The sequence below is a fragment of the Pseudonaja textilis genome, chromosome 5 (genome assembly GCF_049901715.1).
Source record: "Pseudonaja textilis isolate UNSWEBS1 chromosome 5, rPseTex1.2, whole genome shotgun sequence".
NCBI lineage: Eukaryota > Metazoa > Chordata > Lepidosauria > Squamata > Elapidae > Pseudonaja > Pseudonaja textilis.
In genome coordinates, this window is record NC_141994.1 from 73,388,591 (window position 1) to 73,607,672 (window position 219,082).

Below are 219,082 nucleotides of genomic sequence, written 5' to 3' on the forward strand. Positions count from 1 at the left end.
TTTCCTTACTAGCCCACAGCAGATGCCAGCACTTAAGAGATGAAAAAGAGCTTATGGAAAAACGAAGACAAGTATCTAGATGGCTCTATTCATCGGCAAAGCAAACAGGGCAGGCAGAAAACCATTCAAGATGAGATATTCTGAAACAAAGGCAGAATGATAGGATTAGAAGCAGACCCTCACTCAAGAGCCAAAACTGAGGGCAAAGGCTTTAAGCCACAATAGGAATTGCCCAACACTCTTTCAGAAGACAAGTCCCTTCATTGCATCATCGCAGAGCAGTCCAAACTTCAACCAAACCTGGGAGCTCACACCAACACCTAGGATTTGCACCTCCTCTTTTGCCTATAGAGCCAGTTATGACCCTTATATGACTCCTATAGGAATCTGACAACAGCCAATAGAATACTAGAGGACATGTTCTTGCACAAGGACCAAGGAGCTCAAATGCAAAGCCCAGAGAAGGTTATCAAAAACCCACCCACTCCCAACTCCATTTTGTCAGCTGCCCAGACCCGCGTGAGGTTCTGCTTCATCAATAAACCCTCTTTCCAATCAGCCTCCATGTTTCCAGAGTCTTTTTTCCAAGTTTGGGACTGAACCCAGATGGATTGCGTCTTCCAACAGGATGAACCCTTGCAGACGGCGTAAAGAAAATATTTCTCAAGACGAACCTGGGTCAGATTGGATCCTGGGTGGTTTTTTTGTCCCGCTTGAAGGGGGAAAAGGCAAGAGCTGGGAACAAATCAGAGAAAAGGATTGCCGTGTTATTAGCCCGGAGTAGCGTGGCCGACGGGAGGCGTCCAAGTTGTGATTTGCTGGGCTTTTCGCCCTTTGTTATGGGCCCCGACCCCAGAATGTCCCCTTGGATTCTCCATTATCACCCGGCACCAGACTTCCTCCATTGGAAAAGGCCCTTCCTCTCCCATTGTCTCTCTAATTTTCCTCCCTGTAGGAGACTTCTGGTCCAAGCTGAGCTCCCTAGCAACCTTTTTTGTCTTTCTGATCCGAGCTGGGCTGAAAAGGAAATTTATTTCGCATCGTCTCAGAATCTTGCCAATATCTATGGAGAGACTGCCTGGGGTTCCATTTAGCAAAGCTATACAGGTATACAGTTCGTTTAGTGACCGAGGTTACCACGGCACCGGAAAAAAAAAAACCCACGAGTTCGAACCATTTCTCACCCTTAACGACCGTTCCAGCCTCACCGTGCGCATGCCATCCAAGTTCAGGCGCTTGGCCCCTGACTCGTGTTTCTGATGGTTGTGGTGCCCTGGGGAGACCTTCTGCCACACAAGGTCAATCTGCTAAGGGAATCCCTGCAGTTGTGAAATGAGTCGCGCGGTCGTTAAGTGAATCAGGCTTCCCCGTTGAGTTTGCTCGTCAGAAGGTCGCAAAAGAGGATCACGTGACCCTGGGTCATAAACGTGAGTCAGTGACCCAAATGTAAATCACGTGACCATGATGCTTCAATGGTCATAAGTGTGAAAAATGGGTCTTCGGTCACTTTTTTTTCAGGGCTGTTGTAACTTCAAGCGGTCACTAAATGAACTAAGTCAAGGACCACCCGGTTTCTATCGATTGGACAGCCATTTGTCCGAGATGCTTGCAATTCCCCTGCCTTGGGCTAGAAGACCTCCAAGGTCCTTCCCAACTCTATGATCCTACCATCCAAAGGTCTACACAGATTCTCAGTCCTCCAGGCCTTGGGTGTCCCAAAGAGGCTATTTTTTTTTTCAAGAGGCAACTGCACTTTCTTTGCTTTTCTTTGAAGATGTTTCGCTTCTCATCCAAGAAGCTTCCTCCGTTCTGACTGAAGGGTGGGGAGGGGGGTGGAAGACAGCAAAGTCCACGTTCTGGACGGAGAGGACCGCTGGTTTGAAAGAGGGGGTCAAAGAGGCCATCTAGGTCAACATTGAACGGCCCTCCCACAAAAGAGGGGGAAGGGGATAGGACTTCATCTGTCTCCAGTCTACAACACGGTCCTTTCCGCAGCTCCAAGAAGGCTCCACACCCATTTGCACCTCTCAGGTGTGACCCTGAGGACACAGAGAAACCTCCAAGTGGCCTCAACGACCCTCTAAAAGGGTGCAAATGACCAGCTGTCTGCAAGGAGTATAAATCCCTCCATTCCTCACCATCCAGTCAGAAGGCTCCACACCCATTTGTACTACTCAAGTGACCCTGAAGACACAGACAAACCTCCAAGTGGCCTCAACGTCCCTCTAAAAGGGTGCAAATGACCAGCTGCCTGCAAGGAGTATCAATCCCTCCATTCCCCACCATCCGGTCAGAAGGCTCCACACCTATTAGCCCCACTCAGGTGGCCCTGAGGACACAGATAAACCTCTAGGTGGCCTCAACGTCTCTCTAAAAAGGATGCAAATGACCAGCTGTCTGCAAGGAGTATCAATCCTTCCATTCCCCACCATCCAGTCAGAAGGCTCCACACCCATTTGCACCACTCAGGTGACCCTGAGGACACAGAGAAACCTCCAAGTGGCCTCAACGACCCTCTAAAAAGGATGCAAATGACCAGCTGTCTGCAAGGAGTATCAATCCTTCCATTCCCCACCATCCAGTCAGAAGGCTCCACACCCATTTGCACCACTCAGGTGACCCTGAGGACATAGACACGCCTCCAAGTGGCCTCAACGTCTCTCTAAAACAGGGGTGTCAAACTCAAATGCCCACAGGATGGATCCAGCCTGCCGGATGCTTAGAACTGGCATCTGGGGCCAATCTGGAATCAGCGAAGGATTGGCCCGTGGTGCCTCTGCCAGCAAAAATGGAGCTCGGGGGTGGGGGCTCCTGCAGCCCTATGCCAGTGAAAATGAGGTGTGGAGGAAGGAAGGAAGGAAGGAAGGAAGGAAGGAAGGAAGGAAGGAAGGAAAGGAAGGAAGGTAGGTAGATTATAATGAAAGTGAGGGAGGGTCTCAGGGAAGTCCTGCATGAGGACTTGGCCACCACAGGTGCCCCGACACAAGTCTCATGTCCTGCCCACCACACCTCCAGCCCTCCGAGATCAAACACAATCCTGATGAGGCCCTCAATGGAATTGGGTTTGACACCCCTGCTCTAAAGGGATGCAAATGACCAGCCGTCTACAAGGAATATAAATCCTTCCGTTCCCAACATCCAGCCAGAGCTGAAGAAGCTTCTAGGATGAGAAGCAAAACGTCTTCAAAGAAGAGGGGGGGGGGGGGGGGAATAAAAATCGTTGGTTTTGGGGGGGGGGGGTGGGGTGTTTTTTTTTTTGTTTTTTTTTTTTTTTTTTCTTTTTTTTTTTTAGGTTTTTATTTTTGTTTGTTTTTTTGTTTTTAAAGTGTTGGGGGGTTTTTTTTTTTTTTTTTTTGTTTTTGTTTTGGGGGGGCGTAAAAAAAAAAAAACAACAACAACCAGAAAGTCCAGTTGCCTCCTGAGAAAAAAGCACCTTTGGGACAACCATGACCTGGAGGACTGAGAATCTCTACAGACTTTTAGCTATGCCCTTTGGGGTGAACACCCTTGGACTGGTGTGGGAGTAGGAATAATTTCCCAGAAGAAAAATTGCAGACTATAAGAACCATTTGCACCACTCAGGTGGCCCTGAGGACACAGATAAACCTCCAAGTGGCCTCAACGACCCTCTAAAAGGATGCAAATGACCAGCTGTCTGCAAGGAAGATCAATCCTTCCATTCCCACCATCCAATCAGAAGCTGAAGAAGCTTCTTGAATGAGAAGCGAAACGTCTTCAAAGAAAAACCAGGAAGTCCCGTTGCCTCTTGAAGAAAAAAAAAATCACCTTTGGGACAACCATCCAAAGGTCCACCTCTTTCTCATCTGTACTTTACAATCTAAAACAGCACATTTTAAGAGGACTTGCTGGGCCCTAAGAACAGCAGAAAAATTGCAACACACACACACACACGCACATAAGACTTCTATAAAGTCCATCACAGTGCTCATCCTGAGATTTCTCCTTAGGTCCAAGTCCAACATGCACCCTACGGTCACCCTCTTATCAGGCAGGACGGCTTATCTCTGGCTACTGGATCTAAACAAGACAGCCAAGAAGCGTTATGAAAAGTAAGGTGGAGAGCAGCCGCCAGAAAAACCCCAGACCTCTTGTGCAAAACTCTGGCGATAAAGCGGGCTTAATATGTGGCTGGCCTTCAAGATAAAAGTGAACTTTAATTCCAAAGCCGGAGAGAAAAAATGGGAACGGTCTGCTTGGGAAAGTGCAGATTGTGCTGTACTCATTTCAGCAGCCCCGACGCACACCGGATTGTTTCCATGTAAGATGTGGTGAGGGGGTCACCGCTTTTTACTACCAACTCACAGCCCGATGGGTTTGATTCTGATGCCTTTTTAAGGAAACTCTCTTGGTACATCAAATGAATTCCAGACTTAAGTTTCTGGCCAGAGGAACGGGACAACTCACTGTGGGCAGTTTGCCGCAGCCAACTCACCGTGGCCAGCTCGTCACGGCCAACTCACTGTGGCCAACCGGCTGCAGGACAAATCAATAATTCAATTTAATCTATGTATATAAAAGGGAAAGACCACTCACACATCATCACAACATCTCCAGAACTGTAAACCCTACAAACTTGGAAATTTGGCACGTTTGTTCCTCTTGGATTCTAGGGGCTCACTAAGAAAGGATTTTTCAAAATGACCATCAGAGCATTTAGAGCATTTCCTATATTATTATTATTATTATTATTATTATTATTATTATTATTATTGTTGTTGTTGTTGTTGTTGTTGTTGTTGTTGTTTGTGGTTGTTGTTGTTGTTATTATTATTATTAACATGCTCTGATGCTAAGGAGTTCAACTCCCCCTCCCCACCTGAAAAAAAAGAAATCTCTTCCAAATGCAAAACACAAGCAGAGGAGTTTCAGTCTCAGTTTCACAGCACCAAGCAGCTTTAGTACAGAACAGTTGAGCTAAGCCACGCCCAGGCTCCTTGCTGTCTCCTTCTTGCTCACACAGCAAATACTGTTTCAGTTTCCAAACAGCCCTCAACTCTCTCACACTCTGACAGGACGCTAGTCAGATGAATACTAATGGATGCTGGTAGGCAGAGGCAGAATTCCCACCCCCTTATTTTCTTCCCCCAAAACTAAGCCCGACCACGTAGTTTCGTAGCGAAGCACAGGTAGCGAGCTAATGGAAGATATATTAATGTCCACCAGGTAATATTATTTATGATTTTCTGCACTTTGGGGCCAAGGGTTAGTCGCCTGGTTTGCCTTTGGAGCTTGAATTGGTGCCACTGGTTGTTTAATGGTGGCGTTGTCTCTTCTCTCCCTCCCTCTCTCTCCTCTTTCTTTCTCTCACCTCTCTCTCTCTGTGTAAATATGTGTAAGTGTGTATGTAAATATAGCATACAGGCAGTCCTCAACTTACAACAGATCATTTAGCGACTGTTCGATTTTACAATAGCACTGAAAAAAGTGACTTAAGATTCTTCTTCGCACTTATGTTCCAATATAATCAAGGCCACGTGATCAAAATGCGGCCACTCGGCAACTGGTTCATATTTATGACGGTCGCAGTGTTCCGGGGTCACGTGATTCCCTTTTGCGACCTCCTGCCAAGCAATCCACGGGGAAGCCAGATTCACTGAACAACGGTTACTAAATTAACAGCGGTAGTCATTCACTTAACAGCTGTGGCAAGAGAGGTTGTAAAATGGGGCAAAATTCACTTCAATGCTGTCTCACTTAGCAACGGAAATGTCTGGCTCTATTGTGGTCGTAAGTCGAGGACTGCCTGTAAATAAACCATCTGCTTGTTTCTGCTGTTTCTTGTTCTTTAGCCAGTGTTCTTACTCAAGGCTACTAAATTACTCAAGAGCCTTCATTAGGGACTTCATCAAAGAATTTTTGGATATCAATTTATCAAATGTCTGTTTGGATAATCTGTCTTCATGTCTGGGACTTTCAAAAGACTCCAAGATTAATACTATCCCCAAAGCACCCGTATCTCTTGTTACCTTTCAAGTTTTTCATGGTTCAGGGTCTGCTTATCTGCAGGACTCTTTTCCCCTTGTAAAAATCTCCGTTTCCCAAAAAATTTAATAAACCTAGGCTCCTTTCGATCAGAAATTAACTCTTTGTCCCTTCACTCAGAGACCGGCCGTGGAAGCATGTCCCTTCTCTGGAAATAGTGTCCCTTTCCCCTTTCCGATTTACTACAAAAAAAGATGATTATTCTATAAGGCCTTGAGAGGAGGGTTGTTGTGAACATTTCTCTGCACAAAGAGCAGATTCCTTTGATTGTGAGGGTTTAAATTCCAGGTTTATGTCTGCAATCCATGGATTTTTAATTCTGATTTTAATAGCAAGAGCCCTTAGACTTATACACCGCTTCACAGGGCTTTTACAGCCCTCTCTAAGCGGTTTACAGAGTCAGCCTCTTGCCCCCCAACAATCTGGATCCTCATTTTACCCACCTCGGAAGGAGGGAAGGCTGAGTCAACCTGGAGCCTGGTGGGATTCGATCTGCCAAACTGCAGTAGGAGTAGCTCGCAGTACTGCACTCTAACCACGGCACCAAGGCTCATATGCTGCTGTTGTTCCATTTATCCTGCTCATTCCTCTTTTCTTAATTCGGAGTTGCAGATTTGCGTAATTGAACCTTGCTCAGAGTCAAGTTTGACTGCAATGACTTAACCAGCCGGGAAAATAAATAAATTGGGTGTCACATTTTCTCTCTTTATGAGTGGCTTCTGACTTGGATATATAAGCATTTAGCACGAGGACCTGGTTTAGCAACGGCTATCGAGAGAAGCAGAAGGAGCTGGTTTCACGGAGCATGCTAAGCCAAACCAAACAGTCTACATTCTTGAAATACACCTAGAGAGATGAGAGAATCTGGCGCATGACTGTCTGGCTTAGCTAAAGCCCAAAGTCAGGGACTCGCGCATAATGTACAGGTAATCCTCAGCTTTACGACCACAATCGAGCCCAACGTTTCTGTTGTTCAATGAGGCATTTGATCAATGAGTTTTGGCCCCATTTTATGACCTTTTGTTAAAAAGGGGGGCATAAATTTAGGCCTGACCTGTTTTATGACTGCCACGGCTTGCGACCGTAAGCAGGCTCCGTTATACTCTTAAGCGGAGGCCTGCCTATACAGTAACCAGGGTGTGGGCTCCAAACATTTCAGCCATGGGTTCTCTGCCCGGTTGCTGGGAGGGCGTGGCCATGATGGGTGTGGCCTAGTCGGCCTCCTGCACCATGGCACGCGGGGGGGAGGCGTTTTCGTGGGAGGGGGCAGCTCTGGAGGTTTTCCTTGAGCCCCTGGGAGGCGAAAATGCCTCCCTGGGCTCTGGAGACCCTCCGGAGGCCGGAAAGGGCTCGTTCCTCACCTTCCGGAACTTCAAGGCGGCCTATTTTTCGACCTCCCCGAGCCTCCCCGTGGGCCCTGCCCTTATCTGGGATCCAAAACGGGCCACGTGGAGACTCTTGGGAGGGGTGGGGTGGGAGGGGGGGAGGGGCCAGCCAGGGTTGGGATTTGACAGTTTGCTGAACCGGCCGTTGCCCGAACCCGGGTGAACCCATAGCAGCCCCTTCCTGACAATGCAAAAACCAACGGAATATTAAGGTTGAAGTATTATAAATATTTGCGATGTACTTGTTTATTTTCTTGGGACGGAGTGGGGAAGCAAGCATACCTTTCTATTTAAGGGGACAAGCTGCCTTGAGATTTGCCAGAAAACTATTTTATTACCAAGCAGAGAAGAAGCGGTTGTAATGGTCAGTGTTCTAGCTGCTAAAGATGGGGAAAACTTTCCATTCTCAAGAAGTTTCCATCCCTCGGTCCAAGTCAGTTTCAGCCAAGCCTCAGAATGCCCAAACGACTTCCTTTCTGCCGTGGTGGATTTGTGCGTTGACACTGCGAGTCAAATTTTAATTAACAAAAACAAGGACTAGGTTAGCATGTACAGGAACCAAATCGGCCTTGGAAAGATTTGGGCATCGGAGAAAATTATTGTTCGACTTCAAAACTAAGGACCGTTTGTCGGCTGCTTTTTAAGATGCAGAGAACATTTTAAGCTTTTTAAAGCAGCGGCGTCCAACCTTGGTCACTTTAGGACTTGTGGACTTCAACTCCCAGAATTCTGGCTGGCTGGGGAATTATGGGAGCTGAAGCCCACGGGTCTTCAGTGGCCAAGGTTGGATATCCCTGGTCTAGACCCCTGTTTCTCAACTTTTTAAGATATGGAGACCTCAACTCCCAGAATCCACCCATCTTAAAGGATGATTTAGTTGAGTTTATTGTCATTGCACCTCATACAACGAAATTAAATACCATCTTCAGCGTACATTATGACTGAAAATAAACACAAACACACATCCTTCACACGCCACACATGGAATTGAAAACTCCTGATATTGCATTAATGGCTGGGGAATTCTGGGAGTTGAAGTCCACAAGACTGAAGGTGGCCAAAATTGGACACCCCTGCTTTAAGTTCTTCTTCTGCTTAGGGTTTGAACTCCATTTATGCTTACGGCTGAGTAAGATCTAGTAACAAAACGTCACTGAAGGATTGTGCGACTTCCCCAATGTATCGAGTTGTGATTTGAAGAAGAAAGTGTAGTTCCTGCCATGGAAGCAACAGGACCTATTATTTGTAAACCAAGAAAAGGTTACAAATAACCTATGGATTGCTAAAGAGAGAGAGAAAAAAACAGACTTTACACAAAGAAGAAATAATATATATTTATGGTATCACAGCAGGACGCTAGAGAGTGGTGCGGTGGCTTAGAGGTGGAGCTCTCGCCTCACCGTCAGGAGGCTTTGGGTTCGATCCTAGGGAGAGGCAGATATTTCCCTCTCTGGCCACAATGGGAATATATCTGTTCAACAAAACTCCGCATTGGCAACAGGAAGGGCATCCGGCCAGTAAAAGTAAAACACTCTGCTAGCTCCATTCAGTTGCCCAGACTCCATTCTTGCAGAGAGGATGACAGCGGGTAGCTCTCAACTTAGAACCACATGCTTAGTGACGGTGCTAAGATACAACAGCGCTGGGAAAAAATGCCTTAAAAAGGATTCTCACACTTAGGCCTGTTGTAGCACCCCCAAGGTCACGTGATCAAAGTTTGCACCAGGTTTGCCACAGTGGTAGCGTCCTGGGATCAACTGATCCCCATTTCAATCTTCCCAGCTGACTTCTGACAAGAAAAGCCGGTGGGGGAAGCCAGATCTGCTTAACAAGCCTGATTCCCTTAACAGCTTCCGTGATTTGATTAACAAAATGCGGCAAAAGAAAAGGAAAAAAAAAAGTCATAGGAATTGGGTGTAACACACCGAACAAGCGCCCTGCTCAGCCACGGAAATTCGGATCCAAATTAGGGTCATGTTGAGAGGACTGTTTGTATCGGAATCCAAAGCCAGGATTTAGGAAGACTGAAAGTCAGTCTTTTCCTCTTCGTTTTTTTTATTTTCCCCCCACATTTTATTTATACAACCAGCGGAATCTTTTTTTTAATGCCTCGCTCCAGCTCGTTCTATTTTTCAATCCACTTTTTGGCTCTTTGGGCCCCAGCATGTAATTCTGCCCCCACCTCACCACACACACACACACACACACACACACAATCATCCGTGGGAGTAATTCCTTTCCACAATTCATGCATGGCAATTAATGTCCACCATAAGGAATCGCCTAGGTCTGTAGCTTTTTAAGAGTGGGCAGTGTTTGAAAATGAAATATCCCCATCTTCTACTGACATCTTGTGGTTAGAAATGGACACAGATCTCTGTCTCCACATTTGGCAGGCATTTGAAGGATTGTGCTGATACAGACGCGAGTTAGACTAACTTTTATACACTGGTGTCACACTGTACACTAATCGGCATACGTTAAAATGAAATTTCGTTGCAGGCAGCTCTCGGGGGGCCACCACCTCCAATATACATGACGTAAGCATGACAAAATAAGTAAATAAAAATAATAGAATGGGAATAAGAAAAGAAGAGAATGAGAAGAGAATGAGAATAGGAAAGAATAGAATAGAATAGATAATAGAATAGATAATAACAGAATAAAAGAATATGGAATAGAATAGGAATAAGAAAAGAAGAGAATGAGAATAGAATAGAAGAAGAGAATGAGAATGAGAAAAGAATGAGAATAGGAAAGAATAGAATAGAAAATAGAATAGATAATAATAGAATAAAAGAATATGGAAGAGAAGAGAAGAGGAGAATAAGAATGAGAATGTGAATGTGAATGTGAATGAGAATGAGAATAGAACAGAATAATAACTTTATTGTCACTTTGAATATACACCAATCAGTATAGTTTAAAATGAAATTTCATTGCGGACAGTTTTTCAAAGGGTCACCACCTCCAATATACACAACATGAACGTGACAAGATAAATAAATAAACAAATAAATGAAAAATTATGCATGTACCCACCTACATATTATATGACACAGAGAAACAATACAGACTATACTTTGTCGTTCATCTTATGGCAGAGGGTCTTTAAAAAACCCAACTGCTAAACCGAGCGCTTCCAATCCGTATGCTAAGCTGTGCACTTCCAGTAAATGTTATCCCGTTATTCTCCATTTCCTAACTTATTTTCTTACTGCCTGTGAGAGTCACTTTTGTCTGAAAAGGAGATAGTTGCTCTGCTCAATCTTGCTACGATGCAAATCGAAACAGTATACAGGTAGTTCACGACTTACAACTGTTCCTTTCAGCGACCGTTAAAAGTTACAATGGCACTGAAAAAAATGTAACTTATTACCGTTTTTTCAAAGTTAAGACCGTTGCAGCCTCCCTGTGGTCACGTAATCCCCTTTTGTGACCTTCTGATAAGCGAAGTCAACGTGGAAGCCGGATTCACTTCACAACCATGGGACTCACTTAACAACAGCAATGATTCACTTAACAACCGTGGCAAGAAAGGTCATAAACCAAGGCAAAATTCACTTAACAAACTTCTCACATAACAGAAATTTTGGCCTCCATTGCGGTTATAAGTCAAGGATTCCCCCGTTTCATCCTCCAAACCATTAAATAAAATTATTTTAAGAGCACAAGGCCCAAAACCAAGGCCCACTTGGTTTCTCTACCATAGCAACTTTAAGGTGTGTGGACTTCAGGTCCCAGAATTCTTCAACCAGCAATGCTAACAAACTCTGGGTCAATGTAAAGAGAGAGGCCATATAGTGGCAACCTGGGTTAAGATCCCAGATAAAAACCCATCCATGACATGATTAAGGCATCAGCCAAACTGCCCACGAGAACCTCAAGGAAACCCACAAAGTCCCTCTGGTCTAGACCAAACTTGGCCACTTTAAGGCTTGTGGACTTCAACTCCCAGAATTCCCCAGCCAGCCATGCACGTCTACCTGTACAAACTGCTCATCCCACATCTTAGTATTTTCCAGCTTTTGGAATTTTATAATTTTTATAATTTTAAAACTATTTAAACTAATTCTGATTTTTAAGGTTAATTTTACTGATTATATTGTACACAGCCCAGAGCCCCTCTCTGAAGGAAAGGAGAAGTTAAGAAATAGGAAATATAAATAGTCTCTCCTTTTTGTACTTCCGTTTTTATTTTTAAACTGATGCTAAATTTCTTGAAAAAACCACTGACGTTTCACTAGACTCAATTTTTGCTGTAATACTATCAAGAATTCTAACACCACATAGACACTTTCACCTAAATTATTTGCTTTTCTCTTTATCAGTTAATTAGTCCCTATCAGTCAGAATCAAATTAAAAAAACTGCTAATCTGGTCTTTTCCTATCTTCCAAGAGGGAAAGACTGCCAGCAAATAAAACTGACAATTTCCTGTTAAGATAACATCTCATGTAATTTGTCTCCCAGCTTGTATCAATCAGTAGTATTTCATTTTCTTTTAATGCCCTTCTAAGACGCTTCCAAGAAGTACCTACATCGTTGGTAATTTACAAGAGTAATGTATACAAATATTTTTGCTGAAGGGTAAACTAACATTCACGTTAATTCCCTTCATATCCTGGACATAAATTATTTCAACTTCTGCCCTCAAAACTACGCTATAGAGCACTGCACACCAAAAAAACTAGACACAAGGTCAGTTTTCCCATGCCATCACTCTGCTAAACAACTAATTCCTACAACACTGTCAAATTATTTACTACGACTGTATTACTATATTCTCATCCTTCCTAGTACCTCTCTCTTCCCACTTAAGACTATAATCTTGTTGATTGTATTTTTACAATTGATATTGTTTTATTTGTTTCCTAGTGTGATTTGATTGCTTATTAGTAACTTATGACTATCACTAAGTGTTGTATCTTAGGATTCTTGATGAATGTATTTTTTATGTACACTGAGAGCTTATGCACCAAAGACAAATTCCTTGTGTGTCCAATCACACTTGGCCAATAAAGAATATTGTTGGTAATTTACAAAAGAGTAATGTTTTTAAATATTTTTGCTGAAGGGTAAACTAACATTCACGTTAATTTGGGCAAGTGTTGCACTATATGTTTATCAATAATAATCATCACTTTTACAAACCGGGCAAACCTTGCTTGTTAAAAATGATCAATGTATAAAATGTGCCTGACAATGCAGAGAGGAAGGGATATGACCTTAGCAGAAATATACAAGAAAGATTAGTTATTAAATTTGTAAGCCACCCATCTTTCTACCAAGTGACTCTGGGCAGCAAAGAATTTGTTATTTGACCAGGAGAAAAAGGACCATATTCAAGCCCTAAAAAGCAAAATAATATACAGAAGAGGCTCAGCAAGCAGCCTCTGTGACCCACTGGAATCCTAAGGAGGAGTTCCCCCACACTGGGGCTTGCAAAATTCTGCCAGAACAGCCTCTGATTTTCTGGTCTGGTCTACCTTATGGAGGGAGGGAGAGAAGGAAGGAAGGAAGGAAGGAAGGAAAGAAGGAAGGAAGGGAAGGAAGGAAGGAAGGAAGGAAGGAAGGAAGGAAGGAAGGAAGGAAGGAAGGAGGAAGAGAGAGGGCGGAAGGGAGGAGATAAAGGTGAGAAGAGAGGGAGGGAGGGAGGGAGGGAGGGAGGAAGGAAAAAATGGATGGATTGATGAAAGAAAAGGGGACAGGGGAAGGAAGGAAGGGCAGAAGAGAGAGAAGGGGAGGAAGGGAAGGAAAACAGGGAGGGATGGAGGAAAATGAAGGAAGGAGAAAGTGTGAAGGAAGGGAGAAGATAAAGGGAGGAAGGGAGGAATGAAAGAAAGGCAGAAGGAAGGAAGGTTTTGATGAAAGAAAAGGGGACAGGAAGGAAGGAGAAGACAGAAAAGATGTGAGGAAGGAGGAAGAATGGGGGAAAGGAAGTGAGAGAAAGGAGGAAGGATGTGAAGAAAGGGAAGATGAAAGGAAGGAGGAAGAAGGGAAGGAGGGAGGAGAGAGAAACAGGGAGGAAGGAGGAAAAACAAAGAAAGGAAAAGGAAGGAAGGGAAAGTGTGGACAAGGAGAATGGGAAGGAAGGGAAAGGCAGAAGGAAGGAAGGGATGGGTGGGTGGGTGGGAGGAGAGGAGAGAAAGGATGTGAGGAAGGGAGGAAGAATGGGAGAAAGGAAGTTAGAGAGAAAGGAGGAAGGGATGAAGAAAGAGAAAGGAAGGAAGGAAGGAGGGAAGGAGGGAAGAGAGAGAAAGGGGAAGGGAGGAGAGAAAAACAGGGAGATGAAGGGAAAAGGAAGGAAGGAGAAAGTGTGGACAAAGGAGAAATGGGGGGAAGGAGGAAGGAGAAAGGCAGAAGGAATGAAGGTTTTGATGGGTGGGGGAGAGGAAGGAAGGTTTTGATGGGAAGGAAGGGGGGAGGAGAGAAAGGATGTGAGGAAGGGAGAAGAAAGAGTGGGAGAAAGGGAAGCGAGAGAAAAAAGAGGGAAGGATGAAGAAAGAGAAGAGAAAGGGGGAAGGAAGAAGGGAGGGAGGGAGGAGAGAGAGTGAAAGGAGGGAGGGAGAGAAAATAGAAGGAAGAAGGGGAAAAGAAGGGGAAGAGGAAAGGCCTGGCCAACCGCTTCCTTCGCCCTCCCCCTCCTCTGGGGGGGCGCCCTTCTCTTTGGGGGGAGGGAAGCGGCTGAACCGGCCCACTTACCGCCCACAGGAGAAGGAGGAGGAGGCGGCCTCCCCTCTCTGGGCCCCGCTGGGGGTTTCCTCCAGCGCCGCGCCGCCCGGGAGGCTGGGCCGTCGCCCCGGCTCCTTCTCCTGCTTCCGCGGCCTTCCCTTCCTCCTCACGGGGGGCTTCGCGGCCAGCGGGGCGCCTTCCATGCCGAGCGAGGCCCAATCGAAGCCGGGCCGAGAGGCCGAATGGCGACGCGGCCGTTTGAAAATGGCGGCGGGACGGTCGCGGCCAATCAGCGGCGCCCGCCCGTTGCTAGGAGACGGACGGAGCTGGGGCCTAGCGCCCGGCCCGAAGCCTGCCCTCTCGCCGTTTTTGTTTTGGTTTTTTTCCGGCCGGAGGATGAGGGCTGAGGGGATTGATGAACGCGCGGCATACCTTCCGCCCTCGAGAAGGTAACGTCGGCGGGCGTGTGGAGGAGCGCAGAAGAGGCCGCCGTCCGGCAAAGACGGTTGAGGCTTTGGGGATGAGGCCGCTGGGTGGCCACGGTCGTTAAGCGATCCCTAACTTAGCAACGCGGCTTTCTATGGAGAGTCTTGATCCTCCGGGTCATGGTGCTTTTTTTTTTTCTTCCAAAAGGCAAGTGAACTTTCTTGGGCATTTTTTTCCCCCTTGGAAGATGTTTTGCTTCTCCGAGAAGCATCCTCAGTTCTGACTGAATGATGTCATTAAGTCAGAATGGAAGAAGCTTCTTGGGGGAGAAGTGAAACGTCTTCAAGCAAAAACAAAGACAGATGAGATGAAATAACCTTTATTGTCATTTTCTTTTTTACTGTGAGTAGACATTAAAAATGAAATTCTGTTTCCCGTTCTCAAAAGAAGGGGGGGTGTATACACACACAGATACACATACAATATACATACATAGACAAGAATAGACTAGATTAGAGTAGAATATTGAGAATAGAATAGAAAAAACTAGAATAGAATATAGAATATGGAATGGAATGGAATAGGAGAGAATAGAATAGAATAGAATAGTTTATTGGCCAAGTGTGATTGGGCACACAAGGAATTTGTCTTGGTACAAATGCTGTCAGTGTACATAAAAGAAAAGAGACATTTGCCAAGAGTCAAGAATCATCAGGTACAACACTTAATTATAGTCACAGAGTACAATAAGAATAGAATAGAGTAGAGTAGAATAGAATAGAATAGAATAGAATAGAATAGAATAGAATAGAATAGAATAGAATAGAATTCTTTATTGGCCAAGTGTGATTGGGCACACAAGGAATTTGTCTTGGTGCAAATGCTGTCAGTACATACATACATACATACACACGCACACACACCTAAATCCATCTATCAATCAATTGCAGTGGACAGTGATAGATACACACACGCACACACTGTCCAAAAGTCCACTTGCTTTTTGAAACAGCACCTTTAGTAACCTGGTTGTATCCCCATTGCTTTTGCTGGTCAGAAGTCTGCAAAAGCTGGGGAATCACATGACACCCCTCCCCCAAGACACTACAACCGTCATAAATCCATGCCAGTTGCCAAGTGCTTGTATTTTAATCACATGCAACGGTCATAACTGTGAACAGTAGTCATAAGTCACTTTTTTTAGTGCTGTTGTAACTTCAGAAGATCCCTAAATGAATGGCTGTAAGTCAAAAACTGCCTGTACACATAGTCCTCGATTTACAATGGTGCATTTAGTGACCGTTCAAAGTTACAACATTGACTTATGATTGTTTTTTCACATTGCAGCATCCCTGGGCTCACAGGATCAAAATTCAGAGGCTTGGCAACGGGTTCATTTTTATGACGGTTGCTGTGTCCCGGGGTCATACGATCCCCTTTCACTACCTTTTGACATGGAATTGGGAAGCCAGATTCACTTAACAACCAGGTTACTAAATTTAACACCTGCAGCGATTCACTTAACAACTGTGGCAAGAAAAGTCATAAAACGGTGTGAAAAATCACTTAACAAATGTCTCAGCCACAGAAAAGCGGGGCTCAATTGTGGTCATAAGTTGAGGACTACCTGTAATTGTTACCTTGATACTAGGTTGGTTGCAATGTCCAATTATTCCCCCCTCCACAGCATCCTGTGCTCTCAGAGTTGGTATTTTGGGGGACAGATCCCCCCAAAACACACGGGTTAAATGGGGTGTAAGGAGATAACTTGGTCAGGTGAGAGCGTGATGCATTTTGGGGGGACTGCCTGCTCTGGATACCCAGACCTAACTTAGCTCTTTACCGTTCCGATGATTTTTATACAGGTAGTCCTTGACTTACAACCACAATTGAGCCCAATGTTTCTGTTGCGAAATATTTGTTAAGTGAGTTTTGCCACCCATTGTACGACCTTCCTTGCTCACAGTTATTCAGTGAATCCATGCAGTTCTGAAGTGAATCCGACTTCCACAAAAACCATCAATGTGCAAAATTTGCGTGTCCGCGTACAGCAGTGGTCGCCAACCAGTGGGCTGGGGGAACACTAGTGGTCCGCGAGAAAATTTTGGTGGTCCGCAGACAAATGTCACCCCCAAAGCAATTAATCCAGGCTGTGCGGGAACACAAGGCTGCGCTGTCCACATGGCCCGCGGGAACCCAAGGCTTGTGTCGCCTGCATTGCGAACAGCGTGAGATATTGAGGGGAGGAGGGAAAGGGTGGCGGGGGGAACTTGCCCCACGCACCCCACAAGTCTGGCCTGGCCACCGGGCTGCTTCTTTCTGCTTCTTTCTTTCTTCTGCTTTTGGCTGCACGCAAGGAAAGCAGCCAAAGTCTTTCTTTCTCTCCCCCAAACTCCGCCAGAAATGAGTCTTTGGGACCCTGCAAGGCCTCCTGCTCCAAGAGGCGCCGCCGGCAAAGACTCATTTCTGGCGGAGTTTGGGGGAGAGAAAGAAAGACTTCTGCAGTTTCTGCTGGTTTCCTTGCACGAAGCCAAAAGTCTCTCTCTCTCTCTTCCTCTGAGAACGGAGCTGGAGACAGTATCCTGCGATCCCAAATAAAGAACAATCGATCGGTAGGAAAACGGAGTTGGGAATTTTCCTGCAGCCTTTGGGGGGATTTTTCCAGAATCTCTGGTCCGAGGGATTTAAAAGTATGAGTTTGGTGGTCCCTGAGGTTCAAAAGGTTCGCAACCCCTGGTGTAGAGAGCAAAGGAGATGTTCACTTAATAAACGTGGCTTCTCAGAAGATCGCAAAAGCCTGTGATCACATGACCCCTGAGGCACTCCAGTTGTCATAAAAACGAGTCAAGTTGCCAAGAGTTCGGATTTTGATCGCGGGACCGCAGGGATGCCGTAACAGTTGTAAGTGTGAAAAACGGTCATAATTCAGCTTTTTTGCAAGGCCATGGTGACTTTGAACAGTCACTAAATGAACTGTTGGAAGTCAAGGACTACAAATCTGCATCTGCTTTGGGACCATGTATTTTCAGCTTTCGGAAAACACGTTGCGCGATGGGGATAAAAAGAAATCCCAACCGTTGTGTTATAATGCTGGATGTTTAAGAAGCATCTTAGCAGAGCCAGTTTGGTCCAGCGCAGCGGTTCTACCAACCTGAAACACTGGCGGCATACGAGAAAATTTGGTGGTCCGCAGAAAAATTATTTGCTTTTTAAAAATATATATATTGCACTAAATGAAGGGTCCTCAAACTACAGCAGGGGTGGGATGCTAACCGGTTCGGACCAGTTCTATAGAAACGGTTGTTACGGTTCTGTGCAGTTCGGAGACCCGGCAGATCGTGCCCTTGGCTGGCCCCGCCCCTCTCCGCCCAGTCAGTCCTTATGACGCATGCACAGCATCGCGCGCATGCCTGACATCGCTGACAGCGTTCTCTCCCTCCCAGTCACTCCTTAAGGTATTTTTTTTCCCCTCCCAACGATCAGCTGTTCCAACAAATAGCTGCGTCGCGATGCCCCTCGCTGTCTTACTGCTTCATCCAGGAGGCTTCCCTGAGGCCTAGGAAGGCAAAAAACGGAGGGGGGGGCACAGCACCACCACCCGGATCCATTTTTTGCCTTCCTGGGAGCAAAAACGCCCCCTCAGGAGGCTTCCCTGAGGCCCCAGAAGGCCCCAAAAATGGGGGGGGGGGTTTTGCAGAGGAGGAGGAGGATGAACAGCAACTGGGGGTTCCTTGGTGCTCTCTGAGCTTGGTGGTTTTCTTGCAGACGTTTCATGACCCAGCTAGGTAACATTGTCAGTGCTAGAAGGGAGTGGGGTTTGTAAAGTAAAATAAAGATAAAGTAAGTGAAGTAAAGTAAAGTAAAGTAAAGGTAAAGTAAAGTAAAGTAAAAAGTAAAGTTAAAGTAAAGTAAAAAGTAAAGGTAAAGTAAAAAGTAAAGGTAAAGTAAAAAGTAAAGTTAAAGTAAGGTAAAGTTAAAGTAAAGAAAAGTTAAAGTAAAGTAAGGTAAAGTTAAAGTAAAATAAAAAGTGAAGTTAAAGTAAGAAAAAGTAAAGTTAAAGTAAAGTAAAGGTAAAGTAAAGTTAAAGTAAAGTAAAGGTAAAGTAAAAAGTGAAGTTAAAGTAAGGAAAAGTAAAGTTAAAGTAAAGGTAAAGTAAAATAAAAAGTAAAGTAAAGGTAAAGTAAAGTCAGGTAAAGTTAAAGTAAAGTAAAGGTAAAGTTAAAGTAAAGTAAAAAGTAAAGAAAAGTTAAAGTAAAGTAAGGTAAAGTTAAAGTAAAGTAAAAAGTGAAGTTAAAGTAAGGAAAAGTAAACTTAAAGTAAAGTAAAGTAAAAGTAAAGTAAAAAGTAAAGTTAAAGTAAAAAGTAAAGTAAATGTAAAATTAAAGTAAAGGTAAAGTAAGTAAAGTGAAGAAGAAGCAGCCACGCCCACTCCTCACATGGCCACACCTACCTAGCCACGCGCACAGAACCACTTGTTTTAAAATTTGAATCCCACCCCTGAACTACGGCCCCTGGGCCGGATACATGCAATGAACATTTGTGTTGCTGCAGGGAGCCTCCCCCTTCGGGGTCTCTTTGTGCGGGTCGGAAGGGGCCAGAAATGCCCACTTGGGGTCTGCTTCGGCCTCCGGCGGGGGGGGGGGGCACTTTGGGCAAACCAGCTGACTATCTCCGCCCACTGAGCCTCCAGGCCCCGGGACCTGCCCTTGCGCTCCCGCAGGTCTTCGTTCTGTTTGGAAAGCCCATGCTCGTAGTCCTCAGTGAGGTGCTTCTGCGGAGCCTTCCTTCGCGGTCAACTCCAATTTGAACTGAGCCAGCTCTTTTGCCAACTCTTTCTCTCTCGTGGGGAGGGGGGTGTTGCTTAGGTCCGATAACGGCTTCCTGTTGGGGCCCTAAGGAACCTAGGAGGGCAGCGGAGGAGGAGCTGGGAGGGGAGGAGCGCGTCGAGGCCGGCAAGGTGCGCCTCGACGAGTTGAGTTGGCCACGCCCACCCAGCCGGTCATTAGGCGGATCATGTTAGTGGTCCGCGGGATTTCAAATTCGGACCCTGAGGTCCGAAAGGTTGGTGAGCCCTGGTCTTGTGGTTAAGGCACCAGGCTGAAAACTGGGAGATGGTGAGTTGTAGTTCCGCCTTAGGAGTGAAAATTGGCTGGGTGACTTCGAGCCGATCACCAGGAGATGGTGAATTCTAGTTCTGCCTTAGGCACAAAACCCAGCTGGGCTGACTTTGGGGTTGGACTAGAAAGCCTTCCGAGGCCCCATTCCAACTCTGTTATTCTATCAAGGACTACCTGCATTTTAATCTTGTGGCACTGACGCTTTGCAAGCTGCTCAGAGCCTCTGGAAAAGGAACGAGTGGAAAAAATGAATAAACCATATTTTTTTCCCTCCTCCTCCTCCTCCTGTTTGGAACCTTGCACTAAATTACACGCCTGACTTAGAAGATCCTATAACAAATCTCACTCCCTGAACAGCCTTGGCCAAGAATCTTCCGTTTCAAATTTCATTTTTCCACCGAAAGGCAACGAAGAGGGAAAAAGGAATTTCGAAGTAGTGAATGGCTGTCAAAACAGTTTCAGGTTTTTGTTTTTATTTTTAACTTGAAAGCCAAAATTAGGACCCAAAGGTGCTTTTTCAGGAGGCATCTGGACTTTCTTGTTATTCTCTGAAGACATTTTGCTTCTTATCCACGAAGCTTCTTCAGTTCTGCCTGGGTGGTAGGGAATGGAAGAATTTATCTTCCTTTCAGACAAAGCTGGTCATTTGCATCCTTTTAGAGGGTCGTTGAGGCCACCTGGGGGTTTCTCTGTGTCCTCAGGGTCACACCTGAGTAGTGCAAATGGGTGTGGAGCCTTCTGACTGGATGGTGGGGGAATGGAAGGATTTATATTCCTTGCAGACAGCTGGCCATTTGGATCCTTTTAGAGGGTCGTTGAAGCCACTTTGAAGGTTTACCCGTGTCCTCAGGGCCACCTGAGTGGTGCAAATGGTTCTTATAGTCTGCAATTTTTCTTCTGGGAAATTATTCCTACTCCCACACCAGTCCAAGGGTGTTCACCCCAAAGGGCAGAGCTAAAAGTCTGTAGAGATTCTCAGTCCTCCAGGTCATGGTTGTCCCAAAGGTGCATTTTTTCTCAGGAGGCAACTGGACTTTCTTGTTGTTGTTGTTGTTTTGTTTTTGTGACCTTCCGACAAGCCAAGTCAACAGGGAAGCCAGAATCACTTCACAACGGTTTGACTCATTTAACAATCTCAGTGATTCGCTTAACAGCTGTGGCAGGAAAGGTGGTAAAATGGGACAAAACTCAGTTTACAAACCGCCTTGCGTCACAAGGGAAATTCAGGGCTCGATTAAGGTCTGCCCGTGTCCCCTTGTCTTTTTCGGGCGACGGAAGCTCCCCAAGTGCAGTCACCAGCCACTTCGATCGGCCAGTAGAAGCGGCCTCGGGGCGAGAACACACACACACACCCCTCGCCGCGGGGCTGCTTCTATCGGCCAGCGAAAGCTCCCCAAAGGCAGAGTCCCCAGCCGCTTCGGGGCGTGGCGTGGCTGACTGTGTCCCCTCGCCATTAGGCAGTCTCTTTCGGGCGACGGGAGCTCCCCAAGTGCAGTCACCAGCCACTTCGATCGGCCGGTAGAAGCGGCCTCGGGGTGAGGGGAGTGTGTGTATGCACTCGCCCCGATCGAAGTGGCTGGTGACTGCACTTGGGGAGCTTCCGTTGCCCGAAAAAGACTGCCCTAAAGGCGAGGGGACACAGGCAGCCGTGCCACGCCCTGAAGCGGCTGGGGACTCTGCCTTCGGGGAGCTTCTATCGGGGTATTCTAGCCTCGGCTACCTGCAGGGCACTCCTAAAGGCAAGTTTTCTTCCCACCCCTCACCCCCGCCCTTCCCCCCCATTTCTCTTCACCTTGTGTAGTTCTAACGAACGACGGGAGGAGTGGCGGGGAAACGCATGGTTTAAATAGGCCTAAATTTGGGGGACGGGGCTTAATTTCACCTCATGCCTAGAAATCATGCTGGGCCTTTCCTATTAGTGGAGGCCATATTGTTGGAGAAACAGGGTAACCTTAGGCTTCTATAATATTTGCGATATAAGCTAAGAAACTTCTGCTAATTATAAGAATACTTTTCCGGTAACTTTCCGTTCGGCTTCAGTGTTACCTGGACAGCTGAAAAGTGCTGTGCGCAACGTTCAAAAATCCTCTTCTTTCCTGCTTTTTCAACCTCAGCTGTGCCACGCAAAGCCGCTGAGGTTGAAAAAGCAAGAAATAAAGGACAGCCAAGAGCTCGGGTGGGCCAGAGCAACAGCCAACACAGAACCGGTTCTGCGTCTGCTGCTCTTCAGAGCTACCGGGTCTATAGAACCAGGCAGAACTGGTAGCATCCCACCCCTGCCTAGAACCGTGATGGCAAACCTCTGGCACGCCTGCCAGAAGTGGCACATAGAGCCATTTCTGCTGGCACGCGAGCGTCGCCTGAGATCAGGCCCACTGTGCATGCGTGCGCACTGTTAGGAATGATAGTCACCTAACAGCTGGGTTGGCAATATATAAACCAGGATAGTCATTTAATACTGTTGTATCTTTAAGAGAACGTTGTAATTGTGATTGGCTGAGGTTCCTCCAATGGCCGTAAGACGGAGCCAGAAACCTGGTTTGTTCCTTTTTGCTTGCCTTTTGCCTTTTGCCTGATCGTCATTCTGCTTGAATTGCTGTGAGTCTTGCAACTGTTCGCAAACTCCATTGACTGAACTTTGGTTATGACATTTGACTTCTTTTTTGGATTATCTCTGGACTGATACTAACTGCTTTAACCGTGTATGATTTGGACTGTTTGTTGGACTTTGTTTACCCGTTTACTAGAAGTAAAACTCACATTTTACTATTCAGTGTTCCTGTGTGCTGGTGGTGCGTTATTCATCACCACTCTCATTACGTTTCCCTGAGTGCACTCATTCTCCGAATGGGGAATACCTCAACACGCGCCTCCCAACAGCCAGCTGATTGCTGGGTATCTGCTGCGCACGCATGGGGGTGGGGGGCAGAGCGCATGCAGGAGATGTGCGCGCATACGCAGAGCCACACGGGGTGGTCGCGTGCGCATGCACAGGGAGGCAGGGGGATCTCAGAGGCATGCGCAGGGGTGGGTGGGAGGTTCACACGTGCATTGCATTGTGGGCGCAGATGTGCATGCACGCACTTTCGGCATGTGAGGATGGAAAGGTTAGCCGTCACTGCACTAGAAAGACTCTTTTTCCTCCTTCCTAAGGCAGATTCTTAGGATGCCACTTGTATGACCAAATTGTGGGCTGGATGCCATGCAACCCCCCCCCCCCCAAATGGCTTTCTTAGTTGGGGGGGAATAAACTCCTAAACTGTGGCTTCCTCTGCTTCAACTATTTTCTTTTGCCTGCTTATTATGTTTATTAGCAGCTCTCGTTCAAAAGAAATGGATGCTTCCTCTACTTCTCAGCAGAGGGCGCTGTGGCTTAGCGTTCATTTAAAAAGATTCTACCTGCCATCTTTTTCCCTATGCGCAAAGAGTTGGAGAGGGAAGAAACGTTTATATTGGGTAAAAGAAGTTTTTTTTTCAAGTTTCCTGGAAGCTAAGCAGGGGAAGAAGTAGAAAGAGAGCCATGTAGGTGTTATGGTGAAGATGTGGGCCTAGAAACCAGGGGATGGTGAGTTCTAGTCCCGCCTTAGGAATGAAAGCCAGCTGGATGACATTGGCTCAATCACCAGGAGACAGTGTGTTCTAGTCCTGCCTTAGGCAGGAAAGGTGGCTGGGTGATTTTGGGCCAATCACCAGGAGGCTGGGAGTTCTAGTCCTGCCTTGGACATGAAAACCAGCTGGGTGACATTGGATCAATCACCAGGAGACAGTGAGTTCTAGTCGTGCCTTAGGCAGGAAAGGTGGCTGGGTGATTTTGGGCCAATCACCAAGAGATTGTGAGTTCTAGTCCTGCCTTAGGAACGAAAGGTGGCTGGGAGACTTTGGGCCTATCACCAGGAGACAGTGAGTTCTAGTCGTGCCTTTGGCAGGAAAGGTGGCTATGTTACTTTTGGCCAATCACCAGGAGACTGTGGGTTCTAGTCCTGCCTTAGGCATGAATGGTGGCTGGGTGACATTGGATCAATCACCAGGAGACTGTGGGTTCTAGTCCTGCGTTAGGCATGAATGGTGGCTGGGTGACTTTGGGCCAATCACCAGGAGACGGTGAATTCTAGTCCCACGTTAAGCCCCAGAACAAGTAGAGTGACCTTGGGCCCGGCACCCTCTCCAAGGCCAGCCCACCTCACAGGGCTGCTGTCAGGAAAAGGAAGATGGGTTAGGTCTGTTCATCACCTTGAGTTAAAAATAAATATAAAAATAAAAAATAAAGGTGGGATTAAAAATCTATTGAAAAAGCAAAGCAAGAGAAAACCTGGGGAACGGGCAGAGTGAAGAAAGGGGTCGAGGGAATGGGCTTAAAATAACGAAGTTATTTTAGTTAAAAACACTAATCCACCTTAATTCCTGGAGATTTCACGAAGAAGTCCAAATAGTTCAGAGGTCAAAGCTGTCTCGTTTGGACCAACGCAGAATGTGCATTTTTCACATGTGACATTGAAATATCTCCCGAACTTGCCAAGTTTCACGTTAAATCATTTTAAATCTGGAAGATAACTCACTGCTTGCTATTCCCACTTCGGAAATACGAGAGGCCCAGACACAATTCTGACACGCCAGGGTTTGCCTAAGTCAGCAAGTGAAATCGTATCTTTTCTTTTCTTTCTTTTCAAATAACTCCACTTTGGGTCTGAGATCTTCAAACCAGATGGTTTGAACCTAATCCTCAGACATTTTAATGCAAGATGCATTTTAGATGAAGAATGGCTAGGTCGGGCTCCCTAATTTTGGCCTGTACGGAGGAATTGTTGAGAAATCTCTGTATTTTTTGCTTGAATGGAATGGAATGGAATGGAGTAGAGTAGAGTAGAGTAGAGTAGAACAGAATAGAATAGAGAATGGAATGAAATAGAATAGAATAGAATAGAATAGAATAGAATAGAATAGAATAGAATATGGAATGGAAGGGAAGAGAAGAGAAGAGAAGAGAAGAGAAGAGAAGAGAGAGAGAAGAGAAGAGAAGCAAAATAGCAGAATAGAAGTAGAATAGAATAAAATAAAATAAAATAGAAGCAGATTGGAATTAGAGCAAAATGGAATGGAATAAGAATAGAACAGAACAATAGAACAGAATAGAATAGAATAGAATAGAATAGAATAGAATGGAATAGAATAGAATAGAATAGAATAGAATATGGAATGGAAGGGAAGGGAAGAGAAGAGAAGAGAAGAGAAGAGAAGAGAAGCAAAATAGCAGAATAGAAGTAGAATAGAATAAAATAAAATAAAATAGAAGCAGATTGGAATTAGAGCAAAATGGAATGGAATAAGAATAGAACAGAACAATAGAATAGAATAGAATAGAATAGAATAGAATAGAATAGAATAGAATAGAATAGAATAGAATGGAATTGGAGCAGAATGGAATAAGAATAAGAATAGAATAGAATAGAACAATGGAATGGAATGGAATGGAATAGAATAGAATAGAATAGAATAGAATAGAATAGAATAGAATAGAATAGAATAGAATAGAATGGAATAAATTAGAAAGAATGGAATGGAATGGAATAGAATACAAGAAAACAACCAAGCTCAGAAAGTATCTAGGACCCCACAGTTCTCCTCCTCTTCCTCCCCTCTTCTTTTTCCCCTCCACAAACCCTTCTCCCTTCCAGCACGGAGGATGTTACCTAGTTAGGTCGTGAAACGTCTGCAAGGAAACCACCCAGCTCAAGAGAGCAGCACCTCGTGCAAATATTCCCTTTTACATTCACTTCTCTTCAGCTGGAATTTCCACCACCCCCCGGGGCTCCCTCTGCCTTTTTCTCTGAACCCAACGCCATTTTTCCCCTCGGTCCTTTCTGCAGGCTCCGTCCCCGCCCTTTGTGCCTTCCCCTTCCAACTTCCCCTCCCCACCACCTCGCCTCCTGCCTCCCCTCCCCTCCCCACCCCCGGGCTGCATTCCAGCCCTTCCCCACGTCTGGTTTAGCCACCTGTTAAAAACATGCCAGTTATTTTTAAAGGAGCTGCTGCTCTTCCATCTGTTTCCTTTCGTTGAGGCTGCAAGAAAATGGAACGAGCCCCGTCGGTTGACCTTCAAATCTTTTCCCGGGAGACTCGGCTGCCTCTAAGGTCACGGGCTCCTTCGTTGGGAAAAGGCAGCAGGAGGCTGGAGAGCATCCATTGATCAGTCGGGATAGGGACCTTGGAGGTCTTCTAGTCCAACCCCCTGTCCAAGCAGGAGACCCTATGCCATTTCAGACAAGCGGCTGCCCCGGTCCCTTCTTAATAAACCGCCACCCCTTCGGGAAGCAACCTGTTCCGTGGTTTAATTGATCTTAAGGTTAAAAAATAACAGAATAACAAAGTTGGAAGGGACCTTGGAGCAGCGGTCGCCAACCGGTGGGCCGGGGACCACCGGTGGTCCGTGAGAAAATGTTGGTGGTCTGCAGAGAAATGTCCTCCCCCCCCAAAGCAATTAATCGAGGCTGCGCAGGAACACAAGGCTGTGCCGTCTACATGGCCCACGGGGACACAAGGCTTGCATCGCTTGCATTGCGAATAACACGGGGGAGTGAGGGGAGGGGGGAAAGGGGTGGAGGGGGGGGACTTGCCCCACTCGCCCCCCAAGTCTGGCCTGGCCACCGGGCTGCTTTTTTCTGCTTCTTCTTCTGCTTCTGGCTGCACGCAAGGAAAACAGCCGAAGTCTTTCTTTCTCTCCCCCAAACTCCGCCAGAAATGAGTCTTTGGGACCCTGCAAGGCCTCCTGCTCCAAGAGGCTGCGCCGGCAAAGACTCATTTCTGGCAGAGTTTGGGGGAGAGAAAGAAAGACTTTTGCTGCTTTCCTTGCCAAAAGTCTCATATCTCTCTCTCTCTCTGTCTGTCTCTGTCTCTATCTCTATCTCGGTCTATTTATCTATTCCATCTCTCTCTCTCTCTCTCTATATATATATATATCTATTCCATCTTTCTCTCTCTCTCTCTCTCTGTCTATTTATCTATTTATCTATCTATTCCATCTCTCTCTCTCGGTCTATTTATCTATCTATTCCATCTCTCTCTCTCGGTCTATTTATCTATCTATTCCATCTCTCTCTCTCTCTCTCTCTCTCTCTCTCTCTCTCTCTCTCTCTCTGTCTTGTTTATCTATCTATTCCATCTCTCTCTCTCTCTCTGTCTATTTATCTATTTATCTATTCCATCTCTCTCTCTCTCTCTCTCTCTCTCTCTCTCTCTCGGTCTATTTATCTATCTATTCCATCTCTCTCTCTCTCTCTCTCTCTCTCTGTCTATTTATCTATTTATCTATCTATTCCATCTCTCTCTCTCTCTCTCTCTCTCTCTCTCTCTTTCTCTCTCTCTCTCTCTCTCTCTCTTCTCTCTCTCAGTAAACCCTATGGCATTTCAGACAAATTACATGTCCAATCTCTTCTTAAAAAGCCCCCAGTAATGAAGCACCCACATTGTAGAGTTGTAATTGCAGGAATGTTCCAATCTCGGGTGGCAAACCTCAGATAGGGAATGTTTCCAAGCAAATACAACTCAGGCAAACAAAGTCACTAATCTAAAGGAGGATTAGAGAGAGGAAGTAAACGTATGTTAGACTTTAACTAGAGATAATTAATTGTGTTAATTACTGTGCTAAACAGTAACGAAAGTTAAGCAGTAACCAAAGTTAACCAGTGATGGAGGATGACTAAAAATGTGTATAAACGCAAGACTAGACTCCAATAAAGATCATCACGATTCAGTTGTTCATGATCCAACAACTCGACTGCCTCGTCATTAAAACACCACATTTTCTGGTGGCCAGTTGCTCCCCTGCTCAATTGTCCTCCCTGTTTGGAAGTTTCTCCTGGATTCCAGTTGCTTCTCTCCTGGGTTAACTTCCATGCATTATTTCTTGTCCTGCCTTCAAGTGCTTTGGAGAATAGCTTGACTCCCTCTTCTTTGGGGTGAGCCCCTCAAATATCAAAATACTGCTATCGTGTCCCCACTAGTCCTCCTTTTCTCTAGACGGGACAAACCCAAATCCTACAACCGTCCGTCCTTCATATGTTTTAGTCTCCAGACCTTCCATTTATCTTAGTTGCTCTTCTCTCCGCTCTTTCCAAAGTCTCAATCTCTGTTTTTTGTCATGTGGGGACCAAAAAGGGAAATGTTAGGACAGAAACAGGCCTTAATCTTCCTGTGATATCGATGCTTGGTCTCTTTGCCACCAGAAGGGGAAGTATTTACTTTGGGGGAGAGAGGAGGGACGGACAGAGTGATAGATAGGCAGGCATGGATTCTTTGGTGTCATAGAAGCCAGTGAGATCGGATATTTATTTATTTGTATCTCTCCTTTATTATGCTTACAAATAACTCAAGGAGGCAAACATATCCAACACACCTCCTCCTCTTATATCCCCCATAACAACAATCATGTGAGGTAGGTTCTGCTGAGTGAGGATGGGGTGGTGAGAGTGAGATAAGCCCAAGGTCACCCAGCTGGCTTTCATTCCTAAGGCGGGACTAGAACTCACAGCCTCCTGGTGATTGGCCCAAAGTCACCCAGCTGTCGTTCATTCCTAAGGCGGGACTAGAACTCACAGCCTCCTGGTGATTGGCCCAAAGTCACCCAGCCGGCTTTCATTCCTAGGGTGGGACTAGAACTCACAGCCTCCTGGTGATTGGCCCAAAGTCACCCAGCTGTCGTTCATTCCTAAGGTGGGACTAGAACTCACCGTCTCCTGGTGATTGGCCCAAAGTCACCCAGCTGGCTTTCATTCCTAAGGCGGGACTAGAACTCAGCATCTCCTGGTGATTGGCCCAAAGTCACCCAGCCGGCTTTCATTCCTAGGGTGGGACTAGAACTCACAGCCTCCTGGTGATTGGCCCAAAGTCACCCAGCTGTCGCTCATTCCTAAGGTGGGACTAGAACTCACCGTCTCCTGGTGATTGGCCCAAAGTCACCCAGTGGCTTTCATTCCTAAGGCGGGACTAGAACTCACCGTCTCCTGGTGTTTGGCCCAAAGTCACCCAGCCGGCTTTCATTCCTAAGGCGGGACTAGAACTCACCATCTCCTGGTGATTGGCCCAAAGTCACCCAGCTGGCTTTCATTCCTAAGGTGGGACTAGAACTCACCGTCTCCTGGTGATTGGCCCAAAGTCACCCAGCTGTCGTTCATTCCTAAGGCGGGACTAGAACTCACCGTCTCCTGGTGATTGGCCCAAAGTCACCCAGCTGTCGCTCATTCCTAAGGCGGGACTAGAACTCACTGTCTCCTGGTGATTGGCCCAAAGTCACCCAGCTGTCGTTCATTCCTAAGGCGGGACTAGAACTCACCGTCTCCTGGTGATTGGCCCAAAGTCACCCAGCCGGCTTTCAGGCCTAAGGCGGGACTAGAACTCACCGTCTCCTGGTGTTTGGCCCAAAGTCACCCAGCCGGCTTTCATTCCTAAGGCGGGACTAGAACTCACCATCTCCTGGTGATTGGCCCAAAGTCACCCAGCTGGCTTTCATTCCTAAGGTGGGACCAGAACTCACCGTCTCCTGGTGATTGGCCCAAAGTCACCCAGCTGTCGTTCATTCCTAAGGCGGGACTAGAACTCACCGTCTGCCCTGGTGATTGGCCCAAAGTCACCCAGCTGTCGTTCATTCCTAAGGCGGGACTAGAACTCACCGTCTCCTGGTGATTGGCCCAAAGTCACCCAGCTGTCGTTCATTCCTAAGGCGGGACTAGAACTCACTGTCTCCTGGTGATTGGCCCAAAGTCACCCAGCTGTCGCTCATTCCTAAGGCGGGACTAGAACTCACCGTCTCCTGGTGATTGGCCCAAAGTCACCCAGCCGGCTTTCAGGCCTAAGGCGGGACTAGAACTCACCGTCTCCTGGTGATTGGCCCAAAGTCACCCAGCCGGCTTTCATTCCTAAGGCAGGACTAGAACTCACAGCCTCCTGGTGATTGGCCCAAAGTCACCCAGCTGTCGTTCATTCCTAAGGCGGGACTAGAACTCACAGCCTCCTGCCGATTGGTCCAAAGTCACCCAGCCAGCTTTCACGGCGAAGGCAGAACCAGAACTCTGTGTATATGTTGAGGACCTGTATCTAAACAAAGCAGAATAACTTTGAGCCTTGGGATTTGTGTCTTCAGTGAGTCCCAATGCTTTTCAGTGATTCGTTTATTTATTCATTTTCCTCTGTTTGCAGGGTCTTCCCCGCCTGCTCCAAAGTTCGGAAGAGTGAACCCCAAACTGCAGAGCTGTAGAAAAGAGGCGTGCCGATTGCCTCCATGAGCACAATTAAAAGTGCACCCTTTCATAAAATTATGCGATATCCACCCGCCCCCAGGCTGCCTAACAAGAACAGTTTATAACATGTTCCTGAAGGCCCAGAGAGGAGGCGCAGGAGTACATTTCCTGCGGTCAGCATATTCCATACTGTGGAGCAACGGTGAAAAATTAGTTTTTCTCTTCTGTGTTGCAAGCTTGTGCCAGGGCAGACCTAAGTCAGCTTTTCTCACGGGTCGGGCAGACCCACATTGGGTCAGGGGGTCCCCCGTGTAACTATCTCTTGCCCTGCACCAGGCGGTGTTTGGAACTGGCTTTAGAGGTTTACTGCAAAGGAGGGCAGCGCTAGTTTTGCCAAACAGCTAAGGCATCATGGGGTCCGCGGGGCTCTCTGAGCTGAGGGGTTTCCTTGCAGATGTTTTGTGGCCCAAGTAGGGAACATTATCAGTGTTAGAAGAGAGTGGGGTTTGTGGAGAGGAAGAGGAGAAAGAGAAGGAATAAAGGGAAGGGAAGGGAAGGGAAGGGAAGGGAAGGAAGGAAGGAAGGAAGGAAAGAAGGAAGGGAAGGAAGGAAGGAAGGCTGTGGGTCCTTACTGCTCTCTGAGCTTGGTGGTTTTCTGGCAGACATTTCGTGGCCCAACAACATCATCAGTGTTAGAAGAGAGTGGGGTTTGTGGAGAGGAAGAGGGAGAAGAGAAGGAATAAAGGGAAGGAAGGAAGGGAAGGGAAGGAAGGAAGGAAGGAAGGAAGGGAAGGAAGGAAGGAAGGCTGTGGGTCCTTACTGCTCTCTGAGCTTGGTGGTTTTCTGGCAGACATTTCGTGGCCCAACTAGGGAACATCATCAGTGTTAGAAGAGAGTGGGGTTTGTGGAGAGGAAGAGGAGAAAGAGAAAGGAGAAGGAATAAAGGGAAGAGAAGGGAAAGAAGGAAGGAAGGAAAAGAAGGAAGGAAGGGTTGTGGGGGTGCCTTGGTGCTCTCTGAGCTTGGTGCTTTTCTTGCAGACGTTTCATTACCCAACTAGAGAACATCATCAGTGCTAGAAAGGGGTGGGGTTGGAGAAGGAGGAGGAGGAGGAAGAGAAGGAGAAGGAAGAAGTGTGTGGTCCTTGGCGCTCTCTGAGCTTGGTGCTTTTCTTGCAGACGTTTCATGACCCAACTAGGGAACATCATCAGTGCTGGGAAAGAGGGAGAAGGAGGAGGAAGCTCTTTGAGGTCCTTGGTTTTCTGGCAGACGTTTCATCATCCAACTAGGTCACATCATCAGTGCTAGAAAGGGGTGGGGTTGGAGAAGGAGGAGGAGGAGGAGGACTGTGGGGTCCTTGGTGATCTCTGAGGTTGGTGCTTTTCCTGCAGACGTTTCATGACCCAAGTAGAGAACATCATCAGCGTTAGAAGGGAGTGGGGTTTGTAGAGAGAAGAAAAGGGGGAGGAAGGAAATTAGTTTTGTTTGCTGCTCAGAATTGGTTTATTTATTTTTGTTAAATTGACTTGCCGCCTGCCTCGTGGTGAGGCCACTCCAGGTAGCTTACCGCGATAAAAACAAAGACATGAAAGAAGAGCGAATGGAAATAAGATCATAGAGCCATAAAATAGGCAATGAAAATGAACATAACGCGATCACCAAAAAAAAAGAAAGAAGGGCGGGTAGAGAACAGAGAACGAAGGGAGAGGAGAGTTTATTTGGATGAACAGCTGTATAAAGTGGAGAAATAAACACGGTTTGGCAGCTTTTACAATTTTTGAATGACTAAATCTAAAAGCTGTTGCAGTTGGTGTGATAGGGAGTCATGACAGACGTACCGGGAGATGTTCATTGGTGGTTCGTTGGTCCCCAGGGACGTCTTGCAATCAATGTCTGATTTACAGTCGTTAGAATTGGAATTGAATCCCCCCCTCCCTCCTATCACGGATGATGTAACGTAGTTGGGTCATGAAATGTCTGCAAGGAAACAATCAAGCTCAGAGAGCACCAAGGACCCCACAGTCATCATCTTTCTCCTCCCTGCCTCTTCCTCCTCCTTCTCCTCCTCCTCTCCACAAACCCTACTCCAGCGGTCTTCAAACTTGACAGCTTTAAGACTTGTGGACTTCCACTCCCAGAATTCCTCCTCCAGTCAGGTTAGCTCGGGAATTCTGGGAGTTGGAAGTCCACAAGTCTTAAAGTTGACAAGTTTGAAGACCCTTGATCTATTCTATCTATCTGCCTATCTGCCTATTCTCCCTATCTATCTATTCTACCTCTTTATCTATCTATTCTATCTATATATATTCTATCTTTATCTATTCTATCTATCTATCTTTCTAGCTATTCTACCTCTCTTTCTCTATCAATCTATTCCAGGAGGTTTTCAAACTTGACAGCTTTAAGACTTGTGGACTTCCACTCCCAGAATTCCTCCTCCAGTCAGGTTAGCTCGGGAATTCTGGGAGTTGGAAGTTCACAAGTCTTAAAGTTGACAAGTTTGAAGACCCTACTCCCTTGGAGCGCTGATGATGTAACCTAGTTGGGTCATGAAACGTCTGCAAGACACCAAGGACCTTTCATTTCAACCCCAGGCTACAAATATTCGATGGCATGACAGACACAGAACAGAACAACAGGAATTCTTTATTGGCCAAGTGTGATTTGAAAACAGAAGGGATTTGTCTCTGGTTCATAAGCTCTCAGTGTACATACAAGCGACGAGGGATAAATCATAATCATAAAACAATCATCATCACAAGTCATATGGCACGACGCTCACCGATAGTCATAGGATACCAAATAAGTCATACCAAAAAAACATAATTAGGATACTAAATAAAAGCAGTCCACACAAATCATGATACGTGTTAGGGATACACCCTAGCAGAATCTGCAGGGCAGTCAGGCAGGCAGGCAAAATATGTGAGATAAACGTTTTTGTAGCTTACACTCAGTAAAACAGATACACAGTGCTAATTAAATAGTTTATTCCAGTAAGATTTATAGCATAGTCAAACAGTCCATATATCATTCACTAGTTCAGTCCGTCCAGGGATTATTCAGTTGCAAATTCCAGTGTCGAAAAAAAAGAGGTCAGTAAACTTACAAATATCAGTCCAGTGATTTATCTCCTTGCAGTAGAGATATGAAGAACTCAAAAACTCCTCTCTTCCTTCAGCAACTCAGCAGTAGGGGAAACACGCAGCTAACAAACCATCAACCATCCAATCCAGTAATTGTCAGCAATCAATCAGGTTCTCTTGCTCCCTCTTATGGTGGTTTCACACCACACCCAAAATTACATGCTTTGTAGTTTTAAAGTGACACACACTTAAACTTACAATCATAGTTTATATATATTATTTTACCCAAACTACGTTAGGTAACCTATGTTATTCCTAACAATACGCAAGGAACAAAGTGATAGTCGTAAGAAGCTAAGGACGTAGGTAATAGGACAAAGGAGAAGGATAGTAATGATATTGGAGCCCTACTGGGTGGTTTGACATCCCAGGGCATAAAACAAACACGGTGGGAATTAATTGTTCAGCAGAGCGATGGCACGGGGGGGGGAAAAACTGTCCTTGTGTCTGGTGGTTTCTGGTGTGCAACGCTCTATATAGTGTCGGTTTGAGGGGAAATGTTGAACCAGTTTATGACCAGGATGGGAAGGGTCTGTAGATATTAATTCCAGGTCAGGAGGGCTCTGCAAACATACGGGAAGCTTTCTGCAAATCATCACCTCTGCAGGAACCAATTAGAAAACCAAGGCTGGGCAATTTGGGGAAAAAAACAACAACTGTGGACTTCAACTCCCAGAATTCCCCAGCCAGCCGTGCACGGCTGGCTGGGGAATTCTGGGAATTGAAGTCCACGGGTGTCTGAAACCAGCTCTCCCCAGTCTGTTGCATTTCCGCTTAGCTCAACTTCGTGCCAGGCCGCTCAAACTGGGAAACCCATCGGCCTTTCCCATCCTAAGGATGATGGTGGCTCGGAGGAATTCCCTTGTGTGTTTGTGTGTGTGTGTGTGTGTGTGAGACTTCACACCCTCGAGACCCTTCCAAGCCGCCCCAGCGGGGAGGAATAAACAACAAGCGATGAAACCCGACCACGTTCCCTACCCCAATTTCCTCCCCTACCCATTCCCCTTATAAAAGTATGCGTCTGTTGCTTTAAATGAGCCCCGAAGACTTCATTTCTTTTTTTGTTTTTTTTTCAGGTGGAGTCTGGTCTTGCTGGGTTATAAATTTGCAGAGAGCAAAAAACTCCAGCAGCTGCTTTGCTGGAATCCCCGACACAGGCAGGCATCATGGTAAGCCCACAAGTTCTGGGGGTGCAAGAGGGGGCATCTCTGGGGGCAGAGAGAAGACGGGGTGGGTGGGCTGCCCCGAAGGAGAAGCAGGCGTCTCTTCGTAAACTTTTCATAAAGTTTAATATATATTTTTTCGGAAGCAGGTACGGCCGCAGATTTCCTTTGGACGGTTTGCTCCTTATAAGGCGAAAAAGTAAGCTCCAGGGAGGAAAAAAAGAGATATTTTGCTTGAGGAAGGGTGTTTCTCTGTTTTTGGGCTGCCTCCCCCCTATCATTTCTCAGCGCTGAGTCTCTTTGCAAAGTTTGATGGGTCCGGCATGGGACACTTTTTCCACCCCCCACCCAGTGGATATCTTCAGAGGCTAAGTGGGGGGAAAAAGGCGATTGTCCAGTAAATTCCACTATTATTATTATTATTGCCTCTTTCTCTGTATTATTTCACCCTGCTGCTACGAACACGGCGATCTAACATTACTGTACTTTAGAAGAAGAAAATTCCTCTTTCTCGCCTTCTGGATAAGAGGAAACTGCCATATTGCCTTTGTTTGCTGTAATCCCAAGGGTTGATAAGCTGAAGACCAGAACAAAATGTGTGTGTTTTGGGGGTTTTTTGCTCTCTCTCTCTCTCTCTCAAAAAAATTTTTTTACCGGAGGAACCGTCCCAAAGTGGGAAACTCACTTTAAAGTGAAATTAGAAACTGCAGCTAAGCGAAAGCTCGGGAGAGATTGTAATGATTGCGTTGCACGTTCATCAACTTTTGAGAGCGGGAGGGACTGCAAAAGTATTTTTTTTTTCCCCCCAAAAAATATTGGCAAACCACCTCGCTTTGAGGAAGAAAGAAAGAAAAAAAAAAGGCTGCTGTCAGTTTACTCTTGAGCTAGCCCAGGAAAGCTGGCAGAGTTTAAGGTAGATTGGAGTGCTGTCTCTTTCCTGGATTCTCAAGCAAAACTCGGTTTAATTGGATATGTCTATTTTAATGATAAAGGACTAGGGGTGACATCCTAGCAGGGTTCCAATATTTGAGGGGCTGCCCCAAAGGAGAGGGGGACGACTTATTGTCCAAAGTTTTTGAAGGCAGAACAAGAAGCAAGGGGTGGAAACTATTCAACGAAAGAAGCAACCTGGAAATAAGGAGAAATTTTCCAGACTGTGATAAGAATTAACCGGTGGAACGGCTTGCTAGCCAGAAGTTGTGGGTGGTTCATCACTGGAAGCTTTTAAGAAGAGATTGGACAGCTATCGATCTGAAACGTTATAGGTTCTCCTACTTCAGCTGGGCGTTGGACTAGAAGACCTCTAAGGATCCCTTCCAACTTCACTATTCTGTTATTATTCTGTCATTCAAGCCTTGGAAAGAAATAATAAACACGGAGAGAACCGAGCTAAAACTAAGGTGGAATTTCCTAACAGCGAGAGAAGAATTAACCAGTGGAATGACTTGCCTGCAGAAGCGGTGGCTGCTTTTAAGAAGAGATCGGATAGCCTTTTGTTTGGAAATTGTATAGGGACTCCTGCTTGAAGGGGGGGGTTGGACTAGAAGACCTCCAAGGACCCCTTCCGACTCTGTCCTCTTATTCTGTAGTTCAAGCTTCGGAAAGGAATAATAACTCATGAAGGAGAGAACCAATCTTAGAATTCAGGAAGAATTTCCTGGCTGTGAACTATTAACCAGTGGAACAATTTGCCACCAGAAGTTATGGCTGTTCCATCCCTGGAGGTGGTTTAAGAAGAGACTGGGCAGCCATTTGTCTGGAAGGGGAGAGGTTCTCCTGCCTGAGCAGAGGGTTGGGCTAGAAGACCTTCAGAGGTCCCTTCCAACTCTTGTTATACTGTTACCGGGAAGCTTGGGAGGGCGGAGGCGGGAGTTTAAATGGAGAAAGGGACTCCGGCCCCCTTTTAGCAAACTTAAAATATTTGTCATACCAGCCAAAACCTATTTTTGCCGTTTTTGAGGTTTGCGTGAATGAGGCAGCCGGTGGGAGCTGCCGCTCCAGAAGGGCCGTTCAAGCTTTGCCCGTCGAAATAACACAAATGCCAGCAGTTGTTTTGTGCCGAACAGCTGGTGCCTCTTGGCACATTTGTTGGAGCGAGCATGCGAGGGAAGCGCACATGGCCGCCGGGCGACTCCGGCAAATTGGACCAAGGAGGTCTCTACCCTAGATGGCGAGGCCAGGAGACAAAAGCAAAAATATCCGTAAAACTAGGCTTGTTCCCCTCACCTCTTTGGAAAAAGTTGTTTCCAGCTGCGGACTGAGGACCGGGCTAAAACATCAAACCATGGTTCTCCACGTGGCCCTCTGGATGAACTGGGTCGCGCAGTGAGGCTTTCGTGGTTTGTTTTGTTTCCATGTGGCTCAAGGTAGAGTAGAAATAGAATAGAGTTGGAAGGGACCTTGGAGGTCATCTAGTCCAACCCCCCCCAATTAGGCAGGAAACCCTACGCTACTTCAGACAAATGGTTGTCCAATCTCTTCTTAAAACCCTCCAGGGATGGAGAAGGAGGAAAAGGAAGGAAGAGAAGAAGGAATAAGGAAGGAAAAACAATAGCAGAATAACAGAATAATAGTTGGAAGGGACCTTGGAGGTCATCTAGCCCAACCCCCTGCTCAGGCAGGAAACCCTAGGCCACTTCAGACAAATGGTTGTCCAATCTCTTCTTAAAACCCTCCAGGGATGGAGAAGGAGGAAAAGGAAGGAAGAGAAGAAGGAATAAGGAAGAAAGAACAATAGCAGAATAACAGAATAATAGTTGGGAGGGACCTTGGAGGTCATCTAGCCCAACCCCCTGCTCAGGCAGGAAACCCTAGGCCACTTCAGACAAATGGTTGTCCAGTCTCTTCTTAAAAACCTCTAGAGATGGAGAAGGAAGGCTGGGAGGGAAGAAGGAAAAAGAATAGCAGAAGAACAGACTAACAGAATCAGAAGGGCCCTTGGAGGTCGTCTAGTCCAACCCCCCACCCCTGCTTAGGCAGGAAACCTTACGCTACTTCAGACAAATGGTTGTCCAATCTCCTCTTAAAAACTTCCTCGCCTTACGACCACAACTGAGCCCAACGTTTCTTGTTACGAAGGGAGAACTTCGTTAAGCGAGTCTCGGCTCGTTTTCCTCACTTTTCTTGCCCTCGTTGTTAAATGAATTGCTGCCCTGGTTCAGTTAGTCACATAGTCGTTAAGGGAATCCGGCTTCCCCATTGACTTTGCTTGTCAGGAGGTTCCCATGATTCCAGGACCGCCGTAAATACGAGTCACAGTTGCCAAGCCTCTTGAGTTTCGATCATGTCTCTGTGGGGGATGCCGCAGCGGTCATGAAGTGTGACAAAAAACACTCGTAAGGTCGCCGTTACAACCTTGAACGGTCACTAAATGAACTGTCGCAAGTCGAGGACTGCCTGTAGTCCTTGATGTACCAGCCGGACCGAGACCGGAAGAATTTCCCTTTGGAAGCAAAGTTGGTTGTTAAGTGAGACCGATTTCTTTTTTTTTGCGACGTCTTTGGGCACGACGGTTAAGCGAATCCCAGGCGTGAAGTGAATCGGTCTAGTTGTTAAGCAGATCGCACGGTCATTAAGCGAAGCCGGCTGGGGAGTTTGCACTGTGGGGATGCAGCAATAACAGATAATCAGAGTTGGAAGGGACCTTGTAGGTCATCTAGTCCAACCCACTGCCCAAGCAGGAGACCCTACACCATTTCTGACAGAAGGCAGTCCAGTCTCTTCCTGAAAGCCTCCAGGGATGAAGCTCCCACAATTTCTGAATAACAGAATAATAACAGTTTAACGGAGGTTGGAAGGGACCTTGTAGGTCATCTAGTCCAACCCCCTGCCCTAGTGGGAGACCCTACACCATTTCTGACAAATGGGAGTCCAATCTCTTCTTGAAAGCCTCCAGGGATGAAACTCCCACAACCTTTGAAGGCAACTTCTGTTCCATGGGTTGATTCTTCTCCCTGTCAGAAAGTTTCTCCTTATTTCCAGGTTGAATCTCTCCTTGGTCAGTTTACATCCATTGTTCCTGGTCTGGCCTTCAAAGATGCTTTAGGAAATAGCTTGACCCACTTCCTCCTCTCTGTGGCAGCCCCTCAAATATTGGAACATGGCTATTCCTGTCTCTCCTGGTCCTTCTCTTCACCAGACTAGCTAGCCTACAACCGGTCATCGTATGTTTTAGTCTCCAGTCCCCTCATCATCGTGGTTGCTCTCCTCTGTACTTTTTCTAGAGTCTCAACATCTTTTTTGATAGTGTGGTGACCAAACCTGGATGCAGGACTCTAGGTGTGGCCTTACTAAGGCTTTATAGAGTGGTGTTAGTACCTCACTTGATCTCGATTGTATCCCTCCGTTAATGCAACTTAGGATTGCATTGGCCTTTTTTGGCTGCTGCTGCACACGGCTGGCTCCTATTTAGCTGGTTGTCCACTAAGACTCCAAGTTCCCTCTCCCAGTTCCTGCTATTGAGCCTGGATTCACCCAGTCTATATGTGTCCTTTGGGTTTTTCTTGCCTAAGTGTAAGAGTTTTAATTTTCTCTCCATTGAGTTTCATTTTGTTAGTGTGAAAAATGGTCATAATTCCCTTTTGGAGGGCCGTTGAAACTTTGGTCGTTGAATGAATCATTGCAAGTTGAAGTGTATATCTGCACAGGGTGGTATAGAGGGTCCTCGGCTTACAACAGTTTGTTTAGCGACCTTTCAAAGTTACGACGGCCGCTGTAAAAAAGCGGTTTTTCCCACACTTACGACCCTTGCAACCTCCCCATAACCATGTCGTTCATGCATTCGGAGGCTTGGCAACTGCTTCATCTTTATGACGGTCGCACGTGATCCAAAGTCAAATGCCGACTCGCGTTTATGACGGCGGCAGCGTGATCCCCTTTTACGACCTTCTGACCAGCACAGTCAATGGGGAAAGCCGGGTTCCCTTAACGGCCGCGTGACTAAACTTGAACAAGTTCCGTGCTCCGCTTAACAACTAGTGGCAAGGAAAGTCGTGAAAATGGGGCAAAACTCACTTAGCAACCGTAATTTTGGGCTCAAGTATGGTCATAAGTCAAGGACTATCTGTAGAGCTAGGTAACTTGAAGCTTTTGAGTAACACACAGTTGGAGTCTCTGTAATTGGTGTTTTTCTGCAGTTTGGCAATGTGAAGTTGGATAGACTTCAACACAACAGTAGGAATTCTGGGAGTTGAAGTCCTCCTGTCTTAAAAGTTTTGAAGTTTGGCTGGTTGGGGAATTCTGGGAGTTGGAGTCCTCCTGTCTTAAAAGTTACTAAGTTTAGCCGGCTGGGGAATTCTGGGAGTTGGAGTCCTCCTGTCTTAAAAGTTACTAAGTTTAGCCGGCTGGGGAATTCTGGGAGTTGGAGTCCTCCTGTCTTAAAAGTTACTAAGTTTAGCCGGCTGGGGAATTCTGGGAGTTGGAGTCCTCCTGTCTTAAAAGTTACTAAGTTTAGCCGGCTGGGGAATTCTGGGAGTTGGAGTCCTCCTGTCTTAAAAGTTACTAAGTTTAGCCGGCTGGGAATTCTGGGAGTTGGAGTCCTCCTGTCTTAAAAGTTACTAAGTTTAGCCGGCTGGGGAATTCTGGGAGTTGGAGCCCTCCTGTCTTAAAAGTTACTAAGTTTAGCCGGCTGGGAATTCTGGGAGTTGGAGTCCTCCTGTCTTAAAAGTTACTAAGTTTAGCCGGCTGGGGAATTCTGGGAGTTGGAGTCCTCCTGTCTTAAAAGTTACTAAGTTTAGCTGGCTGGGGAATTCTGGGAGTTGGAGTCCTCCTGTCTTAAAAGTTACTAAGTTTAGCTGGCTGGGGAATTCTGGGAGTTGGAGTCCTCCTGTCTTAAAAGTTACTAAGTTTAGCTGGCTGGGGAATTCTGGGAGTTGGAGTCCTCCTATCTTAAAAGTTACTAAGTTTAGCTGGCTGGGAATTCTGGGAGTTGGAGTCCTCCTGTCTTAAAAGTTACTAAGTTTAGCTGGCTGGGGAATTCTGGGAGTTGGAGTCCTCCTGTCTTAAAGTTTTGCAGTTTAGCTGGCTGGGGAATTCTGGGCGTTGGAGTCCTCCTGTCTTAAAAGTTACTAAGTTTAGCCGGCTGGGGAATTCTGGGAGTTGGAGTCCTCCTGTCTTAAAAGTTACTAAGTTTAGCTGGCTGGAGAACTCAGTTGTGGTCATAAGTCGAGGACTACCTGTCCTCACGGGATTCACGGATTGATTGCAGCAAGTGCGCGTAAAATCGGTGGTGACCCACTTAATAACCACCTTGTTTAGTGACAGAAGTTCCAGTCTCAACTGTGGTCCTAAGGGCAACGATTTTACCTGTCGGGAGTTGTTCTTCGAATTCCAAAGAACCTCTTGCACATCCTACAAAGATCTTAGATACAACAAGCACTCCAGAAAGTAATAATCATTGTTAAAAAAACTTGGGATTTAAAGTTGAGGAGTCAGCCTTGGAACTCCATAGGGTAAAACATTCTTTTCCAATCTATTCTGGCAAACTCTCAAACGGACTAAATAATTCACAGATGTTCTGCCTGCAAACACACCCATGTTTTTCCCTCCTTTCCAGAGTAAGCAAAATTATGCAAATTGCAAAAAAAAAGAAAAAGAAATTGCTAAGCAAAAAAATGTGAAGGCTGATAAGCTGAAAGAAAAAGTATCGTAGCCAAATGTAGAGTTTGCACTGAGGCCGTTTTCTCTGTAGATTTTCCTAGGTTTGCAAAACCGTCTTTTTTTTTTTTTTTAAATCTACCACATTTATATTTTTATATTTATACTAGCTGGACGCCCGTGCTTCGCTACGAAACTGTGTGGTCGGGCTTACTTTTTGGGGAGGAAAATAAGGATAAAAAAAATTCTGCCTCTGCCTATGAGCATCCATTGGTATTCATCTGGCTAGCGTCCTGTCAGTGTGTGTGAGAGTTGAGGGCTGTTTAGAAACTGAAGCAGCATTTGCTGTGTGAGCAAGGAGACAGCAAGGAGCTTGGGCGTGGCTTAGCTCAACTGTTCTGTACTAAAGCTGCTTGGTGCTGTGAAACTGAGACTGAAACTCTTCTCCTCTGCTTGTATTTTGCATTTGGAAGAGATTTCTTTTCAGGTGGGGAGGGGGAGTAGAACTCCTTAGCATCAGAGCGTGATAACAACAACAACGATAATAATAATAATAATAATAATAATAATAATAATAATAATAATAATAATAATAATAATAATAATAATATAGGAAATGCTAATGCTCTGATGGTCACTTGGTAAAAACCTTTCTTTTCTTTTTTTTAAATATAGTTTATTAATTTTTACAATTAAAACCAGTCACAATACATACACAAATAAGCAAAAGAAAGAAAAAGAAAAAGAAAAAGGGGAGGAAGAAAGGGAAAGAATTTTGAGAAAGGAAAGAAAAAGAAAAAGGGAAGAAAGAAAGGAGGAGGTCACAAGGTAAAAAGTATTCTTATTTTAACAGTTTGCAAAATCTTCTTTTGTTTTCATAACCTTAACTTGTGTCATATAACCACCCTCATCACAAGTCATATGGCACAACGCTCACTAATAGTCATAGGATACCAAATAAGCCATACAAAAACCATAATTAGGATACTAAATAAAAGCAGTCCACACAAATCATGGTACACAAGGAAGAAAAATCCTTTCTTAGTGAGCACCTAGAAGCCAACAGGAACAGACATGCCAAATTTCAAGTTTGTAGGCTTTACAGTTCTGGAGATTTTGTGATGCTGCATGAGTGGAATTTCGCTTTTATAGATAGATAGATAGATAGATAGATAGATAGATAGATAGATAGATAGATAGATAGATTTATTTTAATGACTTGTTTTAAGATTTGGACTTGATTTGAAAGTGGATTTTAAAATGACACATACAAGAAAGACGTGGGAGAAAGATGTTACGCCGCGTGTATAAAAGAAATCAGCGGATGTTTTTATAGGTAAAAAGATAGACAGTCCTTGACTTACAACAGTTCGCTTAGTAACCATTTGACGTTTGAAATGGCACTGAAAAAAAGAACTTGGGACCGTTTTTCACAGTTATGACCTTTCCAGCATCCCCCCGTGATCAGGTCATCCAAATCCGGACAACTGGTTCATACTTATGACCGTTGCTGTGTCCTGTTGGAAGAATTATCCTTCTGGGTTCAGTTCCAAGTGGAGAAGATACTGGAAACATGGAGGCTGTTTGGAAACATGGTTTAATGTTGGACAGGACCGCATGGCTTGGAGCCCCTGGGTGAAAAAAAGGGGCTGAGAAATGCTGAGAGCGCCTGGGTTTTATGCCCTCGGTTGGGATTTGAATTGGAGCTTGTCTTCTGATTGGTTGTCAGGCTCCCATGGGGCCACGCAGGGGCAACTCAGTAGGTTGTCCTGAGTCCCAGGCTTGGTTGAGCCTTTGCTGGATGATGACGTCATGAAAAGGGCTTTGGGCAATTCCTATTATGGCTCCACCTGGGGTAGATCTTTGTTATGTAGAATAGGCTGGCCCAGGCCAGAGTAACGGTCCATTAGCAAAGGTTGGGGGTGGAGGGGGCTGAGTTTCTGCTTCTGAGGTGAGTTTCTGCCTCTCTATTTTTCTTTTTAGGGGAAATATTCTGCCTTTTTTTTTTTTTTTTTTAGTATATCCTAAAATATTTCATTTTCCTAGGAGGGGGTGGGTTTTAACTTCCAACATTCCCAAGGTCACGCGATTCCCCCCCCCTTTTTGCGACCTTCCGACAAGCCAAATCAACGGGGAAGCCAGATTCACTCAACAACCAGGTGACTAATTTACCAGCTGCAGTGATTCGCTTAACAACGGTGGCAGGGAACTTCGTGAATTCACTGAATGAATGTCTCGCTTCATGTTCAGACCAAGGCTTCCCTTGACAGTAACGATCAACACACTGTTCCCCAAAACCTGTTTTTGTTTTTAAATTTCAACAGCTGTGAATTTTAGTCATTCACAGCCCGTAATGAGTCTCCCAACAGTTTGTAAATAGCCCCACAAAAGTCTGCCACGGTCTTTTCGGGATAAGGCTGATAAGCACCCACCTTTATCTCCCTTGAAATGCTGCCAACGACAAAATTGCCAATGAGCTGTACGAGGCCAAACAGAGAACAAAGTCAACACAGAGCTTCAGAGTTTTAAACCGACCAGAACGAACAAAGTTGCTTCCTGCAAAGGCTCCTGTCCCTTCGCTCCTCCTTTAGGCCACTTGGGAGGGGCCAATCACCTCCAAGCCTTACTCCCGAATCGCCGCTTTTGATCGAACTGTTCTTGCCTTCTGGCAGCTCTGTACAAGCGCACACTTGGGAACAGGCTCCTGCTGTTCCTCTTCCTCGCTGATGTCAGATTCTGGAGGCTCTGCACAGAACTCCCTGTTCTGACCCAACCGGGTTCCCAGAGAGCAAACACAGACCAAGGCACCAGCTCCCCCACCCTTTAAGGTTTAATCACAATTCTGTTCCTTTAGAGATAAAAGGCTGCTTTTCCATCACATAGGTCCGACACGAAAGAGGCTTACGAAGTTTGTCAAGGCTGCCAAAAAACCCAGAGATAGGAACTTAATTGACAAGATTCTCCAAACGTGAACTAAGATGTCCACCAGTTGAGTTTCAGAGCTTCTTTGCTGCCTGCAAAGAACCCTTTTCCAAAACCTGGTTGAGGGAGGAGAGGCCATTACCTTGCAGCCTTACTCCTGAGTAGCCTGTGCTGCTGTAATTCTTTCCTCCGAGCGATCCTTCGTGCACGTGCCCTTGGCACAGGCTCCTCGGGAACCTCCTCATCGCTGCTGCCAGCCCTCCCAATCTCTGAAGGCAGAAGTCTACTCCCTGATGGTCCTGGCCCCTCCTCTGAGTCCTCGCTCTCCTCAGCCGTCTGCACCTGCTGCCGGCTAACCACAACACTCCCAGATGGTCCTGGCCCCTCCTCTGAGTCCTCGCTCTCCTCAGCCGTCTGCACCTGCTGCCGGCTAACCACAACACTCCCAGGTGGTCCTGGCCCCATCTCGGTGTCGGATGCAGATCCCTCGTCCGAGCCCTCCCCAGACTCCAGGACTGGCCCGTGTTCCTCCCCGCTGTCCAACTCTGCTGCCAGCTCTGCAGGCCACCCACAAACACTTAACGACAGAAATGTTGGACTCCATTGTCATCGTAAGTCGAGGACTGCCTGTCCAAATAAGAAACCAAGAGAATAACCTGGATAATATTCTTCCGACGGATACAGATCATCCTCGACTTACAACCCCAATGGAGCCCAACATTTCCGTTGCTCCGCAAAACCGTTCTTCAGTTTGGCCGCGTTTTATGACCTTTCTGGCCCCTGTTGCTAAGTGAAACATAGAGCAATTCAGCGGATATATTCTCCTCATGCCCCAAGAGAGAGAGAAATTATTTGCCTCTAGCTAGAATCGAACTCACAGCCTCCTGATTGAGAGGTGAGGGCTCCACCTCTAGGCCACCACACCACTCTAAATAGAATAGAACAAATCATCATCGTCGTCATTTAACGAGCCCATTATCCCTTGCATTGGGGTGGAGTCTGAGCAACTGAATGGAGCTAGCAGAGTTGTTTTACTGGCCGGATGCCTTCTTGTCACCAGTACGGAGTTTTGTTCAGCAGATATATTCTGATTGCTCAGAGAGAGAGAGAGAGAGAGAGAGAGAGAGAGAGAGAGAGAGAAATATCTGCTTCTACCTAGGATTGAACCCACAGCCTCCTGATTGAGAGGCGAGAGCTCCACCTCTAGGCCACTGCACCACTCTAAATAGAATAGAATAGAATAAATCATCATCATCGTCATTTAATGAGCCCATAATGCCTTGTATTGGGGTGGAGTCTGAGCAACTGAATGGAGCTAGCAGAGTTGTTTTACTGGCCGGATGCCTTCTTGTCACCAGTACGGAGTTTTGTTCAGCAGATATATTCTCATTGCTGAGAGAGAGAGAGAGAGATCTGCTTCTACCTAGGATGGAACCCACAGCCTCCTGATAGAAAGGCAAGAACTCCACCTCTAGGCCACCGCACCACTCCGAGGTTGTTGTTGTTGTTTTTTAAACAAAAACCAAAAAACGCTGAAATGCAGATGCTTAAAATTTAGCCAGATGTTGCCGACCCTGCCTGTTGAAGCCCTCTGCTCTTTTCCCAGAGGGAATGTCTCTCGATCCACATCGGTCAGGCGGGAGTCCAAATGGGGAACGCCTGCTGGGAACTTTACTGCCTGGAACACGGGATTCAGGCGGATGGCACCATCCTGGGCAGCCAAGCCCCTCCGAAGGTCGTGCCTGAGACCGAGCAAGTGGATTCCTCTTTCGAGACTTTCTTTTGCGAGACGGCTTCCGGGAAGCACGTGCCTCGGGCGGTCTTCGTGGACCTGGAACCCACCGTCATCGGTAAGTGACTTGACCAAAATCTCTTGGAAGAGGGAGAAGGAGGAGGAGAAGAAGAGCATCTCTTGAGGTTCTCCAACAAGGCTTAGATTACAAGGGCCTTCAAAGTTGGCAAGTTTAAGAGACTTGTGGACTTCCAACTCCCAGAATTCCTGAGCTAAGATGACTGGAGGAGGAATTCTGGGAGTTGAAGTCCACAAGTCTTCAAGTTTGAAGACCCCTGGAATAGATAAAGAGAGGTAGAATAGATAGAGAGAGAGACAGAGAGAGAGAATAGAGGGAGGGAGAGAGAAAGACAGGATAGAGAAAGAGAGGAGAAAGAGAGGTAGAATAGATAGAGATAGATAGATAGATAGATAGATAGATAGATAGATAGATAGATAGATAGATAGATAGATCAAGAGTCTTCAAACTTGGCAAGTTTAAGACTTGTGGACTTCAACTCCCAGAATTCCTGAGCTAAGATGACTGGAGGAGGAATTCGGGGGCGTGGAAGTCCACAAGTCTTAAAGCTGTCAAGTTTGAAGACCCTATCTCTTCTACGTCTGTCTGTGTATCGTGGTCTATCTCATCTATGTCTGTCTGTCTGTTGTCTCATCCATCCATCCATCCATTTAAAATTATGAGTTTGGTGGTCCCCGAGGTCCAAAAAGGTTGGCGACCCCTGCTTTGGAGAATAGCTTGGCACCCTCTTCTTTGGGGCAGCCCCTCAAATATTGGAAGGCTGCTATCATGCTACCCCACCCCACCCTACCATCCTTCTCTGTGTTAGTCTTTTGGATCTCACGGACCCCCAAACTCATAATTTAAAATCCCGCGGATCAGAGACCCTGGGAAAATCCCCCCAAAAAAGTCTGCAGGAAAATCCCTTATCCCATTTTCCTACCGATCGATCGTTCTTTATTTGGGATCCCAGGATACTATCTCCAGCTCCATTCTCAGGGGAGAGAGAGAGAGAGAGAGAGACTTTTGGCTTCATGCAAGGAAGCAGCAGAAGCCGCAGAAGTCTTTCTTTCTCTCCCCCGCAAACTCCGCCAGAAATGAGTCTTTGCAGCCTCTTGGAGCAGGAGGCCTTGCAGGGTCCCAAAGACTCATTTCTGGCGGAGTTTGGGGGAAGAGAAAGAAAGACTTTGGCTGCTTTCCTTGCGTGCAGCCAAAAGCAGAAGCGGAAAGAAGCAGCCCGGTGGCCAGGCCAGGTGCGTGGGGCACGTGGGGCAAGTCCTCCCCTTCCACCCTTTCCCCCCCTCCCCTCACTACCTCGTGTTGTTCACAATGCAAGCGACGCAAACCTTGTGTTCCCGCGAGCCACGTGGGCGGCCGCAGCCTTGTGTTCCCCCGTAGGCTGAATTAGTTAAGTTTACTTTTATTGTGATTGCACCTCGTACAACGCAATCAAACCTCATCTTCGGTGCACATCATGACCATGAAAATAAACACAAACACACCTCCTTCACACTCCCCATTAATTGCTTTTGGGGGGGGGACATGTCTCTGCGGACCACCAACGTTTTCTCGCGGATCACCAGTGGTCCGCGGCCCGCTGGTTGGTGACCCCCGGACTAGAGAGACCTTATGTGTTAGGTATCCAGGTTTAAATGCCGTCAATCATTTCTTTGCACCCTTTGAGACTGTGTCCTTCCTGACCCCTTGAAGTCTCTTTTGTCAACTCCTGTGTGGTTTCTGGTGCAAATAAGCGATTGTGCAGTTTTCGTGACAAAAGATGGAAGTGTTTTTTGTTTTTGTTTTTAACCATTGCTGCCGCCTTGTTTGGACTTCCCGGCTGAAGCCAACAATCGTGAGGTTTCCTGTTGGCGCCTATCACGCTCTGAAGAGGGCCCGGTCTGTGTAGCTGTAGAGATTAGGGAAGGTTAGCCAGCCCAGCTTTCTACAGCCACCCAAACAGTCACAGGAAATGCGGAAGGATGTTATTATATTTGCACTTGTGCCTTGGCCTGAAACGTCTTTTTGGAAATCGCAAGCTTAATTAAAAATAAAATGACAAAAGAAAAATATATTTCCCTAAACTGCAACTTTCCTTAATGTTTCTTGCCTGGCGCCTCTAAAAGCTGCTGGAATTTATTTATCCACAGCTGTCTTGAGGAAGCTTTTTCGCGAAGAGGTTCCTTGTTTTTCATGAAATGTGTATTTATTCCTTCAATCAAATTGCACGTATGAAATTTAATGCAATTTGTGAAACACGACGCTACTTATTTATTAAATAGCAGGTCTTCCCCGTGAAAGCTGGGGAGGAATTTGATCTCTGAACATTGGGGAAATTAAGCGATCTGCAATATTGATTGGCAGGAAGGAAGCTGATTTCACGATACACAACCTGACACAATCGGCAGAAAGCTCCAGAACCTCTGAACTGGGACACTCCCTGAGCCCTAAAAATGCACCACTTGTTAATAAATGGCATTTTACATACTCAAAATGATTGCCACAAACCTGATGTAGAAAACAAGTAAGATTGGGAAAAGTTGAACCAATCAACAATAAGCAATAGAATATTTGTACTTTTAAGGATCGAATTGTGGCGTCCTCGGTGCTCTCTGGGTTTCGTTGGTTCTTGCAGACGTTTCACGACCCAACTAGGTCACGTCATCAGTTCTGGAAAGGGAGTGGGGTTTGTGGAGAGCAGAAGAAGGATAAGGGGAGGAGGAAGAGGATTGTGGGGCCCTCTGTGCTCTCTGAGCTTTTCTTGTCGATGTTTCATGACCCAACTAGATAACATCAATGCATAGAAGCTAAGGCAGAAGCCTTCAAGCACTGATGATATTACTTGGTCAGGTCATGAAACGTCTGCAAGGAAACAACCAGAGCATTCAGGACCCCATAGTTGTCCTCCTCCTCCTCCTCCTCCTCCTCCACAAACTCCACTCCCTTCTAATACTGATGATGTTACCTAGTTGGGTCATGAAACGTCCACAAGGAAACTCCAAAGCTCAGAGTGCACCAAGGACCCCACAATCCTCCTCCTCCTCCTTCTTCCTCTTCCTCCTCCTTCCCCTACCCTACTCCTCCTTCCTCCTTTCTTCTTCTTCTCCTTCTTCCTCCTCCTCCTTCTTCCTCATCTTCTTCCTCCTCTTCCTCCCCCTCCTCCCTGTCCTCCTTCTCCTCCTTCTTCCTTCTCCTCCTATCTTCCTTTTCCTTCCTCCTCTTTTCTTCCCTTCTTCTTTCTTCCTCCTCATCTTCTTTTTCCTCTTCTTCCCCCTCTTCCTCTTCCTCCCCTCCTCCCCTCCTCTTTCTCCTCCTTCTTCCTTCTCCTCCTATCTTCCTCTTCCTTCCTCTTCTTTTCTTCCCTTCTTCTTTCTTCCTCCTCCTCTTCTTTTTCCTCTTCTTCTTCCTCTCCCTCCTCCCTCTCCTCCTTCTTCCTTCTCCTCTTATCTTCCTCTTCCTTCCTCCTCCTTTTTCCTTCCCTTCTTCCTTCCTCCTCCTCCTTCCTCTTCCTCCTATCACCCACTTCCTCCTCCTCTTCTATCGCCATCCCCACTACAAATAGCATTCCATTCTAGCACTGATGTTATCACCTAGTCAGAGAGCCCCCCAGTATCCCAAACTCCTCCTCCTCCTCCTTTTCCACACACATCCCACTCCCCTGTAGCACTGACAATATTACCAAGTGGGGTCGTGAAACGTCCACGAGGGGGAAAAAAAACGAACCCCCCAAGCTCGGAGATCCACAAAGACCCCACCATTCTACAGGAAACGCATTCTCCTTCCCTTCCCTTCTCGTAACCTTTCCCCGCGGCTCATCGACTGGGCGTTTTTCACAAGGGGGGGGAGGGGACTTTTGGTGGATAGGGCCCGTCAGCTCACCCTTCTCCCTCTCTGGCCAGATGAGATCCGCACAGGGACCTACCACTCCCTCTTCCACCCAGAGCAGCTGATCAGCGGCAAGGAAGACGCCGCCAACAATTACGCCCGAGGCCACTACACCATCGGCAAAGAGATCATCGATACCGTCCTGGGCAGGATTCGCAAAATGGCAAGTCACCGCGTGACAACCCCGCTCTCTTAAAACAACTGCTGTTTTTCAATTTGGGTGGTTGGGAGGCCGATAGGATGAAATTCCCCCAAATTGGCAGTCGCGTAAAATCTTCGCTGGGGTGGCGGAACGGGGCTTTGCGGGCCAGCGTCTCCTGTGGGAATAAACTTACTATTCCCACTTTTAAGACGTGTGGACTTCAACTCCCAGAATTCCCCCAGCCACTTAAAGAGCAGAGGTTCCGCAACCTCAGCAACTCTGAGACCCATGCTCCACAGAGACTGGACCACAATGGGAAAGCCTTTTCCCCTTAGACCCCCACCTACTGGAATTTCCTTTTAAATTTCCCCTTGGAGAGATAGTCCCATTTGCATGCACGCACGACTGGAAATCTACGGGTACTCCTTGTCTTACAATGGTACATTTAGTGGCCACAAACAAAGGGACTTCTGACTGTTTCCCACATTTACGACCATTACAACACCTCCCACGGTCCCATGATCAAAATTCAGGCACTTGGCAACGGCTTCGTATTTACGACAGTCGCAGAAGTCCGGTTCCCCCCACCATAGAGTCTCCTTCTAGCGCAGTGTCCTTTTTCCTCTACCTGTTGTAAACGAAAGCCCTATCAATTGTGGAGCCGACTGATGACAGGGAGCTGCAGCAGAGGGATGAAAGAGCCACATGCGGCTCCAGAGCTGCAGGTTGCCGACCTCTGGCCTAGGTTGTCTTGAGCTGCCACCAATAACCACATTTTTGTCTCGTCAACGCAGGCTGACCAGTGCAGCGGCCTTCAAGGTTTCCTGGTCTTCCACAGCTTTGGCGGAGGCACCGGATCCGGCTTCACGTCTCTCCTGATGGAACGGCTCTCGGTCGAATACAGCAAGAAGTCCAAGCTGGAATTCTCGGTGTATCCCGCCCCGCAGGTCTCCACCGCCGTGGTGGAGCCGTACAACTCCATCCTGACCACCCACACCACCCTGGAGCACTCGGACTGTTCCTTCATGGTGGACAACGAAGCCATCTACGACATCTGCAACCGAAACCTGGACATCGAACGCCCAACCTACACGAACCTCAACCGTCTCATCGGGCAGATTGTCTCCTCCGTCACTGCTTCCCTGAGATTTAACGGGGCCCTGAACGTCGACCTGATCGAATTCCAGACCAACCTGGTGCCGTACCCCCGCATCCACTTCCCCCTGACCACGTACGCCCCCATCATCTCGGCCGAAAAAGCCTACCACGAGCAGCTCTCCGTGCCGGAGATCACCAACGCCTGCTTTGAGTTCTCCAACCAGATGGTCAAGTGCGACCCGCGGCGGGGCAAATACATGGCGTGTTGCCTCTTGTACCGGGGAGACGTGGTGCCGAAGGACGTCAACGCGGCCATCGCGGCCATCAAAACCCGGCGGTCCATCCAGTTTGTAGACTGGTGCCCAACCGGCTTCAAAGTGGGCATCAACTACCAGCCGCCCACCGTGGTGCCCGGAGGAGACCTGGCGAAAGTCCAGCGGGCCGTCTGCATGCTCAGCAACACCACGGCGATCGCCGAGGCCTGGGCCCGTCTGGACCACAAGTTCGACCTCATGTACGCCAAGCGAGCTTTCGTCCACTGGTACGTGGGCGAGGGCATGGAGGAAGGAGAGTTTGCGGAAGCCCGAGAAGATCTGGCGGCTCTGGAGAAGGATTACGAAGAAGTCGGCCGAGATTATACCGACGGAGAGGAAGAAGACGCCGAGGAAGATTTTTAGAACCGAAAAATTTGGGCGTAGCCAAGAAAAGAGGCTGCTCTTACTACCCTGCCAAAAAATATCCCATCGGTTAACATCAGGATTCTCCTGCCGTGTTTCATCGGTTTTTTACAATCTCCTATTCTTCAAGGACTATGGAACACATTGTACTTGGCTAGAAATCACCCCCCTGTAGCCCCCTTTTTTGAAAAAAAATAATAAGTCTTCCTAGTTAGAACGGTAAAATAAAAATAAAAAATTAACGCTCAAGTGAGGATTGGGGGATTTTCGGGGTTTGACAAAAGGCATTATGTATGGTTCTTGTAAATCATTTTCTGCACTGCTTGAACAATCGTGTAAGGGGGAAAAGCCTCAATATTAACTATGAGATGCAATAATCCGCTTCTTTGTACTTCATTAAAATGTTGAAATAGCAATGGCACTTATCTACCGCTTCACAAGTGTTTTCCAGCCCTCTGCAAGTGCTTTACAAAGCCAGCCTGTTGTCCTCAACAATCTGGGTCCTCGTTTCACCGACTTTGGGAGGATAGAAGGCGGAGTCAACCTTGAGCCGGTCAGCATCGAACTGCTGGCAGTCGGCAGAGTTAGCCTGCAGTATTGCATTCTGACCAGGAAGGAGGGAAGGAAGGAAGGAAGAAAGGAAGAAGGAAGGCGGAGTCAACATTGAGCCAGTCAGGATTGAACTGTTGGCAGTCAGCAGAGTTAGCCTGCAGTATTGCATTCTGTCCAGGAGGGAGGGAGGGAAGGAAGGAAGGAAGACGGAGTCAACCAGGAGCCAGTCAGGATTGAACTGTTGGCAGTCGGCAGAGGTAGCCTGCAGTACTGCATTCTAACTGCAAGAAAGAAAGGAAGGGAGGCGGAGTCAACCTTGAGCCGGTCAGCACGAACTGCTGGCAGTCGGCAGAGTTAGCCTGCAGTATTGCATTCTGACCAGGAAGGAGGGAGGGAGGGAGGAGGGAAGGAAGGAAGGAAGGAAGGAAGGAAGGAAGGAAGGAAGGAAGGAAGGAAGGCGGAGTCAACATTGAGCCAGTCAGGATTGAACTGTTGGCAGTCAGCAGAGTTAGCCTGCAGTACTGCATTCTGTCCAGGAGGGAGGGAGGGAAGGAAGGAAGGAAGACGGAGTCAACCTTGAGCCAGTCAGGATTGAACTGTTGGCAGTCGGCAGAGGTAGCCTGCAGTACTGCATTCTAACTGCAAGAAAGAAAGGAAGGAAGGCGGAGTCAACCTTGAGCCGGTCAGCATCGAACTGCTGGCAGTCGGCAGAGTTAGCCTGCAGTACTGCATTCTGACCAGGAAGGACGGAGGAGGGAGGGAAGGAAGGAAGGAAGGAAGACGGAGTCAACCTTGAGCCAGTCAGGATCGAACTGTTGGCGGTCGGCAGAGGTAGCCTGCAGTACTGCATTCTAACAGGAAGGAAGGAAGGGAGTCAATGTTGAGCCAGTCAGGATTGAACTGCTGGCAGTCAACAGTCTGCAATACTGCATTCTCACCACTGGGTCACCATGACTTGTACGAGGAAGGCTTTTTTTCCAGAGGAAGCAATGGGGTCTCCCAGATTCTGACAAGGGTGTTGCTTTGCCCCACAAAAAGGTGAAATATTTCTCCTGTGGACATTGTACTCTTTAACAGTTTCAGGTAAAACTAGTCCTTGACTTACAACAATTCATTTACTGACCGTTTGAAGTCACTAAATGCACTAGAATTCCCCAGCCAGCAGGCTTTAAGACGGGTGGACTCCAACTCCCAGAATTCCCCAGCCAGCGATGCTGTCTAAGGAACTCTGGGAGTTGAAGTCCGTAACAAACCAAAGGCCACCTGAAGGGGGCGTCTACGGCTCCAGGCAGAAAAGCCGCCGAATCGACGACGCTCCTTTAAAGGCGAAGGGGGCGTGGAGGAAAAAAAACTGGGCGGGGCTCATGCAAATAGGCCAAACGAGGACGCATGCGTGACGTTGCCAGGGAGCCCGTTTCCCCGCGCGCTCCCGCTTGAGCGTCATCCCCGCGAGCCGCTGACGTCGCCGAAGGTTTGGCCGTGCGGCGACCGGTGACAGGGCGGGATTTCCTGTCCGCGGGGCCGAGCCGGGGACGCCGAAGCGAGCGGCGGGGGAGCCCACCGGCCGCTGCCGTCGCCATGATCAAGAAGTTCGACAAGAAAGATGAGGAGTCCGGTAGGAGACCGCAATACCGTTTGAGATTAAGCTTGAGGTGGTTGCTAGGTAGATTTGAGGGGGAGCCTCTTCCCTCCGCCCCTGTGAGCCCCGTTGTTTCCCACCCCCCAAAGACCCGTTGGCTCCTCCCCCTTGGGGGCGTGGTCCGTGCCTCTTCCTCGCCTGAGAGGTTCGAAGCAGTTAGCTGAGCCTGGTGGGCGGGGCCAGAGAGGGCGTGGCCATCCGAGCAAGGGAGAAGGAGCGATCTTTTTCCCCCTTCGCGTTGTCTCTTTTACCCCAAAACTTGCTTTGCACGTCTGGACGCAGCTGCTTGGTTGGGGCGGGGGGGCGCATGCATAGCAGGAGGTCCGCAGATTGGGCCCTTTGGGTCAAGGGGCTCTTGGGGGGCCCTGGGCTGAGCGTTCCCTCTGTTGCCCATGCGCATTTCTCAGGTGTGTAACTTAGCAACCAGCAATGACACGCCGAGGATTCCCCCCCCCTTCAAATAGATGGTAGAGGCAGGTTACAGGTGTGTCTTTCTGGGGGAAGGGGCGGGACTAGGGGAAGTGAGGTGGGGGGGGTGCTGAACGGACCCAACCACACAAGGCTTGGTTGCCTTGAGAGGGGGGAAAAATGGAGGGAAAAGCCCAGGAATTTAAATCCTAAAGGGGTGGAAGGGGCCTTGGAGGTCATCTAGTCCAACCCCTCCTTACACAGGTGATCCTCAATCACGGCATCTTCTAGACGGGTGGATTTCAACCTCCCCAGAATTCATGGGGTCCTCGGGAAGCCTTAAGTACAGGTAAGGCTTACCTTACCTGTACTTAAGGCTCCCCCTTAAGTACACCTCTAGTACAGGTGGCCCTCGACTTACAACTGTTCGTTTAGTGGCCATTCTGAGTTGCAACAGCCTTGGGGGAAAAAAGGGATTTAAGACCATTTTTTTTCACACTTAGCGACGGTTGCAGCATTTCCCCACGGTCACGTGACTCAGAGGTTTGACAACTGCTTCATAGTTATGACGGTATTGCAGTGTCCTGGGGTTACATGAGTCCCCTATTTGTGACCACCTGACCGGCAAACTGGACAAAGCCAGATTCATTTCAGGTCTGCAGCGATTCGCTTTAACAGCTGCGGCAAAAAAGGTTGTAAAATGGGATCAATTTTTCACTGAGTCACAGAAATGCTGGGCTCACCTGTGGTCATAAGTTGAGGACTATCTGTACTAGAGGTGTCCAACCTTGGCCAATTTAAGACCCGTGGGCTTCAAAACTCCCAGAATTCCCCAGTCAGCCATAAATGAATAACTTGGCGTCTCCAATCTTGGCTACTTTAAGATCTGTTGTGGACTTCAATTCCCATGAACGGCTTGTTGGGGAATTCTGGGAGTTGAAGTCCACATATTTTAAAAGTGGCCAAGGTTGGACCCAACTAGATGTCAACTCATAAACCATCCCTAGGCCTGTTTTAGTAGTTGCCATAAAAGGGGGGGGATAGGTAGGAAATTTGGAAGAGCCGTGCAGCATTTTGGAAGCGAAAGTACATTCCAACTCTTATCTTTAAAAGATTGTAACTAAACTACCGGAGCTTTTGCCTGCGAATGTCTTTAAGTGGAGAACATGATTGATGACACCCAGCCCGTGAAGGTGCTCAGTTGGAGAATCTGATTTATGACACACCCAGGAGGAAGCGGGGGGGGGTGGAAACGGGGTCACGGGACTGTAAATGATGTATGCCAGAGTTGGCCTCATACAGGGCAGTGCCAGTATGTTCGCCTCTAATAAATCCTTTGAAGTTTTTTGAAATTTGGCTCGAGAATCGTGATTTAATTAGGGCGATGGCTGGAATCCTGACACTAGGATTCATTCATGGCTGATTCCTCCACTGGTCTTACAGGGGCCAAGGTTAGACACCCTTGCCTTATGCAATCCTGGTTAAATGGTGGTTTGTTTTTGAAACCTTCCAACTTCGGGAAGCAGTGACACCCGTTACTCCTTGTCCTATTTTCAGGGGCCTTAGAAGAATCTTTTTTTTTTTTCTCAATCGTGGCAACTTCAAGATGGGTGGACTTCCAACTGGTTGTGTTCAACAACTTCAGGACACACAGATCATAGAGCAGCCTTTAAGTCACAATAAATGCTAGCTGGGGAATTCTGGGAGTGGAAGTCCACCCTTCTTCAAGCAGATGAAATTGAGAAACATTGGCATAGACGCTGCTTAAATGCAATTACATTCAACTTCCTATTATGTTTCTCCTGCCATGTAAAAATTCTCATTTTTATATGTTACACAATCTCTGGTAAAGGCTCTACTTAGATTGATTAGCAAACCGTAGTTTGTCTGCAGGACAATCTGTCCTCTATCTTCAAGACTGCTAGGTTCAACTGTCACCTGACGAGCACAAAGAATCAGGATTACACATGGTTTCCAGTTCAGAAGATTTATTGCCCATGTCTGTCCACAAGGATCTAGTCAACACTAAATTGGCTTTAGATAACAATCAATGTAATTCAAAGGGAATTGGAGCCTTTGTGACAACGTCATGATTCCAGGCCGATTCCTCTCTTGACTCCACCCCCAGGCTCTGCTTTTTTCTTTCCCTGAAAGATCTTCCACGTCTGAGCAAAGGCAAACCCTCTCTAGCCCAACCCTCTTCCCAATTAAAAGGCCCCTGACTCTTGGATTAAGAGAGAGGGACTGGCCCAGAGTCCCCCTGATGGCTCAAATTTGACTTGAACTCCCATCGTCTCAATCTTAGTCAAAACTGAACTACAAATGAGGGTCCCAAAGGGGCTTTTTCGAGAGGCAACTGGACTTTTTTTGTTTTGTTCTTTGAAGATGTTTCACTTCTCATCCAAGAAGCTTCCTCAGTTCTGACCAAATAGTAAGGGACTTATGCTTCTTAAAGTCATCTGGTCATTTGTACTCTCTCTCTGAGAGTCGTTGAGGCCACCTTGAGGTTTATCTGCGTCCTCGGGGTCACCTGAGGAGTATGGAGCCTTCTTGGAACTGTTGAAAGGATTGTGGTATAGATTGGAGATAGATAGCGTTGTATCCCTCCCCCTCCATTGAGGGAGGGCTGTTCAATTTTGACCTAGATGGCCTCTTTAACCCCCGCCTGTCAGAGTTCCAACGATTGCCCTAATTAAATTGTGAGCCTCGAGCCAAACTTCAAAAGAATCCAAAAAATTTATTAGGAGCAACATGTCCAGCACTAACCCGTAGGAAGCCAACTCTGACACACGTAATTTACTATCACCTATGACTCTGTTTCCCGCCACCACAACCCCTGGATGTGTCATCAATCAGATTCTCCAATGACACAAGTTCATGAGCAGGGTGTTCTCCAATGAAGGATTTTCCTCGGGCAGAAGATCCACTAGCCTAGGCTACAATCTTTATAAGATAAGTGTGGAATGTGTTTCTGGTATTAATTGCTATACTGCTCCTTCAGGTTCCCCCCCCTCTCCTTATGGCAACTCAGAAACAGGCATAGGAATGCTTTATGAGTTGACACCGCCATCAAACCAGCGGTCCTCTATGCCCAAAATGTGGACTTTGCTGTATTCCAAAGAGTGACCTTTGTCTTTTAAATGGAGGTGGGCTGCTGAATCTTGTCCCGATGAGTTTGGTCTATGTTGTGCCATGCATTCGTGAAGTGGGTTTTTTTTTTTTCCACAAATGAGGGTCCCCAGGTGCAGAGGCCAACCACACCTGCCTTACCTCCAAGCGTTTGGGGTGACAAGGTCCTTGCATGGCAAATATTCCCAGGCTACGTATTACTAAAACTCTCGTTGACAGCGCATCATAGAGGCAGTGATTTTGGAACCAAGGACTCTCCAATGGGCTATTGTAAAGAGTGTGGCCAAAATCTGCGACCTCGTTGTGGTTCACCGGCAGCCGGTGCAGCCAGCAGTGGAATTGGACAGTGAGGAAGAAAGGGGACCAGTCAGGGAGTCCGGAGAGGACTCGGACTCGGATCCTGCATCCGATGCAGAGATAGGGCCAGGACCATCTGGGAGTGGGGTGCTGCCTTCGGAGCCTTTGGAGTCTGGCAGCAGCAAGGCAGAGGAACAAGGGGAGCCTGTTCCCAGTACGTGCATGCGCAGAGCTGCTAGAAGGCGAGAGCAGCTGAAACAAAAGGGGCAACTCTGGAGTAAGGCTGGGAGGTGATTACCCCTCCCATAAGGGATAAAAGTCAGGCCAAGATGATGAAACCTTTGCAGGAAGCAAAGTAGTTTGATTGGTTCCAAGTCCTCCTTAAGGCTTTGTGTACTTAGGTTGGTTTTTTCTTGTACTTTGGTTGTTTCTTTTATAATTAATTGGATATTTCTGTTTTTGGCAGCGTTCCACAAAACTGAAAGGTATGTGCTTATCTTGGGGAACTGTTTAAGATCTGGCTGGGAAGGCAAACAATTCCCAGCATATAAAGCAATAAAATAGGTTTTGCTTTTAAAACAAGTTTGCGATTAATTACGTTTGACGAAGCCTGGGTCAGAACAGACCTGTTATTCCTCGGGGAATGAAATTTGGGGAAATGGTGGCTCCTAGTTGTAGCTTGTAGTCATACGATCTACATTTTCAGCATACTGTGACAGTTTCCCAGCCGCTCTCGCAATCCCTCATTCCCTCTGATACTTGTACGGGTAGTCCTTGACTTGGAACAGTTCATTCAGTGATCGTTCAAAGTTACAACGGCCCTGAAAAAAGTAACTTATGGCCATTTTTCACACTGACGACTATTGCAGCATCCCCATGGTCACAAGATCAAAATTCTGATGCTTGGCAGCTGGTTCATATTTATGATGATTGTAGTGTCCTGAGGTCATGTGATCATCTTTTGTAACTTTCTGATGAGGAAAGCCAGTGGGGAAGCCAGATCTTAACTGTGTTACTAGAAGACCTCTGTTATTCTGTAATTCAAGACTTGGAAGGAAAAAAAAATCATGAGGCCAAGAAGGTCTGTTTCGCCTCATCACCGTCATGTACGACTCTCTTTCTTGCGCATTTTCACATTGCTGTTCTGACCAAGACTTATGGAGACACTAACAAACACATGTTAGTCCCAAAACCCTTTTTTCTTATTTCAACAGCTGTGAATGTTAGTCATTCACAGCCCGTAATGAGTCCCAAACAGTTTATAATAGTCCCATGGAAGTCTGCCACCAAAGTCCTTCAGGATAAGTCTGATAAGCACCAACCTTTATCTTCCTTGAAATGCTGCCAACAACTAAATGTTCAATTAGTTATACGAGGCCAAACAGAGCACAAAGTCAACATGGAGCTTCAGAATTTAAACCAACCAGAACAAACAAAGTTGCTTCCTGCAAAGGCTCCTGTCCCTTGGCTCCCCCTTTATGTCTTATGGGAGGGGCCAATCATCTCCAAGCCTTACTCCTGAGTCTCCCCTTTTGTCTTAGCCTTCTGGCAGCTCTGTGCAAGCAAGCACTGGGAACAGGCTCCTCCTGTTCCTCTTCCTTGCTGCTGCCAGATTCTGGAGGCTCTGGAGTCAGCACATAACTCCCAGATGGCCCTGGCCCCATCTCTGTATCAGACGCAGGACCCTCATCTGAGTCCTCCCCAGACTCCTGGACTGGCCCATGTTCCCTCCCCACCGTCCAACTCTGCTGCCAGCTCTGCAGGCTGCCCACAAACCACAACAATTGCATGTAGTCTCCGTTCCGTGGGGGATGGGACGTTTTGATGGGAGGGTCTCACTTGGCATTGCTGAAAGTATCTAAGGGAGCATTGCAAATCCCTCTTGTTTGAAGTGTCATGGGCTCATGTCATGTACTTTTGTCTCCTTCAGGTAGCGGCTCGAACCCTTTCCAACATTTGGAAAAAAGCGCGATCCTCCAGGAGGTAGGGTGGAGTCTTCTTTGACTTAATTTTTTTGTGGTTGATTCTATCTCTGTGGCCATCCATTTCTGGTTGATGTGCAAAGAGGTCACAATATTTATTTGTGTGTGTAATTACTCGTCTCCTTTGCTGAGGTGGTCAGCCGGTGGGACTGAGAAGGGCCTTCTCTGCAGTGGCTCCCCTCCATCATTTGGAGGAACTCGCCCTCTCCTGGTGATTGGCCCAGGGAGACCTACCTGTCTTTCATGCCTAAGGCGGGACTAGAACTCCCCGTCTCCTGGTGATTGGCTCAGGGACACCTACCTGTCTTTCATGTTTAAGGCGAGACTAGAACTCGCCCTCTCCTGGTGATTAGCCCAGGGACACCTACCTGTCTTTCATGCCTAAGGTGGGACTAGAACTCCCCGTCTCCTGGTGATTGGCTCAGGGACACCTACCTGTCTTTCATGCCTAAGGCGGGACTAGAACTCCCTGTCTCCTGGTGATTAGCCCACGGACACCTACCTGTTTTTCATGCCTAAGGCGGGACTAGAACTCCCCATCTCCTGGTGATTGGCCCAGGGACACCTACCTGTCTTTCATGCCTAAGGCGGGACTAGAACTCCCATCTCCTGGTGATTGGCCCAGGGACACCTACCTGTCTTTCATGCCTAAGGCGGGACTAGAACTCCCCATCTCCTGGTGATTGGCTCAGGGACACCTACCTGTCTTTCATGCCTAGGCGGGACTAGAACTCGCCCTTTCCTGGTGATTGGCATATATAATTTTTATATAATAGAATATAAGCAATAACTAGATGGAAAGATTAGAGCTTAAAATTGATATTACTATGTATGCTTAAATAGTATTACCATTGGCATTAAATGGAACATTGAAATATTGAATAAACTACTTTAAAACAAACATGTATATTAATACTACCGTGTTTCTCATATAATAAGGCTGGGTCTTTTTTTTTTTTTTTTGAGCCCCACAAAAATGGCTAGGGAGTCTCTTTGGGGGGTGACTTAATCCCCCCCCCCTTGCATCTTCAGGCGGGCAGGCGGTGATGGCTTGGATGTTGACCTCAGTGTTGGTGGGGCACTTCGTATCGGGGTCAACGCAGGCAGCACCATATCCGGGTGTGCAACAAAAGTACTTCCTAACGGCAACCCCCACACACCATTCCGCCCCATTTCGCATGTTTTAATATAGGCCTTAATTTGGGGGGAGGGGCTTAATTTCATTTCATGCCTATAAAACATGCTGGGGCTTCCTATTGGGGGAGGCCGTATTGTTAGAGAAACAGGGTAGTGTTACATAACTTAGATTAATGTAACAAATATTAATACTACTAGCTCGATACCCGTGCTTCACTACGAAACTATGTGATCGGGCTTAGTTTTTGGGGAGGGAAATAAGGGGCAAAAGTTTCTGCCTCTGCTTATCAGCATCCATCGGTATTTATCTGGCTAGCGTCCTGTCAGTGTGTGAGAGAGTTGAGGGGTGTTTGGAAACTGAAACAGTATTTGCTGTGTGAGCAAGAAGGAGACAGCAAGGAGCCTGGGCTTGGTTTAGCTCAACTGTTCTGTACTAAAGCTTCTTGCTGCTGTGAAACTGAAACTGAAACTAAAACTCCTCTGCTTGTGTTTTGCATTTGGAAGAGATTTCTTTTTTTCAGGTGGGGAGGGGGAGTAGAACTCCTTAGCATCAGAGCGTGTTAATAATAATAATAATAATAATAATAATAATAATATAGGAAATAGTCTAAATGCTCTGATGGTCATTTCGAAAAATCCTTTCTTAGTGAGCACCTAGAAGCCAAGAGGAACATAGGTGACAACTTTCAATTTTGTAGGCTTTACGGTTCTGGAGATTTTGTGATGATGCCTGAGGGGTCTTTCACTTTTATATATATAGAAGATTAAATATCTTTATTAAATATACTGTGTGAAGTACAGTCATATAGATGCTACTTGTATCAACATGAATTATACCCAGAGGGCCACACTGTTCATGTATTGATATTGATGTATGTATAAAAATAAAAATCCAATAAACTTAATAATAACGATGATGGCCTTGGTTTTTCTCTTTCACACCCCAGGCTCGTATTTTCAACGAGACGCCCATCAACCCACGAAGATGCCTGCACATCCTAACCAAGATCCTTTACTTGCTAAACCAGGTAAATGCAGCTGGTCCGGGGCAGGACAGCTGCGCTTTGCTCCGTCTGGGCCAGCTTGTGGGGAGCAGAGGGAGGCTCTGGGTGAGGGGAGTTATTGCAGCCTCCCTGAAATTAGGGACGGGGCCAGCGCTCCCATTTTAAGAGGGACCCCAAGGAATCGGGGTAATCTGCCTCCCCCTCTCCCCAGGCCTTCCAGGAAGATCAGAATGAGGGTTGCAGAGCTTCTCTTCTGGTTTCCACGCTGGAGGTGCCGGAGCAGCGGAAAACGGCCCCGAAAAATGGCCCCAAAACAGGCTGTTTTTCAGGCCGATTTTCAGGCTGATTTTCAGGATGTTTTTCAAGGCCTTTTTTCAGGCCGTTTTCTGGGCCGTTTTTCAGGATGGTTTTCAGACTGTTTTTCAGGTCGGTTTTTAGGCTGTTTTCCGGGCCGTTTTCAGGCCATTTTTCAGGATGGTTTTCAGGCCTTCTTCAGGCCTCTTTTAGGCTGTTTTCCAGGCCGTTTTCAGGCTGTTTTCCGGCCATTTTTCAAGTTGGTTTTCAGACCATTTTTCAGGTTGGTTTTCAGACCATTTTCTGGGCCAGTTTTCAGGCCGTTTCAGGTGGTTTTCAGGCTATTTGGGGGCTGTTTTTGGTCTGAAAAACACCCCCAAACAGGTTGGTTTTTTGGATCATTTTCAGACCGAAAATGGCCCCCAAAACAGCCCTAAAACGGCCTGGAAACACCCCCCAAAAAAAAGCAGCCAAAAAACAGGCATGCACACAGGTGTCTGGCTCATGCGCATGCACGCATGTTCTGCTTTGGGCACTCGGTCCGGAAAAGGGTCACCATCCCTGCGGCCTAGTCCATCTCCTTTTGCCACCCAGAAGCCGGTGTGAAATTAACTGGTGTCTGTTTTGGTTTCCTTTGTGGGGTCGTCCCATCATTTGAGACCAGGAGAAGGGACAATGGAGCCTTAGCGGTTGGAGGACCCTGGGCCTTGGCTTAAAGCGCCGCTGATGTGTTTGCCTTCTTTAGGGGGAGCATTTTGGGACCACGGAAGCCACCGAAGCCTTCTTTGCGATGACAAGATTATTCCAGTCCAACGATGTGAGTGATTTCTTCTCTGGGACCCTTGTTTTCCTGTTCCTGGGTTGGGGCTTCTGGCAGCCTCCTTAGGGGTGTCCTTCCTTTAAAATGGGGTCTACAGCCCTGGCCACCTTAAGACCTCTGGCCTTCAACTCCCAGAATTCCCCAGCCAGCATAGCTGGCTGGGCAATTCTGGGAATTGAAATCCACAATTGTTAAGGTAGCCAAGGTTGGAACCACCACCCCCCACACACACACCCAATGCTCAAAGGCCCTTAGAGAGGTCTTGTGCAGTGATAAAACTGCAGTGGCTCAGCGACCCCTTGGAAAATTCAACTTTAATTGTGGTCTTTCTGCAGCAAACCTTAAGGAGAATGTGTTACCTTACCATCAAAGAGATGGCCAACATCTCAGAAGACGTGATCATCGTCACCAGCAGGTATCTGGTCTTGATTCTGGGGTTAGAAGCATCATATTTCAGCTGGAATAAGAATAGGAATAGGAACGGAATAGAACAGAATAGAATAGATTATGGAATGGTGTCGCAGCGAGCGACCGGTCCGTTGCTCCGTCTGCGTTCTTTCGCTGCCTATGGAGTTCCCCGCAGGGAAGAAGTTTAGAGGGACCCTCGCAAGGGTGAATACCAATAACAGACACCAGACATCCGATTGTTTTCATAGGAGGCAGCACTTCACACCCGAGGCAGATGGATTGACCCAGGCAGCAGCAGCCGCAGCAGGAGGAGGGGGAGGAGGAGAAGGAGGGGGACCTGGAGAAGGAGCTGAAAAAGAGGGGCCTCGGGTGCTCTGTACAAACCTCATTTATTAACCTCTTTCAAGCGGGTGGGGAGCACACAGGGGGTAGCAGAGTTTTACCTTATATGGAAGAAGATCATAAACAAAGAACAAAGAACAAAGTATGTGATAGTTTGCAAGCTTGCAAATATGCTTATCATACTAGGCTATGGTGTCCTGGGAAGAAAAGCAACAACAGTCAGTGTTTCGTGATATTGAAACATTATTCAGTTGGCTAAAACAAGGTCATTGGATACGTGCAAACATCCCTGTATCCGTGTTTGACAATGTCTGCTTAATGGTGGAATAGCCACAATTCCTCCTTTTTATTATTTTTGTGATGCTGTCTCCAGGTAAAGTCCTTTTTCCCCTGAAATGGATTCAATGGGTGGCAACAAACCCTTCGGTTTGTTGAGATCCTGTTGTACCAATTCATACGAGAAGGAACACTCACCTTCTGACTCTTCATCACTCATATCCAATAAGGCTCCTTTGGGAGCATAGGAGGCATTTGCATCTATTTCATTCTCTGACTCTTCGTCAGAAGACCATTCCAGCAGAGGCTGTTTAACGGAATCTTTGGATACAATAACAGATGTGAGAAAACTGACCGTTTTTGAGTATTACTGATTTCACTATCAAGTGCTTGTAAGCGACCTTGTAAGAATTTTAGCAATCGTCCCATAACACATGGACCTATTAAACAGGCAAGGCATAGCAATATCAGAGGACCGGCTACAGCAGACAACAGGGTAGTTAACCATGGAGAATAATTGAACATGCCTTGATACCATGCTTGATTCTGTTGTCGCTCATTTTCTCTATCCTTCAATCGCTTTGCGTAATTCAGCCATTGAATCTTTAACAATACCTGAGTGATCAGCATAAAAACAGCATTCTTCTTTTAAGGCTACACATAATCCCCTTTGTTTAAAAATAGCAGATCAAGACCTCTTCTATTTTGCAAAGCGACCTCAGCCAGAGAAGTGAGCGAGGCCTGGAGTGCAGAGATCGAGGTCTCAATACGTTTAAGATCTTCATCTACTTGTAAACTAAGTGCTGCTACTTGTTGATGACCAACAGCCAGAGCTGTGACCCCAGTTGCTGCGCCAGCAGCACCAAGGCCCAACAACAGAGACAATGTGAGAGCTGTGACAATTTCTCTTTTTTGACGAAGTGGAAATTTTGGGGGTTCTAACACATTAACAAGTTCCGGCCCTGGGTAATAAGTTATCTTGGGGAGCAATTTTACTTGTATGCAAAAGGATTTTTGAGCAATGAGAACGTCCCCATGAACACAGGCTGTGGCTCCCGTGGAGCATGCCCAAACAGAGTTGTTACCTGGAATGAAATACTGACCCCGGAGGCGAGCAGTTATGTTGTTTCCAGAAGAGGTATATAATGGGTTATATCCACCATGCCCGGTAAAGGATGTGATGGCTAACCGTTCTTTGGGCAAATAGACTTGGCAATGATGACCTAATGAAACATTATGACAATACTTGGAATAATTAGCAGGGATATTTCCCAAACAGCATCCTTGACCTATTATGTCAGTAACCGTGATGGAAGAAGTATTCCATCGGCATCCGTTATCTGAGGTGGCATTGCGAATGGGTTCATCTGAGGCTACTGCATCATAAAAGGGTGGCAGGTCAGATAGGCAGAGCCAGCATTGGTCCGTTTTGGAGGAGTCATTAAGGGTGGCTTTTAACAATGCAAAAGAAGAATTAACCAATTGAATTAATGGATTGGCCTGAGTGTCAGATTTTTGTAAAAAGGCAGACTTCAAATTTTGATTTGGACCTATGTCATACGTAGGCAAAGACATTGTTAAACGAATAGTGAAAATGTTACCTTCATCCCTATGACCATCCCATTGCCGTCCCCCCATGTAAACCCTGACATCCATTGTTGTTGAGTCAATGTCTTCCCTTTTTCGGTAAAGGTAATGGTGAGCGGGTTCAGTCTCTGGCCACAAACATGGCCACGAAGAGCAGGGAAGGTGCCCACGAAAGTGCGGGTAATGTTGATATAGTCTCCTTTGGTAGGGGTGACCACCGAATGTGGCCAGTGGACACACAGTTCCATTTTTTACAATACCTATCGATTGGACCACCACAAGCAGCGCGGGATTCGCCGGTACTGTGAGCAGGACAAAAGTATAAAGGAAAGTTATGAGCAGGATTTGGAGTGCAAGAGCCTTGTTTGTCCCATATATCAGCTTGCAGTTTTTTGTCAGCAAATTTCTCGACCCCAGTACCCATTTCAGCAAAGTCCATGGATAATGGGGGAAACCATGGCCACAGAGTGTAGTTGGTGGTGCTATTAAGAACTTGTCCTTGAACGTCCAGGATAGTCCAGGTATAGGTATGTGGCTGATGTGCATTCGTGGAGACCGCTCGAGGAGATCGACGGACACGATGGGCGGTGTGTGGAGCGTGCTGTTGATACAAAGTGAGAGTCAATCGGGAGGAAGTGGCAAATCCATTGACCATTTTTGTAATTTCACACTGGTACTGTCCATAGTCAGCCAATCGCACGTGGTGAAGGGCCAGGGTTGTAGCACGAAAATGAGAAGTGATGGAATATTGGGTGTCATCTGTCAACAGAGTGTCATTTCGAAACCACCTCCAAATAGTTCCCTTCTTTTTACCGAGAGCGCTGGACACATTCCATGGCGTTGGAAATGGAGCTGAGACCGAAATGCAGGGTATCTGAGGCGATGCGTCCAGATGAGTGTGGTTGTTTTGTGAGAAGTGCCATCGAGGATGAGGCGATGTCTGCGGTCCAAGGGTGACTTATAACGGCCTGGCCAATAAGATGGAAGAGTAGATCTCCAAAGGCAGGCAGCAGAATCGCAGGGTGGAATGCAGCAGTGAAGGTGTCTCTCCAGACGTTCCGAAAGAAGAGAGACGTTGGAGTCAAGCAGCTGTAGCCAGGATAGAAACGGTGGGGATAGGGGAGGAAAAGCAGAAGAGGGGATAGACAATAAGAGAACAGTATGATTGAGGTAAGTATGATTAAAAGAAAAGCCTAAACAAGAATAGGAGCCAATTGTTTGCGAAGTTACCTGTATAGTCAGAGAAATGAAGCAAGGAAATAATAATATGAGAGAGTGATTTCTGAAGCAGGCAGAAGAGTGTGGCCATTATGCTGAAAGGCATAATTGCAGGCAGGAAGAGAATTGTCTTCATAAGTAAAGGTTACTGTGCTGTGAAGGGGGCTAGGATAACCCCTGGAGATGCATTAAAGAGTGAAAAGACTGGAAATATCATTGTCAGCAAGAGGGTGAGAGATAGAGGAGTCGTGGCCATTGGGTGGCCCATGGTAGGGCGGACACAACGGGCAGGAACCCAAAGCACTTTGTCAGGAAGTTGTACTGCAGCGTATCCTTTTCCCCACGTGATGAGCTGTGCAGGGCCTTTCCACGCAGGATCTGGAAGTTGCCTGAAATAGACAAGAGGGCGAGAGGAGGGGGCACTGGCTTGGTAAAATGGCGAGAAGCAGCCGTAGAAGAGGGAGAGCCAGTGAGGTTAAGAAAGTTAAGAGCATAGAGTGTAATGTTCAAGATGTTTTGTAACGCCGGGAGGTTGGGGGCCTAAGCCCTTTTTTCCCGTGTGCCGATCAAGGGCATTTTTCAAAGTTTGGTTTGCCCTTTCCACAATAGCCTGACCTTGGCTATTGAATGGTATACCGAATTTATGAGTGATGGCCCACTTATGACTAAACTCAGCAAAGGGAGAGCTGACATAAGCAGGACCATTATCTGTTTTGAGAATTTTTGGACATCCCAACGTTACGAATGTTCGAATACAGTGATTAATAACATTTTTAGTTGCCTCTCCTCTTTGCAATGTTGCCATAATAAACCCTGAATAAGTGTCTACGGACACATGAATGTATTTCCAGGGAGCAAAGGGAGGATAGTGAGTAACGTCCATCTGCCATGTGTCACAAGCTTGGATACCCCTGGGATTAACACCCTCAGGGATACCTCTAGCCTGGAGACTACATGTGGGACATTGTTGGATTATTGCTGTGGCTTCCTGGTACGTAATCCCGAATTGCTGTACCAGGGCCTTCTTATTTTGATGGAAATAGTCATGACTCTCCCCAGCCGAAAGTGGTTGAGGAAAAGGGAGGAGGTCATGATTTTGCAGGCCTCATCGGCCATATGATTGCCTTCTGATAAAAATCCAGGCAAGTGTTGATGACTTCTAATGTGAGCCACAAATAAGGGCTTACTTCTTTCCTTCAGTAGAGCTTGGAGCTGTAAAAAAAGTGTCATGAGAGAGGGAGGGGTAACAGGGGAGATATAGGCATCAAACATGCAAACAGCCATTTGAGTGACATACATACTATCAGATATGATATTTAAAGGTTGCTGTGGAAAAAGAGACAAGGCTAATGAGAAAGCAGCCAATTCAGCCTGTTGTGCTGATTTCTGCGGGGCAGTTAAGCGTTTATTCCATTGAGCATCTATGTACCACACACAGGCCCCAATAGTCTTAGAGCCATCAGTGAACACAGTAAGGGCTTCTTTCAAGGGCTGTTGAACAAAAGGTGACTTCAGAACAAAAGGCACTGTTCGCAAAACTTGTAGCCGAGTATCAGGGGGAAGATGGCATGACACTTGACCACACCAATCTTCCAATGCATCCTGTAATACCATGGAGGTTTTCAGGAGAGGTTCCCATTGAGCAATCTTAAAAGGGATATATAGTGTAAAAACATCCATTCCCATCAAGGCTTTGGTTCGTTTCGCCCCTTCTCTATTAGGGAAGCCATCTGAGCTGCTCTAGTGGTTATAGATGTCTTGGGAGTGTGTGGTAGGTGTAACCATTCCAAAATGTGGAGGCGTTTTTCATCCGAAATTTGAATCACTATAGCAGTTAATAGCTGTTGGGTAGAGAGAATGGCAAGGGAGGGTGGTCTATCAGTGAGGGCACGGTCCACCCATCTAGTGGCTAAAGCTGTACTTACCTGGTGCAAAGCGTGTAAGTGTTGTTCTGAAAGATAAATTTTGTCTGCAGGATGCTTTAATCCTACTAGTGCCTGAAACAGTGGTGACAGCATATGTGTGGTCAATGAACGATAAGGTCTAGCCCAATTGATGACTCCTAGGCATTGTTGCAGCTGAACCAAGGTGGTTGGTTGAGGAAGTGTAAGTGAGGGAATAGATGGAGAAGCCGTGGAGGCTAACACCTTGTGACCTAAATACTGCATTGGGTAATGAGACTGGATTTTTTCAGGTGCTATGTGTAACCCTGCTTTTGCTAATGTGGTTAAAAGGATTGGAAAGGTTTTCTGAACTGTTCCTTTTGGCCCATCTGCAGCTATCAAGATGTCATCCATGTAATGATAAACAAGAAAAGTGGGAAATTGAGACCTATAAGGCTGCAAGGCCTCGTTAACAAAAAATTGACACATAGTTGGTGAATTTAACATGCCCTGCGGAAGGACCTTCCACTGGTACCGAGCCGTGGGCTTTGAGTTGTTGAGCTCGGGTACTGTGAAGGCAAAAATGATCCTGTCCTTTTGTGCTAAAGGTATGGAGAAAAAACAGTCCTTCAAATCTATAATGATAAGATCATATCCGACAGGAATTAAGTTAGGATTAGGCAAGCCACACTGCAGAGGTCCCATGGGCTGCAAGATCATATTCACAGTCCTGAACAAGAAGGTGAACAAGAAGGTGCAATGCTTCCAACTTTTCTTTGGTAAGAGGCCATTGATCAGTCCATACAGGCAAAGATGTTTTCAATGTGAGAGTTAAGGGTGCAATAGACATATTGAAAGAAAGCAAAGATTTTACACAGAGATGTTAGGGTAGTTGAATATAGGCATGAAACTGAGAAAGCAAATCACGTCCCCATAGATTGCAATGCAGGGGAAGAACATAAGGCTTAAGATATGCTGTTATAGTTGAATGTGGAGTAGAAGCAGAGAGCCAATTAGAGCTGACCTTAGCGGCTTGAGCTCCGCCTACGCCTTGCACTGAGGCAGCCTCGGTAAGAGACCAAGTAGGTGGCCACTCAGCAGAGCAGATGACAGAAACATCAGCACCGGTGTCAATCAGGCCATCAAAAGTGTAACCATTCAAGGTAACAGACAGGGAAGGTTTAGAAGCGTGCACAGGTTGCTGTAATGCAAATAGGGAAGGCGGATCAGTAGGTGGCATTAAGATAAGCGTAGCGACCACAGTCCCCTTTTTAAGGAAAACAGCGATCCCCTATTGCAGCAAGAGCTAGATTATTGAGAGCAGAGGAGTCATATAGATAAGGAGCAGCAACAATACCTTCTATAGTGAGAGAGTGGAATTGGGAATGAGCAGAATAGGCAATGAGGAGGCAAGGGTGTTAAAAGAGTTGCAGTTAAAGGAAGCGTTACAACAGCACCAGGGTCATCATACACAAGGTCTTCAGATAACACTACCGGGAAAGTGGTAGTGGGGAGGTCAGCCTTGGTAGCGGGGCTAGCTGAGGGCCCCATAGTTAGTTTCCCGAAGGCTGAGCAGAGGGGGGGTTACTACGACACTGCGAAGCCCAGTGAAAGCCTTTACGACAGCGAGGACAGATAGTTTTTGGTTTTTTAGAATCAGGAGGCGGAGGGCCCCTAGCTTGGCTGCGGGGTGCCCCTCCTCCTCCCGGCATCCGACACTGACTTTTAAAATGTCCAGGCTTGCCACAGTTGAAACAATTGCCATTACGAGTTAAAGCAAAAGCGTTGGGAGAAGAAGCAGAAGCAGGGAAAGAAGAAGAAATAGCTGCAGCAAGCGCATCCATTTTATGGGAGGTTGTGCCAACAATTCTACAAAGCTGGAGAAACTCAGCCAAAGTAACCCCTGGCTTGTTAGCAACAGGTTGCAAAATCTTTTGACAGTCATGATTAGCATTAGAAAAGGCCAATTTCATGAGTAATTCCTGTTTAGCAGTAGCATTGTCAATCTGACGATCCAATGCAGTTTGCAAGCGACTAATGAAAGAGGCATAGGATTCATCAGGATTCTGCATTACTTTTAAAAAGGTTTGGGTGGATTGTGAGTCTGTATCATCCACCCGTTTTAAAGCATTCATTGCACACATATGAATGATGGCAAACGCACGGCGGGGACAAGTCTGTTGTTGAACTAAAGTGGCAAATTGTCCTGTCCCTTTAAGATGAGCTTCCGTGACTGCTGCCGGCAAACCTCGCCTTATTTCTACATCAACACATTTTTCATACTCAGACTGCCACACAACATATTGTGCTGGGGTCATAAGCATAGAAAACAACATTTTCCAATCATAGAGCAACATGACAGTATTACCAGAAACTAAGGAATCAAGTATGCCTCTAGTGTAAGGTGAATGCAGACCATAATTAGTTACAGCATCTTTTATGTTTTTCAAGACCTTAAATTCAATGTTAGTATGTACAGGGTTGCCGCCACCTCCCGGGGAAGGGCAAGAGGGAAGGCAGAAAGAGTTTCAGAGTCATCCAACAGTAGAGGGGAGGAAAGGAGATTGCTAATAAGGCCTCCTCGAGGAGTTAGTGGAGAGGAAGAAGGAGTGGGGGCAGAAGGGGAGGATTAGAAGATTCTGCAGGATTGATGTAAGGTGGTGGAAGAGAGGGAGTTTCCACCTGTGCCACAAGAGGATCTCCAGATTTAGCAGGATTAGTTGAGGAAGAAGAAGAGAGAGGGGGGTTTTTAGAGGTAAGAGGTGCAGCATTCTCTTTTGGAGGATAGAGTGTGTTTAATGCTGCCATGACAGCCCGCCAAGATGTTAATATTTCAGGCGGGGCTCGGGGGATATCGTGTAGATATTTCCCCAATTTCTGCCATGAGGAGTGTCGGAGTGTTCCCTTCTCAGGATAAGATGGACAATGTTCCTCTATATATGTCAATAAGTTAGTCAATGATTTTTTTGAAAGAGGATATACAGTGGTGCCATTAAGTTTTTGAAATGAATTAGCCTTCTTCACTATAGTATAAAGTTCATCCCTATGACTTGATGAAACTTTGGAAAGTGAGGAGCCCATTACTTACGATTGTACGATGCCTTTGCCAGGTGCGTAAGAACGGGAGTGAAGGAGATGCACCTCTAGACAGAGATCACACCTTTGAGACAGCGAAGGCGGACGGATCCCGGACGAGCCCCCAGTTGTCGCAGCGAGCGACCGGTCCGTTGCTCCGTCTGCGTTCTTTCGCTGCCTATGGAGTTCCCCGCAGGGAAGAAGTTTAGAGGGACCCTCGCAAGGGTGAATACCAATAACAGACACCAGACATCCGATTGTTTTCATAGGAGGCAGCACTTCACACCCGAGGCAGATGGATTGACCCAGGCAGCAGCAGCCGCAGCAGGAGGAGGGGGAGGAGGAGAAGGAGGGGGACCTGGAGAAGGAGCTGAAAAAGAGGGGCCTCGGGTGCTCTGTACAAACCTCATTTATTAACCTCTTTCAAGCGGGTGGGGGAGCACACAGGGGTAGCAGAGTTTTACCTTATATGGAAGAAGATCATAAACAAAGAACAAAGAACAAAGTATGTGATAGTTTGCAAGCTTGCAAATATGCTTATCATACTAGGCTATGGTGTCCTGGGAAGAAAAGCAACAACAGTCAGTGTTTCGTGATATTGAAACATTATTCAGTTGGCTAAAACAAGGTCATTGGATACGTGCAAACATCCCTGTATCCGTGTTTGACAATGTCTGCTTAATGGTGGAATAGCCACAGAATGGAGAATAGAATAAGAAGAGAAAAGAGAAGAAAAAAGAATATGGAATGGAGCAGAGGAGATTAGAAGAGAGAATAGAATAGAATATGGAGAATAGAATACGGCATGGAGAGTAGAATAGAATAAAACAGAACAGAACAGAATAGGATAAGGAATAGAACAGAACAGAATATGGAATGTATAGAATAAGAAGAGAAGAGAAAAGAGAAGAGAAGAGAAAATATGGAATGGAGAATAGAATAAGAGAAGAGAAGAGAATCTGGAATGGAGAATAGAATTTATTTCCATTCCCAGCCAGAACTAATCTTAAACAGTTCCCCAAGATAAGCACACGCTTTTCAGTTCTGTGGAATGCTGCCAAAAACAGAAGTCTCCAATTAACTATAAAAGAAACCAACCTAAGTACAAGAAAAAAAAACCAACCAAAGTACACAGAGCTTCAAGGAGGACCCAGAACCGATCGAACTACTTTGCTTCCTGCAAAGGTTTCGTCATCGAGGTCTGACTTTTATCCCTTACGGGAGGGCAGCTGAGGAAGCTTCTGGATGAGAAGCGAAACGTGTCTCCAAAGCAAAACCAGAAAGTCCAGTTGCCTCTTGAAAAATAAGAAAGCACCTTTGAGACCACAATGACCTGGAGGACTGAGAATCTCCATAATCATCTTAATTCGAGTGTTGTGTTTTGTGTTTCAGCCTAACTAAAGATATGACAGGGAAAGAAGACGTTTACCGAGGTCCGGCAATCCGAGCCCTGTGTCGGATCACGGATGTGAGTATGACATCTTTCCAGTTGTAAAAGAGGAGGATGAAAACGAGGGATGTTTTGGGTCATGGATGAGATCTTGAACCTCCAGCTGAATGCTGGGAGGGGGGGGTTTCCTCCGGAGATGCGGCCTCCAGCCTCAGTTTCTTTTATAGGTAGTCCTCAACTTACCACCACGGTTGTGAGTCATGACGATTGTCAGGGCTCCAGTGGTAACCCCCATTTAAAACACGAGTCTCTAGCCTGATTTTCAAAGCTCAAAAAAGATTTATTAGGAGAAGACATGTCCGGCGCTGCCTGGGTGTAGCCAACACTGAGGCACATCATTCACTGTCACCCTTGACTCTGGTTTTCCCTCCACCACCACCCCGGGTGTATCGCAATTCATATCCTCCAATGGGATACCTCCATAGCCCAGAGTCATCAATCAGGCTCTCCAATTAGAATTTTGCCTGGCAGAAACTTCGGTCACCTGGAAACTATCTTTGAAAACATTGATGGAATGCAATTTCGGTTTGCAAACTGCTGCACTGCTCCCCCCATCCCTTTCTGTTGGCAATTCTACAAAAACCAGAGGAAATATTTTATGAGTTGATAACTATCGGGAAACAGACCATCTGGTACGAACGATGGGGCATCGTCAGATGGGGAATTCTAGGAGCTGAAGTCCGGCCATTTTAAAATGGCTGATGTTTGGGAATTCCTGGTTGAGAGCAAGGGTCTTGCCAAACTTGGCAACTTGAAGACTTGTGAACTTCCAACTCCCAGCCACTATGACTGGCTGAGGAATTCTGGGAGTTGAAGTCCACCCATCTTAAAATGGCTTAAGGTTGAGTAACTGTTGTGGCCTGTTGGCCCCTGGGCCCTCCAGCAGCCGAATCAGAGGTGGAGGAGGAGGCGTGGGAGTCAGGGTCAGCATCAGGGCTGCGCGAGGGGGAAGAGGGAATGGAGCTGGCAGAGAGAGGCGGAGCCTGGGCCGCCCGTCATCCCTCAGGTGGAGAGTCAACAGCCCCCCAGGTCTGGAGGCGGCTGATGAGGAAGAGGAGGAACAGCTGGGTCCAGTGCCTGATACGTGGATATGCAGAAGGCAGAGAGGAGAGGAGAGCAGTGGAAATCTATAGGCCGGTCCTTGGGACGGAAAAGCCACCGCAGCTAAAATAAAGGAATCATTGCTTCAACTGCAGAGGGTTTGTTGTGTTTGGGGAGCTGGGTCAAAATAGAAGCACTAAACTGCTGGCTGAGGAATTCTGGGAATTGAAGTCCACAAGTTGCCATCTTTTGGACTCCTCTGGTTTTGGGGGGGGCAATTGGTTCCCACCAATGTGAAGGGCTAGAAGCTTAACCTTTTAAACCAGACGGCGACTATCCTCGGCCAACAAAATTACTCAGCCTTGTTTTATGAAATACTAAAGGTCCTTCAGCGAACGTAATTCCATCTTCTTTCATTTCTGGCCAATGTGCCCTTAGAAAGTCTGATCTCCATTCTTCTCGCTTTCTCAGGGAACGATGCTCCAGGCCATCGAGAGATACATGAAGCAAGCCATTGTCGACAAAGTCCCCAGCGTGTCCAGTTCTGCCTTGGTGTCCTCTTTGGTGAGTAAAGAAGGGCCAGAGCTCTCGGGTCCCGTGATCTCAATTCGAATTCTGGGCAACCACAGCGTGTATTTTCGACAAGCAAAGCCTATGGCAGAAGCCAGATTTGCTGAACAAACCCGCGATTCATTTAACGACTGGGTGTTCTGACCCAAACCTTGTTCCAAGGAAACCAACACCAAACAGAGGTAACGGCAAAACCTTTTAATGATTCTTTACGAATTCCGTTCCTTCCTGGTGAAAAGGCTGTTTCAGACTAATGAAGGACGAGCCTTGCGAAAGTGGTGCAAGGCTGCCGAGAACTCTAGATAAAGTTGCTAAGAAATATTTCAAACACAAAGAGTCTCCAAACACACCAACCAAGATAGTCCGAACGTCCACAAGGCTTGAAGTACAAGAACTTCTTTGCTTCCTGCCAAGAACTCCAGCTTTTTATCTCTTTAAGGGAGGGGCCATTACCTTGCAGCCTTACACCCGAGTCGCCCGTGCTGCTGCAGCTGCTCTTTCCTTCTGTGCACATGCACTTGGCCCAGGCTCCTCGGGGGCCTCTTCCTCACTGCTGCCAGCCTCCACAACCTCTGAAGGCAGCACTCCACTCCCTGATGGTCCTGGCCCCATCCCTGCATCACAGGCAGGCCCCTCATCTGAGTCCTCGCTCTTTGAGACCTCAGCCTTCCACACCTGCTGCCGGCGAACCACAACACTGCTTCAAAAATTTTAACAATTTTAACATTATTTTCTTACATTAAAATGTAACATGTAGAACGTACTTAGCAGAATCAGAATGGAAATTACGCATTATTTAAAGTGTCAAATTTAGGGGAAAGATAGAAAGGCGTCATGCTTCAATTAGTGATTACAGGGGAAATTTTCGGTGAAAGAGAAGAGATAAATAGATAATTGAAAAAGAACAGACAAAAGATACAAGTATAATGATCTAAATTAAGATTAAATAAACAAAATATAATTAAGAGAATGAAAAGAGGGGAGAAGTTATATAGAAAATATAGAATGGTAAATAAGATAAGTAATGGTATATAAGGTGAGCATGAATTTGATTTAGGTCTGTTGAAAAAAGATGTAACTCGGGGCTAAGCCACTTTCTAAAAGGACGTTTTATGTTTTGTGTTTTGGGCATTTATGTTTGACTGAGAATTAATAAAACCTAAGAGGAATATCACTAAAGGGAGAAACAACGAGAAAATTTGGAAAAGATATGTATGTGCTTAAATGATAATTGGGAACTACGTTGTATAAAACAATTATTTGCTTTCTCAAAACCTACAAGTAGCTTTCAGAAAGGAGGTTTTATGTATGAAAATTAATAAAATTTGTTTCAAAAAAAAAATTTTTTTTTAACAAGGGGTTCTCTGCCCTATTGTTGGATGGACGTGACCATGGTGGGCGTGGCTAGTCGGCCTCTTGCACCATGGCGGGGGGAGCGTTCTTGTCCTCCCTGGGCTCCTGAGGAGCCTTCATGCAGGCCCTGTACTTACCTGGGATTCAATACCTGATGCATGGTGACTTCTGGGAGGGACGGGGCGGGCGGGGCCAGCCAGGGATGGGATTTGCTGGTTCGCCAAACCAGCCATCAAAAAAATGATAAAACTCGGTACACCTTGGCCTGAACCGGGGAGAACCAGGTAAGTAGCCCACCCCTGAACTGGGCTGTGTCTAACAACACAAAATGGAGTGTAGAGAAAAGGAAGGGTTTTTAACATTTAGGCAAGTAAAAGCCAAACGCACAAGTATAGCGTGACCCCAACCTGGGGGGTGCGAGACGATATTCCAGGGGGTACGACAACTTGGGTTCAGAAGTTTCAAAACGATAGCACGTATGTATAATTTACCCTGTTTCTCCAACCATACGGCCTCCCCCAATAGGAAGTCCCAGCATGTTTTATAGGCATGAAATGAAATGAAGCCCCTGCCCCCAAATTAAGGCCTATATTAAAACATGCGAAATGGGGGGGAATGGTGGGGTGGCTTGCCGTTAGGAAGTACTTTTGTTGCACCCCCAGATATGGTGCTGCCTGCGTTGACCCCGATACAAAGTGCCCCACCAATGCTGAGGTCAACATCCAAACCGTCGCCACCCGCCCAAAGATGCAAGGGGGGGTGGGAATTAAGTCACCCCCGAAAAGACGGCCTAGCCATTTTTGGGGGGCTCAAAAAAAAATAAGACCCGGCCTTATATGAGAAACACGGTATATGTATATCATTATTTACTTTTTTAAGGGGTGTGAGAATATATCAGAAGCGTTCTAGGGAGTGGTGGGATTCAAATCATTTAACCACCGGGTTCTCCGCCTTAATGATTTCTTCCAACCACCAGTTCACCAAACTGCTCCGAAAGTTGACAACCGGTTCTTGTGAACCGGTGCGAACCGGCTGAATCCCACCACTGCTCCCAACCCTTTGAATCTATTAAATCTAGCTCACCCTCAATGCCTTCTTATCTCCCGTTCGTTTCCCCTTAACAGTCAGTTGGCCAGTTTCTTGCAAGAGAGCTTAAGCTGTCCATAAATATCTATACAGGAAGTCCTTGGCTTACAACTGTTTACTTAATGACCTTTCAGACGTGGTGGGAGCTTTGTCGCTGGCAGCTTTCAAGAAGAGACTGGACTGCCATGGTGTAGGGTCTCCTGCCTGTGCAAGGGGTTGGACTAGATGACCTACAAGGTCCCTTCCAACCAGTGGTGGGATTCAAATCATTTAACCACCGGGTTCTCCGCCCTAACGATTTCTTCCAGCCACCAGTTCACCAAACTGCTCAGAAAGTTGACAACCGGTTCTCTTGAACCGGTGCAATCCGGCTGAATCCCACCACTGGTTGTAAGGGTGCAGAGCTTAGAAAAGGTTGGGAATCCCTGGCATAGGTGGTACCTGGCTCAATTGTAGTAATTGTGAGAGAGATCTTGGAGTCCTAAATGAACAATCATTTAAATACGAGCCAGCCGTGTGCAGCAGCTGCCCCAAAAAACAACAACAACGCAATCCTAGGTTGCGTTAACAGAGGAATAGAATCAGGATCACGTGAAGTGTTAATATAATATAATGCCTTGGTAAGGCCCCAGTTGGAATTACACTCGAACAACCCAATTCCTACAACCGTTCTTCGTATATTTTAGCTTCCAGCCCCTAATCCTCTTGGGTTGCTCTTCTTGGCCCGCTTTCCAGAGTCTCAACCTCTTTTTTTTGGATATTGTGGCGACCAAAACTGAACATAATATTCCAAGTATGGCTTTACTAAGGCATTATAAAATGTATTTATACTTCATGTGTTAAGCTTGAATGTTAGATACAGCGTCCTCCTGGTTTGGAGATGCAACCCTTCCGGATGAATTCCTCCTTCTCCCTTCAACTTCCAGACACTTCAACACACACACACACACACACACACACACACACACCAACCAAAAACCGATCACTTGATGGACATGATCTGGGATTGGGCATTAACCCAGGTCGGTTTTGACCAGAGCCACAGCTGAGATTCTTGATTCTTGACCCTCTTTTCCAGCATATGATGAAGATCAACTACGATGTGGTCAAGAGGTGGATCAACGAAGCCCAGGAAGCGGCTTCCAGTGATAACGTCATGGTGCAGGTAGGGATTCCCAAGAAGGCGGGAGGGTGGAGGAATCTGGGAAGCTTTCTGGATCCAGGCTGAAAGTTGGAAGTCCTTGGGAGGCCACCCTGGTCAGTCCACCTTTCCAGCCGTTTACAGAGTCAGCCTCTTGCCCCCCCACAACATTCTGGGTCTTCATTTTACCAACTTCGGAAGGATGGGAAGTTGAGTCAACCTTCAACTAGTCAGGATCAAACTCCTAGCTGTGAGCAGAATTACCCTGCAATACGGCATAGTGGAGGGGTGGAGGGATGGATGCAGAGGGGGTATTCAGCAGGTTCTGACCAGTCCTGGAGAACCGGCCGCAGAAATTTTGAGTCGTTCAGAGAACCTGCAAATCCCACCTCTGAATGGCCCCACCCCCATCTAGTCTGTGCCTCCAATTGAGTCCCAGCTGATTGGCTGGGTCTTCTTTGGTTGCCCTGCCCAAGAGAACAGAGCTGGAAAGCAGGTTAGTGGGGTGGGGAGGGAATGGAGATTTTAGAGTAGCCTTCCCCTGCCCTGCCCACCAAGCCACACCCACAGAACCGGTAGTAAAAAATTTTGAATCCCATCACTGGATGGATGGATGGATGGATGGATGGACAGATAAATGATAGATATGGATGGATAGAGAGAGAAAGAAGATAGATAGATAGATAGATAGATAGATAGATAGAAGATGGATAGATGGATAGATAGATAGATAGATAGATAGATAGATAGATAGATAGATAGATAGATAGATAGATAGATAGATAGCAATAGCACTTGGATGCCACTTCACAGTGCTTTCCAGCCTTCTGGGGTTTACAGAGTCAGCCTGTTGCCCCCAACAATTTGGGTCCTTGTCTTACCAACCTGGGAAGGATGAAAGGCCGAGTCAACCTTGAGCCAGTGAGAATCGAACCGTTGGCAGTTAGCAGAGGTAGCCTGCAATAATGCATCCCAACCACCTCACCCGCACTGTACCATCATAATTCTCACACAGCTTACTGAGGGCCTTGTCATCACCAATCAGGAAAGTCAGTAGCGAAGCAGCTGTGTTCCCACATTCTAGGTCAGTCCCCTCCCCCAATCCAGGAGGCATGCCTGAGAAGGTACTCTACCTGTGTTGAGGTCTCCTTCAACCTTTCCTGGCTTTGAAGTGACCCTGGTTCAGGGGATGAATAAATCCTTTCTTTCTTTCTTTCTTTCTTTCTTTCTTTCTTTCTTTCTTTCTTTCTTTCTTTCTTTCTTTCTTTCTTTCTTTCTTCCTTCCTTCCTTCCTTCCTTCCTTCCTTCCTTCCTTCCTTCCTTTCCTTCCTCTCTCTCTCTCTTTCCTTCCTTCCTCCTTCCTTCCTTCCTTCCTCTCTCTCTCTCTCTCTCTTCCTTCCTTCCTTCCTTCCTTCCTTCCTTCCTTCCTTCCTTCCTTCCTTCCTTCCTTCCTTCCTTCCTCTCTCTTTCTCTCTCTCTCTCTCTCTTTCTTTCTTTCTTTCTCTGGTCCGCAGTACCATGCTCTCGGTTTGCTTTACCATCTGAGAAAAAACGACCGACTCGCCGTCTCCAAGATGCTGAACAAATTCACCAGATCCGGATTGAAGTCCCAGTTTGCCTACTGCATGCTGATCCGGATTGCCAGCCGGCTGCTGAAGGAGTCTGAGGAGGGGTAAAGACCCACCTGGGGGAAGGGGTTGTCGGCAGGGGGGTCCAGAAGAGCATCTGGAAGGGCTCTAGGTTCCACGAGGGAGGCTGCTGGTTTTGTGGCAGGTTTATATGATGGTTCGCCTACGGACAGAATCTTGCCACGCTAAAGCAATCGTCTGAATAACTAAACCGGTAGTCCTCACTGGCAACCACAACTGAGTCCGGCATTGTCAGAAGGTTGCAAAAGGGGGGATCACAGGAGCCCGGGACAGCGCTACCGTCATAAATACAGGTAGTCCTTGACTTACAGCCATTCATTGACTGATGATTCAAAATTACAACGTGTTGTGTCCTGTCAGAGACCGGCTCCTCAAAGCAGCCAAATCGGAGGAGGAGGAAAAGGTGTGGGGGGTCAGGATCAGCATCGGGAGCTTTGAGAGGGGGAAGAGAGAATGGAGCTGGCAGAGAGAGGCGGAGCCTGGGCCGCCCGTCATCCCTCAGGTGGAGAGTCAACAGCCCCCCGGGTCTGGGGGTGGCTGATGAGGAAAAGGAGGAACAGCTGGGACCGGTGCGTGACGTGTGGATGTGCAGAAGGCAGAGAGGAGAGGAGAGCAGTGGAAATCTATGGGCCGGCCCTCGGGACGGAAGAGCCACCGCTGCTAGCGAAGCCCCACCCGAGCTCTGGGGAATAAAACGCAGGAGGTGGAGATGAATAGATTTGACAGGCGACTATTCATGTCTGTGCTGGACAGGCTAGTTAGCCTGCGTTGAGAGAGGAACTTTTTTGCTGGGGTTGCCGGCGCGCCTCATAAAGGAATCGTCGATTGATTACAGAGGGCTTGGCGCGTTTGGGAAGTTGGGTCAGAACACAGCGGCACTAAAAAAAAGGGACTTAGGACCGTTTTTCGCACTTATGACCGTGGCAGCGTCCCCACAGTCTTGTGATCAAAATTCAGGTGGTTGGCATATTTATGACGGATGCCGGGTCCCCGGGATGTGTGTGTGGATGTCACGCGATCCCCTCTTTCAAACTTCCGACAAGCCAAATCAACAGGGAAGCCAGATTCGATTCACAACCGTGTGACCAACTTAACCAGTGCAATGATTGGCTTCCCCAAGAGAAGTTGTAAAATGGGGCAAAACTCACTTAACAAGGATGCCTCTCGTAAGTCACTTTCAGGGCAGTTGTAAGTTTGACCAGTCACTAAATGAATGGTTGTAAATCGAGAACTACCTGCAGATATCCCCTGTGAGCTGCTAGGGAGGAGCCATGTGAATTCCTCTCATTCATATCCAGCAAAGTCCAGCCTTTCATGAGATTTCACAACGACAGACCTTTATCAAGCTTGGAGAGTTGCCAGGCCGATAGCTTCCAAACGCCGTGCTGTAGCAGCAATTACTTGGCAAGAAGTCAGGAGCAGATCTTCGCTCCCCTTTCGCTCCTCTTTATTCCCTCTGGGAAGGGCCAATCACCGTCCACCTGTATCCTTACGCCCTTGTTCCTTGCCGTTCCCTTCGTCTGGCAGCTCTGTGCATGTGCACACTGGGAACAGGCTCCAGCTGTTCATCGGCCCCACTGATCTCCGACTCTGAAGGCAGTTGGTAACTGTCGGATGGCCCTGGCCCCATCTTTGCCTCGTGTCTCCTGGCAGCTCTATGCATGTGCACCCTGGGAACAGGCTCCAGCTGTTCATCTTCCCCACTGATCTCCGACTCTGAAGGCTGCTGATAGCTGTTTGACAGCCATGGCCCCATCTCTTGTCTCTGACGCAGAGCCCTCGTCGGAGCCTTCCCCAGACTCCGGGACTGGCCCAGGTTCCTCCCCAACCTCCTCACTGTCCGAGTTTTCTGCCAGGTCTGCTGGCCGCTGGCAGGCCACAACCCCAGACATACTGAGCTTCAAGCTCCCTCCTTTTCCCTCTGGGAAGCTACCCCCTCCCTACTGGGAATCCAGACTACAATCCACCACATCAGCTGGGATATTAGTGGTGACGTCGCACAGCCTGTACAAGCAGCCGTCTCTTTTCTCGGCAGGCACGACAACCCCCTCTTCGACTTCATCGAAAGCTGCCTGCGTAACAAACACGAGATGGTGATTTACGAGGCTGCCTCGGCTATCATCCACCTCCCCAATTGCACGGCCCGGGAACTGGCTCCGGCAGTCTCAGGTGAGTGCAACATGGGAATCCGTCCTTTCGCTTCAGACCCCGGAGTCCCAGGTGGACAAAGCTATCCGTCACCTGGGAAATCTTTTTTTTTTTTGTAAAGTTTTATTAATTTTCAAAAAAAAAACAGTACCTAAACAAAACATGAGACATAAGAACATAACATAAGACATCTTTTCCAACAACTACTTAACAAAACAAATAAGACATCTCATTTAAGTACAATATAATTCTAAATGATCACATTTCCACACATAACTTAATAAGCATCTTATATATTCAACTTCATATCTTATTACTGTTTTCCACCTTCTTACTGTTTCTTCCTTTATTACTATTCAGTTTTATTCATTCATATATTTCATCTTACTATATTTCATATTGTTACTATTTCATATGTTCTGGGAAATCTTATTTATTCATTTTATCTATAAAACCGACCGTTGTGGCCACCAAGTCCGGTTTTTTTTTTTAATCCACCCTACACAGGTAGACCTCGACTTAAGACCACCATTCAGCCCAGAATTTATGTTGCCAAGTGAGACATATTTTAAGCGAGCTTGGCCCCCCGTTTTACGGCTTTTCTTGCCACAGATGTTAAGCGAATCTTGGCAGTTAGGAAGTTAGGAACGCGGTTGTTAAGTGAATTTGGCTGTCCCTGTTGACTTCACTCATTGGAAGATCGCCAGAGGGGATCACGTGACCCCGGGACACTGCAAACCGTCATAAATATGAGTCCGTTGTTAAGCATCTGTATATCACGCAGCCATGCGGATGCTGCAACGGTCATAAGTGTGAAAAACCGGTCCTAAGTCACTTTTTTCAGTGCTGTTGTAACTTGGAACAGTAACTTGGAATTCTGGGAGTCGGAGCGAACTGTTGTACGTCGAGGAACTACCTGTGATAAAAGCCTATTTTGTTATTTTTAAAAATATCCACCCCACCTGGGTAGCAACCACACATCAGGTAGACGTCTCCGAGAAAAGACGGTCATTCAAAGGACCCAGCCCCAAACATGAAGGATTTTAAAGATGAGTCCCTGACAAAGTGGATTTGGTACAAGAAGAGCGAGATTTAATGGTCAAACAATACATTTTATACCCTCTACACAATGCACACCATGCCTAAGAAGCCCTTCTCCGCCCCCTTATTATCTCTAAGTCGTCATATAAGGTTGGCGGTTTCTTCCTGGGCACCAGATATTTTATTTACTTGTAGTTTCTCCTTGGGTGGATGTTCCTCTTTTCTAAGAAGCCTGCAAGCCTGTTTAACTGAACTTACTTTGTGGTTAGGATACAGCAAAAAAAAAAGACAACACAGCTCAATGATGCACTTCATATTTCTAATTCTATTATAAAGGAGTAACTTAATATTTAGTTCTTTCGATATGAACGAGATGCACTTTCGACTCCAAACTGCCGCACTCCTCTTTCGAACGCCTTTCCCCCCCCTTTTCTGTTGGCAACTATAAAACGGACAGAGAAATGTTTTATGAGTTGACAGAAGGGGTCTGATTTGAGTTCTGACCAAGGTTTCCTGAGACTATAATTTCAGCCCACGCTCAGTCCAAACAACTCTTGTTTGATTTCAACGCTGGGAATTATGTTCATTCCCAGCCGGTAATGAGTCCCAAACAGTTCCTCGAGATAAGCACCCACCTCTTTCTCTCCTTTGAATTGCTGCCCACAACTAGAGTGCCAAATGAACTGCAAAAAAAACCAACCGAAGTACAAAGTCCACACAGAGCTTCAAGGTTTAATCCGAGCAGAATGAACGACTTTGCTTCCTGCAAAGGTTTCTCTACCTTTGCCTGTCCTTTATACCTTATGGGAGGGACAATCACCTCCAAGCCTTACTCCCAAATTGCCCCTTTTGTCTTAGCTGCTCTTGCCTTCTAGCAGCTCTGCGCAAGCGCGCGCTGGGAACAGGCTCCCCCTGTTCCTCTTCCTCACTGCTGTCAGATTATGGAGGCTCTGGACTCAGCACCCCACTCCCAGATGGTCTTGGCCCCATCTCTGCGTCAAACGCAGGACCGTCGTCCGAGTCTTCTCCAGGGTCCCAGACTGGTCCCCTTTTTCCCCTACTGTCCGATGTTGCTGCCGTCCGCACAGGCTGCCAGCGAACCACAACAATTTGGGTCACAAATATGCTAACGGATGAGCTGTCCGTCAAGTTTGTGATCCCCTCCCCTCCTCGCACGGTGTGACAAAATTGTGCGACCAAACTCCAAATTGTCCGTTTTTGCTTCTCCTTTCAGTGCTTCAACTCTTCTGCAGTTCGCCGAAGCCTGTTCTGAGATACGCGGCGGTCAGGACCCTCAATAAGGTAAGCGCTATCAGAGGGGGCCCCGTCTGTCACAGTGGAACCTCAACTTACGACCGCAACTGAGCCCGCGATATATGTTGCGAAGGGAAAACAACATTTGTTGCAGGGAGTTTGTCCCACGATACGACTTTCCTTGCTGCCTTTTTTTAAGCGGATTGCCACCGTCGTTCAATGAGTCAGGCAATTGTTAAGTGAACCTGGCTTTCCACCACCCCCATGGACGTAGCTTGTCAGAAGATCAAAAGGGATCAAATGAGCCCGGGAAATGCTGCCACTGTCGTAAATGTGAACCGGTGACCGAGCATCCGAATGTCAATCACGGAATGCGGCGACGGTCATAAGTGTGAGAAATGTTCATGAATTGCTCTTTTCAGGGCCGTTGTCACTTCGAACGGTCCCTACGTGACGTGTTGTAAGTTGAGGACCACCTATGTTTATTTATCAATTAAATTTAGATGCTATTTGTATCACTGTCAGGCGACTGGGCGCAACTTTTGCAACGTTGTAAAAGCAAGGACCAAACGTTACAACATTAAACACATGCAGTCCTCCTCTTATGATGGTTCTTTTAGTCAGCAAAGTTACAAGGGTGCTGAAAAAAGTGACTTCGGACCATTTTTCATACTTAACGACCATTGCAGCATCATCACAGTTAGAGGATTTACATTCAGCCGCTTGGCGGCTGACTCACATTTATGACAGTTGCAATGTTCCAGGGTCATGTGTTCCGCTTTTGTGACCTTCGGACAAGCCAAGTCAATGGGGTTCACTTAACAACGGTGTTACCGAATTAAAAGCTGGAGTGATTCACTTAATTACATCAAGGAAGGTCATAAAACAGAGCAAATCTCATTTAACCACTGCCCACTTAGTGGAAATGTTTTCTTTTACATTTTATTTTATTTTTTTACTTTACTTATTTTATTTTACTTTAATTTTATGTTTTATTACTTTAGTTTTATGATTTATTTCATTGCTTTTTATTTTTATTATTTTATTTTACTTCATATTTTATTTTATTACTTTATTATATTTTATTTTATCTTACTACTTTAGGTTTGTATATGATTTATTTTATTGCATTTTATTTTATTTTATTTTAGATTTTATTTTAACTGATTACTTATTTTATATTGCATTTTATTTTATCTTATTACTTTATGATTTATTTTATTGCATTTTATTTTATCTTACTTTAGATTTTATCTTATTACTTTATTTTATTTTAGATCTTATTTTATTTTATCTTACTACTTCAGTTTAGTTTTGTTTACAATTTATTTTATTGCATTTTATTTTATTATTGTATTTTACTTTACTTTATTTTAGATTTTATTTTATCTGATTACTTACTTTATATTGCATTTTATCTTATTACTTTATGATTTATTTTATTGCATTGTATTGTTTTATGTTTTTACTTTATTTTTATATTTTATCGTGTTACTTTAGCTTAGTTTATGATTTATTTTATTTCATTTTATTTCATTTTATTTTATTGTTCTATTTTATTTTGGATTAATCATTGGAGGCTGCAGGAGTCCTATTGGCAGACTTCCTGTAAGCCTTTCTGGGATGTATTTTCAGGTGGCAATGAAGCATCCGTCCGCCGTGACAGCCTGCAATTTGGATCTGGAGAACCTCATCACCGACTCCAACCGCAGCATCGCCACGCTGGCCATCACCACCCTGCTGAAGACGGGCAGCGAGAGCAGCGTGGACCGGCTCATGAAACAGATCTCCTCCTTCGTCTCCGAGATATCAGATGAGTTTAAGGTCAGCCTTCTAAGTATGAAGTATGGCCTAGCTGGCTGGGAATTCTGGGAGTTGAAGTCCAGCCTAGCTGACTGGGAATGATGGGAGTTGAAGTCTGGCGTAGATGGCTGGGGAATTCTGGGAGTTGAAGTCCGACCTAGCTGACTGGGGAATGATGGGAGTTGAAGTCTGGCGTAGATGGCTGGGGAATTCTGGGAGTTGAAGTCCGGCCTAGCTGGCTGGGGAATTCTGGGAGTTGAAGTCCGACCTAGCTGACTGGGGAATGATGGGAGTTGAAGTCCGGCCTAGCTGACTGGGGAATGATGGGAGTTGAAGTCCGGCCTAGCTGGCTGGTGAATTCTGGGAGTTGAAGTCCAGCCTAGCTGGCTGGTGAATTCTGGGAGTTGAAGTCCGGCCTAGCTGGCTGGTGAATTCTGGGAGTTGAAGTCCGGCCAAGCTGACTGGGGAATGCTGGGAGTTGAAGTCCGGCCTAGCTGGCTGGGGAATTCTGGGAGTTGAAGTCCGGCCTAGCTGACTGGGGAATGATGGGAGTTGAAGTAAGGCCTAGCTGGCTGGGGAATTCTGGGAGTTGAAGTCCGGCCTAGCTGGCTGGTGAATTCTGGGAGTTGAAGTCCGGCTTAGCTGGCTGGTGAATTCTGGGAGTTGAAGTCCGGCCAAGCTGACTGGGGAATGCTGGGAGTTGAAGTCCGGCCTAGCTGGCTGGGGAATGATGGTACTTGATGTCCGGCCTAGCTGGCTGGGGAATTCTGGGAGTTGAAGTAAGGCCTAGCTGGCTGGGGAATTCTGGGAGTTGAAGTCCAGCCTAGCTGACTGGGGACTGATGGGAGTTGAAGTCCGGCGTAGATGGCTGGGGACTGATGGGAGTTGAAGTCCGGCCTAGCTGACTGGGGAATGATGGGAGTTGAAGTCTGGCCTAGCTGACTGGGGAATGATGGGAGTTGAAGTCTGGCCTAGCTGGCTGGGGAATGATGGCAGTTGAAGTCCGGCCTAGCTGACTGGGGACTGATGGGAGTTGAAGTCCGGCCTAGCTGGCTGGGGAATTCTGGGAGTTGAAGTCCAGCCTAGCTGACTGGGGAATGATGGGAGTTGAAGTCCGGCCTAGCTGAGTGGGGAATTCTGGGAGTTGAAGTCCGGCCTAGCTGGTTGGTGAATTCTGGGAGTTGAAGTCCAGCCTAGCTGACTGGGGAATTCTGGGAGCGTCATTAAAGTTGCCAAGCTCGAGAGGTGCCATCTTAGAGAGACGGACTCTTGTGTCCTGCCCACATCTCTCCATCATATAAGGTCAACCTTCTGCAGCTGATGCCCTCACGTTGCCCAAATGAAGATAGTTTTTGTTTCCCAGAAGCTGTTTAATTGACCCGATACAGAGAACTGACCGGTCCTCACTTAACGTCGTATTGTTGTCGCCTTACAGGTGGTCGTTGTCCAAGCCATCAGTGCTCTGTGCCAGAAGTACCCACGGAAACACAGCGTCATGATGACCTTCCTGTCCAACATGCTTCGGGATGACGTAGGTCCCTTTGTCTCCATTAGAGGCTCCTGCAGCGCCCCCTATTGGGGGAACTTACTTAGGCCACTCCCGGCAACATGTCTTGAGAGCTATAAACTTGACAAGCCTAGAGACCCTAGAACAGTGGTGGCTAATCCATTTTGGGCTCCCATACTGAAAATTGTGCACGCACTCGCACTCGCGTGCCAGCATCCCAGAAGGCAATGCGCGTGAACAACACCCACCTTACCCCCGCACCCTCTTACCTGCACTGCGCATTTTCAGCCCATTTGAGGTCCTTTTTAGCCTCCCTGAGGCTCGAGGGAAGCTTCTGCAGCTTCGGGCGGCCGAAAAACAGGCCCGTTTCAGCACTCCTGTATTTCCAGAAGGCCCGTTTTTGGGGCTCCTGAGGCCACAGAGGCTTCCCTCAAACGTCAAATGGGCCATAAATCAGCCGGGAGGTGCACGCATGCGCAGTGCAGGTAAGTTTGGCTGGGGGGGTCACATGCCCGCACAAATGGCTCCGCGTGCCACAGGTGCCATAGGTTCGCCATCACGGCTCCAGAACGAGAAAGTCTTTTACAGTCCTCGACGTACGACTGTAACGTAGCCACGATGGTACGCCGGGACGTTAGTAAAGCGGGTCATGTTGGGGGTTGATTGCAGAAATTCAGATCCAGAAAGCACACACAGATGACGGATTCAACCGGATTCATTCGCTTCTTTATATACATAATCACCCTGAGAGCCAGAAACGAGTGGCACGTATTATGTGCGAGGGGATAACCTTTATCTTTACCTCAAATATTGGAAGACTGCTGTCATGTCACCCCCCCCAATCCTTCTTTTCATTAAAGAAGTTGTGCCATAGTCCTCGACATACAATCATTCACTTAATGATCGCTTGCTACAACAGTACTGGGAAAAAAAGGGACTTATGACCAATTTTCACACTTAACGGCCATTGCAGCATCTGCACGGTCACAAGATCTAAAATTGGCTTGGCAACCAACACCTATTTATGACAGTCGCCCTGTCCCCCAGGGGTCACCTGCTCCCCTTTTGCGATGACCTGAGGAAGCCAGGTTCACTTAACAACCATATTACTCAGGGGTGGGATTCAAACGTCTTAACAACCGGTTCTGTGGGTGTGGCCTAATTTATGGGTGTGGCTTGGTGGTCACGTGACTTGGTGGGCATGGCTTGCTGGCTGGGTGTGGGTTGGTGGTCACGTGACTGGCTGGGCGTGGCTTGTATGTAAATATTGTAAATTTTTATGTAAATATTGAGTTTTTTATTTTAAAAAAGATCAATTTTTACCCAAAATCAGACAAAGCAGGCAGGCATTGCTTACAGAATCACAGATGCACTTAGAGATCTATCTTTCTGCAATCTATTGCCGGAGTCTATCACATAAAATTTGCTAGCAAGCAAACTCACAAAATTAACTCAAAACACACCATGCATGTAAGTATTGAAATTTTTATTTAAAAAACAGCAACTTTTACCCAAAATCAGGCAAAGCAGGCAGGCAGATTGCGTTGCTCACAGAATCACAGATTCACTCAGAGATCTACCTTTCTGCAATCTGCTACCTGAGTCTGCACAAAAAAAAAAATAGAAGCTTCAGTCCTAAGGAAGGTTCGGCTCTGCTTTTAGATTAGCTAGAAAGCAAGAAATCCAATTCCTGCTTTGTAGCTAATGTCAATCTCCCAGCACAGCAAAACAGCTGATGGTTGAAAAAAAAAAAAGAGAGAGAAAATAGCAAGTTAGCAGGCAAGTTTGCCAAGTAAGGAGTGAGTACGCAGGGAGGAGTAGGTGCGCAGCCTTTGAAAATCCTCTTCTTTCCTGCTTTTTCAACCTCAGTTGTGCCACGCAAAGCCGCTGAGGTTGAAAAAGCAGGAAATAAAGGACAGCCAAGCACCCGGGCAGGTGGGCCAACCAGTTCGGTGTCAGCTGCTCTTCCGAACTACCAGTTCTATAGAACCGGGCCAACCCGGTAGCATCCCACCCCTGGTATTGCTCACTTAACAACTGCAGCGGTTCACTTAACAAACGCAGCCAGAAAGGTCTTACCACAGTCTTAAAAATTCAACTGCCTCGCTTTAGCAACAGGGATTGCGGTCGTACGTTGGGGACTAGCCACCATTCTGCTGCTGCGCACACATGTTTTGTCTGCCTCCCCGCTCCCCCTCCCCCGCAGGGCGGCTTCGACTACAAGCGGGCCATCGTGGACTGCATCATTGGCATCATCGAAGAGAACCCCGAGAGCAAAGAGACGGGCCTGGCCCACCTCTGTGAGTTCATCGAAGACTGCGAGCACACAGTGCTGGCGACCAAGATCCTCCACCTACTGGGCAAGGAGGGGCCCAGGACCCCCACCCCTTCCAAGTACATCCGCTTCATCTTCAACCGGGTGGTGCTGGAGAATGAAGCAGTTCGGGCTGGTGAGTTTCGCGGGGGACGGGAGGTTTGCCAAACTGTGAGACCAAGAAGGAGAAGATCTGTCGCCTGCTGGACAGAATCTCTAGATGGGTGTTTGTCAACTTTGTGTCAGGATTCCAGCCATCGCCCTCATTAAATCATGATTCTCGAGCCAAACTTCAAAAACCTTCAAAGGATTTATTAGGAGCAACATGTCAGCATTAACCTAAAATGAAACCAACTCTGCCCTATGTCATTTACAGTCCCCTGTGACACTTTTCCCCCCTCCCACCTGGGTGTGTCACATATCAGATTCTCCAATTGAGCACCTTCACATTCTCCAATCGAAAATATTCCCGAGCAAAAGCTCTGGTAGTTTAGTTATAATCTTTTAAAGATAAGAGTTGGAATGTACTTTGTCTTCCAAACTGCTGCACTGCTCTTCCAAATTTCCTTCCTCTCCCACTTTTCTATGGCAACTACTAAAAGAGGCCTAGGAATGTTTTATGAGTTGACACTTTGACAACTTTCAAAATATGCGTTGATGGAGGATCTCCGCCATCCCAGTCATCCCAAAGGTGCTTTTATTCCCCAAGAGATGTTATAGAGGTTATGGAGGTTAGTGGAGGCTGTGTAGGCAACACTAAACCCTTTCTAGCATTCATCTCCATTGTTCTGCGATGCATTTCCTGTCTCTCTAGGATTTACCTCTATCTGCTCCTGTGAGGCAATTCCCGGTTCCTGTTTTTTGTGTGCGTTTGTGTATGTATATATATGTAGGTCTAGGTGTGTTCAGGTCTTTACCCGTGTAAGTTTAATCTTACACGGGAAAAGACCCAAACACACCTAGACCTACATACCTGTACCCGTGAAAATCTACGAATATATGTATGTATGTATGTATAATGTATATGTATATGTGTGTATATAAGTATGTATATATATATATATATTATAGATACTGCCTAGATACTGCCAATCCTAGATACTGCCAATAACCAAAGATCCACATACAAATACCCACGAGAACCTCAGAAAACATATATATATATGTGTGTGTGTGTGTGTGTGTGTGTGTGTTTTTGGTTATTCGGGTTTCTCCAGCGTAGAATTGGAAGTATCTAGGCGACGTTCGATGAAGTCTCATTCACCATCTTCAGGCTTGTGTCTTCAGCCTTGTGCTTACTCTGAGAAGCACAAGGCTGAAGACACAAGCCTGAAGATAATGAATGAGACTTCATCGAAACGTCACCTAGATACTTCCAATTCTACGTGGGAGAAAACCTGAATGACCAAAGATCCACATACAAATACCCGCGAAAACCTCAGAAAATACACACACACACACACACACACACACACACACACACACTCCCAGTAATGGCTTATGACTTTCAACTGCATTTTGATTAAACTTCTCGAAACAAGACGCAACTGGACTTTCTTGTTTTTTGTTTTTTTCTTTGAAGACATTTCTCGTCCAAGAAGCTTCTTCAGCTCTGACGTGGATGGTGGAGAATGGAAGGATTGATCCTCCTTGCAGACAGCTGGTCATTTGCATCCTTTTTAGAGAACCACTGAGGCACCTATAGACTTTTAGCTATGCATTTGGAGATGGACACTCTTTGAATGGTGGTGGTGGAGGTTTGAAGGGATTTCCAGAAAAAAAAATGGCAGACTGCAGGAAACATTTGCCCCACTCAGGTGACCCTGAGGACACAGAGAAACCTCCAAGTGGCCTCAACAACCCTCTAAAAGGGTGCAAATGACCAGCTGTCTGCAAGGAGGATCAATCCTTCCATTCCCCACCATCCAGTCAGAAGGCTCAACACCCATTTGCACCACTCAGGTGTGACCCCGAGGACACAGATAAACCTCCAAGCTGCCTCAACAACCCTCTAAAAGGGTGCAAATGACCAGCTGTCTGCAAGGAGGATCAATCCTTCCCTTCCTTCCTATCCTGTCAGAGAAGAAGCTTCTTGGATGAGGAGCGAAATGTTGTCAAAGAAAAAAAACCCAGAAGCTCAGCCAGACGACCCAGCCAGAAAGGTTAGGGAACTCTTATCTTAGAGCATAAAAATCAGTGGTGGGATTCAATTTTTTTATTTTACTAGGGGTTCTGTGGGCGTGGCTTGGTGGGCGTGGCAGGGGAAGGATCCTGTAAAATCTCCAGTCGGAGGGTGGGATTGGCCGGTTCTCCGAACGACTCCAGATTCCCGCTACCGGTTCTCCCGGACGGGTCAGAACCTGCTGAATACCCGCCTCTGATGAAAATATTGAAAAGGAAATAGGAATATCGCCGGCTCCAACACGACGAAGCAGATCGAAGGAAACCATTAACCTTTTGCCTCCAATCTGCCTTCCCCTTTAGCGGCCGTCAGCGCTCTGGCCAAGTTTGGGGCGCAGAATGAGAATCTCCTGCCCAGCATTTTGGTGCTCTTGCAGAGGTGAGTTCAGCCCTACGCACCTACCGTATTTCCCCTAAAATACAACCTACCCTGAAAGTAAGTCCTAGCTTGATTTTTTTTAATACGCATGCCCAATATAAGCCCTATCCCCAAAATAAGCCCTAATTAAGATCCCGCCCACGCCAGAGTGGACGGGTTAAAAATTAAGCTAGGGGGGGATGGGGGGGTGGAGCTGCCCTACTACTTACCTTTGGACAGGTGTAGCCAGGCCTCACTCACCCCGACACCTGCCTTGCTGGCCCATTTCTTCTGCAGCCGGCAAGGCTGGCAGGGCTCCAAATGGAGTCTCTCTTTTCTTGGCTCCCAAAAGCTGGCCAGGCCTGGCCAAGGATACCTTGAAACGACGGTGAAGCCATATCTGGGCATGTTCGTTTTTCTCGGCTTTCGTTGGAGGTTGAACTGAATGATCTGATCGAAAACGGGGTGATTTCGGCCGGGGAGGGTAGAGGCCCCGTTTCGGTGTTTAGGGAGGGCTGGGTGACTTCGGGCCAGTCTCTCTCTCTCTCTCTCTCTCTCTCTCTCAGCCCAACCCACCTCGCAGGGTTATTGTAGGGAAAAGAGGATGGGGAAGATTCATTGGATATAGCACTTAGGAATAGCACTTAGGCTTATACGTCGCTTCACGGTGCTTTTACCACCCTTTCTAAGCAGTTTACAGAGTCAGCCTCTTCCCCCCCCGCCCCCCCGCCCTATAATCTGGGTTCTCATTTTATCCACCTTGGAAGGCTGAGTCAACCTTGAGCCAGTCAGGATCGAACTGCCAAAACTGCTGGCAGCCAGCTGCATATCTCTGCCACCTTGAGTTATTTGTAAAGATAATAAAGGCAAGATAACCTAAACAAAATCTAAAGAGGCAAGAGGTATGTGTGTTTGTGGACTTCGTGGGCTTCGTGGGCTTAAGCTGACTGTTTATAAGTTGCATTTTAAGGCCTGTCATTTTTGTCCAGAAAGAAGCTTTTAACCAGTGTTGGTCTCACATTTCTTCTTTTGCTTCCTTCTCCTCTTCTTCCTCCTCCTCCTCCTCCTCCTTTTCTTCCTCCTCCTCCTCCTCCTCCTCCTCCTTTTCTTCCTCCTCCTCCTTTTCTTCCTCCTCCTCCTCCTCCTTTTCTCCCTCCTCCTCCTCTTCCTCCTCCTCCTCCTCCTTTTCTTCCTCCTCCTCCTCCTCCTCCTTTTCTTCCTCCTCCTCCTCCTCCTCCTTTTCTTCCTCCTCCTCCTCCTTTTCTTCCTCCTCCTCCTTTTCTTCTTCCTCCTCCTCTTCCTCCTCCTCCTCCTCCTCCTTTTCTTCCTCCTCCTCCTCCTTTTCTTCCTCCTCCTCCTTTTCTTCTTCCTCCTCCTCTTCCTCCTCCTCCTCCCTCCTCCTTTTCTTCCTCCTCCTCCTTTTCTTCCTCCTCCTCCTCCTTTCTTCCTCCTCCTCCTTTTCTCCCTCCTCCTCCTCTTCCTCCTCCTCCTCCTCCTCCTTTTCTTCCTCCTCCTCCTTTTCTTCTTCCTCCTCCTCCTCCCTCCTCCTCCTTTTCTTCCTCCTCCTCCTTTTCTTCTTTCCTCCTCCTCCTCCTCCTTTTCTCCCTCCTCCTCCTCTTCTTCCTCCTCCTCCTCCTTTTCTTCCTCCTCCTCCTCCTCCTCCTTTTCTTCCTCCTCCTCCTCCTCCTCCTCCTTTTCTTCCTCCTCCTCCTTTTCTTCTTCCTCTCCTCCTCCTCCTTTTCTCCCTCCTCCTCCTCTTCTTCCTCCTCCTCCTCCTCCTTTTCTTCCTCCTCCTCCTCCTCCTCCTTTTCTTCCTCCTCCTCCTCCTCCTCCTTTCTTCCTCCTCCTCCTCCTCCTCCTTTCTTCCTCCTCCTCCTCCTTTCTTCCTCCTCCTCCTCCTCTTTTTCTTCCTCCTCCTCCTCCTTCTCTCCCTCCTCCTTCCTCCTCCTCCTCCTCCTTTTCTTCCTCCTCCTCCTTTTCTCCCTCCTCCTCCTCTTCTTCCTCCTCCTCCTCCCTCCTCTTCTTCCTCCTCCTCCTCCTCCTCTTCTTCCTCCTCCTCCTCCTCCTCCTCCTCCTCCTCTTCGCAGGTGTGTGATGGACAGCGATGATGAAGTCCGGGACCGAGCCACTTTCTACCTAAACGTTCTGCAGCAGAGACAGCTGGCCCTCAATGCGGCCTACATCTTTAATGGTAGGTGGCCGAATAACAGAACGGAAGGGACCTTGGAGGTCTTCTAGTCCAACCCCCTGCTCAAGCAGGACACCTATAACATGCCAGACAAATTGATGTCCAACCTCTTCTTCAAAACCTCCAGTGATGGGGCCTCCACAACGTCTGGAGGCAAGTTCTCCCACTGATCAACGTGTCTAGCTCTCAAGAAATTTCGCCTTAATCCCAAGGTTGCTTTTCTCCTTGGTGGGTTTCCACCCATTGCTTCTCGTCCTGCCTTCTGGGGCTTTGGAGAATAGCTGGACTCCCTCTTCTTTTGGGGCAGCCCCTCAAATATGGGGACATTGCTCTCATGGCACCCCTAGTCCTTCTCTTCTCTTCACTAGACTAGACATACCCAATTTTTGCCACCGTTCTTCGTATGTTTTAGCCTCCAGTCCCCTAATCATCTTCGTTGCTCTTGTCTTCACAGAGCCTCTTAAGTTTTTTTTTATATATAATCCGGTGACCAAAACTGGATTCAAACGTTCCAAGTGTGCCCTTATACCAAGGCCTTATAAAGCGGCATTAATCCTTCACGTGATCTTGATTCTTTTTTTAAAAAAAATAGATTTTATTGAATTTACAATTTAAAAACGCATCGACAATACATTTACACAATAGAAAGAAAAACGGGTAGGGGGAAAGAAGGAAAACACCCGGCCTAACACACCGGATAAAGGCCGGTTGGTGGGAAGAGAAAAGATATAGAGGGAGAGAAGGGAAGAATAGGGTAGAAAATACAATTAAAAACGAACGATATCTTTTTGTGACAGTCTGTAAGGATCATTTCTCTTCGTCCTATCCAATCTACTCCTCTTTTCCATTATGTTTAAGTTACTTTTTATCATTTACATAATTTGTCTCTGTGTAAGCCAATTATACCATGAGTCCCAGTTGTCGTAAAAGGTTGAGGACTCTTTGTTCTTTAACGCTATTGTTAGTTTATCCATTTCAGCACACTCACAACTTTTCTGAATAACCGTTTGCTCTGAAGGTGTATGAGGTGATTTCCAACGTTGAGCAAACGCTAATCTAGCCGCGGTTAGATTCTATCCTTTTGATTCTATCCTTTTGTTCAGGCAAACCTAGGATTGCATTGGCTTTTTTGGTAGCTGCTACGCACTTGCTGGCTTATCTTTAAGGGATCGTCCCCCAGGACTCCCAAGATCCTTCTCTCAGTTACTACTCCTGAAGCCAGGTACCACCTATTCTGGGTACCTGTACATTTTGATTTTTCTCGCCGAAATGTAGAAGCTTCCTTTTTTTTTTTTTTCCCACCGCTGAATTTCATTTTGTTAGATAGCGCCCCCATCTTCGAGTCTGTCCAGATCCTTCTGGATCACGATCCCATCTTCTGGAGCGTTGGCTATTCCTGCCAGCTTTGGTATCACCTGCGGTTGCTTCCGCAGTTCTCCGCTGCGTTCAGCCCCAGGTCACCCTGGGGGCCTTTGAGCTCTTCTGAAGGCCTCCTGGTTTCAAAGCCCCTTTCTTGCCTTCGGCAGGTCTGACCGTCTCCATTCCTGGCATGGAAAAGGCCCTACACCAGTACACGCTGGAGCCTTCGGAGAAGCCTTTCGACCTGAGGTCCGTGCCGCTGGCCACGGCCCCCGCCTTCGAGCAAAAAGCAGGTACTGGATTCGAGGGTTGTCAGGCTAACGACCAAGCTCAGAAAATCACCAAGTCCCCCACAGTCCTCCTCTTCTCCACAAACCCCACTCCTTTCTACCATGTTTCCCCGAAAATAAAACCCTGTCTTCTATTTTCTTGGCCACCAAAAAAAGGCACCAGGTCTTATTTTCGGGGGATTTCATCCACTGATTTCATCCACTGTCCCCGGCCTCTTTTTTCATTGTCAGAGGCCTTCAGAAACTACTACTTCTGCGGCAGGCAAGGCTTTCCTGAAGGCCTCTGCAGCCTTCAGGATTGATGCAAAGCCGCCTTATCAGCTCCAGAGGCCTTCAGGAAGGCCTTGCCGGCTGCAGAAGAAACGGGGTGGCAAGGCCGGTGTCGGGGTGTGCGAGGCCTGGCTACAACTGTCCAATGTGAAGTAGTAGGGCAGCTCTACTCCCCCGTCCCCACCCTAGATGAATCGTTACCCATCCAGTCTGGAGTGGATGGGATCGTAAGTAGGGCTTATTTTGGGGTAGGTTTTATATTGGGCGCACGTGTGAAAATCAAGATAGGACTTACTTTCGGGATAGGTTGTATATTTTGGGGGGGAAAGAGGATAGCACTGATGATGTTTACGATGGTTCAGCGTTTTTTTCAAGGGGGACCACTATCAGGGCAAATATACCAAACTGTTTTTGTCTTAAATTTATGTTTTACCGACAAAGAAATAAAGGAAGACCAGTATAGATCTATTTCAAGCTATTTAGCTCTCGGCAGCTAGCCATACCCTTCTGGAATTCGAACTCTGGGCTGCTTACATACGTTGTTTCCCCCGAAAATACAACCTACCTGGAAAGTAAGTCCTAGCTTGATTTTTACGTGGGTGCCCAAATAAGCCCTAATTAAGGTCCCGCCCACTCCAGAATGCATGGTTAAAAATTCATCTAGGGTGGGGATAGGAGGGTGGAGCTGCCCTGCTACTTACCTTTGGACAGGTGTAGCCAGGCCTCACGTGCCTTGACACCTGCCTTGCCGGTCCATTTCTTCTGCAGCCGGCAAGGCTTTCCTGAAGGCCTCTGTATCTGAGAACAAAGCTCTGGATCGATCCTGAAAGGCTGCAGAAAAAGAAATTCCTGAAGGCCTTCCGACAGCAAAAAGGTGGCTGGGGGCGACATGCCCAAGTGAGGTTAGTCAGTGGAGGACGTCCCCCGAAAATAAGACCTGGTGCCCTTTTTTGGGTGGCAAAAAGAAATAAACAAGACTGTTCAGAGTTTTTGCGGTGTTAATTCAGCGCCAGAAAAATAAACCCAGAGGGCTGATGCTTCTTTTAACATCTTTATCAACCCAATAAGTAGATTTTACAATACCAGTGGTAGATTTCTCCCAACAGGCAGCAAACTCAGACAGAAACAGACCTCAGTTTCACTTTAGTTCAGCAGGCAAGCAAGACACACAGCAGAGAAGCACTTTCATTTTCAATAGACCGACTCAGAGCTCAACATCGCTTCAAAGCTGCAGAGCTTAATATAGAGCCACGCCTAGGCTGCTACTAGTTTCAGTTTCCAGCCTAGGCTGCTTCTAGTTTCAGTTTCCAGCCTAGGCTTCTTCTAGTTTCAGTTTCCAGCCTAGGCTGCTTCTAGTTTCAGTTTCCAGCCTAGGCTGCTTTTAGTTTCAGTTTCCAGCCTAGGCTGCTTCTAGTTTCAGTTTCCAAACTGTCTTCATTGGCCGATTTAGTTGCTATGCCTATTTGTTGGCTGCCCTTGTTACCATTCCACTTCATGAATCGACTCTGACAAAGACAGGGTCTTATTTTTGGGGGAAACACAGTATTAGAATGATGTATTAATCTCTAATCTCTAAGGCTCTCCTAGCTCTGTCGGCTATACCAGGGCGGAGATAAAGTGGTTTTTTTTTTTTAATCAAAGCAAACTTGATCTACCCAATTATGGGATGGAGCACCTGACTTCTGCTTTCGCCTTTCAGCCCCAATCCGGGAGCCTTTCGGTCGTTTTCACCACAAACTAATTTTGGGTTAAATTTATATTTGCTGACACGTGATTTAGCGATTGATGATGGTTGCCACCTCCACAGGTTTCACGATCACTAAGAAGTGATTTGCTAGACAACCGTGGCCAAAAAAAATAAAATAAAAGCGCCTTTTGTAGAATAAGATGTAAGTCATTTCACAATGGCCTTGCTTAACAACAGAAATCCCAATTCTGGTCATAAGTCAGTGTCCGGTTCCGTTGCTTTCCAGTCCTTGGAGACCTGGGCTTCGCATAACCTGCCATGCAAGGCTCCGTTACAGTCGTAACTCGGGGAGCTGCCTTGTATGACTGTGAGATTTTTCTCCTGGCATTCCGTTCCCTTCCACACTCTCCTGGTCAGAGACATGAATTGGTTGTTTAATTTTCTGTTCCAGAGATTTCCCTGGTAGGCAACAAACCTGAAAAAGTGGCCCCTTCACGACAAGACATCTTCCAAGGTAAGGAAGTAAGGCTGTTTCTCTCCTCCTCCTCCTCCAGCAATCAAAATTCACTCCGAGAGAAGATGTCTCCCCTATAGAGGTTAAAGATTTTCTTCCTTCCTTTTCTTTTTGACTTTCTTCCTTTTTTTTTCTTTCTTTCTTTCTTTCCTTCCCTCCCTCCCCTTTTCTTTCTTTTTCTTTCTCTTTTCTTTTTCTTTCTCCTTTCTTTTTCTCTCTTTTTCTTTTTACTTTTTTTCTTTCTCCTTTTTTTTCTTTCTTTTTCTTTTCTTTCTCTTTCTTTTTACTTTCTTTCTTTTTTCGTTTTCCTTTTTTCTTTCCTTCCTTCCTTCTTTCTTTCTTTTTCTTTTTCTTTTTTCTTTCTCTCTCTTTATTCTTTTTTCTTTCCCCTTTTTTCTTTTTTCTTTTCTTTTTTCTTTCTTTTCTTTCTTTTTACTTTTTTCTTTTTCCTTTTTTCTTTCTTTTTTTTCTTCTTTCTCTTTCTTTCTTCTTTTTCTTTTTCTTTCTTTCCCCTCCTTCCTTCTCTTTCTTCTTTCTTTCTTCTTTTTCTTTTTTCTTTCTTTTCTCTTTCTTTTTACTTTTTTCTTTCTCCTTTTTCTTTTTTTTTTTTTCTTTCTTTTCTCTTTCTTTTTACTTTTTTTCCCTTTTTTTTTTTTTCTCTTTCTCTTTCTCTTTCTTTTTACTTTTTTCTTTTTCCTTTTTTCTTTCTTTTTCTTTCCCTTCCTTCCTTCTTTCTTTCTCTTTTCTTTTCTTTTTTCTTTCTCTTTTCTCTTTTTTTTACTCTCTTTTTTCTTTCCTGTTTCCTTTTTTCTTTCTTTCTCTTTTTTCTTTCTTTTTCTTTCTTTTTTTCTTTTTTTTTCTTTCTTTCCCTTCCTTCTTTTCTTCTTTCTCTTTCTTCTTTCTTTCTTTCTTTCTTTCTTTCTTTTCTTTCTTGCCTTGATTTTTACAAATAAATCAAGGCAGTGAACATATACCCATACTTTCCCCCTCCTTTTTTCCCCATAACAAGAACCCTGTAAGGTGGGTTGCGTTGAGAGAGAGGGACTGGCCCAAAGTCACCCAGATGGCTTTTATGGCTGAGGCAGGACTAGAACTCACCGTCTCCTGGTCATTGGGCTGCAAAGTCACCAGTCAGCTTTCATACCTAATGGGGGACTACAACTCACTGTCTCTTGGTCATTGGGTCAAACGCACCCAGCTGGCTTTCATGCCTAAGGCAGGACTAGAACTCACCGTCTCCTGGTGATTGGCCCAAAGTCACCCAGCTGGCTTTCATTCCTAAGGCGGGACTAGAACTCACCGTCTCCTGGTGATTGGCCCAAAGTCACCCAGCCAGCTTTCATGCCTAAGGCGGGACTAGAACTCACCATCTCCTGGTGATTGGCCCAAACTCACCCAGCCTGCTTTCATGCCTAAGGCAGGACTAGAACTCACTGTCTCCTGGTGATTGGCCCAAAGTCACTCAGTCGGCTTTCATGCCTAAGGCGAAACTAGAACTCACAGTCTCCTGGTCATTGGCCCCAAATCACCCAGTCAGCTCTCATGCCTAAGGCAGGACTAGAACTCCCCGTCTCCTGGCAATCGGCCCAAAGTTACCCAGCCACCTTTCATGCTTTGAAGGCACTGCCTCCTCTTCCTTACCTGTCATTATCTGACCCCGGACTCCCTTCCTTTTCCCCATTTAGAACAATTGGCCGCCATTCCTGAATTCAAGAACCTGGGCCCGCTTTTCAAGTCCTCTGAGGCCGTGCAGCTGACAGAGGCTGAGACCGAGTACTTCGTCCGCTGCATTAAACACGTCTTCTCCAATCACATTGTCTTCCAGGTATACATATATATAAATATATATATATATATATGTTATGTCTCCCCTTTAATTGCAGGTGAGCAAAACGAAATATAACAGTTCCAGAAATATCACAAACCAAAAAGCAAACTCTCACAAGAGGACTGCTGAAGTATTTTCAGTCCTCAGCAATAAATCCAAACTCCGTCCGGCAATCCTGACGTGGCTATAAATCTCAATGCCTCAAAGAGTTCTCTTCGTGTGTTCACTCCCATAAATCACTTTGCTTCTGGAAAGTTCACCAGCCAAGCTGTTTCCCAGCCAAGCTGTTTCCTTTTATCCTCTAAGGGGCGTGTTAATCTCCTTAATTAGTCACTGGCTCGACGCCTCCTTCCCAATTGAGATTGATGTCTCAATCTCCGTCTATTTCTTACATCAAGCCAGGATCTTCCCAAGTTCTCTTCTTCACTGGAAAACTCTCGCATGTGTTCCTGGTTAGCTATTCCCGGCTGTTGCTCAGCCAGAGGAGAAGAATCAGAGGAGGTCGAAGGTCCTGACATCTCTATTAAATCAGGTTCGTCTCCTAGTTAAATCCATTTCCTCATCCTGGCTACCATCCAAGTCACTCAGCAGTGCCGGCTCATATTTCACTGCCATATCCTCTTCGCTCGAGCTCACGTCTGCCAACGGAACAGATTCCAACTCCGGAGTCACAACATATATACATATAAAATATGACAAAAATGCAAAGCTTAGGCAGAGTAAATTCATGAGAATGACTTGAAGCTAGTTGAGTTGGTATCTTCATCATCTCCTCTGTGTAGAACGGGTGTGTCCAGTATTGACCCCTTTAAACCCCCGTGGACTTCAACTCCCAGAATTCCCCGGGGGGAAGGAAAGGAGAATCCTGGGAGTTGAAGTCCTCAGGTGTTAAAGGGGCTAATGCTGGATATCACTGTCCCAGAGCAATGTTTCTCACCGGGAGCCATTTTAAGAGGGCTGGACTTCCCAACTCCCAGAATTCCCCAGCCAGTCACATGGGAGATACTGATGGAAAATTAGAACCCAGATCCTATACAGAGAGGTCCCCAGATGGGATCAACATGTGAGACCCATGTAAAAATGGGGCAGGGGGCTTCAGGCACATGGATGCGGCCACCATTTTTGCTGAGGGGGGGTCCATGGCGCTCTCTGAGCTGGGTGGCTTTCTCGCAGACATTTCGTTACCCACCTAGGTAATGTCATCAGTGCTTGAAGGGTTTGTGAAGTCAAAGAGGCAAAGAAGGAGGAGGACAACTGTGGGGTCCTTGGTGCTGTCTCCGCTCAGTTTTCTTGCAGACGTTTCATTACCCAGTTAGATAACATCAGCAGTGCTAGAAGGGAATGAGGCATGAGGAGGAGGAGGATTGTGTGGTGCTTGGTGCTCTGTGAGCTGGGTGGTTTCCTTGCAGACGTTTCATGACCCAACTAGGTAACGCCATCAGTGCGATCCTGATATACATCAGTGGCTCTTAAACTTCTCTTTAGTAACGGACTCCCTTCAAATATCTTTTATGGCCAGGGACCCCCAAGACTTAACTCGAGTTAAATCTTATACATTGCTTCAAGCCTTTTGGTTGAGAACACTGATGATATGACCTAGTTTGGTAATGAGACGTCTGCAGAAAGACGGCCAAGTTCAGAGAGCCTCAATCCTCCTCCCCACAACCCCCCCGACTCCCTTCCAGCACTGATGATATTACCTAGTTGGATCACGAAACGTCTGCAAGAAAACCACGAAGCTCAGAAGAGTACCGAGAACCCCGCAGTCTTTTTCCTCCTCCTCCTTTCCACAACTCCCCCTCCATGCCAGCACTGATGATGTTACCTAGTTTGGTCATGAAATGTCTGCAAGGAAATCACCAACCTCTGAGAGCACCAAGGACCCCACAGTCCTTCCTCCTTTTCATTCCTTCTTTCCCTTTCTCCTCCTCCTCCTCCCTTCTAGCACTGATGATGCTACTTAGTTGGGTGAAAAAATGTCTGCAAGAAAACCACCAAACTCAGAGAGCACCAAGGACCCCACAGTCTTTTTCCTCCTCCTCCTCCTCCTCCTCCTCCTCCTCCTCCTCCTCCTCCTCCTCCTCCTCCTCCTCCTCCACAATCCCACTTCCCCCTAGCACTGATGATGTTCTCTAGTTGTGTCATGAAATGTCTGCAAAAAAAGGACCAAACTCAGAAAGCACCAAGAACCCCACAGTCTTTTTCCTCCTCCTCCTCCCCCCCACCTCCTCCTCCTCCTCCTCCACAACCCTCCCTTCCTTCCAGCACTGATGACGTTCCGTAGTTGGGTCATGAAACGTCTCCAAGAAAACCACCAAGCTCAGAGAGCAACAAGGACTTGCACAGTCCTCCTCCTCCTCCTCCACCTCCTCCTCCTCCACAACCCTCCCTTCCTTCCAGCACTGATGACGTTCCGTAGTTGGGTCATGAAACGTCTCCCAGAAAACCACCAGGGACCCCTCATTTCAACTTCCAGCTACAAATATTTGCCTCTATCGGTTCCCTTCTTGGCTGTTAGGTAGAGCCACCCACCCGCACCTGGTTTTTACATTGAGCGTTCTTGTTTCTCAAAGTTAAGATGCTCAGCCAAACTCCCAAGTAAAAGGCATACTAGAAATCCCAACCAGGCGCTTTCCTTTTTTTTCTTTTTCTTTTTTTTTTTTCAGTTTGATTGCACCAACACCCTGAACGACCAACTCTTGGAAAAAGTGACGGTTCAGATGGAGCCTTCGGAAGCTTATGAAGTCCTCCGTTGCATCCCGGCACCCAACCTTTCGTACAACCAGCCGGGCATGTGCTACACGCTAGTGCGCCTACCTCTGGACGACCCCACCGCAGGTACTGCAAGAAAAGTTCCTGATGTCCTTCCAGACAGTCATCCCTCCCTGCGGGTACCTCTCTTGATTTGAGGTTCCCATTCCCCGTCTCCGTTTCAGACTTTCTCGCGCCAATCTTTCCGAAAGGCACTAGAATTCCCAGCCGCCCACTTAGCTCAGTAGCCGAAAGAGTGAATCGTAGCTTAGCAAGACGTTTCCCATCCAGGTGTTACGGTGTAATATGCAATTAAGTGTAGCATCTCTGTTTGGCCCGCTCTGCGACACGTGGGGGGCATTGGTTAGTTCACGTGGTTTCCCGGAACGGCTGAACCGAGAAAAGCAGGGGGGGTTGGACTAGAAGACCTCAAAGGTCCCTTTCAGCTGTGTGTTTGGATCTTAAGATCTGAAAATGGATCGCTTCGGTGAACAAGAATCGGTTTGGGCTAGAAAGCCAGATTCAAGGGGAAGAGGGAGGTTTTGCCCAGACGGAGTCCTCTTTTTAAGGTCAAATCACTTTGAAATCCAATAATTTTCAAATAAAAAACCTTTTTTTTTAATGAAGAATTTTTAGTTTTAAATAAACATACACAAACCAAACATAAAACCATCTTCCAGTTACATACAGTGTGTCAGTTGGTTACAAGTCTGTTGTGCTTCATAGTCCTCACTTATAGTTTGTATGAATTCTCATATTATCCTAAACCAAACAACTTTCAAATCGAACAACTTTCAAATTAAGTAAGTTTCAAATCAAATAGCTTTCAAATCACTGTCAAATCAAATTGTTTTCCAATCAAATCACCTTCAAATCAAATTGCTTTTAATTCAAATCATTCAAATCAAATCACTTTCAAACCAAGTCACTTTATTGGGCCATTCACCAACAAAAAGAAAGAAGAAAAGAGTTGTCAGATACTCAGAACATCCCAAAATAAATTTAAGAACAATGTGTAGAAAAACACACGAAAAAGCTTCCTTCCTATCAATTAAAACTGTCCTAAAATCTAGAATTACAGGAAGTCCTCGCTTTACGACCACAGTTGAGCCCAAAATTTCTGCTACTAAGCAAGACAGTTGTTAAGCGAATTTAGCCCCATTTTGCAACCTTTCTTGCCACTGTTGTTAAGTGAATCACTGCTGTTGTTAAGTTGGGCATTTGGTCGTTAAGTGCATCTGGCTTCCTTCATTGAGTTTGCTTGTCGGAAGGTCGCAAAAGGCGATTGTCGTAAATACGAGTCAATGGCCAAGCAGCTGAATTTTGATCACATGACCACGGGAGATGCTGCAATGGTCATAAAGGTGAAACATATGGCCATTCGGTCACTTTTTTTTCAGTGCTGGGGTACCTTTGGTCACTGTGATGACCCGGAGTGTTAACACAAATGTAACAAAATCCAAAACATACATAAATGTCCTTTAACGCCTCCAACTTGGCCTCACTGTTCAATAATTCTCAGTTGGAGATAAAACTTATTCAAAAATAGTCTTCAAAAGAAAGCAGTACAGTCCGAACTTAGTGAGCAGATAGAGGTGAAATTAAAAAAAACCCAAACAAACTACAATGATGAAATTTCCACAACAGGACAGAAGTATTTACCAAATTCAAGGAGATAACAAGGCAGAGTCTGTTGGAAGGACGCCAACCAAGATAACTTCAGCCCAAAACAAAGCACACTTTGATTCTGGCAAAGCTGTGTTTTAACCATCTCTCTTATATACTATTCTTCCCAGCTGCAACCAATGAGGGGATCATGGCCGCTTCCTCTCTCATTAGCCAAGTTGCTCCCTTCTCCGTTCCTCCCTGCGTGCCCTAGGATGAAGAGGGGATGGGCCTGGTTCTTCCTCTGACTGCCCAGCCGGCCTCTGCCCTTCCCCAGCCTCCTCCATGACCTCCAGAGCCACACTTCCACTCCCTGTTGGCTGTTTCTCCTTTCCCTCAAAGTCCGACTCTAACAGGGGCGTGACAGTCACTAAACAAATGGTTATAAGTTGAGGACTACCTTCATAGAATCCTTGAGCAATCGGAGGAAGGTACAATGCAATACAGTTAGTCCTCGACTCACAACAGTTCATTTAGTGACCGTCCGAAGTTACAACAGCACTGAAAAAGGACCGCTTTTCACACCTACGACCGTTGCAGCATCCCCGTGGATCCCTTGATCTAAACTTGGCAATTGACTCGTACTTACGACAGTTGCCGTGCCCTGTTGCAACCTTCGGACAAGCAAAGCCTGTAAGGAATCCAGAAACACTTAAACAACCATGGTAATTTCACAAGTTGCAGTGAGTTCCCTTAACAACCGGGGCAAGAAAAGTAATAAAACGGGGCAAAACTCGCTTTAAAAAATGTCTCACTTAGCGAGAGAAATGCATTGCGGTCGTAAATCGAGGACTGCCTGTAGCTAAAGTATTTTTTTTAAAAAAAAGGACCAGTGGGTTAATCTTGTTCATCTTTCCGCCTTGTCTTCTGTGCTCCGCTTAGTGGCTTGCACGTTCAGCTGCACGATGAAGTTCACGGTTCGAGACTGCGACCCCAACACCGGCGTGCCAGACGATGACGGTTACGACGACGAATACGTGGTAAGACCCGGGGAGTTTGCAGTCGGATGTAGAGGAGGAGGAAGAGGAGGACTGGGTTCCTCTCTGAACTTGATTGCTTTTTTTGCAGACGTTTTATCACCCAGCTAGGGAACATCATCCATGGTAGATGAAGAGAGGGGTTTGTGGAGGAGGAGAAGGAGAAAGTGTCAGGGTTCCGGAGATTGCCCTAATTAAATCACAAGCCTCAAGCCCAGCTTCAAAAAAAAATCCAAAAGATTTATTAGGAGCAACCTGCCAGCATTCACCAAAAGGAATCCAACTCCGACATACGTAACTCGCGGTCCCCTGTGACCTTGTTTCCCGCCGCTCCTTGTGTCATAAATCAGATTCTCCAAACGAAGCAGGCTGGGCGTCATCGATCACATTCTCCAGTGAAGGATGTTTGAGGGAAGAAGATCCCGGTCGCTTAGTTACAATCTTTTTAAGATAATGGCGGGGAATGTACTTAGAACATAGAATAACAAGAGTTGGAAGGGGTCTTCGAGGTCATCTAGTCCAACCCCCTGCCATGCTGCTCCTTCAGATTTCTCCTTTTTTCCTCAGGCATAGGAATGTTTTACGAGTTGACACGGAGTTTTGATCGTGCAATTGCAGCCGCCATCTTGATTTATTTTTTTTTTCACACACCCGTCAGATCCTCCTGATCGCTGGAGGACCACGACGGGAATTAGCATTTTTTTAAAAGTTTGCCCTATGGCAAGTCCTTCGCTTACGACCACCATTGAGCTCCAAATGTACGTCACTAAGCGAGATATTCTTTTCAGTTAAGTTTTGGTCCTTATCGAACAACCTTTCTTGCCACGATTGTTAAGTGAACCACTGCGGTTGTTTAGTCACGTGGTTGTTACGTGAATCTGGCTTCCCCGCCACTGATTTTACTCGTCAGATGGTCGTAAAAGGGGATCATGTGACACAGGAAACACCGCGACGGTCATAAAGTATGAATCAACCATCGTAAACGTGAGTCGGCCAAGCATCTGAATTTAGATCACCTGACCCTGGGGAATGCTACAACAGTCATACATGTGAAAAACGGTCGTAAGTCACCTTTTTTCAGTGCTATCGTAACTTTGAACAGTCACTAAGCAAACTGTTGTCAGTCGAGGACTAGTTGTCTATCCAAAACTAGAAAAGGTGTTTTCTCTCTTTAAGGCCGTGGTGGCTAACCTTTTGGGGCACCTATGCCCAAAAATGTGTGCAATTACATGCTCCCGCTCACAGGCCAGCACCCAGAAGGCAATGCACACGCCCCTACGCATGCATGTGCAATCCCCACCCACCCACTCCCGTCACCCCCTTAACTGCACTGCGCCTCACACTGATTTTTCGGCCAGTTTGAGGCCTTTTTTGGCCTCCCAGAGGCTTGAGGAAGGCTTCTGCAGGCTTTGCAGGCCGAAAACTAGGCCCGTTTCGTCACTTCCAGTTTTTCTGAAAATACCAAAAGTGACGAAACGGGCCTAGTTTTCGCCTGCAAAGCCTGCAGAAGCCTTCCTCAAGCCTCTGGGAGGCAAAAGGCCTCAAACCGGCCGAAAAACAGTTATGAGATACATGCGTGCGCAGTGAGGTAAGTTTGCCTGCAGCTTGCACGCCGGCACAAATGGCTCTGCGTGCCATCTGAGGCACGCGTGCCATAGGTTCACCATCACAGCTTTAGGGGTTAAAAACTTTGCCAAAATACAGGGGATTCTTGAAATATAAATTACGACACTTTATAAAGTTGAATGAGTAAACAGAAGAATATATACTAAAGGAGAAACAAGAGGCGGTTAAATGAATTCTTTTTAATTCAAAGAAGAGAATACAGATAGTGTCAACTCATAAAAATTCGGCAACAGAAAGAGGTGGCGGTTAAGAAGTTTGAAAGAGCAGTGCGGCAGCTTGGAAATCGAAAGTGCATTCCCTTCATCTCTTTCAAAGAGTATAATTAGGCGACTGACGTTTCCGGCGCGCAAATCTCTAATTGGAAAACATGATTGATGACTCTTGGCTACGGACGTGTTTCATCGGAGAATATGAATTATGACAGACCCAAAGGGGTAGCGGGGAAAAACTAGGATCAAGGGCGACAATGAATTACGTATCTCAGAGTCAGCTACACCTAGGTCATGCCGACATGTTCGCTCCCAATAAATCCTTTGAAGTTTGGCTCGAGGCTCAGGAATTAATTGGGGTAACTGCCGGAATCCTGACAGATAGTCCTCAACTAACTTACCTCATTCACTTAGTGACCGTCCAAAGTTACAACAGCCTTGGGAAAAGTGACTTATGTCCATTTTCCACACTTGCAACCGTCGTCGCATTCCCCACAGCCACGTTGATCAAAAACTGGACGCTCAGCGACCGACTCACGTTTACGACGGTTGCAGCATCCCAGGTTTCCTTCACCACCGTGTGAGTCACTTAAGAACTGCTCTGATTCACTTAACAATTGGGGCCAAAAGGTCGCAAGAAGTGGGTCAAAACCCACTCCACAATCGTCGTTAAGCAGTGGAAATTTGGGGCTCCGCTGTGGTCGTAAGTCCGAGGACCACCTGCATTGCTTTTCTGGGCTTCCCTTCCGCAGCTGGAGGACCTGGAACTCGCTCTCTCTGACCACGTCCAGAGGATCCTGAAGCCAAACTTCGCTGCTGCTTGGGAGGAAGTGGGCGATGACTATGAGAAGGAGGAAACTTTTGCACTCAGCACCATCAAAAGCCTGGAGGGTGAGAAGATGGCCGCCCCTTCCATTTGGGGTTCAAACCAGAAATGGGCTTTGGGGGGGGGCAAAATCTCTGCACGGTCAACGGTTTTTAACAATGGGGCGGGATTCTTGGTGGCTGGGGAATTCTGGGAGTTGAAGTCCACCCACCTCAAAGCCTGCTGGCTGGGAATTCTGGGAGTTGAAGCCCACCCATCTTAAAGCTTGCTGGCTGGGGAATTCTGGGAGTTGAAGTCCACCCATCTCAAAGCCTGCTGGCTGGGGAATTCTGGGAATTGAAGTCCACCCTCTTAAAACTTGCTGGCTGGGGAATTCTGGGAATTGAAGTCCACCCATCTCAAAGCCTTCTGGCTGGGGAATTCTGGGAGTGGAAGTCCACCCATCTCAAAGCCTTCTGGCTGGGAATTCTGGGAGTTGAAGTCCACCCATCTCAAAGCCTGCTGGCTGGGGAATTCTGGGAGTGGAAGTCCACCCATTTTAAAGCATGCTTGACTGGGAATTCTGGGAGTGGAAGTCCACCCATCTCAAAGCCTTCTGGCTGGGGAATTCTGGGAGTTGAAGTCCACCCATCTCAAAGCCTGCTGGCTGGGAATTCTGAGAGTTGAAGTCCACCCATTTTAAAGCATGCTTGACTGGGGAATTCTGGGAGTGGAAGTCCACCCATCTCAAAGCCTTCTGGCTGGGGAATTCTGGGAGTGAAGTCCCACCCATCTCAAAGCCTTCTTGGCTGGGGAATTCTGGGAGTTGAAGTCCTCCTATCTCAAAGCCTGCTGGCTGGGGAATTCTGGGAGTGGAAGTCCACCCGTCTCAAAGCCTGCTAGGAGGGAATTCTGGGAGTGGAAGTCCATCCATCTTAAAGTCTGCTGGCTGGGGAATTCTGGGAGTTGAATATAAATCTTCAACTTGCCCAGACTAACAGATAACAGATAACCAGAGTTGGAAGGGACCTTGTAGGTTATCTAATCCACCCCCCGCAACCTCCCACCCAAGTGGGAGACTCTACACCATTCCAGTCTCTTCTTGAAAGCGTCCCGGGATGAAGCTCCCACAACCTCAGTTCTTGACTTACGACCATAATTGAGCCCGCAATTCTGGTCGTGAGTCACGACAGTCCTAAAGCGAGTCACCCTGTGATCGAGCCCAGTTTTACGCCCTTTTTCTTTTAACCGTGGTTGTTAAGCAAAACACCCAAGGCTTTCTAAGGGAGCCCACTGTTTTGGCCAGAAGCCTCTGGACCCCTGTGTCTTGAACCCTGGACCCGTGGAGGACTAACCTCAGCTCTTCTTATTGTTTTCAAAATCCTTTTCTCAATGTAGAAGCCGTGAACAACATTGTGAAGTTCCTTGGCATGCAACCCTGCGAGAGATCGGACAAAGTGCCCGAGAACAAGAATTCCCACACGCTCTACCTGGCAGGTACAAAAAACCCATCAGGAAATTAGGCGTGTGTGTGTGTCTGTGTGTGTGTGTGTGTGTGTGTGTGCGTGTGCAGGGGTAGGCTTCAAAAGGGGTTCTCTGCCTGGTTGCTTGGTGGGCGTGGCCATGGTCGGCCTCCTGCACCACAGTGGGGCGGGGGACATTTTCACCCTCCCCTCACTCCTGAGGCTTTCCTCGAGCCTCCGGGAGGGTGAAAACGGCCTCCTCAGGCTCCGGAGGCCCTCTGGAAGCTGGAAACAGGCCCGTTTCTGGCCTTCCGGAGCCTCAGAGAGGCCCGTTTTTCACCCTCCTCACGCCTCCGCGCACTTACCTGCATCCAAAACAGGCCATGTGGGGACTCCGGGGAGGGGAGGAAGGGGCGAGTGGGGCCCGCCAGGGGTGGGATTTGCCAGTTCACCAAACTGGCCATAAAAATTAGCTACTGGTTTGCCACTCAGCCAGTATATATGCCTAAGGCAGGACTCGAACTCACCGTCTCCTGGGTTCTCGACCTGCACCTTGATCACTGTGCCCTACGGTTGATGCTGAGGCGGGAGCACCAGCTCTAGGCCACCGCAACCCTCTATCTTAGGGCCTCCCACGGTCTTCCCAAAGGGATTGACCAATAGAGGTGGAGGCTCTTGCCTCACAGTCAGGAGGCTATGGGTTCAATCCTGGGTAGAGGCAGATATTTCTCTCTGGGCGCAATGAGAATATATTTACGGAACAAAACTCCGCATTGGTGACAGGAAGGGCATCGGGCCAGTAAACACTCAGCGCCATTCAGTTGCTTAGACTCCACCCCGATGCAAGGGATGATGGGGCCGTTAAAAGATGACGATAGAAGAGCCTAAGATAGGACTGTCGCATTTCTGCTGAAATCTTGAATCCCAGCCTACCTTCTCTCATTTCTCCCACCCCGCCTCTCCCTCCACCCATCCCCAGGTTTGTTCAGAGGTGGCTTCGATGTCCTGGTCAGAGCCCGGCTCGCTCTTGGCGATGGCGTGACAATGCAGGTTACCGTCCGAAGCATCGTAGAAACCCCCGTGGACGTCATCTTGGCTTCCGTCGGCTAACGGTCGTAACCCGAGGCTGCCCCGTCCCCGACTCCTCTTCCGTCGGACAAGGCGCCACCCGGATCCCGGGGGGTGCGTTCGTTCAGTTCGTTGGGCGATTCCCTTCGATGGTTATTGGTCTTTCAAGGAATGTTGGCGTTCCTTTTTTGGCGTGTTCCCCCCAAAGGCGAGGCAGAAACTCTGCCGCATCTTCCTCCCGGCTATAAATTATTGCCTTTGCGAGTAAGATTAGATGGGGGGGGGTCTAATGGAGGGGGGGGGCATTTTTTTTCTTTCTTTTTTTTTTTAAAAAAGAGCAATTTCTGGATTGGATTTTGATCGGCCAATAAACGGGCTGTTTTCAGCACTTCCAGATGTTTTCGTTGGGTCTGAATAATGAAATGCACTTGATATATACAGTTTCCCCAAAAATAGGACCTAAATTTAGCACAAAAACAGTTTTGTATATTTGCCCTGAGAGAGTGGTCCCACTGGAAAGAAAAAAACATCGTAAACAGTGCTACCGTTTCGTCGAAAATATATGACCTATCCCGAAAGTAAGCCCTAGCTTGATTTTTAACCTCTGTGCCCAAAATAAGCCCTAATTAAGACCCCACCCACTCCAGAGGATGGAGCAGCCCTACTACTTACCTTTGGACAGGTGTAGCCAGGCCTCGCACACCCCGACATCTGCCTTGCCGGTCCATTTCTTCTGCAGCCGGCAAGGCTGGCAATTCTTTCCTGAAGGCCTCTGGAGCGGAGAACAAAGCTCTGGATCGATCCTGAAGCCTTGCCGGCCACAGAAGAGGTTCCTGAAGGCCTCAGACAATGAAAAGGAGGCCGGGGGACAGTGGATGAAATCATTGGATGAAATCCCCCGAAAATAAGACCTGGTGCCTTTTTTTTGGTGGCCAAGAAAATAGAAGACAGGGTCTTATTTTTGGGGAAACATGGTAGAAAGGAGTGGGGTTTGTGGAGAAGAGGAGGACTGTGGGGGACCTTGGTGGTTTTCTGAGCTTGGTCGTTAGCCTGACAACCCTCGAACCCAGTACCTGCTTTTTGCTCGGAGGCGGGGGCCGTGGCCGGCGGCACGGACCTCAGGTCGAAAGGCTTCTGACAGGGAAAAGGAGGTCAGGGGGCGACACACGCAAGTGAGGTTAGTTGGTGGAGGATGTCCCCTCAAAATAAGACCTGGTGCCCTTTTTGCTGGCAAAAAATAATATAAGACAAGGTCTTATTTTGGGGGGAAAATAAGCTTGAAAGTGTCTGGGCTCTAACTCTCGAAGCTGGCTGGGGAATTCTGGGAGTTGAAGTCCAGACCTCTTTAAAAAGTTGTTAAAAGTTTAAAAAAATGATGGACCAAAAGCAACTGAGGGAAAGACCTTGGGGTGTTTCAGCCTAGGACAAAAGCAAGTAAGCCCTCAACTTACGACAACAGAGAGTCCGCGACTTACGACAGTTCGCTCAGTGACTTTTTGGAGTTACGACGGCGCTGAACAAAGTGACTTGTCCGTTTTTCACCCTTACGACTGTTTCAGCATGCCCCTGGTCACTTGATTGACCTTCAGGTGCTTGACTGTCTCGCGTTTATGACGGCTGCAGTGTCCCCCCGGGGTCACCCAATCCCCTTTTGAGACCTTCTGACCAGCAGGGGGAAGCCAAATTCACTTAACAACCGTGCTACTAATTTAACAACTGCAGTGATTCACTTAACCAAGGCGGTGAGAAAAGTCTTAAAATGGGACAACACTCGCTTAATGAATGTCTCGTTTAGCAACAGAAACATTGGGCTCAATTGTGATCGTAAGTTGAGGACTAGCTGTAGCTCATTTAGTGACCATTTACAAGGGGACTGAAGGAAGTGACTTGGGACCACGGCAGCATCCCCAGAGGTCATGTCATCAAAATTCAGACGCTCGGCTACTGACTTGCATTTACGACGGTCGCGGGGTCCCCAGGGTTGCGTGATTCTCCTTTGCGTCCTTCTGACGAGCAAAGACGATGAGGAAGGCTCACTTAACGACCGTGTGACTAACTTAACGAAAGCGGCCAGGAAGGTCGTAAACACGGGGCAAAACTCACTTAACCGGTCTTGTTTAGCAACAGAAACCTTGGGCTCAATGGTGGTCATAAGCCGAGGACTACCTGTAATTGGGGTGTGTAAAAAAGGCAGCGTGGAAAATAATTCATTCTTGACTCTTACGATTCAAGGAGCCTGGATCCGTGAGAATAATCAAAAAGAATCTCTTTATAGCTGCCCTCCCAAATTTACAATTTAAACGGGCTGAAAAGGAGACGAGGCAAACTTACAGAAAACGAAGCTCATCATGGCTGCCACAAGGCCGTCCTCAACTTACAGCGGTTCATTTAGCGTCCGTTCAAAGTTACAACGGCACAGGAAAAAAAAATGACTGTTTTTTTTTCCCCCCTACGCTGTATGTCCATTCCAGCACCCACTCTGTCCCCGTGATCAAACTTCAGGCCTGCGGCAAGGGACTCGTACTTACGACCGTCGCGGGGATCCCTGGGGGAGCGGTGTCATGTGATTCCCAACCTTCCTAACAAGCCAAGTCGGGGTGGGGAGCCAGATTCACTTAACAACCAGATGACTCACTTAAAAAAACCACGGAGATTCACAGTGCGATGGCGGCAAGAAAAGTCACGAAACCGGCTCACGCGCGCTTTACAAATGTCTCACCGCGACAAGGTTCGGGACTCCGTTGGGGTCCTAAGTTGTTACAGTACTGCAATTTAAGGGCTGACCAGGTTGGCTGATGCAAGATGAGGCTGATGCAATTGAGGATGAATTGGTACTGCTCCTTTAAGACTGGGGATGGGGTCTACCCCTTTAAGAGGGGTTCATATAAAGGCAGCCATTAGAGGACAGGCCCTCTCTCCTCGTGGCCGGTATTCATTCCAGCGGTCTCCATGTAGAGTTTAAGAAGAAAATGTCAACTCAAAAAACATTTTGTATGCACATTTTATAGTTGACAACAGAAAGAAGGGGAGGGTGTCAAAAAGCAGGCGGCAGTGTGGAATCGAAAGTACATTCTGTTCATATTTTCTTCAACGACTGATTAGATCAGGGATCCCCAACCACCGGGCCGCGGACCGGTCCCGGTCCGTGGAACATTTCCTACCGGGCCGCCGGTTTGCTGGGCGCCGCCATCTTGTTTGACGAGAAAGTGCTTCCGGGTGAGCTTTTCTGGTTGGAAAGTGCCGTTTGGGTCCTGAAGGAATCCTCGCGCCTTAGTTTCATCGAAGGGGGGCGACTTCCTACGAAACTAAGGCACGAGGATTCTTTCAGCATCCAAGGCAAGGCGAGCCAAGCGACCGTCCCAAAGCCGTCCCGAAGCGAAGCCCATCGACAAAGGTACAAAGGAGGAGTTGGAGGTGGCGGGGAGAAGCGGGGGATGGCTGGCTGGCCGGTCGCTCGGCTCGCCTTGCCTTGTCATGCGTGCTGATGCCGGTACCGGGCCGCGGATCATTTTGTAATGCCGGTACCGGGCCGTGGCGCAAAAAAGGTTGGGGGCCACTGGATTAGATGACTGAAGCTTCTGCCACGCAGAAATCTAATTGGAGAGCAAGATTGATGACTCTTGGCTATGGACGTGTTTCGTTGGAGGATACACCCAGAGAGTTGAAGGGAAAAGCGGGATCAAGGGTGACGGTGAATTCCGTATCTCAGCATTGGCTACGCCCAGGTTACTGCCGGAAGTAGAATAATAACTTCAAATAAATCCTCTTTAGTTTTTGGGAGGGTGGCTCAAGGCTCGTGATTTAATTGGAGTAACTGCCGGAACCCTGACCGGAAGATTGTGAGGTATTTTGCCTACCACGTATATGTCTGTATATAAGTCTCTGTGCTGTGTTTTGCTCCGGGGTTGTCTCACAATAGCAGTCATGCTGCAAACGCTCGGACATAAGGTGACGACTGCCGGTAGCTTGTGCGCTGAACGACGGGGGCAAACGTTCTGTGTCAAAAGGCGCCGAGTAACAAATTTGATGAGTTTCATAACAGCAGAGTTCCCCAAAATATCCCATGTCCTGGGACACCACAAAAACTGTCTAAAATATGAGTCAGGTGCCAAGCGTCCGAAGTTTGATCACATGACCGCAGGGATGCCGCAATGGTCATAAGTGTGGGAAAATGCTCACAAGTGTGAAAAAAGGCTTGTAAGTCCCCTTTTCCAGTGCTGTTGTAACTTCGGTCATTAAACGAACTGTCGTAAGCACAGGATAGCTGTATTGTTATCATCCCGTTCCTGATGGGCCCTCATCATTTCGGCTCGTTCGTTCACCTGGTCTTCCTCTCCCCGCATCCTCCAGAGACAGTCTATTTTTGGAGGGGGGGGGGAGGTCTCCCTTCCAATGCTGCAGGCCCCTCCACCAATACCCCCCCCCCGCCAATCCGTCGCCTAGATTCTGTCAATTGCACTCGCCGACGCAGCGATGGCTTCAAAGGCTGGTTCACCGCCGTCCGGAGTTTCGCCTCGCGCTCTTCCCACACCACTCCTATTGCTCCAGAGTTCCAAATTTGTCCTCCGAAGAACGGGAATGCTTTCCGTCCGTCGTGTTTGTGGCTCAGAAGGAGTTGATGAAGTTTAAGTAGGCGTTCAGAAAACCCTGAGGCTCCTCCAGTTGCGGATAATGGCTGATGTGATCATCCAGCACCGTCACTGTCGACGTGGGAAGCATCTGTCTGTCCCGCCCCCCACAAAAAAAGACCAGAGGTTATGGGGTGCTCCTTCCAAAGAGGCACGGGGAAGAGGAGGAACTAATTTAGTTTAGTTTATGTATTGTCATTGCACCCCGTACAATGAAATTAAATACCATCTTCGGTGCACATCGTGACCATGAAAATAAACACAAACACACATCCTTCACATTCTATACATCGAATTGAAAACTCCTGATATTGCATTAATATTGCACCATACAGCAGAATTCAACAGAGCTCCTGCCCTGGGATAGAAGCTGGTTTTCAGCCTATTTGTCCTTGTTTTTATTATTGTCCTGTACCGTCTGCCAGAGGGTAATAGTTCACAAAAAAAGGGGTGCCCAGGATGAGATGGATCTTTAAGAATGTTTTGAACTTTCTTAAAAGCTCTTCCAAAGAGGGGAGAGGGCAACCCATGATCCTCGGGGCAATGACATTCACCCTCTGGAGTGCTGTCCTATCTGCCCCGGTGCAATTGGCAAACCGGTGCAGAAAGTTAAGATACTCCCTCTGGTGCAGCGGTAGAAGGTCACCAGCAGTTTTCCATTCAGTTGTTGTTTCCTGAGAAGTCTCAGGTAGTATATATTCTACTACCGACTTCACCAAGCTTTAAATTTTGGGCTTGGACAACCTTGAACTACGCTGCCTACGGTTGGACTTTAAGCGTAGTACACAAAATTATCTGCTACAAAGTCCTGCCAGTCGATGACTACTTCGGCTTCAGTCGCAACAACACAAGAGCACACAACGGATACAAACTCAACCTAAACCGCTCCAAACTCGATTGCAGAAAGTACGACTTCAGCAACAGAGCGGTCAATGCCTGGAATGCACAACCTGACTCTGTTGTTACATCCTCTAACCCTCCCACTCCTTTAACCTTAAACTATCCACTATTGACCTCACCCCATTCCTGAGAGGCCTGTAAGGGGGCGTGCATAAGTGCACCGTTGTGCCTACCGTCCCTGTCCTATTGTCCCCATTGATTCGTACCTGTTTCCTGTATTCTTACTGATGTTTATACTTATACCTATTATCTCGTGATTGACAAATCAAATCAATCAATCAAATAAAATAAAATATCATCTCTGCTGGGCCCTTTTGACCAGGGCTGCAATGTGGGCACCCCAGGTCAGGTCCTCTTTTAGGGTAACACCCAGAAACTTAAAGCTAGCCACTTGATCCACTCGGTCTCCCTTGATAAGCCAGGGCTGGATGTCTGATCTGTTCCTTCTATATAGTCCACTATCAGCTCCTTGGTCTTATTGGTGTTGAGGGCCAAGTTATCGTCTCCACACCACGAAAGCAACCGGTATGACCTCATCTCAGTAGGCAGACTCATCCCCTGGAGATAAGTCCCACCACTGTTGTATAATGTTCTTCTATAGATATATATACCTCTATCTATTATCTTGTAAGCGATTGACAAATCAAATAAATCAATCAAATAAAATAAAATATCATCTCTGCTGGGCTCTTTTGACCAGGGCTGCAATGTGGGCACCCCCAGGTCAGGTCCTCTTTTAGGGTAACACCCAGAAACTTAAAACTGTCCACTTGCTCCCTTTGGTCTCCCTTGAGAAGCAAAGGGCTGGAGGTCTGATCTGTTCCTTCTATATAGTCCACTATCAGCTCCTTGGTCTTATTGGTGTTGAGGACCAAGTTATTGTCTCCACACCACGAAAGCAACTGGTCCAACCTCATCTCGGTAGGCAGATTCATCCCCCAATTGGAGAACTCAACTAGCACTATGTCAGGGCCATTCGCATGGGGAGAGAGTCTCTCCTTTAAGACTTGGGGACTTCAACTTCCAGAATTCCCCTGTTCTTCAGAACCGAGGAAGCTTCTTAGAGGAGAAGAAGCGAAACCTCTTCGAGGAAAAAAAAAAAGAACCAAAGTCCAGTTGCCTTTGGAAAAAGCTTCTACAGTAAGTCTAGAGTTAGTCCTCAAATTACGCAACCAGAAATCATAATGGTCGTAAAACAGGTCAATCGTGTCTGATAGTTATAAACTGCCTTTGGAGTCGGAGATCAGTGGGGAAGAAGAATAGCTGGAGCCTGTTCCCAGTGTGCGCATGCACAGAGCTGCCAGAAGGGAACAGCTAAGGAACACAAGGCAGAAATGGGGCCAGGGCTGTCTGACAGTTATAAACTGCCTTTAGAGTTGGAGATCAGTGGGGAAGAAGAACAGCTGGAGCCTGTTCCCAGTGTGCGCATGCACAGAGCTGCCAGAAGAAGGGAACAACTAAGGAACACGAGGCAGAGATGGGACCAGGGTCATCCGACAGTTATCAGCTGCCTTCGGAGTCGGAGATCAGTGGGGAAGAAGAACAGCTGGAGCCTGTTCCCAACGTGTGCATGCACAGAGCTGCCAGAAGAAGGGAACAGCTAAGGAACAAGGGCTGACTTGGGAGTAAAGCCACAGGTGGACGGTGAATGGCCCCTCCCATAGGGAGTGAAGAGGAGTGAAAGAGTAGTGGGTTTTGCAGGAGACAATTACTTCATTCGGGGGAAGATCGGTTCCTGACTTCTTGCCAAGTCATTGCTGCTATAGCGTGGCGTTTGAAAGCTATCGGCCTGGCAGCTCTCCTAGCCTGATAAAGGTCTGTAGTTGTGAACTATCCTGAAAGACTTGTTTGCCGGGACTTTGCTGGAGAGGAATTCCCTTTAATCCTAAATAAAAGGGATTTTATCGGGACGAGGAGTCGGCTTCGTGCTATTGGGGAAGCCTAAGTTAGAACACCTTCTGCTCACCCCGCCCCCAGCTTACTTGTAAAGCCGAAGAAATTCGAGATGAGGGTTGACCGGATCTAGAGGTCCATAAATCATATGCACTGGAAGAGAGGAAGGTTGACACGAAGCCCCGAGTGAAAACAAATGTCCTAAAATTCTCCCTCGCCCCCCGCTCTTACAAAGCCCGTCCAAGCCCCGAGGGGCCCGTCCTACTCACAGGGAACCGAGGTGGATTGCAGGGCTCCGACCCAGCGGTCTCTGTGTTGCTCCCGCTGGTTGATATAGTGCAAAAGGCTGCAAGGCAAAATTCAAGGGGTGAAGATTTTCCAGGGTAAACGGAGTCAGAAGGGACCTCAGAGGTCTTCTAGTCCGGCCTCCTGCTCGAGCAGAAGACCAGACTGCTATACCAGTCTTCAACCATGGCGACTTTGAGACTTGGGGACTTCGACTCCCAGAATTCCCCAGCCGGCCATGCAATTCACAGCATTTTCTTCCAGAAACCAGTAACTTTTATTCCCCCCTCTCAAACTGAAATGAAATGAAATGAAATGAAATGAAATGAACAGGATAGGATAGGATAGGATAGGATAGGATAGGATAGGATAGAGTAGAGTAGAGTAGAGTAGAGTAGAGTAGAATAGGAATAGAATAGAATAGAATAGAATAGAATAGAATAGAATAGAATAGAATAGAATAGAATAGAATAGAATTAGAATTAGAATTAGAATTAGAATTAGAATTAGAATTAGAATTTAGAATAGGAATAGGAATAGGAATAGGAATAGGAATAGGAATAGGAATAGGAATAGGAATAGGAATAGAATAGAATAGAATTAGAATTTAAAATTTAGAATAGAATAGAATAGAATAGAATTTAGAATAGAATAGAATAGAATAGAATAGAATAGTTGGAAGGGACCTTGGAGGTCATCTAGTCCAGGGGTCGCCAACCTTTTGGACCTCAGGGACCACCAAACTCATCATTTTAAATCCTGCAGACCAGAAACCCTGGGAAAAATCCCCCCAAAAGTCTGCAGGAAAATCCCCCACCCCATTTTCCTACCGATCGATCGTTCTTTATTTGGGATCGCAGGATACCGTCTCCAGCTCCATTCTCGGGGAGAGAGAGAGACTTTTGGCTTCATGCAAGGAAAGCAGCAGAAGCAGCAGAAGTCTTTCTTTCTCTCCCCCAAACTCCTCCAGAAATGAGTGTTTGCCGGCGCAGCTTCTTGGAGCAGGAGGCCTTGCAGGGCCCCAAAGAATCATTTCTGGTGGAGTTTGGGGGAGAGAAAGAAAGACTTTGGCTGCTTTCCTTGCGTGCAGCCAAAAGCAGAAGAAGAAAGAAGCGGAAAGAAGCAGCCCGGTGGCCAGGCCAGACTTGTGGGGCGCGTGGGACAAGTTCCCCCCCTCCACCCCTTTCCCCCCTCCCCTCACTCCCTCGTGTTGTTCACAATGCAAGTGACGCAAGCTTTGTGTTCCCGCGGGCCATGTGGACAGCGCAGCCTTGTGTTCCCGCGCAGCCCCGATTAATTCCTTTGGGGAGGACATTTCTCTGCAGACCACCATTTTCTCACGGACCACCAGTGGTCCCCAGCCCACCGGTTGACGACCACTGGCCTAGTCCAACTCCCTACTCAGGCAGGAAACTGATATTTGTTTAAGGACCCCCACAAAAAAAAAATAAAAAACCAGAAAAATGGATCCAGTCATTACAGTCATCATGTCTCACTACCGTGATTGGCAGGCTCAATGACGGTCGTAAGTCAAGGACTCAGCCTGTACTGCATTTGGGGGATTTAACCTCCTACCTGTCCACCACAAGGTTTCCATCGTTGGTTCGCAGGGCTGTCCACATATCCCACAATTCGGCCTCCGTAGGCTGCGTGTGCGGGCCAAAGACCTCGGCCAGGCTGGAGGGATTCAAGAAGAGATGGATTAGCACTGTAGGATTCACACAAACTAGCCCCCCAAGCCCACCACTCAATACTCTTAAGTTGTTCTCCAATCCAAATGGTTTTCTATGGGCTTCAATCTGATGTTTAGGGCTCTAGGAAGATTAATTGAGGATCCTTAAATCTAGAACAAATTTTCTCAAACTTACACCTTTGAAGACATGTGGACTTCAATTCCCAGAATTCCCCCGTCAGTTTCCTTTAAAATGGGTGGACTTCCACTCCCAGAATTCCTCAGCCAGAAGGCTTTGAGATGGGTGGACTTCCACTCCCAGAATTCCTCAGCCAGAAGGCTTTGAGATGGGTGGACTTCCACTCCCAGAATTCCCCAGCCAGAAGGCTTTGAGATGGGTGGACTTCCACTCCCAGAATTCCTCAGCCTGAAGGCTGTGATGGGTGGACTTCCACTCCCAGAATCCCCCAGCCAGCATTCTTTCAGAAGGGTGGACTTCAATTCCCAGAAATCCTCAGCCAGAAGGCTTTAAGATGGGTGGACTTCCACTCCCAGAATTCCTCAGCCAGAAGGCTTTAAGATGGGTGGACTTCCACTCCCAGAATTCCCCAGCCAGAAGGCTTTAAGATGGGTGGACTTCCACTCCCAGAATTCCCCAGCCAGCATGCTTTGAGATGGGTGGGCTTCAACTCCCAGAATTCCCCAGCCAGAAGGCTTTGTGAGATGGGTGGACTTCAACTCCCAGAATTCCCCAGCCAGAAGGCTTTGTGAGATGGGTGGACTTCAACTCCCAGAATTCTTCAGCCTGAAGGCTGTGATGGGTGGATTTCAACTCCCAGAATTCCCCAGCCAGCATGCTTTGAGACGGGTGGATTTCCACTCCCAGAATTCCTCAGCCTGAAGGCTGTGATGGGTGGACTTCAACTCCCAGAATCCCCCAGCCAGAAGGCTTTGAGATGGGTGGACTCCAACTCCCAGAATTCCTCAGCCAGAAGGCTTTAAAATGGGCAGACTTCAATTCCCAGAATTCCCCAGCTGTTTCAGGTATTCAGGGATTTGAAATCCCGCCTCAATTCAAGGGGCCATATTTGAGAAACACTGTTCTAAAAGGGACCAAATATCTTTTTAACGCTTTAAAATGCAAACTCACCTTTTGGTGAAGATGAAATAGTTCGTTAGCCGAGTAATAATGGCTGATAGCAGCCCGCCATCTTTGAGGATCTGCAAAAGAAGTAGGAGACTGGAAGCAGTTTGCATGGGGAGGAAGAGGAGGAGGAGAGAACAAGAAAGGGAGGCTCTTTGGAAACGAAACAGGTCAGCTGCTAGCAGGAAAAAAAATCCCTTGCCCAAATTAAAAATTCCTATTGCATTCTTACCATTTCCCCGAAAATACAACCTACCCAGAAAGTAAGCCCTAGCTTGATTTTTACACGAGCCCAATATAAGCCCTCCCCCAAAATAAGCCCTAATTAAAATCCCACCCACTCCAGAGTAGATGGGTAAAAATTAAGCCAGGGTGGGGATGAGGGGTGGAGCTTCCCTACTACTTACCTTTGGACAGGTGTAGCCAGGACTCGCACACCCCGACACCTGCCTTGCGGGCCCATTTCTTCTGCAGCCGGCAAGGCTGGCAAGGCTTTCCTGAAGGCCTCTGGAGCGGATAACAAAGCTCTGGATCGATCCAGAGCTCAGTTTTGGCTGCAGAGGCCTTCAAGACGCCATCTTGGCTTTCGTCGGCTAACGGTCGTAACCCGAGGCTGCCCCGTCCCCGACTCCTCTTCCGTCGGGGGCAAGGCGCGACCCAGATCCCGGGTGGTGCGTTCGTTCGGTTCGTTGGGCGATTCCCTTCGATGGTTATTGGTCTTTCAAGGAATGTTGGCGTTCCTTTTTTGCGTGTTTCCCCCAAAGGCAAGGCAGAAACTCTGCCGCATCTTCCTCCCAGCTATAAATTATTGCCTTTGCGAGTAAGATTAGACGGGGGTCTAATGAGAGGAGGGGGGGGACATTTTTTTTTTTTTTAAAGCAGTTCCTGGATTGGATTTTATCAGCTTTTTCAGGCCATTTTCCGGGCTGTTTTTCGGGCCACTTTTGGAGCATTTTCAGGACATTTTGGGGCCATTTTCTGGCCATTATGTGGGCATTTTTCAGGCCTTTTTTGGCCCCCAAAACGATCTGGAAATAGACTGGAAAATGGCTCCAAAAAAGGCCTGAAACAGGCATATGCACACCAGACAGCTGGTCTTCATGGGTGCCAGAGTGCCAGAAAACAGCCTAAAAAATGGCCTGAAAACAGGCCAGATTTGGGGGGCCATTTTCACGCCATTTGGGGGCAGTTTAGCGGCTGGTTTTCAGGCCAGTTTTGGGGCCATTTTCAAGCCATTTTGGGGATTGTTTTCAGGCTATTTTGGGGCTGTTTTTGGCCCAAAAAACTGGCCTGAAAACAGCCCCCAAACCAGACTGAAAATAGCCCCAAAAACGGACTGAAAAAAATCAGGCACGCATGCACCGGCTATCTGTTCTTCAGTTTTCCAGCATGCACATACATGCGCCTTCCAGTTTGGGCACTTGGTGCCGAAAAGGTTCGCCATCATTGTTTCTAGGTGTTTTTACTTAATCTGCTTTTATAATAATGATGATGATGATAATAATAATAATAATAATAATAATAATAATAATAGCAGCTGTCCGTTTTGCAAGAAAGAAATTTCACTGCCAGAGCTTAAGCAGACCTAAGCCAGACAATCCAAGAAAGGAATTCTTCAGAAGAGAAATCTTCAGCTAAACTTTTCTGTTAAGACAAATTACCTTTTGGATGAATCTGGGATAATAAGCTTCTGGAAAGATGCCTGCAAATTTAAGACAGGAAATCAGACAATTCGTTCCAAAATGTTTCCATGCCACGAAAGCAATTTTTTTTATCCGGGGGGGGGGATTACGCTAAGATGAACTGCGGCGGGAGATGGGGCCAAAACAGGTCAGCGATCAAAAGGCATCTCCCTAAACATTTAAATTGCATAGAATCCTAGGGCTGGAAGGGACCTTAAGAGGTCATGTAGTCCAACCCCCTGACTGAGCAGGAGACCTTATGCTATTCCGGACAGATAGCTGTCCGATCTTTTCTTGAAAACCTCCAGCGATGAAGCACCCACAACTGCAGGAAGCAAACTGCCGCGCTGATCAACGGTTCTGTCAGGAAACTCCTCCTGATTCCCAGATTGGAGATCCACCCGTTGCTTCCTGTCCTGTCCCTGGGTGCAACCCCGTCTTCCGCGACGGCCCCTCAAGTCTTGGAAGAGAGTTATCGTGTCCTGCCCTAATCCTTCTCTTCCTTGGCGGTTCCCCTCATATGATTTCATCGGGTTCTTTCCAGCAAGAATGTCGAAGGAAGAATTGGAAATGGGAGTGGAGTGGAATAGAAAACAGAATTAGAATAGAATAGAAAATAGAATTAGAGTTAGAGTTAGAATAGAATAGAAAATAGAATTAGAGTTAGAGTAGAGTAGAGTAGAGTAGAATAGAATAGAATAGAATAGAATAGAATAGAATAGAATAGAATAGAATAGAATAGAATAGAATAGAAAATAGAATAGAAAATAGAATTAGAATTAGAGTTAGAATTAGAATAGAAGAATAGAATATAGAATAAAATATGGAATGGAATAGAATAAGAATAGAATCTTTATTGAACAGAATAGAATAGAAGAATAAGAATAGAATTTTTATTGAAGAATAGAAGAATAAGAATAGAATCTTTATTGAACAGAACAGAACAGAAGAATAAGAATAAGAATCTTTATTGAACAGAACAGAATAGAAGAATAAGAATAGAATCTTTATTGAACAGAATAGAATGGAATAGAAGAATAAGAATAAGAAGAATAGAATCTTTCTTGAACAGAACAAAACAGAAGAATAAAAATAAGAATCTTTATTGAACAGAACAGAATAGAAGAATAAGAATAGAATCTTTATTGAACAGAATAAATAGGGTAGGGTAGGGTAGGGTAGAATAGAATAGACAATAGAGTAGAATAGAAAATAGAACAGAATAGAAGCTGGAAGGGACCTTGGAGGTCATCTAGTCCAACCCCCTGCTCAACCAGGAAACCCTCAACCATTTCAGACAAATGGTTGTCCAGCCTCTTCTTAAAATCCTCCAGTAATGGAGCATTGCTTCTGCTTCCAAGCTGTTCCACTGGTTAATTGTCCTCCCTGTTAAGATGTTTCTCCTTAATTCCAGGTTCCTCTTTCCTCTTTGATGAGTTTCCATCCGTTGTTTCCTGTTCGGCCTTCTGGTGCTTTGGAGAATAGCTTGACCCCCCCTCTTCTCTGTGGCAGCCCCTCAACTACTGGAGGGCCGGAAGGGAACCTGGAGGTCTTCTAGTCCAACCCCCTGCTCAAAGCACAGGGAGTCCTCAACTTATGAGCCCAACATGGATTGTGGTTCAGTGAGAAATTTCTCAAGTGAGTTTTGCTCCTTTTCACAACGTTTTTTTTTTGGTCCCATTTCTTAACTGAATCCCTGCGTGGTCGCTAAATGGATCGGGCTTTCCCTGTTGACTTTGCTTGCTAGAAGGTCGTTAAAGGGGATCGCATGACCCCTCCCCGCCCCCCCAGGACACTACAACCTTCACAAATGAGAGTTGGTTGCCAAGAGTCTTGTTGTGGTTAGCCGGCAGCAGCTGCGGACGGCTGAGGAGAGCGAGGTGGTCAGAGGAGGGGCCAGGACCATGAGGGAGTGGACGGCTGCCTTCAGAGATTGTGGGGGCTGGCAGCAATGAGGAGGAGGTTCCCGAGGAGCCTGTGCCCAGTGTGCTTGCACGCAGGGCTGCTCGCAGGAAAGAGCAGCTGCAGCAGCACGGGCGACTCGGGAGTAAGGCTGCAAGGTAACGGCCCCTCCTTCAAGGAAATAAAAGCCAGCGGTGAATCGGACGTTCTTTGCAGGAAGCAAAGACGTTTTGAAACTCAGCCTCGCGGACATTACAGTATCTTAAGTTGGTATTTGAAGACTCTTTGTGTTGTGAAATATTTCTTATCTGTTATTCTTGGCAGCCTTGCACAGTTTTGGCGAGGGTTGTGCTTATCAAAGTTAATTAGTCTGCAGCAGCCTTTTAATCGGGGATTCGTAAGAATCATTAAAAGGTTTCCGGTTCCCTTTGGTTCGTGTCTGTCTTATTGGAAAAAAGGGTTTGGGTCAGAACACGTCTGAATTTTGATCACATGACCACGGGGGAATGCTGCAACGGTCGTTAAGTGTGAAAAACGGCGTTGAGTCACTTTTTTTTCAGTGCCATTGCAACTTTGGACGGTCACTAAGCAAGCAACCATAAGTTGAGGACCCGTGTACCTGTAAATGGGAGTGGGGACTTGGCTGATGATGGCATGCTGTCCTCTAATTTGAACGACGTCCCCTAGGGTGGATTCATCTGTGTCCACCCCTCCAACACCCCCAAAAAAGACTGAACCAACCCTCTTCTGCTCCGAGTAATTTTGCAACGGGAATTCGCGGGAGGTTTCCCCATAAATCGCTCACCTCCGTTCGACAGACAGAGGCTGTTGATGAGGACGCACCCCGTTCTATTCTGTTCATACCTGAGAGTAGACAAAACGGTGTAAAATACAGTTAAACGTTATATAAATATAACCAATTCATCGAAGTAAGATTTGAGGGGGGGAAGTTCTGAGAATGTTCTGGTTGCGGCCTGTGGGCCTCTGGCCCCCTCAACAGCCGAATCAGAGGAGGACGAGGAGGGGTAGGAGTCAGCATCGGGGCAACCTGAGAGCTCCAATGGAGAGGTCAGAGAGAGAGAGGGAGGGGAAGGAGGGAGGGAGGGAGGGAGAGAGGCGGAGCCTGGGCCGCCCGTCATCCCTCAGGTGGAGAGTCAACAGCCCCCCAGGTCTGGAGGTGGCTGATGAGGAAGAGGAGGGACAGCTGAGTCCAGTGCCTGACGTGTGGATGTGCAGAAGGCAGAGAGGAGAGGAGAGCAGTGGAAATCTATGGGCCGGTCCTCGGGATGATAGAGCCATGCTGCTAGAGAAGCACTATCCTAGCTCTGGAGATAAAAGGCAGGGAGTAGAGATGAATAGATGTGACAGACAACTATTCATCTCCCTGCCGGACGGATTTGTTAGCCTGTGGTGAGAGAAACTTTTTGCCGAGGAGAGGAGAGCAGTGGAAATCTATGGGCCGGTCCCTGGAACGGAAGAGCCACCGCTACTAGTGAAGCCCCACCCGAGCTCTGGGGATAAAAGGCAGGGGACGGAGACAAATAGATGTGACAGACAACTATTCATCTCCCTGCCGGACGGACTTGTTAGCCTGGGGTGAGAGAAACTTTTTGCCGAGGAGAGGAGAGCAGTGGAAATCTATAGGCCGGCCCTTGGGACGGAAGAGCCACTGCTGCTAGCAAAGCCCCACCCGAGCTCTGGGGATAAAAGGCAGGGGACGGAGACGAATAGATGTGACAGACAACTATTCATCTCCCTGCCGGATGGACTTGTTAGCCTGCGGCGAGAGAGAAACTTTTTGCCGGGCTGCCGACGCTCCGAATAAAGGAATCTTTTGAGTTCACTTCAGAAGGTTTGTCGAGTTTGGGGAGCTGCAATAAGAAGCATCCACTCTCAAGGCTACCTGGATTCCAGGTGTATGTGTTTTACCTGAGGATGTGCCCAGTCTCTTGCCCGAAGGTTGAAATACAAAGTAATACAGGGAGTCCTTGTTTAGTGAGGCAATTGTGACCAGCGATACGGTCATTAAACAAAGCAGTAGCTAAGCAAACTCCCAACCGCAGGTGACAATCCTTCTTTGGCTTTACACAAGGAGATCACAAATGAGGCTGTCACTAAACAAGGACTGCCTGAATTGTAACGCTAAGGACTAAGGCAACCCAATTCTACAAAACAGCACCAAACCCCAGCCATTACTCTGCAAAATCTCAGGAAGGTTCCTGACAGTTTCTAGGCGGTCCTTGACTTGTAACAATTCATTTAGCGACCATTTGAAATTATGACGGCATTGAAAACAATAACTTATGCCCGGTGTTCACATTTAAAGGCCGTGGCGGCATCCCTGTGGCCACAGGATCAAAATTCAGGCGCCTGACCACCCACTGACTCATATTTATGACGGTTGGAGCACCCTAGGACCGTGATGGCGAACCTGTGGCGCGCAGAGCCATTTGTGCCGGCACGCAAGCCGCAGGCAAACTTACCTCACTGCGCATGCGCGCGCCTCACAGCTGATTTTCAGCCCATTTGAGGCCTTTTTCGGCCTCCCGGAGGCTTGAGGAAGGCTTCTGCAGGCTTTGCAGGCCGAAAACTAGGCCTGTTTTGTCACTCCCTGTTGCTCCAGAAATACTGGAAGTGATGAAACGGGCCTAATTTTTACCCTGCAAAGCCTGCAGAAGCCTTCCTCAAGCCTCTGGGAGGCCAAAAAAGGCCTCAAACTGGCTGAAAATCAGCTGTGAGGTGCAGTGCAGGTAAGGGGGTAGCCTGGGTGGGTGGGTGGGAATTGCGTGCGCATGCGTAGGGGGTTTGGGGGAGGCGCATTGCCTTCTGGGTGCTGGCATGCAAGCGCGAGCGTGCAAGTGCATAATTTTTGGCACAGGCGCCCAAAAAGATTAGCCACCACTGCCCTAGGAGGTCACATCATCATTATTTCGTGACCTTCCCATCCGGCTTCTGATAGGCAGGTTCAAGGAAGGAAGCCAGATTCGCTTAACGACTGTACCGCGATTCCCTTGAAGAACCGTGGCGACTCGCTTAACAACCTTGCCGGGAAACAGGTCGTCAAAACTGGCCACGGCACGCTTAGCGACCGTCCTGGCCTTGCTTCGCGATGGAAGCCCCGCTCCCAACCGTGGTCGTAAAGCGAGGACTCCCTGTCGCCCTTTGAGAAACAGGCCGAGGATGAAGGCAAAAGGGTGTGAAGCGTTCCCACCCACCTGTAGAGGAGCTCCTGGGCGACGGTGTCTCCGTAGTCGTGAGAAAGCAGGTTGATCCGTTGATTCAGAAGGCCCAGGTGGTGCAACAGGCCTTCCACAATGCTGGCTTGTTCGAAGATGGAGTACGCGTGAGGCCGCTGTTTGCCAGGAAGAGGGAGAGGGAGAGAGGGGGGAGCACTGAGTTTGAATCAAGTCCTGTGTCAGGAATCCAGCCGTTCCCCCCATTTAAATCCTGAGTCTCGAGCCAAACTTCCAAAACTTCGAAAGGATTTATTGGGAGTTAACATGTCCGGCACCGCCTGGGTGTAAGCCGACTCTGAGACAAATCATTCATTGCCACCCTTGGCCCTGGTTTCCACCCTCCATCCCTTCGGTGTCTCGTAATTAATACTCTCCAATGGGACATCTCCATAGCCCAGAGTGATCAAATCCAGTTAGAATTTTGTGCGGCAGAAACTTCTACCTCTAACCATTGACCCTATCTAACCCTAACCCTAACCCACATTAAACATTGCTCTGTATCTCCTTTGTCTTTTATTTTTAATGTCGAGCTATCCATCTCTGCAGAGTCCAGTATTTTCCCAATGATGCTTGCATCAAATGGGTTTTTTTTCATGTTTCCAATATTGTGCAGATGCAAATTCTCGCTGCGGTCAATGCATGTAGCATTAAGTATATAATCCCTTTGTTGTAACTTTCTGGTATTCTACCTCACAAAAACATTTCTGTACTAGCTCGATCCCCGTGCTTCGCTACGAAACTATGTGGTGGGACTTGGTTTTTGGGTAGGAAAATAAGGGGGAAAAAATTCTGCCTCCGCCTACCAGGATCCATCGGTATTCATCTGGCTAGCGTCCTGTTACTGTGTGAGAGAGTTGAGGGCTGTTTGGAAACTGAAACAGTATTTGCTGTGTGTGCAAGGAGACAGCAAGGAGCCTGGGCGTGGCTTAGCTCAACTGTTCTGTACTAAAAGCTGGTTGGTGCTGTGAAACTGAGACTGAAACTCCTCTCGTCTGCTTGTGTTTTGCATTTGGAAGAGATTTCTTTTTTTCAGGTGGGGACGGGGAGTAGAACTCCTTAGCATCAGAGCATGTTAATAATAATAATAATAATAATAATAATAATAATAATAATAATAATAATATAGGAAATGCTCTAAATGCTCTGATGGTCCTTTCGAAAAATCCTTTCTTAGTGAGCCCCTAGAAAGCCAAGAGGAACATATGTGCCAAATTTCCAAGTTTGTAGGCTTTACGGTTCTGGAGATTTTGCGATGATGAGTGAGGGGTATTTCACTTTTATATATATATAGATTTTCAGCGTCGATCTATCCATCTCTGCACAGTCCAATATTTTCCAAATCACTCTTTCGTCTGACGGGGTTGTTCTCATTTCCCCAACATCGTGCCAATGCAATTCTCGCTGCCGTCTACATGAAGCATGAAGTATATAGTCCCTCTCTGGTAGGCTGACAATATTTGGGGAAGAAAGGAAATTTAGAATGTGGAATGTCCTTCGAAATGTACTCACCGGCTTGTCGCTGAAGCCAAACCCCACAAAATCCAGCGCAATCACGCGATGAAATCGTTGCGTGAGCCCTTCCCAGATCTGCAGGTGGGACAAGAAAGAGGAGGAGGAACACAAGGAGGGAGGTTCTTACGGCATCTCGATAGCCCACCCTGCCCTCATCCAGCATGTCCGTCCGTCCGTCCGTCCGTCCCCCCAACTCACCTTGTACCAGTCGTAACTCGAGGTCGGAAATCCGTGCAACAGGACCACAATGTCCGAACTCCCGACAGCGCCGGGCGAATCTAAAGAGGCAAAGCAATATATTTCCTTAGAGAACTTTTGGGTTTTTGAGCAGAGTGTCCCAAAAAATAAAACAGAAGGTTCTCAATTTACATGTAAAATCCATCGTGAATTCTTAACAGGGGATTTCAATTTCGCTTCGAGATAAAAAGAGTTCGGGCCTTCGGTTTTCCAACATTTAATATTATTTGCAGACGAGCAAAAAAGGGAACGGCATCCCGAAGACGGAATTACCCGATTGTCCCAACATTGCAGAAAGACACACAAACACACGAGCAGGTTGCTCTTAAATTTGCAAAAAGGCAGCACGCCCCCCCTTGTGTTTAAGAGAATCCTTCGGACCCTGGGTGCGTTTCCCTCCCAAGGATGTCACTAGACCACCATTTTTGCCTCTGCCAGACGTTAAACCACAAACTAGCCTCAAGAAGATTTACTACAAGTCTGTAGAAATTCTTAGTCCTCCAGGTCTATTTTCAACAGGCAACTGGACTTCTTTAGTTCTTCTTGGAAGATGTTTCGCTTCTCATTCAAAAAGCTTCTTCAGTTCAGACTTGGATGGTGGGGAATGGAAGGATTGATACTCCTTGCAGACAAAGCTGGTCGTTTGCATTCCTTTTAGTGAGTCGTTGAGGCCACTGTGTCCTCACGGTCACCTGAGTGGTGCAAATGGGTTTGGAGCCTTCTGACTGGATGGTGGGGAATGGAAGGATCGATTCTCCTTGCGGACAAAGCTGGTCGTTTGCATCCTTTTAGCGAGTCGTTGAGGCCACTTGGACGCTTAGCTGCGTCCACGGGGTCACACCTGAGTAGTGCAAATGGGTGTGGAGGCTTTTGGGAATTGCAGAGTCCTTTCAGCAGTTCCAAGAAGGCAGCACATTCCTTTGCACGACTCAGGTGACCCTGAGGATACAGATAAACCTCCAAGCAGCCTCAACGAATCACTCAAAGGATGCAAATAACCAGCTCTCTCTAACAGAATATCAACCCTTCCGTTCCCCACCATCCAGTCAGAGCTGAAGAAGCTTCTCGGATGAGAAGTGAAATGTCTTCAAAAGAACAAAAAAAACCAGAAAGTCCAGTTGCCTCTTGAAAAAAATAAGCAACTTTGGGACAACCACGACCTGGAGGACTCTGCAGACTTTTTAGCTATACAATTTGGGGTGAACACCCTTCAAATGGTGTCACAGTATGAACGGATTTCCAGAAAACAATTGCAGAACCATTTGCACCACTCAGGTGTGACCCTGAGGACACAGATAAACCTCCAAGTGGCCTCAACGACCCTCTAAAAGGATGCAAATGACCAGCTGTCTGCAAGGAGTATCAATCCTTCCTTCCCCACCATCCAGTCAGAAGGTTCCACACCCATTTGCACCACTCAGGTGACCCTGAAGACGCAGACAAACCTCCAAGTGGCCTCAACGACCCTCTAAAAGGATGCAAATGACCAGCTGTCTGCAAGGAGTATCAATCCTTCCCTTCCCCACCATCCAATCAGAAGGCTCCACACCCATTTGCACCTCTCAGGTGTGACCCTGAGGACACAGAGAAACCTCCAAGTGGCCTCAACGACCCTCTAAAAGGATGCAAATGACCAGCTGCCTGCAAGGAGTATCAATCCTTCCTTCCCCACCATCCAGTCAGAAGGTTCCACACCCATTTGCACCACTCAGGTGACCCTGAGGACACAGATAAACCTCCAAGTGGCCTCAACAACCCTCTAAAAGGGTGCAAATGACCAGCTGTCTGCAAGGAGTATCAATCCTTCCTCTCCCCACCATCCAGTCAGAACTGAAGAAGCTTCTTGGATGAGAAGCGAAACGACTTCAAAGAAAAAACCAGAAAGTCCAGTTGCCTCTTAAAAAAAAAAAAAAAAGCACTTTTGGGTAAGATTCGCTGCCTTTTCCGGATGCCATTTTGCTTCGACTCTGCCCCAAGCCCTTAATGACCCAGGATTGCAACATGTCAAGAATCACCTCTTTCTAAACGACGCACACAACACACCCACAAAAAAAAAATCTCCTCCCATGTTTTAAATGTAACTCTGCTCAGAAAAGGAATTTCGACACAGCCAGGAGTGCCAAACGCAGCTCCCACCCTGCAACCGATTAAAGCAGCTGCCTCCCTTTTTACGGCTGTGTGACTGCAGAAACTTTGCTGGAGGATGCCATGGCTGCTTTAAGGAGACACCAGTGAGTTTGGGATTTTGATGTCTTTTTTTAAAAAAAAACGCTCCTCTGAATCGAAGTGGCACCTCCGTTCAATTGCAGGAAGTCCTCGACTTAACCGCTGTTTGTTTAGTGACCATTTGAAGCTACAATGGCCGCGAAAAAGGGGAATCTTTAAGCGCTACAATGCTTGAAGTAATGAATGAGATATTGACAAAAATGAAAGTACCTTAGTCGTGGACAGAGGCTTATATCATCACTCTTATACCAAAAGAAGATACTGATTTACAACAGATAAAAAAACTATAGACCAGTGGTGGCAAACCTTTTTGGGCTCCTGTGCCAAAAATTGTGTGTGCGCTTGCACAGAGAAGGCAATGGGTGCCCCCACCATGCCCCCTATGCATGCGCACACAATCCCCCCACCCCACCCCTGCTGCCCCCTTACCTGCACTGTGCCTCACAGCTAATTTTCGGCAGGTTTGAGGCCTTTCTCGGCCTGCCAGAGGCTTTAGGAAGGCTTCTGCAGGCTTTGCAGGCCGAAACTAGGCCCGTTTCTTCACTTCTCGTATTTCCAGAAAAACAGGAAGAGATGAAACGGGCCTATTTTTCGGCCTGCAAAGTCTGCAGAAGCCTTTCTCAAGCCTCTGGGAGGCCAAAAAAGGCCACAAACCCGCCGAAAATCAGCTGTGAGGCGCACGCACGCGCAGTGAGGTAAGTTTGCCGGCAGCTCGCATGCCACCACAAATGGCCCTGCGTGTCACCTGTGGCACGCGTGCTGTAGGTTTGCCATCGCGGCTATAGACCTATATCCCTACTGAACGCAGATTATAAAATATTTGCCTCAATAATGGCAGAAAGACTTAGAAGATATCTGAATTATTTTATACATACTGATCAAAATGGATTCTTGCCTAAGAGGCAAATAAAAGACAATATGAGAATAATATTGAATACGTTGGAATACTATGATGCACATCCAGAGAAGCAAATGGCTTTGATGTTTCTAGATGCGAAGACTTTGATAACGTAAATTGGCAATTTATGTTATTGCAAATGGAAGAGATGGGTTTTGGAGAAAGATTTACTAAAACAATTGGGACTAATGACCATTTTTCACGCACATGACCGTTGCAGTCCTGTGATCAAAATTCGGCCGCTAGGCAACTGACTTCATATTTACAACGGTTGCAATGTGCTGGGGTCATGCTCCCACATCCCCTTTTGCGACCTCGGAGAAGCAAACTCAGCTTAAGTCAGACTCACTTAACAACTGGGGAAAAGCGAGGTCACAAAACGGGGCAAAGCTCAATAACCGCCTCGCTTAGGGATGGAAAAGTTGGGCCCATTGGTGGTCGCAAGTCGAGAACTAGGTTGTGAGCAAACAGCCCGAAGGGAGAAAACTGGCTAAGTTCTTGGCACAAAGCGTCTACGCAACCTCTGAAAAAGATGTTCTGGGTTTTGTAGGTGAAGAAGCTTCCTGAAGAGCGCCAGGAATGGAGGGCCGGAGACAGCTTGGGAGGCGGGATGTGGAGGTAAACAGCAAGCAGGGGCAGCATCAGCAAACCGACTTGGATCCACCACTCTTTCATTCTGGGAGGAGAGAAGGGAAGCCAGAGGGGGGGAAAAATGAAAATAAAAGAAAGCAACTGCCACGTGTAGAAGAAAAAAACGAGCAGAAGCTGAGGGCGGCGTCAAACGAGGAACCAACCTAGAACCGTGATGGCAAACCTATGGCCCATGTGCCACAAGTGGCATGTGGAGCCTTTGTGCAGGCACATGAGCCCCAGCCAAAGTTACCTGCCCTGCGCATGCGCGCGCGCACTTCCCAGCTGATTTTTGGCCTGTTTGAGGCCGTTTTCACCTTCCCAGAGGCCTTGGAAGGCTGAAAAACGGGCCTTCTGGAAATACCAGAAGCGCCAGAATGGGCCCGTTTTTCGGCCTCCCGAGGCTGCAGAGGTTTTCGAGCTCCATAGGCCCTCTGGAGGCTAAAAATGGGCACTTCCGGTATTTCCAGAAGGCCCGTTTTTCGGCCAACCAAGGCTACAGAGGTTTTCGAGCCTCCGGGAGGGCGAAAACATCCTCCCCAGGGCTCCACAGGCCCTCTGGAGGCTGAAAATGGGCACTTCCGGTATTTCCAGAAGGCCCGTTTTTCGGCCTACCGAGGCTACAGAGGTTTTCAAGCCTCCGGGAGGGCGAAAACGTCCTCCCCAGGGCTCCACAGGCCTTCTGGAGGCTGAAAATGGGCACTTCCGGTATTTCCAGAAGGCCTGTTTTTCAGCCTACTGAGGCTGCAGAGGCTTCCCTCAAGCCTCAGGGAGGCCAAAAAAGGCCTGAAATGGGCCAAAAATCAACTGGGAGGTGCACGCCACGCATGTGCAGTGAGGCAGAGGCGGGTGTTGCACACACATGCCCCGGGGGGGGCGCATTGCATTGTGGGTGCTCATATATGCGTGTGGGCGCTATCGCTCACAAGCACACTTTCGGCACACCACAACAAAAAGGTTCGCCATCACTGACCAAGAATCCCTCCGTCGTCACAAGCAGACCAAGTCCAACTTTCCTTGAATTCCGCCGACCCTTATCTAATTCCAAGCAGGTGGTGACCATTACTTGAGAATATTCCTGTGCATTAGGCCATTTGGCAAGAAATCAATTTAATTGGACCTTCACTTCTGGACCTGGTCTTTCGCACCTGAGACCGCCAGCCAATTGGGAGTGCCAGCACTGGGAGAGAGAGTGACTTCCGACTTCCCGCCAGCTTCCCCAGTGACTTTGCTTATTGGAAGCTAACAGGGAGCATCAGAAATGCACTCCTCCTTTGGCTGGCTCGTGGAACTGCCTGCCACTTGGCTGGCGGGGAGAAGGCACAAAGGGAGCTGTGGGTTGCAAGGAAAAACTGCACTCCTGCTTCCCCATCCAATTCAGATTAACAGAGTTGGAAGGGACCTTGTAGGTCATCTAGCCCAACCTCAACCTGGTACAATTTCTGACAAATGGCAGTCCAATCTCTTCTTGAAAGTCTCCAGCGATGAAGCTCCCACAACTTCCAAAGGCAAGGTGTGTCTCCAAGAGTCCACCTCCCTTCCAGAGAGGAAGAGGGCTTACCTGTCGGCCATTAGCACCCCACAACCAGCCCTTCCTCACCTGCAGGCATCCCCGTCCAACCTCCTTTGAATTCCACCAACCCTTACCTAACTCCTAGCTGGTGTCAACTCCTGGTTGAGAAAATTCCTGAGCAGAGGCTTTCAGCAATAAAGCAGTTTAATGGGACTTTCACCTGTGAACCTGGCCTTTTGCACCTGGTGCATGCAGCAGGGTACAGGCAAGGGGTTGCTATCGTCAAAACAGCCAAAAATGCTCTTTTGAGGAGCAAAATTTGACTCCTTTCAGACTAAAACCTTTGCAATTATCCAGCATTAATCCAGCACTAAAGGGACTCAGCACTCAGACAGGACAGGAATCCACTGAACTCTGTGAAATGCACCAATACACACACACACACACACACACACACACACACACACACGTACTCCCCTAAGAAATAATATTTTTTTCCTGGGCACTCTGAGTGCAAACCAACACTCTGCTCTCCACGCCCCCTAAATGACTAAGAGTGAACCCCAAAGAGGAGTCCTCAGTGCTCTCTCAGCGGGGTGGTTTCCCTGCAGACATTTCATGACCCAACTAGGGAACATCATCAGTGCTAAAAGAGAGGTTTGCTCTGCACTGATGTATCTCCATCCTCTTCTAGCACTGATGATGTGACCTAGTTGGGTTATGAAACATCTGTTAAGGAAACCACCCAGCTCAGAGACCCCCAAGGACCCCCACAGTCCTTCCTTCCCTCCCCCCTTTCTCCCTCCTTCCACGCCACAAATCTTACTCCCTACACCACTGATGACGTTACCTAGCTGGGTCATGAAACGTCTCTTAAGGAAACCACCCAGCTCAGACGCCCCCCAAGGACCCCATAGTCCTCCTCCTCTACCTCATTCTCCTCTTTCTTCTCCCCTCCTCAAACGCCCCTCCTATCTAGCCCTGATGATGTTCCCTAGTTGGGTCATGAAAGGTCTACAAGGAAACAAACAAGCTCGGAGACCCCCACCGTTCAACCCAGAGCTGCAAATATTCTCCTTTATTAGTGAACCTCAAATCTTACTAAACTCTTTCCCCCTTAATTCAACTCCTTGGGGAGGGGGGCAGCCCCCAAAGAGGGCATTTTCTAGGGAGGGGGGGGGTGAAGGCGAATCCCCGCCCCTTCTCTTGTCCAGCAAATGCATCACACCCCCTTTTTCGATTTGTTTGCAAGTTTCCTCCACCTCCCCCAAAAAATCCCTCTTCTTCCTTCCTTCACCCTAAAAAAAAAAGAAATCCACCCCTCCCCCCCCCCGCTTCTTGCAGAGAAAAAAAAAAACCCAGGGAGGGGGGCGTTTATTCCTCCTCGCCCCCCCACTCCACCCCTGTCCTGGGGAAGGACGCACATGCGCTCTCGCTCACCTGAGCCACAGTCCGGAAGAAGTCTCAAAAGGCAGGCGGCGTGGGCAAAGGCGCATGCGCATCCCCGGCCTCTCCTGCTCTCTTTCCCCCACCCCAACCCCGCCCGCCCCTCGGGAGGCGTCGGCGGGTGGCGCAGTGCGAGTTTTGCAAGCCGGGCGGGGCAAACGTGTGAAGGGGCGGCTGCAGAGGGTTTGGGGCGGGAGGGGGAGGCTGGGTCTGTCTCTCAAGCAGCCTTTGCAAGGCGCGCAGGCGGAGGATCCCGTGCATGCACGCACGGAAACGGGATGTCTCTGGTGTGGCAGGTTGGATGGGGCGGGGGGGGGGTCGCGCATTTTTTTTAGGAGGGAAGGGGTTTTGCGGGCTCTTTTTCTCTCCGGTGACAAGTGCAATAAAGGCTATTGTGAGGTTTCTCTCTCTCTCTCTCTTTCCTTCCCTTCTTTCCCTCTCCTTCCCTTTCCCTCTTTCCTTCCTTCCCTTTCTCCCTTCCCTTCTTTCCCTCTCCTTCCTTCCTTTTTCTTTCTCCGTTCCTTCCTTTCCTTCCTTCCTTCCCTTTTCTTTCTCCCTTCCTTCTCCCTTCCCTTCCTCACTCTCCTTCCCTTTCTTTCTTTCCCCTCTCCTTCCTTTTTTTCTTCCTTCCTTCCCTTTCCCTCTCCTTCCCTTCTTTCCCTCTCCTTCCTTTCCTTTCCTTTCTCCCTTCCCTTCCTCACTCTCCTTCCCTTCTTTCTTTCCCTCTCCTTCCTTCCCTTTTCTTTCTCTGTCCCTTCCTCACTCTCCTTCCCTTCTTTCTTTCCCTCTCCTTCCTTTCCTTTCCTTTCTCTGTCCCTTCCCTTTCCCTCTCCTTCCTTCTTTCCTTCCCCTTTCTTTTCTTCTTCCTTCCCCTTCTTTCCCTTTCCTTTCCTTCTTTCCTCCTTTCTTTCCCTCTCCTTCCTTTTTTTCTTTCTCCTTTCCTTTCATCCTTCTCATTCTCTCCTTCCTTTTTCTATATTTCTCCCTCCTTTCTTTGTCTCTTCCCCCATTTCTTTTCTTTCTTCCTTTCTTTCCTCTTCCTTGTTTCTTTCTCTCCCCTCCCTCCCTTCTTTCTCCTTCTCTTCCCTCCTGCTTTCCTTCCTTCCTTTTCTTCCCTTTTCTTTCTCCTTTCTCTTTCACTCCTTCCTTTTTCTCCCTCTTTCTTTTTCTTTCCTCCCTCCCTCCATCTTTCCTTTCTTTTTTCTTTCTCCATCCCCTCCTTCCTTCCTTCTTTTTGCCTTCCTCTCCCTCCCTTTCTTCCTCCTTCTCTTCCCTCCCTCCTTCTTCCATTTCTCATTTCTTTCTCTTCTTCCTTCCTTTCTCTCCCCTTTCCTCCCTCCCTCCTTTCCTTCCCCCATCTCAATAAATTGTAATATTAAACAGCTGCCCCTCGTTAAATTGCTCTTAAAATTACACACACACATATACACATGCACAACTCACTTTGCGTCCTGTCGGGTCATCAATTTATCCATTGATAAATTTATCCTTACCAGATTCCTCCAGGCATTCTGGATAGTGACATTATGCCTGTAGCATTTCTTACCTCCTTCCAATAGTTTGAAGTCTACTAAACCGCATAAATCAAGGTTTCAGGGACAAGTTTATGAGGTCTTTGGATGCAAATCCAGCATATAGGTAATCCTTGAATTACAACCAATCATTTAGCAACTGTTCAAAGTCACAACCGCACTGAAAATAGTGACTTGTGACCCCTAGAGCTTAATTTCTTCAAAAACCTAGAATTGCCATTTAAAATTGTTGGGATCCCTTCAGACAGAGAGAAAACAGAGCCCATAGAAACACCCTTGCTCTTAAATTTCGTCTGAAACGCAAGGTTTGTGATTTATAAATGAAAACCCAGAAATGATTTGGAATTTAATGTTCATATTTTGGGATGAAAATGGGAGAATTCGAGTCCCACACCCTGGATGGGGACGGTGAGTCGGGGAAAACAAACTTGGCTGCATTCACACAACCACACAGACACACAAAACACAGATTAGATGGTTTGGGATTCCAGATCCCAGAATGAGCAGCTAATATAAATGGAGGGTATCCATGGGAAAACATGAAGGTCCTCTGGGTTTTGAATGCACCCTCGCAGGAGCACGTGTGAGCGTAAGAAAGGAGGAAAACACGCGTCAGAACCCGCGTTGGAACAAAGGCACTACTTCTCCTCCTCCGAGCCCCTCCCCTCCCGTGCAAGACCCCCTCAGCGGAAGGACACCGCGGTGAAGCGTCCCAGAGCCCCTGTTACGTCACAATCCCGCCTCAGTGTCGCTCGGAAAGGAACCAAAAGAAAAGAAAAAACCAGAAGCGCGCGGAGGCGTCCCTCGTCACCCGGGGAAACGGCCGACGCTCGCCTCAGTCCCCCGCGTGGCCCTCAACGCGCACGCGCGAAAGGGAAAGCCGAACCGGGACTTTTAAAATCCGCGGGCGTGGGGGGCGGCGACGAGCTTGGCAACAGCGCTCGGAGGGAGGGGCGGGGAGAGAGCGCGAATAGGCGCGGGGACCGGCCAATCGGAGAGGCGGGATGGTCTGAAGGCCGGCGCGGATTGGCCTTGGCGCGGGGCGCGCGGGCCGGCGGAGGGGCGGGACGTGCGCGAGGCTGACAGTTGGGCAGGATGTCGGCGAGGAGGCGCATCGGCGTCCCTGAGGTAAGAGGGGTGGGGGCGCCGTGGGGTGGGGGGTCGTGAGGGGGCTTCCCAGAAGGCGGGAAAGGAGGCACGCGACCCCGGATTTAAGGGGGAGGTCTGAGGAGGGGTCCCCCCCAAACCGTGAGGGCCCTGAAGAGGCCTCGGGACCCGGCCTCGGCCCTAGAGAAGCCCCCTCCTTCAGGCCTGGTCGCAGTGAGGGGGTCCCCAATATCCTGAGGGAGTCGTCAGTCGAGCATGGGGCCTGTTTGCTTATATTTATGCCTTTCTAGTACTTCTGAATGGGGTGGGGGGCGCGACAATAGCCAGAAAATCGGAATTTAAAGCAAAAATCGGGATTTAAAGCACCCATTATTGGGTGTTTGGGGGGGGTGCAACCTGGTCTTTTTATATATATATAAATACGGCTCTATTTAGCCCATTCTAGGGGCTTCAGACCCATAAGTGGTGCCCCTGGATCTCTTTGCCATTACAACAACCCTGCGAGGTAGGACAGGTTGAGGGGGACCAGCTTCAAATCACTCCTGGATTTGTGGGGGGGGGGAAATAACAAGGAGTCCTGGTGTTCAAACTTACATCGGCATTGTGACGTAGGAGCCTTGGTTCTCGCACTTATGACCGTTGCTGCACCGTCACGTTCATGGGATTGAATTCCGGGCCAGGTGGATTTAGGAAGGTTATAGTGTCCTGAGGTCCTGTGTGTGTGTGTGTCTATTTGTGACCTCAGGGGGATTTCAGGCAAGCAAAGTCAATGGGGGGGGGATGAGAGAGATTCACTTAATGACCTCACTGGCTTGTCGGAAAGGTCGCCAAAGGGGAACCCGTGACCTCGAGACGCTGCAACGGTCACAAACATGAATCGATCGACAAGCGCCTGAATTCGGATCACGTGACCACCACAGGATGCGAGGACCGCTCGTCAGTCGGTTTTTAAAGTGCCGACGTAACTTCCAACCCAAGAACGTTGGTCGTAAGTGGGAGAGGGCTTCGTGGTATCCGAAGCAGAACATCCAGATTGCCGTTGTTAAGTAAAATATTAAGTGAGTATTGCCGCATTTTACGACCGCTGTTGTCACAGTGGCTAAGTGAATGACTGCAGTTGATAAGTTAGGAACCTGGTCGTTAAGTGAATCTGGCTTTTTCCATGGACTTGGGTTGTCGGGAGTTGAAGAAGAAGCTTCTCAGCTGAGAAGCTAAACGTTTTCAAAGAAAAAAAACATCGGAAAGTCCAGTTGCCTCTTGGGGGGAAAAAAACACCTTTGGGACATTAATTCCAAGGTTAACATCAGACCAACAATCAAGTAAACACCACAATCAAGAAACTGACAAAGAGCCAACAGTAAACAACCAAGGAACCTCTAAGATCATCCCACCAACATTGAAAGGGCAAGTCACCAGAATATAAACTAACTACACTCCTTACTAGCACTGATGATGTTACCTAGTTGGGTAATGAAACGTCTTCAAGAAAACAAGCAAGCTCAGAGAGCACCAAGGAGCGCCCCGCCACCAGTCCTGCTCCTCCTCTTCCTTCTCCCCTTCTAGCATTGATGATGTTGCCTAGTTGGGTAATGAAACGTCTTCAAGAAAACAAGCAAGCTCAGAGAGCACCAAGGAGCGCCCCACCACCAGTCCTGCTCCTCCTCCTTCCTTCTCCCCTTCTAGCACTGATGATGTTGCCTAGTTGGGTAATGAAACGTCTTCAAGAAAACAAGCAAACTCAGAGAGCGCCATGTCAACCCTGAGCTACAAATAGTCTCCCTGAAGAGTAGAAGCTCCTTAGATCCTGCAGCTCAGCTATTTGGGCTGGAGAGCCTGGCTTTGAGTCATCCGGTCATTTGCATCCTTTTAGAGAATGGTTGAGGCCACTTGGAGGTTAGAGGGAGGGCAGAGAGACACCTCCAAGTGGCCTCAACGGCTTTCTAAAAGGATGCAAATGACCAGCTGTCTACAAGGAGTATAAATCCTTCCATTCTCCACTATCCAGTCAGAGTTGAAGAAGCTGCTTGGATGAGAAGCAAAATGTCTTCAAAGAAAAATAAAGTCCAGTTGAAAAAAGCACCTTTGGGACAACCAAGATCTGGAAGACTGAGAATCTCCATAGATTTTAGCCATGGACTTTGGGCTGAACAAATGGTGTGGAAATATGAACGGATTTCCAGAAAAATGGTAGACCACAGGAACCATTTGCACTACTCAGGTGGCCCTGAGGACACAGATAAACCTCCAAGTAGCTTCAATGTCTCTCTAAAAAGGATGGAAATAACTAGCTGTCTCAAAAGGAATATAAATCCTTCCCCCCACCATCCAATCAGAGCTGAAGAAGCTTCTTGGATGAGAAGCGAAATGTCTTCAAAGAAAAACCAGAAAGTCCAGTTGCCTCTTAAAAAAAAAAAAAGCTTCTTTACAACTCCTTTTATTAATTATTTAATTCATCTGAATTCATTATTGAATTCTGTCCTCCAGAAATTGGAGGGTGGTAGACCTTCCTGAAATTGAACTACTTTTTTTTAGACGGATTAGCAACTTTAATAATAGTGTGAAAGTCATAGCTTTTTTCTCCGATGTAGCCTCTTAATTTTTTAAAATATTTATTTATTATTATAAATAAAAAGAGCAATGTTTCAAAATCCATATATACAATGTGGTGCCTGTATATTGGTGGTTACATTTCTTAGAGTAATATTCATCATAATCATAATAATAGTCTTCTCTAATGGTAATTTTATGGTAACAGTGCTTTTGTGCCATAACATTGATACATATTATTTAGTAAAACCAATCAAAATTAATCACAATAAGTTACAATAAGCAACTCTAATAGTGAGATCTTTCTCTTGTAATCGAGTTTTTTAACTCCTGTTTCTCTTATTTAACCAATGATAGAACAGATCCCATACCTCAAAATATTCAGTGTCTTCCTTTTCTTTAACTGAAATTGAACTTAAGCGGAAAGTAGACTAACCTGGTTTGCTTGAGATATGTTGAAATTTAGTTCCCACAGCTGCAGTAATATATTTGGCAGTGTAGTACCAAGATAGTGTAGGTGGAATGAGGCCAGGTACCTCCCTGTGAGAGGCCCTGAAATTACAGTTTTCCTCTTTCTGGGAATGCCTTTTATGAGTGCTGATTGGAATCAAGAAACATACTAGATTAACTCAATTAACCAGCCAAAATTTAACCAAATAGGAAGGTTTATACAACATATAAGCCACCAAAAACAAAGGATTAGCACTACCCCAAGTTTAGCAATGTAGTCTAACCCCTAAGCTTCATTTTTTGAGCAAATATTGTGAAATCAGGATTGTTAAGCAAATTGTAACAGGGTTTTATTCAACACTTAAGTGCAACGTATCTAAAAAAGTTTAAATCATTGCAACTGGACTGAAGTCAGAGACCCTCTGCCTAACTAATTTTTTATTTTGACTGATGAAATTATGTCAGTGAGTAACAAAATGTCTCAGATTAACAAACTTTGGTCCAGTTGCCATGATTTAACCTTTTTAGATACTTTTGGCCTGGATGATTGAGTTTTCATTGACACAGGAAGCCTACAGCAATTAAATGCAGGTAGTCCTCACCTTAACGGCCACAACTGGAAAGCAGAATTTGAAGGGAAGGGAGCATTATACATTTGGACTCTCCTGTGAATAAAATGCACATTTGGGAGGAAATGACAGGGTCATGGAAATATCACCTTCATTTACTGAAAAAAGAAATTAAATAAGTTGCCAATCAAAAAGGAAAAAAAACCCTGGCAAATGAGAAACCAAATAGACTGGATTATGGCTTAGTGTAATGTGTGAGCGCATAATGAGCTTTCGTTTCTCTCTCTTTCTCTCTTGACATGCTGGAATTATAGAAATTGGGGAGGAAGAGCAGATACTGGTCCCACCCGCTAAGAGAAAAATCTTAGGATACAACTGAGGTGTATATATAATACAGGTAGTCCGAGACGTAGAACCCCAATCGAGCCCAAAATTTCTGTTGCTAAGCAAGAGAGTTGTTAAGTGAGTTTTGCCCACTTTACAACCTTTCTTTCTATAGTTGTTAAGTGAAACACTGCACAGTTGTATGCTTGTTAGAAAATTGAAAAAGGTGATCACATGGATTTATTTATGCAACCATCCTAAATAAATACGAGTTTGTGGCCAAGCATCCACATTTTGATTATGTCACTTGCAGTGTTCGTAAACGTGGAACATGGTCCTAAGTCACTTTTTTCAACACCGTTGTAACTTCAAATAGCAAATGGTTGTAAGTCAAGGACTACCCGTATCAATTTTGACGTTTCAGCATCAAGCATCTTTTAGCGTGGTAATTCTGTGGTCCTTGTTTTCAAAAGTTGTGTGCATATCGCAATCGTGCTGTTTTTCCCTTCTTCCTGGGTCATTTTCTCATCCTTTTCTTTTCACTTTCTCCCGCTCCTGGTAAGCAGTTCTTGACCAAAAGGATCCCACAGAATCCTAAATACCAGCATGTAAAAACTCGCCTTGACACCGGTAAGTTAAAATCTGCTCCTTTTGGGGAGGGGTTGGGGGGCTAGAGGGGAGGTTTGAAGAGAAAGCAAAGTGCTTTAAGAGTTTTTCATTTGCTACATCCAAGCGCTGGACTTCATGTGAGAAGCTGTGACTTCATCCAGAGCCTGTGAGCACCATGAGATCAGGCCATGAGGGCACGATGGCCGCCAGGAATGGGTTGCCCTTGAGAGTTGACTAAACTGTGGGGTCCTTGGTGCTCTCTGAGCTTGGACCTTTTCCTGCAGGCATTTCTTGGACCCAGCTAGGTAACATCATCAGTTCTAGTAAGGAGTGGGATTTGCTCTCAGTTTATATTCTTAATGGCTTGCCCTGATGATGTTACTTCATTTGGGCAATGAAACTTCTGTGAGAAGTTTAGCCAAGCTTATAGAGCACCAAGGACCCCTCATATTCTCCTTTACTGGAGACATGTCATTACCCAACTAGGGAACATCATCAGTTCTAGAAGGGAGTGGTGTGTGCAAAATGGAGGAGGAGGAAGAAGACGGTGAAGTCCTTGGTGCTCTCTGAACTTGGTGGTTGTTTTCCTACATGTAATTACTCAATTAGGAAACATCAGTGCTGGAGGGGAAAGAGGAAAATAACAACATTGACAACTGTGGGGTCCTTGGTGCTCTCTGAGCTTGGTTGTTTTCTTGCAGACATTTCATTACCCAACTAGGTAACAAAATTTTTGCTGGTCATTGACTGAGTAAATATTATTGGTTGGTTCCTGCGTGTGCCTGGCAAAATAAATAACCTACTTACAAGCTGAACCCTGAAGCCGGCTTTCTTTCCTCATCCTTATTAACATAATCTGTTACTGAGAGGACAAACATAGGCAGGGGAAAAATTCTTCTCTTCAGAGAACTTTGGAGCAGGATATGCAAGAAATAAATATTTCTAACCACCCAAAGCCAGACTCAGCAATTCTGAGGATATGTCTGATTTTCCAGTCCTGCTAATCCTGTTAATTATATATAAATAATTAGCTTGGAATAAAGAGATGGCTGAGTTGAGTTTTTGGTAAAGATTGTCATCACTTTCCTAAGTACCTTACTGAGTGTCTTTTCTTCCACAGGTAGCAGTATGACCAAGTACACTGAAAAACTAGAAGAGATCAAGAGAAGTGAGTACTACCTATTGCAGTCATGCACTCAAACATCTATAATCAGCTCACACAGGGTTGTAGACTAGTCCAGTCTTTCTCAGACTTGGCAACTTTTAAGATGTGAGAACTTCAACTCCAGAATGTCCCAGCCAGCATGGCCACTGATGAGAATTTGGGGTGTTTCAGTCCACACGTTTAGAAGTTGCTTGGAGGTTTGAGAAGCACTGGTAGAACATTCACAAAAAAGCTGCTGTTTTTATTTTTATTCATTTGTTAGCATTTTACCCAACCTTAATTACTTTATAAGTAACTGAAGGAGGTGAACATATCTAACACTCTTTCATCCTCCAATTTTCCCCATGGCAACTTTGTGAACCGGGTTGGACTGAAATTGAGTGATTGACCCAAGTCACACGGTCAGGTTTTGCGCTTAAGGTGAGACTAGAACTCCCTGTCTCCTCGTGATTGGCCCACAGTCATCCAGCAGCTTACATGTATAAGTTAGTACTAGAACTCTCACTCTCCTGGTTTCTAGGTCAGCGCCTTCACCACTACACCAATCTGGGTCTCTCCTCCCCCTCTGCTCCATCCTCACTTATTTACTTTTCTCCTCAGCTTCCACAAGAGCCAAGAAGACCCATCTCAACACAAGTTCCATCATCTTCCCAGAATAATTTAACTCCTGTGTTTTCGGTATCATAATCTGGCTGCACCTTCATTAATTAGAAGTAGAACATTTCCCTCCACCCCTCTCCTCCACAGTGCTAACGTTTCCTGCATCGTGAATTTGGGTGTGTCTGTTTTGCACATGGGAACCAACTTAATGAACCAGGGATGGGCGCTGGGTACTTTCTATCTCTGCCTTTTCGAGCACTGCTCCTACGGTCTTTTGCCGCCGGCAATGTTGCCTGATCCTGATGGAATCTGAAAACCCTGTAAGAGGTTTCTAAATTGCCTGCTTTGATTTTACAACTATTGTGTCACATTGGCAGAACTTCAGGTCTCCTCGTTTTAGGTGTATTTTTCTTTGTAAGTGTTCTTCCTCCGCTCTTCATCCTGACTGCTTCGTTCGGCTGAAAGAGTTGGTTTCATAACATCCTTTTAACGGAGGGCTTTTGAGTGCTGAAATACTAGCCGTGCTTTGTTGTGACACTGTCACAATCCTTGCTGTGTTTCTGTCCTCTTTTTTTTGTTGTTGTTTGTGCTTTGAACTCTGTACTCCGCAGTCCTTTTCTGTTAGCCTTGCATTGTGCTTAAACTCTGCTTAGGTAGCAAAGTGTGCTCTTTGAGTGAATAAGCACCTTGTGCGTGGCTTTAGGTAACTGAGCTTTCTCAGGGATATATGAGACCATAAGAGGCCATTGGAAAAGCTCGCACAGGTTTGCTTCTGTCTGTCTTCTGTAACTCGACTCAAGTTGTACAAAAGGCTGGAAAATCAAAACCGAGGCGCTCGCAAGTGCCGTCCTCACTTGCCTCTCTGACACATAGAACCAAGAAAGAACAAGTCAAGATTATTTCTCTTTGCAAAACTGGCATCCCCGCCGGTCTGAAAGGATTTTTTTTTTAAAAAAAACGGTGTTGCATCTTGGATTTAAAATGTCTGAAAACTCAAACGGATCTTCTGACTCAGCTCCAGGTAGACTGCGCTGGGGACTTGGGAGGAACTGTGATTTTGGGGGCTTGCTTGGGGTGATGGATGTTGTAGCGGGTGTCTCAGGAAGGTCTCAGATTTGGGAGATGTTTATAATCATTGCTAGGATATTGGAGCCAAGAGGCCAAAGGTGCAAAATTTATATGTTGTTAGTCAGGAAGCTATTGTTGAATGTAGTTGTGGTCGCTTTTTTATGGGATTTTTAGCAGTAAAATATCTTGGTCTAATTGTCCAACGTAACTTTTATTTATACATACACACACACACACACACACACACACACACACACACTTTCTTATACTTTATTTAAATTAAATTTGTAAATCAGTGATTTGCAGACCTCTTGTAGATGCCATACACTAGACAGACAGACAGACAAATAGATAAATAATCTTGGTCTGAACATGATGGGAAATCATCTTTATTTTCAGGCTAGTCTAGTGTCAGGTGATGAAAGATTTTTTTTTTAATAGTGCCAAAATCCATTTCTGTAGACGGTGAAAATAATAAGTCAAGCAATTATTCTTCTTTTCTTTGCTCATATTATCTGGAACTCTTTATCATTCCTATTCATCAAACCTCTGCTTATCAGCCTGGGAAGGGCTTGGCACATGCTAAATTGTGCAGTGGGAAGAAACCCCTTAAGAGAGATTGAAAGCAGGCGTGTCCAACATTGACAACTTTTAAGAACTGTGGACTTCCAGAATTCCCCAATTAGCCATGCATGGGAATTGAAGTCCACGGGACTTAAAGTTGCCAAGGTTGGACACCCCTGCTTTCAAGCTTGCTTTAAATGGATGAAATCCAAGAACCAGTTTGGTCTAGTGGTGATCTTAGAAATGAGAACTGGCTGGGTGTCTTTGAACCAATCGCCAGGAGACAGGGAGTTCTAGTCCTGCCTTAGCCCTGAAGCCCAGCTGGGTGACGTTGGTCCCATTCTCACAGGATTGTTGTGGTGAAAATAGCAGGAGGAAAGAAGGGGTAATACGTTTGCCACCTTGACTTGTTTATGAAAATAATAAAGGCAGGGTAGATTCAAAATAAAACTGCTTTGACAAAGCACAAAGAAAATTAGATGCTCTCCTACTGGAGATACAGCTGCACTTTCAAATGACAGCCGTGGTCTGGGCTTTCTCAAACTGCCGAGTCAAGATTAGAGACATAAGGAATTTGTCATGGCAGATCTCAAATTGGGCTGAAGCTTTGCTTCTGTTAATTCTACATAGTTCAGAAACCAAAACTGGAGAAAAAGTGTGTGAACTGGATTTATTTGCTTTTTTTTGTTGTTGTTGAAAGATTTACATGGCCACCCTGTTAAAACAACTCTGGGCAGCTCACAATATAAAACAGGGGACTCCAAACTTTAAGACTCGTGGACTTCAATTCCCAGAATTCCCCAGCCAGCCATGCATGGCGGCTGGCTGGGGAATTCTGGGAGTTGAAGTCCACGAGTCTTAAAGTTGCCAGGTTTGGAGGAGATGAGCAGGCCGAGCCCAAGGACGGGGTCAAATGCATTATCAGTTTGGAGTCACTGTGTTCCCACAGAAGACCCAAGTCCAGCCCCTCATGAATTTCCCTTGATCCTTTTCAAGCACCAATTTGTCTTGGCCGTCAGTGAATCAGATTCTTGTGTACAGGTAGCTTGTAATAAACTTTTGAGTGTTTTGAACTCAGCTCCTGTTGTGGGTGACTCGTGCCTGAAACACACGTGTGAACTGTCTGGAAAAACCAGGGTTTTTTTTTTTTTTCTAAATGAAAAGCAAGGTCCTCCGCTGAGTTTGTTAACCGTGTTTTGTGTTTTGCAGATTACAGATACAAGAAAGACGAGCTCTTCAAGAGACTAAAAGTGTCTACTTTTGCCCAACTGGTATGTTCCTGTTTTTGTCCATGAATATGAAATAGGCTCCCCTCCCTTACAGCTCTGGCCACTTCAGTGGGGCTGAGTGGGGTCTGTATAGAAACCGGGTGGGGAGTGGGCACTTTCTGCCTTTAGAAAGGCCCTCCCCCACTTCATGGTCTCAGGCCTGCGGTCCTGCAACTTCTCAACCCTGGCAGCCTTACACTGTGTGGACTTCAACTCCCAGAATTTCCCAGCTAGCATCCCTGTCCATCCGTCCATAATCCAGAATTCTGGGAGTTGAAGTCCTCACACCTTAAAAGTAGCCTCAGGTGAGAAACACTTGGCAAAAGCAACAGAAAGTTCATTACGTCTGAGTGTTATTGCTAAAGAGACAAGCACTCTTAACAGCGTCAGCTGGGGAATTCTGGGACTTGAGGTCCTCACCTGGTAAAGTTGTCAAGACTGAGAAACATCGTCCTAGGCCATGGGTGCCAAACGCGCGGCATGTTGCCATCGCGTGGCGTTTCGCAACGTTTTTTCTCTTTGTGGAGCTGGGGTGGGCGTGGCTTGCGCATGTCACCTCTGGCCCGTGGGCCACCAGTTTGACCCCCCTGTGTAACTGAGCTGATTCTGCCCTTTCTTCTTCCTGCAGGTGATTCAGGTTGCCACTCTGTCGGATGAAACCTTGAAAGGGCCACCTGAAGAAGGCCCAAAACTAGATGGTAATTTGTTCATTTATTAAGTGTCTTTGCTGCCCATCTCATCACAAGATGGCTTACAAATTAAATTCACGTTCTTTTTTTAAAAAATCCTATAATGTAAGGGGGTTGGCTAGAAATTTACTCTCCTTTCTTTCTTTTCTTCCTTCCTTCCTTCTTCCTTCTGTCCTTTCTTCTCTTTCTTTCCATCTTCCCATCTCTCTATCCCTCTATCAAATTTATTTGCTGCCCATATCGTGGTTCAAGGTGACTCCAAACCGCTTACAGCAAGATAAAGCACACAGACACTTAACAATTATTTGTATAAAAACTTCATCTATATTGTGCTAATTTATTTTTGTACTGTTCTGTGTTTCACCTCTACCCCATTCCGGGTTGCATGTCAAACAACAGGTATACACTTCCTGAGGCCAGAGACACATCTGAGTCCCTCTGTGGAATTTTGGGGGACTTTTAAATGAGATTCTCACATTTCACACTTGGGGAGGTCTCTGGATGCAAAACCTCTGCCCCGCCTCTTGTCAGATGCCTATGTAACGATTGATATAGTATCTGAATGGGGGCAGCCAGCTGGTTTAATGATTAAGCCCTCAGGCTAGAAACCAGGAGCTTGTGAATTGTAGTCCCACCTTAGGCACAAATGCTAGTTGGGTGACTTTGGGACAGTCACCAGGAGACAGTGAGTTCTAATCCCGCCTTAGGCACGAAAGCTGGCTAGGCGACTCTGGCCCAATAGGAACCTATGAGTTCTAATCCTGCCTCAAAAGCTGGCTGGTGATTTTGGGCCAATCAACAGAAGGCTGTGAGTTCTAGTCCCATTTTAGCTTTAAAAGCCGACTAGATGACTTTGAACCAGTCCCTCTTTCTTAGCCCAATCCACCTCTCAGGGCTATTGTTGTTGTGAAGAAAATAGGAAGAGAAAGCTGTGATGGTTATGTTCACCCTCTTGAGCTTTGTAAAAAGTAATAAAGGCAGGATACAAATAAATATATTAAAAACGTGGGTGCATTTCAAGGCTTCAGTCTCGAAGACTTCCTAATATCTTTGGATCAGGGGGTTCCTGTTGCAAGGGAACTGTGGTGGGGAAAGAGAGGGACACCGGCTCCTGCTTGCCAGCCCTCCATCACAGAGTCATCCTGGCAGAAGGACCCTGGGGGTGCTTCCGGCCTCTCGATGCGAGCCTCACACCGCCTTTCACTTGCCCCTTTTTCAGAAGGCGACGCTGCTCCTGCAGAGACCAATCTAGAGATAGCCGAGACCAACGGCAAAGGCAGCCCCGAGGAGAAACCAGCCAGTCCCATCCTGTTCATCAACAACACCGGAGCTGGAGAGTCGTATCGCTCCACCTTGCAGAGGTATCTGATATGCAGAGGTCTCCCCTCCCCTCCCCTCCCCTCTATTCTCTTCCCCTCTCCCCTCCATTTTCCTCCCCCTTCTCCTCTCCTTTCCGCATGGGGATTCCCTTAACTCCCCGCAAGAACCTCTGATTAAACCATGGTGTCTCCATTCTTAGACACAACCCAGTTAGAAGGGAGAGATTGACAGTACAAGGTAGTCCTCAACTTACCACCACAATTGAACCCAACACTTCTGCTGTTAAGCAAGGCAGTGTGTGATGACTCCGTAGTCTCTCCAAATAACCCAAAACATATGTTAAAGTCCGGCAAGGCCTTCAACTTAACTTCACTGTTTTATTAGGCACAGTTTAAAGTCACAAAAGTAAATAATGAGGCAAACAGAAAACCAAAACAAACCGCATTGATGAGATTTCCGAAGCAAGCCAAGATAAAATAATCATTAACTCCAGGAAAAAATAACCGAGAAAAGTCCACGGGAAGAACGCCAACAAAGATAAACCTCTTTCAAGGTGAACACTAAATTGACTCCTGCAAATTCTAACTGCGCAGTTGCAAACTTATATCCATAGCTCCCACCTGCAAGCCACGAGGAGGATCGTGGTAATCTCCTCTTGAGTAGACCTCACTTTTCCCTGATCGTCTCCGCCCTGCGTGCCCTAGGATGGAGAGGGGATGGGCCTGGGTCTTCCTCTGACTGCTCAGCTGGCCTCTGCCCTTCCCCAGCCTCCTCCACGACCTCCGGAGCCACACTCCCACCCCCTGTTGGCTGTTCCTCCTCTTCCTCAGAGTAAGACTCCACCAGGGGCATGACACAGTGGTTAAATGGGTTTTGTCCTCTCCGCAAACCCTTCTAGCGAGGCGGTTTTGCCTAGGTTGGTCAGGAAACGCCTGCAGGAAAGCCACCAAGCTCAGAGCGCATCTAGGACCTCACAGTTCAAGCCTGAGCTACAAAGAGCCTCTTCTATCAGACTTGATAACAGATGACCTTAGTCTGAACCTGTGGGGGTTTGAGCTTCCATTCTGCCATTCTTCCTGAACTTAGTTTTCTTTTTCTTTTCTTTTTTTTTAGAAAAAACTTTATTAATTTTACTCTTAAGAAAACAACACAACTACAAATTATGTACAACAAAAAGACAAACAGGTCTTAGCATAGGCCAAGAGGGAAAGAGAGGAACTTAGTTTTCAATCTATATAATCCTTATTTTTTCAACAAGCCTAAAAAAGGAGGCAGAACACCCAAATTCTCAGAAAAAGGTGCTTTTTCAGGAGGCAACTGGACTTTCTTGGGGTTTTTTTCTTTTTTTTTTTTTTGAAGATGTTTCGCTTCTCATCCAAGAAGCTTCTTCCGCTCTGACTGGATGGTGGAGGACAGAAGGATCGATCTTCTTTGCCAGACAGCTGGTCATATGCATCCTTTCAGAGCACTTGGAGGATTACCTTTTGAAGCACTTGGAGGATTATCTCTGTTCTTCCTCCAACCTCCAAGTGGCCTCAACGACTCTCTAAAAGGATGCAAATGACCAGCTGCCTGCAAGGAAGATCAGTCCTTCTGCCCTCCACCATCCTGTCAGAGCGGAAGAAGCTTCTTGGATGAGAAGCGAAACATCTTCAAAAAAAAAAAGAAAAAAAAACCAAGAAAGTCCAGTTGCCTCGTGAAAAAGCACCTTTGGGACAACCGCGGCTGAGTTGACTGAGAATCTCTACGGACCCAAATTCTCAGCCCTTGGGGTGTTTTCTCTCCAACACTTATGATGGGGTGGGGTGGGGTAACTTCCCCCTCTCTGCTGACCTCCCCAAAAGACTTTGTCTCCGAGAACGATAGCTGCAGAAGCTGCCAGTTTAGGTCCAGCAAGGGAACCCTCTTCCGGCGTTCCCAACGTTTCTCCTTTCTCCCAGCGTCATCAGTGGGGTGGGCGAGCTGGACCTGGGCAAAGACAACCCCAAGGAGACGGAGCGGACGGTTCCAAATGACGGACCTTATCCCGACTGCCCTTACCTGCTGCTGGACGTGCGGGAGCGAGACGCCTACGAGCAGTGCCACCTTGTGGGAGGTGAGACAAAGGCGTCGCGGCACATCGGCCGCCAGCGGAGCTAGCGGCAGAGTCAGGCTTTGGAAGGCTTGGGTGAGGAAGTAGAGGCAGAGGCTGAACCAGGGTCTTCCGTCCTCCCGCAGGTGAAGAAGTGGCAGTCTTTGGGGCCTGAGCTGAGGGAGAGGGTGGAACCGGCGGGGCCCATCCCAGTTGCGCCTTGCGCGTAGAGAGGAGAGGAGAACCAAGGAAAGCAATAAGCCGGCTCTCAGGAAAAAGCAGGCATAGACCTGCCTGGGAAATAAACAGGAGGGGTTTGGGAGGGGTCAGTCGTCGCAGACAACCGTTCCTTTCTAGTCTACAGCAAGCAATTTGGATCCTTTGGGCCAAGCCCAGATTCATTGGGACCGATTACGTCGGTTTGCTTTTGTTCATCCCCGTGAATAAAAGACCGTTATTGCCTTGTTACAAAAGGGGGTTTGTTTCACTCACCTCACTACTTGCGAAGGCTGGGTCAGAACCGTAGGGACCGCGAAGGCGCTCCCCGTTTCCCTGCGGGGGCCGCTTTGTGGGAGGGCAGAATGGATGCTGCAGTCCAAACTGAACAGCCCCGTGTTCACAATCTTAGCTGGCTGAGGAACTCTAGGAGTTGAAGTCCACAACTCTTAAAGCGGCCAAGTTCAGAGTAGTTCTGCCGTTAGAAGCTTGTCCTCCATCTCCATAGAAGAACCTGTTGCGTTGCAACCGTCCTCTGTTATTTGACCCAGGTTCCTTTGTGCCTTTTTCTAGCGTCTTTCTCTTGCCTTCCAGCTCACTCCTATCCCATCGCTACCCTTTCCCGAACGATGAATCCCTACACCAACAGCATTTTGGAATACGTATCCTTTACGAAGTGGAAAGGGGCAACGGAGCGGGCTTCTTTGCAGGAATTCTGGCTTAACGTGTAAAAGTAGCCGCCGCCCAAGAGCCATTGTTTTACCGTTAGAAATTTGGGGAAGCTTACAGCGGTAACCGACCTTGCAGCAAACGGGGATTTTTGAAAGAGGACCCTGCTGTTCCTCAGGTTTTGTGAGTCTGGCTTTGGAATCCAAGATGCCACTTATTATGTAACCATGTAAATTGTAGTCATCAACTCCACAACTATAATCGAGCCTAAAATCATCGGTGTCGGAAAGACGTGGGGTTTGCTCTTTCTTTATATATCTAAGCCCTTTCTAGCTACTGATGATGCTACCTAGTTGGGTCATGAAACGTCAGCAACAATCTCCCCCCTCACAGAACTTTGGATCCTTAACCCCTCCATCCCCTAGAAAAATGCTCACGGGAAGATTATCATCCTTTATGACGATGACGAGAGGGTGGCCAGCCAAGCAGCCACCACCATGTGTGAGAGGGGCTTCGAGAATCTGTTCATGCTTTCTGGAGGTAGGGAAGCTCGGGGGCATTAGAAGCAACCTCCCCACCCCCCCCAAGACCTTTCTCCTTCCCAGCTGAGGAGATCCACTGAGCACAGAGTAAGGCAAGGGAGTTGGCATTAGGACCGGCTCTCGTGATTCCGCCCCTGTAATTGGATGGAGCTTTTTAGAGTGGGAAAAAAATTAGAATGAGAAGAATTAGAATTAGAATTAGAGTATAGAATAGAATAGAATAGAATAGAATAGAATAGAATAGAATAGAATAGAATAGAATAGAATAGAATAGAATAGAAAATAATCATAGAATAGAACATTAGAATAGGATAGGGTTAGGATAGGATAGGATAGGATAGGATAGGAATATGGAATAGAAAGTAGAATAGAATAGAGCAAGAGTCTTCAAGCTTGGCAAATTTAAGACTTGTGGACTTCCACTCCCAGAATTCCTGAGCTAACATGATTGGAGGAGGAATTCTGGGAATTAAAGTTCACAAGTTTTAAAGCTGTCAAGTTTGAAAACCCGTAGAATTAAAAAATAGAATAGAACAGAACATTAGGATAAGATAGGATAGGATAAGACCAAACAGAATTAGAATGAGAACAGAACAGAATAGAATAGAATTAGAACAGAATAGATTTTTTTATTGGCTAAATGTGATTGGATAGTGTGGAAATTGTCTCCAGTACATAATCTCTCAGTGTACATCTAAGCAACAAGTGATAAATCATGATCATAATCATAAAATACAATCATCACACATTCATAAGATACAACACTCAGTCATAGTCGTAGGATACGAAATAAAAGCAGTCAACATCAGTCATGAGATACAAACCACAAAGTGATAGTCCCAAGACACTAAGGACATAGGTAATAGGAAAAATGAGAAGGATAATAATAATAATATTGCAGCCCTACTAGGTGGTTTGACATCCCAGGGCATAAAGCAAGCATGGTGGGAATTAGTTGTTCAGCGGAGCGATGGCATGGGGTAAAAAACTGTCCTTGTGTCTAGTTGTTCTGGTGTGCAACAATGCTCTGTATAATGTCATTTCGAGGGAAGGAGTTGAAACAGTTTATGTCCAAGATGTGAGGGGTCTGTAGATACTTTCACAGCCCTCTTTTGGACTCGTGCAGGATAGAGGTCCTCCATGGAAGGCAGGCTGGTTTCCACTATATATTTTTTTTTTCTGCAGTCCTACCTATCTCTATTTTTGAGACTTCCCTGCCATCCTGTCATCCTCCCAGGTCTCCGAGTCGTTGCTCAGAAGATCCCCGAAGGCCTGGTGACCGGCTCCTTCCCCGCCTCCTGCCTGGCAGCCAGTCAGCCTGGGAGCACCCGGAAGAAAGCCGCTCCCCAGCCCCCACTCCCCCAGGCCGCTGAGAATAAGTGGAGGTTCACCGCAGAGGATCTGCAAAAGATACAGTACTACCTGCAGGAAGAACAGTTTCCCGGCGACCCTGCCAGTAAGACTCCCCGCTCCCGTTTGTCTTCAAAGGCCGCCAAGCCAGAGACAGCCACCCCCCACCCCTCTCCCTCCTTCCCGCAAGGCGGTTCTGGGGGAGGGGGGAATTTGTGCTGGGCTTAAGAGGGTCCAAACAGGCCAGAGGTGTATTCAGCAGGTTCTGACCTGTTCTGGAGAACCGGTAGCAGAAACGTTGAGTGGTTCAGAGAACCGGCCAATCCCACCTCCGACTGGCCCCGTTAGCCCCATCTCTCTTCTCTGCCTCCCATTGAGTCCCAGATGGTCAGCTGGGTCTCCTTTGGTTGCCCTGCCCAGGAGAATGGATCTGGAAAGCAGGTTAGGTGGGTTGGGGAGGGAATGGAGACTTTGCGGTATCCTTCCCCTGCCACGCCCACCAAGCCACGCCCACAGAACCAGTATAGGAAACAAAATTTGAATCCCACCACCGAATCAGGCCACATCAAAAGGACACATTGTCCCAAAGGTGCTTTTCCAAGAGGTAGCTGGATTTTCTCAGGTGTTTTTTTTATTTCCCCTGAAAAAAAATTTTTTTTGCTTCCCATCCAAGAAGCTTCTTCGGTTCTAACGGAAGAAAAACTGCAAAACTTCGGTTAGAACCGAAAAAGCTTCTTGGATGAGAAGCGACCCGTCTTCAAGGGAAAAAAACAAGAGAGTCCAGTTGCCTTTTGGAAAAAAAAGAAAAAAGCACCTTTGGGTCAATGGGGACGTGCATGTCAGAGCATCTCCAAGGACAATGAAGAAGGACAAATTGTGATCCAGAGCACACACAAGCAGCCACCCAGGAGGAGACCACACGGCTGCTCTCAGGGGTTCCCAACAAATGGTACGGGCACCCCCCACCCCCATTGCCCTCCACAAGACCCCCTGTGCAGGCCTGGCTACAAGAGGTTGCTAGGTGACCGGTCTGGGGTGTAGCTACGACAACTTCAGACAACTGGCACAAACGTTGGGACTGCCCTTCGCGTCGCCCCAGAGGACCTCCTGCCGCGGCCACGCTGATGGAGCGCTGGCACATGGGAGGTAGGGCTGAATTTGGGGAGGCTACCCTGCTGTCCTTCATGTATGACGGTCCCGGGCAATTGTCCCCAATATGTCTTTTTAACTGGGCAACCAAAGCAGATCACCCGGGGTCTCCAGAATGGATTGTTACCCTGGCTGGTTCATGTGTCAAAAAAGTCATCATGGTGGCATCTCCCAACTCACTGGCGGATCCTTCTGTGCCTGGTGCTACAATAGTTCGCTTAACGACCATCCAAAGCTACGGCGGCACTGGAAAAAGCGACTTGTGACCGTTTTCCACCCTTGTGACCGTTGCAGTATTTCCGCGGTCGCACGGTCCAAATTTAGACGCTCGCCAACTGACTCGTATTTATGACAGCCGCAGGGTCCCGGGGTCACGGGATACCCTTTGGCCACCTTCTGACAATCCAAGTCAACGGGGAAGCCAGGTTCACTTTACAAATGGGTTACTAAGTTAAGAACTGTAGCGATCCCACTTAACGGTGGCCAGGCAGGTCGTAAAAACGGGGCAAACCTCACTGAGCCACTGTCTCGCCTAGCAGCAGAAATGTTGGACTCCGTTTTGGCCGTAAGTTGAGGATTACTTGTAAAGGGGGAAAATATATGATTATTATAATAAATCTTGTTATAAATGTTAATAATTAATGGTTAATTATAAATATTAATGTTATAAATATGTTATCAATCTGGTTTTCACACCCACCAACATCGCTCTCCTGCTAGACCCGCCCGTGTGCCCTGATCGCTTTTCCTCTCGGTCCCTTCTCCGCAGGCCGCCTCAGCCGCGGATCTTCCGCCCGGGATTGCAAAACCGCCGTCGCCGTGAAGAGCAGCCAGAACCTGCCCAACGCCAGCCCGGCCACGGCGCCCCTGACCACCCGCTCCCTCAGCAGCAGCAGCCTGCAGAGCAGGCCTTGGCGGTAGCCCGGCACCCTTTGGCGAGAATAAAAGAGAGCCCATTTCCTCGGGGGGCCGTTTAACCCGACAGGCCAGGCCCCTCTTTGCTTTTTTAGGCAGGTAGTTTGCACCTTGGGGTGAGGAGGGGGCGTGGGGGGGGGCTGGAGGAGCTGATCCCTCCAAGGGTTGTTGTCCTGTCTTTCCTCTCCCCCCAAAAAAACCCGAAGAGGGAAAAGTCCGATTTCACTCTGCCGGCCACCAAAGAGCTTCCGGAGAGACCCACAGAATAACTGGGCCTGCGCTAGAGGGAAATTAGCCACCAGGAAGCGGCAGGTGCAACGGGGCCAGAGTTTGTGTCCAAGCAGCTGGAGAATTTCAGGGCACCGCAAAAAGGGGTCCGGGGGGCTATTTGCATCTCCCCCTCCCTCCCCCCATAATCCTTGTATATACTAGGAAAAGCAGGGGGGGGGGAAGACCCCTCCCTTTCCTGCCTTGCCTCTAAAGCTATTTGGTTTAATTTATTAAGGTAATTGGGGCTGTGCAATTGGAAGCCCCTCCCCCACCCACCCCTCTTTTTATGCCTGGCACACCTAACAGACCCAACTTGTGATCCCCCATCCTGACTGCTTTGACCCCGGTGCCCCCTAACAAAAGGAAGAAATAGGACGAGGCCGTGGCGAGGAATCGGGGGGCAGTCAGGTCTCGTGGGAAGAGCGTTAAATTAGTTTAAAGCTTTGTCCGGTTAAAAAAAAAAGCCTCCGCAAATAAGGGACGGTGCCAGGAGCCACCCGACCGTTTAAATGCTCTTCGGCCTGCTGGGATTTTCCTGGTAAAGGAACAGCCCATTCCTCCCACCCGTCGCCCATCCCGGGTGATTCCCTGCCCCCTTCAAATGGTACCAATGGGTGGGGGGGAAAAAAACCCACCCAGGGGAAAAAAAATGTGAAATTACACCCTGTGTCATCCAGCGAGTTGGCGCAGCGGGAAGATGAGCCCGGCTGAGGGCGGGCACCGCGCCCGGCTGATGGGCCAAACCGTTGGGCGTGCAAGGAAGAGCCGGCACAATCTCCCTGCCGCCCTTCCTTCGCCCGTAACGGAAAGCAGCCTCGGGGGCCGCATCGCAGAGCAGCAGCCAGGTGGGAGACCAAGGGATCTGGGCATGGGCCCCCTCTCCCTTCACCCCACCCCCTTAAAAAAAAAAAGATGAAAGAAGCTGTGCTGCGGAGCTGAACTGCACGCTCCCTTCCTGTCCTGCTTTTCCCTCTCGGCTCCTTGTTGGCTGCTGAATCAGGGTGAGGAAGTAGCCAGAGAGCCAGGAGATTTCAGGCCTGGCCCTGCTTTGGGCCTGCGATTGGCCTTCGAGTGCCCCCTGGCCTTGGTGGGGCATCAGGACAAAAGGAGTCCCCTCTGCAAAGGAGCGACCGCTGACGACATCCGAGCCTCTCTGCCTCCCAGGGATCCTGGCCACGTTTATCAGTATTGGTCTGATGCTGGAGCGAGGCTTTGGGGGCTCAGACTCTCGCTCCTAAGAGGCCCCCATCGGGGTTATAGTTGTCTCTGCTCCAGAGGCCACCCCAAGGCATCCATCCCATCATGCTGTAATTTGGACGCTACCTTCGCTCTCTGCCTGCTGAGCTGAACTCTTTCCACAGCCCACCTCTCTCACCCCTAGCCTAGAAGCTGGCATGCCCACCTCCCTTCCACTAAACCCCCGGGCCCTTTTAAGACGTGCGGACTTCGACTCCCAGAATTCCCCAGCCCACCATGAGGAACCCTGGGAGCTGAAGTCCACAAGTTCTTAAATGTCACCAAGTTTGGAGACCCCTGGCTTAGAGGTCAAACTTCCCACCTGAGAGCTTTTTCCTGGACTAAGAGCTGCATGGTGCAAAAGTCCAAAAGATGCTTCAGAAATAAAGATATCCCCATTGGATACCTGGGAAATCTCTGTCTCACACCTGCACCAGGTACTCTCTGCCCGAAAGAGATCTCGGCCATTGCTGTGAGGCTGCCCTTCTTTCACTAAGCCAAACTTACTGAGTTCCAACTTTTCTTTTTCTTTTTGTAGAAGTGATGAGCAAGCATTGACAATTCCTCCTTCAATTTGGTATTCATACCTGGATCTGATTCTCCAGGGGTGTTTTTTTTCCCAACCTTGGCGGGTTTTAAGATGTGTGGACTTCCAACTCCCAGCAAAGCTGGCTGGGGAATTCTAGGAGTTGAAATCCACACGTCTTAAAACCCGCCAAGGTTGGGAAACTACTCCAGGATCTTCTAAAGCAGATTCAGAGACAAATCACCGGGAAAAAAAACCCCCAAAATGGACAACACAAAAAGCCCAAATTCAAAAAGGAACTCTACCAGCTCTCTCACTCCATTTCCCACCAGGGAAGTGTTTGCCGTCCTTGGAGAACAACATCCTTTCAGGGATACCCAGACCGAGAGGTATGCCTGCTTTCAGGGGGGGAAAAAATCATTTTAAAAGGACTGAGGCTCGACACCTCCCCATCCTATTTATCTTCCCTCATCGCCTCCCAACGCCGATGGTGTCCCGATGTTTTTCCTCTCTGTACAGATTTACGCGGGATGACTATTTTTATATTAACTTAATCACGTGTGTTTTTAAAGGACCGAAGATTTGTTTGGGGGGGGTTGTGTTTTTTTGGGAGGGGTCCATATTCCTGATTTTGTGCTGCGTGTCTTTGATTTGCGACATCTCTTGTTTGTGAGATTTTATAATTTTTGGCTACAGAGCTATTCGCTTCTCGGTTAATCGTAAACCAGGCTCTGCTTGGAGACGGCACCCATAAACGATTGCCTGTTGGGGTTTTTTTGCTACGCATTTGTCCGTTTGGTTATTTGAATCAGCAAAGGCTTCACCAACGGATGAGCAAGCTGGCTGTAATGGCATCCCAAACGGGGGCTTCCAGGCTGTGGCCGGCTCCTGTAGCCACAGCAGGACAAGTCACCACAAGTCGTGAGGTTGTGAGACCCCAAGGATGTCTTCACCCAGCCTCACGATTCCTCTTCTCCAGCTTCCTGATCCCGCCGTCCTTCCATCCTGACCCAGTAGCAATTCCTTGGCAGTTTGAGACGAGGTTTGTGTGTAAATATCATGTCTTTATTACAAGCAGGTTTGCGGTTTGATGCTGATTTCTGTTCTGCTTCCTCCGTGTTTTTAAATGTACTCGATCCACCCCTGTAAATTGTGCGGGTGAACTAGAATCAACATGTATTTCCTTCTTAGATTGGAGTTTTGGTGCGCCTGTGTTCCTTTTTCTTTTTTAAAAAATGTGTGTTATTTCATGTAAATGGTTAGTGCAGGTGTAATAGGTCCTGAAAGCAGCAGCAGTCAAGCTATAGATTAGCAATGCAAGGAAAAATGACTCCTCCAGAAAACTCCAGATTTCAGGATTGTTGGGGGAAACGGAGAAAATGTGATTGGAATCGTTGACTACGCTGCTCTTGCTTGGTAAGCAAAAGTAAACAGCTTGGCCAGTGATATTTTTGTTTCTTCCCACAATTTCTTGCAAGGGGGGACGTGGGGGAAATAAGAGACTGGTTGAAATCAATACAAAAAAATGCCAGGTTTGATTTGCTGGTTGTGGCTTTATCTGAGTAAGGGTGAAACTTCTGCAGAGGTTTGACAACACTGAACCCTAAAGACTCACCATCTCTCGAAGCGTCAAGCATTAGGCTCGTATCCGGAGCCTTTTCGTAGGACCAAGCCTGCTCTTGGGTGTGAAAACTATGCAGGATGTTGTGTTTTCGGGCCTGTCGTCTGCACGAAGGACTGAACACCTGGTGTAGCAGAAGGACGGATGCCACCGCCCGGATTCCTTGACCCCGAAACAGCCTTTCTTAATCCTTCTTGTTGGAAAACCTGACCTGCTCAGTGGATTTTGTATGCTTTACTCATTAGGCTAATGAAGGCGGCAGCTGCTGCTGCTCCTTAGCGCTTCCATTTTTGTGCTGTGTCTGGCTTGCCTTTTATAGGGTTTGCCCCTTAATAAAGACAAAACGGTGTGCTTTTATTTTTTAAAGCAGGTTCATCCAGTTTCCCCAGACGAGAGGCGAACACAGGTGTGAGAGCACCTGTGGCCCCCTTAAAGACCTGCGGACAGGGTTGCCATCTGGCCGTTTTTCCGGCCCAATTCGAGAAATCTGGCCGTATTTCTATCTGCTTGGCCGTGAAAAAAATGATGTCTCCGGCCAAATTTTATTTGGCCGTACGAAAGTTGCTTGGCCGTGAAATCGGCCAGATGGCAACCCAGCCGCTCTCCTTCCCTCACGCATGCGCGTGACCATGAGCAAAAGGAGGACAAGCGCGTCCCCTGGCGCTCTCCTTCCCTCGCGCATGCGCAAAAAAGAATTTGGCCGAATTTGGCCGTATTTTGACTTGACTTTGGCCGCAGAGCCAAGCTGCGATCTGGCAACCCTGCCTGCGGACTTCAACTCCCAGAATTCTTCAGCCAGACATGCTGGCTGAGGAATTCTGGGAGTTGAAGTCCACAGGTCCTAAAAGTTGCCCCCTCCGGCGCCAACAGCTGAAAAACCGTTCCAAAGCCGGAATATCTTTTCAAGGGGCAAGATTCAACCCTTACCCTCAGCATCCAAATAAAAAATGGAGGTAGTAGCTCCTCAGTTTTACCAGTCCGTAGTCATGACGGCCGTGAAGCGAATCAGGTGTGACTGACCCAATCTTACGACCTTTTTTGCGGCAGTTGTTAAGCGACGACAGCTCTCCTAAGGCAACCACCACCGTTGTTAAGCAAATACCACGGTCGTTAAACGAGCTCACTGTTCGCTATGAGCAGTTTTTGTGCTGAAAACGGAAAGCAAAGTGTCAGTTGTCAGCAAAAAAATGTCATCAAATGAGTTGGGCGGGGACTAGGATGCTGCCAACGGTCGTAAAAGGAGTCCGTTGCCAAACGTTCAACAGACAGCCATGTGGAGGCCATTGTAACTTTAGAACCAGGTTGTAAGTACCTTTAAGGCAGGGGTGTCCAACCTTGGCATTTTAAGACTTGTAGGACTCCCAGAGTTCCTCAGCCAGCTTTGCTGGCTGAGGAACTCTGGGAGTTGAATCCACAAGTCTTAAATTGCCAAGGTTGGACACCCCTGCCTTACAGGGGATCCGTCGTAACCCTGAATCGTCTCTAAGCGACCAATTTTAAGTCAAGGAGACCATCTGTCCCTTAGGAGGTGCCCGCACCCCGACAAGTATCCTGTAGCCCCAAAGGGCCAAGCAAATAGTCCCAAAACACCACTAGAAAACTCAAACAACTTGTCAAGGTGAGAACCTAGAGCAAAGGAGAAATGATGAGGGCTCACTGATGCTCTTTGAGCTTATTTTCTTTCAGACCTTTCCTCACCCAAACTAGGCGGCATCCTCAGGGCCAGTAAGGAGCGCAGTTTGCTGTCAGTTTATATTCTAATATATCTAATATATTAGATAACCTAATAATAATATTCTAATAGAATATAAAGTGAGAGCAAACGTCTCCTTAGTGGCACCGATGGTGTTCCCTAGTTGGGTCACGAAACGTCTGCGAGAAAACAAGCCAGCTCAGAGAGCACCCAGGACCCCTTCATGTCAAGCCCAAGCTAGAAATATTCTCCTTTATTAGCAAGGAGGAATTTCTTGACAACCAGAAGAATCGGATCAGTAGAACACTTTGCCTCCCGGAGTTTTTCAATAAGAGTTTGGACAGCCGTTGGTCTGAAACGGTTTGTCTGAAATGGTGTAGGGTTTTGCCCTTGGAAGTTGTGGGAGCCCCATCACTTGAGACTTCGAAGGAGAGATTGGACTGCCATGTGTCAGAAATGGTGTAGGGTCTCCCGCTTGGGCAGGGGGTTGGACTAGATGACCTACAAGGTCCCTTCCAACTCTGATCTGTTATCTGTTTCCTGCTTGAGTTGGGCTAGAACAGGGGTCTGTGGATTGGCCCTGGGCCATAGCATGCCAGAAAACAAGCCAAGCCCCACCTGCAAGATGTAGGCAGCACACAAACACACACCCACACACACCCCTCAGATCCGTGGGAAAACCTCCACAGAACCGATCCCGGCTGCCCTAAAAATGTCGGGACCGCTGGACCAGAAGAACTTCCAAGCTCCCTCCCAACTTCGTTATTCTATTCTACCAAATCCTGGAACGAGAACTTGTCGAAGTATTTCCTAAAAGGATTTAACCGATAACCGCTGTCTCCCGCCTCTTGGACTTGCTTAGTTCAAAAAGTACCGTCTCCACACACCCGTGACCGTCCGAGTCAAACTGCTTTATTGCGGAAGAGCCCCACGCACCGATCGGCACCTGCTCGGAGTTGGATCGAAGGGCCCCGGAGGAATTCAAGGGGGGTTAGGTTTCACGTGCTGGTGACAAGGTGTAGGGATGCGAGGCGGTTCCCTCCTCTGACTCTGCCACGCTACAACGGGCAACAGGAAGGCCGCAGGAGCCGATGACATGCCCAGGGGTTGTTCGTAAGGGTGGGAGGCAGGCAGGAAGGCGCCCCTGGGGGAATCCCCAAGGTGGTCCGGAGGGCCAGGTGCGCTAAACCCGGCCCCTCCCTCCGGCTTAGTAGGGGTGGTCCCGCGTGTGCTCCATGATGACCATCAGGGCGAGCCAGGTCTCCTCTGCCGTGGGAAGGATCTGGTTAGCCGGGAGGAGGAACCCGTACCGGCCTTTGTCCCTCAGCTCAAAGGTGTAGGAGTATTTAATGCCTTGGTCGTAGGTCCAGTCAACCGTGCCTCCGCTTGCTTGGTCTAGGAGCCAGGAAAGAGAGGGTGAGAAAGAAGGCCGGCTCGTGAAAACCGCCTCCGCTAGCGTTTCATGCAGAACAAACGCACCCCCATAGTCCCCCCCCCCCGCTCTCCCTTCGAGCGCTGATGACGTTGCCTCGCTGGGTCATGAAACGTCCGCGAGGAAGCAACCAAGCTCGGAGAGCACAATGGGTTCCACGGTTCTCCTTGCCACAAGCCCCTTCCAACACTGATGATGTTGCCTAGTTAGGTAGTGAAATGTCTGCAACCGAATTCAGCACCAAGGGGTTCACAGTAGTACTTCCTCCTCCCCTCCCCTTTCTCCCCTTCCTCCTCCCATTGTTAAAGCCTACTCTTCTGGCACTCATGTTGCTGCCTACTGGTAGTTGGGTAACGTAATGGGTTCGAGAAAACCAAGCTAAGAGCACCAAGGACTCCACAGTCCTCCTCCGCAGCCCCCTTTCCCTTCTAGTTAGGTAGTGAACCGCCTGCAACCAAACTCAGCACCAAGGAGCTCGTAGTAGTTCTTCCTCCTTCCTTTCTCTTCCTCCTGCCTTCCTCCTCCTCTGCAAACCCCACTCCCTGCTAGCGCTGAGGGTGTTACCTAGTCAGGTCGTGAAATGTCTGAAAGAAAATCGCCCAGCTCGGAGAGCATTAAGGATCCCAGACACCAGGTCCCCAACCCAGTCAAGGAGCCACCAACACTAACAGAGCAGGCCAGGTGTGCTGTGTGTAAACAACTAAGGTGAGCAGAGAGAGGGCCAATTTTTTTTTTCACAGAGACCTAAAATTGCAGTTGTTGCAATTTTGTCTTGTTGCATAACACATCTAATTGGGTCACGGGGAAGGGCGCAATGTCGCACAAGGCAGAAAACCAGATCAATCAACTCAATTAGCCTGAATGGGATTAAATTTAGACCTGCAGCCACACATCTGTTTTAACTCATTAGCTCACTAACCATTTCCTCCAGTTTGTAAAGGTTTCCTCCCTCCACCTGTGAGACGGGGTCTTAGAGAGACCTCACACTTCCCCCTACGGCACTAGGACAACTCGCAGCATCCAGGTGACAGTTCCCAGGTGGGCGTGGCTGGGTGGGCATGGTCAGCTTGGCACGGCTGGGTGTGCCCAGCCAGGTGGACGCAACCACATAGGTGTGGTCGGGTGGGTGCCGCCAGGTGGGCACAAAAGTAGTCGCTCTGGGCAATTGGAGGTGAGAGGCTGCTGTGAGTCGTCCCATTCCATTCGGGGACCTTCTCCCGGTTCTTCCTCCACAGGAGGACAGAGAACGAAAAAGGGCTTTTTCCCTCTTGATAGATTTCCACGTTCACACATCCACCTGGGAAGAGTCCGGATAAAATCAGCGGACCAAGGTTTCCCCACCATAATGTGACGGTGGTGCTGGGTTGGCCGTAAAGAAGAAGAAGATTTGGGAGTCCCGATCAATGGAATAAGTCAAGGCCCGTCTCCCAACTACCGTGGCTTTAATAACAGTGAAAGAGTTGGAAGGGCCCTTGGAGGTCTCCTAGTCCAACCCCTGCTCAAGCAGGAAATAATCTACTGGATTCCTTATGGATTCAGACATCAACTAAGCCATCCTGATGTCATCCGGGTCATGGTTGCCCCAAAGGTGCTTTTATTTCAAGAGGCAACTGGACTTCCTGGTTTTTCTTTGAAGACGTTTCGCTTCTCCTCCAAGAAGCTTCTTCGGCTCTGACTGGATGGTGGAGGACGGAAGGATCGACACTCCTTGCAGACAGCTGGTCATTTGCATCCTTTCGGAGGGTGGTTGAGGCCACTTGGAGGCTGATCTGCGTCCTCAGGGTCACACCTGACTGGTGCAAATGGGTGTGGAATTGCACCGTCCTTTTGTACTGCAAGTGGGCTCCACCCCCGTTTGCAATACTCAGGTGGCCCTGAGGACGCAGATCAGCCTCCAAGCGGCCTCAACGACACGCTGAAAGGATGCAAACGACCGGCTTTGTCTGCAAGGAGTGTCAATCCTTCCATTCCTCACTGACCAAATCCGAACGGAAGAAGCTTCTGGGATGAGACGCGAAATGTCTTCAGAGAAAAACAAAGAGAGTCCGGTTTCCTCTTGAAAAAAGAAAAAAAAAATGCACTTTTGGGATAACTAATCCTAATCAAACCGTAGGGCCCTTCCGATACAGGCAGTCCTTGGCTTACGACCCCAACCGAGCCCAAAATTGCTGTCGCTAACCGAGACATGTATCGTCAGTCATTTTAGCCCCTTTCTTCCCACCGCTGTTTAGTGAATCTCTGCTGTTGTTTGGTTAGTTGCCCGGTTGTTAAGCGAATCCGGCTTCCCCATGGCTCGCCCGAAGGTCACCCAAGGGGAACGCACGCGACCCCACGGCCGTCATAAATACGAGTCCCCGGCCAAGTATTATTTTTAATTTCGACCACGTGACCAGGCAGGGGGCTGCCGCCACAGTTGCGTGGGAAACTCTTTTCAGTGCCGTGGCAACTACAGACGGTCGCTAAACGAACGGCCGTAAGCACAGGACTCCCCGGCTGGCCGATGGCCGTGGCCTTCTCGGGTTTTTTGGGGTCACTTACAGATCGTGTTGATGATGCTGCCGTATCTGTACTTGGTTCCGTGGAGGGACTCCAGAGCGGCGACGGCCTTCTTCGCCAGAGCATCCTGGGGAGAGAAAGGCGGAGAAGGTTACAAAGAGGACCAAGGTTTAGAAGGCTTTTTTTTTTTTGTTTTCCTTCCCCGGCTTTACGGAGCGATGAGCCGCTGAAAGAAATAGAAAGAAATTAAGACGAGCTGTTGGGTTGCCCAAGCATCATATGCGGACCATGCCAATGCAATCCTAAGCTGCGTTAGCAGAGGGATACAATCAAGATCAAATAAGGTACTAATACCACTTGCTAAAACCTTCTTAGTAAGGCCACACTATGAAAAAGACGTTGAGACTCTGGAAAAAGTGCAGAGAAGAGCAACCAGGCGGATGAGGGGACTGGAGGCTAAAATATACAATGAACAGTTGCAGGAACCGGGCCTGGCTAGTCTAGGGAAGAGAAGGACCAGGGGAGACAGGAGAGCATCTTCCAATATTTGAGGGGCTGCCACAGAGAGGAGGAAGGGGGTCAAGCTATTCTCCAAAGCACCCAAAGGCCAGACAAGGAATAATGGATGGAAACTGAACGAGGAGAGATTCAACCTAGAAATAAGGAGGAAGTTTCTGACAGTGAAAACCATCAACTCATGGAACAGAAGTTGTGGAAGTTTCATCCCTGGAGGTTGTGAAAATACCCAAACAAATCCGAATGCCATACATTTAAGTACCCGCGAAAACTTAAGAAAACATATAGAGAGAGGGGATGGAGAGAGAGAGGAGAGGAGAATGAGAGCTAGAGAGAATGAGGGAGAGAGAATGGGAATAAGAGCTAGAGAGAGAAAGAAAGAGAGAAAGAAAGGGGGAGTGGAGAGAGAGAGAGAGAGAGAGAGAACAAAAACTAGAGAGAACATTATAAAAGAAGTTTCAGGTGGTTCTTCCGAGGAGGCTTACCAGCTCCAGGTGATCTGCCGCTTGCTGCTTGGTGTAACCATAAGGATAGAGGAGCATCTGGGAGTAACTGTGGATGGAAATGAAAGCCTTGATGTTGCCATGTTGCCGCACAAAATCCACAATGGCTTTCACCTCCGGTTCGGACTCCGCATACGGTCCACGGTAGGTTTCCGAGCACGGGTTCCCACTGGCGCCACTTCCTGCAAAGGACAACAACCGTGCGTCAGGGCAGAGTTTAAAGATTTATGAGGAGGGAAACAGGCCGGTGCAACCTGGGTGCAGCCGACTCCGAGACACATCATTCATTTCCCCCTTGACCCTGGTCTTCCCTCCACCCTCTGGATGTATATTCTCCAATGGGACACTTCCATAGCCAAGAGTGTAGTAATCTTGCACGCCAGAAGCTTCAGCCTCCTAGAAATTATCTATGAAAGCATTTAAGGAATGCACTGCTCCCTCCGCTTCCTTTCTGCTGACAACTCCAAAAGACCAGAGAAATATTTTTGTGTTGACGCCATGCCTTGACTCTTGAAAAAACTTGAGGGTAGTGCTCCACTTATGACCGCAATTGAGGCCCCAGTTTCTGTTGTTAAATGGGACCATTGGTCATGCCCTTGTTGGAGTCTGATTCTAAGGGGGAGATTGAGCAGCTGGCAGGGGGTGGGAGTGTGGCTCCTGTGGGTGTGGAGGAAACTGGGGAAGGGCACAGCCTGGCTGGGCATTCGGAGGAAGACCCAGGGCCACCCCCTCTTCATCCTAGGGCATGCAGGAAGGAACGGAGAAGGGAGCAACATGGCTTATGGGAGAGGAAAAGGCCCTGATCCCTTTCATTAGTTGCAACTGGGAGAACAGGATATAAGAAGGGCATTTGCACACTGCTCCTTGCTGGAAGCAAAGCGTGCCTTATCTTTGTCGAGGCTTATCTGGGTTTTGGGGTCCTCCCAACTGTGGTTGCTGGGTTATCCTTTGAAAGTCTGCAATTTATCATCCTGGCCTGCCGCGTTAATTACTTCAGCGTCATTTGTGTTGGGGTTTTTTTATTTCTATTTATCTTTACTTTGAGTTTGGACTGCATTTCTTCCCTTTGTAGACTGTTTTTGGAAGAGTTTGATCTCCAGCCGAGGATAATTGGACATTGGGGGCCAAGTTGGAGGCATTAAAGGGAATTTATTCTACTTTTGTGACTTGGTTATTTTTGTGTCACGCCCCTTTGGGTCATCCCACAGTTGTTCAGTGAATTTTGTTCCATTTTACCACCTTGCTGGCTGTGGTTGTTAAGTGAATCCCTCAACAGTTCTTCAGTTAGTCACACGGTCGCTAAGCAAATCCGGCTTCCCCGTTGATTTTCAGAAGGTCACAAAAGGGGAGATGACATGACCGTGGCAAGAAAGGTCATAAGATGGAACGAAATTCACTTAGCAACTGCCTGCTAACATCATAAACGCATGCCCAGAGCCCAGCGTCTGAGTTTTGATCGCATGACCATGGGGGGGATGCTGCTGCAACGGCCGTTAAGTATGAAAAATGGTCATAAGTCTTTTTTTCAGGGCTGTTGTAACTTTGAACAGTCACTAAGTGAAAGTATCAGGATTCCGGCACTTAACCCCATTGAAATCACGAGTCTCGAGCCAAACTTCCAAAACTTCAAAAGGATTTATTGGAAGTTAACATGTCCGGCACTGCCTGGGTGCAGCCGACTCCGCGACGCATCATTCATGGTCACCCTTGACCCTGGTTTCCCCACCCCTCCCCCTGGATGTATCGTAATTCTTATCCTCCAATGGGACCCATCCATAGCCCAGAGTCATCAAACAAGCTCTCTGGTTAGAATTTTGTCCGCCTAGTTACTATCTTTGAAAACTTCAGTCGCCTAGTTACTATCTTAGAAAACATTGATGGAATGCACTTTCGGTTTGCAAAGTGCCGCATTGCCCCCCGCCCCCGTCCCTTTCTGTTGACAACTCTACAAAGACCCTAGAAATATTTTATGAGTTGACAGAAAGTTTGTAAGTCCGGGACTTACAACCTGCAACGCTTTTCCACTCTATCCTGGTTTCTGACTTCTTGCACCTGATCGCTGCCTCTCTTCCCATTGGGTCTCAAGAGGTTGTCTCTTACTTTGGGGTGACGAAGACCCTCCCCCCCCCATGTTTTACCTCCAAAGCCTGCTGCCCAGTTCCGGTTGGGGTCAACGCCGATGCAAGTTGACCCTTCCCTCTTCGATCTGGTCTTACGCCACATACGGTTCTGCCAATCAGGAAGGGCCGTCAATAGTAATAGCAAGAGTACTTAGACACCGCCTCAAAGTGCTTTTAGAGCCCTCTCTGGATGGCTTACAGAATCGGCCTCTTAACCCCAGCAATCGGGGTCCTCGTTTTATTGACCGCGGAAGGATGGAAAGCTGAGTCAACCCACAGCCGGTCAGGATCGAACTGCTGGCAGTGGGCGGAGTTAAACTGCAATAGTGCATTCTAGCCACTGTGTCACCAGGGTCCTTCCTGCCTTCCTTCTTCTTTTTCCTTCTTTCCTTTGTTTTCCCTTCTCTCATCCTTCCATCTCCTTCCTTCTTTCCTTCCTTCTTTTGCCTTCCTTCCTTCCTCTTATTTGTCTTTTTCTTTTCTTCTTTCCTTTCATTTCTTTCTCCTTCCTTCCTTTCTGCCTTTTTCTCCTTTACTTTGTTTTTCCTTCTCTCATCCTTCCATCTCCTTCTTTCCTTCCTTCTTTTGCCTTCCTTCCTTCTTTTTCTTTCCTCCCTTCCTCCCTCCCTTCCTCTTCCTCCTTCCTCCCTCCCTCCTTTCCTTCCTTCCTCCTCCCTCCCTCCCTCCTTCCTTCCTTCCTTCCTTCCTCCTCCCTCCCCTCCTTTCCTTTCCTCCTCCTTCCTCCCTCCTCCCTCCCTTCTCTTTCCCTCCCTCCTCCCTCCTCCTTCCTTCCTTCCTTCCTTCCTTCCTTCCTTCCCTCCTCCCTCCTTTCTTTCCTTCCTTCCTCCCTCCCTCCTTTCCTTCCTTCCTTCCTCCCTCCCTCCCTTCTTTCCTTCCTCCCTCCCTCCCTCCTTCCTTCCTCCTCCCTCCCTCCCTCCTTTCCTTCCTTCCTTCCTCCCTCCTTTTCTTCCTTCCTCCCTCCCTCCCTCCCTCCTTCCTTCTTTCCTTCCTTCCTCCCTCCCTCCCTTCTTTTCTTTCTTCCTTCCTTTCTTCCCTCCCTCCCTCCCTCCTTCCTTCCTGCCAACATTTGGACTTATATACCTCTTCACCATGCTCTACAGTCCTCTTTAAGTGGTTTACAGAATCAGCCCCAAACAATCAGGGTCCTCATTTTACCGACCTCGGAAGGATGGAAGGCTGAGTCAACCTTGAGCCAGTCAGGATCGAACTCCTGGCAGTCGGCAGAGTCAGCCTGCGATGCCTCATTCTCACCCATGCACCACCACGGCTCCAATGAATGTCAGAAGGAACCAGAGCGTAGAGCGTTTTCGTGGTGCCTCTCGTATTTGCCACGGATGCCCCACCGCCACGAAGAGTTACCTTGGTGTGTGTGAAGGCATAACCGTCAGGATTGGTGACGATCTCTAAGAAGATATCGAACTGGTTCATGATGGACCGGAGAGAAGGATCCGTCTCGTGATCTTCAAAGATCTAAAGAGGATCAACATGGGATCAGTGGCGTCCACAGAGGTGCCTTAAGAGTGCATTTAGGGCAGTGGCCTCCACGTTTTTGGGGCATCAGAGACCGTTTCTGTGGTTTCCCCCCGTGGTTTCATGTGCTGCCTGCCTCCTGCACATGGGGCGTCCCTTGTTTGCATGGCCCAGTTTCTGGCATGCTGTGAGTCAGTCCCAGTCCACAGACTGAGGATTGGGGGACCCGTGATTTATGGGGGTCTCTATGACAGGACACCTTTCACAAGCCAGTTTGTTTTAGCACCTGAAGTGGAAAAAAAGGCTTTTATTTATTTATTTTCTTTTAGGGATAAGTGGGAGGCCGAAGTGGGACAGCCATGAAACGGCAGTTGTGCCGGATGGGCTCCATTTTTCCTGCGTTTGGGGCAAAATTACAAGAGTCATCAACAATTTTAAAGACCTCATAATTCGTTTGGGGGTTGGAGTCTGGAATAGAGTTGTGTGTTTACTGGCCAGATGCCTTTCCTGACACCAATGCGGAGTTTTGTTTAGCAGATTATATTCTCATCGTGCCCAGAAAGAGAAATATCTAACTCTACCTAGAATCTTGAGAAACCCTGATCTAACCAGGATATGGGTGGTTTGGCTTTCCCTTCTCCTGTTTACAGAATGTTTTGCGGCTGTTACCTTCTTTGCAAACCAAATTCCGCTGGCCTGAGTGACCCACTCGCGGGAATGGATGCCGGTGTCGATCCAGATCGCTGGCCGGTTGGTTCCCCCGGTGCTAAACTGTGCAAATCAAAGTACAATGGGAGGCCTTCAATCCAAGCAACCATCTTGGCTTGCATCTTGCAGACATTTCATTACCCAACTAGATAACAGCATCAGTGTTAAAAGGGAGGGGGGAGAGGAGGAGGAGGAGGAGGAGGAGGAGGAGAAGAAGAGGAGGTGGAGGGAGAGGGGAGGGAGAGGGGAGGAGGAGGAGGAGGAGAGGAGGGAGAGGAGAGGAGGAGGGGGAGAAGAGGAGGAAGAGGAAGAAGAGGAAGGAGGAGGAGGGAGAGGAGGGGGAGAAGAGAGGAGGAGGAGAAGAAGAGGAAGGGAGAGGGAGAAGGGGAGAAGAAGAGGAGGAAGAAGAAGAGAGAAGGAGGAGAAGAGAGAGGAGTGGGGGAGAAGAAGAGGGGAGGAAGAGGAAGAGGAGGAGGAAGGAGGAGGAGGAGGAGAGGGAGGAGGTGAAGAAGAGGAGGAAGAGGAAGAAGAGGAGGAGGAAGAAAGGAGGAGAAGAAGAGGAGGTGAAGGGAGAGGGAGAAGGGGAGAAGAAGAGGAAGGAGAGGGGGAAGAGGAAGAAGAAGAGGAGGAGAAGAGGTGGAGGGAGAGGGCGAAGGGGAGAAGAAGAGGAGGAGGAAGAAGAGGAGATGGAAGAAGAAAAGGAAGAGGAGGAGGAGGGAGAAGGGGAGGGGGAGAAGAGGGAGAGGGGAGAGGAAGAGGAGAAGGAGGAAGAAGGAAGAAGAGGAGGAAGAAGGAGGAGGAGGGAGAAGGGGAGGGGGAGAAGAAGAGGAGGGAGAGGGGAGAGGAAGAGGAGGGAGAGGGGAGAGGAAGAGGAGAAGGAGGAAGAGGAAGAAGAAGAGGAGGAAGAAGAGGAGGAGGAAAAGAGGAGAAGGAGAAGAAGACGACTGTTGATGCTTCTTGTAGATGTTTCATCACTCAACTAGGTCACATCATCAATGCTGGGAGGGAGAGTGCTTTACTCTCTGTTTATGTACTTCACTGATGATGTTACCTAGTTGGGTCATGAAACATCTACAAGAAAACCACCAAGCTCAGAGAGCACCAAGGACCCCGCAGTTCAGCCCAAGCCACCAATGTCTCCTCTCTTGGGACTTAGTTAATCAGGCGGAAAAGACACTGCAACTTTTTCCGCATCCCGTAGTAGCCCACCCTCCAAAACGAGCATCCAAAGGAAGACTTACCTTCAAGACGTTGATCGGACGTCCTTCAGTTGTCTGGCCAATCTCAATTTTGCTAACCAGGAGGGGTTTCGCACGCACCAAGAGGTCCATGAAGTTATAGATCTAGCAAGCCAAGAGAAGGTGCCCAAATGATGGTCTATGAGTTGTCTTCTGGAAGCCTCCTCCAGAAGAATTTGACTATTTGGAATCGTAAAATGGGCGGAGACCCCACGGCGCCTGAATGGTACTTACTGTATCCAAGTCGTGGTAAGTAGCGAAGTTAAAATTGGCGAGTGACAATTCTGGGAGTTGACGTTGGCGCATCATATGACTCCTCTCCTCATCAATCAATTTCTGAAGGAGACAACGAGGACAATTGAGAAGAAGGTTAGCCTTTCTCCTGCATTTTCCACTCCTAAGTAATTCCACTCCATCCTTCTGTGCTACGGGGCAATCAAGCTCTTTTTCGGATCCCGTCAATCCATCGAAAACCTTGCTGGAATTTCAGGAAAGCCAACCCCAAACCCTTGGTCGTCTTGGCCAACTCATCTGATGGAAGAGCGGCCTAGAACTTCTTTCAAGCTACTTGTTTCAGTCCATAACAATGACCCCAAACATCTGATGGTCTGTAGGAGGACACCTTCTTAGCCCCGGGTTTCAACACTGAGGTAGGGTCAACTTCCTACACTACATTTCTTGTGATGAGCCTAAAAGATGCGGAATCACAGAGTTAGAAGTGACTTTGGAGGTCTTCTATCTAGTCCAACCCTCTGGTCATAGAGGAAGCCCTATTCCATTTCAGACAAATGGCTACCCAATCTCTTCTTGAGAACCTCCAGGTTTTCAGAAGAACAGAAGTTATGGAGGAGCACCCATAACTTCTGTTTCCTTGATTGATGGTTTTCACTGTCAGGACATTTCTCCTTAGTTCTAGGTTGAATCTCTCCTTGATTAACGTCCATCCATTGCTTCTTGTCCTGCCTTCAGTGTGATGACCCAACGGGGCGTGGCACGAAGGAAACACAGGCAGATGATCAGTAGGAGTCCCTTTATTAGCTCCAACTTTGCCCCCAATGTCCTGGTTCCCTTCTGACTGGAGAAAAACCCACCCAGGAACAGCCTTGGGCTGCAGAGAATCAAGTCTAAAATGTGGTCAACACAAACTGTAACTATAAGTCCAATCAAAGCAAAACGAGGTATTTAGTCCAGTAGATCAGGAGCAAGAATTCCAGACATGAAGGCATGGAATAACTCAACACGGTTGGGAAGACGCCAGGAACACAGATAATCAAAGTCAACACAAAATAAACTCAGGTTTGCTCCCAGCCGCCACCGCACTCAGCATGAATCTCTTTTAAACTCTCTTCTCAGCTGTGGCTAATGAAGGGAATCAGGGCCCTTTTCTCCCCCGTAAGCCATGCAACTCACGTTGCTCCCTTCTCCATTCCTCCCTGCCTGCCCTAGGATGAAGAGGGGGTGGGCCTGGATCTTCCTCTGAATTCCCTCTCCCTTGTTCTACCTCTCCCCTGCTCTGCCCAGCCAGACTTTGCCTTTCCCCAGTTTCCTCCACAGCCAATGGAGCCACATTCCTGCTTCCTGCCGGCTGTTCGTCTTCCTCCTTGGACTCCGACTCCGACAGGGGCATGACATTCAGGTTCTTTGGAGAATAGGTGGACCCCACCCTTATTTTTTTTGCGGCATCTCCTTCGAATTATAGTTCAAGGTGATCTTCTCCAAACTACACTGGTTCTAAGTTCAGACCTTTGAAATTCCCAGGGTGGTTCTTTCCAGAACCAACACGTCCACCTGTTTGTCTTCTCATGTGGTCAGAGCACTCACCTGAACATTGTCGATCATGATGGAGTATTGGATGTCATTGCTCTCCAGGAAGATCTTGACCCCTTGAAGGCTGTGGAAGGGCACACGGACATCTGTGGGGAGGTCGGGGTGAGCCGGTGCTCGCCAGAAATCCAGCTAGGCATCAAAATAAGAGTGAAGGTAGAAGATTATTGACTTGTATCATCATCACCTTCTTTTAATGACCCCATAATCCCTTGCATCGGGGCGAAGTCTGGACAACCGAACGGAGCTGAGGGTTTACTGGCCGGATGCCCTTCCTGTCACCGATGCGGAGTTATATTCAGCAGAGATGAAGTTTGGAAACACAGCTTATATAGCTCAAGAACAATTTCCTCTTTATTCTTAATGAACGGATAACTTCATTACTCTGGCCAGGGTCTCAATACCTGGAGATTCTCCAAAGCTTCCAGCTCCTTCAACTTCTCCACCTGAGCTTCATCAGCAGCCGTGATTCTGAGCACCTGGTGTCTGCAGAGACAAGAGCAGAATAACAAGATTTGGAAGGGGCCTTGTAGGTCATCTAGTCCAACCCCCCCCTCCACCGCCCAAGCAGGAGACCCTACACCATTTCTGACAGATGGGAGTCCAGTCTCTTCTTGTTGTTTTTTTTGAAACAAATTTTATTAATTTTAAAGACAAACAAAACATCATTAAACATTGAAAACATAAAACCTCTTTCCATTGTAAATTTTTAGAGGGCAGATAAAACATTATTTTATACAGCATAATTCTAATTTATCCCATTTCCATATGAACGCATAAATATCATTTAGCAAATTTCTCATTATTTCTCTTTACTCTTATTCAATTACATTTCTATATTTATCTATTTTATAATCATCATATTTATATTTCCCTCTGACTTGTTTACAATTATTCTCATCTGACATTCCTCCAAGGTTTTATTAATTCTCAATCAAACATAAACACACAAAACCCCAAAAAATAAAAACTTATTTTTGGAAAGTGGCTTGGCCCCAGATTACCTCTCTTTATACGGACTTCAATTAAATTCATGCTCATCTTATATACCATTGCCTGTCTTATTTACCATTCTATATCTTCTATATAACTTCTCCCCGCTTTTCACTCTTCTTAATTGGAGTCCGGTCTCTTCTTGAAAGCCTCCAGGGATGAAGCTCGCACAACTTCCACGGGAAACTTCTGTTCCATGGGTTGATTGTTCTTGCTGTCAGAAAATTTCTCCTCATTTCCAGGTTGAATCTCTCGTTGATCTGTTTCCATCCATTATTCCTTGTCTGGCCTTCAGGTGCTTTGTTAAATAGCTTGACCCCCTTCCTCCTCCTCTCTGGGGCAGCCCCTCAAATATTGGAACACGGCTATCCTGTCTCCCCCGGGTCCTTCTCTTCAACGAGCGGCTTTTCATATTTAGGAAAAGCCAATCTAGTCACCTGCAAATCTTTTGTGAGACAGGTTCCCCCAGTTCCACTCCAGCCTGCCTCAGTTTGTGTAGGGTGACAGAAACAGAAGCCTCCACCCCCCACCCCACAAAAAACAGACTTTTGAAAACAGGTGTAACAGATACGGTTGCAGGACTTAGGAAAGTGGGATAGGTAGAAATCCCTGCAATGGCTGCCTGGGCCCAAGAGCTGGGATCTGGGCGACAGCAGCAGGAAAGCAGCCAAGGAGAAGCTGGGAATGCGTGACTCGAAACAGTGCACCTCCTGAACCTGGGCACCTGAGTCCCGGAGCCATTTTTGAATTTTTCCTCTTTTTTTTTTTGCCCAAGGGATGTTGTAATGCTTGCTTTCTGCCACTAGATGTCACTAGGGGGCTTTTGGGGGAGCATGGAGACATTCTATGTAAAGTAGAGTTTGTCAATCTCAGCAGCTTGGACTTCAACTCCCAGAATTCCCCCAGCCAGCACCAAGGGCTTACAGTAGAGGTCGCCAACCTTTTGGAACCTCAGGGACCACCAAGCTTATCTTTTAAATCCCGCAGACCAGAGACTCTGGGAAAAATCCCCCAAAAAAGTCTGCAGGAAAATCCCCCACCCTGTTTTTCCTACCAATCGATCGTTCTTTATTTGGGATCGCAGGATACCGTCTCCAGCTCCATTCTCAGAGGGAGGGAGAGACTTTTGGCTTCATGCAAGGAAAGCAGCAGAAGCCGCAGAAGTCTTTCTTTCTCTCCCCCCAAACTCTGCCAGAAAGGAGTCTTTGCAGCCTCTTGGAGCAGGAGGCCTTGCAGGGTCCCAAAGACTAATTTCTGGCGGAGTTTGGGGGAGAGAAAGAAAGATTTTGGCTGCTTTCCTTGCGTGCAGCCAAAAGCAGAAGAAGAAAGAAGCGGGGAGAAGCAGCCCAGTGGCCAGGCCAGACACGTGGGGCACGTGGGGCAAATTCCCCCCTCCGCCCTTTCCCTCCTCCCCTCACTACCTCGTGTTGTTCGCAATGCAAGCGACGCAAGCCTTGAGTTCCCGCGGGCCGTGTGGCTGGCACAGCCTTGTGTTCCTACAGAAGGCTGAGTCAACCTGAAGCCTGGTGAGATTCGAACTCCCGAACTGCTGGCAGCCAGCCGTCAGCAGAAGTAGCCCGCAGTACTGCACTCTAACCACTGTGCCACCGCAGCTCTTCTATATAAATAATAACTTTATTGTCACTCTGAACGTACACTAATTGGCATACATTAAAATGCAGTTCCGTTGCAGACAGCTCACAAAGGGTTACCATCTCCAACATACACTACACAAACATGACAAAACGAATAAATAAGTAAATACAAAATTATGCATATACCCACCTATCAGTGGTGGGATTAAATTTTTTTTTACTATGGGTTCTGTGGGCGTGGCTTGGTGAGTGTGGTAGGGGAAGGATATACTGCAAAATCCTCCTTCCCTCCCCACCCCACTAACCTGCTTTCCAGCTCCGTTCTCCTGTGCAGGGCAACCAAAGGAGACCCAGCCAATCAGCTTGGGACTCAAGGGGAGGCAGAGAAGAGATATGGGGTTGGCGGGACCAGACAGAGGTGGGATTGGCAGGTTCTCGGAACTACTCAAAATTTCCGCTACCGGTTCTCCAGAACCTGTCAGAACCGGCTGAATCCCACCTCTGCCACATATGTTACATGACACAGAGAAACAACGCAACCTAGTTCGGATGTATGCATGCACACGGCGAGAAAAATGAATCTTGAGAGTATCTCACACGGATGGCTTAGGGAGCAAAGCTGTTACAGAATCTGCTAGAAATACTTTGAAACCTCCTCCCAGAGGGGAGCAACAGAAACAGGCCGTGAATTGTGTGTGTAGGGGGGTCTCTAACAATGCTTTGAGCCCTAAGTTTATAAGCTGCATCCTGAATAACGGGAAGCGAGCTTCCTATGATCTCCACTGTCTTCACCACTCTCTGTAGGGACTTTCTATCTGAGGCGCTGCGGCCACCAAACCAGACAGGGATGCGGTTTGTTATAATGCTCCCCATCATTCCTTAGTTAAAAGAGGCCAGGACAGAAGGAGAACGATGCAGCACATGCAGCAGGGGCTCTGCTTAGAACCTGGGAAGGGACACCCCTCCCCCCAAAAAATAAAAATTATCAAACTGTCCAGCGACCAATGCTGCTAAGAACCCGAAAGTGGCACCAGGTGAATTCTCCTCTGGTCACTGTGTCTTTTCCTACCCGTGTCTACCTACCCGTCAAAGGTATCGGTGGCAAACGCCACAGCCAGCCACGTCGCCAAGACCACGAGAACCCTCATCGTCGCCAAACGGGGCACCAAATGGGCACGTCTTTTCTTCCACCGCTTTTTTATATGCCCACTTAACCTGGCCACGTGTTGCCTTGACCATCCACAGAGGACACGGCGGCCGGCTGTCCGCTTTCTCACGGCTCTGTCGGAAAAGACACACACAAAACACACACACACACACACACACAGGGCTCACCTGCAACTCACCTGACAGGTGTTCGGGGAACACACCAGCTGCCTTGATAGGAGGGAAGGACGGGGGTGGGGGGGGCTCTACTGTGTCTCTCTCTGCCCCAAACTGTGACAAAGACGGATTTCTTTGGCAACACAAAAACCGGCGTTTCAAATAGTCCTCGGCATAACGACCATTCGTTCAGGGATGGTTTGAAGTTACGTTGGCTGTGGAAAATAAAACGGGGAGTGATAACTGGTCCTTGCTTGTTTAAAAGGGTCACAACTTCGCCATGGTCAAGGGATCAAATGTGGGTCTGTATTTACAAGAGTTTGCAGACGCCTGGAATCGCGTGGTCGCCAGTTGTGATCTTCGAGGCTGGCCTGCTGCAAACGACATCCAGGGGAGGAAGCTGGATTCCCTTAACAACTGAAGTGATTTTGAACATAGCGAAACAGAGCTGGAAGGGACCTTGGAGGTCCTCTAGTCCAACCCCCTGCTTAAGCAGGAGACCCTACACCAAGAGTCTTGGCAAGTTTAAGACTTATGGACTTCAACTCCCGGAATTCCCGAGCTAACATGACTAGAGGAGGAATTCTGGGAGTTGAAGTTCACAAGTCTTAAATTGCCAAGTTTGAAGACCCCTGGAATAGATAGATAGGTAAAGAGAGGTAGGATAGAGAGAGAGAGATAGAATAGATAGATAGAATAGATAAATAAATAGATGGAATAGATAGATTGACAGACAGACAAAGAAAGAAAGAAAAGAAAGAAAGAAAGAAAGAAAGAAAGAAAGAAAGAAAGAAAGAAAGAGAAAAAGAAAGAAAGGAAAGAAAAAGAAAGAAAGGAAAGAAAAGAAAGAAAGAAAGGAAAGAAAGAAAGAAAGAAAAGAAAGAAAGAAAGAAAGAAAGAAAGAAAGAAAGAAAGAAAAAGAAAGAAAGAAAGAAAGAAAGAAAGAAAGAAAGAAAGAAAGAAAGAAAAGAATCGATCAAGGGTCTTCAAACTTGGCAACTTTAAGACTTGTGGACTTCAACTCTGTTCTAATTTTATTCCAATATTCTTTTGCTTTGGAGGCAGGACCACCACACGTGAAATAATGTACCTTGTTTATTTTTACACTTCCAGCATTCCAGGTTCATATTTGAGTAAATTTTCGTCAATCTTGCTGGTGCTGTCCTCGTTTTTATTATCCGGTACTGCCTGCCAGATGGTAATAGTTCAAAAACAAGGGTGCTCAGGATGAGATGGATCTTTAAGAATGAGTGTCTCAACGTGACAACGTGCACCATGATGGATGTTCCTAGGTTGGTTTGTTTATTACGTTTATTTGCTCCTTAGTTTGCCATATATTTTCTTTTATTTTTCTTATATGTACCCATTTCATGTATCCATAACTATGTATACACTTATACTTATTATCTTGTAAACAATTGACAAATAAAATAAAATAAATAAATAAATATAACAGCACTATTGTATGAGCTGCACCCTGTTTCTTCCCATGCGCAATCCAGGGTGCTAGTCCTCACTTTTAAAGCCCTTTTAAAGCACAAGACCAGATTAATCTACAGGATCGCCTTTCCCTAAGGACATCTACTGGTCCTATCAGGTCAGATACCGTGAGCACGCCCTTAATCCCACAGGGAATTCTGCGAGTTGAAGTCCGTGCATTGCAAAGTATGGCCAGGGGATTCTGGGAGTCGTAGTCCGCACGTTTCAAAATGGATGAGGTTGAGAACAAGTGGACTCAGAGGGTCTGCAGAGCTGTTGGTTCGTTGGTTAAATTTCCAAGGTCTCTCAAGACGGTCTTGATTAATGATGAGAAAATCTCTCTCTGCTGCAAGAAAAGATTTTTCCAGCCACGTCAGGTTGGTTAATGGTTAACGGTTTGATTTCTTTTTTCCCCCAGTGGAAAATTCCCACCCAACTCATGTGACATAAACAGATGCTTTGAATCCCAAATCTCCTGGCTCAGCATCTCTGTCTGTCTGTCTGTCTCCTCTCTCTCTCTCTCTCCTTTCTTGTCTCTTTTGCTCTTTTTTTCCTCTCTCTCTCTCTTTTTTTCTTGCTCTGTCTCTCTTTTCCTCACTTTTCCTCACTTTTTCCTTCTTTTCTTTCTCTTTTTCTATTTCTCTCTCTCCTTCTTTTCCTCTCTTTTCCTGTCTTTCTCTTTTCCTTCTCTTTTTCTCTCTTTTTCCTTTTCCTCTCTTTCCCTCTGTCTCTTTTTTCTCTCCTCCCTCCCTCTCTCTCTCTCTCTCACACACACACACACACACACACACACTTTTCTCCTAGGGCAGATGTGCCATGTTTGAAATGTTCCAAATCTACGGCCCATACCGAATTTGCCTTATCAAGCAGAGTCCTAATGAAATCTCTCTTTGGAAGCAGCCGATTCAGAGGCAGGTGGCTTTGCCGGAACTGTGCTGCATGCGAATGCTTGCATTAAAATATAACCTATTTACAACAGAGGTTGGGCAGCCACTGGTCTGAAATGGTATAAAGTCTCCTGCTTGAGGAGGGGGTTGGACTACAAGACCTCCAAGGCCCCTTCCAACTCAGTCTCTCTGTTGTTCTGTTCTACTTTTTTAAAATTTGTTTTCTGCAGAAGAGAAGCTTTGCTTTACAGGGGAGTGAACCCGCGGGGGGTGGGCCTGGCATAGGTCAGAGATAAAAGTGTCCCGACCCAAGCCTGGTTCAGAACAAACAAACGCCAAACAGAGAGAAAAGCAAACCCTTTTAAATGCTTCTCTGTGAATTCTGTTCATTCGCAGTAAAAACACTATTAAAACTAATTGTCCCAGATAAGAACGAGCCTTGCCAAGGTTGTGCAAGGCTGCCAAGAACGCTAGATAAAGTTGCTAAGAAATAGTTCGAACACAAAGAGTCTCCAAACACCAACCAAGACATTCCGAACGTCCACGAGGCTTGAAGGGCAAGAACTTCTTTGCTTCCTGCAAAGAATCCCACCTCTGAGGGCTGGCTTTTATCCCTTAAGGGAGGGACTATCACCTTGCAGCCTTACTCCTGAGTTGCCCGCGTTGCTGCAGCTGCTCTTTCCTTCGAGTAGCCCTGCGCGCAGGCGCACTTGGCACAGGCTCCTCGGGGTGCTCTTCCTCACTGCTGCCAGCCTCCACAACCTCCGAAAGCAGCACTCCGCTTCCTGATGGTCCTGGCCCCATCCCTGCATCACACGCAGACCCCTCATCTGAGTCCTCACTCTCCGAGACCTCAGCCGTCCACACCTGGTTTTTGTGTGTGTGTTTTATACACTTCGGCCATCCTGGCACTTGACCTTCGAAAACGGATTTCTCCGTCTTTGTAACTTTAAAAATGCCCGGACTTCCACTCCCAGAGTTCCTCAACCAGTCTCAGATGCACTCCAACTCCCAGAATCCTCTTTCCTCAGGAGCAGCCCGTTTCCTGTTAGGCACATGCATCCTGGAGCTGTTTCTGATTTATTTTATTTTATTTTCTATTTCTCCGGCAAAAAAGGATTTTGTAACTCTCGCTTTTGGACACTAGAGGGCACTAGAGTACTGTTTCCATCACTGTATACTTTCTAAAGCCCCTTGGCAACTTTAAGCCAGGCAGACTTCAACTCCCAGAATTCCCCCCGACAGCTTTGGGAATTCTGGGAGTTGAAGTCCACACAGGTTCAGGCTGCTGTCGATAAATACGGTCCTAAAGGGTTTTCAAGTGTATGATTTCAAGGGCCTACCAATCCAGAGGTGGTGATATTAAAGCTACATAAATCATACTAGGAAACTCAATAAAACAATATAAATCGTAGAGATACAAGCAACAAAGCTTGTATCTCCTTTTCTATTTAGGACTATAACTTTGTTGCTTGTATCTTTATGTTGATTGCTTATTTAATATAGAAAGACTATCACTAAATGTTTTATCTTATGTTTCACTATGAATGTGTTTTATGACAACTATGATTATAGCTTTTATGTACACTGAGAGCTTATGAACTGAAGACAAATTCCTTGTGTGTCCCATCACACTTGGCCAATAAAGAATTCTATTCTATTCTATTTTATTCTATTCTATTCTATTTTCTATTCTATTCTTTCTACTTCTATTCTATTCTATTCCTATATTCTATTCTATTCCTATTTTCTATTCTATTCTTTCTAATTCTATTCTATTCTATTCTATTCGTATTTTCTATTCTATTCATTCTAATTCTATTCTATTCTATTCCTATTTTCTATTCTATTCTTTCTAATTCTATTCTATTCTGTTTAATTCTATTCCTATTTTCTATTCTATTCCTATTTTCAAATTCTATTCTATTATTTAATTCTATTCTATTCTAATTTTATTCTATTCTATTTAATACTATTCTAATTCTATTCTATTCTATTCTCTCTGATATTTTAGGGTTGTTATTTGTGACGTTATCTGTTATCATCCCTCTGTTAAGCTTCTGGTGCAGCCAAGTAAAATATCTGAAAAATTCCTGATGCCGCTGTTGGTCTGAGAGCAATGAACCGATCAGCACTTCTGCATTCTTCCAGAGTCATCCTTCTGGATCTTACCAGCCATAATTTGAATATTCCTTTTGCTTCCATATCTGGGGCTTTTCCCCCATGGTCTCCACACCCCCACCCCAAAGATCTGGGGGAAGGACCTCATTTTTAAGCCAGCGTAGCCATCTGAAGGCAGACACAGATGGACATGGTTGTTGGGACACAACTGCGTTGATTTATGTTCATCTAATAAGTCCTTCCAATTTCTTCCAACTTGGTTAGAATTCGGCAAACCAGATATCTTCCCTCCATTTACTAAGCCGCACATAAAATTAATCAGTAGAAGGTCATTGTTGGATACAGGATGGGTAGCAAATAAATTTTATCAATCCATCAATCCACGAATCTCTACAGCTCAGGGTTGACTGATGGGCGTTCTTGGTGCTCTGTGGACTTGGTTGATTGGGGTATTGTTTTCTGCTTGCTTGCTTGCTTGTTTGTCTGGTGTTAATCCCTGCTTATCTATTGGCTGCTGGAGAGGATGTCTTTTCTTGTTGGCTTTTCTATGGTCTCTTTTGAATGGTGTGTAAATGTGACTTGTCTCTACGTGTCTGTTAGCACTGGTGAGGTGTTCTGACCCAAACCCTTGTCCAATAAAACAAACACGAACCAAAGGGAACAGGAAAGCTGTTAATGATTCTTATGAATCCCTGGTTAAAAGGCTGCTGCAGACTAATTAACTTTGATAAGCACAAACCTCGCCAAAACTGTGCGAAGCTGCCAAGAATCGCAGATAAGAAATATTTTACAACACAAGAATCTTCAAAAAACCAGCTTAAGATACTGCAATGCCCACGAGGCTGAGTTTCAAAACGTCTTTGCTTCCTGCAAAGAACGTCCAATTCACAGCTGGCTTTTATCTTCTTGAAGGAGGGGCCATTACCTTGCAGCCTTACTCCCGAGTCGCCCGTGCTGCTGCAGCTGCTCTTTCCTGCGAGCAGCCCTGCGTGCATGCGCACTGGGCACAGGCTCCTCGGGAACCTCCTCATCGCTGCTGCCAGCCCCCACAATCTCTGAAGGCAGCAGTCCACTCCCTCATGGTCCTGGCCCCTCATCTGAGTCCTCGCTCTCCTCAGCTATCCACACCTGCTGCCGGCTAACCACAACATGATGTGAGTTAGTTGGGCAATGAAACACCTGCAAGCAAACTACCAAGCTGAGGACTTCTCAAAACTAATCAAAGTTACAGGTGTCCCCCAACTTACAATGGTTCATTTAGTGACCATTTGAAGTTACAGTGGCAGTGAAAAATGTGACTGTTTTTCACACTTAACGACCATTGGGGCATCCCCAAGTGATCTAAATCCGGACGCTTGGCAACTGACTCATATTTATGACGGTTGCAGTGTCCCGGGGTGGTGTGTTCACCTTTTCCCCCTTCTGACAAGCAACGGGGAAGCCCGATTCACTTAACAACCATGTTGCTAGCTTAACGTGGCAGTGACTCACTTATTGACTGTGGAAAGAGAGTTTGTAAAATGGGGCAAAGCTGACTGAATAACTGCCTCGCTTAGCGATGGGAATTTGGGGCTCAATTGTCATCGTAAGTCGAGGACCACCTGTATACCCAGGGCCATAAGTCATTAAGAGAATCCATAGTGAAGACAAATGAAGACAAAGGCCAGCGGACAGTTGGAAGCAGGATTTATTGATAAAGTGCTGAAAAACATCTCAAGAAGGTTTTATCTATAATATTAGTCTACTTGTCTCAGAAGCCACATAGGAATTATAAGAGCAAAAAGGAAAATTTAGGTCTGGACAATATTTGCCTTCATTCCTTAATGTTAAATATGCCAGAACAGCTTTGCTCGATGACCTTGAGACGAGCTGGGACTACAACTCCCAGAATTCCCCATTGCTGTCTGGGAATGCTGGGCAATGTAGTCCCAATCCATCCAAAGAAGAAGCTTGCTGCTAAATTTGCCACCCGGTCGGTTAGAGGATTGTGGGAGTTGTAATCCCAACACATCAGAGGCTACACCAATGAGACTGTACTGTGTTGAATAAGCTTAGGCGTATCTGAGGCGTATTAGAACTGAGCTGCAAAAAACTTAATCAACCACTAGGGGGCAGAAACTAAGAGATTTCTGCACCTCTGCTGCCCCCAGTGGCCATTATCTGAGTTGACCTATCAATGGTTATTTAAAATTTGATTATTATGATTATTATTTTTCTCTTTTGGGGGCATCTCAAAGGATCTGTCGATCCTGTAATCAGATTCCTGCTAGCGTAAGAATAGGAAGCCGAAATTCCTGTCTTCTCCCGGATCTTCTAGTCCTCAGTAGGGATTATCCCGGACGTGCTCCATGATCTTTTTCAGGCCCAACCACGTCTCCTGAGCGGTGGGGATGATCTGATTGGCGGGCAAGAGGAAACCGTGGCGCCCCGTGTCCCTCAGCTCAAAGGCGAAGGAGTACTTGATCCCATAATCGTAGCTCCAGTCGATGCTTCCGCCGCTGGCTTGGTCTAGAAGGAAGATGCAGGAGAAGAACGTGGGTCTAAGCCAGGGCGCCCCAAATTTGGCAACTGTAAGTCTTGTGGACTTCAACTCCCAGAATTCCCCAGCCAACATGGCCGGCTGAGGAAAGTCACTGAGGTTCTACACCCCGCATTTCCATTCACACTATCTCTTTAACAGACTGGTTGAATTATTGCTTGTTCTGGATTCAGGGGATCCGTTGTATTATATGCAAATGTGCTATGGTCATCCAGAAGATGACGGATCCTCCCAAATGATCCAGGTTAACACTAACTCAGGTTAGTATGTGGTAGGAATGCATCTGCGAAGTCATGACTTGTACTGGTTAGGTTGGTTGTCTGAATAGGGCTTCATATGAAGCAGGCAGAGAAAAAAAGGGTTCAGTTTAAACAAAACTCATATCCTATCTTACTTATCTATCCATCTATCCATCATCTCTCTATCCATCATCTATCATCTATCTATCCATCTATCTATCTATCTATCTATCTATCTATCTATTTATCTATCTATCTCTGTCTATCTAATCTATCTATCTATCTATTTATCTATCTCTGCCTATCTAATCTATCTATCTATCATCTATCAATCAATCTATCTATCTATCTATCTATCTATCTATCTATCTATCTATCTATCTATCTATCTATCTATCTATCTATCTATCTATCTATCTATCTATCTATCTATCTATCTATCTATCTATCTATCCATCTCTGTCTGTCTATCTATCTATCTATCTATCTATCTATCTATCTATCTATCTATCAATCTCTGCCTATCTTATCTATCTATCTATCTATCTATCTATCTATCTATCTATCTATCTATCTATCTATCTCTATCTAATCTATCTATCTATCCATCTCTGTCTATCTATCTATCTATGTCTCTCCATCCATCCATCCATCCATCCATCCATCCATCCATCCATCTAATCATTTGTCTGTCATCTTTCACACACACCACACACACACACACCACACACACACAGCCCTTACTGCAAAAGGGCAAGGCCAGAATATCTTCCAAAGGTACTACACTGCCCCTAATCCTCTAAAAATGCAATGGGCTGTGACTTCAATTCCTGGAAAAGGGCTTAAGCCTTGGCAACTTGAACAGGGGTGGCATTAATGGGCAATTCTGGGAGTTGGACTCCACACCTCTTCAAGCTGCCATGGGTGAGAAACGCTCCCCTAGACCCCAAACCCTAGAACCCCCAAACCCCTCCCCCCCCAGAAGAGTCCCAGGCTGAAACACATCCCCAAAACTTACAAATGACCGAGCAGATGGGCCCAACTCTATACCGGGTGCCGTACAGCGACGTCAGGGCGTTCGCGGCTGATTTTCCCACCCTCTCCTAGGAATAAAAATCAGAAATTAACCCCTTGCAAGCAGAGATACCCACCCAGCGGGATCAAAACAGGCAAGATGGCGGCTAGGATGATGCAAGCGAAGCACCGCCAGTCGTGGGAATGCAGCCGGCCTGTGAACGCAGCCACTCAGCCAACCGCGAGTGAAACCCTACGAGGGTCACCTGTCCTGACCCAGGCTTCCCAAAACCACGGAGCCAACACCTCATCCTTTTATTTAGGCTAATATGAATTCCTCTCATTCACGTCCAGCAAAGTCACGGCAAACAGTCTTTCAAGAGTGATTTACAATGACAGACCTTTATCGGGCTTCGAGAGTTGCCAGGCCGATAGCTTCCAGACGCCACACTGTAGCAGCAATGACTTGGCAAGAAGTTATGAACAGATCTTCACACTAATTAAACGCACTAATGGTCTCCTGCAAACCCCATTCCCTTTTCGCTCCTCTTTAGTCCCTCGGGGAGGGGCCACTGTCCACCTGTGCCTTTACTCCCGAGTCAACCCTTGTTCCTTAGCTGTTCCCTTCGTCTGGCAGCTCTGTGCATGCGCACACTGTGAACAGGCTCCAGCTGTTCTTCTGCCCCACTGATCTCCGAAGGCAGCTGATAACTGTCGGATGGCCCTGGTCCCCCATCTCTGCCTCTGATGCAGAGCCCTCCTCAGAGCCTTCTCCAGAGCCTTCGTCTGGCAGCTCTGTGCATGCGCACACTGTGAACAGGCTCCAGCTGTTCTTCTGCCCCACTGATCTCCGAAGGCAGCTGATAACTGTCGGATGGCCCTGGTCCCCCATCTCTGCCTCTGATGCAGAACCCTCCTCAGAGCCTTCTCCAGAGCCTTCGTCATGCGCACACTGTGAACAGGCTCCAGCTGTTCTTCTGCCCCACTGATCTCCGAAGGCAGCTGATAACTGTCGGATGGCCCTGGTCCCCCATCTCTGCCTCTGATGCAGAACCCTCCTCAGAGCCTTCTCCAGAGCCTTCGTCTGGCAGCTCTGTGCATGCGCACACTGGGAACAGGCTCCAGCTGTTCTTCTGCCTCACTGATCTCCGAAGGCAGCTGATAACTGTCGGACGGCCCTGGTCCCCCATCTCTGCCTCTGATGCAGAACCCTCCTCAGAGCCTTCTCCAGAGCCTTCGTCTGGCAGCTCTGTGCATGCGCACACTGTGAACAGGCTCCAGCTGTTCTTCTGCCCCACTGATCTCCGAAGGCAGCTGATAACTGTCGGACGGCCCTGGTCCCCCATCTCTGCCTCTGATGCAGACCCCTCCTCCGAGCCTTCCCCAGACCCTTCGTCTGGCAGCTCTGTGCATGCGCACACTGTGAACAGGCTCCAGCTGTTCTTCTGCCCCACTGATCTCCGAAGGCAGCTGATAACTGTCGGACGGCCCTGGTCCCCCATCTCTGCCTCTGATGCAGAACCCTCCTCAGAGCTTTCCCCAGACTCCAGGACTGGCCCAGGTTCCTCCCCCAACCTCCTACATACTCCGAGTCTGCCACAACATCACCGTCCCATGAACCCGGAGCTTTACCAGTTCTTCCGCGTCTTTAGGCTTGACGCACTTATAGCCATAAGGGTACATCAGGAACTGAGAGTAGCTATGGATGCTGATGAAGGCCTTGACATTCCCGTGCCTCTTGATAAAATCCACCACAGACCGGACTTCGATTTCTGAGTTGGCACTGGGTCCGCGGTAGGACTCGGAACAGGGGTCGTTGCTGGCCCCGGGTCCTGCCAGGGTGGGAATGTAAATGAATCCGTTCAAAAGACAAAAAAGAAGGTTGTTTCTATTAGCAACACTCCCGTTTTCAACTGGATACTAAGCGGTGATGGGCTTCTACCGGTTCCGCCTGGTTTGGCCAAACCAGTAGCTCCGAGGATCATCTGTGAGCGAACTGATTTGCTCCGACCATCAGCTGTTGGGCCTACCTGTCTGCTCCGGCTCTGTTCTGACCTTTATTTCCTGGTTTTCAAGCTCTGCTGCTTTGTGTGGCAGTCAGCTGTTTAACCCAGGGTTCGCCAACCTTTGGTGGACCTCAGGGACCACCAAACACATCGTTTTAAATCCCACGGACCAGAGACCCTGGGAAAATCCTCCCAAAAAAGTCAGCAGGAAATATCCCCACCCCGTTTTTCTACCGATCGATCGTTCTTTATTTGGGATCGCGGGATACCGTCTCCAGTTCCGTTCTCAGGGGGAGAGAGAGAGAGAGAGAGACTTTTGGCTTCATGCAAGGAAAGCAGCAGAAGCCGCAGAAGTCTTTCTTTCTCTCCCCCCAAACTCTGCCAGAAATGAGTCTTTGCAGCCTCTTGGAGCAGGAGGCCTTGCAGGGTCCCAAAGACTCATTTCTGGCGGAGTTTGGGGGAGAGAAAGAAAGACTTTGGCTGCTTTCCTTGCGTGCAGCCAAAAGCAGAAGAAGGAAGAAGCGGAAAGAAGCAGCCCGGTGGCCGCCAGGCACATGGGGTGCGTGGGGCAAGTCCCCCCTTCCTCCCTTTCTCCCCTCCCTCACTACCTCGTGTTGTGTGCAACGCAATTGACGCAAGCCTTGTTTTCCCACGGGCCATGTGGGCGGCGCAGCCTTGGATTAATCGCTTTGGGAGCAGGGGGACATTTCTCTGCGTACCACCAACATTTTCTCGCAGACCACTCGTGGTCCCCGGGCCCACTGGTTGGCGAGCCCTGGTTTAACACACAGGGAGATTGCAGGATTGCAGAAGAAGCAAACCCTCTTATACCAACAATTGAACCCCAAATTTCCATTGCTAAACCAAGCAGTTGTTAAGTGAATTTTGTCCCGTTTTATGAATGTCCTTGTCGCGATTCTCCCCGCTGTTCTGAAACCAGTAACACGGTTGTTAAGTGAATCTGGCTTCCCCGTTGCTTTTCTGAAGGTTGCCAAAGGGGCCCCATGCACCCGGGATGCTGCAACCATCCTAAGTACATGCCAGTTTCCAAGCATCCGAATTGTGATCGTGTGATTGTGGAAACGCTGTCACGCTCGTAAGTGTGAAAACCATCACAAGTCCCCCGTTTTTCAGTGCGGTTGTAACTTCAAGCGGTTGCTAAAGGAACTGTTGCAAGTCGAGGACTCCCTAACACCAGCACAAGTCGATGCAAGAACTCAGCAGCGGACAAAAGCAATGCCTCACTTACCTCCAAAGCCGGCATTCCAGTTTCGGTTGGGATCGACCCCGACACACTGGCTGCCAGGTATTCTGGACCGGGTTTTTCGCCACATACGATTCTGGACACGGAAGAGAAAGTGGTGCCGTTAGTTTACTTTATTTAGTTTAGTTTACTTTATTGTCATTGCATCTCGGACATGAAATTAAATACTATCTTCAGTGCACACCGTGACCGTGAAAATAAACACAAACACACCTCCTTCACACTCCACATATTGAATGCAAAACCCCTGATATCCCACCAACACTGCACCATACAGTAGAATTCAACAGAGCTCCTGCCCTGGGATAGAATCTGTTTTTCAGCTTATTTGTCCTTCTTTTTATTTTTATTTTATTTTAATTTACTTGATTGTCATTACACCTTGTACAATGAAATTAAATACCATCTTCAATGTACATTATGACTGTGAAAATAAACAGAAGCACCTATCCTTCACTTGTCTGTACATTGAATTGATAACCCCTGATAGCGCAATAACATTGCACTATACAGTAGAATTCAATAAAGTTACTGCCCTGGGATAGAAGCTGTTTTTCAGCCCCCTTTTTTTAAAAAAAAAAGTTTTATTGATTTTAACAACAAACAAAAACACATAAAACATAAAACATACAAACATCATCCTCCTTCATAGATTTACAAACAGTGTATCAGTTGGTTTACCACTTTTTTGTGTGCATCCGTTTCCTAGACGCCACTATAGTTATATTACATAATAACTCATATTATCAATCAACAATTATATAACCTAGTATCATTACTGAACAATCATTTGACTATAATTTTGTTAATTCATACTTTAACGAGATAACTATAATTTACTTAATTTATTTTACAACAAATCATAAAATCATACCAAATCTATCTTAATAAAAGTTTTATAAAAACTTTAGTATCAAAGAAAAAAGAAAAAGAAAGTATATATTCATTATATCCTAAGTTTCTAAATATTCTATTATTATGTTTTATTATCTAACCATTGATAAAAAAAGATCCCAAACTTCATAAAATCGTTTATCTTCTTGTTCTCTAATTTCAAATGTCAATCTACTCATTTCAGCACAATCCAATATTTTCTTGTTTTTCAGCCCCTTTGTCCTTGTTTTTATTATTCTCCTGTACCGTCTGCCAGATGGTAATAATTCAAAATAAATAGGGTTCCCGGGATGAGATGGATCTTTGAGAATGTTTTGAACTTTCTTAAAGCTCTTCCAAAGAGGGGAGAGGGCAACCCATGATCCTCTGGGCAATGACATTCACCCCCTGGAGCGCTGTCCTATCTGCCACTTGTACAATTGGCAAACCCTACACACAGGTGCAGTGAGTTAAGATACTCTCTATGGTGCAGCGGTAGAAGGTCACCAGCAGTTTTCCATGCGGTTGTTGTTTCCTGAGAAGTCCCAGGTAGTCTAATCTCTGCTGGGCCCTTTTGACCAGGGCTGCAAAGTGAGCCCCCCCACCCCCCAGGTCAGGTCCTCTTTTAGGGTAACACCCAGAAATTTAAAACTGGCCACTTGCTCTACTCGGTCTCCACTGATAAGCAAGGGCTGGATTAGAAGCGACCACAAGCCAACAATATATGGCCATTGCATCGAGAGGCTCCGGATCAGACGTGCCGCAATGGTTCTGGCTTTGTGGAGGTTGGTACCACATGACAAGTACGCCTGGACGGAGCTCCATTTGTACGAGGGGTGTGCACGGCCGGCGAATGCATTCTCACATGTGCAAACAACTGTGAATGTGTGCACGCTCCATTTCAATGACCGGCAAGCAGGCGTGCATTTGAATGGAGTGTGCACGCTGTCGGCGTTCCAGAAAACCTCCACTCCAACAAATAACTCGGGGACCGATATCTTCCCAAAAGTTCTGTTTTAATTGGATAGTAAATTGGTACATCCTGAATCTGAAAGTTCTTGGCTTCGTTGCAATAAGTAAACACCACAAATCCAACCCCTGCACCCCATCATCGCATCACATGCCCCAATCCCCATCCGTCCCAACTGGAGACTTTCCCCTCACCCAGGTGCAGAAATAACATGACCTTGACTTAGAAAAAGAATGTTATTATGTCTAACCACATACACTCCAAGAAATTCCCCCCTCTCCCATTTTCCCAGGCTCAAGAAGGTGGCAGTGAGGAAGCGGCGGGTTCTAATATGGCTTCCGAAGCTGACACACATGTTCACCCACTGTTTGCACAAGTGAGGATGTTCGTGCATTAACACACTTGACGGCCGTTTCTATGGCCCGGTTACCAACCCCTCCCGGCCCATTTGTGGGCTGCAGCCCACAGATTGGGGTCTCTTGTTCTAGATTCATTCCCACAGCTGGCTGAGGAATTCTGGGAGTTGAAGTCCACCTGTTCTGACCCAGCTCCCCAAACACGACAAACCCTCTGAAGTTAAAGTTTCCTTTTTTAGGAATGCCGGCAACTCCGGCAAAAGGTTTCTCTCTCATGGCAGGCTAACAAGTCCATCCAACAGGGCGATGAATAGTTGTCTGCCACATCTATTCATCTCCTCCCCCTGCCTTTTATCCCCAGAGTTTAGGTGGAGCTTCGCTAGTGTCTCTTCTGTCCCAAGGACCAGCCCATAGATTTCCACTGCTCTCCTCTCCTCTGCCTTCTGCGCATCTGAGCCTCAGGCACTGGACCCAGCTGTTCCTCCTCTTCCTCATCAGCCACCGCCAGACCTGGGAGCTGTTGACTTGCCATCTGAGGGTTGACAGACAGCTAAGGCTCCGCCTCTTCTCTCTCTCTTCCTCCTCCCCCCTCTCTCTCCCTCCCTCCCTCTCTCTCTCTCTCTCTTTCTCTCTCTCCCTCCTTCTCTCTCTCTTTTCTCCCTCTCCCTCCCTCCTTCTCTCTCTCTTCTCTCTCTCTCCCTCCTTCTCTCTTTCTCTCTCTCTCCCCCTCCCTCTTTCTCTCTCTTTCTCTCTCTCCCCCTCCTTACCTCTCTCTCACTCTCTCTCTCCCTCCCTCCTTCTCTCTCTCCCTCCCTCCCTCCTTCTCTCTCCTTCTCCCTGTCCCTCCTCCTCTCTCTCCTTCCCTCCTTCTCCCTCTCCCTCCCTCCCTCCTTCTCTCTCCTTCTCTCCCTGTCCCTCCCTCCTTCTCTCTCCTTCTCCCTGTCTCCCTCTCTCTCTCTCCTTCCCTCCTTCTCCCTCTCCTTCCCTCCCTCCTCTCTCTCCCTCCCTCCCTTTCTCTTTTCTCTCTCCCTCCTCTTCTCTCTCTCTCCCCTCTTCTCTCTCTCTCTCCCTCCTTCTCTCTCTCTCTCCCTCCCTCTCCCTCCCTCCCCCTCTCTCTCCCCCTCCCTCCTTCTCTCTCTTTCTCTCTCCCCCTCCCTCCTTCTCTCTCTCTCTCTCTCCCTCCTTCTCTCTCTCTCTCTCCTTCCCTCTCCCTCCCTCCCTCCCTCTCTCTTCCCTCTTCCCCTGGGAGCTCTCAGGGTGCTGGCCCTGACTCCTCTGCCTCCTCCTCCTCCTCCTTTGCCTGCTGGGGGGGCCAGCAACCCTCCCTCTTAAAGGCTGCCAAGATTGACCAATATTGATCGAGGCGGAAAGACAAGAGGCCTCCTGCCGCAATTCGATACTCGATACTCACCTTGGTGTGAGAGTAGACGTATCCATCAGGGTTTGCCACCACCAGCAGGAAAATATCCATTTTGTTGAGGAGGGAGGTCACAGAAGGATCTTTCCCAAAGTCAGAAGCGATCTGGGGGGGGCGGAAAAAAAAAAGAGAGATTGGAGTTGCATTGTCCCGGCGGTTACGTGATCCCTTTTCGTGAGCTTCTGGGGAAACCCGATCAACTTAAAACCACCGTCTTATGAACACCACAGCTGCGGGGATTCACTTAACAACTGGGGAAAGAAAGGTCATAAAACAGGGCAAAACTCACTTAAATGCTTCTCTTTAGCAACGGAAATGTTGGGTTCGACTAACGGTATAAGTTGAGGACTACTTGATGGTGTTACCAAGTTTGGGTAATGAATGAATGTATGCAAGAAAACAAGGAAAGTCAGAGGGCACCACGGACCCCACAATTGTTCTCCTCCTCCTCCTCCTCCTCCTCCTCCCACAAACCCCACTTGCTTCTAGCACTGATGATGTTCCCTAGTTGGGTCACGAAACGTCTGCAAGAAGATAGCCAAATTCAGAGAGCACCAAGGACCCCACAGTCCCTTCCTTCCTTTTTTTTCCTCCTCCTCCTCCTCCTCCTTTCCACAAGCCCCACTCTCATGTAGCACTGATGATGCTCCCTAGTTGGGTCATGAAACGTCTGCAAGGAAACCACGCAGCTCAGAGGGCACCAAGGACTTTCACAGTCCTCCTCCTCCTCCTCCTCCTCCTCCTCCTCCTCCTGTTCTCCACAAATCCCACTCCCTTCTAGCACCGATGATGTTTCCTAGTTGGGTCACGAAACGTCTGCAAGGAAACCACCAAGCTCAGAGGCACCAAGGACTTTCACAGTCCTCTTCCTCCTCCTCCTCCTCCTCCTCCTCCTCCTCCTCCTCCTCCTCTTCTCCACAAATCCCACTCCCTTCTAGCACTGATGACGCTCCCTAGTTGGGTCACGAAACGTCTGCAAGAAAACCACCAAGCTCAGAGGCACCAAGGACTTTCACAGTCCTCTTCCTCCTCCTCCTCCTCCTCCTCCTCTTCCTCCTGTTCTCCACAAATCCCACTCCCTTCTAGCACTGATGATGTTCCCTAGTTGGGTCACGAAACGTCTGCAAGGAAACCACCAAGCTCAGAGGCACCAAGGACTTTCACAGTCCTCTTCCTCCTCCTCCTCCTCCTCCTCCTCCTCCTGCTCCTCCTCCTCCTCCTCCTCCTCTTCTCCACAAATCCCACTCCCTTCTAGCACTGATGACGCTCCCTAGTTGGGTCACAAAACGTCTGCAAGGAAACCACCCAGCTCAGAGAGCCCCAAATGAACCTTCACGAAGTTGACCTCATCCGACACCTTTCACAGTTCCCTTGCCCTAAGGGGGTGGGGCCAGCCCCTAAAGTGGGCAGGGCCAGATAGAAACCCTCCCACCACAGCCATTGCATAGCAGCTGACCTTTTTAGCTGTCCAGAGAGCCGTGGCCTGGGTCACCCATTCTCGGGCGTGAATCCCAGCATCGATCCAGATGGCAGGGCGTCGGTTTCCCCCAGTGCTGAACTGTTGGACGGAATGTAGACTTTAACAAATAATCCTATTATTATTATTATTATTTTGCTATAAGACACCCCAAAACAGCAATGCAGAATGAGAGCCGGTGAAAGACACTATCAAATAAAATTACCATAAAATCTAAAACTAATTCTAAATCTAAAATGGATTAGAAGTGTCCCATGATCGGGACAGGTAGCCGCATTTATTATAGATCAGCGGTATAGACAATAAGTTTCATTATATATTTATTATATAATTATTTATTCATTATATACTTCATTATATATATATATATAAAAGCAAAATACCCCTCACGCATCATCACAAACTCTCCAGGACCGTAAAGCCTACAAACTTGAAATTTGGCACTTATGTTCCTCTTGGCTTTCTAGGGGCTCACTAAGAAAGGATTTTTCGAAATGACCATCAGAGCATTTAGAGTATTTCCTATATTATTATTATTATTAACACGCTCCGATGCTAAGGAGTTCGACTTCCCCTCCCCACCTGAAAAGAAATCTCTTCCAAATGCAAAACACCAGCAGAGGAGAGGAGTTTCAGTTTCAGAGCACCAACCAGCTTTTAGTACAGAACAGTTGAACTAAGCCACGCCCAGGCTCCTTGCTGTCTCCTTCTTGCTCACACAGCAAATACTGTTTCAGTTTCCAAACAGCCCTCAACTCTCTCACACACTGACAGGATGCTAGCCAGATGAATACCGATGGATGCTGGTAGGCAGAGGCAGAATTTTTCTTTTCCCCCTTATTTTCCTCCCCAAAAACTAAGCCAGACCCTGACCACATAGTTTTGTAGCGAAGCACGGGTATCAAGCTAGCTAAAATATAAAAATGACTAGGGAAAAATGGCAACAAAACAAAATTTGGTCTCTTAATTGGTCTCTTTAAGAGGGGTGGACTTCAACTCCTAGATTCCCATAGCTAGGGAATTTTGGGAGTTGAAGTCCACCCCACTGAAACACAGCCAAGGTTGAAAAACGTTGGTACTGAAAATAGTTCAGCCAAAAATCAGTTGCATTTAAGCCTGTGAGAGATGGTAATTTGCCAAATAAAGCCTTTGGAATCTGTGCAATGCAATAAATTAACCACATGTCATTGTGCCTTTTTTAAAAGTTGATTTTCTATTAAACACATTTCTTAGTGCTTAATAAACATCGTGTTGTCTGGGTATTTAATGTGCTTAACAATACAAATTTACATTCTTAATCTTCACCCCTTTTTTCCAACTGCTGGTAGAATAGATTCCATGTTTGATAATATTCAGTGCCAACTTATCCATTTCTGCACACTATAGTAGCTTCCTGACTATCTCTTCACCTCACAGTTACATCTTCATTTTTCCCCAGTATTGGCCGAAGATAATCCTTGCGGCTGTTAAACACATGTAATGTTGTGCATACTTTTCTTATCAGTTTTTTTTTCCTGACGTTATACCTAATAAAAACAGTTCAGGTTTAAAATCTACACGTTTCCCTAGCATCTCTTCTTGCCCAATATTTTTTTTGTTTGTTGTTTGCTTTTGTGCAACTCCACCACATAACACATCACAGATAATCAGAGTTGGAAGGGACCTTATAGGTCATCTAGTCCACCACCCCCCCGCCCAAGTGGGAGACCCTACACCATTCCTGACAAATGGTAGTCCAATCTCTTCTTGAAGATCTCAAGTGACGGTGCTCCCACAACTTCTGAGGGCAACTTCTGTTCCATGGGTTGATTGTTCTCACTCTCAGAAAGTTTCTCCTTATTTCCAGGTTGAATCTCTCCCTGGTCAGTTTCCATCCATTATTCCTTCTCTGGCCTTCAGGTATTTTGGAGAATAGCTCGACCCCTTTCTCCTCTCTGGGGCAGTCCCTCAACTATTGGAAGATGCTCTCCTGTCTCCCCTGGTCCTTCTCTTCACTAGACTAGCCAGGCCCGGTTCCTGCAACCGTTCATCGTATGTTTTAGCCTCCAGTCCCCTCATCATCCTGGTTGCTCTTCTCTGCACTCTTTCTAGAGTCTCAACCTCTTTTTTATAATGTGGTGAACAAAACTGGACGCAGTACTCTAGGTGTGGCCTTACTAAGGCTTTACAGAGTGGTATTAGTACCTCCCTTGATCTCGATTGTATCCCTCTGTTAATACAATTTAGGATTGCATTGGCCTTTTTGGCTGCTGCTGCACATGGCTGGCTCCTATTTCGCTGGTTGTCCACTAAGACTCCAAGATCCCCCTCACAGTTCCTGCTATTGAGCCTGGTTTCACCCAATCTGTATGTGGACTTTTGGGTTTTCCTTGCCTAAGTGTAGGACTTTACTTTTCTCTACGTTGAATTTCATTTTGTTAGGCACATATGATAATAAGTGCTTGTTGTGTTTTAATGAGCATCTCAATTGCAGTTATTCTGTATTAATTTGCAATTGTAGCTATCCTCCGCCGCTTCCTGATGGATCACAGGTTGTACCTGTAACCAACTTTGTCAGTGTTGTTTATATAGCCTCTTACAGCAGCCATTTCCACCTTAATATACACACCCTCTCTTTGTGTACATTTGAATAGAGATGTGTTCATTCTTAAGATGTTGACTGTGCATACCAAATTTTTATGCACCTATTTCAAAGACGATCGTGGTGACTTAATTCCCAGAATTGGGTTGTTCCAAATGCATCTGTCAAAATGCAGCATTTCTTAAATCGATCCCAGTTTAAGTCACGTATTAATTTTTTAAAAATTCATCTTTTAAACGATATACCAAGAGCATAGAAACCAGCAGAGGGGTCGTAAATAGATACAGGTAGTCCTCGCCTTACAGCACTTCATTTAGTGTCCCGTTTAAAGTTACAAAGGCAGTGAGGCAAAAATGACTGATGACTGTATATTCACACTTACGACCATTGCATCTGACTCGTGTTTATGACTCTGGAAGTCTTAAAGTTGCCAAGTTTGGAGACCTCTGATAAACAGTATGTATTTTAATTGTCAAACAAACCACAATTCATTCTGCCAATATACTGGAAGATAATAATAATAATAATAATAATAATAATAATAATAATAATAATAATAATAATAATAATAATAATAATAATAATAATAATGTTTTGGAACACAATACGCCGGATTTGGAAATTCTGAATTTATTAGACTTGAATATCTTGATCCTACAAAAAACCACCCTACTTGGAACAGCTTCTATCCTCCGATCCTACCCGAACAGTTCCTAGGTCCTTGGTTAGGACTCGAGCTGTTGAGCTACCAACCAGCCCCAAAGGCTGTGAATCTCACTAAAGATTAAATAATAATAATAATTTCAAGGTTTTAATACACAGATGCAAATACTGCATTACCTTGAGAACAAACAGAGGTCGTTTTTCATAGGTCCATCCAATCTGGAGTTTGCTCACGATCCGAGGATGGTCCTTCACAATATCATCCATTGCTTGATAAATCTAAGGAGGATATAAAAGAGGAGACAGGTGGAATTCAGAAAAGGACAGAAAAGGACACACCTGGTGGCTTAAAAACCATCTTGTAAAAAGGGTAAATTCACCTCTTTGATGTATAAATTGACTTTTTAGTCCAAACCAGCCAGCAGGGTTTCATATAAATGGACTTCAACTCCCAGCGTTCCCTAGTTCACTTTTTAAGATGGGTGCGCTCCAATTCCCAGAATTCTCCAGTCAGCACTTTAATATAAATGGACTTCAACTCCCAGAATTCCCCAGCCAGCAGGCACTAGTATAAATCAAGTCCCAAATTCCCACCAGTTTTAAGATATCTGGACTTCAAGGTCCCTTTAAGATGGGAGGACTTCAACTCCCAGAATTCCATGGGAGGACTTCAACTCCCAGAATTCCATGGCCAGGCAGGGAATGCTGGGACTTGAAGTCCACCCATCTTATAGGTGCCAAAGTTGAGAGAGACTGGTCTAGACCTACCACCTTGGAAATCACCTGACCAATCAGGGGCCTCTATCAGAGGGAAGGTTCCCCAGAATTCGAGGCGATGGCTGCAAGCACGTGACGGAATGCAACACGGGTTCGAAAATAAGACGGTGATTTGCCCGTAGAGTCGTGGTAGAACGCCATCTTGATTTTTTGGGCTACCTCTGGGCAGGAATATTCACCCCATCACATCCCTTCATGATGGACACGTGTGAGTCATCCCTCCTGTCCCAAAAACGAGGCCATCTCCTCCACCCAAACTGCGAAGGAACATGTTTGTTTATTTATGCATGTATGCATTTCTCAAATTATTAATGGAGTCAGCCATCTCACCGGATGTGACTCTTGCTGTTGGAAGGCCTTCTTGCCTAGTGGTAAGCAGTTTGGAAGCGGAAGTACATTCCAACTCTTATCTTTAAAAGATTGTAGCTAAACTACCAGAGCTTTTGCCCACAAATATATTTAATTGGAGAACGTGATTGATGACACCCAGCCCGTGAAGGTGCTCAGTTGGAGAATCTGATTTGTGACATATTAAATTCCCTTTCGGTCACTAAATGAGGACCTTGAGTGCCAGTGCTGAATATCCTGCAATGCTCACCACCAAACGGGGTGTATAAAGCAAGATTTTAGATCTTCTTAGATTCTCATATACTGGTGATCCCTGACTTGCAACTGTTCGTTCAATGACCATTTGAAGTTACAATGGTACTGGGGGGTGAAATGACTTAGTCCTCACACTTATAACCATCCCGGCATTCCCCACGGTTACATGATCAAAATTTGGATGCTTGGCATGTATTTACAATGGTGGAAACTTCCCACGATTGTCTTTTGCGACATTCCCAGCTGGCTCCTGACGAGCAAAGCCAACAAAGTTCACTTAACAACAGCATGATTCACTTAACAACCATCCCCCTGTAGGAAGTCAGCACCCACCCACCTTCCTAGAGAATGAAATATTTTGGGGAATATCAAATCCATTCAGAAAGGCTGGGTCAGACGGAAACTCCTGATAAGCAGTACCAACTAGGCAGACCAACATTGTCAAGGTTAGCTCAGAAAAACACCTAGAATTTGCATTTCTCCTTTTGCCTCTAGAGCCAACCATGACCCCTACGTGACCCCATAGGAATAAAGAAGAAAAAACCCACCCTACTCCAACTCCATTTTGTCAGCTGTCCCAGAACTGCACACTCTGTGTGTGTGTGTGTGTGTGTTGGTTCTGTTCGGTGACATAAATTCTGGCTTCTGTGGGGGTCATAAGTCGAGGACTCCCTGTATAAAACGGTTTCTCTGAGTGAGAGATTCAGGCCAATGGGAGCCAAAGCATTCTCAAGCAACTTACCGTGTCCAAGTTATGGTAAGCTCCGTAGTTGAAATTACGGTCGCCGTATTCCCGTTGACGGTTACTCTGCATCTCGCGAGATTCTTCGTCCAGCAGGGCCTACAAGAAAAATGTGGGAGATAGTCAAGATTTGTTCACCTGTTGTTTGTCACCCATTACGGGTGAAGTTGCGCAGGCCGCACAGTCTCACCTGGTGTGATGGTGGAAGAATTGTGGGAAGAATGCTGCCTGCATTACAGTTATTCAGTCTTTCTCAATTTCTAACAACTTGAAGATGGGTGGACTTCAACTCCCAGAATTCTCCAGCCAGCCATGGGGAATTCTGGGAGTTGAAGTCCACCCATCTTAAAGCTGGCTGGGGAATTCTGGGAATTGGAAATTGGCTTCAACAATAGCTGGGGAATTCTGGGAGTTGAAGTCCCTCTATCTTAAAGCTGACTGGGGAATTCTGGGAATTGAAGTCCACCTATCTCAAAGCCTGCTGGCTGGGGAATTCTGGGAATTAAAGTCCCTCTATCATAAAGCTGGCTGGGGAATTCTGGGAGTTGAAGTCCACCCATCTTAAAGCTGGCTGGGGAATTCTGGGAATTGGAAATTAAACAATAGCTGGGGAATTCTGGGAGTTGAAGTCCCTCTATCTTAAAGCTGACTGGGGAATTCTGGGAATTGAAGTCCACTTATCTCAAAGCTGGCTGGGGAATTCTGGGAGTTGAAGTCCACCTATCCTAAATTAGCTGTCTGGGGAATTCTGGGAGTTGAAGTCCTTCTATCTTAAAGCTGACTGGGGAATTCTGGGAGTTGAAGTCCACCCATCTCAAAGCCTGCTGGCTGGGGAATTCTGGAAATTAAAGTCCACCTATCTTCAAGTTGCTAAAACCGAGAAACCTTCATCCAGAGGAGCACAAATAAACCTCTTACAACTCAACCCATCAGTCCACTATCACCCTACTCCCCCCCAATGCCTAGACCGAGCATGATTGTTACTGTGGTTCTTAGGAAGAAGAGCGATGGGACGTGTGGTCCCAATACAACGCACGGAAAATATTCCCATACAACGATCCCATTTATTGAATTTTTTTGCCCCCATTTCCATCGTACCTGCACATCTTCAATCAGGATGGAGTAATCGATCTGTTCGGACTCTAGAAGGACTTTGACAGCTTGGAGGGAAGTGAAGGGCACCTTGACATCGACCGGTTTTTTGGGGTACGAAGGAGACCTCCAGAAATCCAGCTGAGGAGAAGAAGAGAAGAAAAAGCCAGTAAAGGAGGCAGCTGGAGCATCTCAAAATATGTCTTTGAAAAACAGAGAGATGAATCTCGATGTAAAGGAAAGGGCTACAGCAATGACGGCAAATCGCTTGGTTGTGGTGTGCTGAAAGCGCGTGCGCCAGCCTCCACAATGCAATGTGCCCCGCCGCACTGCACATACGCACACAGCACCCCCGCCCCCTTACCTACACTGCACGTGCAGGTGCCTCCCAGCTGATTTTCAGCCCGTTTGAGGCCATTTTTGCCCTCCCAGAGGCTTTAGGGAAAGCCTCTGAAGCCTCGGGAGGCCAAAAAATGGGCCTTCCGGAAATCCCGGAAGTGCCCATTTTCAGCCTCTGAAGCCTGGGGGAGGCTGTTTTCTCCCTCTTGGAGGCTGGAGGGAAGCCTCTGCAGCCTCGGGAGGCCGAAAAATGGGCCCATTTCAGCACTTCCGATATTTCCAGAAGGCCCGTTTTTCGGCCTCCCAAGGCTGCAAAGTCTTCCTTCGAGCCTCCGGGAGGGTGAAAACGGCCTCAAACGGGCCGAAAATCAGCTGTGAGGCGCATGCCTGCGCAGTGCAGGTAAGTTTGGCTGGGGCTCGCGTGCCCGCACAAATGGCTTTGCGTGCCATAGGTTCGCCATCCCTGGGCTATAGGCTAGTGGTGAAATGCTACCGGTTCGGTCCGGCAGCAGAACCTGTAGTAAAAGGAAAGCCTCCGACGATCCACACAGCATTGGGCCTCCCACTCACCCCTGCGCTTTTCTCTTCTTCTGAACCAGTAGGGAAACGGGTAGAATCCCGCCACTGCTATAGGCAGTCCTCGACTTACGGCGGTTTCTTTTAGTGACCGTTTGGAGTTACAATGGCATTGAAACAAGTGGCTTACAACTGTTTTTCACACTTTTTTAAAAAAAATATAATTTATTAGTTTTTACAATTAAAACCAACCAAAAATACATACACAAATGAACGAAAGAAAGGAAAAGAAGAAAGAAAGAAAAGAAAGAAAAATAGAAAAAAAAGGAGAAAAGTTAAAAGCATTCTTATTTTTACAGTTTGCAAGATCTTTTTTCATAACCTTTGATTTATGTCATATACACACACTTAAGAACCATCGCAACTTCTCGATGGTCACGGGGTCAGAATTTGGATGCTTGGCAACCAATTTCGTATTTATGATGATTGTAGCGTCATCCGATCCCCTTTTGGGACCTTCCGACAAGCAAAGTCAACGGGGAAGCCAGATTTGCTTAACAGCCATGTTAAAAATCTTAACCACTCTAGATGCCACACAGGATTTTAAACCTGTTTTTGGGGTTGGGCAGGAAAATGAACGAGGATGGTCCTCGACTTATGACCACAAATTGAGCCCCAAATTTCCCTTGTTCAGTGAGACAGTTGTTAAAGCGGGTTTTGCTCCATTTTTTATCCCCTTTCTTGCTTCCGTTGTTAAGTGAATCACTGCAGTTGTTTAAGAACGTCACCTGGTTGTTAAGTGAAATCTGGTTTCCCCATTGTCATTTCTTGTCAGGTTGCCAAAGGGGACACCACAACTGACATAAGTACATGCCAGTTGCCAAGCCTCTGACTTTCGATCACCTGACCACGGGGAGGCTACAACCATCGCAGGGGTGAAAAACGGTTGCAAGTCACCTCTACAGTGGAATGGACACTTCAAACGGTCACTAAACCAATGGATGTAAATCAAGGACTGACTGAAACACTAGGCAAGGATGGATCTATATCTATATCTATATCTATTTCTATATATCATCTATATCTATATCTATATATCATCTATATCTATATATCTATATCTATATATCTATATCTATATATCATCTATATCTATATATCTGTATATCTATATATCTATATCTATATATCTGTATCTGTATCTATACATACATTCATTCATTCATACATACATACATACATACATACATATATACATATATAAAAGCAAAATACCCCTCATGTATCATCAGAAAATCTCCAGGACCATAAAGCCTACAAACTTGAAATTTGGCAGGTAGGTTCCTCTTGGCTTCTATCAGAGCATTTAGAGTAGTTCCTGTATTATTATTATTATTATTATTATTATTATTATTATTATTATTATTATTATTATTAACATGCTCTGATGCTAAGGAGTTCGACTCCCCCTCCCCACCTGAAAAAAGGAAATCTCTTCCAAATGCAAAACACAAGCAGAGGAGTTTCCGTTTCACAACACCAAGCAGCTTTAGTACAGAACAGTTGAGCTAAGCCACACCCAGGCTCCTTGCCCGTCTCCTCCTTGCTCACACAGCAAATACAGTTTCATTTTCCAAATGGCCCTCAACTTTCTCACACACTGACAGGACGCTAGGCAGATGAATACCGATGGATGCTGGTAGGCCGAGGCAGAATTTTTTTAATCCTTATTTTCCTCCCCCAAAACTAAGCCCCACCACATAGTTTCGTAGCAAAGCGTGGGGATCGAGCTAGTTGGAAATGTTAGGAATAACAAGGCTCCCTAACGTAGTTTGGGTAAAATAATATATATAAACTATGATAGTAAGTTTAAGTGTGTGTCACTTTAAACTGCAAAGCATGTAATTTTGGGTGCGGTTGTGAAACCGCCATAAGAGGGAGCAAGAGAACCTGCTGGATTGCTGACGATTGATGGTTTGCTGGATTGATGGTTTGCTAACTGCGTGTTCCCTACTGCTGAGTTGCTGAACGTCGAAGGAAGAAAGGAGGTTTGACTTCTTCATATCTCTACTGCGAGGAGATATATTACTGGACTGATATTTGTAAGTTTACTGACCTCTTTTTCAACACTGGACTTTGCAACCGTATAATCCCCGGACGGACTGAATTAGTGAATGATATATGGACTGTTTGACTATACTAAAACTCTTACTGGAATAAACTATTTAACTAGCACAGTGTATCTGTTTTACTGAGTGTAAGCTACAAAAACGTTTATCTCACATACTTTGCCTGACTGCCGTGCACATTCTTCTAGGGTGTATCCCTAATACTAAGTCCCTACTTTTCCATCCTGTTGTAGCTTCAAATAATTATTATCAAATAATAATAATAAATGTATTGTAAGTTGGGGACTACCTGTACTCAAAGGGACGGCATATGAATGGAAGGAATAACAATTTATGTAATTTATGGTGCGGTTGTGAAACCGCCATAAGAGGGAGCAAGAGAACCTGCTGAATTGCTGACGATTGCTGGTTTGCTGGATTGATGGTTTGCTAACTGTGTGTTCCCTGCTGCTGAAGGAAGAAAGGAGGTTTGACTTCTTCATATCTCTACTGCGAGGAGATATATTACTGGACTGATATTTGTAAGTTTACTGACCTCATTTTCGACACTGGACTTTGCAACTGAATAACCCCCTGACGGACTGAATTAGTGAATGATATATGGATGGTTTGACTATGCTAAAAACTCTTACTGGAATAAACTATTTAACTAGCACAGTGTATCTGTTTTTACTGAGTGTAAGCTACAAAAACGTTTATCTCACATATTTTTGCCTGCCTGACTGACCACCGTGCAGATTCTGCTAGCGTGTATCCCTAACAGGAAATATTGATCTCTCCTGTCTCCTGATCTGTGACTGCAACCGGTTGGCCCGCTTATTTCAGGATGCAGAAGGCTTCATCAACCAGCACTTAAGAGACGTACACCTCCCCACCTGCAACCTGTTGGGCAACCTGGCAGGAAGTTAAACCAGCCGTTCTACACGCCATCCTATCCTGCACCCAATCCTGGGATGTCTCAACTCCTAGGTGTAGGAGAGGAGAGTATATAGGTCAGAATGGTTAATTTAATCAGAATACAGGCACTTCTCTACTTGCAACCATTCATTTAGCGACTGTTTGACGTTTACCACGGTCCTGAAAAAAGAGGCTTGTGACCTGTTTTCACGCTTACGACCGTTGCACCATCCTCTCATCGTCAAAATTCGCTTGGCCACTGACTCCTATTTATGACGGTTGCATTGTTCCGGGGTCGTGCGACCTGCTTTTACGACTGCCTGATAAAGGCCAGATTCACTTAACAACCATGTGGCTCACTTAACAACTGCAGGGATTCCCTTAAACCCCGTGGCAAATAAGGTCGCAAAACAGGGCAAAACCTACTTAACGACCGTCTCGCTCAGCAACCGAAATATTGAACTCAATGGTGGTCGCAAGTCGAGGATTGACCTGCATTGGGATTGTTACCCTGTGCAAATAAATTCACACACCTGGAGATGTTTCAGGCCTCCCAATTTTGTCAGCAACTTAATCTGTTCCCCGTTGCGCGGTTTCAGGTGGAGAACCTGGTCACTGAAAGAGCCAAAATTCAAAATAATAAGATTAATGTTTCGTCCAGTTTGACCCACTGCTAAGCATTCTGTGTTCATTGGCCCAGGAGGTTGGGTGTCACCTTTTATTTATTTATTTTTAAAAAAGTTTTCATTATACAATTTTCTTTATAATATATCATATTTTCAATTTTATATCAACAGTCCATCTCTTTCTGTCTCTTCCCTTCTCTTTCCCTCTTTCCTTCTCCTCTCCCTTCTCTCCTTCCCTCTCTTCTCTTTTCCTCTCCTCCTCTCCCCTCTCCTCTCCACTTCCCTCTCTTTCCCTCTTTCCTTCTCCTCTCCCTTCTCTCCTTCCCCTCTCCTCCCTTTTCCTCTCCTCCCTCTCCCTACCTCTCTCTCTCTCCGCTTCCCTCTTTCCCTCTTTCCCTCTCCTCTCCCCTCTCTCCTTCCCTCTCCTCCTCTCCTCCCTTTTCCTCTCCTTCTCTCCTTTCCTCTCTCCTCTTCTCCGCTTCCCTCTCTTTCCCTCTTTCCTTCTCCTCTCCCTTCTCTCCTTTCCTCTCCTCCCTTTTCATCTCCTCCTTCCCCTCTTCCCTCTTTTCTCCACTTCCCTCTCTTTCCCTCTTTCCTTCCCCTCTCCCTCTCTTCTTCCCTCTCCTCCCTTTTCCTCTCCTCCACTCCACTTCCTCTCTCCCTTCATCTCCCCTTCTCTTTCTTCCCATCTTTGAGAAGGTAAAATCCAACCGGTCATGGGTGTTTTGGGGAGAGTTACACCGGGAGGAAAACAGGGGGGGGGCTTTTGAAAATGTATTACACAATTGGAAGGGACCTTGGAGGTTGTCTAGTCCAACCCCCTGCCCAAGCAGGAGAATACCATTTCAGACCAATGGGCTGTCCAGTTTCTTTTTCAAAGCCTCCAGTGATGGACCCCCCATAATTTCTAGTGGCAATCTGTTCCACAGGCTAACTGTTCTCAGTGTTGGAAAATTCCTCTGTATTTCTAGGCTGCCTTCTCTCCTTGATTCGTTTCTCTCTGTTGCTTCTTCTGCCTTCAGAAAAATAAAATAAAATTGATTTCTTCCTAAAATCGGAGAACATCATGACTCCAGTTGATGGAGAGCCCTGAGTGGTGCAAAGCCTTCAGTGAAGGATTGCACGTCGCATTAAACCTAGATTGACTTTAACCGTGTTTCATCTACGGAGATTCTCAGATTCTCCTCCAGACCATGGTTGTCCCAAAGATGCTTTCCCAAAATGCGACTGGACTTTATTTCTTTTTCCCCTTGAAAATGTTTCCCTTCGCATCCCAAGAAGCTTCTCAGAACTGAACAGGACAAGAAGCAACGGATGGAAACTCACCAAGGAGAGAAGCAACCGAGAACTCAGGAGGAATTTCCTAGCAGGGAGGACATTTAACCCGGGGAACTGCTTGCTACTAGAAATTGTGGGTATTCCAAGCCTGGAGCTGTTTAAGAAGAGACTGGACAGCCATTTCTCTGGAAGGGTAGAGGGTCTCCTGTATGAGCAGGGGGTTGGACTAGAAGACCTCTAAGGTCCTTTCCAACTCTGTTATTCTGCTATTCTTTTTCTTTCTTTCCTTCTTTCTTTCCTTCCTTTTTTCTTTCTTTCCTTCTTTCTTTCCTTTTTCTTTCTTTCCTTCCTTCCTTCCTTCTTTTTCTTCCTTTCTTTCCTTCCTTCCTTCTTTTTCTTCCTTTCTTTCCTTCCTTCCTTCCTTCTTTTTCTTCCTTCCTTTCCTTCCTTCCTTCTTTTCTTTCTTTCTTTCCTTCCTTCCTTCCTTCCTTTTTCTTCCTTTCCTTCCTTCCTTCCTTCCTTCTTTCTTCCTTTCCTTCCTTCCTTCTTTCCTTCCTTCCTTCCTTCCTTCCTTCCTTTCTTCCTTTCCTTCCTTCCTTCCTTCTTTTTCTTCCTTTCTTTCCTTCCTTCCTTCTTTTCCTTCCTTCCTTCCTTCCTCCTTTCCTTCCTTCTTTTCTATCTTTCCTTCCTTCCTTTTTCTTTCTTTTCCTTCCTTCCTTGTTTTTCTTTCTTTCCTTCTTTTTCTTTCTTTCTTTCCTTCCTTTTTCTTTCTTTCTTCCTTCCTTCCTTCCTTCCTTCCTTCCTTCCTTCCTTCCTTCCTTCCTTTCCCCCCTTCCTTCCTTCCTTCCTTCCTTCCTTCCTTCCTTCCTTCCTTCCTTCCTTCCTTCCTTCCTTCCTTCCTTCCTTCCTTCCTTCCTTCCTTCCTTCCTTCCTTCCTTCCTTCCTTCCTTCCTTCCTTCCTTCCCCATCCCTGATGGTTTTTAAGCAGAGACTGGACATCCATTTGTCTGAAATGCTATAGGATTTCCTGCCCGAGAGAAGGGCTGGACTAGAAGACCTCTAAGACCTCCCTTCCGACTCTGTTATGAAGAACTGAGGCAGCTTCTTGGATGAGCAACAAAATGTTTTTTTGGGGGGGGGCAGGGAGAGAACCCCTTCAAGAAAATCCAGAGATTTTTTCTTTTGGAAAAAAAAACACCCTTTAGGGTTAAACTTAATCAGCCCAGTTCCCCTGCAGGCTGTTCGCATCATTTAGAAACAAGCCAACCATATTACGGTTTAGCCTCCTGTGGGAATTTGAAATCCTAGCATTGCAAGGAGTCCTGGAGGGTCATCTAGTCCAACCCCCCTTGCTTCCTGCAGAAATCCCCAGCAAAGCATTCCCCCCCCGCCCCCCAAAAAGGATTGTCCAGCTTCAAGAAATCCAGGGAAGAGAAACCACCCAACTTCACTAAGCCAGGACTCCAAATTTGCAACTTGGAGACCGGCGGACTTTTAACTCCCAGAATTCCCCAGCCAGCTCTGCTGGCTGGGGAATTCTGGGAGTTAAAAGTCCGCCGGTCTCCAAGTTGCAAATTTGGGGACTCCCCCTCCCACAGACCATGGTTTGATTCTTGCCACGATGCAAGCTAGCCAACTCACCCTTCAAACGTTTCCCGGCTGCAGGCGACGCCGAGCAAAACTGCAAACCACAGGATGAGCTCCATGGTGGAACGTTCCAGAAAGAGGCCACGGGGAAGGTTCCAGGTGAGTTGTATTTATGGTCCTGGATCCCACCCACCCACACCCACCCCCTTCCCCACTTCTCGACTCCTAAAAGAGCACCATCTGCTTGGATTCCCAAGAGGGAGCCGGCCAGAAGCCACGCGGTCCTGTCAGGCTAGAGGAATTGTTGGATTAGTAACTTAGGTGTAGCTACACACCCCCGTTGTCAAATTGCCCAAGGCTAGTTTGGCAAGGGTGGATGTGTGACTCAGACATTTATTCCTTTCCTCCTCCTTTGGGGGTTAAAAAAAAGCAACATACACACCCATTTTTAAGGGAGGTTTGGGTTGTAACCTTACTTCCTTTTTTACACTCTGGACGTTTTTTTTCTTCCCTTCAATTCCAGAGAATAACAGAACTTGGGAGGGTTCTTGGAGGTCCTCTAGTCCAACCCCACCCCCGTGCTTAAACGGGTAGTCCTTGAGGTACAACAATTTGTTTAGTGATGGTTCAAAGTTAGAACGGCTTGGGAGAAAGTCACTAGTGAGCGTTTTTTTCACACTTACTACCTTTGCGTGTCATCAGATTTCAGGCGCTTGGCCATTGACTCGTATTTATGACAGTTTGCAGCGTCCCCGGGAGTCACATAGTCTCCTTTGGTGACCTTCTGACCGGCATGGTCCACGGGGAAGCCAGATTCACTTAACGACCGGGTTACTAATGTATCCATGGCAGCAACTCACTTAGCAACTGAAGCAAGAAGGGTCATAAAATGGGGGTAATAAAACTCACTTAACAAATGTCTTAGATAGCAACAGAACTTTTGGGCACCCCAGGGGTCGTAAGTCAAAGACCACCAGGACCATTTCAGACAAATGGATGTCCAGTCTCTTCTTAAATATCTCCAGAGACGGAGAACAAGGAAAGAAGGAAGGAAGGAAGGAAGGAAGGAAGGAAGGAAGGAAGGAAGGAAGGAAGGAAGGAAGGGGAGGGAGGGAGGGAAGAAGGAAGGAAGGAAGGAAGAAGGAAAGGAGGAAAGAAAGAAAGGAAGGAAGGAAAGAAGGAAAGGAAAGGGAGGAAGGGGAAGGGACGAAGGGAAGAAGGAAGGGAAGGAAGGGAAGAAGGAAAGGAAAGGAAGAAGGAAGGGGAAGGAAAGAAGGAAAGGAAGGAAAGAAGGAAAGGAAAGGAAGGAAGAGGAAAGGAGGGAAGGAAGAAGGGAAGGAAGGGAGGGAAGGAAAGGAAGGAAGGAAAGGAAAGAAAGAAGGAAGGAAAGGAAGGAAAGGAAGGAAGGAAGGAAGGAAAGAGGAAAGGAGGGAAGAAAGGAAGGGAGGGAGGAAGGAAGGGAAGGAAGGGAAGGGAAGGAAGGAAGGAAGGAAGGAAGGAAGGAAATAAAGAAGGAAAGCAAAGGAAGGAAGGAGGAAGGAAGGGAGGGAGGGAAGAAAGGAAGGAAGGAAGAGGAAGGAAGGAAGGAAGGAAGGAAGGGGAAGGAAGGAAAAAGAAGAGCCGAATAAAAGAGCTGGAATGGAACTTAGAGGTCTTCTAGTCCCACCCCCTGCTGGGGCAGGAAACTCTACGCCATTCCAGGCAAATGGTTGTCCAGTCTCTTCTTAACCCGCCCCCAGTGATGGAGCACCCACAACTTCTGGTGGCAAGGAGTTCCACTGCTTCATTGTTGTCAGGCAGTTCCTCCTTCATTCCCGGCTGCTTCTCTCCTTGAGGAGTTTCCATCCGTTGTTGTTCCTTTTTCGTGCTTTCGGGGGCTTTGGAGGAGAAGTGGGGGCCCCTCTTCTCCGGGCAGCCCCTCAAATGCTGGGAGGGGGCTATCATGGCCCTTTTGAATGCTGAAGGGGGAGACGGGATCCCCCTGGGCCACAGGATCCTCTCAAGCTGGGCCTCCTCTGGGCCAGGAGAACAGGGGCAGAGGGTTGAGTTTGCTCTTGTTGGTTGATCAAATATAGGCAGGTAATCCTTGACTTACAACGGTTCACTTAGTTGCCACTGGGGGGGGAAAATGTGACTTACGGCCAGTGTTTCTCAATGGCAGCCATTTTAAGATGGGAAAACTTCAACTCCCACAATTCCCCAGCCCGAGAAGTTGAGGTTGAGTTCAGGTTTTAACAAGCTGGCTGGGGCATTCTGGGAGTTGAAGTCCATTTGTATTAAAGCCTGCTAGCTAGGGGATTCTGGGAATTGAAGTCCACCCATCTTAAAGCCTTCTGGCTGGGGGATTCTGGGAGTGGAAGTCCACCCATCTCAAAGCCTTCTGGCTGGGGGATTCTGGGAGCGGAAGTCCACCCATCTTAAAGTATGGTTGGCTGGGGAATTCTGGGAGTTGGAGTCCACCCATCTTAAAGTGGCTAATTTTGAGAAATGCTGCTTTAGATATCAGCTTAACTCCTCCATTACTGAGTTTTGAAAAGATCTGGCTTTTTAAATCATTCTTTGAAGGCCTGAGCATTGTTTTTGATCCTTCCTGCCGGATCCAAATTCCCTTCATTCTGGGATAGGTTCTAATAGTGTCTTGTGTTATTGTGAGTCTACAGTTCGACATTTCATATTTTATTTTTGATCCAGTTAATATTGTTGTTCAGAACTGAGTATGCTTGAAGCAGCTCAGCAGATAAATGTGCAAAGAATGGGAAACTGTGGCTAAGCCAAGTGTTTAGACCGAGGGTCTTCAAAACTTGGCGCCTCTAAGACTTGTGGACTTCCAGCTCCCAGAATTCCTGAGTTAAGATGACTGGAGGAGGAATTCTGGGAGTTGAAGTCCAGAAGTTTTAAAGCTGCCCAGTTTGAAGACCCCCTGATGTAGACAGCAGCCCTGTGAATCTCAACTGGGAAGAAAGAACAAAGTGATTTCAAACTGAAAAATGACATATAGGCAGGATGAGGCCTTTCTGTGCTTTGATGAAAGAAACACTCTGGCAAGGATTATGCATCACCTTAAACCACAATGTGGCTGGTTTCGTTTGGGTTTAATGGGCTCAGAACTATTGTGGTTTACAAACACAGTTTCACATTTGGAATGGAATCAACTATAGTTAACAAGCCACAGCGCAGAAAAGTGTGCAAATGCAGCCCTTAACCAAGGGCACATCCCCTCAAATTTCACATGTTTTGGCAGCCTGACGTTCCTGGTTCCCAGGGTTTGCATGTTTTTCGTTTTCTTGAGAAAATTATTTTTTCAAAAAAAGGAAGGAACTGATGGGCCCTCTGCTAAAATAAAACCAAGTCATGACACACACTTCAAAGTAAATCAGTATATCATTGTGTAATCTATCTGGCAAGAACAAATAATGCTTATCCACAGGAGGATGTGCATGTGTAAATCTTGTAACAATCCTGGCTAATTGGAAAGCTGGGAAAAGTAACACAAGTTAGTTTGCAGATCTCAGCTAACAGTTAGGGATAGAGATGTCCTGCAGCAAATCAAATGTCTATTAGATAATTCCTAAGGCATTCTTAGCCAAGACTTGGGAACAGGGATAGCTAGAGACCCGTAGAACCAACTGTAGAATTATTACTAAAACGTTTATTAGATGATATTTCTTATTATCTCGCTTTATCCCGCCTTCTCCTTCAGTGACAAGTGTAAAACTTACTCGATCCTTTGTTCTGGGCTCTTGGCATTTTGACCAGGAGCCCTTTTCCTTGGAGTATATTCCAATAAAAAGCAACCCGCACCTCGTGTCTGGTGTCTGTCATTGGTTTGGCACCAGGCTCAGACCCGAATTGGGAACAACAGAACGATGCACAATGTGACTTCTAATAAATGCAAGAAGAACCTTCGGGATGTTTTGGCATTCTTTTCCAATGATAAAGTTTGTTCAGTTTATTTAACTAAACCCTGAGCTTAAACCTCCTCAGGCATATGCTGTACAGCTGCCACCGTTCACAGCCTGTCGGGCCTTGAACGGGGGTCTGGCTGGGAAATTCACACCCACAAAACACATGTACACACCCACTTCAAGGCCAGGCGGGTACAGAATCTCGCAGCCTAGCAGCACTTTTAAAAACCAAACGTTTGCGTCGCATCTAATGAATGTGACGCCAGGCCAGCAAGATTAAGGACCCTGCAGTGTAAATAGACCGTTGTAAAATCAGACACCGTACATCAGAAGACTCCCAACGTGGGCCACTTTAAGACTTGTGGACTTCAACCCCCAGAATTCCTCAGCCAGACTGGGGAATTCTGGGAGTTGAAGTCCTCAAATCTCCCTGTATGGCTGACTGGGGAATTCTGGGAGTTTTAAATCCTTATATCTTCCTGTGTGGCTGACTGGAGAATTCTGGGAGTTGAAGTCCTTATATCTTCCTGTATGGCTGACTGGGGAATTCTGGGAGTTTTAAATCCTTATATCTTCCTGTGTGGCTGACTGGGGAATTCTGGGAGTTTTAAGTCCTTATATCTTCCTGTGTGGCTGACTGGGGAATTCTGGAAGATGAAGTCCTTATATCTTTCTGTATGGCTGACTGGGGAAATCTGGGAGTTTTAAATCCTTATATCTTCCTGTGTGGCTGACTGGAGAATTCTGGGAGTTTTAAATCCTTATGTCTTCCTGTGTGGCTGACTGGGGAATTCTGGAAGTTTTAAGTACTTATATCTTCCTGTGTGGCTGACTGGAGAATTCTGGGAGTTGAAGTCCTTATATCTTCCTGTTGTGGCTGACTGGGGAATTCTGGGAGTTTTAAATCCTTATATCTTCCTGTGTGGCTGACTGGAGAATTCTGGGAGTTGAAGTCCTCACATCTTCCAGTATGGCTGACTGGGGAATTCTGGGAGTTGAAGTCCCCAAGTCTTAAAGTGGCCATGCCTGGAGAGCCCCAATGTACGTTCACCAACCCACACCTTTGCAGCTGTCTCAAAAACACCACCATTAACTTACAATGCATCTCTATCTTTTATTGACACGATTTATGTCGGTCGCTCCATCCCAGCAGGGTCACCAAGCCACCTCTGCAAGGTGCCCCCTCCAAAAGTGACTTGGCCAGCACGGAGGGAGGGAGGGAGGGAGGGGGTGTCCCCGAAGGGCCCCTTTGACCGGGCCTCAGTTTTTCTTGCTTTGCAAGGGCAGCTCCTGGTTGTAGAAGTGCCGGATCAGCCACTCGCGCGTCCGCTTGGCTTTGCAACGCAGGCAAGGCTGCTGCCTCATCCAGGCGATCTCGGGGTCCTGGGGGGCCTTGGCCGCCCGGGGTTTCTTCTTCATCCGGCTGGCCAGGCTGACACTATCACCCGTCTGGCTCCACTTCCAGGAGGACAGCTGGGAATCGGGGCTGCCGGTGCCGGACGAGTCGCTGTCGCAGAAGGTCTGCTGACTGAGCAGGGAGAGGCGCTTCTTCAGGCGTCTTTTCACAGGGGGCGAGGCCTCGGGGTCCCCGGCTCCTCCGTTTCCTTTGCCCCCAAAGACCTTCCTGAACAGGCCGCAGAGCGTGATCTTGCAGTGACATTGGCAGTTGCACCCTTGGCCGCCTGAAAGCCGGGGGGGGGGGAGGGCAGAAAAAAAGAGACAAATGGCAGAGGGAGGGTCCTTGATTACTTTACTTTATTGTCCCAGTACAATGAAATTAAACACCATCTTCAGTGCACCAGGGGTTACCTTTTGAATCACCAAACTCATCATTTTAAATCCCGCGGACTAGAGACCCTGGGTGTTATATGTGGAAATTGTGTATGTATGTATGTGTGTGTGTGTGTGTGTGTGTGTGTGTGTGGTATTCAGCTTTGTTTGGGTATTTTCCCACATCATTATAGTTGTGCTTTTAAAGTTGTAGCAACGTTTCGGCAGAATCTCATCTGCCATCATCAGGCTTCTGTATTGTGTTCGTCTGTGAGTCAGACTTTCACAGCCGTTTCTGTTTTAAATTTGGGGCTAGCCTACTGCTGTGCCAGAATGGTTTTTTTTCTTCATCCTGATTGGTTGGGAGTCTTGGTCTGTGTTTATTGGTCTTGGAGTTTGCTGTGGTCTGCTTGATTGGTGTTTCTAATATCTTCTGTCTGTTTTGTGGCTTTTTTTGTGTCTCGATTGGCTGGCAACATTGTGTTTCCTGTATTGGGTGCCTGGTTGGGGTATGAAAAAAGACCTGAAAGCATGAATAGAAGTGATGACTCCACCAGACTGTCAATTATTTGGAAGCCTGCACTCACAAACAAAAAAAATCTCCACACCACAAGCCAGGCAAACACCTGGGCACAAACAGATCCCCCCCTGATACCTCCAGTTCAAACACACCCCAACCAGGCACCCAGATGAAACCTAGCTTCCTAATAAATGATAGCCGTCCATTTACTCAGAGCCAAACTGCACTAAAAGCCTCCAATACAGGAAACACAATGTTGCCAGCCAATCAAGACAAAAAAAACCGCAACAAAACAGACAGAAGATATTAGAAACACCAATCAAGCAGAACACAGCAAACTCCAAGACCAATAAACACAGACCAAGACTCCCAACCAATCAGGATGAAGAAAAAACCATTCTGGCACAGCAGTAGGCTAGCCCCAAATTTAAAACAGAAATGGCTGTGAAAGTCTGACTCGCAGACGAACACAATACAGAAGCCTGATGATGGCAGATGAGATTCCGCCGAAACGTTGCTACAACTTTCAAAGCACAACTATAATGACGTGGGAAAATACCTGAACAAAGCTGAATACCATATATATATATATGTATATATTTGCCTGTTACACCTACAAAAGCATAGAATCAAAGGGACTCCATTTTTGTTTAAGATGTGACCTTCTAGAATGATTACTGGTTATATAAAACTGTATCTAACAAACAAATTGTGTTTATGTGTTATGTTCTGAAGTAAAATGTCATGTTCCTTGGCTGATGCTAGGATCATTCAGACCTAAACGGAACTGGATAATGATCCATTGTGTTCAGAAGAACATTACAGGAAGATGCCACGAGAACAAGGGTGGTTTCCAAAGAAAGGGAAACAGGTGGTACGAATGGGTTTGGCATAAGGACTTATGTAGTTGGATAGATTGTGAACCCAGGAAAGGGGAAGAGACTGTATATCTGACCCTGTATATAAACCCCAGCCTTCCTGGGAAAGATGTCTTCTGCTCTGAGCGGAATTCCCTTTTGCGAAAGCTTAATAATAAAGCTCTTGTTTACTTTCTCCAGTTGTGTTGTGTGATTTTCTCACACCAGGAAAATCCCCAGAAATGTCTGCAGCAAAATTCCCCACCCCGTTTTCCTACCGATCAATCGATCTTTATTTGGGATCTTTATTTGGGATCGCAGGATACTGTCTCCAGCTCCATTCTCGGGGTGGGGGGGAGAGAGAGAGGGGGAGAGAGAGAGAGAGGTAAAGAGAAAGAGAAAGGTAAAGAGAAAGAGAGACTGACTTTTGGCTTCATGCAATGAAAGCCGCAGAAGTCTTTCTTTCTCTCCCCCAAACTCCACCAGAAATTAGTCTTTGCTGGCACAGCCTCTTGGAGCAGGAGGCCTTGCAGGGTCCCAAAGACTCATTTCTGGCAGAGTTTGGGGGAGAGAAAGAAAGACTTTGGCTGCTTTCCTTGCGTGCAGCCAAAAGCAGAAGAAGAAAGAAGCGGAAAGAAGCAGCCCAGTGGCCAGGCCAGGCGCATGAGGCAAGTTCCCCGCTCCGCCCTTACCCTCCTCCCCTCACTACCTCGTGGTGTTCACAATGCAAGCGACGCAAGCCTTGTGTTCCCGCGCAGCCTGGATTAATTGCTTTGGGGGGGACATTTCTCTGCGGATCATCCAAATTTTCTCGTGGACCACCAGTGGTCCCTGGCCCACTCGTTGGAGACCACTGTACTATACAGTAGAATTCAACAGAGTGTGATTGGACACACAAGGAATTTGTCTTCAATGCCTAAGGTCTCATTGTACATAAAAGCTATAATACGTGATAAATCACGATCACCATCACCCTAAAAATACATTCGTCATAAACCAGAAGATACAACACTTAGTGATAAGAATCAACATAAACCATAGCAGGAAACTAAGTAAGAGAATATAAATCGTAAAGATACAAGCAACAAAGTTCATAAGTAGAAGGAGTTAGGTAATAGGAAAGATGAGAAGAAGAATATTTACTAAATAATTTGACAGTGTTGAGGGAATTATTTGTTTAGCAGAGGGATGGCGTGTGGGAAAAAAACCGTCTTTGTGTCTAGTTGTTCTGGTGTGCAGTGCCCTATAGCGTTGGTTTTTTTGGGGGTAGAAGTTGACAGTTGGTAGAAGTTGGTAGAAACCTTGTTAAAGTTTTAACTTAACTCGTGGACTTCAATTCCCAGAATTCCCCAGCCAGCCTGCCAGGCAGGCTGGGAATTCTGGGAATTGAAGTCCACAGGTCTTAAAGTTGACAAGGTTGGGACAACCTTGGTCTGTTGCTCGGAGGAACGTAGTTATTTACCTTTCGAATGGACCTTCCAGTTGCAAGACAGAGTTCCACAAGGTTGTTTCAGGAAAAACTGCGGCGGGAAACATGGAAACTTTGAGTTATCGATTTTGAAAGGAACGGGAAAACTGCGTAGGCGAAAAACAGATCACGTTGTTGATGGTTGATTCATTCAGAGTTCAAGGATCAGGGTTGTGTGGACATAGGATAAGGGGGTGTTGAAGAACCATAGGCTGAGTTCACGCAACATTCCAAACCATTGTTCCATTAACTATGACCTTAGTGTGTTGTGTGAACACGGCTTATGGATTTGAACCGGCTCCCAATATGAAATTGGAAGCCATTAGGAGTTTCCTTTGGGAGACGTCAACATTTGTCTACAGGTAGCCTGTTTCCCTCAAAACACGACCTCCCCTGAAAGTAAGTCCTAGCTTGATTTTTACAGGTGCACTCAAAATAAGCCCTAATTAAGATCCTGCCCACTCCAGAGTGCAGGGGTAAAAATTAAGGTAGGGTGAGGATGGAGGGATGGAGCTGCCCTACTACTTACCTTTGGACAGGTGTAGCCAGGCCTCACACACCCCGACACCTGCCTTGCTGGTCCATTTCTTCTGTAGCTGGCAAGGCTTTCCTGAAGGCCTTTGTAGTTAATAACAAAACTCTGGATCAATCCAGAGCTCAGTTATGGTTTGCAGAGTCCTTCGGGGAAGCTTTTCCGGCTGCAGAAGAAGTGGTTCCTGAAGGTCCTAATACCACTCTATAAAGCCTTAGTAAGGCCACACCTAGAATCCTGCATCCAGTTTTGTTTACCACATTATAAAAAAAGATGTTGAGATTCTAGAAAAAGAGAAGAGCAACCAGGTTGATGAGGGGACTGGTCGTAAGTGTGAAAAACGGACACAAATTCACTCTTCTCAGGGCCGTTGTAACTTTGAACCTTCACTAAATGAACTGTTGTAAGTCCAGAACTATCTGTATTGTTTTCAACTTATCATGAGGAGGTGTCATGCCCCTGTGGGAGTCTGAATCCAAGGAGGAAGGCGAACAGCCGACAGGGAGCGGGAGTGTGGCTCCATTGGCTGTGGAGGAAACTGGGGAAGGGCAA

The 219,082-nt window shown here is 47.1% G+C and overlaps 6 protein-coding genes across 11 annotated transcripts; 3 read left to right on the forward strand and 3 right to left on the reverse strand.

Annotated features, from left to right (window-relative positions):
• Positions 1-14,166: 14,166 nt before the first annotated feature.
• LOC113453205 (tubulin alpha-1 chain) lies at positions 14,167-51,664 on the forward strand. 3 transcript variants are annotated; one of them, XM_087935361.1, is made up of 5 exons: positions 14,167-14,511; positions 34,055-34,147; positions 45,264-45,507; positions 49,344-49,492; positions 50,266-51,664. In XM_087935361.1, the coding sequence occupies exons 2-5, from the start codon at positions 34,145-34,147 to the stop codon at positions 51,244-51,246; spliced, it is 1,377 nt and encodes a 458-aa protein (XP_087791487.1). In that variant the 5' UTR covers positions 14,167-14,511; positions 34,055-34,144; the 3' UTR covers positions 51,247-51,664. The 3 variants fall into 3 exon arrangements, with proteins under 3 accessions (XP_087791487.1, XP_087791488.1, XP_087791489.1); XM_087935362.1 differs by lacking the exon at positions 34,055-34,147 and having other exon boundaries at positions 14,441-14,511; XM_087935363.1 differs by lacking the exons at positions 14,167-14,511; positions 34,055-34,147 and adding an exon at positions 34,296-34,340.
• A 1,657-nt stretch (positions 51,665-53,321) lies between these two features.
• Positions 53,322-111,284, forward strand: COPG2 (coat protein complex I subunit gamma 2). 2 transcript variants are annotated; one of them, XM_087935365.1, is made up of 25 exons: positions 53,322-53,413; positions 57,738-57,756; positions 59,202-59,254; positions 61,338-61,418; positions 62,434-62,505; positions 62,844-62,923; positions 72,690-72,765; positions 74,260-74,352; positions 77,876-77,962; positions 79,453-79,610; positions 81,623-81,756; positions 84,011-84,078; positions 85,666-85,854; positions 87,269-87,364; positions 89,547-89,790; positions 92,139-92,214; positions 94,281-94,384; positions 95,908-96,033; positions 98,439-98,501; positions 100,187-100,326; positions 102,996-103,167; positions 105,628-105,725; positions 108,310-108,448; positions 109,761-109,859; positions 110,805-111,284. In XM_087935365.1, exons 1-25 carry the CDS (start codon positions 53,402-53,404, stop codon positions 110,933-110,935), a joined length of 2,610 nt encoding a protein of 869 aa, XP_087791491.1. In that variant the 5' UTR covers positions 53,322-53,401; the 3' UTR covers positions 110,936-111,284. The 2 variants fall into 2 exon arrangements, with proteins under 2 accessions (XP_087791491.1, XP_087791490.1); XM_087935364.1 differs by lacking the exon at positions 57,738-57,756.
• Positions 111,285-113,340: 2,056 nt separating this feature from the next.
• MEST (mesoderm specific transcript) lies at positions 113,341-136,775 on the reverse strand. Its single transcript, XM_026722327.2, has 12 exons — positions 136,692-136,775; positions 133,630-133,784; positions 129,946-130,025; positions 129,745-129,822; positions 128,215-128,351; positions 125,805-125,863; positions 123,077-123,117; positions 121,422-121,492; positions 120,175-120,276; positions 118,584-118,660; positions 118,404-118,467; positions 113,341-115,616 (listed from the first exon to the last, which is right to left on the reverse strand). Exons 1-12 carry the CDS (start codon positions 136,751-136,753, stop codon positions 115,499-115,501), a joined length of 1,044 nt encoding a protein of 347 aa, XP_026578112.2. The 5' UTR covers positions 136,754-136,775; the 3' UTR covers positions 113,341-115,498.
• A 2,317-nt stretch (positions 136,776-139,092) lies between these two features.
• On the forward strand, positions 139,093-161,431 carry CEP41 (centrosomal protein 41). 3 transcript variants are annotated; one of them, XM_026722323.2, is made up of 11 exons: positions 139,093-139,357; positions 143,793-143,856; positions 144,956-145,003; positions 148,442-148,503; positions 149,129-149,198; positions 150,409-150,550; positions 152,450-152,604; positions 153,391-153,458; positions 153,891-154,005; positions 155,245-155,463; positions 157,276-161,431. In XM_026722323.2, exons 1-11 carry the CDS (start codon positions 139,325-139,327, stop codon positions 157,425-157,427), a joined length of 1,128 nt encoding a protein of 375 aa, XP_026578108.2. In that variant the 5' UTR covers positions 139,093-139,324; the 3' UTR covers positions 157,428-161,431. The 3 variants fall into 3 exon arrangements, with proteins under 3 accessions (XP_026578108.2, XP_087791492.1, XP_026578111.2); XM_087935366.1 differs by lacking the exon at positions 139,093-139,357 and adding an exon at positions 140,257-140,394 and having other exon boundaries at positions 157,276-157,490; XM_026722326.2 differs by lacking the exons at positions 139,093-139,357; positions 143,793-143,856; positions 144,956-145,003 and adding an exon at positions 145,963-146,621 and having other exon boundaries at positions 157,276-157,490.
• Positions 161,432-163,876: 2,445 nt separating this feature from the next.
• On the reverse strand, positions 163,877-178,831 carry CPA1 (carboxypeptidase A1). Its single transcript, XM_026722322.2, has 11 exons — positions 178,767-178,831; positions 175,500-175,581; positions 175,093-175,227; positions 173,506-173,607; positions 173,275-173,376; positions 171,995-172,096; positions 171,215-171,325; positions 169,853-169,943; positions 167,697-167,896; positions 166,738-166,822; positions 163,877-164,162 (listed from the first exon to the last, which is right to left on the reverse strand). Exons 1-11 carry the CDS (start codon positions 178,829-178,831, stop codon positions 163,975-163,977), a joined length of 1,263 nt encoding a protein of 420 aa, XP_026578107.2. The 3' UTR covers positions 163,877-163,974.
• Positions 178,832-185,162: 6,331 nt separating this feature from the next.
• On the reverse strand, positions 185,163-209,770 carry CPA2 (carboxypeptidase A2). Its single transcript, XM_087935367.1, has 11 exons — positions 209,533-209,770; positions 206,521-206,602; positions 202,113-202,247; positions 201,015-201,113; positions 199,070-199,171; positions 195,628-195,729; positions 194,166-194,276; positions 190,541-190,631; positions 188,918-189,117; positions 187,290-187,374; positions 185,163-186,001 (listed from the first exon to the last, which is right to left on the reverse strand). Exons 1-11 carry the CDS (start codon positions 209,595-209,597, stop codon positions 185,814-185,816), a joined length of 1,260 nt encoding a protein of 419 aa, XP_087791493.1. The 5' UTR covers positions 209,598-209,770; the 3' UTR covers positions 185,163-185,813.
• Positions 209,771-219,082: the final 9,312 nt, after the last annotated feature.

Bases quoted from the DNA above. Each gene is read 5' to 3' on its own strand.
- LOC113453205 (XM_087935361.1), top strand. The intron at 45,508-49,343 runs GTAAGTGACTTG...CTCTCTGGCCAG, and splicing joins CCTGGAACCCACCGTCATCG to ATGAGATCCGCACAGGGACC. The intron at 49,493-50,265 runs GCAAGTCACCGC...TCGTCAACGCAG, and splicing joins TGGGCAGGATTCGCAAAATG to GCTGACCAGTGCAGCGGCCT.
- COPG2 (XM_087935364.1), top strand. From the start codon at position 53,377: ATGATCAAGAAGTTCGACAAGAAAGATGAGGAGTCCG. The intron at 77,963-79,452 runs GTAGGGATTCCC...TCTGGTCCGCAG, and splicing joins GTGATAACGTCATGGTGCAG to TACCATGCTCTCGGTTTGCT. The intron at 87,365-89,546 runs GTAGGTCCCTTT...CCTCCCCCGCAG, and splicing joins CCAACATGCTTCGGGATGAC to GGCGGCTTCGACTACAAGCG.
- MEST (XM_026722327.2), bottom strand. From the start codon at position 136,753: ATGCGCATGCGCCTTTGCCCACGCCGCCTGCCTTTTGAGACTTCTTCC. The intron at 123,118-125,804 runs GTGAGCGATTTA...TTAAATTTGCAG, and splicing joins CCTCTGTCTGTCGAACGGAG to GCATCTTTCCAGAAGCTTAT. The intron at 118,468-118,583 runs GTGAGTAGGACG...CCTCTCTTCCAG, and splicing joins GCAATCCACCTCGGTTCCCT to TGCATATGATTTATGGACCT.
- CEP41 (XM_026722323.2), top strand. From the start codon at position 139,325: ATGTCGGCGAGGAGGCGCATCGGCGTCCCTGAG. The intron at 149,199-150,408 runs GTAATTTGTTCA...CCCCTTTTTCAG, and splicing joins AGAAGGCCCAAAACTAGATG to AAGGCGACGCTGCTCCTGCA. The intron at 152,605-153,390 runs GTGAGACAAAGG...CTTGCCTTCCAG, and splicing joins GCAGTGCCACCTTGTGGGAG to CTCACTCCTATCCCATCGCT.
- CPA1 (XM_026722322.2), bottom strand. From the start codon at position 178,831: ATGAGGGTTCTCGTGGTCTTGGCGACGTGGCTGGCTGTGGCGTTTGCC. The intron at 172,097-173,274 runs GTAAGTCTTCCT...TGATTTGCACAG, and splicing joins GTCCGATCAACGTCTTGAAG to TTTAGCACCGGGGGAACCAA. The intron at 171,326-171,994 runs GTAACAGCCGCA...GATCCTCTTTAG, and splicing joins GAATTTGGTTTGCAAAGAAG to ATCTTTGAAGATCACGAGAC.
- CPA2 (XM_087935367.1), bottom strand. From the start codon at position 209,597: ATGGAGCTCATCCTGTGGTTTGCAGTTTTGCTCGGCGTCGCCTGCAGC. The intron at 199,172-201,014 runs GTAAGTTGCTTG...TATCCTCCTTAG, and splicing joins CTTACCATAACTTGGACACG to ATTTATCAAGCAATGGATGA. The intron at 194,277-195,627 runs GTCAGCTGCTAT...CGCCCCCCCCAG, and splicing joins CTCTCTGGACAGCTAAAAAG to ATCGCTTCTGACTTTGGGAA.